At 40.5% G+C, this 230,443-nt stretch overlaps 11 protein-coding genes and 1 long non-coding RNA gene across 21 annotated transcripts; 5 read left to right on the top strand and 7 right to left on the bottom strand.

Moving 5' to 3' along the window:
• Positions 1 to 14,095: 14,095 nt before the first annotated feature.
• LOC124051214 (patatin-like phospholipase domain-containing protein 7) lies at positions 14,096 to 35,779 on the bottom strand. Of its 5 annotated transcripts, none has more exons than XM_046374305.1 (36): positions 35,626 to 35,779; positions 35,202 to 35,247; positions 35,013 to 35,087; positions 34,786 to 34,873; positions 34,552 to 34,625; positions 34,043 to 34,143; positions 33,762 to 33,902; positions 33,510 to 33,669; positions 32,827 to 32,907; positions 32,025 to 32,153; positions 31,767 to 31,847; positions 31,015 to 31,144; positions 30,728 to 30,799; positions 30,477 to 30,553; positions 30,168 to 30,323; positions 29,341 to 29,418; positions 29,031 to 29,236; positions 28,376 to 28,507; positions 28,080 to 28,203; positions 26,995 to 27,108; positions 26,597 to 26,663; positions 26,332 to 26,481; positions 25,902 to 25,965; positions 25,588 to 25,756; positions 23,443 to 23,625; positions 23,104 to 23,222; positions 22,767 to 22,923; positions 22,164 to 22,280; positions 21,928 to 21,997; positions 21,496 to 21,612; positions 21,220 to 21,368; positions 20,927 to 21,079; positions 20,620 to 20,739; positions 18,519 to 18,603; positions 17,851 to 17,966; positions 14,096 to 16,895 (listed from the first exon to the last, which is right to left on the bottom strand). In XM_046374305.1, the coding sequence occupies exons 2-36, from the start codon at positions 35,244 to 35,246 to the stop codon at positions 16,773 to 16,775; spliced, it is 4,023 nt and encodes a 1,340-aa protein (XP_046230261.1). In that variant the 5' UTR covers position 35,247; positions 35,626 to 35,779; the 3' UTR covers positions 14,096 to 16,772. The 5 variants fall into 5 exon arrangements, 3 of the variants coding, with proteins under 3 accessions (XP_046230261.1, XP_046230263.1, XP_046230262.1); XM_046374306.1 differs by having other exon boundaries at positions 16,763 to 16,895; positions 17,838 to 17,966; XM_046374307.1 differs by lacking the exon at positions 17,851 to 17,966.
• A 600-nt stretch (positions 35,780 to 36,379) lies between these two features.
• On the bottom strand, positions 36,380 to 39,799 carry clic3 (chloride intracellular channel 3). The gene is made up of 7 exons (XM_046374314.1): positions 39,653 to 39,799; positions 39,407 to 39,515; positions 38,479 to 38,588; positions 37,721 to 37,846; positions 37,500 to 37,606; positions 37,225 to 37,400; positions 36,380 to 37,112 (listed from the first exon to the last, which is right to left on the bottom strand). Exons 2-7 carry the CDS (start codon positions 39,440 to 39,442, stop codon positions 36,948 to 36,950), a joined length of 720 nt encoding a protein of 239 aa, XP_046230270.1. The 5' UTR covers positions 39,443 to 39,515; positions 39,653 to 39,799; the 3' UTR covers positions 36,380 to 36,947.
• A 3,200-nt stretch (positions 39,800 to 42,999) lies between these two features.
• LOC124051217 (fucosyltransferase 7 (alpha (1,3) fucosyltransferase)) lies at positions 43,000 to 47,199 on the top strand. Of its 4 annotated transcripts, XM_046374311.1 has the most exons (3): positions 43,000 to 43,258; positions 44,524 to 44,648; positions 45,814 to 47,199. In XM_046374311.1, the coding sequence occupies exons 2-3, from the start codon at positions 44,646 to 44,648 to the stop codon at positions 46,870 to 46,872; spliced, it is 1,062 nt and encodes a 353-aa protein (XP_046230267.1). In that variant the 5' UTR covers positions 43,000 to 43,258; positions 44,524 to 44,645; the 3' UTR covers positions 46,873 to 47,199. The 4 variants fall into 4 exon arrangements, with proteins under 4 accessions (XP_046230267.1, XP_046230269.1, XP_046230266.1 ...); XM_046374313.1 differs by lacking the exon at positions 44,524 to 44,648; XM_046374310.1 differs by lacking the exon at positions 43,000 to 43,258 and having other exon boundaries at positions 43,465 to 44,648.
• A 239-nt stretch (positions 47,200 to 47,438) lies between these two features.
• Positions 47,439 to 51,741, bottom strand: pou5f3 (POU domain, class 5, transcription factor 3). Its single transcript, XM_046374308.1, has 5 exons — positions 50,584 to 51,741; positions 50,322 to 50,433; positions 49,738 to 49,868; positions 49,243 to 49,407; positions 47,439 to 49,136 (listed from the first exon to the last, which is right to left on the bottom strand). Exons 1-5 carry the CDS (start codon positions 51,340 to 51,342, stop codon positions 48,876 to 48,878), a joined length of 1,428 nt encoding a protein of 475 aa, XP_046230264.1. The 5' UTR covers positions 51,343 to 51,741; the 3' UTR covers positions 47,439 to 48,875.
• Positions 51,742 to 55,315: 3,574 nt separating this feature from the next.
• npdc1a (neural proliferation, differentiation and control, 1a) lies at positions 55,316 to 78,182 on the bottom strand. The gene is made up of 9 exons (XM_046375210.1): positions 77,857 to 78,182; positions 67,342 to 67,491; positions 58,168 to 58,281; positions 57,688 to 57,921; positions 57,418 to 57,484; positions 57,030 to 57,120; positions 56,794 to 56,873; positions 56,550 to 56,652; positions 55,316 to 56,459 (listed from the first exon to the last, which is right to left on the bottom strand). The coding sequence occupies exons 1-9, from the start codon at positions 77,960 to 77,962 to the stop codon at positions 56,388 to 56,390; spliced, it is 1,017 nt and encodes a 338-aa protein (XP_046231166.1). The 5' UTR covers positions 77,963 to 78,182; the 3' UTR covers positions 55,316 to 56,387.
• A 760-nt stretch (positions 78,183 to 78,942) lies between these two features.
• LOC124051640 (eukaryotic translation initiation factor 4E-binding protein 1-like) lies at positions 78,943 to 82,434 on the top strand. The gene is made up of 3 exons (XM_046375211.1): positions 78,943 to 79,275; positions 81,825 to 82,019; positions 82,125 to 82,434. The coding sequence occupies exons 1-3, from the start codon at positions 79,146 to 79,148 to the stop codon at positions 82,151 to 82,153; spliced, it is 354 nt and encodes a 117-aa protein (XP_046231167.1). The 5' UTR covers positions 78,943 to 79,145; the 3' UTR covers positions 82,154 to 82,434.
• Positions 82,435 to 83,087: 653 nt separating this feature from the next.
• On the bottom strand, positions 83,088 to 85,679 carry LOC124051637 (nodal homolog 2-A-like). Its single transcript, XM_046375209.1, has 3 exons — positions 85,373 to 85,679; positions 84,104 to 84,879; positions 83,088 to 83,966 (listed from the first exon to the last, which is right to left on the bottom strand). The coding sequence occupies exons 1-3, from the start codon at positions 85,677 to 85,679 to the stop codon at positions 83,814 to 83,816; spliced, it is 1,236 nt and encodes a 411-aa protein (XP_046231165.1). The 3' UTR covers positions 83,088 to 83,813.
• Positions 85,680 to 89,206: 3,527 nt separating this feature from the next.
• Positions 89,207 to 111,207, top strand: LOC124051848 (low-density lipoprotein receptor-related protein 1-like). Of its 2 annotated transcripts, none has more exons than XM_046375581.1 (43): positions 89,207 to 89,359; positions 90,474 to 90,596; positions 90,825 to 91,073; positions 91,703 to 91,816; positions 91,960 to 92,079; positions 92,300 to 92,425; positions 92,607 to 92,810; positions 93,648 to 93,816; positions 94,023 to 94,191; positions 94,895 to 95,117; positions 95,498 to 95,617; positions 95,825 to 96,043; positions 96,401 to 96,709; positions 97,106 to 97,324; positions 97,482 to 97,628; positions 97,782 to 98,030; positions 98,131 to 98,361; positions 98,498 to 98,746; positions 99,180 to 99,374; positions 99,511 to 99,777; positions 100,054 to 100,269; positions 100,372 to 100,554; positions 100,754 to 100,876; positions 100,972 to 101,139; positions 101,570 to 101,785; positions 101,913 to 102,142; positions 102,348 to 102,477; positions 102,709 to 102,899; positions 103,097 to 103,283; positions 103,537 to 103,749; positions 103,892 to 104,075; positions 104,170 to 104,371; positions 104,464 to 104,628; positions 104,789 to 105,043; positions 105,218 to 105,445; positions 105,660 to 105,794; positions 105,893 to 106,094; positions 106,187 to 106,312; positions 107,051 to 107,158; positions 108,326 to 108,562; positions 110,000 to 110,321; positions 110,463 to 110,559; positions 110,949 to 111,207. In XM_046375581.1, exons 1-43 carry the CDS (start codon positions 89,302 to 89,304, stop codon positions 111,012 to 111,014), a joined length of 7,944 nt encoding a protein of 2,647 aa, XP_046231537.1. In that variant the 5' UTR covers positions 89,207 to 89,301; the 3' UTR covers positions 111,015 to 111,207. The 2 variants fall into 2 exon arrangements, with proteins under 2 accessions (XP_046231537.1, XP_046231538.1); XM_046375582.1 differs by having other exon boundaries at positions 99,207 to 99,374.
• Positions 111,208 to 113,542: 2,335 nt separating this feature from the next.
• On the top strand, positions 113,543 to 119,013 carry LOC124051207. Its single transcript, XR_006841788.1, has 4 exons — positions 113,543 to 113,720; positions 115,079 to 115,379; positions 116,134 to 116,203; positions 116,857 to 119,013. It is a non-coding gene; the product is annotated as an uncharacterized LOC124051207 (long non-coding RNA).
• Positions 119,014 to 120,715: 1,702 nt separating this feature from the next.
• Positions 120,716 to 122,553, bottom strand: cldn23.1 (claudin 23.1). Its single transcript, XM_046374285.1, has one exon. The coding sequence runs from the start codon at positions 122,479 to 122,481 to the stop codon at positions 121,654 to 121,656; it is 828 nt and encodes a 275-aa protein (XP_046230241.1). The 5' UTR covers positions 122,482 to 122,553; the 3' UTR covers positions 120,716 to 121,653.
• A 4,007-nt stretch (positions 122,554 to 126,560) lies between these two features.
• On the top strand, positions 126,561 to 201,448 carry LOC124051205 (poly [ADP-ribose] polymerase tankyrase-1-like). Of its 2 annotated transcripts, XM_046374283.1 has the most exons (29): positions 126,561 to 127,130; positions 128,594 to 128,709; positions 129,538 to 129,646; positions 135,115 to 135,210; positions 150,557 to 150,593; positions 153,657 to 153,732; positions 168,965 to 169,059; positions 169,875 to 169,941; positions 170,257 to 170,443; positions 173,697 to 173,818; positions 173,904 to 173,995; positions 174,247 to 174,325; positions 175,877 to 176,048; positions 176,716 to 176,795; positions 180,462 to 180,607; positions 180,776 to 180,941; positions 186,014 to 186,233; positions 187,811 to 187,920; positions 188,993 to 189,181; positions 190,536 to 190,616; positions 191,123 to 191,309; positions 191,429 to 191,508; positions 193,971 to 194,091; positions 194,753 to 194,850; positions 195,501 to 195,575; positions 195,789 to 195,894; positions 196,890 to 197,076; positions 197,218 to 197,374; positions 197,636 to 201,448. In XM_046374283.1, exons 1-29 carry the CDS (start codon positions 126,638 to 126,640, stop codon positions 197,720 to 197,722), a joined length of 3,831 nt encoding a protein of 1,276 aa, XP_046230239.1. In that variant the 5' UTR covers positions 126,561 to 126,637; the 3' UTR covers positions 197,723 to 201,448. The 2 variants fall into 2 exon arrangements, with proteins under 2 accessions (XP_046230239.1, XP_046230240.1); XM_046374284.1 differs by lacking the exon at positions 135,115 to 135,210.
• Positions 201,449 to 203,873: 2,425 nt separating this feature from the next.
• Positions 203,874 to 213,961, bottom strand: dusp4 (dual specificity phosphatase 4). Its single transcript, XM_046375597.1, has 4 exons — positions 212,690 to 213,961; positions 211,263 to 211,390; positions 209,130 to 209,349; positions 203,874 to 206,755 (listed from the first exon to the last, which is right to left on the bottom strand). The coding sequence occupies exons 1-4, from the start codon at positions 213,057 to 213,059 to the stop codon at positions 206,367 to 206,369; spliced, it is 1,107 nt and encodes a 368-aa protein (XP_046231553.1). The 5' UTR covers positions 213,060 to 213,961; the 3' UTR covers positions 203,874 to 206,366.
• Between the last annotated feature and the right edge of the window lie 16,482 nt (positions 213,962 to 230,443).

Here is a 230,443-nt window from a genome sequence, read left to right on the forward strand (position 1 = left end):
AGTAGCAATAAACAAGGTCAGCCAAGAAACATTTATTCCCGTTTACATACACAGCGTAGCCATCGCATCAATCTTGCCCTAGGAAGCCCATGTGAACACAATTGCAATTGCACACACTCTCATTGAAGTGATAAACGAAACATGTGTGCTTCCACAGGCAGGCAGGCTGTGCATGGAATAAGCTGCCATACAAGCAGATCCCTATCGAGGGCTGTGACTGTAGCGTGCCACTGAATTTGTACTTGATGTCTGTGCCTTGTACTAAACAGAGAAGACAAGCTGCCAGCAGCAGCTTAAATGGCCTGTTTGGTCTGTCTAAAGAAGTAATTGGGAATTATGTTAATGTGGATTTTGACAAATTGCTCGATTTAAAATGACAATGTCATTTTAACATTATTTCATATTCACTAGGCAGAGGAGGTGTGCTGTTCATTTGGATTGGAATATTGTCTTATTGTCCAGTTTGTTGGTTTTAAAGGAATAACTTATCTTTTTACAGACCAAAAGTCTGTAAACACATGTTTCAATATTTTCTCACTTTCCTACCCTGTTTGTGGCAATCAGCAACAAGACCACCGAAGACATAAATATTTAAAAACACAAGTCACAAACATTTACCATTAAATCATGTTATTTTTTAAAAGGGCATTTGTTTGTATTGATGTGCCAACAGTTGGAAGCACAAATCATCTAACATCTTAAGGGCTCCATTCTCTATCACCGCTGGTTGTTTCTTTGAAAACTACATATGAAAGCAATGACTGCCAGACCTCTTTCTACAGCTAAATGGAAATGGTCTGCACTTTCACAGAGCTTTTCTAGTCTGACTGACCATTCAAAGTGCTTTGCCAGCATTCATCCATTTATACCCTGGTGGCAGAGGCTACCACATAATGTACCACCTGCATAACCTTTCACACAAACACTCACACACCAGTGGAACAAACATCCATGTAGACTGCAGGGAACTGTTCGACTACCTTCCAATTAGCGTACGACCACAGCCGCCCCCGCTGACAAAATCTAGAGTTTAAATTACTTCTACTTTTATTTTCTTGATCCACTGTTATTCCGCACCTCACCCGCACACCCCTATGCTACACCTAATCTATTCTCTAAACAGGAAAAGCAGAAGAAAGCCACAAGCAGAGAAGAAAATTGCAAACTCTGAGTTAGAATAACTGTTTGAGGATTGCACTTAATCTTCAAACGGAGTGCAGGTGTGGTGCTGGTTTCCTCACGTGATAACAGCAGACTCACCAGAAGACTTTAATGCAATGCTTCCCTGTCAACAGCAATTAAATCAATGACTGAAATGTTCTCAAAACCCTCCCCAAAACTACAAATGGCTGTAAAATCCTTCATGGCTCCCTTTCATGGATGTGGAACTCTGTGTCGCTGTCCATGGTGCTGAAACCAGACACTCCATGACGAGAAGGAGAACCACTGAGGCCAAAGACTGCCGTGAATACTAATGTTGAGAATGACCTAGACAGAGCATTTGGCAGAGTCTTGGAAAAAAAATGGATGAACCTAAATGGGCTCAAGGAGAAATACAGAAAGGAGAGAACAGAGACTTCAAAACAGAGGACAGTAAGTGGGCAGATGGGAAACATGAATTTAATAGACAGAGTAGAGAAGCCCAGGGGGAATGAAACAAACTAATGAAATAAGATGTTAGACAAAGAGAGATAGAGTGTATAACTGTTCTCGACAAAGGGGGGTGTCTATGTCCGGTGCACACACGTGTACAAAATGTCTAAAAAATGAACCTGCGTCACACGCTGTGACCTCCTTCACTTCCTCCTTACCTCCCCAGAGACTTAGGACAGACCTCATTATTTATCACCAGTGGACATGAGCTTCATTAGAGGGCTGAAGCACGGTGCCTCTCCTGGTGACTCACCCACCATGTACCTTCTCTTCTCTGCTGGGCAAAGGTGGCCGGATGGTAATTGTCATTCTCCCTGGTTAGCGGGAATCCCTGCTGTCATGTCATCCACCCACACCCCGGTGACATTCAGGCAGCAGCGATAAATGAGCCATGGAATCCCGTAGATGATGTGGAGGATTAAAGGTCTCTATTCATTTGCATGATGGGAGAATTACACTATGATGAAGGAGTGACACCACACAGCAAATGACAAAGCTCAGATATCACCCTCATTCTGACTATCACTGTATTCATCCTGCTTTCTCTCTTTTTCAGTCAGTTTCATCCAATAACTTTTCTCACTGAATCTGTTCACCTCAGACAAGTAAGGCTGTCTTCAGTTGCAGCTTCCTTGAGAATTTTTGTCACCAACAGTGAACTCAGTTCTCTCATTGGTTTTTCTTTTCAGATGACACTGACTCAACAGTGAATATCAGCCACATACAAATAGATTTCCTCCCTAGTGTGTACAGTGAATTGCTTCTGTGGCACTGCAAGTACTTCATACAGCAGCTCTGCATGGTGTTGAAAGTGATGAGATGGCCCTTTGCTCTACAAAGGCAGCTATCACTGTCACCTCTGTCATCTGTACACTCCTGAACAAAAGCAGACTCTCTTTCTAGCTGCGAAGCAGAGAAGAGCCAGGGCAGATCCCCTTTAGCTATAAGGTCAAACAGTCACATCTTCCCCTGCAGTGCTCTCTGACAGCGAAGGCTGTTAATTCACACACATAGCGCTTGGTGAAATGTAATTTCATGTGACACTATATGTGATTGTTTGAGCATCTGGAATATTGCAGTATTTTTAAATAACATGCATGGCTCTGCACAGTGCAAATGTTCAGCATGTCACTTTATACATTTAAGACTGAACCGCTTGCATCAGAAGATGTAATAACAATTATATAAATAGTTAAGAACAATTAATTAATTTCACAAAATAAACTCTGATCTTATGTGCACTCCTTGCTAGCTTTGGCTGAAGCGCAGATTTAAGCAAATAAATTCAGTATCACAGAGATGCACAAAATTTTAAAACATTTAACAAAACAACTTTTTGTTTTCCAAACACACACACAGCGATGGATTAATATTTTGATTCAATGACTGTGTATGAAATAATCCATCCAGTACAAAACAAATTTATGAAAACTGAAGAAGTCAAGCAGTTATTCAGATGTGGTAGTAGTTAACACGTATGTCTGCCCACCACAGCGTGATATAACTCCAACAGGCCGATCTCATTACTGCTCCAGAATCACCTCTGAGACTAATGACATTCGTGTCGGCTCTTAAGGTTCAACTGCAGTATGTTTATGTGTGTGTAAGTAAGGGAGAGAGGGAGAGGGAAGGCCTACACTGTACGTGACACCCATGACTATCCCCACCTTGTTTCACCTTGATTCTGCAGCACACCTCCCCTCTTCCATCGCTCCTCTTTTCTCCCTACTAAATCGCTCGTAACATCGGCTCCCAGGTGACATATTTCCACTATGGTGCTTAATAGATTCCTGCACTCTCTGGCTGGCTGAAGAGCAGTGGTTTGATTGTCTAAGAGGTGAAGGAGAGGCTGCCTCGAGAGGAAGAAATCTGATGAAAGTGGGTAGAAGGAGTAAAATGAAGAGAGGAAAGCGGAATAGATTGGAAGAAATGGGACTAAAAGTGGAGAAACAGAAATAGGTAATGTGTAATGGGGAAAAGGGGGGACACAGGTTGGTGAGGCATCTGCAGGAGCATCTGATAAGAGTCATGGTCAGTGTTGGTAGAAGTGAAGGAGAGACTGAAAAAAATGTGTCTACAGATTGCATATGAAGACTGTTATAAAATTATGCCTTTAAAGCTATAACTCATTTTTTTGATAATGTTTCTGGTTAGCTTTTTTTTCATTCAGTATCTTTACATTATACCATTATATCATACATTTATATAGTCATTTTTACTGTATCCTGCACTTTTCCTGCACTGGATACAATTTGCTATCACATACAAAGGATTCAAAGGAAGCAGCATGAAATCTAGCATTACTGTTTGTAATTTTAGATTAACTTTGACCTGATTATAACACTAGATGAAAAGCCAGGGGGATTTGCCACTAGGACTCATCTTCCATGACTCTGAATGTCTGTACAATATCTTATGGAAATCCATCCCATAGTTGTTGAGATATTTCAGTCTGGAACACAGTGGTGGAGTAACCAGCTAAAATTGCCACACATTGTCAAATTTCAAAACAAACATTTTGAATAGGCCTGCTATCAATGAATAATTTCATTATTGTTCTGAAATAGTCCTCAAACTTATTATGTGAATGCAGCAAATCCATTCATTTATATAACAAAATATGTTAAACAAATATGTAAAAACTAGAAGGGAACTGTTTTCACACTGAATTGAGTGAGTGTTTTAAAGTAAAAAAATATGAAGAAACACAGAGGCCCTGAAAATGTAACGTGAGTGAGTTTCCTTCAGGACAAAGGTAACTATCTGGCCTTGAATGAAGCAAAAGGAACATTTTTAAATAATGGTCTCTGCTAAATGGCATTACCTCAAGACAATAGCAGAGCACTTGAAGTCCCCTTTTGAGGTGGCGAGCTGCAGGTCTTATGAGAGCACTTACAGTACAACTTCACAAAGCTGTAAAAAAGGAACAGGTACTCCTCTGCCAAGCTGGGAATGTGATGTTCTCTTTGTGTGTTGTAGTCATGTAAAACTGCAAAACAATCACTGTAAAATAATCAATATTTAAGACTACAGCAGCATGAATGTGTTGCCTATTTGCAGTTGCCAGATCCGGTGTCAGCCCCTCTACTGTAGTCCTGCAGAGTTAGCAGGTATTCCAATGTAAACAAATTTGAGTGGTTCTTTGGGACGTGTCCACTGGATATATCTAAGCTATTTAAGTGAACAGGGTCTCCACTTTCAGGAGTGTTATGCTGCAGATGAATGAGAGACTGAAGCCAGTGCTGGCTGTCCTCCCAGAGGCTGAATAATAAATTATGGAGGTCTGTTTGTCTCTTTTCACCCAGACGAACACGTCCTTACTTGATTCATTCAGTTCTAGTGTGTATGTGAACGAGCGCAGTTGTAAAACTGAAGCTAAAAGATGTCCCAAACATCATCTGACAACGGATATGCTTCTCAAACGGATTCCCTCAAACACACTGCCACTTACACTGAGAACTCTGTTGGTGCATACCAAAAACCATCGGGAGCAATGCGTCCTTTGCAGGGTGGCTGGTGATTTACTGCGGTTCTGTGAACACCATGATGAAGCTGAACGTGGAGCCAACGTGCCAGAAAGCCTCTGTTTGTCCTGTACTGCAGCTCTCCTTTGTGGATACCACAGCAGACGGAGGGTGAGACAGCTGGAGAGACAGCTGCTGCTCGGTGTCCTGACAGACATAAAGAAAACCAGACACAGAGTGGAGATAGTGTATTGACACATAGACTATAACAGTCACACAAACATACAGTGATGTATGAAGCAACATACAGATGGAAAAGGAGTCACACTAACATGCAGTGTATACTGAATGAAACTGTATCCAGCAGCCCCTTGGCTATGAACTGAATTTTTGCATGACAGGATCTGTTACTTGTGGATAAAATATAAAGTGAGTTTTTATGATCAATTAAGAGAAGAAAAGAAAAGAAAGAAAAGGGGAAAATAAGGATATTTTTAAGGATCAATTTATTTAATATCATGATATGGCAAATGTATCCATCAGCTCCCCCCAATGCTGCACAGATGGAAGTATGGCTCTAGGGATGGTAATGTCAGTCAGTTGGTCAGTCCAACACAATGACCATACAAAATTTCATTTCAAAAAACCTAATAGTTGTTGAGATATCTCAGACATTCACAGTCCCGTGAGGATCAGTCTCACTAACTACCGGCAGATCAAAGTTTTCACTTATGCAAAATATTTGTACAGTAGATAGTTTCAAAATGGGGTACAGACATCATGGTTCCAAGATGACGCAACCAAAAGAGCTTGGTACCTCCTGACTTTTCCTCTACCTCCAGCATGATGCAGATATTTGTGATTTTCTGATGAAATGCCATGAAATGTAGCTACATGCATTCATGTTGGGACATCAGTAAGTCACTAGACCTGTGAATGATAAACAAATTTGTGTAGCCAGACTTAAAAATGTTGTATCTTATTGCAAACACATCAATATCAACATGTAGTGGCTGACAAGTAACAAGAAATTTTAGTGCAGGAACACCAAATAATATTTGCCATAACATAGTCTGTCCACAGGAGATTCCCCATGTATTAATGTAAAAATATCAGCCAATACATTAATATAGTGTTATGTCAGTTTTGGAACAATATTACATACCCAGTATTGGTCAGGCAGCAATGTAGAGTACATAAATGTGCTCAAGTTTGATTGTTCAAACACAAACCACAGGCAAAATTGGTCAAGCTGGTAGACAGATAGCTGGACAGATAGATGGACGACACATAGAAAATAGATGCTGAGGAACAAACAGTCAACAAACGGACAGACAGGCACACAGACTGACAGGGCAGACAGCGAGATGACAAAGGGCACATTGATCTGATTACACCCCTTTGCTTCCCAGGTCTCTGCTCTGTCTTGCTGCTCAGCTGAGAAAAGGTCATTTCTTTCTGACTTGGTTTCTCACTCACTGTGGCCTAATGCCTCTGAGGGCAGCCCTGCCAAAATGTCTCAAATCTCCATGGCTTGGCAAACAATGAGGGAGGGAGAGAGAGATAATTCACTGTAGGAAGAGGGGGTTTTCCTCCAGCGAAAACAAAAATAAGAGGAAACAAACGGAAAAGGGGAGGAGGTGGTGAAAAGGTGAAGGTCATATTATGATAAACTTCCTAAATCTGAAATCACATCTTATCTCAGTTAAGGACAACATTTGGGATTTTGTGTATTACAAAAACAGGGGATAGGATGGCAGTGGATGAGGAGAGAGAAATCCAGTGAAGACTGAGCCTTCTGTGCGTTCAGATGGAGTGCAGGAGCTGGTGCACACCATCGACAGGCAAGCAAAGTGCATGAGAAGAAAGTGATAAACGAGTGGCCATCGGGAAGCGGTGTGGTGGTGGGGGGCTATTGCAGTGGGAGACCCTGGTGTTGACAGTGCACTCCCTTAGACCCTGACACTGACACACACACTGACACACAAGTTTCAAGGGGAAGGACAACGCTACAGTCCATGCTAATGACAGCACTAAAATAAATGGAACATTTAACATTTAGTTGTCCATAAACACTGAAACATGGTTAGAAGAAATACATGGATGTAATATGACATTTTGAGTCTTGAAGTTGGTATTTCTGCCTTTGATGTTCCTGAGAGAACAATCAATTACTTTTTTGACAGCCATCAGAACACACAGTATAAGAAGTGACACAAATATTTTAATTTTCATTCAGTGGCTTTTCTCTCTCCTTTCGGCTGCTGCACATCTTTCAGCTGCACATCTTTCTTGAAATCACAGCACTCGTCTTGTTTAATGAGGTCTCACTGCAGAAACGGACTGGATTCTGATGTCTCATATACTGATAATTTCACACACAGGTGTCATGTTGGCATGTTTGATTCGCCCCCACGTGTTTCTGAGGGGTTTTTCTCCAAATAGCAGCAGCTAGTCAGGTGGATTAGAGACTCTAAAGGCTCTAAATTGGAGACTACATCCGTGTTTGTTAAATGATAGCTTGTAAATCTGCTGAAGAGACTCACTGCAAACAGATAACACCTGATTCCATCACTTTAAGGTCTGTAGCCATCCTACTAAACTGGCAATGAGGTGAAAGCATGTTTCTGAAACTTCTGCATTTCCACCTCTGCAGCTTTGCGCTACTGCACTAAAAATACTCGCAACTGTTTTGAATTTATGTGATATTTATTTTAAAAAAGTACATCTGACCATAACCTGAAGGATCCTGGTGTAAAAATAGATTATTCACGTCACTTGCTCTTTTCTGTCTCTAGCCAGTGCGTAGGTGTCTTTCTGTGTATTCAAAATCCATGATCCCGTTTCTATCTGAGGAAAAAGTTATTCTTCTATTAGCAGCTGCAAACCCCGGTGACGTACTTGGACAGCGAGGTGCTCTCACCTCGTGTTTCCAATCAGCAGTGTTAGAGGGGTATTATTAGCCTGGCAGAGAGCAGAAAGAAGCAGCAGCTCTGCCCAGACTTTATACTGGATCAGCCTACAGCTGTGAATCCATCTTTGTTTTCATCTTAACCTCCGACTCTGTGTGTCTGTTAATATATTTGACAGCACACAGGACGTGCACACCACACACACAAATCTGTACATACATATTTTGAGTCTCGTATCCAGGCAAATATAGGCTGATGGTTGAGGTTTATGCTTTTATTTCCAGCTGGAAAACTGCTGAAGAGGCAGTTTGTTTTATCAGGTCGACATCCTGCTAATTAAATTACAAAAAAGAGTGTATTCTGTTGTGTGGATTGTAGGTGATCTTCATGACCTTATCAGTAGATTCGCCAGTATTCCAGGCTTGGGGTGGTCTTTTTATCCCTAATTGTTCTCAGTGGTTGGTGGTGCAGGTTGTTGCTGACAGACAGTATAATTTGGATGAAAATGTGGGCTGCAAATTGTTTTTTACTCCATGTTGACAGACATGTAATACACATAACAGATATAGTGATGCGTTTATCTTAACACCATCCTCTACATGTCAGTAAGAGATAATATTTGACTTAATAGATAGTACTAAGTCAAATACTCTCTTCTATGATTGCAATGGAATGAATTTAACAGGTGACCTCTAACTGCTTGGTTGCAATCCTAAGTTTAAGCTCTAGTAGTAAATCTGACACAGTGACAGCATCGGTTTAGGCTTCAGCAGCACAGCGACGGATCGGAGTTTGTGTTGTTCAGTGTGTTTAGCCAGTACAAGTGAAAGAACAGTCTACTGAGTGCTGCTTAAATGTCATTTCAAAATTGAAATTTGATTTGTGAGAATATGAACATTTAACTCAGCTCGTGTTAGAAGATATTTTTTCCATTACCTAATAAAGGCTAACTACAATACTTTGAAAATAGAGCATTATTCTCATAACTATATGGATTCTGTAATCAAAATAATGGTTTCTATTGTGGTTTTGACTCCTGTTTATTATTTTTTCTTCTTTGCCCTGTGATCACAGGCAGCCCAGAAACCTGTATGGTGGACAAATGGCTTATTGTTATTTCCACAATCTCATGTCCTGTTTCCCTGGTTGCAAATGAACTAATTTCCTCACTTAAGACAATGGCACACTTAGAGGTGGACTGCAAATTTCATACTTATTTCAGCATTTTGTCATCAAGGAAATCAGTGATAGCTGACTTTATTAGTGCTGCAGTTATGTGTGTGTTTTGGCTGCTGTGGCATTCAGTAACATGAAGGTGTTTAGGTGCTGTACTGTATATGAGTGCAGCTGAGCTGTGCAGAGTTTGAATTCTGTTGTTATGTACGTGAGTGCTTCAGCTGTGCATGCAGGGGCTGTTCGAAGTGTTCCGTCGCATTTACTGTAAATGTTTAAGCATCTGAGACTTAAAATGTTGCTATGTAAAGTTAAATATGAATCATTGTCTCTCTGGAAACAGCAGCCTCATGTTGATACTGTCTGTACTGGCACAAAAAACAATTTCATTTTGCTCTTATCACTCCATCGTGCACAGGCCTGCGGCAGCAGAGATCGACTGACTCATGCCAAGACAGATGGAAACTAAGAGAAAAAAAAAAGAGAAAAATTTAGAGATGAGAGACAACTTTACATCACTGGACCTTAATGAGCCCAGAGCTGATGAAGCAAGTTGTTGAATTTGAGGTTTTTATTAAAAATTACTTTCTGTCAAAGATGTAAATTTCAGTCGAGGACAAAACAAGTTACCAGCTGACCACGGACGAGAGTTCAAAATATAGTGTGATTTTTGGCTTTATTGGGATGTTTGTGGTGAGGAAAGGTGTTAAATTAAGGAGAGAGAGATGATTTTAAACCTGTACCAAATATCTTACAAAACAAAAACATATCAACAAAAAAAAAAAAAAAAATAAATAAAAAAATAAAAAATAGTGACCATGTCCACCACCAGTTCCAGGAGTCCAAGGAGCCTCTCTAAATCGCAACAACTACAAAAGATAAAAATGTCAAAAAATTTTATTTACAATGATACAAATTACAATGATATAAACTAGAGAAGAGAAGCTGTAATTATCAATCTTGTACTCAGCAGTGTGAGATATTGTTTAATAGTGCATTACTTAACCGAATGAGCTTCACAGATTCCAGATCTACTTTATGTCAACATTTATGTCTGTGGTATTTAGTTTTTCTAGGACCATCTGATAAATCTGGATCTGTCTCCTTTGGCCTGTTCTCTTGGCACTTGTTTGCAGCGATTTCACAGCAAGAGAAAAAGCAATTGACAACTCATGTGAAAACACTTTCTACAAGACTGATCCAAACCCAACAACAATAATTTGCAAAATAGTTTTCAACATTCACAAAAAAAAAAGCTCTTCACTGTCTAGTGCTCTCTTAATGCTCAAATCTGCAAATGTAACAACACTGAAGCACACTGATTATGTTCAATACCACTGAGACAAAAGTTATTCTGCAGCCATGGACATAATTTCACGTCAATAAGACTTGGTGCTGCAGTTAAGAGAATCACATCTATCAAGTGCTTTATGCTCAGAAGGGACCATGATGGGATAGGCTGCTGCTTCTGTCCTGGAACAAAAAATATGTCTCGTGTTATGGATGGCAGAGTCATATCGCGAGGGAAAGGTCAATGGTAGCTGCAGGCTGACAGGGCTCTGAACCCGAGGGCAGTGAAGAGAAGTGACTGAGACAGAATGACTGCACCTGCGAAGCATCTACTCAGTATCAGTCAGAAATAATTCCTGTAATTTAGCAGAGAATTCCCGGTGTAGTCCAACCTGAGCACACAGTCAGGATACATTTTGTCATCTGTGTCAACAAAAGAAAAAGAAAAAAAAAGAAGCTGCTTTCCCCCTCCCAATTCTTCTTAAATTTTACTTGGAAAATGCAATCTCAGCAGTGAGATTGAGATAAATTGGTGAGAATACTAGCATTATAATGCAGAATAGAAGAAGAATTGGGAGATATAAAGTGGTACAGAGGTAGTTTTTGTTTTTATGTGTGCTTATTACTTTTACCTAGCAGCTGCAAAGAGAACTTGAGTACCACACTCGTATCTCTATGAGGCTGACTGAAGCACAGAGCTAAGCTAAATGCTAAGATCAGCATGACGACATGCTCAATCTGAAAACTATGCAACATTATCGCCATCTTTGTGTTGCTACACATACACTTGCTAATGAGAACTTGATTACAAAATGTGGCTGAGGCAGATTGGAATATCATCACCTTTGTAGAAATTTAGCTATTTAAAAGTATTTGACGAATGAAAACTTTGACCTGAATGTGGCGCTACATGAAAATGACCTGATCACAAGTTATTACAGTTCATGCTGATGGGGACATGGACATTTGAGTGTCAATGCAATCCATCCGAGAGTTCAAACCACAACTGTGGGATATCAGGGGATCATGAGTAAGTTACTGGGATTCACCCTCTGGGTACCATGAATGTCTGTAAAAAATGCTGTCCAAACAGTCTCGTTGTTATAGTCTGTGCCTTTCCTTCTCCCCTCATGTGTCAGCTGTTTTCTCCCTCCCCTTTGTTTCTTGTGGTTCCTTGTTTCTCTCTCTCTGTGTCTGTGTTCTGGGTGTGGCTCATCAGTCCTGCTGTCAATCTGCCTGCTCACCTGAGAACCATCCACTAGTCATTTCCAGCAGTACAAACACCCCGGCTCTGCAGTCTACTCTCTGCCAGATCGTTCAGTCTACCTTGTGGTGCAAACCTTGGCCTGCTAGTTACTGTTAGCGTTTTTTCCCTTGTGGGACTTTTTGCCAAAGACTTGTCTTTTTCCACTGCAGATCATTGCCCGTGGGTCACATGTGAGTCAGCCGCTTCTACCTGCCTCCTGCTTCCAGTCTTGCTCTGTCTGTCTGTCTGTCTGTCTGCCTGTCTGCCTGCCCTGCGTTCCCAGAGGACCCAGAATCATCGAAGGTGTCCCTTCTCATCTGTTGCTTAAAGAAAATAAAACCACTTATAACCGAACTGTTTTCCAGGTCTCACTTTTGGGTCCAGTTCTCTCCCAGCAATGCATAACATTCGTATATGTTGAGACATTTTAACAACATAACTGAAAACATGCTAGTGGTGCAGGTGTCTCTTGTCTCCCATTTACTGACATTATAGAAAAACAGACAAACTCCAATTTAAATATGGTATTATCACCTGCATTTAATAGCTTTTAAGGAGGTGGTATTTGTAAAACTCCTTAAGCCGGCGGTGCTAATGCATTTCTGTAATAGGACCTTCCTCAGTGTTGATACTCTATTTTGGTATTCACACGTCACAGAGGTGCTTTCACTATAGCAACAAAAAGTGTGACCCACTTACCTGTTTAAGTCCTTTTTGTCCCCATTTTCCAAAAGCCTGTAGGCAAGCGAAGAAGGATGAGAAGCGATGAAATGAGAAGGAGGAAGAGGATAGGGCAGCACTATGTGGATAGAAAGAGGCAGTTACAGTGTGTGTATCTGTATGGCTCCGGACCATTACATATGACCTTCCATAAATCAGAATGTCCATCTGTTTAAGGTCAAAAGCTTCCCCTTGTCTCCCCCTTACCCCTACCTCATTTTGCCATATATGGCTCTTCAAATCTCTTGCTGCCTGTCACAGTTTTTCAGTCCTGAGTGGGGTCATCATTGGCAGGCACACCAGCACTGTGGCACCTCTTTTTCACTATCAACCTTTTCTTTCAGTCAAAAGACTCTGATATGCGGCACAAGTTTTTTTTTTTTTTTTTTTTTGGCCCTGCGTTTTCCTCCCTGTGATGCATCGATCGAGGCCGGTGCCACTTACTCCCCTCTCGTTCTCATGTCCCAGCCCTTCTTGTGACCTAAATTCCCCTGTGTGCTCGTTAATTAGCTGATGCAAGACTGTGTTCCCCAGGGAGGGCAGGAGATTGAAAAAGCTCATTATAAGACACATCAATGAGGTGAGATTAATCATTTATTGGTAGCCTTTGTATGATCCATTGCTTTGTGTGTGCGTGTGATAAACGAGCCCACAGGTGTGACAGCATTGATGATAATCTCTGTTTTCACCAGCCCTCACTCAGTATAAGACAAACATGGTTTTACTTACCTTATTATAATGGTTGCATCAATCCATCATCTATATTTTTTCATGGTCTCTTTTGTTTGGAGGGAGTTGAGCACATCCCATAATGCAGTAGCCCACAGACAGGGACACATCCTGGACACGTCCATTGCAGGGCTGGTAAGGGATGAAGTTAGGGACAGTTACAGAATAGTTGTCCAAATGAACTGAAGATGACTATGTTGTTTGACTGCAGGGGAAATCATAGCCTCATCAAGGCTATAACATTTTTTTAGGTTGCTGATTCAACTTTATGATAATTTTAGGTGATTTAGCATGTAGCGCATTGGTTGTTATGATTTCTACTCTCTTACGGTGTTAAGTGTGATCCACTGGTTATTTATATACTGAAACCAGCTCACAAGATGTTTTATGGATTATAAAAAAGGACCAACAGGTGAGAGGCAGGGTACAACCTGGACTGATCACCAGTCAGCCGCAGGACCGACACACAAAGACAGACAATTGCACAAATATACACACATCACATACATAAAGATTAGAGGAATTTGTTGTAATACTCACTGGGAAGGACAAAGGCTGAAATTCAAACCCAGTTACTGCTGACTGTGAGGTGCACATTTGTAGGGCTGCAGGGGACTTTTAATAGCTTTAACAATCATAACACCTGATAAAACTTAGACGATAAGACGATAAACACTCAGGGTGTAGCACAAGGACACTTAAAACAGGGTGGGTGGTCACTGACTCTGGAGTGCTCCCACTGACAAGTATTTAACAAGGAACCCGGTGGAACCACTTCTTCATTGGTTGATATTTTATTGTTATCCTTTATTCACTCAGGTGAGTGTCATTAACTCATCGGAAATCAGTTAATGACACTCACATTTCCTTCAAGAGCAACAGGAAACATGAAAAGACACACCGAATACACAACAAATAGTGGTTTATTAGTAACAATTAATTAATTAAAAATATATTTATGAAATAGCATAGATAGTAACAGTAACATGAAGTACAGGCTTACCGGTAAATGTCATCGTAAACATCACTAATCAACAAAATTCAAGCCCAATGAGGGCACAAGTGGTTGTGTTTTCCATGGGGATCATCTAAGGCTTTGTTGCATTAACTTTATGGCAAAGTTCCACACATTACATAAGCGTTTCATCCATTACCGTGTCCTGTTTAATAAAGTAGAAACATTCATACTGCCAGACAACATCAATTCACTGTGCTTGGTTTTTGGAAACCATCCAAAATCACAAAAAACAGTGCAAACACCATTAGCTCATTGGTAAACAACAAATGCTTTCCCATCTCTGCCTTGCTCACACATTCCGTGCCCAGACTCCATTTAACCAACACCATATGGGATCCACGTAGCGTTTATCACAGGGTTTCTCCTCCTGTCCACACGCGTAAGGCTGCAGGCACTATAGCACCAGTATTAGCTAAGATCCCAGCTTCATACAGGAGGGTTCACTGGGTGCTGGAATCAGAAAACGTTGCATTCATATTGTAACAACTACAGTCTGACTGACCAGGCTGATATTAGCTTATTGCAGGTATGTATTTTCATGTTGGCTGAAGTAGACCTAACAATTTGTGTTATTTGCCAACTACTTTAATAATTAATTGTTTTAGTCATCCATCCAGCTTTGTTGCTTTAATGCATTTAACCGAATATCTTTGGGTTCTGAACTGTTGGTCAGACAAATAAAGCCTTGGAAGGCTTGGAAATGTTTATATCAATTTTTCACGATTTTCTAACATTAAATAGACCAAAGGATTAATGTTAATTGCAAAAAATAATCCCCACATTAAATGATAAAGAATGGTTAGTAGGAGCCCTAGTTGCGATTGAGATTAGGTTAACTCCATAAAAACGGTAAAGTGTCATACAGGGAGGCATGGTAAACAAGGTTATATGATGATTTGTTGGTTTAATTGTGCATTGTTGTGCATGTCTGGAATGATTGTCCAGCTGCTTTGACCTATGAATAAAATCATCTAGGGCTTAGGCTGTATAGATTCTTGGCTTAAATATGGAAAAAAAAAAAGAAAAAACTACAAAAATCACATCCTGATAGGCCAAATAGCTTGTGTTACGACATGTTCCTGTGAAGAACTGTCCTGCGGCTGGAAATAGCCCCTGTGCACAAACTGTACTGAGACGAGTGGAGCCTCAGAGTTCCCCCGACAGATCCACACTGTCTGCTGCTCAGTCTGTGTCTGATAGATCCAAGCCAGAAAACAGATGGAGGGGGAGGCTGTTTCACCAGTCGAGAGGAAAACTAGTCCTTTGAAGTGGATTGCAATCATTACTTTGCTCCATGTCCCTGGTTCACTGAGTACCTACAAAACTGTGCTGATGGCCACAAGTCGTGGAGTGTGCTGCTCGCTTTGCTCTCTTTCTGCTTTGGAATCAGTATTGCGTCAGTGATGACCATCACTTAGGCTGTGGTGTACAAAACATTCAAGGATAGGTTCTGACTTTTTCCAAGTCTATCTTAGTACAACAATAAACCAAGTATTAGAGAGTAATTGTTTGATGTTGCCGTCAGCAACAACTCCACTTTATTAGGTACACATCTACAATGAAATCCAAGTCAACTGTTCTGCCGTAAAGTCACCGCCTGTCATCAGTTTTCTCTTTTGACACTGATCGGCTGTTGTATTTTACAAGTGTACCCAATAAAGTGGCCACTGAGGGCATGTGTCTTACTTGCCTCTACTCGTATCTCACCATGCACATAGCTTTAGCTCTCATCAAAAACACAGAGACTTCACTCAACACTGTTCTGTAGATTATTCAGAACAGTGTCAACCTTTCCTTTTTTGTTTTCTTTGGCTGCTGACCCCTTAAAACAAACCAAAGTCCATTTGGGACCTATAATCAGCAGTTATGGCATCACGGTGGAGAGCAGCTGTGAGCAGATCAAGCGAAAATTTGATTGTGCCTTCATAGACTGGTGAAAAGATGTAAAAAGCCAAATTTGAGAAGAAACTAGTGAAACGAAAAATAGACATCTTTCTTTCTCTTATCCCTTTAGTCGTAATTGTCCATGTCGATTTTTTTTTCATTTAATCTTTTACTGTGGTGTGTGACAGAAATCTGTCAAATTTTTAAATCTCATTTCAAAACTATGTGCATGTTTGACAGAATCTCAATTCTAGTTAACACTCTTCAAATCTGTCTTCTAAGTGTAATCAGCTAAGATTTGAAGTCTTCATCTGGATTCATGTAATAAATATTTCATGGAAATAGTTTCTCCTTACCCTCCCTACCTTTTATCTTCCACTGGACTGGTGTGATTCATCATGACTGTCTCAATATGAGAAATTATTAGACTTACAGTTGCTTGTATAATAGCAATGTCTAGGATTTGTGTTTACTGAGATACCAGCTCACTATATGCAGTTTTTTAAGGGCCCACCCACATGTTTTCACATAGCTAATGAGGCCAGGATACAGAGGGCAAAATGATAATCACCGTCATGCTGACAATCTCAGGAGCAGAGAACAGGTTTCCAGTCATGTAGGAGGGGAACATATGGCAAAGAAGGGCAGGTTAAATTGTGAGGCAGAGGTCATTAGATCTGTCTTTACTGTAAAGAGAGGTCTTCTTGGTTTGACGGCGTGTCCTGTGGACTGTCGGTGGGGGACTGAGGGTGGCTGCTGGTGAGTGAGGTAATGCGGCGAGTATGTCTCCCCTCCAGCTCTTCATCCTGAGAATCAGAAATATCTTAATCAGTGAATAGATGAGGAGTTCACATCGTGCTTCACCAGACTAATATTTGATATATCTAATCTAATCAGAAAAAAGTGAAATGAGTAAGAGACTACTAATGAATGAAATAACACAGCGAGTACACCACATGGATAATTTAATTTTGGACCTTTAGGCTTGTTTAAAACATACTAATAGAGTTTTACTTTGAGTTGATGCTCTATACTGACTGCTCCATACTAACGTGACACTTGACCCTGCTGCCTCTTTCAAAAACCGATCACGTTATTAATCAACTGTCTGAGAATGCTTTTATCTTTGAATCTTTGTGAGCTCTATGAGCTCAGTAGCCTGAACCTGCAGTGCAGCTTGGTAGGGGATGAGGGGCTACTCGGAGCCCATAACAAGAGACCGTGGACTTGTGTTGGCGTTGGTCTCGATTTCAGAATCGCACTGCTAACATTCAAGGCTTAATTGAGTATTGCCTTAATTACAGAAAATCCCCTTATTTTCAACTCAAAATCATTGCTCTACAGCTTTCTCAGCCCCTGGCTCTTCACTACAACTAAAAATATCATTTTAGTTTAATTAGGTCGTCCAGCGGTGTCGTCCAATTAATTTAAAAATATATTTCATGGGATTATTGATCACTTTCAAAGCATAAATTGGCCTGGCTCCAGCATGAACTTTAATCTCTTTTTGTACAATGGCCAGACACTTTTGACTCTCCCAAAGTCTAGATTTAAGAAAAAGTGATCATGCCCAACAGTAGTGAAAATATGTTGTGTTGAGTAAAAATAAAAAGGAATAAAATCTATACATACACTGCAAAGGCAAACATTTACAGTATGACATGCTTATTTTAGACATGACTAAAATACAATGGCTACAGCAGTGGTGTAGTAGAAGAAGAAACCCCATAGTGTCCACCCTTTATAACCAATGGTTCGCACTGTGTCACCAGTCTCCTCTCCTTCAGTGTGCTCGCCATAGTGGTTGTACAGCTCCATGTCAGACAGAGCGCTCTCCAGTGCCTCCTCTTCATAGTCAGTGTGGTAGTCTGATTCCTCTGAAGGAGGGAAGGAGCAGAGGACAGGAAGGAAAGAAGCACATTGTGGGTGATTAAGTTGGAATCGTGGTGTGTAGAAGAGGTGACAAATGAAAGTGGGCGTGCAGGTGAATGAGTCAGAAAAGCAAAAATGCGCAACATTGTGAGAAGTCAAATAGGGCATTTTGATGAGTGATGGATGACAAACAGGTTATAAATAACAAGAGGAGCAAAAAAACAAGAAGGCTTCTGTATTAGTTTTTCACTTGGCTTGAATATAATATAAATATGTATGTGATTGTAATATTAAATTTGCATTTTGCATCAGTATGCTCAAACCTGCATGTGTACAATGTAGCATGTAATTGCTAAAATATATTCTGCAATCCCTTTTCTCCTGTATGGGAAATAGATTTATTCGCTCATAGAACATGACAGGGGAAAGAAAAGGCACTACAAATAAGAGCCAGCACAGGAACGACAAACATGGAGGGGAGACAGTCATAGTATGCCTTCTCCCAGACACTGTGTGCACACATGCCAGAGTACTGGAGTGTGTGTCGGTAGTTTTACCATCCACCAGAGCGGGTTTGACGGGCTCGATGCGGGACACAATTTCTGCCAAGTCGGTGAAGGAAGCATTGGGACATGTTACCACCTGAAAGACACATTAAAGAGGTGTTCAGAATACACTGAGCCTGGTTAGATTTTCACCTGTTGATATAAGCTAATTCACCACAAGGCAGGTGTCAACATCTTGTCTCTTAGAATACACTGTAATGTACTTCTCCTTACTTACACTGGTGAAAACAGCAGCTGGTGGTTTTAGTGAGGAGAAGGGAGATGATTTGGATTTAATCTCTTTGTTTCTGTTTAGACAGACAACATTGTGCATCTGTCCACATATTTCCAGTATGAAGCCCCCTCCCCACTGTGCACAACAAGATACAGAGCAGTACAGGAAACCTTAAAAAGAAAACCAGGGAAACTACGATGCTGATGATTTCGCTATTTTCACTTCCATTGCTGTAAAGCACATCTGATCCGTACTGGGCTGATTTTATTTTAATCTTCTCGTGTCGTTTTTATATTTTTTTTAAGGGCAAATAAATCTACAGGCTTAACTGTCAATATTGCTGGTTCTCGGTAGCACATGTGCTGATACTATATGTTACATACTTAATTTTGAACTGCTTATTCTGGATCTTCACTACTGTAATTAACTATTGTCACTGTTTCTTTTTTTTTAGCTTTAGTCACATAAACTGCCTCTTTTGTTTTAAAATGCCTGCAACCAGTTTGTTTTTTTTCTTTGTGTGACACTATTGAACACACTATGTTGAATCCACCACAGGAAGAGATTATTTCCCCCGAGAGTTGCACCCCACAGTTGCACCTGAAAATAGAAAGGCGCTCATTAACTGCCTACGTGGGATGGCTATTGTTTCAAGGAATGAAAATTACACTTATTTATAAGACATTCTTAAGCGTTACGGTTTCAAAACTGCAAATGTGGCTGTAGCTCGTTCCTTCTCCTTCATTTGTTAGTTTGTTGTTTGGGGGGGGGGGTGGTAATGTAACCATTCCTTTCATTATTAACCTTGCTATTTTTCCCTCTTCATCCTCCTCATTTTGTTGCTCAGAGTAGGAGTAAGTATCTCATCTTTCATCATCATTCTCTCTCCACTTTTGTTTAGTTGATCCTTTGTTTTATTTTGTCATTGCCGGGGGGCAAAGCCGGTGTTCAGTAAATCTGTTTCTCTCTATCTGAAGAGCAGACTGATGCATAGTTTAATGTTATTACTGTAAGAGTGGTGTAGCCCTAGGCCAGAGACAACCAGAACGGCACTCAGAGAGCACATACCTCCACCAAGACCAATAATCCTCACTTCTGTGATATGAAAATCTGCAAGTAAAGCCACCACAGGTCTGGATATTTCCAAAAGTATTAGAATGATGTCAAAACATCATAATATCAATCATCACTTATGACCCACTACAAGTGTCTGCAGACCCTGTGTGTGCCTGTATTTTCTTCTCATCATTATTATTTTTTTTTTAATTATTTATTAATTCTAATTTTCCTGTGTCTGGGACATTCATCAGCATCACCCTTGGGGTAATGGGCTGCTAGCCTGCAGCCTATAACAGTATGCAAGGAGTGAGGTTAGCTATAGGCTGAAAATATAGTAAGCAGATTACATCACTGTCTCTGTCTCCTCTCCTGTCCTCTGTTAGAGTCATTGATTATAAAGAGCAGGTCTGTTTGACGTGCATTTGTTTGAATTCACTCAAAATCCAGCAATGTGGCACCTTCTTGCAGGATTATGCAGAGGTGTGTGTGTGTGTATTTGAGCTTTAGGATGTAACCGCCATGTAACAATCAGAAATAACTTTTTATTTCTCCAAATCACTGATTTATCGTGCTCCCTCGCTTCATCCACTGGTGTTTTCTCGAGCGGGGGACAAGGGGCCAACCCACAGTCAAATCTCACTCATTCTGCCAAAAATAATTAGCAGATCCAGACTGTGATTTGGATCTACTTCAAAATTTAACAGGGTTCTTCTTTTACCTTTGCAAGATCCATACATACATACATTCAGCAAGTTTCATAAAAACCGGGTCAGAATCTGACTGACACATTGATAATATTTTCCCTCCCTCCATGCTTACATTGTTCTTGCTCTGAGTGTTGTGGAACTCCTCCTGGTGTCTATCTTTCAACATTTTGTCCACCACTCCACTACGAGTCCACACGTCAAACACAGTCTTTCCATGCTGGTATCCCACCTCCTGCATTTGACAAACAAGCACACACACTCAAAATTATTTTCTCCACTGGTAAAATAATTTAACATAAAACATAATATAAATTTAAAAAAAACAATAAATTCATTCAGCTGGGCAATTTTGTGGGAATTTAATAAGTCATGAAAAGAACAAAAATATCAGAACCAGAGGACACCTCTGACAAACTTACAGCAATCTCATCAAACTTGCCAAACTCAAGTGTCCGGTATCTGTCAATTGGAGGTCTGATGTACTCGCAGTAGTCACTGTTCTTCACAGATTCCAACTGCCTAACACAGCACACATAGGCCAGCCGAGTCTGAATCTCTGCCATGTTCAACACCTGAGACCATGAGCGGAGAAATGAATATATGCATCACTGACAAACACCTATAAAAATATCCTCATCGATAACAGGACTCAATTCGCTTTACACAAACCTTGTGCAGTCTGTTGTGTCTACATTTTTAATCAATCCACTACCTTTACTTTCTCCGATAGGGGGTTGAGGCGTCTCCATAGCAGCCACCAGCCAGAGAGCGAGTCGCCATAATTAGTGAGGTTGGTTTCATCCCTGCTGCCCACGTCAATAGCTATCACCACTTTGGCCCCCATGGAGCGCGCAACATCAGCTGGGAGAAGATGAAGCAACAGAGAAAGGTGGGCCGGGGGAAGAGACCGCAGAAACATGGTAAAATAGTAAAAATGACATTATCGTGACACTGATGCTATTTAAACTGAAGACTCAGTGTAGCAGACCTGGCAGGTTGTTGATGTAGCCACCATCCATCAGCAGGTGTCCATCTTTGGGGTCACAGAGAGGAGGCAGATACCCCGACAGTGACATGCTGGCACGAACATACCGCCACAGAGAACCTCAAACCGCAAACAGGCAACTCTTTTAGGTTTTAGACCTTTTCAGTACTACATATTTCATTGTTAGCAGACAACCTGAACTGGTAAAATTAAACTCATCAATGAGTTTAATGTAAGGGTCCAATCACCAATGAGAACAGCTTTTAACAGAAATGTCAGAGGCAGATGAATGTCTGCATGGCTAGCTACCACTAGCTAGGTATGAAAACTTTCATGTGGATGAACTGAGACTCAAAGCAAACAAGAACAAAGGATTCCTTAAACAAGCAAACAAAACAAAAAACAAAAACAAAAAAAAAAATAATAACAACCTACCATCAGTGTGTACCCTCATGGCTGAGGCAGTGATGTCAGTTGTGATATTGAAATATGGGATCCAAAGGTCCTGCATGCACAAAAGGTTACATCTAAACCAACAACTATAACATGCTCACATGATACATTTACTTTTTCTGCACCACCAACAGATATTTCTGGGTGTTTATCTGCTAAAACTAATTTGACTGCCATGTATAACATGGCCATTTCACTTACGAGTTTGGTAACCTCACCTCAATCTGTTTGCTCTTGAAGACATTGCCGATGCTGGAGTTGAAAGCAGCACCGGAGAACATGGAGGTGATTGGGTACGTCAAATCCAGAACTTTCTTAAACACTGAAGTCATTTCCTGCAGGGGAAGCCAGAGAAAGTAAAGGTCAAATGGATCTTCTTGCAGTTGTGTAGATGGAAAGAAGTATTTTTCCTCTAGTACAAAGCAGCATTAATCCCTCAAAATTGAAATGCCTTTCCCCCCATTGGTCTTGGACACATGCTTTATGCTTATGAAATATCCAGTCCCCATAAAAAGCATCAGCATTTCAAGAGAGGAAGCTGTCCTGTTCTGACTGTTGTTTAGAACCAGGTTTTGTTCCTATGTTCATTTCCTGTCACCTCTATATTGTTGCCTATGTAATAAAGAAAAGAATGCTCACAAAATACTCTCAATTTGTCTTTATCGACAAGTTTTATAACATCTCACATACCTATTTGATATAAAGCTCACCAAAATATCACTGGCTTTGTTACAAAATACAAGATAGATAGATACTTTATTGATCCCAAGGGAAATTCAAGACTGACTGACAAGACTGCTGTCATTGTTGTTGACTCTCACCATTGCCCATTCTTTGGCCCTCATCCTCATGCGGCTGTAGCTACGGTCCTCAGCATATAGTGCCCCCATCAGGGAACCAATAGAGGTGCCACCAATGAGGTCCACTGGGATGCCGGACTCACAGAGAGCCCGCATTATTCCCACTTGGGAACAGCCCCTGAACAGAAGAAAGGCAAAAATGTAACATAAAAGGCAGAGACAAATACAAATATTTAACCAAAAAATGCTATAATTTCCTCTTTAAATGTATATAAAAGTTCAAGTCCTAGATAACGGTACATTAAGACATGAACTATTAAATAACTGGTAGCAAAGACAGACAATGGGGTCACTTTACCTGGCCCCTCCTCCTCCCAGGATAAGAGCAATGACATTGCCCGTGAGGACTCGAGCTAGACGGGAGAAATCTGAATGGCGGTCTGCTGGCTTCTCAAATACACGTTGATACAGCTCCAACTGAAAAAAAAAGGGGGGAAATGACTGTAATAAAAGTAGAAAGAATGAGATGCTGAGGGAAGGAAGAAGACATGAATGGATGAGAAATAAAAGATTATGAGAACATATTAAATGAGAGGCTTGAAGGGGGACGGCCAGGAGGGAACAAAGGGACGTGCTTTGATCTGCAGATGAGAAATTAGAACAAAATGACACTCCGGTCATATTTTTCCATTCCTACCAGTTTAGGCAGGCTCCTCTTAGAGAAGACCCTCCGGGGACAAGAGAGGTGGAGGTGTCTGGAGATCCAGCTTCGCATGTTGAGCCAGTCCACAGTTCCTTTGGGTGGGGGGCCGTCTTCTCTGTGCAACAGCACCAGCTGCTTCTGGGCACGCACTGCACTTCCTTCCAACATACGCTCCAGCTAGAGGAAAGGTACCAAGCACAGATGTTTTAGGACATTTTATACTCTGTGTGGTGCTTGCACAGAATTTTGAACGATAGAGAAATACTGCAAACACTTGCTTGAAGAGAAGATGCTATGTTTAGGTGAGCACAATGTCGGGGACAAATCAACAACCAATGTCGTTAGGGCTTTCATTTTGAAATGTGCCATTATATGTGAAGAGCTGCACTGTACTTATTGTTATATTCGAGAATTATGGGTAGCATGCTGAGCAATAAGAGCAGAATGGGAAGGCTATTTGAGAGATGAATTTTTAATTACATTTCATTCACATTTTTTAAAGTGCAATTTCCCAGCTGAGGCAGTTTTATTCTATGATGCTCCTGAATTAGCAGTCTTTAAAAAAAAAGGCTAAGTAGTCTGAGAGGAAGGTCAGATCTGCCACAAAGCCAACAGACCTTCTGTTAAAGGTTTAGTGTATGTGCAAGGTGAGAGGGTGTTTCTGTATGTGTCAGTGTGCCCTGAAAGATAAAAATCAACCCAGAGCTATGACTCATTCTGAGCCTGAGCAAATATTGATCCATTTCTCCCACCATCTCCTGTTAAATGGGGATACATACGTTACTTTTTCTCAGTGTCCATTTTTTCCCTTTGAAAGCAATTGCCTTTCCTTCATCAGCTGAACGAGCACTTCCTTTCTCTATCACCTCGCCTTGCTTTCACAGCACCTATCCACTCTTTGCTCATTCCTCCCGTATGCCCAAGGGTCAAATACAAGCCTTTCACAGCCCACGTGAGCATTAAGAGGGTTAAACCCCTGGGTGTAATCATAATTCAAAGCATAATGATGGCATCAAATCAGCTAGGATGGAATTGGAATTTTCAATCCAAACTGGTCAGCTGTAACACAGACCATTAACTGATGAATCTGGTTTGTCTCCTCCAATTTTAGGAAGGAATGCAGATTTTCAATGAATATATTTAACCTTTAATCATCAAGTGTAAGAATAGTGTTGTTTTATATTTTTTCATCATCAGCAACTCCCACAAAAAGACAAAAACCAACAATAAATTGATCCAATTAATAGTTACTGTCTGATATTGTTACATTACAATGAACATGGGCACAGTAGTTAGTTTATTTTTTTGAGACCTCACATGCACTGTCCTGCTGCAGTAAATACTCCCTAGGTCACCAAATACTTAAAATAGTCAACAATAATTACTACTACTTCTCTGTGATGTTGGCTAAAAACCAGTGTCAAACTGTAGTAGAGTATGAAATGAAAGTGATAACTCCAGACAGCCACACAGCAGATTAGACCTCTGGAGCTAGAGCTAAGCTGGGAATTACATTACATTGTCCTGTCCTGCCCTAAAAGCTAAAACAAAACCAACAGAAGGATGTAGGAGGGAGATGTCAATCAAGTTCTGTTCGTATGTCGCAATACTGTCCAGAAAAGAGGTTTTATTAGTTAGTTTATTTAATTAGACAACATTGGTAGAAGGACCTGTTTCGGTGGAGTACAGATGTACAGCAGCTTTAAAAGAGAAACTTTTTAGTTGTGACTGTCTAAAGTCTAAAGTAAAAAGCCACAGACAAGCTTTAGAAATCAGAGTGTATTGAGAAAGAAGAAGGAATAATCCATGTTGGTTTCTGTCTTTTCAAGGAATTTGTTGACAACAAAATATGAAACATTGTCAGTTGTATCCTTTAAAACCAAATCAAATGACAATGTGAAAATGTAAAATGTGAAATAAGGTTGCCAGCTGTCCATCCCACAGCTTCACTCTCACTGCTCTCAAAGTGTTGTTTCCCTCAAGGTGTTCCTGAGATATCACACTGGCAACAATGGTAAGTACGGACATAGAGACAACCCAGTTTGAGGCATAAAAGGCTGGATTCCCAAGACCAAGCTACCTTTGACACTGATTCTCATCTTACTTTTCTCCACCTGTAACCCTCCTCTGCCACCTCACCTCCCCAACAGCAGGGTCCTGCTCTCCTAGTCCCACGATAATGATGCAGTCAGCCTGACGGATACACCGCTGTGTCCACGGGGTCAGTGTGTAGTCCGTCTGGTAGAGAACTATTCGGTGAATGTCCTCCTGTTGGCCCAGCCAGCTGGACAGACGGTACTCGTGGACACTGAAGAGGAAATGAGCTCATTAACTGTTGTGCCAAGAAAGCATACTTGAACTGAATTTTACGAGTATCTGAGAAAGATGCAGAGCCCAATGGTAAAAGTTAAATAGCCCAACCCGCAAATTCTCAGGCTTCCACAAAAACACACCTGTCTAGTGCTGCAGCTCCAAGTCGCTGTTTGATAATATCACTGGTCAGCAGAAGAGTGGGACCTGTATGTTAAAGATCACAGCAGTTACAGTCAATATGTCTGGTCAAACAAGTTACAAAGTAAAACAAAATACTCTCAATGGAGCTTCCCTGATTGTTCTGGAGACCTGTTAATCACATCAGATCTTTTTAAGTCAAACATGCATCACTTTGTTGAAAATTAAAGGAGCTTTCAATTCAAATATTACAATAAAATTATACAATTAAGCCTTAATTGAGCTTGAATTATGCAGACAGACCACACTGTGTCTCACACAGCAGCAGTAGGGTGGCCAGATGTTTACAGCAGATCCAGGATAAGATATCCTCAACCCTGAGCTCCATCTCTGTGGAGGATGCCAGGGAAACTGTCAAGTTTGTTTTCTTACCTATTGCAATGAGTGCATGCTGCAGCTCCAGGGTGAAGGCAGTGAGGGGCACCTCTTCTGATACAGGCAGGACCGCCACAGTAGAGAGGTTGGAGGCTTGGTTCCCTGCATCCCAATTACTGCCAGAGGTGTGGAGGGCCAAACTGCGAGCTGGGTACATGTATACATATTAAAGAAACCCCCCCTCAACAATAAGTTCAGATACACATGAAGAGCACTGGGGCAACCTGAAGCACCAGAGAGAGACACACACACACACACACACCTGTCAGAGGGCCGTTGACCTGCTGGAGGATCTTCTGTCCTAGTAGGTGGATCAACCTGGTGACAACCTGAGAGGCACAAACATTTTAAATGGACTTCATGCTGCTCTACTCAGACACCATGTACATCACAATGCATTTTTAAAAATGTACTTCTTGATTTCACATGATTTTAATTGGCTGGAAAAGCAAAAAAAAAAATGGAAAGAACCCTTCAACCGACATTACTGTCCAGCTGATCAATTATTCAAATGTTCATTCACTGTCAGGTCCTTCAATCAACTTCACTTTTAAAGCTGACCTTTTGGAAATCAGTAGGCACATATGCTCTATCCATAAAAAAATGAATTGGGTTTATCCATCAGCTGAAGTTGAATTAAATGATTAAAGTTCACCCTACCTGTGGGAACTTCCTCTTGATGGAGCTGAGAGCTCCTTCTGGTAACTTGGCAAGCTCAGAGTCTCGAACAGCATGCACTGTGGTGGCTCTGTTCTGATGGGTCAGGGCCTCCACCTGCAGAGACACCAAGGACACACCACATTGTTTACTTAGTCAGAAAAGAAAAAAAGCTTATCACAAAGAAATAGAAACCTCAATCATTTCAGAAATTTTTAAAGTCATCTTCCCTTCAAGACACAGAGCTCTATGTATGGATGTATACTAATTCAGTTTTATATCACTTTTCAACTATGTTCAGGACTGTTTAGCCTCGTACCACTACTTCAGATCATTTCAGAGTTAACGCAAAGGTTAAAAAGAGATAAAAGAGATATAAATAAGATCTCTCCATCTCATCATTCAGAACTGACGTCAATACAGCCGCACTAATTATGTCTCTGAATGTTAGCCATAACAATCTTATTCCCACCGTCACAGATGCTGCAATGACAGCTTCACTCCTCCAGGTAACGGTAACCATAGCATCCATCAACTCAGGTATTATTAGAAGCATCGTGGCAGAGAACAGCCACACCAGTCAATGAGAATGTCAAAAAAGTGATATATTCTGATGAAGTGAATAGAAGTTTATGTAAACTGTGACTTCATGAATGTTGGTTTGTACAGTACATAAGGATAATAAAGATTAGGTGTTATAAATAATTAGTGATTATTTCAACTGAAATCCAAATGAAGATGGTTTGCAGCTAGAGTTTATTTTTATCTCTAAACATTCATAAGATGTTTTTAGTTAAGTTTAATTTAATGGCAGAGATTGTAGTCTCATGGTCATGCATACTGGCAGCTACTGCTTTGTCAGCAATACACCGACAGTAAATATATTATACATGTGATGATTAATTACTGTTAATGACAAACTATGTTCCTTCTGCATTTCAATCAGCATATCTCTAATAGAAGAGAAAGATGAAGAGAAAGATGTTTTAATATTTGTGAGGACAGAAGAAGTGGGAAAAACAATCTAAACACAGAGCACACATTCATAGTGTTTCACTGACTATCCACCACACTGTCAATGTTCTTACCACTCCAATCAGGTCGCCGCGTCCATATTCTCCTATTAGCTCCTTCTTGCCATCCTCCTTCATGATTACAGAGCGCAGTCGACCACTCAGTACTATGAATGTACTGTCTGACTTCTCTCCCTGCCTAAAAAAGATACACAGATGACTTCAGTTCATTGCAAAAATTTAAAAAAAATTATTGCAAACCAAAACCAAAAATGAAAATGCAGTTGCCTCCTATGATGGAATGAATGCAGTAAAATTGCCCTTGTTTGAAGAGGATTTCTCCAATATATACAAGGTTATGAGGAGAATACCTGTACACCGCCCTGCCGGCTTCCACAGCCATCCAGTCGAGAGCAAAGTCTATCTGTCGGACAAAAGATGACATCCTCCTCACCACTGTGTGAGCCACGTCCAACACAACCTTTGGTTCCACACGCATTATCCTGAGGAACAGACAAGAATCAACAGAACAAAATGAGATAAAGAAAATCAAACGAGTCGTTCTCATTGCTTTTGTTGAGTGTAAGTATGTTTTTCTACAGTCGACACTGCCCTACAAAAAAGCAGCTATTGCAGGTGAGGTGCGGCAAGACAAATGAACAAAGCATGCCTGAGCACTGCTAGCATAACATAGGGAATTTGAAAATATTCTGATCTACAAAAGAGGAGCCATGCAGAGAAAGTGTGGGAACCACTGCTAGAAAAACAGTAATAAAGACTCACAAGAACCAGAAAAGAGACCAAAGAAAAAAAATAAAAAAAACTCAAACAGCAGTTACTGTACTCCAGCTGATGGTAAACTATACACCTTCATACACCTCCTACACCTTTTCATGTTCCAGGGAACAGAAAAATTACATTTGATGCTTCAAAAATCTTACCGCGCTGCAATGTTAGTGCAAAAGACTACAAAAGTACATGTTTCTGCATGGAGGGTGTGTGTGCAGGTGTGTTCATGCAACTGACTCATAGAAGTGGGTTTTGGAAATGGAGAGGAAGCTGCAGTCTCGCTGAGCTCGAACAGTGAATATGAGGGGCTCTCCGGTCAGGACGGCAAGTTGACCAACGAGCTCTCCGGGGTGCGTCACAAACAGACGCGTCTCTTCTTCACGGTCAATCATGCGCTGGTAAACGTGGAGGAGGCCAGAAATCACAAACTGGATGCTCACTTCCTAAAGCACCAAGAGGGGGAGGAAGTCGCAAATATGACAGCATGTCAAGATTTAAGTTTGCAATTAGTCATAAAATGAATTTCACAATAATTTGACGTTCTGACCTGGTCTCCTTGACGAGCCACCACAGAACCAGCTTTGACATGATGGAGGGTCACCCTGCCTTCAAGTAGACTGGGGTCCTGCAACAGAAAAAGAAAACCTGAGTGACTGCTTTTTTATAACATCAGATACAACACTGAGCTCCCCTAATGCATCAGACCAGCCACCCTCATCTATCCAAACCAGGGATCAGAATATCCCCATAAAATACACTATATAGACAAAAGTATTGGGACATGTGACTAATACACCTACAGGGACTTTAATGACACTGCATTCTGAATGCATAGACAGCTTTGCAGCTATAACAGCTTCCACTCGCCCAGGAAGGCTTTATACAAGATTTTGGGGTGTTTCTGTGAGAACTTTTGCCCATTCATGCAGTAGAGAAATAGTGTGGTCAGACACCGATGATGGACGAAAAGGCCTGGCTTGCAATCTCCGTTCCACTTCACCCCAAAGGTGTGTGATGGGGCCAACCGTGTCTTTATGGAGCTTTGCTTTGTGCACTGGGACACAGTCATGCTGGGTCAGAAAAGTGTCTTGCCCAAACTGTTGTCATAAAGTTGGAAGCACAGCATTGTCCAAAACGTCTTGGTATGTTGAAGGATTAAGATTTTCCTTCACTGAAAGAAATGGACTCAGCCCAACCCCTGTAAAACAGCCCCATACCACACCTGAATTCAATAATAAAATAAATGTGTCCCAATACTTTTGTTTGTATTGCGTATGTCACAATGCGTAATATGCATGAAAATTGAAAATTTGGGTTGGAAATGATGAAATATTTATACCCGTCGATGCTCATCTTCTGTGATCAACCTCTCACCTGCAGCTGGACGATTCCCAGCAGGTCCCTCTTAGCAGCCTGGAGGATTGAGCTGCTCTTACTGAGATGGATGGCATCAGAGTGCCCCCCGCTGTCTGTGTAGTGAAACACTTCAGAGGGCGTGTGCTGCATAGTGACACTCTTCTTCAGATTGGACTACAAAGACAAGACATATGAAGGACATATGAGTAATGAGGAAGAACAAGAGAAGCACCATAACATAAGATGCAGAGGATGCTGACATGTGGTGATGCATCCAGCTGAACCTCGGACTCAGCATAAAGAGGTGACAAGACAGGAGAGTCTTACTTTGTGAGTGACAGGACTGGATGGAGCCTCATCGATGGTGACCCGAGCTCGTTCACAAGCCATGTTCAAGTCATTACCTGCAAAACAACAACAGTGGAGAATTAAGTATCTAGTAGTAGTTTAAGTATGTCTGTGTATGGTCTATGTATGTGTGTGTCCTTGATTTCAGTTCAATGAGTGCTATAAGTTAAGTGTGCAGAAAATTAACAGAGACATATGCCATTTGGTGATCACTTATGTACAAAACCCACCTGCACAGTCGGTGGGCATCGAGATGGATCGCTGCTTCCTGTAGCTGTTTGAAGGGCTGTCCTTAACACCATCTGTTTATATTAAAGTGAAGTGCCAGTACTGGATCAGTCTCAGCACAACAGAGAGCACAATTTTATATTTTTTATATATTTTTTGTATATTACTTTTTATAATTTAGAATTACATAATGTTTAATTACGTAATGTATATTACATATAGTTTAGTATACATACATGTACATATATATATGTATATGTATATATGCATGTGCATGGGTGTGTGTAACCTGTCTCTGTGGGGCTCTCTGTGGCCCCAGCATGTAACTCGTCCTGGAAGTGCAAGCGCCGAGTCGTCTTTCCAGAACTGGCCTCTGCCATCACGCTGTTTATATTAGACAAGGGCACCGCCTGACTCTCCTGTCATTTAGGCAACAAGACAAATCAGTTCACAAGGGCAGACCACACATTAGTTTGTCAGGACTATAGTACCATTTTGAATAACTATGGAATATTTTATTCATTATAGCTTTGATACACAGGAAAATTAGCAGATTAAGATTATGACTGAGTTGTTAGAAAATAACACATGAAAAAAAAAATCAAATATCCAATGTGAATGATTTATTAGTTATAGGAGGTTGTTTCAAAATGTATGACTGCAAAAATCAATAAAATAAAATATTTTTTCAAGCCTTCAAGAATTTCCTCCCAGAAAGGACAAAATTAAGGATTATATCTGGTTATTGTGAAGTCGGAGGCAGGCGAGGGTTGAAGGTTACTGCGATGCCTGTTTTCTGTGGAGGGGCTGTAATCATTTTTATTCATTTTCAGTGAGCTTTACGAAGGCCTCGAGTTATGATACTGTGCCTAATGTTGTGTGAAATTAGCTTGCATGTGTGAGGACGAGTGCATATGTGCCTTTCTGTGCTTGTTTGCGTACAAATGCAACATCAGTGATGCTTAGGTATTCACTGAGTGCGCTGCGTGACTGTGTGTGTACACACACAAATATGTGCACACTAATTAATTTCCCTCCTACCGGATTGAAGAGCTCGGTTGTTAGGCCCAGATAGTTATGTAACGCCAAGAAGGTGACTCTTTGGAGGCGCACCATGATTATCTGCAACACACACAAAATCAAACACTGAGGTAAACAGAGCAGAACATACTACACATTAGATTGCAGTTGCATCCAAATTAGATCAAAGTGATTACATTTTATTTTGCAATGATGTCAACCAGACACTGGAACCCTACATACTGTATACATACTGTTTATTGTTTGACAGTCTGTTACCTGAATGACACGAACAAGTGTCTCTGGGTATTTCTTAAACACAGACTCAAAGGCTGATGCAGGCAAACGTAAGATGGTGGAACGAGTGGCAGCCCGTGCCAGTACGGTCTTATATGGAGCCGGATAACCCTGAGAAAGACCGGACAGAACAGGTAGAAAGCAAAGACAGTCACAGGGGGAAGTCACTGAAACCTCACATCTTTGACTGCACTGTTGATAGTTAACTAATTAACACTGTCCATGGAGTAATTAAATGGACTAAGAGGATTTTTACCTCTTAACTTATAACTAACTAACTAACTTATTATTTAGAGGTCCAAGCTTTGACTTCTTGATTTTTCAGTCTCCGAATTTATTGACTAAAACTGACTACAATATGGTCTGGGCAGCAGCAACATGAGTGTCCCAGAATTTTCATGAAACATGAAGATGTGGACACATTCCTGACTATCATAGGAATCCTAGTAGATGTAGATTTAAGTACAAAAGTTTCACTTGAAAGGATGAAAAAAAGCAGTATAAACATGACAGCATAGGAAATCGAAACAAAACAGTCCATGCAACTGGACAGAATAACTAAATCAACTGAAAGCTGACAGAAAGGGATATGGGAGTAATGGATAAACAAATGAAGCAGAACAGGAAGTACAAAAAGCATTGTTTCTAAAAGAAAGAACCATGAGAGGAAATGTGAACAATGAAGATGAGACAGAGAACTGAGGCACAAACAGACCAAAGGGCACAAGAGAACAGAGAGGTCAGTCTAATGAAGACAGAAGTGAAGAAAAAATAGAGAGCTCACAGTAATGATGTCCAGAATACTTAGCAGGCTGTGGACACTATCCCCTGGGTGCACATCCTTCACCACTGGCTCTGTACCATCCTAAAAAACAACAACAACAGAGTCTTAATTCAGCCTTTACTGCCAGATAAAATGAAGAGAAGCCAGCAGCAGTTGAGGAAACACATTTAAATACAAACACAGGTGTGAAGAGCCACACCTGTTCTTCTGTTCTTAAACAACAGACTGCATGTAGATAGATGTTCCATTGCTGCCCTCTTCTGTTCATATTTTTTCCATCAACTATGTGCACATGCACTAGAAGGCAGAAAAGGAAGCTTAAACAAAGTAAAATGGTCATACACTCTTGCTCCACACTTCATTGAGATGGAATTTCACAAGCATTAACGTTACAAGGCACCATGACTGACGACATTTCCCAGTTTTGTCATATATCAGAAACCCTGCACAGGTTTCACGTTTGTTACGGTTATGTCTTTTCATTTTTAGAACACAATTATACAATTTAATAACTTTTCTTTTTGTTATGTTTATATATAAACAACAGATCAAATGGCTGTTAATGATTTGTTGATGCTGATTTTCATAAAGGAAAAGGAAAAGGAAAGTGACATATCTTGTCACTAAAAATAAAACCAAATTAAGTTTTGTTTTTTCTGAAAATCAACACGCTATCCACATACATTCTCCTGGATGCAGAGCTCGAGCCGTCCATCCTGGACCACATAGATGCTATCGTCGTCATCTCCTGGCCTGAACAGACTTTCACCCTCCTGCAGCTCAATAAACACCATGTGGCGACACAGCTCAAGGAACAAGGGCTTCTCAAAATGACCCAGAACCCTACAACAAGTTGAAGAACACACACATTAGGAAAACAAATAAAACAAACAGGAGAAACAACGGGAGCAGCCAAAGGTTGCATATTTGTCTACCTGACATTCTTCAGCATGTAGAGGACCTCGGAGGGCAGGTTCGAGCTTTGCACATCAAACTCTGTAAGGTCTGCCTCAAGCAGGGAGGGAGGAGGCTCCTTTGGCTGCAGGGTTGGAGGATCTTTACGGATCCTCAGAATTCTGTTGACAGGCACGAAAAGGTCATTTAACAGATTCCTGTAATAAATTCACCGAAATTATTGACTCAAGACAAATCTGAAGAATTGTTTAAGATTTCACTCACACACAGAGAATTAAAAAAATGTTTTAATGGATCATACTTGCGAGCTATGCTTAGAACTTTGGTTCTTTTCCGTATGCGCTGTGGTTGCTTAGATACTGAGGTAGAGGTGGGAGGAGGAATTGAGGACAGCGTCTGGACCTTTGAAGAACATATTCAAGATTTAAAAGTTTGCTGTTGTTTACTGCAGACAGAAAACATATTTTGACAAAGGTGTAATTAATAGAATTAATTCACTGAAACAAATGGAGAAAAATAATCCCAAAATTATTTGATCACATACGCTATAGGGAGTTAACAATAAAGCAGACCTGCACATTTTCAGCCATAGTGTATCAGACTGCCCCACAATAACAAGTTACTGGAGCTTTAGTGGTCATACTGCCAGTGGAGCATGTTTCATGCAGTGGTGCAACAAAATACTAACATCACTAAGAAGCATCATTTTTGCCCTAAGTACATATAGCAGATTTACCTAACCTATATTACTGAGACAAATCTACCAAACTGTAAAAGTGGGTGTGAGACAGAAAGGGAAATAGAGGAAACCTTTCTCATTATCTTCCTTCCATAGAAGAGCACTTTATCTCGTTTTCTGAAGCGATAGTGAGGCTGCTGTTCACCTTGTCAGAGAATCCAAAAACAAAATTCACATAAAGTCATGTCAAGGCCACTCTGAAGAACCGTGTACAGAAAACAGAAACTTCTTGAAAGAGTCATCATACATTATCATTATAGATTATAGCATAAGAATAAGTGGGACGTTCAAGAAGGATGACTTACGAGAGGGCTTGTATCTCCTGTAAAGGAAAAGCACCACAATCCCGATCAGTGAGACTGCGACTGCAGCTCCAATCAGCACTCCAGTGAGCTGGAAGATGGACAAAAGCATTGCAGCAGTAGTATGTCCCATTAAAGTTCATGCATACTAATTTTAAGCAGGGTTTGAATATGATGGGCAGTGCTCTCCTTACTTGTTGAAAGCACAAGCTGTCAGTGTATGGACATACCATAGTGGTCTGCATCCTGTCCTCGACGAACTGTTGCACTCGTGCTTTGATGTCATTTTGGCTGTTCACCAGCATCTAAAAACACAAGTCACGTGAGCGTACTTTCTTACCAACAGCTGTTGCAGTTAAAACTGCAATGCCAGCTGTTTCACATATGTTTTAAAAGAAATAGTGGTGGTGCTTACTTACAGTGGTAGTGCACTTTTCTCCATCGTCGTGTACTCCGCAGTCCATCCTGTAAGATATGAGTGCTTATAAACGCTACGTCTACATTTCACGTAGGGCTCACATGTTGTTGGTAAAAGCGAAACTATTAAAAGAGGAACAGTGGACTTGTCAATTGTCAAAATGTTCTGCCCTCATTATCTGGTTCCGTGTTAGTAAAGTAAGTAAAAGACGAGCTAGTAGCCAGCAACAAAGCGATTGTTGGCTGACAATGATTTCAAGATGTTAATATAGTCTCCACATTAGCTTGAGGTTGGCTAAGACAGCACTAGCTAGCAGCAGGCTGACTAACGCTACCCGTCTTGCTAGTTAAGTATAAATAACAGAAATCAGCTTCACATATAAGCATTATGAATCTATTCTCAGTAGATAGAAAACAGAAACGTACCTTTCGAGGATGTGTGGTTGTGCTTCAAGCTAATAACATTGCCGAACAGATGATGGAGCAAAGTTAGCGAGCAGCTAACAAAGTTTCGTGTTTACTGTCACTTACTTAGCTCCGCCCATGTTCCCACATCCACCAATAGCTATTGACGTCTGCTGTTGCCCTGGTGCCGTTCAAAGCACTTGTCCAATCAGGAACGCAGCAGACACATCCTAGTCTTCCTGTTTACAACATTCAAGGAAGGCATCATCCAACAAAGGGTCGTTATGTGTTTACACGAAACGACATTTTCATGAAAGCAGTCAAAATTTTAACGGTGTTAGGTCAGTACCACAACATATGCAATGTTCGAATACTATTAGAAGTACTGTTAGTCAATCAAACCTAATATAATAACTGAAGTAGGATGCTGTAGTTAAGTACAGTGTTGAAGTTCCCGTACATTTCTTGATTATTTCAAGTTCTAGAGGCAAGTAATATACATTTTACTCCACTTCAGTAATTTGACAGCTTTATTTACTACTGTGTTCGTTATTGTATTTGAATCAGTTCAACCTGACGTGAGATAATTGCAGCAAGTCATAGGATTGACCTGAGCCAATCCACGGTTTGTCAAAAAGCTGATAAAGTCATGATTAAACAACATTCTTATCATTGTCAAAAGATATTACCACTGATGATCCACACTGATGACAGCTTTTTGAAATGTACACTCTGAATGGTTGAGAGGTAGAATAAAAATAATAGCCTCCAAGCCATATAATTGCATAAATTCATGTATTTTTTCATGACATTTATGTGTAAATTATTTTGACACACAGACACATGGGGGTGGGGGTGGGGGTGTGTGTGAACAATACTATAAACATAACCCGAAAGACACCTGCTTCTTTTTTTTCTTAACTGCAGTTAATATCATGTAAATGCTGAGACATAATGCATGCACACCTAATGAAACACAACATAAATATTCTCTGGGATTTACAGTGCTTTTTCTCACTCTTACAGGGGCTGAATAAGAAATCCACATCATTACAACCACAGCATGCAATGCAGTATATACAGTGTCTACAAATACAACTTTAAAGAAGCAGTTGCAAATTTTAAAAATATTACAATTTATTCAGTTCATGAAAACAACAATACTTCTTAGTTTAACTTTCTCGATAGCTAATCATTAAACATGCCATTGCAAATAATGTTCATTATCCAAACTCATATTATTTTGACACAAATAAAGAATAATGTATATAGTTCAGAATTTTGACAACTTTTCTCTATTGTTCATTTCTCACCTGTTCTTCTTTTTTCGAGTTTATACTGATTTACTTGTTCAGGTATTTTGCCACAGATTGGTAGGCAATGAGGATCTCTGAGTCATTTGGGCAGGTGTAACGAAACTCATCTTTTTTGTAGGCATTTTTCAGGTAACGTGTCAGTCCTTTCAGTTCTGCGGGGATGGCAAAGCCACGATACTCCATGCACACCACCTGGAATTTGAGGGGTTTCAAGACTGCATTATTAGGAAATAGATATCAATAGCATTGAAACAATTTAGGTCCAAAAGTTTCTATACACTTAGTCCTTCTGAACTCTGCTGACCTTGACGATGTTGAGTTTGGGAAGCAAGTTGCAGTCTGCCAAGGTGAGGGTGTCACCATCCAGGAAGCAGCGTGAAGACTCAGTGATATTTGGGTTCTGGTCCAGCTCATAAGGGAGAGGTGTCTCTAGGTACATGTTCAGCTTCACAAGAGTTGAAAGAAATTTCTTCTCTAGCACTGAAAGACAAAAAAGGCGTAACAAGCTCTATAATGTGGCAATATATGCAAAGAAAATGACTGTAAATTCAGAGTGAAATATGCAACTAATGCCCTTACTGTCATTTAATGCAGGATTTGGATTCTTTATATACGCTGAGAATTTTCGAAAGATGTCTTCTCCAGCGCCATTGGACTCTTTGTATCGACAGCACAATTTTGGATACCTGCCAATGGTAGAATGAAAAACTGATGTGTGTATGTCAGTGCAGTAATGAAGAGAACAAGAACTGTACAGATCTAGTTTATAGATATAATCTCTATAGATGCATTCTACTCACTGTGGTGGTGCTAAGGTGTCCTCCAGGAACTCCTCAATCTTGTTAGTGTCTGTTTTGACCTCTTTGTTGTAGATGAGGAAGGGAGGCTGAGAGCCTGGAGCCAAATCCTTCAGCACATCAGGTGCCCTGCAACAGTTTCACAGTTCTGTGCTATAAATTCACAGCTCTACGGTTTTATTGCCCTCTCTGACTTCTCTACACTTGCTCGCTGTGACTTGCATGATTACATTCAGGACCTTCCCCATCTCCTTCAAATGCCATGGTTTGAGTTTTACTGCCTGAGAGGATCCTGATAGTTTTATTCTTACTTTCTCCCTGCTATTGATAATATTATCCAAGTTCTGATTGCTCTTGATTACTTTTATTATTCCTCATTATTGCTAGTCTAACTTTAAAGTGTTCTCAGGCTACGTCTATTTCCTCCTAAACCCTAGAGTATCCAAGAAAAGAAATATAGTATAAGTGCAAATGCGTTGTATGTAAGTATGTCTGTTTGTGTTATTATTGTGCCCTTTTAACCCAATATATTCTGACTTCGGGTGCAGGTCTTCTGTGACCAATCTTTGGAATACTGAGTTTTATGCTTTGCATCAACCATTCCCTTATAATTACCTTAAAATACAGGGGTAGGAATAATAGCAGATAGACAAACTTTGTTTAGTGTTGTTGTGATAAGCTGCATGAGCTAATGTGTCAATGTCAGTCTCAAGGACAAGACCTGTATATTTATGAAAAAGAGAAGCAAAATGTACTCTCACCTCTTCATGTCCACAGTGGTGAGGGTAAAGTTGGCCCCTTTTAGCCACAGGATCATGAAGAGTCTCTGACAGAAGGGACAGTTGCCCACACTCTCGGCATCAACACTGGCCTGACAGACAAACAGACATTACATTATAAAAATACACTTTCCATTGCTTTTTTTTTTTTGAAATGGGACACTGTTAACTTGGTTCTGGCGTCTGTGCTGTAATGTATCGACCAAACCTGTGCAGGTATTCTTGTTGAGCCTGCTCTGCTGACTGTCTGAACCAGTCACTAAGGAATTTGAAATGAAGGTTTGAGGTGGCTTTACACCCAGATTAAAGAAGCGTTTAAATTGTATTTGGTGCATCTGCTATACATATTTTCTACTGCAGCCTGATATAATTGAGTTAATGACGAGGAAGCAAAGGAATTTTTGAAAGGGCAGGACACAGGTTTCTAGACTGGACAGGCCTTCTTTCAGTTTCTGCTGTTTCATGCTGATACTGAGCCTAAATAACAAGACATAATGAGATTAGATTAGATTAGAACAGTTTGGCACAAAACAGACTGTAGAATTCTATGATGGCACCATGAATGCTTTTTATCCTACAGAATGATAATATTTGAGTCTTTCAGAGGGTTTAGGTGCTGACATTTTTTTAACGAACACATTTAGAAGCATTTCCAGAAAATCTGGGCTGTTTAATGAAAGGAAATCCATCAATAGAGCAGCTAAAATTACTGGAGCAGACACCTGGAAAATTTGGAGCAAGTAGAGAAGTAACCGTGGTTGGTTTGGGATGATTACATCTAAAAATGTGGTATTACTGTTTATAATAACAAAGAGCTACTGCATTTATACTGTGTTATCCATATCTGTAGTGTGGTGTTCAAGCATGATATACTTTACGCGCAACATATCACAATTATTGTTCATCTTACCTTCACGAAGAGCTCAATCTTCGGGGCCTCTGCCATCTTTGTTTCTGTCTCTCTTCCTTGTAATGTCCAACGGTCTCTCTTGGATCCACAAAATGGTTCAGTTCTGTCTCTATCAGTGCAATGATGGGTCAGAGGTTTTTAAAAATTCTGTGACTTAAAAGTATGTGCTTCATTCTCATTCTTTCACATACACACACACACGCACACACACACAGTTTAGTCTAATACTATTAAGCCTGTACTCACCCTGCTAGTCTCAGTCAACACTGCATGGCAAAACTATGCTTTATCCTCATTCCACCTGAATATATTTTTCAGTGCTAGCCCTTCACTTCTCCCTCCACCGCTTTTCTCTTCTTCTCTGTTTTTTGTTTGTCTCTCACCACACCTGTCAAGCTCTGAGAGGCGGCCCACACCCCCTCCAGCCTTACCAGTCAGACCAGCAAATCTGGATCTGTCTCCATTTGGCCCTGTGTGCTCTCTGTCTCTGCTAAGATAAAGTCAGTTCAGTATTGTTCAGGCAGCTGCACTATTAGCATGTCACGACAGCTGCCATAGCACAAGACAGTGAAGTGTAATTATAATAGTAAAGCACACAGAGTTAATAGCTAGAAAAGTTGATAACCACTAAAACACAAATTAAACAAAGCCAGAGAATATGCATCATAGTTGATTATGTAACCTGACCTAGTTTATCTCTTCCAAATACTTCATTTAATGACTTTGCACCCTTTGTGGTCAAAAGTATTGAAACAAATTTAAAGTATTTTATTTAAAAGCAAACTCAAGTCTGACTTTAAATTGAATTTTATTTATTTATTCATCTATTTATTCATGCATTTTAATCTGTTTTACTATTTAGTGTGTTCTTTTATTTTATTTTCTGAACTGTTTTACTTTTCACACCCAACTTTTTATTTCAGATTTTTATCACTCCCCTCTCTTTAGTATTTTATTATTCTATATTTATATTTCATCTCTGACTTTCTTAATGTCCCTCTTTTTGTTTCTGTTTTTACAAACTCTGTTTTGGTATTTTATTACCCATTACTATTTAGTATTTTATTGTTTTAGTATCTATTTATTTAAAAAAAAATTGTCTTATTTTATTTTATTCTTTATTATTCATGCATTATTCATGCATGCATTTTAGAATTTATTCCACATTTTTTGTTTTAAAATCATCCTACCTCTGGTGTTTTTTCATTGCATATTAGGATAACGTTTCTGCAGCTTCTGTTTTAATGAGTTGCCTTACATTTATAACGTAACTACAGCCATACAGCCAGTGTGTGTGTGTGCGTGGGGGGGTTACATTATTTGATATTATTCTTGCATGAAAAGCACTATACAAATAAATTTTGATTGATTGACGAGCATTATTACAAATATATGTGATTACGGAACTTCTCAGTCTAAAACTATGGGCACTATAATATGCAGCTATGAAGTCCCTCTTCATAGCTGCATATTGGGTATGAATATGCAGCTATGATCTTCATAGCCTCTGACTGAAGGCTTTGCAAATGATTTTTGAAACCCAGCTGCGGAGATAATTTTTTTCTCCAACTGTATATCAAGAGCATTAAGGAAGTCTGAACTGATGTTTGACGATAAGGCCTGGCCTTTTTTTTGTTTGTTTGTTTGTTTTGTTGTTGTTGTTGTTGTTTTTGAAGTGTTTCTTTACAGACTTTCCTTCATGCATGGAGAATTTCTCAAGTTTCAAGTTTGTCAAGAATTGGAATCATACTGCCTTCTTTTTGTATGATGCATCTAAATGCCATATAGTGCATTTTCTGATCATGTCAAACAGACATTGAGACCAAACTGGCTACAATGAGGTCACACTTTGAGGCTCGTAGATGTTATCTCTACAGTTTAGAAAAAAAGAAACAAGTCACCTTTATCGGTTTCTTTCTCTCTTTCTCTTCAGTGGTGTTTGATGTCTCTTGTTCCCTTTCTTTCCTTCAGGTTGCTGTGTTTGTTTTGCATTCATCTGACAGCCAGCTTCCAGCTGTTGATCAGTATTCATGACAGGCAGAAAATGCTCTCATGCAGGAAGGATTCGCTGAGGTTTCTGTGACTGAAGAGAGCAGGGAGAAACAAACCCCAAGCAAGCTGACTTACAGAGAAGCAAGGCTGCAAGCAGAGAAAAATGAGATGAAGAAACAGATCAGTGGCGATACGGCTTAAGCCAGGCAGATGTGGATGTGTCACAGAGAAAGTCATGTGGGTGTGATTATCAGTCGTCTATGACTCTGTCCTGTGGAATCCAGAAATTGCGCTCACATATTGTGCAAGGTTGATTAAAGTCATTTTGTGTTTATTTAACACTATTGTACTATTGAGCTCACTCATAAAGTGTTCTGCCTTAAGTGAACATCCCTGGTAACGCCGAAAGGAACAAATGAAACAATAGAATAAACTTATTCCCTAGGATGGGCCTGTTGGATGGATTACAGAAACTATCCAACTCAGATTATGTTGCAGTGCTTTAATGAAAGTGCAGGGTACCACTGACTGAAATGATACTGCACTGAAAGGTTCAAATCTGTTACTTGACCTTATTTATTAGGACATTACACTTTCACTGGTAATCAAACAACAATTGAAACACAAGTTCAATGTATCATCAGACTTAACCCATGGAACACTCCCCTCTTGTGGACTTTTTGTATACTAACATAAATATTACCAGTAAACTTGACATTAATTCAGTGTAAGATTTGGGTGGGGAAATTTTGATAGGAAACACAGCAGATGTTGCACATATAATTCAGTCGTTTGTGTTTCAGTAAAAACTCAGTAAAAATCATTACTGATCATTATCTTTCCAAGAAATAAAAGGTGTGAAGATCAGCTGGCAGCTGCTGACAAGAACTTACAGCAGCTTAACTACAAATAGACTATAAATATGCAATACGGTTTGTGAACAACAGTGTTAATGACAAGTTATTTTAACGATCAGTAAAAGTGCTGATTGTTCTGGAATAAAATCACATGATACACATAACAATAACAAAGCAAAGAATTCATGAGAGATCATTTGATATGGCTTGGCAGACAACATTTATTTTTCATAAATAATTTGCTTTGCCTCTTCCTGTAGATGGTGCATTCATTTCTTTACAGTGACAAAGTTGTTGCTACAGCTTTGACTGGCAACTGCTAAGAAGGCATATGTAAGTGAAACAATCTTTCTGTCTGTTTTCAGATTTTGTTTCCACTCAACAGACTATTACTCTATCTTTAGCATTAAGTGACTAAAAACAGCCCAATCAACAAGAAAAACTAATCATAAGTGTGCAAAAGATGAACCTCACATGCATGCCAAAGAGATACAGAAAACATTTTTTCATTCAGTTCAGCACCTTTGTTTCAGCTGAGTTGTTTCTCTACATATCAGTCCTCTTCTAATAATCATCTCGTTCCTATTTCTAAGCTTATTTTTAAATCCCCCATACATCCGGACTAGTTTGATTTGTGCTGAACCAGTTTTCTGTTATTAAACACAAAATCTACAACATGACTCGCTGGCGTGTGCCCACCCTTGAGTAAACCTGCCTCAATACTGAATCGCACTTCCTCTTTTCCCATCAGTGCACACACGCAGCAGACAGCTTTTGATTATGACAAGTTATTCTTTTTGGGTGTTGCTAAATAGAAAAATATGCAGGGAGCAACATGATGAAGAACTCACATCTCACATGCAATAATCTTCTTGCAGAGAACCACACCTTGACTTCCTTAAAAGGGAATCCCTTTTGGGCTTTTGAGCTCCAACCAGCAGCGACCAAAATTGGTATCAGTGGTGACTGAGAGCATAGAGCAGATCATTCATCTCCTGATCAGGTTAGTAGAGAAACCTTTTTTTGTCTCTGTGGTCAATGTGGTCGGACTTATCAAATGTGCTGTTTTCATGTGTTCTTTAGTATTCTCTCTCAGAAATATGCCACAGGGAGAATATATAAAACATGTCAAAGCTGATAGTTTGTACTACTAGGAGTGAAAAAATTTACATTCACAGTTGAAAGTAAGTTGGTGCGACCTTTGTACCCTCTAACGCCCTACAACAGCAGTTATTTTACCACAGCCAACATAAATCTTTCACCACATCCTGTTCAGAGTTGGTCTCAGCTATAGAAAATGAAGGATTTTTTAAAATATTATCTATTGTTTCTGGAGGTCCTCGTGTCTTAAACACACAGCTCTGCTGGCAAATGTTCTGATTCTGATTTCCCAGAGTGCATACCTGTGGCTCTCTCTGTACTCCAGCAACTGACATTTCTCACTGAGTGCTAAATTAATCTTAAGTAAATATGTTTAAGTGTCAAAAGAAAGGGGGAAAGTTTTTTGTATGTCATTAGGTGACAGATGTCATTGCTTCCGTCTAATTTCACACTTTCTAATTTTTGATGTGGTGTGAACTATGGTGCTTCTGTTGCCCAGTGTGGTTCTGCCGCAAAGTGGACTTTAAGTTGATCTTGTTTTCAGATTGTGTGAGGCATGACAGTAGCATGACAATGGCAGGTTCTGTTGACTCCATTAAAATAATGTGCACTGCAGGGGTATTCTGAATAAGTGGGCTAAAGACTGCAGTGAATAACATCATTTACAAACTAGCAAACAACCTTTAAAGGAAGTACGGTTAATCATGTGTTGTATCTATGTCCCCAATTTTTAGATTGGTAGTACAGGTCTAAATTTCTCATATGGTTGTCATGTCCTGTGGGTATCTTTTTCACTTCCTTATTTGCACACAGTTCAGTTGCAGGTCTTTTTCCTTATCTTGCGTAAAATGAAACCCTGTAATTTCAGGTTTGTTTCTCAATCCTGCTTTCTGTTATTTTTCATAATTACCCATTTCACAATATTCAATAGGAAAATGAAACACATTCTATATATGAGTGAGACAAGCCACTTTTTTGGAACCGCAAATGACTTTTTTTCCATGACTGAATAACTGAATTTCAATCCAATAAATACAATTTTAATCATCAAATAGAATATTTTATATGCTCATAATTAAGGTGCATCCTCTGAATGTATGTATCTTAAGTCTTCTGGCTTTGGCTAAAGCAGCTCTGATTATTTTTTTCTTTTTTTTGATCATATAGAAATACAAAACGGAAGCTTACACAGCATTTTCTTGAGTTGTGGCTCAGCAGAAACATGTCATGGTCTGAGTAAATGGTAGTGAGGAGTCTTTAAAGTGGCACAGACTGAGTTGGAATAACTGATGGTGAGTCATTGTTGTCCTTGTGCAGGAGTTTAAGACCATACAGTCTGATGCAGAACACTTTCACTTATTTTAAGAAAGCTCTCGAGTTTATTATTAAAATTATTTTAATTATTATAATTGTTATCATTTTTTATCATTATTGTCAGATTTTTTCTGCAATTTAGTTAAGTTCATTTAGACCTGCAATTACAGGCAGATCTGAGGTCTACTCTAATTCTAGAGCAAAATCTGTAAACCACAGTTTTCATTCATCAGCTTTATTGTTTGACTGCCACACCCTAAGAATTCCCCTATTAGATGGTGTCTTCTTTTTCCTGTTTATGTACATCAGCATAAAGAGAACACATTAGTTTTTAGTTAATGTCTCCTGACCTACTGTATTCACCTTGTGTAGATTTCAAATAGAAACTTTATGTAGTCCTGAGTAAAATGAAATGTCCCTGAACATGCTCAGATGAACTGAAAGATTTAAACGTTCCCCCTACCATTCAATTTTGTTAGTTTGTAAATTTCTTTAACTTGACTTTTTTGCATTTGTTGAACAGAATTTATTGTAATGTGGTATTGTAAAGATGTACTAAATTGATGAAATCAACATGGATTTATTTCAAAGTCATGACTTACTGATCTGTTTAAATATGATAGATGACAAGAAATAAACTGAGGGAAATTTTCTACAAAGTCAGTCAAGTGATATCTCAGGAGTAATCTGGTTTGTTGATGGCATTTATTGTTAAAGGACCATTCCAGTGTGTTTGCAAGTAATAGTATCATTATCATGTGTAATCATGTATACCAGTATTTTCAGTTTTTGATAACTGTTGGCCTTTTGGCACTCATTGCTTCCTGTGAAGTATTTGTGGGTGCATGATAACAAAGAGATGACAGGAAATGGTGGAGGAGAGAAAAAGCGGAAATAGTTAATTAGTCTGCACGTAGTATGAATTTTTTTATGATATGGAATGAATGTATGCTAATGGATTCATGCAACAGTAAGAAAAGTGCATACAAATTTCTTTAACAGCACCATTGTGTTTATTGATGTTAGGTATATGTGATTTGTAATTAATGGGTTAAAATTGATCACATCTCATTAAAATAATTGCTCTAATAATCCCACTTTTTCAATCTCTTTTGCAACATGGGGTGTCATAACACTAAAAAGACTGTGCTCAGCCCAATGAAGAAGCCTCTCCTCTACATTCTCTGTGTTTTATCACTGGATCTTCTCAATGAATGGCTGAGAGAATTCCAGACCCTACCAACCATAAATCCCTCCACCTTCAACATCAGGAACAGCAGTAGAAACTTAACCATCCTGCTGTGGCACTGGCCCTTTGGCAGACCATTAAGCCTGAGAGATGACATGTGCTGGGACCTCTACCGCATCCCTTGCTGCAGAGTGGTGGACCAACGCTCCCTGTTCCCTTCTGCTGATGTGGTGGTATTTCACAACAAAGAGCTTGTACAGGGAAATCAAAAGCTGCCCCTTGACCTTCCACGGCCACACGGTCAAAGGTGGGCCTGGATGTCCCTGGAGGGTCCTGTTTCTAATGGAAATTTGCAGCAGTTTGCAAACATCTTCAACCTGACCATAACCTACAGGAGGGATGCCGATATTACTGTACCTTATGGAGAGTTGCTACCAAAGGAAGAACATCTGGTGGAAGATGTCCCCCTGAATAAGAGCTTTCTGGTCTGTTGGGTGGTTAGCAACTACAGGAGGCAGCACAAGAGAAGCCAAGTGTACAGAGAGCTCAGGGCCAGAATTCCTGTGAAGGTTTATGGTCATTGGACAAAGACACGTCTCAACTCTAGAGCTCTCTTACCTACAATCTCTCACTGCTACTTTTATTTGGCTTTTGAGAACTCCATTGCCAAAGATTACATCACAGAAAAGCTGTGGAGGAATGCTTACCAAGGGGGTGCAGTTCCTGTTGCTCTGGGACCATCCTTAGGTGATTACAAAGCTGTGGCTCCCCCTAATTCTTTCATCCATGTTGATGAGTTTGCATCAGTAAAAGACTTGGCAAACTATCTTCAGCAGCTGGCACAGGACAAGGAACGCTACAGTGAATACTTTACATGGAAACGTCAATGGAAAGTGAAGCTGTATACAGACTGGAGGGAGAGACTATGCAAGATCTGCACACAGTACAACAGTTTACCTCAGCAGAAAGTTTACTCAGACCTAGAGGCCTGGGTCAATACTTTTAATACTTGAACATGCATACTAGTAGTTAACCAATAATTTGCAGATTTAAAATATGGGTCCAATCGCTGCAACTGCAGTGTCAGTGCTGAATATAATGAAACAACAGCTGAACATTCTGTAAGCATTTTAAGGTTTTCAGAGTGCTATGTGATGAATTATTTCATTTCAAAAGGCCTATTTTTGGTTTGGTGTCATTTTCCTGCAATGTATTTGATTGAAGATGTCCCAATAAAAACAACTGATCCCTTAAGAAATAAATTGTACTGGGCTCTCACTGCAGGGAACACCAGAAACTACTTGTTATCTAGAGCAGGTTCAACTTCCTCAAATACGCAGGTGGCATTTTCTTACAGTAGATAATGATTGAGTTTGCTGATGTGCTTCATTAAAAATCAAAAGCAACTGAATTTCAGTTCTTCAGTGAATGCAGAACTACCCACATGTGTGAATTTCCCCACTGTGGGACAATAAAGGAAATCTTATCTGGTTGTAAATTAAGACAAGCTAGACTATGGGAGTACGGTATCCATGTTATTAAACTACACAACAAAAGAGAATTTACTGTTTTTGGTGAGTCATGTCCAAAATTTTTTTACTGGGAATAAAGCAAACCTTAAACAGGTTGCACATATAGTTCAATGCATGGACAAATTCAACATTAAAAGTCAGTTGGTTTAGTGTTTTGATTGAAAACAGTGGAGCTGGCATTTCAATAAATTATTCACTTTTCTACCTGTTGAAAAATATGCCAAACTACTGATCTAACACTTAATTCATTCACAACAGATGTACATAAATAGTAAAATTCTTCATTAACACTGAAGTCATTCTAGGACTACAGACTGTTGTTTGATTTTACCAACAAGCTCATGGTCATATAAGGTACAGTCAGTGACAAAATGACATCTATGTCTGAATTCCTAAAGCTCAGTCATCTAAAAAAAAAACAAAAAAAACCCCAAACTTCATAAAAACAAGGCCAGACAAGTGAAATTCTCCAATGAGCACCCAAACCTTTAGTATTGAGTGTTATTCAACATTTCATAAACATAAAAACCCTTTACAATAAAAATAAAATGAGGTATAGAAGTACAGTTTGACAGTTGCAGCCTCAACTTGACAACATGATTAATTCAAGTCACGTCACAATAAAACTACCACCTGAGACACAGAAAACAAACAATGTGCAATTGGTAAAATTAGCAGCTAAGAGTAACAAATCAGTAATGACACTCCCTCAGAATATTACTTTGAATCTCCAATTAATGCTAAAAATATTTGTTCAAGATACCAATGACAACCATAGGGGTTTAAAAAAAAAAAAAAAAAATCATGTACACAAATGTGACTTAAAAAAAACAAAAACAACTGTGCAAAAATCAATGTAAAAATACATCTGGAAAGAGGCTGTATTTTCCATTTCAATGATAAACAGTTCAAATACTGTAGCTAGTCTATTCAGATGGAATACAGAAGTATTGCACAAACATTCACCAAGCTGTCAAAGATGAATTTGGTTGAAAGAGGCTGACGTTGCGATTTGGTTGATAAACTTGAACCCTGCTTGCAATCATTCCGTCCCAATAACTGGACCATATACTGTAGCACTTATTTGATGTGGTTCTAAACCCGCAATAATTAAAGCCTGAGAAATAACTTAATATGCACTATCCAGGAACAAGGCATCTTCACAAATATTCAGTTTAAATGTTCCTCTTTGTTTTAGTTTGATTTCAGTGTAGTTGCCGAGTTGCTTGTCATGTAGGAGAGCATTTGGCCCTTGAAAGTTCATCAAGTTTCACCATCTGAACAGGAACCACAAACCACTGATGAATCTCACTCCTGCACTCAGTAGAAAAGCCTCAGCACTCTTAATGTTTCTATCCCAGGATCCAACGATATGATCGGTCGATCTTGTTATAGCATTTAGAGGCTTGTCTTCAGCTTGAGTTGGGGTTGGATAGAGAAGCTTTATGCAATCTGTGGTTCTGGCCAGGACTAACCGAGCATGTTTATCCAGTCAGGTGACTAACCAGTCCAGGGTGCAGGGATTGCTTCAGGACGTCTGGACGATGAAGCTGGGGCATGTAGAGTGTGGGAGGGGGTGCACCAGAGTAGCTGGAAGCAGGGTAGCCCTGACTGGCAATGGGGGATGGAGCCATGTTCAGAGGGGAAGGGCTCTGCTCATAGTACTGGCCATCACACTCCTCATCTAGTGGCAAGGCCAGGCGCTTTCCTTTCTGTCTTCGGTTGCAGAACCAGACGCGTACCACCTGATGAAAACATCGTTCATCTTTTAATAACGTGACCAACTGGAGACACATTCAATAAAAGAAAAAATAAAAAAGGCAAATGGCATCACTAAGAGTTTGTACTTACATCTCTCTCCAGACCCAGGTCATCTGAAATGTGCGTGATCTCCTGGGTGTTGGGCTTGGGACATTTAATAAAGTAAGACTCAAGAGCAGAGCGCACAGCTCCTTCCAGACTGGTCCTCCTCTTTCTTTTTCTGGTATCAACAAATACTCGCTCAATCTTGTACATCTGACGAAATCAGAAACACATTAACATGGATGCATACAGTGTTGAATACAGTTCTATTTATGAAGACATGTATAGTATAAACCGAGCAGACTGTTGTCCCATTTAGTGTACATCACATATGGAGGTCAAGGTTCATCAAGCTTCTTGAGCGTTAAACAGCTTGACTATGGCCACTAGATGGCATATTACATTTCAAAGATTAGAGGGCCTTGATTCAGGTTTGCTCAGCAGGAAGTTAGCTAGGCTGAAAATACCAAACAATCCCAGTAAGCTTGGTGATCATCTGTTGTCTTGTAAACTAGTTGGCAGATGTGAGAGATGCAGACTTACATCCTGGGGATTTTCCGAAGTCTCTGCCTCGTTTAGCCATCTCTGAAGCAGGGGCTTCAGTTTGCACATGTTCTTGAAGCTCAGCTGCAGAGCCTCAAAGCGGCAAATAGTTGTTTGGCTGAACATCTTACCTACATGCATATACAGAAACATAATCAAATATCACATGTAATAAACTAAGGAAGGTTAACTTAAAGACAAAAAAAAAGGAAGTGAAGTTCATACACTGGGTATCTGTGTGTCATATAACTGCAGACATAACCATTGAAAGAATTTATTCTTGCTCACTTGCCAAACCTTGCCAATCCACAGACCCAATCTGTTGCTGTTAGTAAATAATGATTATGTTGGTTGATTGTCTTCTGTATATCAAATTTTAATATATGTCTACATGTAATGCCATACAGAGGTCATGGAGTATATCCCAGATTGACAGTATGGTTCACAACTCATTTGTGACAGTTTCTCAGATTTGAATATATTAACATGGGTCACAAGAGCCAAGCCAATTGTGTTAATGCAGGATCTGATAATGACTCTATTAAAGAATTTCAATACACATTTGTATCCATATGAGAACTTACCATAAAGGTTACCCAGGGCCAGGCCAACATCAGCTTGAGTGAAACCCAAAGTAATGCGTTTGTGTTTAAGCTCTTTGGCAAACTGCTCAAGTTCTTCGGTGGAAAGATTCTCCTGAAGAACAAGAAGAATGACAATGATGACAACATCTGAGATGGAAAATGGCATTTAAATAATTCTTTGGACAGATTCCCACGCTGCAGCTTAGATCTCAAACAGACCTTACTGGTTTAAGTTAGACACTTGTTTCAGTGACTTTCTTACCTCCTCAGAGTCGCTGCACCCGCCGCTGGAAGACCCGCTGCTACGCGTCGAGGGCGTCGGGTTTTGCGTCTGGGGACCGGTGGCAGCCTGGGTCGTGTTCACGCTGAAAAACGCATTCCCTGGAAGCCCGTTGCTTGGGGGTGAGGGGGACATAGATGGTGAAGACGCAGAGGATGTTGAGGGATTTTGATTACTGCCGCCGGGCGGTGTGATGTGGGTGATCCCGGGCCAGAAAGACGGATTCCAGGCCGTGGAGTAGAAGACTCCATGGGGCATGGCGGCGGAAGTTGGAGGTGTCGGATACTGCTGAACCTTTATCTCCGTTGAGTAATCATCACCGGTGTCTTTCTCAGTCTTTATTTCGGGTAGCTTGATTTGTTCCCGGGTCTCGGCTATGGGGGGACTCAGGTTTATAGGCTGGGTGGCTGCTGTTACGCCGGGTACCTGGCCGGTGTACTCGGGCGCAGCGAAGGGATACCAGTGCTTGGGTTGCCCAAACTCTCCAGCCTGGTGGTCGGATCCCCTGTAGTCACTTGTGACTGGTGGGAAAGGGAAAAAAGTCTGCGTGGATGCCGGTGTGATGCCACTATAAGCTGTTTTGTTGTAGAACAGGCTCGGGTCTGGTAGGACGCCATGAGGAAGCTGGAATGAAGTAGCGCTGCCCAAACTCTCCTGACCCAAATTCTGGGTGCAAGGGTTGGTCCGGCTAAAGTCATATGGCCGGATTTGGCAATCCGGACTCTGCGATCTTTCAGACATGTCCCAAGCGATGTGAGAGCCTCTTAGGCCTAACAAGAGCGCGTCCAAAATCAAAAAGTACAAAAAATTAGTGGTGACTGCTCACCCTCCTCATCCGTTTCAAGTTTCACACAAACCAAAGTGGGATGAGAGAAGCAGCAGCTCTCCAGAGACAACCCGGCACTTGTCCGAGAAAGTTCCGTTTTGGGAAAAAATGTGCAAAAACACAGAGCTAAGCAGTTTTTGGTGCAACATAACCACCAATACGCCTACGGCCTACTCCATGAAGTCCAATCTTTAATACCACCGTCACTCACCTCACCTTCAAGCTCAAATGCCCCTCTTCTCCCTCAGATCAACAGGCTTTCCTAATCACAGCTGCGGGTGTTGGAGATCGCCTTGTCTCTTCGCCCATTGGCTAGCGCAGACAATTGCGCACAGCTGATGGTGAATTTGTGAATGACCTTGATTCTTCCCAAAGTAGTGGGCGTGTTTTCACATCATCTTGGAGTCGTTTTTGCTGCAACTATGTTTTGTTTTTTTAATCTAAACTCATTACGCGCACTGCAAAATCATTAACCAAAGAAATATCTATAATTCAACAGTTTAAAGTTACCGTAAAAAGTATATTTACATTGCTAAATAGGCACAGGTCGCTGCTCTTGTAAATACATACTGTAACAATATAAACCTGCTCACTTCATGCATGAATTAGCAATGCTCAGTTTGTTTAAATTATTCCTCTTTAAGGAGATGTCTTTCATATTAAAATCCCTGCGACTGAGACTTCATTCAGTCAGACCCGAACTCGCTAAACCACTAACATTTAACCTAAATAAAATAACTATCCTAAATATCCTAAATAACTGTATAGAACAAATTATAACAAAATATAACACATTAACTGCATTTTTTGGGTCGCATTAAATTTGACATAAAAAAAAGTTACGAGGCAGGCTTAGTTATGCTTGTAAGGATATTTTTGGCAGCTCATAAGAAACACGTACACCACCAATACGAGAAATGGCTTGTAAGTTGGCTACGATGTGATATGATATAATAAGCATCGATAGGGTGTAAGCTTCACATAAATAAAGCGTTTGTGGTCGTGTGAAGAATTAAAAAAAGCCTTAGTCACACTTTTTTCTGTGTAGTAGTCGTAGTATACTGTTGAAACGGTAAATGCATTGAAAACGTTTGTGCTCTCTACTGGGAACAGGGAATTCCCAACTTTTCAGCAGATAAAGATATGTTTCTCAGTTTTATTTAAAGAAATAAAAGATTTATTTCAACACTTGAATATAATATATTCATGTGTGCGTGGTTATTACGTATGTGAGGCTGCAGACAAAACTCTGTCACGGTGCTCTAAAACACTGGACACTGAGATTTGGTGCTTCTGATTCTTTTGCCAAACTGGACGTGGAAGAAAACCAATAAATGACCAACAACATTCAGGTGAACTTCTCCCATTCATCCTTGATGGCTGGCCATTCAAAAGCCTAGATGGCCGCAGCACTGTACAGATGCCTCCCCCAGCGCGAGTCGTTCGCCGCAGATTGCGGCAGGAAGACACACTGCGGGAAGGGAGAGGGGGTGTCATTGTGCGACCTGTCCCCGGGGCACCCCGTGGATTTCAGATCCCGAGTTGCGATGGTCGACCATTAGCTCCTTTTCAGATTGAAACAATAAGTCTCAGCCCTTTGATTCCGCCCCACACCCACCTCCTCCCCCTTCCTCTTCTGTCCTCTGAAGCAAACACAAGTTTCACTATGGTCTGCAGGCCTCAGGGTTCACTGAGGGCCAGTACTTTGGCATCCAGTCTGATGTGGGTACAGGTTTAAAACTGGTCTGAGGACTAAGCTGTCGTATGCAGGTGCAATAATCAAGTTGAGCTTGTATATCTCTTGTGCATTTGTTATTCAGCTTGAAATGAATGAGCGTCAGATTCATCCTTTATCTAGCCTGGAGAACCCTGAGGGCCTTCAAATGAATTGATACATGCCCAGTGAACAGTTTGACTAAATAGCCAAATGTTGTTACTTTTGCAGATTGTGGTTTCTAATTATTATTATTAATAGGTTCATAAGAAAGTGTGGAATGGAAAAACAACAGAAAAATCAGATTATAAAAATAAATGTGGCAAAAATCACTTTGTTACACTCCAGACTTATCTCATGGCCTCCTTGGGGGTCCATGGTCACAGGCTGTAAACAGCAGTTATAGAATACATAGATAGAATTTCTTTTTCTGACCCTGATAAATCAGCTTTTATTAGACAATAACCAGGAGGTGGGCACTTTCTCTGTTCTCCACGATACAAAGCCATACAGGTCCAGGACCAGGGAACCTTGAGGAGACCACAAGAGCCTGGTCAATAGCTTAAAAGACATCAAACCCCAACTATACAAGCATTGTCCTGGGCCATGGACTTGGGAGAATAATTGTCATGCAAAAGACAGGCAGCAAGAGAGATTGTAGACTTCAGGCAGGGCTTCAGAGAGAAAGGGACAGCAGAGCACAGAGCTCTCAGGGTGTCCAAAGGAGGGAGGGGAGGGGAGAGGCCCTTCAGTGTTGAATAGCTTGGTACAGTGAGGAGGAGATGTGTGAGGGGAGTATCTGGGGATTTAGTTGAAAACCCCCCAGATGTCTCAGATCTTGTTCTTTAGTTCTTTTTTAAGTGGCCTCTTCAAGACACCTCAGAGCTCTGCTCACTACTCGCAGTTCACCGAGAAAAAGTTTCAGCTAAAAGGATTCGCGTTTCATCAGCAGCACACCCTAACCAGTAACACCAGCGAAGTAAAAACGTCTTCTAACTTCAGCAATATACGAGAAGTATCAATACGTGTTTGCTCATTAAAGTTACTTCTTTTCTTCTTCTGCCACTTTCATTGACACTTGTGACTCTTATGAAAATTACACATTTATGTTAAGCTGCACTGAGCAGACGGTGTCAGTTTCATTTAGTCATTTCTGCGGTTACCACATGTGCTCTTCTGAGAAGTTCTATCTAGCAGCAATATGTGTATATTTATGTGAATACTGAATCAAGGCCAGCTTCACCCATAAATTGACTTTTCATTGTTTAACTGTAAGTTGTTAAATGAAAGAAATGTGATAAATGAACATCAAATCGTAGTCACTGCTTGTAGAAGATAGACATTTGATGAGGCAATAATGTTGGAATCTAAATACAGCCCCTCCTGTTGTCTGCCACAAACTAGTCTGATGGCTTTTTGATTTTCTTCCAAACAACCCTGCCTTTGATACCCACCTTCACAGACCCTCCACCCGCAGGTTTTTATCCAAGGGCCAATGGCTGCCTTCCTTCCACTGTTCGCCAGCACAAAGGGCTTTTAATTGCCCTTGGCATATGGCTCAGTGGGGACAGGAGACTGACCTATCCCCTCCCCAACACACACATGGAAACACATACACACAAAACCTACATGGAGGTTCATGCAAGTTTTCTCTCTGCCCCTACCCCCAACACACACACACACACACTTTCTGGGTGTAGTTGTTTGTGTCCTGAAGGCAAAACATGGAGAAATAAACAGGTTCACCCAAAACCAGAAAGTCTGTGACACACTGGGAGGTGAAAGAAGGATGTGTGACATTCAACAGAAAGGAAATGCCTACAGTGCTCCAGTCTGACTTTCTGACTCAGCAAAACTAGATACATGCTCAGATGCATCTTAGTACTCTTATTCTGGCAACAACCCAGTCAACAGAGTTGCCCAGTTAAGAGTTTATTTATTCATCATGAATAAAACCAAAATAAAGCCTTAATTCATTGTGATGGTGAGCCTCCATGTGTTAGAGATTAACACACTGACCCTAAACCATGCCAAAGATTTGGACCTTTGCTGGCTCTGTCTCCTTAATTTCCTGTCACATCTTTATTATCACCAAGAAAGGCATAAAATAAATTAAAAATAATAATAAAAAATATATACCATGACCAGCACAAAAGGAAGAGGCTGAAAAAAGTGATTTTCACATGTGGTAAAAAGTTTTAATTCCAATCCTTGGTGTACATGTACAAATAACTATAAAAAGTGAACACTTTCACTCTTTGTATGTACATTTTGCAGCGCAGAGTTAATTTGGGACAGAGGAGGATGGAGAGGGAAGAGGGACAATACAAGTTAGTGATATTTACCAGCTACACATCCATCAGTATAGTTTCTCTCCAAAAATGTCATTCAAGTGCTCAGAAGTCACTTTTACTGTACATTCCCTCCTCCTGTAGCAGGATGCATACATATAGGAGGCAGGCAGAATAATTCATCAAAGCATTGCCATGATTCAAGCACAGTACAGTCAGATCATGCAAACAGACACCATCAAGTACTTCATTTCCATATATATATATATATACTCTGTAATCTTAAAATCTTTATGTGCAGCTTATATGACAAGAAATAAACAACACCAACGGTTACATTTTCAATGCTAAACCTGGTGTTGGGTTGGGGAGTCTTTAGTTGATGTTATAGCAAAGCATTTCCAGGGTATTGGTTAGGAAGGTGGTTTAGCTACTACCTATGCATGACAGAACAAGGGAGGGCACCTATTTTTCAGTTTATGTATGCGTGTGCATCTGAGTTGTACATGTGTCTTCTATTGTATCACATTCTTTGGAAACAGCTGCAAAAATGAAGGAAAATAATAAAGATGGAGGAGAAAATCTCAACTCAGAATTCAACATTTCAATAGGACACAACACCCAAAGGGACATGATCTAGTGGGACTCTGAAAACCATAAATTAAAAGACAGAAATACTCCATACAGTGACAGAAAAGACTAACAAAGAACCCAGTACACATTTGTAGCATAGAAAAATGTAAAAGCTCAGGGTGGATATAGTAAAGGGCCAACAATCAGAAAACAATCATTTTTATCAGCTCCTCCTCTGCAAGGATCCTCCACTCCTATGCATGCAGTGTGAGACCAGGTGGTTTCATCCAGAGACATGGCTTGTATGCCTGTGAGTATGTCTGTAAGTAGCCTATGTGTATATAGTTATATAGGTGTGTGTGTTTGTTTCAGTGTTCAGTGTTCACTTGCGATTCCCCTGATATTGTAAATTGGAGTCGTCAAACAGAGGGTTTTTCACTTCCATTTCTCCAGTCTGTCAAGGAGACAAGAAAAAAAAATCAGCCTCAAAACCACATTATAAATTAATAATTTTGTGTGTATGTTTGTGTGTATGTGTACCCACCGGTGCCAATCCTGGACATTCGTATACTGTGAAATCCCCTCCGACTTCTTCCTCATCTGATGTGACCTCGGTTTCAGGGACCTTCTGCTCAGGTTTGTGGTTGCTGGAGGAAAAAAAAAGTCATGAATTTGGGTAAAGAGGTAACAAGGTCAGAGGATGTGGTTGAAAATGTATCTATAAATCTATGTGAAAGGGAGGGGATGGCAGAGAGGGTGTAGAAAAGCTAACAAAAAAAAAAACCCACTTTCCCAGCGAGAGCATCTGCTGCTTCTGGTGTTGGTAGTGATACATTTGGGCACTTTGGGCCAGTGTCTTATCTCCCATCTGAGGACAAAACAGAACAAGGAAGTGTGTTGACACATTTGACAGCAGCATGCACAGTTATACATCTTGTGGTTGCTACAGAGGAGGAAGTGAGAAAAGGAAACGAAGTAAGCTCTATCAATTGCAGTTAAGTTAAAGACAGAACGGTGCACCTACCGAGGTTCCGTTGACTGTGGGAGGAGTCACACCTGGTCCTCTGAAGGCTGGGTAGTCCACCTTTCCAGTTAGATGTGATTCTTTCTGCAACCTGTGGGGGACATCATGAATCTTAAGTCCCCTGCATTACTGAGGGTTTGTTTCCTGCCTCAGGCATGAAAACTCCTGTAACCTAAACTGATGATACAAGGACTGGTAAATGGACACAGATTTTAGTTTAAAGGTCTGACAATTTTATATTCAAAACTCACTAATACAAAACTCTGGTCTTTGTATTTTATTCAATTAAGTTTATAAAATTACCATTAGTTAATTCACAACAAAAAGACCACATTTGTCTTTGCCTTGCAGTACTTAAAATTACAAAAATGGATGTGTTCAGACTTACTTGATGTAACAGACAGTCGCCAGGACCACTGCCACAGTGCCCACCACCACACACAGGGAGATCATAACTACAGACAGAGGAAGAGAAAGGAAGACAGAGCAGAGTGGGTTAGTAAGATATTTCTTATGAGTGCTATAAATACTATATGCTATATATTATATATGAGCTCATTTGTCCCTCATGATTTGCCATCTTGAGTAAAAGAATATGCAACACAAACGGAATGAATACACTGGAGTTCAGCATTACAAGTACATTGATCATACTTACTGATAATAATGCTGTCATTCTTGGGTGTTGGCACAGCGATGGGACCAGCTCGGCCCTCAGCTCTGGTGGCTGTGGGCTGTGGGCTTGGTGTGTTAGGGAGGGCAGAAAGTGCTGGGCGGGGGGCTGTAGTGGTGGCATGCAGGGTTTCTTCTGACAGATGACTCTGGCTTATTTGTTTGTGGCTGGAGGCATCTGTCCTGCTTTTTTTAGCATCTGTCTGGGATCCGACGGCAGCTGGAGAAAGTGAGGAAGACACAAGCAGCAACAGAATCATAATCAATAACTGATGCAGATGACTGTCAATCAGAAAACATGTAGAGGGAAATTAAAATCCTATATTCCTTACAGAATCACTTGTCTATAACAGCATAACCGCCCTCATGCTGAAGGTGCCACAGCTTTGAACTCAAAACAGGAAGTGTTTGACACTTATGCAGTTATCTTTATTTATTTATCTTGTGATTGTGCTCAGGTTCTTACCAGGATGTTTGGCTGTTTTTCTTGGTGGTTTGACCTCAGTTACTTCCTGTTTTTCAATCACAGAGTGAAGGTAATCAATCTCTTCATCCAAGTCGGGATAGAATGTCACTTTGCCTGAGGGAGAGACAAGGCTTCGCTGATTAACTCTGACATAAATTCAGTTGGCTGTCTTCAAATAAAAGCTAAAAGATTAATTAAATGAATTAACAGGAAATAAAGATCGCACAAAATGTTGGATCACTCACAGCTACACTACAGGCTTCTTAATAAAAAACAAAGCACCTTCATTCTCACGCATAACATACAAGTCATGTGGCAGCCATAGACAGTAACTTCTATTGAAAAATGTCAGACATTATTAATTTTATTTTCACATTAGACAACGAGAAGCAGCAAATCCTACAACTTTGGCATTTTTACTTGGAAAAAAAGACTTTAACTATTAAACAATTATCAATTTAGTTTGACTTATGGGTCTGGAAGACATAATTTTGAAACTACTTTCATGCCTGTTGGTAATGTTTAACTATCGAGGGCATGTGCCTCTGCATGCGGTTCGGGTATGTATAAATGCCTGCCCCCAACCTCTACATGTGCTTTCAGGGCATTGTCTCTGAAGTGATGGAGGAGTGTGTCCATGTGTGTTGTTTGTTTGTGGACTGATAAAAAAGGAGACAATACTGAACTCTTGTTAACAGCTCTTACAGCCAGACATCGAGCCACATTCCTGCAGTATGGGCGAGGTCTCCAGGGCGACCGGGGCCGACAGTGTGTGTGTGGCCGGGGGAGAAAGCACCGCAGGGGTGCTGGAGCAATCAGCCAAGCCAAAGCTGAGCCTCAGTTGCTACGTTCACAATAGACCCCACAGCTCACAGTTAATGGAAGTAATCAAAGTGCTGTTTCCCTCTATAAAGTGACCCTGCAATATACCCGGTATCAAATTATAGGTATTTGCACTCAAAACTGGAGAGATGGCAAGTCATGAGAATACAAAAAACACAAAACGGAGAGAGGCACTTGCTTCTAAAGTCAATACAGCATGATCCAATCAGCATCCTGGGTCAATACATGTAATTGTTTTGATATAATGTGAAAAACATTTTAAGAAAAAAGATCAACAACCACCTACATTAAATTAATGATTGCAGTGTCACTTTCACTCCAGAAGGCTGGCCATCTGGCTGAGCTAATGTGTATGATATGACATGCCAGCACTTTCACTGCCTGCCTTGTTTTTTTCTTACCCCCCTCCACTAATGGCCATTAGTGCACCCCTAGCAGGTGTCTGTGGAGGCGGGATTCACCATCTGTACTTTGCAGGTGGCTGAGAGCTCCAACCGTGCCTGCGCGCTGGCCAAGAGCATGTGGTAATGCAGGTTTAAGTTTTAGAGGCTGACTAAGGTAGAATAAAATGCTGACATTTTGGCCATTTAATTTGTACCCATCACATCAGCATTCCCACGATACATATTACGTGCATATGAACTGACTGACTCGTGTGACGGAGGAGGGCATGGTGGTGGTGTGATACCTGGGCGAGAGGGCTGCCGAGTGAGATGGCACTGATCAAGACCACATCGAGATGACATTCTTGAGGAGATGTTGGGACACAACATGATCTTTTCCGGACCCTAACCTAAGGGGTTTTTGTGCCTAAACCTCACCAGACATTTCCCCCAAGTGTTGTCACAACATGAAACTGGATATTAAAATGTAAAATTTCAACATATTTCTATGTTACCAATAGATAATACTTTTTACAAATACTTTCTTAAATATTTGTGTCAGTATTTTGCTTTGTCACTGTGCCAATATATTAAATTCATTTTAAAAGAAGCTACTTTCTGATGCTGCGATGTAGCCTCTTCTCTCTGCAGTCCACTGTGGTCTCACTCGTTATCCCACCCACAACACTATCTAATCACCTGTCATGTGTAATAGACTAATAATATGAATGATATGAATCTGCAAAGTAACTATAAATGCAAAGGTTATTAAATGTAGTGGAGTTGAAAGGACAGTGTTTGTCAACAAAATGGAATGGAGTGGAGATACAGAACAAGGAAGCAGAAAACTGAAATACTAATACTCAAGTATTTGAGTGCGGTACTTGAAAAAATTGTACTTAGTTATATTCCATCACTGGATGTTCTGAATTTTGACACAAATATTTTTATTTTTACTTCAAATACATTTCTATTATAAGCTTCCTTAATTAGTAATAAAAATAATAATAAACATATCAATTGATCTCTAATGCTTAGTGTAGAAATGTTGAGGTATGAAACGTAGCATTTGTACAAATTCAACATATCTGTGATTTGCTGAAATGTACAATGCCAACTCTGAGAAAGATGAGAGATTTATTGGTGTGGTTAAAATGTGAGCTGATCTAAAAATAGACAAGCAGCATTTATTTACAAGGAAATCCCGAGGAGCCCACTGAGGTGCAATGTGATAATTCACCAAAAAAAAGTAGTGATTGTGTGTATGTGTGTGGTTTGTCACACACAGAGACTAAGCACACACACCTCTTGTTGTTTAGGATAGTTTTGTCACTGACTTGATAATGACCCATGACCTGTTGAGAAGTACCCAGGAGGCAGATGGGAACAACAAACAAACACTAAGCAACTCAACAGACATTGAGGGTCGCACACATGTCTGTGCTATTCTTATTTTCCCACTTTATAACCATTCACATTTCTACCTCCCCAAAACACACACACACATTTGTATTTATTATACTGTGTTGAGGGTCTTATGAAGTCTTGCACCAAAATTTGCCATGATCTAAATGCCATATCAAGAAGGCAAAAAATACCTGACATACCAATGCAAAAGAAAGCTGAGTACATGGGATCATTAGTTCATTCAGATGACTGACATTAGGCTAACAAGCTAACTGGTCCTTTCAGTGCTGCAACAAAGTCCTGTACTGCTTAGAGATTAATTTATAAGCAGTGTGTCTTGCTGCCCTCTAGTGGCGAATTTAATACATTGAATATGCAGAAGAAAGACTGACAAGAGTGACTTCAGGTCAGCTCAAATTCTTTGAAATCAGTCTGGCTGACTAGTTGTCACTCTATATTCAGAGTTTTCGTGTTCACATGCTCTTCGCACAGTGTTTCAAGGGAAGGTCTACAAGACAGTAAAAGGAAGCAGGCCAAGAAAGGTCACAGCTTAAAAAAGAAACTTGTATCTACTTTACTAGTCTGTTTTTAGAATGAGGGAGTGGAGCTTGGTTAAAATGTAATTCTGCTGAAATTCTAATGTTGGTAAAGTGGTGTACCTTCTGACTGTGTTATCCTCCCACCTGCTATAAAGTTAGTCACAGCTGACTGCAGTGCTTCAAGTCATTTACAGGAAATCTGACTGGCTATGTTCTAACCTTCAGTAAACAGTCCCACCTGTCTTTCATCCAGTGTTTTCAAAAAACAGTTTTGTCAGAAGTTTCCACTGTCAGTTTGTACTTATGAACACTACATTAATTTCTACAACATAATAAGTCAACAGACAAGTTGTAGTCTGACAAATTAAAAAATCAATACAGCAAAAGAACAGTTCAGCAGTACATATTGATATATGCTATATGCTATGCTATGCTATGCTATGCTATATGATAACAACAAAAGCACATTTTCAACTCTCTGTAACAGTGAAATAATAGCCTTGGTGTAATTATCTTTTAAATGTAAATGTCTTTTGTTTGTGATTTCCATTTTCACTTAGTCAGTCATTAGTTAAGAGTTACCTGGTTAATCAGTTGCATCAAAATTGTGAGAGAATTCACTTTGGCACAAACATCAGCAGGTCTGAAGTGTTGCTGCTCACATTACATCACACAGTTATCATGTGTGACTGTATTGTAAAAATGCTATGTTGAAGCTATTTGACTCTTTGATTAGTTGAATGAAGTGGAACAGTGATACTTAGGAGATTAACTATTAAATAAGTGCAAGTTACATGAAACAGTGTTGGACACTGATACCACAGACGTTTAAAGGAGTTTAATACAGTGCATCTTGAAGGGAATTCACTCTATCGCTCAAAGTGAATAAGAAACAATAACAACAAAGTTTATTTCACTGTTCGCAAACTTAAATAGCTGTTTGGCTCTATATCAGTTTAGTGATCTGATGTTACTAAGGTAAACTGCTGCAGGACATTTGTTCATGTTGTGTGTAGCTGAGCCAGTCCAACAGCTGTTGGGAAGCTGATTTTCTATTGCATGATGTAAAAAGATATAAACACAAAAAGGGGGGGAACAAACAGAGTCTAATTGAGTGTGGAGTGTAGAGAAAAAGCCACAAGAGGACGGAGACACCGGGCTGCAGGGAGACGGCCCTACCTCTAGCACATACACAAGTTCTTCAGAACAAAGGACATGGCTTCGAGGCACACTGTATGTTTACCCATGGCAGTGCACACCTTCATGTCAAATACAAGCAGGTCCTACTTCCAATAAAAACTGCTGCCTGGCTGACTTGTTCACCTGCCGTGCACGTTCATTCTCTCTGAATGGATTGTATGAAATTCTGGATATTTCAGACTCCACGCAGTGTGATTTCCAGCCATTAACAACAGCAGAATGACTTCAAATTCCTGCAAATGATGGGATATCAAACTACACGAGCAGACCAACCGCTGCAAGGCCACAAAATATAATAATGTATGACAGAGAAGAGCTGATAAAATCATTCTGAAACCATGATATGAAAGAGAGGAGTTTGATTTAAAGGAGAGGAAGTCAGAGAGAGAGGAAAACTGGCTTACATAGCTATAAAAGATGTGATGTTAAGAATTTCCTTTATTTGTCCCACAGTGAGGAAATTGTGCATTGTCACAGCAGCACAAGGACAGCAAAAATGTGCAAGGAATCGAAAAAAAAAAAAAAAATTGTATTTATATATATATATATATATAACTCCGGCTTCCTCCCACAATACCAAAAACATGCACATTAGGTTAATTGGCTACTCTAAATTGCCCCTAGGTGTGAGTGTGAGAGTGTGTGGTTGTTTGTCTTTGTGTGTTGGCCCTGCGATTGACTGGCGACCAGTCCAGGGTGTACCCTGCCTGTCGTCCGTAGTCAGCTGGGATAGGCTCCAGCTCCCCCGCGACCCTGACGGATAAGCGGTATAGAAAATGGATGGATACATATATATATATACAGTGGTATGAAAAAGTTTGGGCACCCCTGATCATTTTCAGGATTTTCCTTTATAAATCATTGGTTGTTCGGATCAGCAATTTCAGTTAAATATATCATATAGCAGACAAACACAGTGATATTTCAGAAGTGAAATGAAGTTTATAGGATTAACAGAAAGTGTGCAACAATTACTTAAACAACATTAGGCAGGTGCATAAATTTGGGCACCCTTGTTGTTTTATTGATTTGAGTACCTTTAGCACTAATTATTGGAACACAAAGTTTGTTTGGTAAGCTCATTGACCCTTGACCTACATACACAGGTGAATCCAATCATGAGAAAGGGTATTTCAGGTGGCCAGTAGCAAGTTGTTCTCCCTTTTGCATCTTCTCTGAGGAGTGGCAACATGGGAGCCTCAAAACAACTCTCAAATGACCTGAAAACAAAGATTGTCCAACATCATGGTTTAGGGGAAGGATACAAAAAGCTGGCTCAGAGATTTAAGCTGTCAGTTTCCACTGTGAGGAACATAGTGAGGAAATGGAAGACCACAGGCACAGTCCTAGTTAAGGCCCGGAGTGGCAGGCCAAGAAAAATCTCTGATAAGCAGAGGCGAGGAATGGTGAGAACGGTCAAACTCAACCCACAGACCAGCTCCGAAGACCTACAACATGATCTTGCTGCAGATGGTGTCACTGTGCATCGTTCAAATATTCAGCACACTTTGCACAAGGAGACGCTGTATGGGAGAGTAATGCGGCGGAAGCCTTTTCTACGCACATGCCGCAAACAGAGTCGCTTGAGGTATGCTAAAGCACATTTGGACAAGCCAGCTTCCTTTTGGAATAAGGTGCTGTGGACTGATGAATGTACAATTGAGTTATTTGGACATAACAAGGGGCGGTATGCATGGCGGAAGAAGAACACAGCATTCCAAGACAAACACTTGCTACCCACAGTAAAATTTGGTGGTGGTTCCATCATGCTGTGGGGCTGTGTGGCCAGTGCAGGTACTGGCAATCTTGTAAAAGTTGAAGGTCGCATGGATTCCAGTCAGTATCAGCAGATTCTTGCCAACAATGTTCAAGAATCAGTGACAAAGTTGAAGTTGCGCCGGGGCTGGATACTTAAACAAGACAACGACCCCAAACACTGCTCAAACTCTACAAAGGCATTCATGCAGAGGAACAACTACAACGTTCTGGAATGGCCATCTCAGTCCCCAGACCTGAACATTATTGAAAATCTGTGGTGTGATTTAAAGCGGGCTGTCCATGCTCGGAAACCATCAAACCTGACTGAACTGGAGATTTTTTGTAAAGAAGAATGGTCAAAAATACCTTCAACCAGACTCCAGACCCTCATTGGAAGCTATAGGAAGCGTTTAGAGGCTGTTATTTCTGCAAAAGGAGGATCTACGAAATATTGATGTCATTTTTCTGTTGGGGTGCCCAAATTTATGCACCTGCCTAATGTTGTTTAAGTAATTATTGCACACTTTCTGTTAATCCTATAAACTTCATTTCACTTCTGAAATATCACTGTGTTTGTCTGCTATATGATATATTTAACTGAAATTGCTGATCCGAACAACCAATGATTTATAAAGGAAAATCCTGAAAATGATCAGGGGTGCCCAAACTTTTTCATACCACTGTATATATACAAAAAACTATATAAATCACTGCAGTGACTGGAATGGGAAGGTAATCCCACCCAAAGTGAGGGTTAACAGCCACGACAGTGAAGATAAATTAATTTAATTAATTATTTAGTAGTGTAAAAATGTAGTAATACAACCTCTTTCGAAACTGATTGGTTACTTATTTGAAAAATAATTGAAAAATACAGGATTCTTGTTCTCATGAGTATCCTGGGTCAACTGTATGACTCTTCAGGCTCCTTTATTCTAAATGTATAGCCTGTATGCCACTCTACTATAATCCTAATTCTCTTTAAAATTGCTTCATGTCATTATTGAGATTATTCTATAAGCCGGTAGAAGATTCGATTACGCTGAATAGCCGGTGAGTCAGCTTGATGATGACGATGATGATGAGATGTGATTTTGTAAGGCTGAGGTTGGAAACTAAAATGGACTGCGCCTGCTGACAAAACAGAGGTTTATTCAAACGCTATGAATCACACTGGAAACGCAGGCAAATCTTCAGTTTTGAGAATCTGTGTTTTTCATGCGTTCTGAAAATACAGCCATCATATTTCCTCTCAAGTGACAACAAGAGTGAATTCAGTGGTGTAATTTGCAGTCTATAATTCTGCCAAACTCCCAAGGCAGCAGCTTTGTGTTTTGATCCATTAAGAGATGTGCCAAATAAACCAGATATGGTAAGTTTAATAGAGTGAAAAAGTAACAACTTCATTACATTTCAATATTTTGTGGGTGTTTGTGCGTGAAAAAGAGGCAGAGTGGGTCTCTCATGTGGATCACTATGTTCTTTGGTCTCTCAGGGGTTTATGTAACCACTTTACGGAGCTTAGCTGAGGCCTATGATGTGCTGCATTCACGACATGACACCCCACACACACACCACAGCATCATGTATTTTAAAGTGCACAGCAAAAAGGCACAGACAGACAGCAATACAAATACAATCCAAAGTGCAAACGCTAATAACTGATGAGGCCTTATCGTCATATGAGCCTTCTGCAAAAAGAAATCCTCTCTTCTCCCACACGATGTGACCTTTCTCTGCAAAACATCCTCACACTCCTTCTTGTGTTTACTTCTCTCTCTGATGCTGCCGCCAATGATTTGAGCCAAGTTTGGATGGTATCATGTCCTGCCACGCACCCATCTAAATTATTAATCCTGCAGAGGACACCGACGTGCATAAGTACATGCAATCACACACATGCATGCATTTATGCAGAGGCAAGCCAGACGTGCGCTCAAATATACACAAGATGGCTTCCATTTCTCTCTCTAATTTCTGCAGCCCTGCCTTGAAACTGTGGTGTACGTGCCAGCAGTGCGATGTCATGCCATGGAAATAGGAAAAATAAGATTTATTTTCCACAGCTTGGCTCTTTCATTAGATTCAGTGATGAAAATGAAGGGCAAAAGAGAGAGAGAGAGAGAGAGAGAGAGAGAGAGATGCATGTCATCTAAGTGATTAAACCTGCCAGCACAGGGCGGTGCATGTGTGTGTGCTGCAGACACAGCAGGGGCAGGGGTGGATTAAAAAACACAGAGGATCAGACAGTCCCACAGTCAGGGCAGATAAGACAGAATTAGGTCCACAACAAGGACATAGAGAAACAAGAACTGGACAAGAAAAGAGCGAACTGGAGGAGACACATGAGACAGTGAGAGGTTGGCGGAATAAAGAGATCAATCTGAGACTGACACGCCGAGAAGGAGAGTACAGCATCAGCAGGCGACTGGGAGAAAGAGGAGGAGTGGAAGATGTGGGCAACGGGGGGAAAGAATGAACATGGAGTGAATATGTTTCACGATTATGTGCACATTAATCGTACACTAATAAGTTGATTATAACCAGAGTGAAGCAATTGTTGTGATCGTCATTTAAAACATGGAACCGATTAGACTGATGGTTCGAATAAGCAAAACCTTGTTCTTCTCAAATCGTCAGCTCACTAACAATGAATCTTAACTGAAAAGGAGCAAATCCTCACAAGCTGAAACCAGACAATATTTGACATTTTTTCCCTGATACCAATTTAAACAATTAAGCGATCATTCAAATTGTGTGTCGATTCATTTTTGGTCAAAAAAACTAATCAATTAAACCCTATCTGTGTACATATGAGTGTAATGAACGAGTAAGTCAATCAGTGTGAGTGTCTTCCTTGGCACCTGTATTATTTCAGTTCACCCATATTGCCTGAGGAAACCAACCCCACCTGAAAAGGTTTCAGCTTCGGCTGCAGTGTACGATCACAACATGTGTGTATGTGTGCATGTGCAGTGAATGCGTGTGTGTGCAGTGAATGCAAAAGTGCACAAGTACGTTTCAACATGAAAAACATTTCATACCACGCTGATGGTGCCTCTTCCTCACAACGCAGTGTCCTTCCTCGTTCTCCTCCAATGAGGAGAGGCAGGGGCCACAGTGGGAGGAGCCAGGCCTGCAAAAGTGGCGTCCCTCTTTGGCACAGTCTATATGGGGGGGGCACCTACTGCCAGCTGGATAAGAAGGAGAGAGAGCGACATCAAAAGATCTATGAGTGTCCCAACACACTGCTGTGAGGCAGAAATGATGGAGTTTAATAACAGTCTTTCCATACTCTCATTAAGAGATGTTCCAACTTTAGAGCCGACGCTCCTTTCATTAGTAGATAGATTATTGTTCAGCTCTTCGGAGATCAAACATGTGCCCTTGAACAGAGCGTCTGCTGACGCCAGGATTGCGTCACAGTGTCACTGAGTTTTTCAAAGCCCTCATTACGGCCTCCATCTGGGTGAGATTTGCCAGATAGGATGGGAATGTTTGAACAGTAAGAGAAGTACATTTAGAATTATTCTCTGCTCTTCACAATGTGGTGGGCTCCACCTGTTTGGCCAGGTTAGTCAGGTTACACCAAAGTAAAGAGTTTTCTGCAGCAGCTCTCTAACAGATGTGCCTGCACTGAGGTTAGATAATCACTTGACCTGATTACTTCTGGTTTGACACACAAAAGAAGCCCCCAGTGCTGTATTTCATAAACCCACATACACACACAGCTTGAGATACACAGTGGGTGGGTTGCAGCGGGTCACAGAACCACAGCGGGTGCATTTGGTAACAGAGGGCAGGTGGAGCACTGGGACACCATCAGAGCAGATAATGAGCCCAGCAGACCTCCTCAGCAGGCCAGCTAAAGTGAGAGTGATATAAAGTGGGAAGATAATGGATGAGACCAGTATTTGTGAGGGATACTGCATCTCAAAGGTCAGGGTTGTTCAAGTCTTAAATCAAACTATTTAAGCTCATTGCATCATGCATTTGCAGCCAGAAGATTTTTTATTATTATTATTTAGAGATTTCATGTACGTTTTTTTGACAAAGTATCTTGTTTTTGTCTTGTGGAACATGAAGTGCCTCCACTCCTCCTTTCCTAACCTAATTTTTCCAACTGCGAGATAAGATGAATTAAACATGACTGGAGTTGGCTGAGGGGGAAATCTCAATGACCACCATGGCAACAAGCCTCATAATATTGGGGACAATGTGCTACTGAAAGAGCACATGTGCAGACAGGGAATGAAGAGCAGACAGAAAAGTGGCACTGCTGTCCCTTTTCCACCTGTGTACACATACAGTAGGTACATATGCTCAGTGTGTTATTATTCATCCATTAATACAGTTTTATCACAAGGAATAGTGTAATTAAAGATCCCGTAAACTGCAAAACTTAAAAATTCAAACCAGTTTATGACATATGCATATTTCCTCATTTTGAAATGCATTCATAACTTTGCACCTGTGTGGATTTGTGTGTGTATTTGTGACCCCTTTTGCACATACTCTACTTACCACTGCTGTTGCTATGTCTGGCTTGTTATATGAAATGATAAACTCTTAAATCAGGAGAGACTTCATTCTGAATGAATGAACAGTATTTTTATTGCCACGTGCATAATATAAACAAAAATAAGAATCTTTCAGGCTCATATCATATCGAAGGAGAAGCTGTGAGTAGTACAGGAAGCTCCCTCTATGGAGCCTAGAACCTGTGATGTTGGACATGGATAAAGAGAAAGGCTGAAGATCTGGATGTGATGAGGAGTGCACTCTGATGAGCTCAGCCTGGGTATTGTATAGGACAAACTGGAGATGAACGGGGAGCAGGGCGGTCAAAACAACATGGCTGGCTGATTGTAATAGTGGAAAGATCTGGACGGTTTAACTGAGAGAGTAAATGTCCACAGTCAGCAGATTATAAAAAGGGAGAGAAAGAGAGAATTGTGAATGAATGAGCATTAAGAATTTCCAATTAAACTTTCCTTCATTTAACTAAATGAATTATTGCCTCATTGTCACTTCTAAAAAAACATCCACTGGAGACCAATTAAAACTAATAACAAACAAATCTCATACTTTCAACGATATCACACGTGTGTTAACACCAAAGCTGGTGAGACATATACTGATACATGCGCACCCATGCTCACACACTCTCACACACATATATTTTGACAAGTCTACACATCATCACATGTGCACCACAGGGAGGAGGACACACTCGCCTACATCTTCTTCTGCCACTGACTGGTCTGCCTCAGGGAGGGAGCGGCGGAGTGACGCAGGTGTAATCTGAGAAGCTTTGTTTTGCCTTCCGTTCAGATCCAGAAAGAGCAGGAGTTTGGTGACGGGAAATGATGAACATTTCAAATTTTTGTGAAATATCTGAAGGCGAATGGTTCGTTCACCGACGTGTTGGTGGATGTTTTGTTCAGTGCCATGAATGACACTACCACAAAGCTAACACGCAGGAAGAACGTGTCCAATGGTTAGCTGTTGTTCAAAGTCACGCTCTGTCTTTTCCTGCTCCCACAGCCGAGCACCAACTCTGTCACCTCTGTGTTTGATTGCAGCCTCATTGGCTCTGGCCCTGTTGCCAAGTTATTCCACATCCCTGTGAGCGTAACGTGCTCGCGAGCCAAGCCCCCTCATTCCTGATTAGATCTAAGTTCACTGAGTTCTCTCTTCTTCCTCCCTTGATTGTCACAGCTTCTATTCTTACATCCCACTTGCCTTGCCTTTTAATTTTGCTCCGGTTATGAAATGAAAAACTGTCAGTAGAAACAGACTGTTCTGCCCTTGTGGTACTTTACGTGAGTGTGCACAGTTTAAGTAACTATGCTGAATGAATAGGCACGAGTCTGTGCACGTGTGCTTGCCATGACCTTGCAAGACTTCATGCAACAAACGCTAATTCACTCATGTTCAAAATATGAATGAATTTGCATTTTGCAGCCCCAGAACCTAAAGAGTGCAGATGTGCAGTCAATGTTTCACTCGTTACATCACAAATACGTCTCAAGATCAAATTGGGACGTCCTTTTGGAAACGTTTAGCCTCAAGATTTTTTCACAGTATGTTCCTATCATGTATATGTCTGACAGCCATTGTGAAGCTGTCTGTAGTACAAGCATAGCAGATCTATACCCCAGCATCACATTTGAATATATTGAGACATTGGCGCAATAATGTAGCGATAATCCATCGCAAGAGACTGCATCTCTTTGGACTGTCAAATCACTTGTTTGGACCCAAACATGACATCAAGAACAAAAAGGACAATGTGCATCTGTTGCCACATAAAAGAATCAATGCTATCTAAGACAAAAATAGAAACGGCATTTAATCTCTGTCATGAAAGTGATAAAGCAATGTGTTCTACACTCAGAATCTCAGCACCTTTGGTTGGCATTTCATCATTATTCATTGTGTGGGAGGTTAATATGGCGGAACCTGTTGCAGTCACATGAATGCAGATAATTATTCTCCTCACACACATGCAGCCATATACATACAAACACGAAGCCAAGGCGCAAACCTACTGTGGGCTTCATTATGAATGTGTGAAGCAGGCCAGCGATGAGAAAAAGAGGGAGAGAAAAGGCAAAGAAAGTGTGAAAATCATGGAAAAGCTGCATTCAAAAACATCAAAAATGGCATTCACTTTTTGCGGGAACAACAATGCAATAATGTGTTTGAGGTGCACAAGATTAAAGAACCATTAGCTTTAATTATTATATTCATTGTTCTGCCAAACAAATAAAGATGCTCATCATGATTATCATATGACAAAGCAGCTCAATCCTATTTACCAGCGTAACAAAGGAGCCACAGAAGTGAATGTCAAGTCCCCATAGGAGGTGGCCTTGCACCAAAATGCCTCCCACGCAGCGCTCTCGCTAATTAGAGAACTCAATCGTGGAGACAAAGGAGGAGAAGTACGAAACAAGAGGCAGGCAGAGAGAAAGAGACCAAGCAAAGATGAAAAAAAAAAAAAGAAAACGTGCGTTCCTGCAGTGCATCAGGTCGTTTGGTGTTTGTGAAGAGACAGCGAAGTTGTGAAAAAACATTATGTAACTCAGGGACTCAGAAAGCAGTCCTTGGAACGAGTGAAAAATGACTTTCCTAACCATCTGCTGCTGCTGTTGCCAGGCTGTGTGCTCAGCAGCAGCAGCTCTGCCAGGAAGAGCTGAGAGGCAAGGAGAGGCATTCTCACACAGCCTGCTAAACACCTACACTCACAGATGCACACACGCACACACACACACACACACACATACTGTCATATCACGGCTAACTTGTGCTCCTTCAAGCTGTTCTGCAGATACAATACAACAAATGTCATCTGTAATCGTGTATGTGAGAGGGAGATTTAGAGAGGAAGTGTAGGAAATGGGCAGCCCTGTAGGACCATACACATACCCATTGTGTGTGTTTCCTGACCCTCTGATAGCAGACAGGAAGTAAGCCAAATCAAGTGGAAACATTAGCTCTGCTTGGTGTTCTTCACTTGACATGTAACCACAGTGTCTGTTACCACATGGATAAAGTGCATGCGTGCTAATGAGTTCATCTTTCTGTGTAACTATGCTGCTCAGCTGTTTATCCGCCGTGCCTCACTCTCAAATGACAAAAACAAACAAATGCCAAGCAGCAGCAGCAGTTTGCTTTGTTTTTAGTGGTTTCAGCTGGGACAAGGATTGCTGTTGCACCATGGGACTTTACATTTTACATTTGTCATTGTCAGAAATTTTTCCATATTGTTTACACAGATGTAGCGGTTCCTTCTGCCAGCTGGCCATTCAATAACTAAGTGCGGAAACATGAGATTTGTTGAATAAACTTAAAAACATACATGACCCCTAGTCATTTGTATAGAATTTTTAATGTCATGTGCTTTGATATGGGCATGGTGGTGCAGTGGTTAGCACTGTCGCCTCATAGCAAGAGGGTTCCAGGTTCGAATCCCGGTCTGGGCCCTTCTATGTGGAGTTTGCATGTTCTCCCTGTGCCTGCGTGGGTTTTCTCCAGGTTCTCCAGCTTCCTCCCACAATACCACAAACATGCACGTTAGGTTAATTGGCTACTCTAAATTGCCCCTAGGTGTGAGTGTGAGAGTGTGTGGTTGTTTGTCTTTGTGTGTTGGCCCTGTGATTGACTGGCGACCAGTCCAGGGTGAACCCTGCCTCTCGCCCGTAGTCAGCTGGGATAGGCTCCAGCTCCCCCGCGACCATGATGGATAAGCGGTATAGAAAATGGATGGATGTGCTTTGACATTTTGAAATAAAAATCCAGTGTATTTATTTCATCTAAAATCAGGTTCTTAGTTGATTTCTCAGAACATTTTCAGTATCATTTGATACCATAAATAGCTATCATTTTGTAAGATAAAGCTGTACTGAGATAGAGGATTTCTCCATATTGCCCATTACGAGCGTAGTAACAGCTAATATACACAACATCCACTCCATTTAACCTAATGTGAATTTGATATGTGATTTGATAACACACACACACACACACACACACACACACACACACACACACACACACACACACACACAATTAAGACCGGCAACATTAAAAGAAATCAGTACTACAGAGTGCAGATAATGAGGCAGACAGATTTAACAAAACCAACTGTGTGATCACAAAATAAGCCCATCTGACAGCTTGTTAGGAAGTGAGGATGTAGTAAGAAAATATCTTCAGAGAACAGCATATTCTAACATACTGGATGAGTTTCTTGTTTCTTGGCTTTGCGTAGACATTAAACCCACTTCTGATTGGATTTTGAGCCAGGCTAAATGCTGACAAATGCAGTGCAAAGCGTAGGTTTCAGAATCAACTGCCAACTTAATTTCGCAAATTAAAAAAAAAACTGCTCAGTCAGCTCTGAGTCTTTAACAACGTAGTGGAAAAGCTGCCACATCAACTTCGATTCTCAGAAAACGGAGTCAGGATGCCTCAGATGGATGACTAAATACATGGAAGCCATCCGCCTTATCAGTTTCACTATTCTAGTGCAGAATAGGTGCTACGTTCCCACCATAATCTGTTATGGCGACTCCTACATGTCGAACTTTCTGCCAAGGTTGGTGGAAAATGGGGCATGACTTAGCACCTGTTTAACACACGTGTGCTGAAGACAGACACGTCGTAAGGCTGAAGCAGGAAATACACTGGTGCAGTGAGTCGATAGTCGAAAGTAGATAGATAGATAAAGCTGATGAGGAAGTGAACGGGGAAAAAAGTCAGAGAATTTCATGCTGGATGGAATGCAAGTCTTTGTTTTTCTTAGCAGTCTCTTCTGTCTTATCTCTTCTGTCTTATCTCATTTGTCTTTTGTGTTGCAGTAACTTCTGTCATGTCAGCTGGTGACAAGTCTAACCCATTACACAGGGGATAATAAGGGGAATGTCATTATCATTAGAGGGGAGCAGAGCAGCACACCCTGCAGCAAACAGAACAAAGGTTAAAAGGATTCATACAATGGCAGCAATAGGGCATAAAAAGCTCCCTGTTTCGTTTTCATTTCCTTTTTCATGGTCAGCGTGTTTGTTGGCCTCTGGCCGGTTTTCTATTCCAACAGTCTGCAATGGAACAATTCAATTATTTTGAGAGCTGATTCAATTACGCATTATTTCCTCAACTGGACTGGCCAGTGTAAACCATTAGGCCGCGTTGGCTCACAGTACTGAAAAATAAGTTTGATTATCAAAGACTTTTTTTTTTACCCAGTGTCATGTTATCAAAAGCACAAGATAAAGTATCTAACAGACAGATTTCTTGGTATGAGCAAGGCGGAAAAAGCGTCAGCACTGATATGCTTCAGATATTATTGGGAACTCTGTTTAAATCATGTAACATGCAATTGTTCTTGTTAAGGATGTGGCTACACACAAAGGAAATACTGTGCATGCAAGTTTCTTAAGTAAAAACACACAGGCAGTTTTCACAGGCAGATATTTCAGTTTTCATCACAAGAAATAAATGAACGTTAAAGGTTGCACTAAGACTGAATGGTGTGATTCATTCCATTTAAACTGTGCTGATTCTGGTTTCATCTAATGTCTGTAAGTTGATTAATTGTGGCCCTCTCATTTCCTGAAGAGGTCTGGTAAACAGCAGTGCAGCATTACATGACGAAGCCAAAGGCTGGACAAAAGAAGCAAGAACAACAGCATGAAAGAGCCGTGATTTGAAGGAACCACCACAGCAGAGCCTTGGTTGACCACTTGAGTTGAGACTACAATAACCACAATGGGGCCAATCGATAAGTCTTTCCTGGCTGTTGCATAATTTCAGTATGATGGTTACCACCATATAACTGGGTGGTAATTTCCCCTTTCTCTCAGTGATGAATGCTGGTAACATCAAATCACCTCAAAGACCACACAAGCTACAAAACAGATCAATCTGAAAGCACACTAGTTAGCTTTAAATGACATTTTCTAAATTGCGTCCTGAAAGCACATTGTTCATATACAATATGTATCCAAAATTCCAAAAATCCGGACACAGCACAGTCAAACTCACTCCAATCGCAACGCTCTCAGTTTAAAGTCTGGATTTACTCTTGAACAGGAAAGAAAATTGAATTCTTATCTTACCCATATTTAGTCTTTTTAATTGCATACAGACATACACAAGCTGCACTTAATCTCCAATCATATGAGGCTACGACTCATTACGTCAGAACTGATTCATCGACTCAGAGGTCTTTATGTCCCCTGGCACAGTGAATGTGTCCTTCCCCCTGACTGTTTATTGTTCTCATTTTTCACTTTAACACAGATGATTCAGGCAAAAAAAAAAAAAAAAAAAAAAGGTGACAGAAAAACACTGTGGCCTGCGGCTGTTTGTGTGTGTGTTTGAGCGACACAGAGAGACAGAAATGTGACGCTAGAGATATGGATAATTTAAGTTTAATCGTAGTGGATGAAAAGGCTGGAGGAAGTGGCTCTCAGAATAATAATCACACCAGTTCCATGAGGGTTTGGTGAATAACAAACCTGGCATTTACGTGGCAGCACAACAAGGATCAGGCTGAATGAGAATGGCAAGAGGTGATGATGATGTTCCTACAGTCAAAAAAACTAAAACTAGAGCACAAGGGGCTGTTAATTCAACGTGTCCCACTCAGGGTGAATTAAACAACAAATTCTGCATGTAAAAGCAGTTAATTCTGTATCTTGGCTCACAACCTGAACATAATTATTTTATGTAATCAGTTGGGTTTATTGAGATTCTGGATTACTTCCATCCAAAGAAGCTAATGTTCTGTGAAAGCTTTCTGGCATATTTATACATGATGATGTGGTGATGTTTGATGCTGATTAACCCATCTGATCATTATGCACTTCATGCTGCTGTCACACTCCAGCAGAGTCATCCTGAAACCTGTCTTACTACAATTACTGAATGTGCTTTTTAAGCTTCTGCATGTGTGTCCACTATATTTCCCAAACTTTAATAAAGCACCATTTACTTGAAAGGGACCACTGGAATCAATGTGACTGTGCAGCTACATTATGCAACGCACTGTAATCACAAGAGCGAAAAAACGTGTTATTTCTCCACATCTTGCTCTTTTCAACACGACACACACCAACAATAGCCCACACACTGACACACTGTCAAACGCTGTTATGAACAAGCTGTGTTCAAATGTAATAGGTGTCAAAATGTGTCATGTACCACACTAGCAAAAATCCCACGACTGCTGATGGCACCGAACATTAATATTATGAACGTGTAACATAAGAGACACTGTGGACTGACAGCTTTGTCTGTCTCCATCTTGGACAAAATGATTTATTTTATTCTCGCAGTGGAAAAGTTCTCTATGAATCTAACAGGCTTCTTTTCTCACAGTTTTGTTTTTCAGCATGTGAAGGAGGACATAATCATATTTGCATTGGCAGAATTTTGATTCATTATGAAATGACAAATGGAAAATTACCCTACTGGGGAAAACATTACCTGACACCACATCACCTCCTCTTTGTTAACTCAGTTTTCTTGTTGCCATAATACATTTTTCTTTTTTACGTTTCAACTTCAAAATTTCTTTAGACTTTAGTTTTTAGTTTTATGCTGTGACAACATGTGCTAAAGGTCTGGTTAGGCAAAAAAACCACTTGTTAGGGTTAGGAAATCTGTAGTTCTCTATCTCCCTCAGATAAAGGCTCCAGATTACAAGTTACAAAGATTACATGCGAGGGGTCCAGCTGTTGGTTCTCCCACAGGGTTTCTGTGTTAAAAGCTTAGAAGCAGATTATCTCCCCTGCACACATCAACAGCAATCATCCCTGTGTGGAGACCCATTACGCGCACATGTGATGATGTATGCGTGTAATGACGGGGCACAAGACTGCACTCCCATATGTATGTTTCCACTTCTTAAAACTGCGCAAACCAGCAGTTTCCAGATAAGCCAGTCACTCAGAGGAGAGGAATCCATAAATTCCTCTTTTCATAATGGTTTAGTTTGTATATAGTTATAAGTATACAAAATGTACAAACAGTTGCCTGCTTTTCCAAACATCATGATTATGTATGTTTATTGATTAATTACTGATGGTCTCCTTCCTTCTTTGAAAATTACAGTATGGACTCTTTTGGACACATCTGTCACTATTTCTGAGATATTATATAGTGTTCAATGAACTGATCAAAGCAATAATAATAATAATAAATCAATCAAGAAATATTCAAATGGAGCTCTTTACGAGTCTATAAGAATATTCCTATGGCTATTTCCTCATGGATCTTCTCTTAAATTTGACTTATATTTGGGTTAAATTGACCAAAAAAGTTGAGCACGCAAGGAAATACATTAAGTAACCTATAGGACTGCAACCAACAATTGTTTTCATTATTGATTAAGCTGTCAATTATTTATTCGATCAATTGATTAACTGCTTGGTCTATAAAATGACAGAAAATGGTTAAACAAGCATAAGTGTTTCCCATATCTCCAGATGACGTCCTCAAATGCCTTAATTTGTTCCCACCCCAAAGATAATCAGCTTACTGTCGTAGAGGAGAAAAGAAACCCAGAAAATAGTTATATTTCAGGGGCTGGAATGAGAGAATTTTGACTTTTTTGTTCTTATTAGAGTGTTTAACTGAATATCAAAACAGCTGGTGGTTAATTTAACAATTCACAATTTGGTTATTAGGGTTAGGGTTAGTTGCAGCTCTAGTAACCCAACAAGGAAGGGAATATTTTTTCACCACGTCTTTTCCTTGTACACTACTTGTTTAACCTGTCTAAAACGGCCACCTGAAGTCAGAGGACATCCTATACGGACGGGTTAAGTCTTCATCATCAACAACAAAAGCGACACCACAAACAGTAATTTTAAAAAAGTAAACAAAAAGTCACAAAAAAACGCCGTAGGCTTTGCTGACTGTCACGAAGTCATCAGCAAAAGATGAAACATCCTGTATCTGAAAATGAGTTTATGCAATCGAAGGTAATTGGTTTGTCTTTTGCTGGCTCTGAGTAAGACTTGGAACGTGTGTTGTTGTTAATTCACCTGGAAGGCTCGAACTGACAGGGACGACGCACAGCAGGACGGCGGCGAGCAGCAGCGGCGAAGTCCGGCGCTGGCGTCCGTTCCGCGGACTGGAGAGCAGCAGCATCCTTGGGGTCTTCTCGTAGACGGAGAACCGCAGGCGGGGATGGACGTTGTTGTCATTCCCCCATCGCGTTTGCTTTTTGTTTAGATTTTGTTTTATATGTATGAATGCAAGAGGGCTTCAGCGCAAATAAGCACACACAGCGATAAGCCGGGCACGTTGCACCGGGGCGCAGTCTGTCCACACACTGCGCACTGGTAATCCGTGTCAGAGCTAAAGATAGCAGAGCTTCAGGCAGGGAAGGAAGGAGGGGGCGTGTGTGTTCGTGAACTGTGTGTGTGCGTGCGTGGCTGCCTTCCTCGTAAAGCCCCGTGTCATCTAGAATACGTGGGTTTTTCACATTGTTTTCATTTTTTCCAAATATTAATATGCAGGCATTTAGAGACGGGTCATCCCATTTAAACTCGCTCAAAGTCGCCATTTTGGTTCCATGAAACTGACACATTAAAGCGCGTTTAAGCGTAGCCTACACGTCCGGGACTCACAGTCTGTGCCGCGCGGCTCCGCTGCCGCCTCAGTATCGCCGATTTTTTCCGCGTTATGCGCTCAGTAAAAAAAAACAAAAAAAAAACCAGACAGCATAAAAAAGAATAGACGCGAAAATAATATGCGATAGTCTTACCAACATCACTGTAGTTTCATGTACAAAATCATAAACAAAAATCACATAATTATCAAAGGCAAACTTTGTAGAAACACATGGCAGCAGTTCCACTATGCAGCCCAGGTGCTGTATTATCGATGTGCGATTTTATGAAAAATAATCTAAAAATATACAAATTATGTTATAAAAATTGGCATTTCAATTTATTTTGATTTCTCACATGAAAAGGAAGGACGTGATCCTTATCATAATTATCATTCTTATTTTCTTATAGTTTCAAAGCAAATGTATTCTTCAAGTATTGTCTGTAGCTGAGAGAGAGTGAGAAAAGCCTCAGATGAGGAAAAACTACAATTCCCAGGTGTTGTGACGCCCCTTGTCTTCAGCCAATCACAGCTCTTTGCTGTGCGTGTTGTTTTGAAGGAAGGCCCAGGGTTGTTTTGGATGTGATCAGACCACGTGGAGAGGAGAGGTAACTTTTCCGCGGTCTGACAGTTGCTTTGCGGCTTTATAACGTCCTGCACACTGTCCGCCACACTCGAAGCCACTTTCCCCACCTGTGTCCACCCAGTTTTGTGAGACATGTCAGGTCAGACTACCAAGAGCCGGGACATCCCGGCCATAAGGCGGGTCACCGTCCACGATTCCGCTCACATGCCCCAGGATTACTCCACGACTCCAGGAGGGACTATGTTCAGCACTACGCCAGGAGGTAACTATGGGTGATTGTGGAAAAAATGCAATCAAACGTAACTTAAATCTTATCAAGAATAAGAGTATAACAAATCAGCAATACGAGGAGAAATCACATAAAGCGACAACTGAAGACAAACTGACAAGAAAAAGGTCTGTAAACGTGAGGAAACAGAATTTAAGTGCCATTTAGAGTAAAGGTGGAAGACCGGCATGGGATTTTTAATAGCATGTTGAGCTGGAGACATGTATCACACAGTGAGTCAGTTTGCTGTGTGGTGCATGTGTGTGTGCCATCATTGAAGTGGGTCAGTTTTCAGTTTAAAAACCACACCTTGGTTTTCACTTTTGTGACACTACAGAAACAGTGGAAAGTTACTGTCAGTTAAAACATCTTTTTACTTCATTTTATTTTGAGCGAATTCCTTTTAAAAGTCAGATTTATTCTGGCATGAACATGTGTTCATGGTAAAGGGAACAGACTTTAGATCCTGCACACAGTCCTGTTCTGTTTTCCTGTAAATGTTTGACAGTCTTGGTTGTTTTCTGGAGGCAAAGGAAACTTTTTTCAAGCAGATTCAACACCCGAATCCCGCAGTCCATAACTATTTCAGTGCACATATTATTGTTTTCCTTATAGTCAACAGAGAGCATCTTTTTTCCTACTTGCATTGATGAATAGTGTCTGTGTTTGCCTGTTTCCGATTGGACCAGTGGAATGATTATAGCACTAAATTGTTTTCAGTAAACATTATCTCTTTACACCTCGTCTTCTCCTCAAAGGCTTCATCCACATTAATTTCTGACGGCTACCTTCCTTCTTTGAATCTTCCTAAAGATGAACCCTGTTGATTACAGACTGTACTCGTTGCATTAAGTTTTATGTTTATAAATGCTCAACTTTGCACAGCAGACTTATGTATTCAGTGTCAGTAGCCTGTAGTTATGGATTACTTACAAAATCAAAGACTATATTGTCAAATATAGGCCTGCATTCAGTCCTATCCTATTTATAGACCTGTTATTACAGCTGGCTCTTGTTCAGCTGCAGGAACATGTTTACTAGACGGGGTTTCCACAAGGTCACACTGTTTATATTATAGAAGAAGAAGGAGCTAGTAATTGCTTTGTATGTTATAAATGAAACACATTTTTTCCCTGGATACATGTGTTACTAAAAAAACCCCACTATTTTAGCTTTTTGCGAAAGAAGGAAATTGATAATAGCCAGAACTTCAAAATTGAAATCACAAAAAAGAACAATTAATTCAGTCAACAGATAATATCAGTAGTGCTCGGCACTCAGAGCGACTGACAACAAAGACTCAAAGTCAGTCTCGCTCTCATCAACACACTGAGTTGTCTGGTCCATTTATTCAGTCTTTTACTCAAGCAGCCATAAGCTTGAGAGCTTGAAGTGTTTTCCCTCTGCAGTCGTGAGAAAGGTGACGGCGAGTCCACATGTCCACCCTAACTGATAATGTGTTCTATTCCCACTTGTCAGGTGGGACAGATTTACACAGAATGGGGCCAGTGAAGGACGGTCAGCGTAAGCAATATGGATGACGTGAATGGAACGAGAACACACTATAATGACAAAAGTATACAGACGGGTTGTTTTTTTGGGGTTGGACTCGGCCCCTCACTCCCAGTGAAGGGAAATCTTAATGCTTCAGCATACCAAGACATTTTGGACAATGCTATGCTTCCAGCAGTTTAGGGAAGGTGCTTTTCTATTCCAGCATGACTGTGTCCCAGTGCACAAAGCAAAGCTCCATAAAGACATGTTTGGATGAGTTTGGTGTGGAAGAACTTGACTGGCCCACACAGAGCCCTGACCTCAACCCCATCCAACAAATTTGGGATGAAGTGGAATGGAGATTGTGAGCCACGTCTGTGTAATGGTCAGGGGTCCCAATACTTTAGTCTATATAGTGCATGTGTAATGAAAGTTAGAATATATTTAAAGATATTTGAGAATATTTGCTTAAGTTTTGGAAGTAATATCCTTTCGAGTTTCCTGGACAAGATCAGCCAACATATTCCAATACGTCCAATACTGTATAAAAGTTAGCCTCATAAAAAAGAACAGTCTGGCCTTTGAGGTTCACTGCATTCAGTGCAACACAATGAAACAGTTAATAAAATTCTTCATTGGTAGCGTGTGTGTTTATGTTGAAGTTGCTGCTCAAATTTGTTTAATTTTATTAAATTTAATTTTTTTCTCCTCTCTTGCTGTATTGCTGCTGCTAAATTTTCTTTGGCTTTTACTTCATTTTTTTCCTTTCCTTAACTGAATACTAGTCTCAAATGTCCGTGTTAGCTGCTGGATTTGATTGTATTTTCCACATGTAAATATTACAGTATGTTTACAAATGTTAAATGTCAAGGTTAGCAAATTCACATTCATTTTAAGTAAAACTGACACAAGCGTTAATTAGTGTTGTCTCCTATTGTATTTACTAAAGTAAAGGTGCAGTATGAACACAGCTGCTGCAAATATTGATCACATGTCATGTCAAGGCACTGACAGGTAACTCTGGTTTCCTTTGATGATGTCGCCTGCAGGTACCAGAATTATCTATGACAGGAAGTTCCTTCTGCAGTGTCGCACGTCCCCTCTGACTCGTACGCCTCCCAACCTGCCCGACATCCCGGGAGTCACCAGCCCGCTCAAACCGGATTCCTCTAGCAACACGAAAAAGCCGGAACAGACACCCAGTAATAACGCCGACCACAACCTCCACACAGAGGAGAATGCAGGTAAATAAGTTCAAATATATTCCTAAAAAGGCAGTTTAGCTGCAGTGTTTTTTTTTTGTTTCTGTAATACTGAACTGTTTTTGTTTGTTTGTTTGTTTTTTGTAGAAGATGCCCAGTTTGAAATGGACATCTGAAGAGAGGACAACAATGATAAAAGTGAATTCCAGCATTGTTATTGTTTTTTTTTTTGTTACTGTGATTAACAAAATGATCAGCTGAAATACGCTTTCAGATTTGTTTTGAAAGCAAGATGGCATTTTTTTTATAATGCTCAATATGTGTTAAAATGTTGTACTCTTATGAAAAAAAACACTAACAAATGCATAAAATTGTTTTTTACTTGACTTTGTATGACGTGTGACATATTTGGCATGTGCATCAAAGCCTTGGTAAAATTAAACCTTTAATATGGTGTAATGTAACGCATTTGATGATTGTAAACACAGTGCTTTAAAATATTTAGTGTTATACAACTAAATTACTGAAATTCAGCAGTCTTAAAACTGACAATATTTGGAAAATTAGCAATATAAATATTGGGGGCAGCAGAAACAAATTGTAAACGCAACACTGATATTAGCAGCTTTTACACTGATGTAACAAATTTGATTGCAAAATGTTGCTTATTTACACATTCAGCAGACACAGAGCAACGTTATCATTGATATGCAGCTGTGTCAAAGTCAGTGTTTTTAGACTTCAGCTAAATACAAGCTAAGTAAATGCTTTACTAGCTAACATTGTGGTCTGTTGTTTGGTGGCGGACAGGTAGTTTAGAGTCTGTTTTCTTAACTTTTTGTGCCAGAACTACCACCACGTAAGTTAAGGGGAACTACAACAGACAGTTCTGGAAGGTCTTGTCGAAAAGCTCTTGTGATGCTCTTTAACAGAGGTAGTGAAGCTAACCAGAGGTGAAATCAAAAATATAATCAAAAATATTGTTTGAAAACGCTTCTTCTGAAAACAACACTCAGGTTCTTATGTCTTAGCGTGAAAAGCATGGATGTTACTTATGACATTAAAATTGGCTCCATGCCATTTATGTATTTCAGTAAGTCTCCTCAGTGAGGCAGCTTGCACAACACCAGGATCTGATCTTACCATAAAAGCTGAAGGGAAAGGGAGCAACTTAAAAAAAACTCTTACATACAAACACTGTAATAAAAACCAGAAAACACTTTGTTCAAGTTAAAGATAAATTTATTGTATTATTGCACATAGTGTATACAAAGGGGGTCAATGTGACCCAAACATCTTAATAAAGTTGAAGCGCTTACACCATTCTGGAATTTGCATTCATCATTTGACATTAAAAAATGAAGTCTTTAAGCATAAAACAGTTTTTACTTCTGTTTTTGTGAATCCTCTGTGCTTTAGTGCTTTAGTGAGTGACCGCATTGTGCTTTTGTCTTGAGCTTGTTTCATCTTGACTGGATCAAACCATTGCCATGATCAGTCCTTACAAGTTTGATTTATAACTCATCACTTGCAATCCAAGGCACAAATTTGGTCACCTGATCTTCTACAACAAGTACCAACAATTTTAAAACTCTTTAATTTTTTAAATCCATAATTTAGAGAGGTGTGTCCAGGATAGTCTCTCTCTTTCATGTTCTGCAGCAGCAGCAGCCTCTGTCCCAGCATCAACCTGGACATATCCGTAAAGTGCTTGTGGACATCCATCCACTTTGTGCCTCTGAGTGGCTCGGGTCTGTGACTGTATCAGACCCCTCTGGGCCTACGGCTCGGTGGTTCCAGTCTATCTGTCTTTTAACCAAAAAGTTTTCAGGTGTCTCAATGGCAACCACACTCCTCCACCACCATGTTCTCATGATGCCTCATGACCATCTTCCCATTCTCGTAGTACAACATGGAAAGCGGTGCCAGGCGGGTTGGCACACAGGACAGACATGGCACTTTGTCTGGGTGGTGAAGTTTCAACAGGCTCTGGAGAAAGAAAACAGTGGCACATTAGAATACATCTCAAAGGTATTAGTGAGTTATTAATAGCTAAATCCTCTTGGAGCAAATACTGTACAATAGAAGTTAAGGATTTTGTCATGGTGACAAAAATTCAGTCTTACCTTCATGTATGCATGGTTGGTTGGGGTGAAGGTTGCATCCACTGGTGTAGGACAGCTCCCGTCACAACGATAGGCATTGTACCTTTTGGGATAGACAATCCACTTGCTCCAGCCAAGCTTCTCAAAGTCCACCCACATGTCCACTTTCCTGCAGAGAGAACCCTTCTCCTCTGTGGACTTGCTGGGAGGAGCAGCGTCCACCACTCTCTGCCTCTGCTGCTGGGTCTTGTGGTGCCTCCTGACTCTGTGGCTCCTCGTTCTGGAACTAGACCCAGCTGCCACCCGCTCCCTGTCCAGGCTTACGTACTTGGAGTGCTCGGCTGTGTGGATTAGTGTTGGCATTCGCTCGCTGTTCGGGTTCTGTCTGGAGAAAACCACCATCATGACCCGGTCAGCTGTAGGGTGTTGTAGTCCCTCCTGCTCCTGCTCTTCTTGCTCCATCACCTCAGCCTCGTCCTCCTGCTCCGTCATCTGTGCAGAGTGTTCGTGCTGCAGCCAGCGGCGGAGCATCTCTGTCACATTGAACACCTTCCAGGAGGAGGGGGAGACCATCGAACTGGGGTGAGCTCTCAGCCGGCCCAGGAACAGCCTGTTCTCTGGACAGTGCATGTCGGGGCACTGGTCCCTGTGAGAGTGGTAGATGTCCACTGAAGCTCTGGAAGACTCTGTGAAGGCAGGCAGGCGGATGCGAAGTTCAGCCAGTTGGATGTTGTCGCTTGCAGACATGGAGGACATGTCGAAGGTGACAGACCACCTCTTGCCAATCTGCTGGCAGTCTGAAAGAGACAAAGGTAAAGAGAACTGGTTAGCATTTTTTATGACTTGTATAAGAGAAGGCACTTAATTTACTAACACACTTGACTTTTTCCAGCAAGACCAGTTCCTCATAACTGATGACAATAATATTGCAACTCTAACAGATTTTATCCCCAGTGGAAAATTTAATAACTGTTCAAATATATTCATCAGGCGAAGTTTGATTAAACAAATTGTTAGACTGCTTAAAATAAATGAACGCATAGCTGTGCGGGTTTTGCGGGTGTGTATAATAGGAAAGAAGCTCGCATAATGTTTACATGTTGCTAAAGCGACATGCTGTGGCATTCAGTACATTCACTTTAACATCTATATATTCTCTACAATGTTTATATGAAGCCATATCCAATGTGTAATCCCTAGTAAATCAAACAAAGTGCACATACACCGCATGTCTCCAAGGAAACCTGCACATCCAATAAAAGTTATTGTTTTCTAATGTTTAATACTTACTCTTAGCGACAAGGCTGATCACAGAGTCGGAGTCGTGCAGAGCGGGGTTGTCCTCTGACCTGGTGTGGCTCACGCTGGCAGCCGGAGTCCGGGCCCGGTCCTCGGTCAGCATGGTGCGGTAGAGCTGCATCATGTAGAGGGGCAGCCTGCTGCTCTGCTGTCGCTGCACGGTGCGTCTAGAACCGCCGCCCTTACCACGGAGCAGTGCGCCAGGGTGAATCCCTGGAAAGGGCTGCGCGGCGAGACCCACAACCAAATCCACAAGGAGAAGAAGCGCAAAAGAGAAATCCACTGTTAGTCCCATCATAGCTCCCAGGTATGGTGTTTAGCTTCCAAATGCTCCAGGTGAGATGCTGGGCCTCAGTTTTATAATCACACACCTCTCTCCTGACGTCCTTTGAAGAGATCTGTCAAACTACAGATGGCTGAAGGGCGTGTGTGATCCACGGGGGCGCTCAAAGAATTAAATGTGACAAGCTTGTTGTGTATCGAAACTAACCGGTCCTTTGTAGTGGCAGAGGTGTGAAAACTGTAAAAGCCCACGACTTGTTACTGTATTGTATAAAAGAGATCCCTTTGAAAAGAACCCATGACGGTAACATTAGTTAAGGAGATTAGGAACTGCACAACTGCGCAGTGATTAATGGGACAGCAACACGGGAGTTAATCAGAAAAAAATCACTTTCTGTAGCACAGGTCGTGACCTGTTAGAAGACTGATGGGACATAGCGATGAAAAATAAAGAATCAGGGCCGAGTTAAGGTCAGCATCTGGCACAGCGCTAATGCAGAATAAAAAGAACTTTTGATATTTTCCATGCTGCGTTTTAATTATTGGTTAATTTAGACCCACGTTTACTATGTAGGCCTAAGTTTCAACAGCACGATCCTGGCACGAAAGGTCTAGTGCGCATGTCCATACATTTTGTTTAAGTTTAATTATCTTTAAGATAATTACATTGGACTAAATAATTGCATAGGACAATAAAATTGTAAATATTTAACAAGAATGATGTTGGTGATGGGTTGAGGCATTCTGTTTTTTTTAAAGATATAATTCATTTAATGTTTGTTTTCAGTGAGTTTGACAATAAATAAATAACAACAATAACAAACTAAACAGTAGAACATCTGAATATTGTCAATAAATAAATGATCTCTAATAGATACATATTAAAAAGGAAAAATAAGAGTAATAAGTGTTAAGTGGACATTACTGAAACAACTTGATATTTCTTTTAACTTTTCCTTTTTCTTTTAACATGTTTTCTATAAAAGAAATCTGTGGTAAACTTTTGAAAAAGAAAACTAATGTTTTTATGAAGGCAATGGCAATAATTTTATTCCTTGATACATGGTTCTCAGCTGTTCTACAAATCAATATTTATGTGATTTTGAAAATACTGTACATAAAAGATGTCATGCACCACCACCTGATTCTTACATGCTAATTGATGGCAGCATTGAAAAGACATTAATGACCTTCATGATTGTTTCCCATCCCAAAGTCAAACTGCACACTTGACCTCAAAAGAGAGAAAAAAGAGTTGATGGCCCACTACAAAGCTTGGATTCTTTTTGATGAGCACAGTGTGTGAAAAGAATAAAAAAAAGAAAAGAAAAAGTTCCATTTGTATTAAATTTATCCTTTGAAGATTCTTCATTATCACCATTTCAAACAAACCTTTGTTTTAAGTTATAAATGGGGTTTTGGGTGATTGGAATGAAAGTAAGGAACATCCAAGCTTAATACAAAAAGGAATTATAATATCACTTGAGAATGAATAAAATTTAGCAGGATCATCAAGATAATCTCATTTTACAAAAACATATATTTTAATACATTTAAGTGTACCAAATGCAAAAATTGTGAGCTTGTGGCAGCATCCGAGGACACTGAGCATTTTACACTGATGCTACAGTTGAACAGTGATGGGACAGATGGATCCTTGAAGAATAACAGACCACTGTGCTGGTCCTCTCAGGATAACTAGAGGCAACAATGTCAAAAAGTTCTACAAGTTATGGCCATACTGCCACCTAGTTCTGTATGCAAGGTTCAGTTTAGTGGCCATAGTTTGGTTCAACCATAAAAGTTAGAACATAGGAAATAATAACTGGTAATATATAATTGTGGCAAAATCTGTCAAATTTGTCTTAAAGCTATGCTCACATCCCCTTACATACAATGATGTTTCTGTTGTTGAGGAGTTACTGGTTGCCGTAATCATTTTTCCTCCCTGTGCTGGCCCTGAAGAGATGTTCACAATACATATTAGCATCCATCCATCCATTCTATACCTTATCCGTCAGGGTCGCGGGGGAGCTGGAGCCTATCCCAGCTGACTACGGGCGAGAGGCGGGGTACACCCTGGACTGGTCGCCAGTCAGTCACAGGGCCAACACACAAAGACAGACAACCACACACTCTCACACTCACACCTAGGGGCAATTTAGAGTAGCCAATTAACCTAATGTGCATGTTTTTGGTATTGTGGGAGGAAGCCGGAGTACCCGGAGAAAACCCACGCAGGCACAGGGAGAACATGCAAACTCCACATAGAAGGGCCCAGACCGGGATTCGAACCCTATGAATCGACAGTGCTAACCACTGCACCACCGTGCCGCCCTACATATTAGCATTAGTTGACAATTAGAATACATATTTCCTGAGGACTGTGGTGAATTCTGTGAACTTGTGCTTTGATTATAATTGCATTTCTTCTGGGATAATAACCTCACTGAATGTACAGTAGGGTAAACGCATATTTGCTCACAAATGCAAATGTGCAATAAGAAAATGGAGGCTTGAATAGCATGGCTTGCTACTAAGAGCTGGATCTAATTATTAATTTCTTTTTGTTTTTTCTCAAGGTCAGAAGGGGATGATCTCCTTCACCAGGGTGCACATCTCACCAAAGGACAAAGTCTGCGATTTTTGATGTCTTTCCTTCAGACAGACAGCTGTCACTCAAACCACAATGCACCAGCCCCTTCCGAACCCTCTCGCGAGACCCCGGTAATGCCAATCCGGGCAATGTATACGTCCTTGTTGTTTTATATCCAGACACTTCCTCCAGTCCACCCGGAAGAGCTGGAGGAAGTGTCTGGGGAGAGGGAAGTCTGGGCATCCCTGTTCAAGCTGCTGCCCCTGCGACCCGGTCCCGGATGAAGTGGAAGAAGATGGATGGATGGACATTTCCGAGGATCAGTGCCAGCTATTTTCTTTAACTTCTCTTTGAAATCACTTCTTGTGTCTGAATGGGATAAATAAAATTGCTGAATAAAATCTGCTCATTTGGTTTAACTAAAATGTACCATAAAGAATTATGTTTACCAAATGTTTTACATCATCCAGATGAACGTGGGCTTGTACTGGTATAAGCAATATTAAACAGAATTAAATGTATATTTGAAAATATGTTGCAAGCCATGTTTGAAATTATACTTAAAACTAAGGTTGTATTCATTACTTGACTGAGAAAAACATAGTGTAGCAAAATGTTTAACAGAAACAATAATGGTATAAATGCATTAAAGGATTAGCCATTTAACAATGCCCTTACACAAAGTCAAACTAAATAATATTTTCAGTAAGAGTAAATATATGTTTGGCTCAAGATACAACAATGTGCTCATATTTTATCCTGTTCCCTAAAAGTATATTCAAGAAAGAGCAAGACAATGCACGTACATAGGGAATATAAATGCACTATATATCTATATCTATTATATGTATTATAGATATCTGTCTATTCCATATCTCGGCGTTAAGTGTTTCACACCACAGGTTTTTGGTGTATTTCGTGTTCACTAGCAGAAGCTTAATGATCCGTCGGTGACCGCAGGCGCACCTGCGGCGTTGGACGCTGATAAAAGCAACTTCCTCTCAGGTGACGCTGTTTGTCCCGATGAGCCGCGGCGGCCGATATGGACTTAAGCCAGTTCATTTATTCGATTTTTCTGGCAAGTCAGATTATTTCCCGAGGTAAAATCGCTTTTATAACCTTTAATGAACTTGTGCAACTTCGATCCGAGTGTGTATATACCAAATAACGCGAGGAGCGTGCTGACGTTTTGAACGAGGCATTGTGGCCTTCGTTCCCGGACTCTGGGTCACATGTTATATTGGAATTTTACTGCACGTTAGTCAGATTTAACTAGATAAGCTTCAGTAAGCAAAACAACCACTTAAACTAACTACATACATAAACCCCAGGCATTTCAAAGGCAAGTTCAGCACCTGCAAACTTCTCCTTCTGTGCCTGCATGACCCGTGTGGGTAAAATCTATTTTGAAGTGAGTGAAAGGATGCGGTTGTGTTTTCGGCCTCATCCAGGCCAGATAAAAATAGACCCATGCTGTCTTGGTGTTTCAGCTAACTTCGACAATCATTTCACCACGTGCAAATGCATATCATAGCAGTGCTTCTGAGGCCCAGTGTGACCTTTTGTTTTGGCTTCTACAACTTTCACACATCCCTGCTCTGTCTCGTATTGCAATTCAATTCAATTTTATTTATATAGCACCTTATACAGTCAAAATTGTCTCTAGGTGCTTTACAGAAACCCAGAGCCTGAACCCCCGAGCTAGCAGACAGTGGCAAGGAAAAACTTTTTAACAGAAAGAAAACTTGAGCAGGACCCGGCTCACAAGGGAGAACTATCCTGCTGATAGTCTGCTGTGTGAAGGCGGGGAGGAAGAGGTAGACAGGACAGAGACGATGAGAGAGAGAGAGAAACATACATGCAGTAAACATCATATATTACAAAGGCAAACATGACAGGTTGTTATAATTGAAATTCCGAAACACTATGTATTGTATGTATTTGTTTTTTAGCTGATATGTTGTTGTTGTTTTCATACTTCAACAGCAGTTTGTTCGTTGATGTCGATGTGCATCAGATCCTTACAGCAGATAGAATTGCGGTGACAATTCACTCAATTCATGTCTGCAGAAACGCACTTCTTTGATCGTTCTACGCTTCCTTGAGTCTGGGAAATGGACTGCTACTCTTACGGGCAGTCTTTTAACTTGTTTTTTAAACCATCCTCTGTCTTTGCGCTTTGCCCTACTGTCTCTCTCTTTTTGTGTGTTGTAGGTCAGATTCTCGGATGCAATCAAGGCCAGTGGCAGTGTGACGATGGAAACTGTATCCCTGACGTCTGGATTTGTGATGGAGCTGGAGACTGTCTGGACGGGTCTGATGAAATGGATTGCACTGGTAGGTTAACTTCAGTCTCTCTGTAAAAGTAGTGTTCTTGACAGTAAGGGACCTTTAAGGGTTGTCATGGTTCCAATGTTTTGTTGTGGTGTTTCAAAAGTCAGTCACACAAAATTGTTTTATGGAGTGTTTATGTATGTAAAGAGGAAATGTTGGTGGGATGAAAGTGTAAATGAGGACAGTCCGTCTTCCCATTTTATGCACGATATCTGATTTTCTTCCCTGCAGTGCTCCCAGGCTCTTCTGAATGTCCACAGGGTCAGTTTCCCTGTGTGGACACTGTCGGCTGCGTCGAGGCATCGGCACGCTGCGATGGACAAATCCAGTGTCCCACCGGCTCAGATGAGGAGAACTGCACCGCTACTGGGGGCTGCCTGAAGTCTGACTGGACTTGTCGAAACCACATCTGTATCCCCAGAGAGCTGCGCTGCAACGGACTGAATGACTGCTTGGACAACTCTGACGAAGAGGACTGTGGTGAGGGAGATGGAATGTTTAATGCTGTGCCACAGGAAACTAAATGTCAGTCTGTTTGACTGCATTGCTCTATAGACAGAAGTTTAAAGGGTTACTTCACCCAAATTGCATATGGATGTATTTTATCATTTTTCTCCAGTTGCTTTTGTTGTAGCACGGCAGGTAATGTAGGCTTTATATTTTAAGTTCACCAGTTTTGTCTACAACAATAGATGTTTATCCTCTTCACTAACTGGCTTTGCCATATAGATTTAGGAGGGAAACAAATTGTTAATATCAACTTTCCTGAAAAAAAAAATTACAGGTGAGAAAGAAAATATTTTTGTAATCTAGGCCAATCAGTCTTTTTAGTTTAGGGTTTTAAACACAAAGCTGCTAACTTTGTCTTTTTCAGAGATAATGAAGTGCTTTTATTTGGGTTTTTCTGCCCAATTCTGAAGAAACTAAATTTTATTGTAGTTGTATTTAGCCGTATTTGAGATTACTAGGAAAAATCTGTCCAGACAGAGACAGAGCGAACATGGTGGTCTCATTACTCTCTAAACATATCAAACACAACTGTGTGCCCCCCTTAGACAGGGTAGGTATGAGAACCAGTTAAATCTTCCTGATGTTCTCTCCTCTTGCAGTTCAGTGTGGTGAGAATGGCATACGTTGTCCAGAGGGGACATGTCTGTCTGCTGAAGAGAGGTGTGATGGACAGGTACACTGCTCAGATGGCAGCGATGAGCCCATAACCTGCGGTGGGTTTGATGGAAACTGCTACTACAAACTACCAAACGCTTCGCCGCAACTGATATTGATCAATCTCTAAGCAATGCGATTCAGTGAAATGCTTCTGGCACATGTACTGCTGTGATGCTGAGCCATATTGCATGTCCTGCAGGTCGTATTTGCTCCATGAACAACGGTGGCTGTAGCCATGTGTGTGTCGATGAGGCCTGGGGAGCTCTGTGTTCCTGTCCTGATGGATATAAGCTCTCTCCCAATGGAGCAGTCTGCGAAGGTGTGTGTAGCATGACGCACTATTCACTTTCAGCCGCATTGAATAGTAACTTCCCTTTCCAGTTCCAACCTGGACCCCTTATCCCTCTCTTCTTCCAGCTAAGGGAAAAGATCAAAGAACATGTTGAGAGTGGAAGAAACTCAACTTTTCAGGTGTGGGGTCATCTGCTGTTGATGCACAGCTCATGCTTATGAAGCTAAAACACACTCTCTCTCCTCAGATTTGGATGAATGTGCTCCACCCTTTGCTCCCTGTATGCATCACTGCACTAACACGGTCGGATCCTACTATTGCCACTGCAGAGACGGATATAAACTGGATGGAAACTCCACATGTGTGGCTATAGGTAATCATAATCAGGCATGGTTAACAATTGAATAAGTTACATCACAAGTTTTTTACTTGAAATGTTGGTAATGTAAAGTAACAAATACTAAATGACATACACAAAGTTTGCAAAACCTATTGCAGTTTAAATATATGAGCACTAACTGCAGCCCTCTCTCTGAATCCATAACTGTGTCCAGGTGATACTATCAGATTGCTTACAGTGCAGAGGAAATCCATTGGGCTGTTGAGTGTGAAATCTCAACAGTTTGAAGTTATCCACACTCCAGTGTTTGACCCAGTGGCTTTGACCTTTGATTTTGCACGAGGCTGGTACTACTGGGCTGACAACCAGGGCAGCATTTACAGAAGTGATGGACAGCACAGCTCGACATTCTATACTGGTTAGTTGACCCAAGATGAGGTGTGTGTTTTTTTTTCAAAGATATTATGCAGTAGATAGTATAAAGTATTTACACTGTGTATGACAATGGTGACGAGTTTAACACACACATGAATATAGAAGACTCTGACAGATGGTTAAGTATTAGCAAGCAGACTGCAAGCCTTTTCTTTGGCTTGTGGTCCCTTAAAACAAATCACTTTCTACTGTTGATCACTGGTCCCCAGTTGCATTCATCTACCAGCTGTAAAAGGTTCAACCATGTTGTCTTTTTTTGTCTTTATTCTGTTTGTATAATTTGAACCTGAAACAGTTCTTCAGCTGGCTGCTTAATAACATTTCTGAGCCTTGGGACAAAACATTTGTGCTTCTTTCACACAAATATTCAGTCTTGTATTGATTAATGAACAGTCATTTTTGCAGTTCTGTTATTTGGATGTCACACTTGAGGATTTGTATGTTATATATATAGTGTTAATAAGTTTAAATCACATAGAGCTATAACATATTCGGGTCACTTCTCTACCTGCAGAAAGTGAGTGATCAAAAATTAATAGAGAAACATAAGATTAAACAAACACAAAATAAAAGTAATGAAATAATGTAATTAAATCCTTGTTAGACCTTCCTCTTGTTTCATCTCCAAGCTGACCTCATGGAAATTCACAGTACCTACTGCACTCAGTATTTCAGCTGTCGTCTCATGTTTTTTGCATATATTTTTTACACAAATATTAAAAACCTGAGACGGTGTGACCCATTACAGAATCCATTTGGTTCACATTCAAATTAAAAGTGCAGAAAAAAAGAGACCACAATTTCTGTGATGTTTTAACAGGGGAACCTGGAATCAAGGGTCTAGCCTGCGATTGGCTGAATGGAAACGTGTTTTGGACAAATCAGAAGACGGAATCAATCTACATGCAGACACCTGATGGGAAAAGTTACACTACAGTGCTGAGCAAAAACATCAGTCCATCAGAGCTGGTGCTTATACCTGTGGAGAGGTATGCCTGACTTTTATTCTGCCTGTCTGCTACACAGGAAATAATCCACTTTTTGTTATTCTCCATGAAAAAGAAATGAGCATTTATATATGGGAAAAGTGACAAAAATGTTGTCCTTGTATTTAGAAGAGCGGTTTAAATTTCAATGTATTTGCCATCATAAATGCACACTTGGAAAGTGATTATTTCAATTCTCTGGCTCCTAGCTTGATGTTCTGGATCAATGCCGGCCACGGGGACAGAGTGACGATAGAGAAGTCGTGGATGGACGGGTCGGAAAGAAGCTCTCTGACTGCGCTCACGGCTCAGTCCGCCCACAGTCTCACTGCTGACGTGGCAGCCAGGAGGCTCTACTGGATCAGCGACTTCAAGAAGGTGAGTTTAAGGAAAGAAACGCAGGCAGGAGAAGTGCGTCAAACACACTGGAGTATATGAGTTAGATGCATTAAGGTGTTGTGAATATACAGATTTATGCTAAATAATAAACGTTTTCTCAACAAATAATAACAGACATCAGTTTTTAGAGGTTAACCAAAACTCTCTGGAAGTTGAAAGCAAAAGCTCAATATGCAGAAGGTGCTAAGCTATCAAGGATGTCCAATTTGGCCGCTGTATAATTCTAGTTGGCCCAGATAATTCTCCAAATTTTAGTCTTGCTATAATAACCATATTCCAGTATTTTATATTCTTAATATGTTTAAATATTTAGATCTCTGCGAGGTATAAGAAAGCACATTTATTTTAGTATGACTTCTCCCTTTTTTTTCCCTGGCTGTGCAGAAATTTGTTTCTCGTCATGAACGTGATGATCATGTTGTGAAGTGATCTATACAGACAAGAGCATTAAACGGTACAATTAGTGAATAAAATGTGAAAAACAAATGAACACACTGCTGCCATCTCAACAGGGAGTTTAGCAGAATATAACAATCCATTCAACTGTTGGATAAGAAGAGGAAATATTACCATAACCTAAACACTGATAAAGTTGTTAAAGTTTGATTGTCAGTCTGGATGAATTTTGTAGTACGTTTGTTTGCTGTCCTTCATGCAATAAATGTGAACTTATTTCATGAAGTCTATAGAGACGGTGAAGATGGATGGGACTGGCCGTTTCTCCATCACAGGACTGTTCAACAGGAGACCAGCTCTAAGTCTGGCTGTGTTTGAAAGTTCTTTCTACTGGGTGGATGATAAAGGACTGTGGCAGGTTCCACAGAACCAACCAGACCAAAAGAAATTCATCTCGAAGGCCCCTCTGCCAATATTAGCTGTCTACCACAAGCTACAGCAGCCTCAAGGTACTCAGATGTAATGGTAGTGCAACATAACAGTATTTCTTCCTGACATTTTTATAGGTAGTTTAATGCATTTGAAGTATTTCCACTGATGTTTGAAGTTATAGTGCTGTTTATATGCAAAGTACCCAGTTTCATTCAGTTTTAATAGAATCTTAATTTACAATGCTAAAGTGTACTTTCTGCTTAAGGTTTATTGTGTTGGCCAGTGTAAAGACTATATTTCATCTGTTTTTAAAAACATAAACTGCAGATAACATATTTGAATACTACCACAAACATCTCACAGTGTAAGTACATCTTCTTTAGTCATCATGGTAGTTGATGACTAAACAGTTAATAATAGTAATCACATTTTCATATATCTTGTTGTCATCCATCAGGTTCTTCTGCATGTGCAAATACCCCATGTCACCTCTGCCAGCTGACTAAAGGCAACCCCCTCGGTTTCACCTGCACCTGTCCAAACTCCAAAGTACTGCTGCCTGATGGGACATGTGAATGTAAATGAAATTTCCCATTTCATAAAGTAACATCTATCTGAATTGCTTTTTTCTTATCAAAGGCCCAGACGACCAAAGGCAACTCTTATTTTTGCCTGTAAGAATAGTTGTCACACAGTTGTTTCTTGTCACTGAGTTAAGCAGATATTTTCTCTGGTTTTACAACTTGCTAAACATCGTTAATGAATCTACTTTTTCGTCCCACAGATCCAAGGTTTATATACGCTACCATTTCCACCATCAGCGTGTTGGAGTTTAGAGACAGTGAGTTCACTAAAATCCAGCTGTTCACCACTGATGAAGGCATCCTGTCATTTGATCTGGACTGGTACAGAAACTGGCTATACTGGGCTAACCAAACTGGCCATATCCAACGCACCAGTCTAACCCAGGTCAAGACTGAGGTCGTACCAACACCTTTGCCAGGTTAATGCTTTGAGTTTTCTTTGGTTTGTGCAGAAGGTGGGTTGCTGTCATGGTGGGACTGAGAAAACATTATTATTATGATTGTTGTTACTATAGTTGATTGACAGAACATTAAATAACTATTATTCAAATATATTTTGTTTAGGTCATCATTTTAGTTATTTATTGAACAAGAACAGCATACATTTGCAGCATACAATTAATGGAATAATAAATGAAATAATTGCTAATGAAAATAATTGTTTCAGCTCCACCTGTTCAGATGAGTAGAAACCCTGAACCAACTGGCTGTTTGGACCTGTCACAGCTGTCAGCACACTTTCAATCGACTCTCACTAATTTTTTCCCTTTATGTAGTTTGTCTGATAAAAGTAGACCAAAGAAGAGGGAGCCTTTATTGGGTGTCATGTGATCAAAACATCATTGGTACATCCATGGCTGACGGTCAATACCCACAGCATCTGTACCGTACAACAAAGGAGATTCGAGATCTGTACCTGGACTGGTTGAAGGGTGGTATCGTGTGGCTTGAGGAAGAGCGAATCCTCACCATGAGCATGATGGGAGGCAAAGCCAAAGAGCTGCTACAGCTAGCAGGAGGAGTCAGAGGGAGCATCGCATTCGACCTCAGGGCGAGCAGTCTCCTCTGGAACTCAAAATGGGCAGGTGTGTCACTTCTTTAGATCAGGGGGATACAAACTACGAAACAAGATTTCTGTATGTCTTTTAGAGAGATTAGAGATTAGTTTTAACTTCTCCAAGAACTAGGCAGTGTTCATTTCAAAGTCTGTTTTTGCATTATAGTGTGTGCACCTTCTACGTCTAATGAACTGGACTGCAGTTCATTTTTTTTTTCAGAAAGAAAACCTTAAGAATACTGGCAGATTTTAATCCTGTCTTTCTGCTGTTATTCTGCATTGATAAGAGATGTTAATGTGTTCTGAATCTTACTATCTTTGTAGTCAGTGTACTTTGGCGGTCCATATTCCCCAATACAGACCCCATGGTTTTTTGTCTTGTACCTTGTAAAACTTCTTAAATTTATTATTATTTTTTTTACAGGTTTGATAACAATGAGTTTGCTGCAGGCAAGAAGCCACCAAGCTGGAAGGAGATGGAACATTTCAGGCTCGATCATCGCTGCCTTCGAGCCCTATCTGTTATCCATGTCTGATGATGTCATGACTCTGTGGGACCGACGTGACGGGAACGCCATCCAGGATGTGTCAGTGAGAGGTCATGTGTTGAGTGTAGTCACTGCACTCGGTGACATTCATACAGGTCAGACCATGTCAGCCTGTTACAGAGGAAATAAATTCATTTATGCAGATACATGCTCTCAGGCTTATTTTAAATTCAGCATTATTGTACTTTTGCCTGAAATATTTCCTGACATGCCTCTTCATTTTCTCAATGCCATTATTATAATTTTCCATAGTGCCCAATACTCCAGTCTGCAGTGAACCCTATGTGCTGTGCCGACACACATCGGTCTGCCTCTCACAAGCCCAGCTGTGTGATGGGAAAAAGGACTGCCCTGGTGGAGATGATGAGGAGTCTTGTGTAAGCACATGTCCATCCGAAGGTAAGATCAATATCAGTATTTTATACATTTACTGTAGGGCAGTGTAGCTCTAAAATCACACGATTAATAAAAATATTCACCACTGATTGATAACTGTTTCCCAGCTTTATGAATTTGTTGTAATTTTTTTTCTTTGTAAACTTCCACTCTTAGACGATTTCAAGTGCAAGGACCTTAGGAGCTGCATCTCCAAGGATCTCATCTGTGACGGCCGCTCTCATTGTCACGACGGCTCAGATGAGGTCAACTGTCCAACCGTAGCTTCACCTGCAGCTCAGGCAAACATCCTGAAGTGTCGCGTGGGTTCTAAGCCTTGTGAAGACAGCACAGAGTGTGTTTTATACAGCCACGTGTGTGATGGGGAGGAAGATTGTCAGGATGGATCAGATGAACTGGGATGTGGTGAGCTTTCCTGAGCAATAATCTCACTATTTTGACAAATATCAGTTCAACTCTCCTCTTTGTTTTAACTTTACATTGTAATTACTCCTGTATCTTCAAGATGCCACAGAACAGACCATGACTCCAAAAAAACTAAATATGGATCCAAACGAAGTGCCACTTGCTACCAAACTTCCTGCTTCGACTGTGCCGGCCTGCAGCAGGCCCTCTGTGCTCTGTCCTCGTTCTTCTGTCCACATCTGCATTTCTCCGAGCCAGTTTTGCAACGGGCGAAAAGACTGTCCTGATGGCTTTGATGAACAGAACTGTGTGACAAGATGTTCCTCAAAAAGTAAGCCTTGAGTCTGAGGTTTGTGTGTTCTCCTAGTTATTCCCCTGTTCTCAAATGTTATTTTGAGAAGCGCTCGCAGCATATAATTTAAAAAGTTCCCTGAAACTTTAATTCATTTTCTTTAATTCCTGTCAAGATGACTTCCGCTGCAAAGACCGTAGGAGCTGCATCTCCAAGAGTCTGGTTTGTGACGGCCGCTCTCATTGTCAAGATGGGTCAGATGAAGTCAACTGCCCGAGTGTCGCTCCTCCTGCAGCTCGAACAATCGCCCTGAAGTGTCGTGTGGGTTCCAGACTGTGTCGAGATGGGACAGAATGTGTCCTCTTCAGTCATGTTTGTGATGGAGAGCGAGACTGCCGAGACGGATCAGACGAAGAAGAATGTGGTGAGTTTCTGTGGAAATGTCGCTTTTGCAAAGTGGCCTAAACGTGATAATGTTTTGTTAGCACAGTCTGCTGTGGTGAATGCAGCAGGTAAGTTTTCCGTTTTGTGCAACACTTAGCATTTTATTGTAGCAGTAAGTTATGTTATTTTCCTGACAATATTCTTTGGAATTTAAGATGTATTAAAGGAAATATTGTTGTTTTGTTTTTTTTTCATTTTGAAAGGTTAATATCAATTAAGCAGAAAGGCTATGAATCAAAGTTAGAAAATGGCAATGATACCAGTGGATACCATTTGTAATGGAGACTACTAGAATCCTTTGACCTTAGACTTATATTTATGGTGTCTGCTACTAATTTAATTATCAGAACAATGATGTTTAAACTTCAAGCTATTGTGTTATTTATCAGTGCTTTTTTTTTTTTATATAAAAGATGCTACAGAGATTGTCCCTACCACAGCTACAGAAAACTTACCTGTCGAACCCCTTACCGAGCCGTCCTGCACCAGTCCTTCAGTTCTGTGTCCGGGTTCATCTTTATGCATCAACCCATCTCAGTTTTGTGATGGAAAGAAAGACTGCTCTGATGGATCTGATGAGGACTGTGTGAAAAGATGCCCTGACAAGAGTGAGTAGTCAGACGATGGCCTGATGGTGACATTTTCACTCTGCTCTCAACCACACTGGAAATGTGAACCATTCTGTTTTTTGTTAACTTGTTGCTTTTGTATTATGTTTGAGATATTTGATATCCTCCTCCTCAGCTGATTTTCTCTGCAAGGACCGCAGGAGCTGCATCTCCAAGAGTCTGGTGTGCGATGGCCGCTCTCATTGCCTTGATGGCTCAGACGAGGTCAACTGTCCCAATGTAACTCGTCCTGCAGCTCAAACAAACTTCCCAAAGTGTCGTACGGGCTCAAAGCTGTGTAAAGATGGCACAGAGTGCGTTTTATACAGCCATGTATGTGATGGAGAGAATGACTGTATGGATGGATCGGATGAACAGGGATGCTCAGAAACCTGCAAACAAGGTTCACTGTTAAATCACTGTTAAACTCGACTATCAAAGCAAAGTTATTTTAACCCATTATGTAAACATTTATATTTTTTGATGTACACTGAGGGAAAAAAGTAATCTTGTCAAGTCAGCAATGTTTGATCACTGAACCAATCAATAAAATGAAAGAACACAAGAAATTAAAGTGGACCACATACACAAACTGAAAATTATACTGTAAATTAGTACTTTAAAGATTAGCTATAATGTTTCATTGATAAAATATTCCTGTATTTGTACTCCACCTCAGGTGAGTTTCAGTGCTCTCATGGGAAGATGTGCATCCCTAAGGCTCAGGTCTGTGATGGAAAGCCACAGTGTCGGGACCAGTCTGATGAACTTGACTGCGGGGAGCGAACCAAGAGCTGCGAGCATCAGTGCGCTGATGGCAATCGCTGCATCCCAAACAAATTCCTGTGCGATGGAGAGAAAGACTGCCTGGATGGCACAGATGAGGTTGGCTGTGGTAAGTCCTCAGATCCAGTTTGGCAATATTCATTTACTGCTGATAGACTAATGTGGCTGCATAATAACATTTGACTGTAACACTTGTTTTCTTCCTTTCCAGACCCTGTTATTGCCACAACATCAGAATCTCCTGTCCTCACTTCCACATCAGCTTGCATCACTCCGTCAGTTCTTTGTCCAGGTTCATCAAAGTGTATCTCTCAAAAGCAGCTGTGTGATGGACAGCAAGACTGTCCTGATGGGTTCGATGAAGAGAACTGCGTGGTCCAGTGCAAAAACCCAGGTGTGTCTGAGACACAAGGCAAAGGTGTCAGTGTTATATGCTAGCTAATGATAGCACACACTCACTGTGGAAAAGTTTCTAATGCTGTTCTAGTTTGAATACTTTTCCCAGTGAAGGAGTAGATATTTTTGCAATACCTCCATTAATATATTTACCCCTCTCTGCTCCTCAAACTAACACCTTTTGTTCTGCACATCAGATGACTTCTTGTGCAGCGACCGGAGGGCATGTGTCCCAAGAGTGCAAGTGTGCGACGGTCGTGCCCACTGTCCTGACGGCTCAGATGAGAAGCAGTGTCAATCAGCTGATCCTACCGGTCCCCGTGAGTCAATAATGAAAAATACAACACAACAACAGCAATGTGGTTCAGCAGTGTCTTCATATTGAATAGATGAATGCACAATTTTCTCTTTCAAGCCTCCCTCAATATGCTCGATGTCAGATCAGCCCCACTGAGGTGCCGCAACGGATTCAGGCCATGTAAAGATGGCCTGGAGTGTGTTATGCACAGCCACGTGTGTGACGGAGAGAGGGACTGCCAGGATGGATCAGACGAAGAAGAATGTGCCTCTCAGTGCAAAGCAGGTTTGTTTTGTACACAGAGTGATCAAGTAATGTCTCAGTTGACAATTTCAGTTGTATGGGAAGTGCCTACATAGTCAGTCAAAACTTAGAGGGAATTTTGTGTGTGAATCGTGTATTTGCATTATTGCCGAAGCATCACTCTGAACAAATTTTCTTTGGCTTTATAAGAACAAAAAGCTTTGGTCTCTATTGAAGTTTTCAGTTTCTCGGGTAGCTCTCAGGATATGTTGAAATGGATCATTAAATTTTCTTCCAGAGCAAACTTAGTCCAGAGCTAGGTTTGATCACATGCCAGAAAACCAGCTGTATCCAGCTGTAGAAAATGATTGAATTGTATAGTTTTTAGTGTTCGATCAGTCAGTGATGCATTTGGAAAATAAAAGCTCCTCATGGAGTGTATTATCTTTCGAGTCTTTTTCCTCTTTCCCAGCTGAGTTCCAGTGTGCTCATGGAAACAGATGCATCCCACCAGAGCAGGTGTGTGACGGGAAGAACGACTGTCAAGACCGATCTGATGAAATGGACTGTTCAGGTATGACTGAGGGATGCCATCGGCGCTGTGATAACAATACTCGCTGTATACCAGAGACCTTCCTGTGTGACGGCGAGAGAGACTGCGCCGATGGGTCAGATGAGGAAAAATGTGGTAGGTGATGCCAGTATTTACTTGCATACCAACTGAACCAACAGTCTTATTTTAAATGTTTGTAAGGTGATTATGAGATGTGTACAAACACTGGAGAGATTTTAAGTTTTTGTTTTCTTCTCCTCAGGTTTGGTGGCCTGTGCGACTAACCAGTATCGCTGTGCTAGTGGTCAGTGTGTGTCAGAAGGCCTGAGATGTGATGGATATGCAGACTGCAGTGATCACTCAGACGAGGTGGATTGCAAAAGACCCCCACGCTGCCCGGCACAGCTCCGATGCCCAAATAGCCATGAGTGCCTGCAGAGAGAGTGGCTCTGTGATGGCGAGGATGACTGCAAAGATGGGTCAGATGAGAAGGTAAAGATTGGAGTGAGTGTAAGAAAATCTGTATTGAGCAAAGGTTGAGGGAGATTTTTCTTGCATCATGAACATTTATCATTTTGTGATAATGCATACCGGAGCTTCAATCATCAAAAGGGAAAGATTTGTTTTTTGGTTGGGAAGGTTGGGGAATAGCTTGAAACTTGAAACTGGCTTGAAACTTGGTCTCATTTCTATGCAGAACTGTGTGTCACCACCGGCAAAGTGCAGGGAATATCAGTGGCAGTGTGGAGAAAGCAGTCAGTGCATCCCTCCATCCTGGAGGTGTGATGGGAGGAAGGACTGTCACAACGGCATAGATGAGGACAAATGTGAGCATGCTTTATCATGGTCTGTTGCTGTATTTCTGGTGCTGTTCATTGAGAGTTTCTTTTCCATTTCATTTTGTTTGATAGCGCTTCATGTAGCATAACTTCCTTTATTGTTTTATTTTTTTGGCTTATTTTTGAATGTTGAAAGAAACTATGTCTATGCAGAAATGCAGCCCAACACAGGAATGTAATCACCAAAATGTCAAAATGAATCTGCATTTACTTTCACAGGCACTCAGAGAAAATGCCCCTTTCATCTTTACCAGTGTGGCAGTGGTGAGTGTTTGGACCCCAGTCTGGTGTGTAACGGCTTTACCAACTGTGCCGACAGTTCAGATGAGGGCGCAGGATGTGTTCAACGCAACTGCTCCAGCCCATCAGCTCCTCAGTGTGACCGCTGTGTCAGCACCCCAAATGGCCCGGTTAGTATGGAACATATACACTTATGTGTATGTGTCCCTGCCTATTCAGAGCTGTTTTGGTTGTACAAAATGGAGCCACACAGTACGTCTGATCAGTGTATCTTAACATTTTTGACGCTATGCACATTTGAATGAGCAGCTCATCATTACTTGGTTTGAAAATGCCTGGGGGGTTTTTTTCCCCCCAATTTTTGCAGAGGTGCTACTGTGCTGCAGGTTTCAAAGTGCACCCCAGTACAGCATCCTGTGTGGACGTTGATGAGTGCAATGCAGTGCTTCATGCTGCATGTAAACACATCTGCCTGAACACTATTGGCTCCTACATCTGCCATTGTCACCCTGGTTTCTACCTAGAGCCTGACAACAAAAGCTGCAAGACAAAAGGTACTGTCTGTCTCTTCTTGAGTTCTACATGTCATTCGCATGCAATGCTTTTTAGAATCAGACTGCAAAGATCTTAGTTGTCGGAGCACTTTTCAGTGTTCAGAAATTTCACCAAGAGGCTCCTGTGCTTAATTGCAACATTGTCTGTATAGCTTTACACAACAAGTGTGCAGTATGACATACTACCAATATCAAGCAAGTTCCTGAGGAAAACTGAATTAAATGGACTTACAGGTCATCTTTGTATCTCCAGACGAACCTTTGCTTCTGGCGTCTGTGCAGTCTGAGCTGTTACTACTAGGAGTCCACAGTGGCACCTTGCGTCTTTTGTCTTCTGCCAGTCGCCCAGTCTTCTCACTGGATTATCACTGGACTCAGCATAGAGTTTACTGGCTAAGCCCTGACTACCAGAGCATCCGCTGGGCTGACATGAAAAACTCAAACAACAAAGGGACACTTATCAAAGGTATGGTCTCAGGAACTCTACAGTTGTTTGTTGAGTTGATGTCTGTGTGGTTTACTAAATTAACAAGATCTGAAAAAAAAAGATGACAAAGATGATAAACTATGACCCTGATTACTACCATTCAAAGGAAATCTTGTTACAGGGGTGAAGTCGGATTTCATCGCTGTGGACTGGGTTGGTAAGAACCTGTACTGGGTGGATGGACTAGTGGGCCAGATTCTGGCTGTGAAGCTCAGCAGTACCACACTGAGATCTCAGGACTACACTGTGGTCCTGGGTGAAGATCTAGAGCAGCCGAGCTCATTGGTCTTGCTTCCGCATAGAGGGTAAGAGTCTCAAACTGAAAAATCGTGTGTACTCCTGAAGTCAGTCCCGAATCTTGTATCATTATATTGTGTATTGCCTAATCAATATTTTCAGGTTGATGCTTTGGTCTGAGATTGGCAGCACCCCTCAAATTGAACGTTCTTGGATGGATGGTTCGAAAAGGAAGGTGGTGGTGAGTCGAGACTTGAGCTGGCCAGTCAGTCTGGCCTATGACCTTCTGGACAACAGGGTGTATTGGGCTGATGAGAAACTGCGCTGCATCGGCTCGGCTTCTCTGGATGGAGATAACGTCAAGGTAAACGCTATCAGTCTATGAAAAGACCCACAATGTTTTAGCATCATTTAAGGAAAACTTCATCATGCAGACTGTTCCCCTTCTCCCAATAGATCCTCCAGTTAGTCGAAACACCGAATCCTTTCTCTGTGGCGGTCTTCAATGACAGAGTCTTCTGGTCTGACACAAAAAGAAGAACAATCCGCTCTGCTGACAAGAACACTGGCAAAGATCAAAAAGTTCTTCTCAAGAGACCAGGGCAACCATTTGGACTAAAAGTGATTCTTTGTCTTCTTAGCTTAATTAATTTAACATTTTCATTTTCATTGAATTCATGAATATCTAAGAACTCACACTTAAATGAGTAGCATTTGGAAAGAGACTACAGTGTTAAATCACAGCTATGGGCCCTGAATTGCATATTTCCTCTCTCCTCAGCTGATGCATGCCCTCTCCCAACCCATCATATCCAACCCTTGTGACCAGCTACACTGCTCCCACCTCTGCCTCCTGGTCCCGGCGGTGAGAGCCAGGTCTGGAACACCAGGGTTGCAGGGAGCTCCAGCAGTGAGTGAGCCTATGGCAGTTTGTCGATGCCCAAAGGGGATGCTACTTTCTAAGGACAAGATCACCTGCTCTCTGCCCATGGAGTCAACTTTCATCCTGCTTTTGTCTCGTATGACAGTCTACCAGGTGAATGGACACATTGTGGTGGCAGGACCAGAGAACCTGTTGGCCTTTATTCCTAAACATTTAAAAAAAAAAGTGAAATCTTTTGTAGCTGATTAATTAATATACTTTCTTGCTTTACTTCTCCTGCTCACTCTTGCTTATTTCCTCCTTATCTGACCCTCCCATCACTCGTAGATTTACTTGCACTCCATGCATCGTGATGGCGTTGCTCTGAAAAAAATGCCCCCCAGCAGAGTTTTAACCCTTCCTGGGGTAACTGAGGCTGCAGGACTGGATGTGTCCATCAAGGAACTTTCTCTGTATGTAGCTGATTCACAAAAAGGATCTGTGGATGTGTTGAAACTGAACAGCTCTAAGTCGAGACAGGAACTGAAACCCTCTGGACAGATCTTAAAGCTGAGGGTAAGCGCAATCATCTTTTCAGGGAAAATTCCCAAGCAGAACATAAATAAAATGCTTTATTATCTTTTGAAGAGTAAGTCTTTGACTTCAGGTAAGTAAGAGAGGCAATTGAAAAGGCAGAACTTAATAATCTGTCACTGTTAAGCATCTCAGACAAGATAATTTTCCGGTGGTTCTGAGTGACACTTACTCACCGTCACCCTGATCCTCCCAGGATGGCTCAGTCACGGCTCTGGCAGTGGACTGGGTGACTTCCAACCTCTACTGGAGCAGCACAGAGAGGCCTGATCTCCAAGTGACCTCCCGCCATAACGGCTACACCACCTCTCTTCTGCAGGGGTCACTGAAGGTGAAGGAGGATTGGCTTAACTGTTCACATTTGTTTTTTTCTGATCATTTGTCTCCTTTTACGCTGACATTTGCATGATCCTTCAATGTCCATTTCAGGGCACCACATCCATTGCACTGCATCCTGTCTCGGGACGACTTTGCTACACAGCAATCGTTGTAGCAGGTGGGAAGAGTCAGACAGAAGTGAGCTGCGCTTGGATGGACGGCCGTAACAAAGTAGTGCTGTGGAGGAAGTCGAGCATCCCCACCTCACTGGTCTTTTCCAATCAAGGATCTGTGATCTACTGGGCTGACACAGGTGAAGAGTGGAAAACCTCATGTACTTGATGCTTTTTGCTGGCTTGCCTCTGCCTGCCTGCGTGTACCTGTCTGATTACTCCTTTGCTCCAGGTGAGGGTGTAATCAGCTCTATTGGAGTAGATGGGTCAGGATATAAACAGTACAAAACAGGGCCAGGTCTCCTCATCTCCTTCACGCGTACCAATAACATCCTCCTCTGGGTCACCCTGGACAAAGGTAAGGATGGAAGTACTCTCTTTTGAAGATTCAGACTGCCACAGTTGTTTGGGGAAAGTCTTAGGCTAGATTCAGACAAAGCCAGTTGTTGCAGGGATTAGCACAGGATTGTGTGGGAGGACACAAGTGGCACCTTGCTTGGGTTTACAGCTCTAGTTTGGGATCAACAACTGTTTTAGAGAGGCTTCCTCCATCCGCAATAAGTTTGCAGGGTGTTTCTTTTCCCCTGCCGATGCAGCTTCCTGCCACTTAAAATGCAAGGACTCGTGTTTAAGCTGTAATGCTGATTTATTCTGAATGTGGCCTCAGGAGTTAGTGTATTTTTTTTCTATTCCACTCCAATAATCTGTTCAGTCCTGCTTGTGTAATTTATTTTCTCATTAGCCCTGCCTGTCACCTTCGTTTCATTTGTCTTTCTCACCTTCAGGCAGCAGATGGCATCACAGACTAATGTATCAATGAATAATTCAGTCAACATCCTTGCAGCAATCTGCACTGGCAGACCTGTTAAAAGATCCACTTGTATTTGCTGGCACTGTTTCTCTTCTCTATCCGGCCCATTATTGTTTCTTTCAAATCTTAATATTTACTATGACGAATGAAGACAGTGTTTCCTAATCAAACCTCTTCCCTGTTGCTCCTAGTTTCTGTACTGTAGAAACTTCAGTAGTTGTTGAGTTTTTTTTGTGTGTGTGTGTGTGTTATCTGTGTGTGTGTATTTGATTCCAAACTGTGTAGATGTGACCAAACTGTGGTTCAGTGATGGTCTCCAACCTAACCAGCTGTGGTTTGAGACAAAGACCACCCTGATGGAAGTCAGAGCCTACAGTGTAGACAGTCAGTCAGGTAGGTATCTAATCTGTCTTTAACACAGCAGCTTGAGTTAAAAACAGTTGACTTTATCAGTTGTAAGGCTGCACTCTGCAACTGGGAGGCATGTAGTTAGTAGTAGTTAGTCAGGAAAACAGATTTTGGGGCAGTAAAGCTGTACTGTAAGCTATCACTGTATACTGAGATCGAGGTGTAACACCAGTGATGAAGCACTAGATGGCAGTTGAGACTTGACAGGATATGGAAAATTCCAGAAGGCCCTGTGAATGCAAAGAGTGTGAATAATGAGACAGAGCGGGTGTCAGGAGCAGGTAGCACTGTGACATAAATAAAGCATTGAGACCTCAAGAACTGAATAAATAACATGAAGCAAAACAAAACCCCTCAAATCACAATGTCCCAAAACACATTAAAGGCAGCGTGACGCTGGCTTTAAAAAGTTGTGTAACATCCAGTTTTGTAGGTCGTTTGGAGTGAAGTCGTACTTGTACTAAATGATTGGTACAGTTGGTTACAATTTGTTTAAAGGGGTTTTTTTTGTTTTGTTTTTTTAATATGCTGTGCATAATAGCACAGAGCATCATGGACTGCTGAACAAGCAGGCCAAGGCTAGCCCTGTCTACAAAATAACGAACCAGTTTTGAACTTCTCCAGAGATGTTGTTCCATCATTCCAGGGATCACCACATGCATGTAATACATTAAAGTTTCATCCAGCTGACTTAGCAGGAGCTGTTTGGAGTCAGTTTCACAACCACTTGAACCTGTAGTCACAGCATGCATTGCATGGAGATTATATTGGATAACATTGTGAAAGTGGGTGGAATCCTTTTTACCTAATGCTACATAATGTGTTAATTCCTGTCTGGGTTTGTGATGCTAATCAGCAGGCTTGTAGCACCACCGTCAGCTTCATTTGTAAAATGAAAGTATGTCCAATCAGTTTGATACTCACAAATTGGGAATTACACTGTCTGCACATTTATATTTCTATATTTCTACATCAACTTTGCCTTCTGTTTCTGAATGCAGAGAGCAGAAAAAAAAAATTAAAATTAAACCCAAATTTATGCATATTTTATTTGCTCATGCTTTAATTGTGAAAAGCTGTCAGTTTAATTTCTTCTCAGAAACGATTAAGGATTTGTGTTGTTGCTAATCCTCTTTTGCCCATTTCCTCCAGGGACTAATAGCTGCTCCAACAACAACGGAGGATGTTTCCAACTGTGCTTGGCGTATCCCGGAGGTCGGACGTGTAAATGCGGCCACGGCTTCTCCTATGTCAATGCCACTTCCTGTGCTGTGCCCCTTGACTGTCCGTTTGGGCAAGAGTCTTGCTTTGATGGAAGCAAGTGTATTGACAGCAGCGGGTTCTGTGACGGACATGTGGACTGTCCAGACCGGTCAGATGAGCAGGACTGTGAGTTTGGAGAGCAAACTGAAAAGGGCTTCTTTTAAATCATTTCAGATTTATTGTGACCTGAATTAAAGAATCAGAAATTTACAGGTCTGAAGTAACAGGTTCATTGGTACAGAGCAACACCACACAGGTCTTTAATCTTATTTCCTCTTGAAATTTATCTTTCATTAGCCAACTCATTAAAGGAACTATAACTGGGATAGATGAGATAATATGATCCCATTTGAATCAGTCTTATAGCTACAGCATTTCCAGCACTGTCCAAAATAGTGCATAAATTGAAGATTGCTAATATTGGTTATTATACATTGTATGCAGGGATGCACATCATTGGATTTCTGCCAATTTCCCGCTATTACACATGTGTGTACTTTTTTTTTCCCCTCCACTGAACTGAGTGAACTGGTTGCACAGCAAACATTTGGTCATGTTTGAGCAGGAAGTTCACAGGTGGATTGACTGCTGCATTTGACTTAGAGGAGGTGCTGCTGTTTTGCGTGCTGGTTCACTGTTATTGTTACATTTAGTGGAACTAAGCTGTTCTTGTTAACGCCACCTGTTTTCTTCCTGTTGTGCAGAGAGCATTAAATATTTCCCGTAGTGGAATGTTATTAAACTTTGTAGTTACAAAGTTTAATAACATTCACTGTCAAAATAAGAAGACTGCTTAGTCAGTGGTTTGTTTCTTGCACAAAATGAGGGCATCATCTTATCAGCCTGACATATCAGAAATGTTTATTTTGAGCAATTGGCACATATTTCATGTGAAGGTATCCCTAACTATACTGTAAAGGTTAAAGGAGAGGACAAAGGTGCAAGTTGGAGGGGAAAAGAGCTCTCAATGGATGCTTAATTTCATACTGGGCCACTGAATTTAGAACCGTGCAATATATGGGAAGAAACAAATGTTAATATAAAGAACTTACATCTTCTGAATGGCAACAAACTTATAATAAGTCATGGATGCTTAAAATACTTGAGATACATTTTACTTTTTTAAGAAAAGCATTTTTCTTGGCTATGAGATAAGATTAAAGGAACAGTACGCTTATTTTCTATCATGCTGAGGTTTAGATTAGAACCTTGAGACCACTCATATCTGTATGGCAGATATGAAGCTAATGATTGGTAGTCTGTTAGCTTAGCAGAGCAAAAAGATTGGAAACTGGGAACGCAGCTAGTCTGGCTTTGACCATAGTAGCAAAACCTCACACCACCTCTAACACCATGTTATATCTTATTTGTTTAATCAGTACAAAAATCAGAGTGGTTTTACGGGATGTTACATCCTGAATTATTTCCAGGATGAGGTGTGTGTGTGGGGCAATAATTTAAGTGCACTGTAGGAAAATGTTTATCAAAGTTGATTTAAAAAAGTTAAGAGCATTATATTTTGATTAGTAATAGTGTAATCACTAACTCTGACTTTGTCTTCAGGTCCAAACACAAACTCTGCCACCTTCGGGGCCAAAGCCGGTGATGTTCGCCCTCCCCAGTTTACGTCCCCGAGTCACCCCAATTCCCAGAAGAACTCTGTTGTTTCAGTTAAAAAACACCCCACTTCCTGTGAGCTCCTAAATTGCCACGGTCACGGCAGCTGCATCACAGAAGCCAAAGTCACTCGCTGCCAGTGTATGGCTGGTTACAAAGGAGAGTTCTGTGAAGATACAGAGACTGGAAGAAACCACGTGGCTGTGATCTTGGGTGTCTTCTGTCTCATTGCAGGATTGATGGCTGCTGCTTTTATTTTTGCTAAAAGGTACTGAGCATGAGGAAATGACCAAAGGCATTTAATGCTTTGAAACCCTGTGAGAACAGACTAAACATCAGTCTACCTAACATTATTCCATGAACTATTTAGTAAATTAAAACATGTTTTTTATGAATCTGGTTTCAACAGGAGAGCCTGGGCATCCATCAGAAGCAGATCCATGGAGAAAGAAACTCTGATGGCCAATATGGGCTTGCCTTTTGAACACTGCGATTCAGACTCTGAGGTATAATGATAGGCAACTCTTGATTTGACTGTGAAAGCTCATTATTGATCCTGGGAGTATAGTTTTACAAATGAATGAATTTCATTTTTTAATTTACTTGGACTGGTGAAGTTCTTGTGTCTCAAGTAGTTATTTGAAAAACAGAAAAGATTAATAGGATATAATTTTTACTAATGACAGCAGGTCAGTTACATTTAAGTTATAACCTTGAATAAACATTCTGGAGTAATAAGTTTTATGAGCTTAATTGTTATTTCTCATGTTTCAGGCCATTGTTTCTTTTAATTTTTTTTAAATTGTGTACATTTCTAACATATGTTATGCCTTCATTAGATAGATTTCAGATTTATAAATTGAGGAAACTGATGTATGGTCTTTGTTCTCCCCAGGAGCTCGATTCCCCAGTAGACATGAAGAACCCACCACTAGAGTTACAGTCACTGCAGCTCAAATAAAGTTCTGAAATAAGGCATCCAGTGAACACCTGGTGGCTGATTACTGTGGGATCTTGTACTATATTTGCAGTGTTGGTTTCATAACAAACCTGAAGGCTGCAGATACCACGAGGGTGTGTTTTTGTGTTGCTGAATTTAACTTTGGTGTAATAAGATGAAAAAAGAAATAAACCAAAACCATGAACTTGTGCAACCATGACTTTTTTTTCTAACTCTTACATTAGTAAGTAACCATAATAATGCTCTTTTCGGCAAACAATCTTAATTTTGACATTTGATTTACACATGTAGATTTTAAGAGGGTATGTTTTACCAGCATTACGTGATGCTTAAAATTCAGTTTATCCAGGTGACTGCTCAGTTTAACACATCCAGTGATAATGTAAGGCCATTTTCCCAGACTTAAAGTCAGACAGATTTGTCACCGTGTTTAATCTCTTTATGTCTGACTTTGTCTCTGTTGGGAGCTTCTGATTGTTTTCTTCCGCCTTTTATATTTGTGTGTTTATTGTGTATCTTGCTAATGCTTCTGTGCTGACAATGGTTCACCCTTGTCAAAACTGCTTGTCCGCTAATGCCTGTGTTGTCTCCACCTGTAGTAGTTTAGCTCAGCTGATAGACAACTGAACATACAGCGGCTCTTCTCAAAATCACAATGATGGTTTACATCATCCAAAGCTCAGAGTTTAATACTTTGTCCTTGTTAGCCTTGAATAAATGTTTTCACCTATCATATCCTACACCACAGATTAGCCTGACATCACAGAAGTGCTCCTTTCAGTTTGTGTTCCAGCTTACCATGTTAGTCTGTAGCTGTTTTGTAATCAGATACCAGTTTTGATATAATGCTTCCGTGTGACATTTTGATTCAACAGAAAAAGATTGCTTTGTTTGCTTCCACCTGACAGTCAAGCTCGATTCAGATGGTCAGGACATTTTTTTTTTTTTATATGTGTGTGTTAATTGTACAGCAGAAGTCATGCAAGCTTCTCTAGACTCCGCCTCACAGCAGAGCCTGAGAAAACAAACATGGGCCGTATCGTTGCATATCATCATATTACGCTGCTTTAGCTTTGAGCAAACTCACAGTCTGTTGACTCAGACTCTCATGAAAAGTCTGAGAGTACAATAATATGTAATACAGTATAAGTAGTGTTGTGGAAAGCTATACATACGTGCCTATCCCAGCTGACTACGAGCGAGAGGCGGGGTACACCCTGGACTGGTCGCCAGTCAATCGCAGGGCCAACAAACAAAGACAGACAACCACACACTCTTACACTCACACCTAGGGGCAATGTAGAGTAGCCAATTAACCTAATGTGCATGTTTTTGGTATTGTGGGAGGAAGCCGGAGTACCCGGAGAAAACCCACGAACCTGGAACCCTCTTGGTAACAGTGCTAACCACTGCACCACCGTGCCGCCCATGCTGGAAATCAGTAAATAAAACTTTAAGCCTTTGTGGTAGTTACGCTGTCATTTTTAAAAACTATAAATAACCAAACAGAAAGCATACCAAGCAAACTGCACACATATTAGTTTAAGAGGTGTAACCGGTTGCATACTGTTTTTGCTTACTGCCTCACCCAAGACTGCTGCAATTAAATGTTTGATTATGGGTAGGGCGGGGTGTCAAAACTAAGTGCCACCAGTCCATTTAGTGACTGCAACAAGCTTTACTCAAATAATGATCTCCATCCTCATCCAGGTCTTTCTTAGAGACCCCAAGGCACTCCCAGACTGGATATGCAATCCCTCCAGCATCTTCTGGTCTGCTTTGTGGAGTCATCCCCCTCCCCCCTCCAAGCACATTTGAGGCTGCTGGGAATGTCAAGTGTTGGAGTTAGTTTTGGGGTATCAGGTCATTGATTCTGCTCAAAGTCTTGAACAGAATCTGAAACTGAAATTGAAAAGTCTGATCTAGGGATCACCAGTGTCAGTGGGATCTGTCCTTTCCTTACAATCAAGGCACTGACACTACTTTTTTATTTTTTTTCCTTAGGCTACACAACAGATGTTTGAACTGTCGCATGTTACACAGACATGTCCATCGAGTCAGGCGACCAGCTGAGTCTTGTTCTAACTTGCCTCCTACTCCTTCTCCTCTTCCCATCCCCCCACTACTCTGGTAGACACACCTACTCTATATTAGTATAATCCTGAGGGTAAAAATGCGTGAACATGTGTATGTTTAAGTGTAAGTTATATCGTCGTTAGGAAAAGTGAGGGTCCAATTCATGGGTATTTAATATTTTTGCACCATTTCTTTGCCTGTGTCATTACTGCATGCTTATTTCATGGGACATTGTCTGAAAGGTGCCGCACAAATTAAGCTCATTTTCCCAGGAATGCCAGAGCAATGAGTTTTGTGAGTCAGTATGAGTCAGCAATTAACTGAAGCCATACATTAGTCTGCACTGTCCTAGTAAAATGTAAAGTTGCTACATCAGTGACAGCTATATGGTGAGTAAGAGTGTTTATACATGACTCAGTAAGAGATAATGCAGAGGGAGGAGGAGGTGATTTCGTGTGAGTGTGTATTTATGGGAACAAAACAGGCAGGTATTCACAGGTCTCGGTTTTCTTTCGCTTCCTTCCTTATTGTTGCAGATTCCCTTAGTGCAAGAGGAACTTCAAATTCCTGTAGGACCTTTAACACAAACAGTCACAGACACCTGGACGATCCTACTACAAAGAATAAAAAGTGAGTAGATGTTTTTCATTTGTACTTTGTTGCTGTACTCTTTGCTATCCTATATGCCTGTCCTGTCTTGAAACCAGTGTTGAGCACAACCATATTGTATTGGTAGGAAACCTGAACAACCAGATACTTGAGAAGTAAGATAACTTTCTACTGTCACCAGCAGCACTTATTTATCGGTTATCAGGCTCCTGTCTCACGTGTCATTGAATTTTCCTAAGAAATATATTCATGGTAAGTTCCGATGAATGGTCCTGCATCTTCTAACATGCATTTATTTTGCTAGTATATCCTAAATCAGTCTCTGTATACCTAACTTTGTAGATTATTTTTAAAAATAGTTTCTCATATAGAAAAAAATAAAAAAAATCTGATTTTATCTTCAAACAAGATGTGTAATCTTTCAAGTTGTTTCTCACACTGCTGTGTACCTGCAGTTAGGTTGTTACTCACTTTTGGTCATTTGTATATGAAAATTTAAAAGTAAAATATGTTTGAAGGTGAGATGCAACACAGCCCAGCAGCTGACAGCTCCATATTGTATGTTGGCAGTGGAAATTGTCTGCAAAACTACACAGTCAAGCATTACTATTTACATACAATATCTTGTTTTCTTTCTTTCTTTCTTCCTTTAATTAATGTATACTGATAGAAATCTATAAACAGCACTATGTGGTATTAAATATGCATGTTTGGGAATATTAAGATAGACAATCCTCAAATCCCATCAGGTTGGGATGATGTAAAATTCAGGCATCCTGTCTTAAATGTTAACTACAATCTTTAAAGCTTGCGATTCTAGCATTTCAATCAGGAACATGAAGGCAGCACAGTCTTTGAGCACAGCATGCAATCACTACAGGCAACAAAATGTATGAAAGTTGAAATGCACCAAATAAATTTAAAAAAAAAATCCCATGTGGAAGAATATAGCAATAAAATGTGATGAATTCCCCATGAGGTAAAAGAGCTTATAAAGTACTGTCCACCAGAAAAATATTTTCCATCAAAAATTGTCCTTGAAATCAGTTTACACAAGTTCAGTCAAATCAAGATTGGACAACATAACAAAGGTTCAGCCACTAACACAGATTGAGGGCTCACAGTGTTAGGTCTGACATTAGAGGCTTTTTGCAGCATGTTTGCAATGCTTGTTTTTTTTCTCCATGTTGGGTTAAAGGAGGGCAGCTAATACATGCTTCCAGACATGTTTGACTGAGCCACACTTCAACACGTACATTTGAGCTCTGTGATTGTTTGTCATCTTCCTTCTTGTGTTTCAGGGTGTGGCTTCTTTCCATTCATCTCATCTCTTCTCCATTTGCTCCCTTAATAGCTTGCTTTGTCCTTTCTTCCTTCAGCTCCCTCCTCTGTGATGTCAACCCCTGTCCCTTCTCCTCAACCAAGAGGCATCGACTACAGCCTTCCCACCTGTGGAGAGACTAAGTGCAATAGCCACGGGGTCTGCGTGGCACCTCCTGGTGGTGGCACTGATTTGGTGTGTGACTGTGTCCTTGGCTACCGGGGACAACACTGTGAGGACACTGTCAACGGGGCCCTAAGCCTGCCACTGACCCTGAGTGTGTTGGCCGTCATCTTCGGCCTGCTGATTATGGCTTTCATCTTTGCCAAATTGAGGCAGAAACAAAAGAAGAGCCAGAGGTACTGAAGAACTCAGTGGTGTCCTTCTTGAACAACAATTGCTTTCAACAGAAAAGCTTTTCCATGCTTTGCTTTCTGTTCAAGAGTGCGATGAGAAGAATGACATCAATCTCATCTGTGCATTAAAAAACAGAGCTGGATATGGTTAACTTAGCTTAGCATAATGACTAAAAGTAGAGGGAAACTGTTAGATGAACTGAAATTTTGCTAAGAAATAAGTGCACTATATAGTGTATAGTACTGGGGCAACTAACTATTACGCCAACAAGGAATGACATCACATTCTGAATACATAGATAGCTTTGCAGCAATAGCAAATTCCACTCTACTGGTAGGGATTTCCATGAGATTTTTAAATATTTCTGTAGGAATATTTGCACATTCAGGCAGTAGAGCAGTTCATCCCAAAGGTGTTTGCAAGCATAGCATTGTCCAAAATGTCTTGGTATGCTGAAACATTAGATTTCCCTTCACTGGAGTAAGTAAGACACCTAGCCCATCTCCTGAAAAACAGTCCCGTAAAAAGATGTGTCTGGATACTTTTGTCTGTATAGTGTATATATGTTGTATTTGTTTTGAATTGTTCACTTATTTGGTCAAAATTGTAACTGAAAATTCTGAACAAAACTGCCTGAAGTGGATGCTTATAGTTTTAGATTGTGCATTTGCCTGTTTGGCAGAACACCAGTTATATCAACATGAGATCAGAGTATGTTAACAAATTATTTGTGTGTGTTTTGTTTGTTGTCAACAGGAGACAGCAAACTGAAAAAAATGGCTGCAATATTGCGGTGTAATGAGGATAAATCTCCATTATATCAGAGGTAGGCATCTGGCCATTTGATATTTATTGGGAAATGCTTTCAATTTTGAGAAAGTGTGTTACCTGAGAATCAAGTTTGACAAAATAAAACATATGTAAAGGTATTAGAATTTAATATTGATACTAAACCATTTGATGTAAAAATGACTACACTCACAATGAAGTATGTACTCATGGCAAAAGTGTACCATACTTGAAGGTACCCTGTGAAGTTTTTATTACCTAAAAAGTTTTTCACTAAAATGTATTGTGTGTAATCTTCAGATCTAAACATGTTGAACTGCATTTCCATCATCAATCGACATCTATTTTTTATATATATTTTAATTCCTCCACATCCATGTTTGATTGCTAACAGTCTTCACTACCTTTGTTTATACATGACTAGATTTGTTGGTGCGTTACTGCCACCAACTGTGTAGAGGCAGGATGTGAAATGTACACAAGTAATCATAACACAAAAAAGGGAAAAAACAAACAAAACAGGACTCCATAAGTGCTCCATAGCACTACTAGTGGCCAAAAGCGCCATAGGATACCTTTAACACACCAACAACATGTTACATGTGTCTTCATGTGGATGCCAGAAACTTTTCTGCCACTATAACTGAGATCCCAAAAATAATAAATAATCACTTTCTTCCCCTCCTTCAGGTCAACCATGACACTGTGACCAGTGGCAATATTGTGCTTCCGTCAGCATCCTTCTGCAGCAGCCTTACAATTACACATTTTCTTTAATTTGTGCGTGTGTGTGTATTTTAAAGTATATCTCCAAACACGTGACTCATTAAAAGCAAATATTATGCAAGGAGATCACAGATGAGATCGAGACAAGTAAGGGATGTTTACAGGCATGAGTGTAACACTGGCCTTTCATTGAGCCGTGTTTGAAGCATTGAGGTTTTACGTGAAGAACACAGCAGGAAGCTGTTGACTTGTTTCAAGCTGTTGACATAATGCATTATTGCTGTTCAGCAACTCTACATCAGCATCCATTTAGGTAGAAAGTTTATGAAATATGTATTTTTCATAGAAAATATAAAATAATTGAAAAACATCAGTTTGAGAAAGAAATTTTGTCACTAACATAATTTACATGTAGCACAATCAAAACCCTGTGGATAATGTGCACTATCATTATCCATGAACAGCCACACATTCTGAACATGATGTAATCCAACTCCAATTCACAGATGTTTTCTGTTTGTTTGCTTTTAGATTGATTGTTTTATTTATAGAATTATATAGAAAAATATTGTGGCTGAAAGAAAATTAACACCATTGCTTTTTAAAGCTGGTGCAACCACTTTTATGTTGTGGGCATTTTGACTGTCCGCACATTGACTGACTTTTTAATAGTAATTACTGTCTTTGGTGGACCAGTGGCTTCCTTTAAATACATAGAAAGCCGAGCTGACTGTTATAGTGATAGTGAAAAACTGTGAGTGCTGTGATTATATGCGTAACACTGAGGGAGCAAGAGGAAGAACTTCAGGTTTTTCCTCATAGTAATCCATGTCATACAGGGTAAACCAGGAACCAGACTTGATTGGTTATGAAGAAATGCATGCTTTTAATCAGTTGTGGTCACTGAGATTTTTGTACTTTGTGTACTGCATTATCATACCATCACTTTTGCATTTTTTGCTTTCAGCCTCTTGCGAGATGCCTGTTGCGTTTATTTGTTTCGGAAGACTCAGGTTTGCTCCCAGCTGAAAAAAAAAAAAGGAAAAAGGGGTCTTCAGTTTGTTGAGTAACCTGCAAACTGAGATTTGAGATCTGTTTCCCTGAGCATTGAGAATAAGCAAGGTCAGAAGCTTTGCAAAGTCAGTTGTGTCTGCAGATTTCCTCTCACTTTATCTCAGTGTCCACTTTGTTTCATGCTTGCTGTGTCTATGTGCTTTCACAGTAAATCATGTGCTGCCTAATTGTCAACTTGCAGACTGCCGTCTTAGTGGTCCTCCTACATGATGTGCTCTTACTGATGAATCAAGTCTTAGGAGCATTGCCAGTGTTAAGTGCTTTTTTTGTGCTCTTTTTTAAATGTCTGTTTCTTTAGTACATTGACTGAATAACTACGCTTTATATGTTTTGTTGTAATTCATGATTCTCAAAAGCATTAGCAAGATGCATAAAAGTTTCTATAATCTCATCTTCCTCTCTGTTTTTGTCTTTCCACAGTAATTCATTTATCATGTGTTGAATCACTGAGTGTGTCGGGGTTAATGAGTTTTGGAAATATACAGCTGTTTTTTTTTTAGATAGTGAGAAAAGTATTGCTCACCGTCAAGAGAGCTCTTCAAGGCCTGTTCTGCATTTGCAAAGCAAGTTTGGTTATAAAGGTAATACTTAAAAAGAAAAGAAATAATAAAGTACATAGCAGTGGTTGCTAGTAAATAGCATGCAGCAGCAATCTTATTAACAAAGGTGACTAAATAAACACTACAAGCTATCAGGCTGACAGTTACATCAGCCTGGCTTACAGCTTAAACAATACCGTGCCAAACATGGATGACAGAAAAGGAATTTAAAAATGAAGCAAAACAGGATCTGGAAAGGCGTGCACATATATTTTAGTTTTGGGTGCTTGAAATAGCTCGTTCTGAGGGGATAAAAAAGACTTACACATTTTTCTCTCAAGACTAGTGATGGTCATTAGTGGGAAAAATAAAAAACCTTTACTGGAATTAAAAAACACTGTTTAAAATGAGAAATGCCTTTACTTCACCTTTTATATTATAAGACAACAACTTTACTGCACTTACGCTTTTTTGTTTTCACCAGCTTTCAAATAAAAAGTACAGACACTCATTGACTCGAAGCTTTGTTTCTTATGGTCTACATGACAGGAAAGATTTTAAAGGCTGTCACTAGAAAAGTAAAGATTTTCCCCTTTTGTTCTAGCATGAATTATTTGCAGCTCTTTTGGATGTTACATGAGAGACAAGGCTCTTTCCCTTTAAACACAATGCCAAACCATTAAGTTGTTCTTACAAGCTGCTTTAAGGTGTCAGTGTGTATTAACACTTAAAACAGGCAGCTGTCTGTGTGTGATGTGTGTAAACTAAAACATGTATCGTTGTCTGTGTAACTTGTGGGATTAAGTTACACGGACAGCATCGGCTTCAGTGTTAACTAAGCTCAACAGGAACTGAAAGGCTTATCTGCAGTAGTACAGGCTAACTAGTCTTTTTAATGCTGGCAAATAAATGAAAAAGCTTACTTTACAAACAGAGAAATGGGCACTTAGAGGGTAAAACGATAATGGTTGCATTATGGGAAATGTAGGAGCCAGCACTTCAGGAGCTTGAAACAACACAGAAACTAAAGGTCAGCTTATGTCAGCCCTCATTCGCACATTGTTTTAAATTCATCTTTTGTAAGTCTACCAACTTTTCAGTGTAATACTAAATTCAAGCATCACGCCCGAATATATTATGTTTTCCAGTGCTGGTAACATTTATCATTACATTTATCATTCCAAACCACTCATTGTGCCACACTCATCTATCGTCACCCAATCTGTCTTGTATAGTCATTGTTTGAGTCAGCTTATTATAATAAAAGAAAACATTGCACTTGTCTCAAAGTAAATCTCAGAACCAACTACAGAACCACTATCGCTCTCAAACATGCTCCTGTATTTACCTGTAGAGGTGGTAACACACTGTTGTCACAATCGACTGTCATTATTGTTGTGTTGTCATAATGTTAAGTGAACTATTTCTTGAGTTGTTTCAACACAAGTACAGTAACGCTATGTCTACTTGAAGAGTAGACGTATAAAAGCACAAAAACTGCTAACGTTTGCTTTAACTCAGTTGTTGTTGGCTGCAGAATTCAACAGGTCCTGCTGCTTTGTGGCAGGCCAGTTTAACTACAGAGGGCTTACCAGGAGCCATAGAGGGACAATTGTTCACTACAGTGCAGCCTTGTTTGTGATGTTAGGCCACTTTGAACAGAGGAGGTAATGTTGTCAGACAAGATACGTAAAGAAACCAACCTCTCAGACTGGTCAGGCTACATTTTCTGTATACTTATGACTGAGCGGGCAGGGTGGCAAAGAAAGAAAAATAACTCTAAAACATAGTCTGTCAGTATGTGTTTAGTGTCCATAACAACTTCTGTCCTTTTCTGTCTGTCTGTGACACAGCTGAAAGCCATCACTATGAATAGCTGATGGAATATGCATTACTTTGCTTCTGTAAAATGTTAGATTCACTTTTCTGATGCATTACACACACATGACATTTTTTAGGTGTTGCACAAGATTCATCAGACACATTTGATAATATCAGAATATGGTTGTGAGCTGACTTTCCCTGCCGCACAGCCGAATAAGCCTCCATCAGTCTGCAGTCTTTTTTTTTTGTTTTTTTGCTTCACTCCTGCTCTTCACAAACATGTCGAACTTATGACAACACATTTAACCCCACTGCGCTGACATGATTTTTACACCAGCCAAGCAAAACAAAAAGAGTAAAGATGAAGAAAGGAACTCGACCATCTGTTTTTAGAAAACACAATGCACATTTAATACACAGCACTTGTATCACAGAGCATTTAGAACAACGTTGATCCTCAGGATGCTTTTTTTTTTTCAACAGGTGGCCCATTGTCTTACAGGGTTGGTTATAATCGTAAAGTGCATAAAAATACAGTATTCGCACAAAAATGGAGGAAAAAAAATTGGGCAGTTTACACAGAAAAAAAAAATGCAAATGCTTCCTTAAACATGACTATTTACAAATGGAGTTCAGCATCAGCAGAATGTGAAAGACAGCCACTTTAAATTTCAACTCGGTATCAATTTTCTTCAAAACAAAGTAGGTTTTCTCTCTATCTTTCACTGTTACAATAATACAGAATGCCTTCACCTTCCATAACTGCTTCATGTATAGGCATCTGGTGTATTATCATAATGTCAGCGTTAATAATAACCCAACTGAGCCCATAAGAAGTCTCATTTACAGTCACATCAAACTTCAGCCATGGATCTGTCACTTTTTTCACACTATCATAGATGTCTGAAGAATCACTTCACTAATGATGAAACACTCTCTTACTCAATTGGCCTTTAAAGCTGCTTCACTTAACTGTGAATTTGCAGTAATTTCCCAATTTTTAAGTCAGCCTGTTTGTTCTCTGAGTACGACTGAAATATTTCCACAGTGTTACTTTATGGCCTCATAATAATTCTACATCACTCAGCAATTAGTGTGTGGTCACTTTAAAGTACTCATGTTAAGTTCTCCAGAATATTACATATGGGTACACTTTGACTGACAGTGGACTAGATTTGTGATGTTATGAAGTCACTGTCTAATTACCATGGGTTCTTCTTAGAATATTTTCCACCCTCAGCCCCTTTTACAAATGTCCATCTTGAAGTTGTTTCCCTCTCCTTTGGGGTGTTTAGTGCGTCTCCAGATGTGGGTTACCTGCGCCTCATAAGTCGGCATCGTAGGGTCTGCCGCTGTAGGAGGTGTTGACTGACCGGGCGGGGCTCTTTGCCCTGGGGAAGGACACATCTTCATCCATGGAGTCCTTGGAGTACGGCACGCTGCTGCTGGCGCTGCTCCTGGAACGGTTCAGGTTTGGGACTTCAACTCGTCTCGGCGGCGGCTTCTGGTGGCTGAACCGGGTGCCCATGACCTCCTCAACCCGTCTCTCCCCTCTGTTCTTACCTCCGCAGCAACGGCAGATCCCGATGAACATCACGAAGCCGCCCAGGACTTCGAATATCCCTCCGATGTAGCCCAGAACGATGCTGTAGCCGACTTCCACATCTGCGAGCGGGCTCACCGAGGAGATTTCTCGGTGGATGTGGGTGTACCAGGCGATGGGTATGATGGTCATGACGCCCGAGAGGAAGATCAGCAGTCCGCCCAGGCCGGCCACTGTCCAGTTAGGCCTATCTTTCCAGCAGCGAACACCCGGGATGGCCACGGCCAGCCCGAGAAGAGTCACGATTAGGGAGGCCACCATCAACCCCTGGGCGACCCTGATGATCTGGTTGCTGAAATACGTGGTGTCCTCGAGGTTGCACTCATCTCTCGAGCTGGTTGAAGTGGCCCTGCAGATGTCCCATATGCCTTGCTGGATGAACTGGTCGGACGGAGTGTTGGGGATGTTGTGGATGGTCCTCCAGTTTGGGGCCACGGTGGCGGTCAGGTCCAGGATCCAGCCACAGGGAGCCAAAACCATCCCGAAGATCAGGATGCCCGGTGTGCGGAGGGACAACCGGATCCACTCGTCCGCTGATCGCCCCGGCATGGTGCTGCTGTTGTTGATGTGTATGCTGCTTACTTCCAAACTCGCTAGTGAGTTTTGACAGCAACAGCTGGTCTTAAAAAACAAGTCTGACTGAAACCTGGCGGTGGGCGGAGCTTTAGCCTCACCTGTCTGCCTCACAGTCCCCAAATAGGACAGGTGTGGCGCGCCGTGCGCAGCCAGACGCGCAGCTCGATATCGTCTTCTGAAGCAGCAAAAACGAGGAGATGAGAGTTTCGGCGAAGGTTTTTATCATGCAAATATGTGTGATAAAGAACAAGAAAAAGATCTGCATGTTTAGTCCCAGGAGAGGGACGCGCCTTGTCTGCGGGCTCACGTTTCTGTATTTATACCCATTTGTCACTTCACCCAAATTGTCGTGGTTCCTTGAACTTGATGTCTACAATGAAAGATTTTAATAGCCAAATACCGTTTTAATAACTTAGTTAAAAAGGATAAAGGATAAAAGACTTCAGTGAAACGAACTCTGTGTGCATGGACTAGCATGTAATCAAACAAAATACATGATTAGTAGTAGCAGTTTTCCCACTGATGAGCCGTGGCGTGTGGGACTATTAACAATGTGGTGAGGGGTGGGGTGCAATTAATAAAACAGCAATGGGACTTTTTAGAAATATCACACTTGAAGGCATGTGTGTGATTCCCTTTACAGTGTATTAAATATGACTTAATAGTAATACACCTACAAGTGCAATACGGACTTCTCTCCTGGACTACCTCACACTAGCACACACTTGCACATGCATATTTATGCTGCACATGCTAAAACTGGCTTCTTTATTTATTTATTTCTTTTCTCAGAATGTTTTTTTTTCTTTTTATATATATATATATATTCTACCTATTGCTCCTGGGACCTGAGTCCTAATTTCATACCATAAGCGTGTAAATGTGAGCTGGTATGACAATAAAAGTTCCTTGATCCTTGATATTAAATATGACATTTAACAGTGTGGGACTTGGGCCTCGGCTGAGGAAAACATACAGAAGTCTACATTTAGCATAGCACAGTCAGAGTCAGAGATGATGTTGATGGCTTTGGTTGGAAGATGTCACCGTGACTCTGTGGGAAACATTTTTGGTAGGAATGTGGTTCTGCAGGAATTCGCTCCTGATAATAACTCAAATACCTTTGTGCCTCTTTGTATTCACAACCTCTCGCCTTCAATCAATTTTCTATTTGTGTGTACGTCTGTTTCTTTTGGTTTATCTTGCTTTCTCTCTCTCTCTCTGACTATCCCTGCTCTTTTGGAGGTTTACCCTCCCAAACCAGTCTGGTAATCCAATGAAAGTGGATTATTCAAAAAATGCTAATCAAGTCTCTTCAGGAGGTGAGGTTCACGGGTACATGTTAATCATGCTCAAAGCCCCAAACATGAACAACTCTCACTGCATTAATGTACACATGGAGAGTGAGACTCGCGCCCTGTTTTCACAAGCTATCAACTTTTTCACATGAAAGTGATTCAGTTTCTAAGAGCCTGAACTACCTGAGAAAAACTGATGATACCCCCAGAGAGCGCATTGTTGCATTGGTTGCGTTACCATTAGTGCAGCAGTTCCTGTGTCTTTTTTAATGTGTGAAATGTACATAAGACTTTATATCTCATCTACCTCTGAATCTACCTCTCACCTTTTTGCACTCTGAAAAAATGTTATATTCTGATACTGTTTTTATTATTATTTATTTTCATACAAGTGCCCTTCAGTGTATTTTATTCGATTTTTATACCCAGTATTTTGTGTCATTGTGTGTTTTACTGTATTTAAGTATACAGGACTGCTATGACAACCTAATTTCCCCTCATGGATGAATACAGTCATCTATCTATAAGCACATCATTGCCGTTGACTGTACAAATTCAAACAGTCGCATGTTCTTGAAGCCATTGGGTTTTATTTTGTTTTCGTTGTTTTTCAGGCCGAGTGTGAGCTTTGACACACAAAGGACAATTAAAAGAAGCATGCGAGGTATGTGAACCTACCAAAAGGAGAGAACTCGGCATTCTTATCTAATGAAGCCATCTTCTGCTGAATCATTGTTGTATCAACTGTCACATGTGATCAGCTGCCACCTTACTTTACACGTGACACAAATCAGAGAATCTTTTGTGAAACACAGCAGTACATTTCCATATCTAATGGACTACCACAAGCGGTACGACTACCAGTACAACACAGGTGTATGTATTTTAAGGTGCGAAAATTTCACATTAACAATCCAGCAAGACCTCAAATGAACATAATGTGTCTGTGGTAATTTACTGGCTCAGTGATGACTTCCACTGGCTGTAAGGTTGGCTTTTTAAACACACCTTTAAGTCTGGACTGGAAACAAAACTTGAACAGCCTGAATGTCACAATGATGCTGCATGCTTTTTATGCAATCTACATCTACAGTTAAATTCATCATGACACTTCTATTCACATCCCATTTCATTGCACAATGCTTTTACAAGGCTATAACTGATGGATATGACTCACGGAAACAAAGTAGCCTGTTGTTACTTACATACAGTACCATTCATTCAGTGTGATAGGTGACTCCGGGTTGTCATTTTCCATATCCGGGGCCATCATTATCAATGATTTGTATGAGCATACAGGTAATTTGTACCCCATGTATGTCAGTGTAGAATCCCCCCTCCTTTTTTTACTTGAGAAATTGTTTTTTGTGTAAGCACAGCACAAACATGCTTATGCACAGAAATGGTGGTTGTAGAGAAAGATCAGAGTTGCATATCTGGAGTTTTCATCATGTTTGTGCAGGTTTTCATCTGGGATCTCAGGTTTCTTTCTGCGGGGTGTAGAAGTGCAGCTCAGATCAAGAAAACTACACATTCAATAATATGCAGGAACTGGGGTTTTGGTGAGTAAAACAAGCCTGTTTCTACACACAGATATAGATATAACCTTGAGATTTCTGAATATAAATTTATAGCTTAATTTGATTTAGCTTGAGTGGAGATCAGGCAAACAAAGCTAAACTAAACTTTGTGGTAACCTGTCAATGAGTCAAGACAGTTTATCTAAGTTTTACAGTAAAATAATATTTCTTTGCAAATACATACATTACGCAAATTAAAAAAACAGTGAAATTAGCTGCTGATCATTGTAAAATGTTTTTAAAAAAATGTTTAAAAATGTGTAAAATTTCTGTAACTGCATGAAGACAACCAGAAAGTTTAACTTGCTTATGTATTTTTAATATGATTGTATAATATATGCTAGTTTTATACTAGTTTATACATACTATATACCAGTTTAGTGCCACATACTGTTCTGTACATCATTGTACAGTTTGTCTGTCCTATACCTTTTGTTTCATGTTGTATCTTTACTAAAATATCCTGACCCACTGTTAACGAGTGATGATCGTTAACAGTGGGTCTTGTGTGGCTTCTGCGTTCTGGAGCTATTACCAATGCTCTCCACCAGATGGCGACATTGTATTCAATCAGGACGGCTTATATTACACAACAGCTCCACTACATCACATTGTACCAAAACAGATATTTTCGATGTATTTTGTGATATTGTTAGTCTGTACCTAAAGGTTGAAAAAAAAAAGCAAACAAATTTACTCAGCAAAGTCGAATGACAAATTTTTATTATGTCTGCCAATTTTGTTGTTGGCAGACATAAGTTGTTACAAAAAAACCATAAACTTGGCAGCATCATCAGACACTCTGTGCCATCGAGCAGGTGCAGCCTGCATAACCACAAATGACACTCATAAATAGGAGCAAATTTAAGATGCGAAATATACACATTTTATTTTAAAAGTTAAACATAACCCTAATCTTACTAGGCTCAGTGGGCTCCCCCTCAGAAAAAACAAGAGGCCACATTGTATAGGATATGAAATCTGTAATTTTAAATAAATGTCGATAATTATATGCCTGTCATATCTCAGTAAAGCTTTATTAAACATATTTGAGGATACATCCATCCATCCATTTTCTATACCGCTTATCCGTCAGGGTCGCGGGGGAGCTGGTATTTGAGGATACAGTCCAAGGAAAATGCAAATTAATCCAGTAGCTCAGGCTGAGCGGAAGTTTGACTTTCCTGTGCAGGAAATTGTCAGCAGTGTTTTTGTTGCTAGTGGGGACCTGGGGACTGTTGTGTTGTGAAAATGGCGACGCCTCGTCGCTCCTCTCAGCAGCAGCAGCCAAACTCCCTGCTGTCCTCCCCGCCCCGTGGCTCCTCTCTCCCCGGCACCCCGTCTAGCTCTCCGCTGGCACCCGCCGACGATGTCGCCTCGTTTCCCCACAGAGGCGCGATGGAGAACGCGGCTGACGGTGAGGTAACCCCTGCCTCTCCCACCACTACCTCCCCAGCTATGGCCCTCGCCGCCAGCAGCAGCAGCAGCAGTACTAGCAGCAGCGCTAGCTCCCCGACCACTACCGAGGGTAGCGGGACCAGCACCGGCTCTACGCCCGACTCGGCTAGCGGTAACCTGAGCAGCAGCGGTAGCAGCAGTAGCGGTGCAAACGGGGCTTTCAGGGAGCTGTTTGAAGCCTGTCGAAACGGGGATGTGTCGAGAGTGAAGAAACTCGTGGATGCGGTGAATGTGAACGCTAAAGACATGGCAGGACGCAAATCGACACCCCTGCATTTCGCTGCAGGTAACCATAACGAAAATTACCGCTGAAGGTCTTGGCAGAGTCCTGCTGGGCAGCCGCTTGTAGGGGGTTGGACTGAGTAGCTAATAAACACACAGCCGAACGGGGCCGTTAGCTTGTGTTTTACCACAACAGTTTTCAGGATGATTTTAGCAGAGAAGTTTTGAAAATGCACCAACAAAGCAAAACAAAAAATCTCAGTTAATTTTCAAAAGCATTTAATGTATATCAGTCACCCCGTCATGGAGCTATTGACCATTGGTCAGATGTTTACTTCCGCTGTCAAATGTAATTCCCCCAATTCTTGCTTCTGGAGAACAAGGAAGCCTTGTTAATAATAACAAGATAATAATAATAATACAGGGAGGCTTTGTCCTGCTTTGAGGATATTGAGGATACCTGCTTTGCCTTGTAGTTTTGTAATTTCCAACAGTGCAGAAACAGCACCTTTTGTATTGCTGCCATCCAATGTTACAGGCCTCTTTTGCAGAAATCCCAAATAACAGACCATAACAACACCACAGTTCCCCTGTTTGAGTTCCTGGTGAAGTTGCATTTCTACAATACTACTAGAAAGAAAGATGACTTGCATTTTCAAGTTTGGAAATTGTCTTAAAGTTATGGATAGAAACACATAAAAGCAAAAATAAATCAGGGAAGGGCTGATGTTTTAGTTGTAGCTGCTCTGTATTTGGACAGTTACGTTATGTGCCAGTAGATGGGTGCAGTGTCTGCAGTAGCACACAATACAGCACTGACAAATCCCTGTATACACAAGAAAATCACATCAAGAATTAAAAACAGTGGCCTTTATTAACAAATATTAAAGTCTATGGTATTCCTTTTCTAATTATTTATCTGGCAACCCCTCAGCCAAATTGCAAAATGCCCAAGTAATGTTCAGATTATGCAAAAAAAAACCTCCAAAAAACAGACATATGTAGAGTATATATTAAGTGAGATCTACATTTGGGTTGTCATATGTCATGTAGTGACAGGTCTGTGGCAGGTTATCATTACCATAAAAAGCCCCTCTTGGTTACCTCAGCAGGAGGGAGAAGTCGGAGAGAAACTCAGAATTAGTTAACAGCGTGTTGACAGACTTAAAGTTAGTTCTCTTTATGGAATGGAAAAGCCAGAGTTTCCCTTCATCTCTAGCTTGACAAACTCTTTCTGAAATAGGGCTCAGATTATCTCAAATGTCACTGCATGTTTCTCGTGAAGACACAACACGCTTCACTTGTGCATTACTTTCCTAAGCAGCTGCTCTGACTGCTTCTTTAAACAAATGAACAAAATGTGCTAACTGAAAACAGAATTGAGTGTTAATTAACATGAAGTAGGAGTGGGACTGAAAACTGATGCAGCTTAAGTGAAATTGCACATAAATTGAACAGCATAAATGTACCTTTAACTACAGACTTCCCTGCTCACTCCGCTTTCTGCTCTGTCTGATCTTCACTCAGGTTTTGGACGGAAAGATGTGGTGGATCACTTGCTTCAGACGGGGGCTAACGTGCACGCGCGGGACGACGGGGGTCTGATCCCGCTTCACAACGCCTGCTCATTCGGTCACTCTGAGGTGAGACTCCACACAGCAACATTTTGATGTACAAGTATGTTGATTTTTGTGTTGGGGGAGGGGGCGGGTAGCTTATCTTGCCATTGTTTTGCACCCTTTTGGGTGACACAAAGATGAAAAAGTGTTGTCCACTATCCTGCCTGAAATAAAATATCAGCTGGAGAGAATTTAAATGATTGCTGCTGTTAAAAAAAGTTGGGGAGACAGTTTTGTGGACAAGAACTGGTGTGGTGGTAAAGCCCAGACTGGATAAAGGAGTAAACTGCATCCAGTGTTATGAGAACAAAAGCTGATTCTGTCCAAACTGCAAATCGGCTCTGTTTGCCTTTAAACTAAAATGTGCACAGTCAGCTTGAAAGATCACACTGAGGCAACCTGAGCTCGGTTCTACTTCCAAATTCTGGTCATGCCTATGCATGATGATGATGCTGTGGAATATCTGTAACAGATGTTTCAGATGCTTTTGTCCTAAAGGCCATTAACCACAGTGATCAATCTTCTGTTTACAGTTTTGGATGTTTTAGAGGTTCTTAGAGCTTTCTAGGAGAGCGCTTTGTCTCCTTGTCAGAAATGTGCAGCGGCAATGCTACCGCATGGCTGCAATTGTGATGAGAGCAAGCACTGCGCAGAGTGAAAACAATCACACAGCCGCTACATGACTGAAGATGTGAAAGAGGTCATTTGCTTGTGCCAGGCTGTTGACTGCTTACACCAAACCACCAAAGAGGCTTCACAACATCACTGTTTGATTGAGGTTTACCAGCTTGAGAAGGGAGAAAAATCACCAAATTAAAGTGTAAATGCAGATGTTCTTTGGTTTGTTTTCAGGTGGTGTCCTTGCTCCTGTGTCAGGGGGCCGACCCTAACGCTCGAGACAACTGGAACTACACGCCGCTCCACGAAGCGGCCATCAAGGGCAAGATAGACGTCTGCATAGGTAGGTGCAAAAACACACGCAGCAAATATAGCAGGTTAAATAAAGACAAGAATGTGTATCGTATGTGTAAAATGTTTTGCAGGATGTTTGCTGATATAGTGAGTCAGTATGTTTATGAGAAATTATCTGGTGGCATTTTGAGTTTTAATTTTGTCAAATATGTTTGCAGAGATAATGCTGTGGCAAAGTTTTAGATTTTGTGTTGGTTTTGAAGTATAGTGTTTGTTCTCCTCCAAAGTCACAACCTGGAGTTCAGTATAATGGCACAGTAATTTTAGAAACTATAATAAACCACCCACAGCCTGTATGCTATTATTTTCCATAAAGCAGCAAATAACCTGTAAATTGCAATTACTGGGTTACTGCTTATTCTTAAGCCCACACAGGGGACATAAGAGCATTGATTTATTTCTGTCTTACAATATATGAGCTCTAACCAACGCAGTTTTCATTTTAAGAGTAGAACAGCACCACAGGCTCAGTTCAGGAAGGACATCCGCAGCAGCAGTTGATCTTTAAAGGTGAAGTGAATAATAGACAGGCTGTATTACTGATCCCTCAGGAAAATCGAAAGTAGACAAGATACGCCCCAGCACGAAAAGTGTCTGAGCAGTAACCCCGTAGGATAATTTTTATGATCTCAATGGAAAAGCATCGCTCAGTCTGAGTGGTAATAACACAAATGACTGTGATGATGGTTGGCGTTCACCTTGCTGCCAGCGTCAGTCTGGAGTGCTGAGAGCAACAAGGAGGGAAAGTTGCTCCAGTCATGTTGATTTGTCCAGTAGTTGCTGCAGAACCACTTTGGCTTGACTGACTGCATAGCAGCAGAGGGCTCTGGTCTCCGTGCACAAACCTCACCTTGTTTTCAGGCCAGAGACTATTTATTGATTTATCAATAATTGTGAATGGCACTGAAATTGAGGTAAAATAATTTATCATTGTTTTCTGGCTTCATTCATCTTGGTCTCCTGCTGTTTTTCTGTCTGTGCAGTGCTTGACATTAAAAACAGTCAGCACTTAAGAAAGATGGGAAAGCTAGATATCAGAGAAACTTCACTTTTAACTTAAAACTTTACATTTAGACACACCAGAATATGAAGGAAGGATGTAATTCAGTGTGATGTCATGCTGTGTTATTCTATGACCAGCTCAATTTTTTGTTTCGTAAATTCACTCAGGATGTCTGATTTAACAGCCTGACTGCTGTGTGCAAAAGAGAATGTCTCACTTGATTTATTTTTAGCTTCCTACCAGCTTGTTGTCATCCCTCAATGGGCAAGAATGACTCCTACGAAGAGATTAGAGAATTTATATTTGTCTCCTACTTAGAGTTTTCTCTTAGGTATGAAAGAAGAGAGTAAATATGATAGCAAAATGAACTCAAATTAAGACATTTAACAAAAATAAATGTGATGCAAAGTGAAACGCTTAAGCTTACTATAAAAAAGCTTACTATATAATTTTGTCAATCCGTGCCTGCTCATTTTAATGCCTTCCAATCTAAGTTATCAGCAGCTTGCTATAGCAAGATCTCTTTTAACGACATGTCTCTAATGGCATCCTGTTGACAGCTGTATAAATAAATGTATTCTCATTGTTTTGGGTCCTCTAATATGACTGCTAACACTGCTTTTGACTTTGTCATGGTTTCATCTGGGGAATTTTGACAGCAGGACTTGAAGCTTTGCGGAGTAAAGCTCTTCTTTTTATTCATTTTTATGAATTAAACCTACTCTGATGTATTGTCACGCACGGGTGGCGGTTGTCACATTGAAACCTGCAAGTCTGTGGAGTTAAGAGAGCTTGTTGAATCCCACTTGGAAGGGAAAACGTCTGAGGGAGTTTGTTGAAACAATGCTTCATTGTTCTTACATGATGCCCGTCTTCTTGGAGCTACAATCAGGAGGCTTTGGAGGGAACGGGTCGTGAAGAGGATGTTGGGCCCACAGTTTAGTTGCACTCTACTAAAAGGTCCTTGTGACACAGCCTGTCATCATGCACTGCTCTGGTTATCCCAATAGAAAGCATGATTCAGCTGTGTCATGTCTTAGCACTTCCACCTTCTCCAGCTATAGTTGGACAAGCAGATGGTTGATAACATTATTTGGTACCACTTCAAAAGGCAAATATTTTCAGGTCACATCAAGAATTCATGAGATCATTTAAATAGCTGACACCTTCGCTCACGTAAGAGATTTGGCTCCTCTCTGGCACAAAGCATCACTTTTCTCACATCCTGGATGTGAGCATCCTTAAGGGGACGTTTTTCTGCATTACAACAGGAAGAAATCTGACAAGATGCAAAGAGGACTAAATGCCTCCCTTGACAGGGTCAGTTTTGTGCGTCTCATGGTGAACTGAAACCAGTGGATGTAAGTAAAAACACCACTTGCAGTGGAAAGAAATGTTAGTTGTTGTCTTTTTTGTACTCATCTGTTTTGAACCGGGTCTTCACAGATCAGATGATGAGGCTCATTTGCTTTGAGAGCTGAAAATGAGTGCTCAGCTAGTCTACAGGTGTAGGTGTGCATATTCAGTCCATAAAGCTTTTAAACAGCTGCCTGACGGTTGCAGTGCCCGAGCATTTTTGGTGAGGTTAAACCATTAAGACAGACCTCTGCAATCACAGAATTCCTGTTATGCTTTCATCCTACCAGAGTTTAAATTTAAAGGTTTGTTTTAGAAGCTGATTTGCTGTCCTAACTGCATGGTTACAAGCAACCCAAGGCATGTAAACAAAAACCACATGACCTCTAGCAGCTTTTTTATTGGACAGGGTTTTGGTCACCTTGCCAGGTTAGAGATTTGGCAGGAGAATGAGTCAAATCAACCCTGATTTGACTCTTACTTCAGCACAGCATGATGGATGCTCGATCCTCTTCTGTGGTGGGCAGACAAGTTGAGTAAGATATTAATCTTTCATTACCAGACGCGCATGCCTTAAAGCTCAAGGTCTAGAGAAAATCTCATCAGCAACCTCTGCATAAGAAGATCTTGGAAATCCTAAGGCAACCATATGATTGGCCCCGAGTCTAAAAATGATGTGTCCATAAATGACAGTTCGGTACACAATTTAACTGTGTCCTCGCGTCTCCTCAGTGTCAGTTTACTTGTCATTGTTCATATGAGACTCCACCCTTTTCCTGGCTCACATTTGTTTTTGCAGTTCTCCAGGTGTGAGCAAGGTTGATGAGATAGCTGGATGCTGTTTGGTTTGTAAAGCACTTTTAATTGCTGATTTTTACATGTGCTGTAGAAATAGACTTTTAGAAATTCTGCCTCCCTCTTCTCAGTCCTCTGCTGTTCAAACGATTTGTATGTATTTTTGCATTGCTTCTGTTTGTTTGAAAGTTTCGCTGTAAAAGAAAGATTACGTGTTTATTACAAGAAGTGACAGAAAATAATGAAAATTGCTCATCGTGCTTTAGGTGATGACTTTAAATTGCTTGTTTTGTATAAGTAGCAGGCGAGAATCCAAAGATGTTGAATTTGCAATGATGTCAAACAGAGACAAGTGGTGTAATTGTCACATTCAAATGGTTTAAAGCGATAAATGTTATACATTTTTCCTGGATGAATGTTTATTATCAAAATACTTTTTTTTTTTAATTTAAATTTCTGAACTAAAGCATTCTGTACACTCATGCAAAACACACCGTGTGCACACTTTTGCATTGTAATCCGCATCTCGATGTTTGTTGCAGTAACACTCCGAAATCGCGGGGGGTGAACGACCAAATCATTCTGTGAGGGAGAAAGAAGTTAATGTATGTTTACCGTGAAGACATGGCTACGTGTGCAGCCCCCCACCTCCTCAATTCTGCATTCATTAAAAAGACACAAGCAACGTTAGTGATGTGCCAGAACCAGAATCTGTTCATTTTGACCTAGACGTGGCAGGCAGTCATAACCACTGCAAATCTGACATTGTCCTAAAATATAATCCTATCCAAAAAAGGGATTTAGGTTGTTCAGGGCTTTTACAGGTATTATAGGCAAGCTATGCCCACTAGAGACAAAACTGAAAGCACAAAATTCGAGATGTGTGAACTGTTCGAACCTGCACAAGTGCTGCTGTGTGGCTGTGTATCATTTCTCTGTCTGCCTCATTATGTGCACCTTCTTTATTCCCTCTATCAGTATCATTGTGTGTGTGGGACTGGTGCAGAGCTAAATCATAGTTTTTGTTGAGGGGTGAGTGGGTGACTAAGGTCTGCGTCAGTGCTGTGGCAGAAGCACACACAACACACACACACACACACACACACACACATACATGTGCATGCACATGCATACACACAAGCCTCTTCTACCCTCTTACTGTTGCTGGGGTTGAGCAGGGTAGTTAGAAATGTACACAAGTCAAAGGGCATGTGCACCGGGGACTGCTTGGCAATCACAATAGTGGGAAGTGAGATAGAGAGGAAGGCAGTGAGAATATTGACATTAGCCCCCTCAAAGAGCTTATTTACAAAATGAAAAAACTGAGAGCAGCCACAGTTTGTTATTCAGCTCATACCTGTTTGGAAGTCGCATGCCTCTCCTCTCCTCTCCTCTCCTCTCCTCTCCTCTCCTCTCCTCTCCTCTCCTCTCCTCTCCTCTCCTCGGTCTTTACTACTCCCTGCACTCTCTCTCCCCCACTCTGTCACACAAACACTCTTGTTTTCCTCTCCCTCCCCTCTTTTCGTCCTCTACCTCTCCGATCCTCCCTGACTCTCAGCCCTTCCCCCTCCCTCCCTCCCCCGCTCCTCCTCCTCCTCCCATCTCCCCTCTCCCCTCTCATCTTGCTCTCCGCTGCATCGCTCAGTCAGTCGGAGAGGCGAGAGTCTCTCCACTCGCACCGCCTGCCCGCCTCGTCGCCTCTGCTCCTGCTCCCGCCTCGATTAGCTGTAGCTTCCCCTCTCTCCCTTCTTCACTCAGTTTTATTTATTTTCTCAGCTTAACCATAGCCCCCCCCACCCCCCGCGCCTCCTCTGTGGAAGTGTGATGTGTTTTGTAGCTGGTCACATAGGCGCTTTGTAAGGTCCGCTCTTTCTCTGGCGGGGTGCTGTAGCGTAGCTTTCGCTGCTCTTGTTGTGGCATGTCTGTTTACATCAGCAGCATGGCTCGCAGGGCAGGGGCAGCCAGGGGCAGCCAAGGGAGCAGCGCTAGCAACAGAGGAGGAGCAGCTGGAGGAGGAGAGAAATGTGAAGCAGGACGTGTAGAAGGGTTGCCCGGAGAGCCAGGAGACACAGCCAGAGGAGGGATAGCAGAGGAGCAAGGGGGAGAGAAGGGAGGAGGTTCAGGGAGAGCAGTTTATGTAGCAGGATGTGGCTCAGCAGCAGCAGGAGGAGGAGGAGGAGGAGGAGGAGGAGGAAGAGGAGGAGGAGGAGGAGGAGGAGGACTAGGAGGAGGTGTGTGTCGGGGAGTTTGCATGTCAGTCCAGGAGCTCAGCTACTGTCTCTGTCTGCCCTGTTGTTGTACAGTGTTACTGCAGCATGGAGCCGACCCCAACATCCGCAACACCGACGGCAAGTCCGCCCTGGACCTGGCTGAACCCTCCGCCAAGGCCGTGCTCACAGGTCAGCTCCTGTCTGTCTGTATATGTTGCTTGTCGTAGGTCTGTCACTGTCTGTATTTCTGTCTGCCTGACTCGCTATGGCTCGTATTCTGTTGCAGATTGCTTATGTTTGTTTATATCTTTCCTGTGGGCTCTCTCTGTTTCCTTGCTTTTCAAGGATCCAGTTCTACCTTAATGTTAACATTTTGTTCACAACTTTCAAGCATCATTCATTTTCTCAATTTATCCAAGGCAGCAGGCAGTATCGCATTTTTCCTCCTGTCAGTCTATCGACCCCTCTTATTTTGCAAGGCCGTCCCTCTCATGCAGTCACTACGCTTGATATTCAGTCTTTGTGTCCAAGGCTGTACACACGTTGGTTACTTCATCACATTTTCTTTATTTTTCTCTCAGTCTCCATTCTGCTTTCTTTTCAGTTCCCATTTAATTTTGCTTTGTCTTTTTGTGTGGCACAGGCTTCACTCATTGATCAGCTACTCAACAACAACTCACTCTGCGTTGGACTTTGGATTTGCTTGTCATTCTTTTCCTTGCTCTTTCCTCCCTTCCTCTCCTTCACGTCTTGCTGAAAAATAGAAAAATAACCAATACAGTGACATGGTAGACCTTCGCAGAGCATTTTTTGAATAATACAGCAAAAGTACAGTACATGAATGTTGTTATCATCATCATCGTTTAGGTTTACACCAGTTTTCACACCAAAATATTCAGTGTTTTCCCTTTAATATAACTGCACAAAGAAGCTTTTACACCCTTGAAAGCATCGATAAACTAACTGGACAGCTTTAGTGGCCGACACGGGACACTGAAACTTTGCATGGAAACTCAGACTAATTACTGGTTCTTTCATTGTTACAAGTCCTTGAAGGCAGCAGGACTCATTACACTTGTTCAGTTGTAGAGGAGCCACTGGGACACAGTTACAGCTTTTAAACGAGGAACTAATTAAAAATATAAGTCTTTTAAATAAATTATATCAATTTTCTTTTCAATTTTTCCTCCTTTCTCCGGCTGAAAAACACACACACACTGGAAAACTTTTTGCATGTTTTCAGGCTTGAATTTTGTCTTCCTTGTGGAATAAGCAGCCTTTTGTGCCATATTTCATGTGCATGTGTTGATGACTCCTTTTTTTCTCACTTCAGACAAGGTCGAATACATTAGTTTCTTTTTTTTATATATTGGTGTTCACCGCCTCTCTGTGTAGATATTCACATAGGCTCCTAATCAGTTTTCGCAGCATCACTTCTGTGTTTACATCACAAATTTCTCTTGTTAGGCTCTGTGGTGAATGAGATACACCTTGCGCTACCACAGCGAAGGTTCACTGCATCCTCCCTGTGAAAAACTACCAGGTAAAATTGAAATGAGGTAGTTCAGTGCCAGGCTTATTGAAGACGGCTGCGTGTATCACAGTCAGCCCCCTTCATCCCATCTCGCTATCCCTCATGATACAAGCTTTTACACTGGAGCTGTCGTGAAAATGCGTTTCACGAGCAGTGAAACTGGAAGATTTAGCAGAGGACTAATTCAATTGATTTCAGTCTCTATGTGACAGAAAATCTTACACACTCATTTAAATGTGTGGTCTCCCTGCCAGTGGCTTGTAAACTGGAAAAATTTACCAGTCAAAAAAAAACAAAAAACGAAAAAAAAAAAACATTTAAATCTTTTCAGTAAAAGATTCATTTGTTCTTTTAAAGTTTGAACTGTTGTGTGGACAAAACAAACATTTTGAAGGTGTCACTTTGGGCTCTGTGTAAATATGATGGCATTTGTCACCATTTCCGAATTTTTACACACCAGTGCCAGTACCCAGTACACTTAATCTTATGCCTGTACTTCATGTGATATCTCGGCACTCTGAACTTGGCCAAATACACCTCGCCCAAGTTTGGGTTGTACCTGCTGTGGCAGTGGGCTAATCACAAATGACAAGTCCTGTTAGAACCATGCAAGCAGTAAATTTTTTCTTACATCTCGGTACAGAAAGAATTCAGTGTGCTTACTGTTTGATTGGGGACGTTTCGATAATATTCTGTGCTGGGTTATTTCGGTCAATACCGAAATGATATTGAGTACTGATACTCAGCCCATCTGTTCATGCAACTTTATTAGGGCTCTCTGCATTCTTCACAGCAGAACTGTGTGACATGCTACTTACCATGTATAAATATTACCAGCAGAAACACTGAGCTGGCTAGATAACTGTGGCGACAATGGACACGAGGAATGTAAAATTAAATCCGATATTTTCAGACTTTGAGGCGTGGAGGGAGAGATGTGAGGCGAAGATACTACATGAGGTGAAAGGGACAGGTGAACAGGTGCTCTGAAAACAACAAGAATTGATTCATTGTTGATTTGGCTTGCTTCCCAACAGCCCGCACTTGAAGCAGCAGCAGCAGCAGCAGCGAGACACGACTCTGCTCATATCTTTGTCACAACCCAGTCAAATCTGACTGCATGGACATGATAGACACATTTCTAGAGTCAGTGTGGCTTAGACTTTTTGAGGATATTATTCTGTTATCTCAAAATGTCCATCTATAGTTAAACATCTGCTCAGAACCCCTGGAAAGATGTGCTAATGTTTAACTAGATGTGCTTTTAATGATGCCAGTTTTTGCCCAAATGTGAACAAATATAGATTGAAAACATGTAGCCCAGTTGTTTCTGGTTTTGTGGGCCCACAGTTTAAAGATTAATGTGTACCTTCAGTTTTAGCCATCATCTAGGAACACACGATGCAGATCCAAATCTCATTTGTGTCGTTTAACCTGAGAGAATAAAGATATCAGCCTCATTGTGCGGCACCTGCTTTCACACGTCACATTCATTTGTGAGTTTTTTTTCCTGCTCAGTGAGTGAGGCAGAGGTCCTACCTCACTGGTGACCTACTGAACCCTGATTTATTTTTAAAATTAAAGTACATTTTAGGCAGATGGATGATGCCCCATCTGCTTCCCCTGAGAGTCTTAAACCTCTATAATGGAAAAAAAGTGATTTGGTATTAAAACGTGTTAATTTACATAAAATAGAGCCTCTAACAAGTTAACTTGTCATAGCAGGGAGCGCACAGATGTAATCATTAACATTAACGTTGGTTGTGTTCCATTCTGGTGATTCATTGAGCCAGGTCAGTGAGCTGGCATGTGCAATACCCGGACGCTGGCACTGGATAACCTAACTGGAATGCAGTCTTAATTAAGGTTATTAATTAGACCTGTGCCTTCCTACGACATGTCAAAATGTCTTCTGTGAAGAAGGACCAGTAGAAGGTCGCCAAGTGAGAAATCCAGATGGGAGTGTAGTGCTCAGAAAATAAAAAGAAATGTGACTGACTGCTGATCGCGTCTCTCAAGTCTGGGCCTCCAAAAGTAGCAGATGGGTGCGTTTTGAAGTTTTAGTCAAAAACACAACAACTATACATTCACAAGGGCAGCTAATTGCTGTCTTCCATTTTCAACATCTGCTATTTCCACTCGCATCCACCAGTGCATTCAGGTGAAAATCAACAGCTAACACAGAAACTAGTTGATCTCTTTGCACGCTTTGCTCCTCCTGCGATGGTTGTTCTGTGTTCTATCTGTGCTTTAGATCAGACAAATTTACTGCATCTTGTTAATTAGGTGAATTATGCTTTTAATGGTCATCGCTAATTACGTAAACTATCATCCTGTTACATTGTCTTTTCACCCAGTTCCATCCTGGAGTGATTCCACTGTTGTAATTGCTGCTGGCAACAATGCATTTATCATTAACTCTTAAAGTCTGTTTTATTATTGCTGGCTGGTTTTAGTGAAAGGCCTTCAGATTTTCCTTCCAGGAAAAACTCTCCAAGAGTGTAAATATGGACCTATCTGGCTGTGTTTGTATATTTGTAGCCTCTGTATAAATGTCTACAGGGACACCCAGTAGCAGCTTTTTCCCTCCCTGTCCTATATGTTCTGCATGTGTGATGGAGAGGTTCTGCTGTATTCTTCATCTCTGCCGCAGGCCAGCACAGCTCTCAGTTTCAGTCTGCGGTGATGGAAGTTTATATTGACCCATAAATTAGCTCTTACTACCCTGCCACATCCAGCCGACTACTCTCAGAAATGATAGACCGTTCCCTGTTCGTGGAGATGTGAAAGCGGAAAACATAGAAAATCAGTTATTTTAAAGCAGCTTCAAACACCCCTCTCTCACTACATTTCTAATTAACTTCTTGCAACGCAGTTTGTTTCCCTGGTCAGGTTGAGCATGTCCGAACAGGGACATGTTCAGTTCAGTTTGCTCAGTCTGTCAGCAGCTCCTCAGATATGCCTTTTTCTGCAGATTAATATGAGACACCACTATTTAAACCACATCAGGGAGGAGGCTCCCATGCTCAACTGCTCTTCAAACATACAGAATTTGATGACAAAGACCTAGCCAGTGTACATCACAACATAATTTGCAGAGGTACAAAGCGCTACTAAAGACAGGTTCCTCTAAATGTCACAATCTGCCCTTACGATTTCAGCAGCACAGTAAATAAGCAATTAAGTCTGATTGAAAACGTAAGTTCTTCAAAGCCGAATACAACCTGGAGGTAAAACTCTCCTCATTACTTTATTGTGCTTTTGTCGTGTAAAAGCTGAGAGAATTTCAAGTTAATTACATTGTTCCTTATCAGGTTACAAAGGAGGGCACGCACAGATTTGTGAGGAGATAAGCTTATCGCTAAATGGTCACCGGCTCCTAGAACTAAATTCAGACGTCCCGCGGTATACAGCATTTATCAGATACTGGAGCGAAGCACTTCTGTTTCTACCTGATTTATAGCCCCGCGTCTGTGTGGAGCATTTGCATTTTGTGATCAAGCCAAGTCGTTTCCTTTTAAAACCAGAATGCTGTGGGCTTGAATCAAAACTATTTGAACTTTGCTGAACCGTCACCACGTGTGATAAAAAACAGGATAATTGTGAACATTAAAAGTGAGTGGAAGGGTCTGGTTTTTCTAAGGTTCCTACCCCAATATGAGGGTTTTACCAGAAGTCTTCTAGATATACAGAATCAGACTGCTGATAGGGAATTGAGAGAAGCACACAGTAATGATGTGAAAAGTCCCCGAAGAGATAACTTCGAAAACAAAAAGGCTCACCAGGAGCATTCTTCTTTCCATCCGTCTTTCCTGTTGTTGGTGATTGATCTTCCTCTGGCCGATGAGCAGCGATTAGGACACTTTCATCAAGTTGTTTCTGCCCTTGACGGTTCTCTCTCTTCTCCCCTCATCTTTCCGTGTCTTTCTTTCTTGCACTCATCAATTACGGAGTTGTTTAATGAGCTTGCAAGTACAGCATGTACTTCTTCCACCCCTCATCCTTAACATCCGCCTCTGTGTCACTCTCTTTCCTCCTGACTCGTCATTTGTACTCTTTGTCCTCCTGCCTCCTGCTGTCTCTCACCCGCCTCAAGCTCTATGCCAATCTGCCTCTACATCTTTCCCCTCTGACATTTGTCTTTTTTTCTGCACTTGGCTTGAAATGTCGCACTTTGCCTCTTTAAGTCTTCGGCAATAACGTGACTCCAGTGTTGTATCAGTTTATAATGTACATATAGATAAGCTTTTGGCACATCAAATACGTCAGCTAAACCTGAAAAGGTGGAGGTTGGTGACTAAGTCTACTAACAAACTGCCCAGACATAAGCTCCATGGAACTTCACGGGTAGAGATAATTTATATGGTAATCTCTCTTTGCTTTTCTCAGGTATTAATCACCCTTTGTTGATTTTGTCTGCATTTTTGGTATGAAGCGCCTGAAGCTTTGTTTGTTTTTGTCTCAAATAGGAAACAAACTGTGTTAAGACTTGGCTCTGTAAAGAAAAGAAGTAGATTTTTTTTTTTTTTTAAAGACCAACACTTGTAGAAGAGGAAGAGTAAACCTCATAGATGCAGTCACTTCACCCTGAGGCTAGATGACAGAAAGAGTGGCAGGTGTGTGGGTTTAACTTTGAGCCACTGAGGGGGAGGAGGGCGTGACTAACCATACACTTACTGCACAGAGGCGAAAACTTAGTGTGTTGTGAGTATGCACTATTTTATTCTGAGAAACATTGATAAGTAGAAGCAGATAAATGCTTTGTTTATTTTCTGTTAACTAATCCATTAATGGACTAAATACAGTGTTGTAACAATATCTGTTTACAAGCATACGCCAACAGTTGATCTTGGTATACTGACCCACGGATGATACTTTTTTTTTTTTTTTGCAGAATGAAGCTGCATTGCTCTGCTGCTTTTGTCTGGGTTGTTGGAGTGCAAAAACATTGTTCACTGGTTTTGATTTGGTCTTGAGATCTTCGGAGAAGACTTGACCCTTCTGTGGTGAATTTAAATAATTCACAGATTTTTAAAGAGACACCATCAAAGCTTTTTCCATTTGTATTCAGCCCAAACAGGCTGTATGAAAGATGTGTATATTAGGAGCCAGTGTTTATGATTCTGTCTGTACATGTTTTCTCCCTCGACAGCAAAGAGATTTTGGACGTTTTAGTGCTGAATTTAAATGAAGTAGAAAGCCTCGCCTACCTGACTCAATTGGCACTGTGCCGAACACCCACCAATAGGAGAGGGTCAAATTAAGACTTTCCTTTAGATATGGACATTTGGAATGTCTGTCTGGAAGCTTAGGTCAGTAACTAAAGAGGGAAAGAAAAGAGTGATTATTCATTGCTGTATTCATCATTGCCACATTATAAAAAGGAGAGAAAAACTCTGGAGGGGATAAATAGAGACGGGAACAGAGACAGAGAGTGAGAAACAGAGTCCATTAGTTGCTATTAATTACCTCTGATTGGTATTCACAGAGTAGCTGCTTCTGAGCCTCAGAGAGATCAATTCTCCGCTCTGGACCTCAGTCAACACACACACACACACACTTGCTTTTTCTGGCCTCCCGTGTTTTAACTGTTACTCAGGCAAATTATCTCTCTGATTTCATTTTCTTTACTAAAATATTTTTTTTCTATGTGAGTTTTAACCTTTGCTCCACCATAAAGGCTGGAATATTTGATAGCAACATGGCACGAGCATAGTAACGTTAGGATGATCATCGCTTTCATCGCAGGAAATTACTGCAGGTAGTCTGACCTGTGCCTGAGCTTTTGATGTCGTGTCTCCTTGTCGTTCATGCTAAAGCTGCTCATTCAAGAACAACAAAAAACAACATAACAGATGTCTTGCTTGTTGTCGTACCAGTGCGGGTAAAATCAAGAGTGAGCATCAGTATGAGTCCCATGTACAGCATGCTGTGGGAGTCTCAGGTTGTGGCCTCTAGTGTGTGTTGCTGTTTGAATTGCACTGCTATGAGAGAACAGACTTAAAGTTAGGACACTTCCAGATAGAGATAGACTTTGATTTTTCGTTCTTTTTTTTTTATTTAAATTATTATTCCTTTTGACACACCAACACACACACACACACACACACACACACACTCACACTCACACTCACAGTACTCCTCAGTAGGTATCATGAAGTGCAAGGCAGTATCTGTACAACCTTTTACCAGACTGCTGCTGATAGACGTGCGAGTACAGGTCTAGGATTCCCCTCTTGGTCAGAGCAATGGATCATGGCATATATGCTGTCTGAGCCGTGATAGGGTCTTTGGATTAGTCGGCCAAAGCTTTTTTTAATGAAAAATGTGGTCACATTCATATCTTAAAGCAGCTGAGAATTGAAGCAGAAACTTCTCTGGCTGTGGCTCTTATGTGTTTTCTTTCCCCATTATCTTACTTTGATGAATCCTATTACTTTTACTAAAGCAATGACATAGTTGCCCAATGAAAATCAATTGGGTCATTGTGTCTCATCTTATTAATTCGGTAAAGCGCGATTGAACATTTTCAGCCTTAGAGGTTAATCAATTCCCTGAACTGAATAAACAAAGCATTAGTCTCACTTAAACAACCTGAGTAGTCAAAATTGGCCTCACACTTGGATTTAAAACTTCAGACTTGAACACCACTTCACTTTAGAGACTTCCAAGACTGTGTTTTATTGTCATATTCCTTCCTTATTTGTTATTTTAATCAAAAAGAACTCAGTCACTCAGGCTCGACTCAGACATGACAGGTACAGTATGTCTTCCCCATATGGTGTAGGTTTTCAGCTTCATGTCTAGCTGTAACTTGGATATTGCTTTATCTCCTGTCTATCACAAAGGCAGAAAGTGGAGAACTTGAAGAAGCTGAGTGAATGCAGAATGCAAAATTAAACAGCTTTGAACAAGGTTTTTGTCGAGAATGTCCCATCTTCTTGTCATAGTTAGCTTTTCATCCTCAGGAATGAGTTGCAGACGGCAGTAATAGGCTCTCAGCGACAAAGAAACTGCGCCTGCAAGGATATGCTGATATGAGAGTGACAGGGAAAAAGTGGAGAAAAAAGGAAGATGTAGTAAAGAAATGGCATAATGTAGGGCTGATCTGAATGCTTCTGCCATTGCCATGGTGATCCAGTCCAGGAGTGGAGGAAATGCCAAACCAAAGTTTAGGCTTAGCTGCTACAGTACACATTTAAATCGCATATTGATGTCATTTGTGAGGAGATATGTCTTCATCGTCAAATGTTGTCTGATGAAAAACACCAGGAAAATTCATTGTTGGAACATCCCTACTGGGAGCATAGGCCTCGACCCTCCATACACACGTGCGACAGCTCAACACCCACTCGCCCATCATGTTGATTTGTGAGACTCTGGAGGCAGGGATGGAATAGACATTAAGCAGGCCCCAGCCCCACCTCACCACCCCCTGCTTTTCAGAGCAGATCGCCTCCACCCAAGAAGATCCGGAGTAACGATGGCCATTTTTGGACTGAAACGCTCATCAGCCTAGCCTAAGATATTGCACCCTGACATACAGCAGCAGCCAACACCAGTTTCAGTGTCAACTTGATGACAGCCAGCTCATGGATCAGCCTTTCAAATCCTGCACTCTTCACTCTCCTTCTCCTTTGCCTCACCCAAAAAAGCAGAGGTGTTTTTATTTTGTGTGTGTGTGTGTTTTCAAGTGTGAAACACTTTGAATATGCATTATTCAAATACATCATTTTTTTCCCCTGCTGCTAGACACTTTTTCAACTCTGCAGTTTGAAGTGTTGGGCACTTTAACAGAACTTTTGCGTGTGTCTTCCTGTTTCCATTACTACCATATTCCCACTATACTGGGTGTTAAGGACATGCTGACTCTATTGTAAATAAAGAGAAAATAAAAAAAAATGTTGCTTTGAAGAGAGGTAGGCAGGCAGCTTTAACATAGCAGAAAATTAGCCAGAATTCTCTCTCACAAGGGCTGGCAGAAAATAATGATAGATTTAAGGGAGTGAAAAGGGGGGGGGGGCAGAAAAAGAGTGAGTCAGAAAAGGAAGGAAATGGATTCATTTAAAAGAAGGGAACTGATTCAGGAAATGCAAGGAACAACAAATGAGGGAGGAAAGACGATGATGCTAAGTGGTTCGAGTGATGGAAGAACAGAGAGATGAACTGATGCGACATCCAGTGAATGCAAAGAAAGAGGAAGAGGGGGCAGCTCTGTGTGGTGTGTAGGTTAGCAGCCTAATCATGAAGACAAAGAACCGCTGTAGCTGCTCTGAAGGCTTCGTCTTCCTAATGCAGCATGGGCACCTTAGAGTGTGTGTGTGTGTGTGTGCATGTGTGTGTGTGTGTGAGAGAGAGCGAGCAAAAGTATGAAATCCTGTGGCTGCAAGGCCAAGTGTGTAGCTTTCTTCCTCTTATCAGTGACATGCTCATTGATTACTGTGATGACTGCTGTTCGATTGGTCCCCAGTGATGAATGAGTCCCAGCCCCATTTCCAAAATGACCTAGCAAGAGACGCACAAACAAGTGACTGTTTTTCAATGTGTGTGTGTGTGTGTGGGTGTCTTTATGTCTTTGTGTGATGCACTTCCATTTGAGCCATTTTCCTGCAGCCAAAATTGCCTAGTTTTCCACACGGTCGCACAGCAGCACAACACTGAGTCAGTTGGCGCCGGCAGTCGGCCACTCTGCAAGAGTAGACTGACAGAATTTGGTTAATGAACTCAGCAGAAGTAAAGGAAAGGAAGTACATACTAATCTCCTGGATGTGGAAATTTTCTGGAAAAGTGAAAGGTTTGGATGAATTTAATACATATGTAAAGACAAGGCACTTGCTTAAATTTGCATACGCATATTAAATGTGCGTTGGTTGTCCCAAAATGCTTAAAAAAATTCTGAAAGGTTTTTTAAAAATCATCTTTGAAATCAAACAGATTATAGCCTGGTTTGGTTTGTAAAATTGAGTTGTAAAATGTTTTTCACTTTCACAAGTGATTCTCTTTTATTCCCGAAGGAATTCAAGATGACTAAATTAAGCTCTCTATTCTTAAGAAACAACCAATTTTACACCTAAGAAAGTATTGGAGTGTACATTCGAACATCAGAATAATCAGTTTTCATGAGTCACTGCGTGCAGCAGCCTGCGAGCTTGGCGGACGACGGAGCATCAGATGTAGAGGAATGACCCGTCTGCGGTCTGTTGTGTTTCTCCTTGGTTGTTGCGTGACTCCTGTTTGTGTGCCACGCTCAGGATGGCTGTAATATGATCTAATCTTATCCATATTCATTTGCCACGGAGAACTTTGTTGTTTGTTGTTTATAGCTTTGCTCGTGAGAGGCAGAGTGGGTGCTTCGACGTCCTTCCTGTCCTTTTGTATCCGTTTAACGAACAGCAAATCTATGCTGATGTATTGTTGGGGTACCATTACAAATTAACATTTTTTTTTCATCGTTATTCAGGAAAGATTTTCACTGTTCCGTTAAAGGAAATCTGCTTTATAATCTCATAGGATTCTAGGATTTCTGCTTCCTGTTGCTAGAGAGGGGCCCTTAATGCAAGATACTGAACACACAGCATTTTTAGATATTTAGTAACATGGAAGTCTGAGTTGCAGAAGGATTTTGTCTGAAAGAAACCATCTTTCAGCAAAGCAAGATCCCGAATTCTCAATGCTGGACTGTCTAACTAACAAGATTGCTATCTATATAAAACGTTCTGGCGGGTCAGCATGTTTACCACACGGGATCAAACATATTGAAAACTGAAGAAAACCTTCATTCAGAAGAATGATAAAAACCCATCTGAACACACCCCTGCTCACCTCTGGCTACACCCACAGTAAATTAGAATTGTAACTGTTGAGAGGAAAGTCATTTGGCTGTGCCAACACAAGGTCACAGGCAGAAACACACTGATATTGTAGCACGATAAATTCCAAGCAGTCCGGCCTTTTTATTTAGAGAGTTATACACTGACATGCACAGCTGTAGATTTATAAAACTCTGTAAAGTGAAAGGAAAAAAAATGCAGCTAATCCAGAGTGGTTCTCTCTTTGTGAAGCAATTAATCACACAGTGTAAGCAGTGAGGGTGTGCAAAGTAAGCTGAACCAGCCAGCAAAGGGCCCAAAGCACCATCTTTTATAATTTCCGTTCACCTCTCTTTTATTTATTTATTTATTTACTTTCCCCCTTTTGATTGGTCTCACTGTGCACGGATTCACTTAGAACTTCTGCAGTTGCGACCTTGCTGAGGTTATAAGGGGATCACTCAACTCCTGACTTGAAGCCAGTTGTTGTATAACAGCGGATAAACCGCTTCTGCAATAAATGATATTTGATTCAAGTGCACCGAAACACACACGCGCACATGCACACACACGAGTGGACAGCTGGGCACTGAGGCGACTCATGGTGCAGTCAGCATCAGTCAGAATCATCTGTGCTTGTACAACCACTTGGTAAATGTACACACATAAACACATACACAGAGGAAGCTCGGTCCCTGCTGTATGGTCAAGATATATATATATATATACTGTATATATAAAATACTTGCATACAACAATTGGAATTCAAGTAGCGATCCTCGTTGCTGGCTGCAACCAGACCCCCCCCCCCAACACACACACACACACACACACACACACACACACACATTATATCATCATTCAGGAGGCAGCTAGCCTGTCCTGAGTTTTAACCTGTCCTTGTCTCTTCTGTTTGGAGTCAGCAGGATTGTCGACATTGCGCGCTCGTGCATACACACACACACATACAAAGTCAGACTCAGATGTGTTCATACATACATAAATATGTCCTCCTGTGTCTTCAATCCCAAGACTGCCAGAATTTTTCCACTTTCTAGCCAAACACGGGTATTGAAGAGAATATTTATTAGATTAATATGACAATTGAAGTGTTTTGCTGACTTTGTGACCCAGCGTCACTTACTATGAGCGAGCAGTCCTGTTCTGACTCCTTCTCACTTGAAAGAAGCTGTTGGGATGAAGCCAGTTCCTCCCTTTCACATCCTTTGTTCTGATCTCTTCATCACCAGCACTTTAACAATCCAGACACAGCCTGGGATGTGTTAACACAATATTTAATGCTGGCACCACAGGTCCAGTAATGTGATACTTTACGTGCAGTCACAAGGAAACGATGAATGAGTTGTCAGCTTGTTTACTGTTTTCTATCCATTAAAGAACCTCCTGGATTGCATTTTGCAGCATGTGTGTCTTTGGTGACTCCTGGTGTAAAAAGTGTAGTCAAACGTAAGACAGATATAAATGTAATTTTAGTTTCACCACTTGCAACAAGCTGTATTTCAGAAGATGCTTGGTCTCTCTTATAAAGTTCAGTGTGTGTGTTAGAGACTAAATAAGACTGTGGAGTCGCAATCACTTTGGCTCTGGTATTGTAAATAATATTAGAGGCAATTTCTGGCTGAGCAAAAAGTATGCCTTATGTTGCACACAATTCATCTGTACACATTAATTTGCACACTGTCTGCGATGGCAGACTCGGCTACACACGGTGATACAGAAAATGTTTTCATTCAGGTGTTACACTCAGTCACTCCCTTCCCATCATTAGTCAAAGCTTTCCTCTTTAGATTCTTAGACATGAAGTGGAAGCAGGTCTAGCTAAACATTTTGATGTAAAATGCGTGTTTGAAGGGTGAACACTGTGGGAGTGAAATCACTTAAAATGTTTTTTTGTTGTTGTTTTGAAACCGACTGCTGCACAGAGAGGCTGATGACTTCACCCGCTCTAGCTCTAAGAGCTATCAGATAGCTCAAAAGCTTGATTTTGGAACCAATAAAGTTCAAAGCGTTGACCGGTTTACAGTTTGCATGAAGGCTGTAGTGTGATGAATTCATAAGACTTCAAACAGAAGTGGGTTTGAGCATTCCTCCCTACGCTTTCCCATTTTTTCTGGGAGGAAAAACAATCTCATATTCATTTGACCTCCACACACTTGTTCACTACCGAAAGATGTAAACAAGATGCAGTCCAATGAAAATTAGCAAAAGAACCAGTATTAAATATGAAATGGTCATGTGTGATACACCTCAGTCGTGATGATAATAATGATTATGATAATATAATCGGGGCACTTGTAAGGACTATGACTATCAGGTGTGTAATGCAAAATGATTCATTCTCACTACATGAATTAGTGAGAATGAATCTACAGCATCTAATTTAGTGTCTTGATTGCTCTCTGTTCATTTCTATTTTCTGTCTTTGTGTTCATATTTTTTCTATCTCGCTGCCCCTCTCCGTCTCCCCCTTTCTTCTTCCCCTGACTGTTCCGCCTTTCCGCCTTAGCCTCCCTAACACCAATTATACTGTGTCAAATCCATGCATGTCAGTTTCCAGATCCCTAATCATCCCTTCTCTCTTTCATCTGCAAATCCTTTGTTCCTCCCTCCTCCCCCTTTTTCCCTTCTCCGTAACCTTTCTTCTTCGCTCCTCACCCTACCCCACCCCTCGGTCTGCGTCGTGCACACACAGCCTATCATCCTCCTGCTCTTTCCCTTTATCTGTATCACATTTACCTCTCCATCATACTTACTCACTACTTTTTTTTTTTTTGATTTCAGTTTTTCTCTTTTTCACTCCAGTCCCTTTCAGAATTGAACTTTGTTGCGTAAATGTCCTGGCAATTTTTCATATTGATTTTTAAGTGTGACTAAGCCCTGAAGTCACTTTTCAGTAATAGTTGCAAAGGTAATTGTAGTAGGTCGGGCCTTGTTGTTGTTTTCTGTGCAGTACATTGTTCACATTTGCGTTTGGAGCTCTACATCCAATATCTGCCTGTGGCTTTGTTTTTTTGTATCTTCTGATTCTCATTTCAGTATTTAAGAGTGATCAAATGCCATTGAAATACAACCATATTTTGTAGGCCACTTGCCATTATTATTGAGAAATAACACTGGTTACAGTGATGCATTTATTTACTATAGTTGTTAAATATTTTAAAATCAGAATTTAAGCATCTTTAAAGATACACCGTACAAGACTTACCTTAAAAACAATGTATTGACTGAAATAATCCCTCTTATTCATCTCCTATGACCCACAAAGTGGCCATATGGGACGGAGGGAGGGTCTAATGGAAGATGCTACTGAGTCAAAAACTTTTCAGGCTTCTCAGGCTGTTTCTAATTTTAATTCTCTTATAAACATGGAATAGTATTAAGAAATTACCATCAGGATTACAGATTCCATGTCTGTGAAGAGCATGCGTCTCTCCCACCCTCTTCTGTTTCCCAGGCAGAAGAGGCACATATGGGAAGGTGTGTGTATGTTGTGACTGTAGTAGCAGGGGGGCAGGGCCAAGAGAGAGAGAGAGAGAGAGAGAGGGGAAGAGAGAGAGAGGAAGGGGTAAGAAGAGAGAGAGAGAGAGGAAGGGGGAGGGGTTTGTTTATTTCTGTTGTTTCTTTTTTTTTCATGGAAACTGCACCTCCTGAGCCCACTGGGGGAAGAAAAGCAGAGAGACAGAGAGAGAGAGAGAGAGAGAGAGAGAGATTATGATGATGATGATGATGGAGAACAAGGGAAGATGGTTAGCAAAATGAGCGGCGGCCGAGAGACGGGAGACAAACGCGGCAAAGGAGGGAGGGATGGATGGACACACGGACGGATAGAGGCAGAGCGCGTCTCAGTCTGCCGCTCATCGGCCAAACAATGAATGTGCTGTGGTCGCTGCCGGCAACGCATCGTCACTGCAACCGGAGCCAGAGGGGTGCGCGCTGAGCGAGAATGGCAGAGAAAAGAGAGGAGGACGAGGAGGAGGCGGGGGGGGTGGGGGTGGGGGGAGGAAGGAGAGATAGAAAGAGAGATGGAGTATTGTCCATGATAGATTCCTCTGTGTGTCTTTATGTTTGTGTGTGTAATTGTTCTCTCTCTGCTTGATCATGTGTGTGTGTGTTTGGTCGGTGTGTGTTAGTGGCCACTTGTCTGACTCCATGATCTTCTGTAACCATCTAGGTGAATACAAGAAGGATGAGCTGCTGGAGGCGGCGAGGTGAGTACCAGACTGTCAGCATGCTCTTTGTGTTTATTTGTTTCTTTTTTTTCCATATTTTTGTGGGTTTTTTTCCCTACTGTGTGACATCCTTTCACGTTTTTCCCTCCCCTCGCTCGCTTTTTCCTCTTCCTTGTTCACCTGCTCAGGTCTGTGCCTGCCTCTCATCTCTTGTTTCCATGCTTACTTTATTCTTCAGGTCCTCTCTCGTTCATGTTCCCTTTCCCTTCCTCTTTTGTTCCCTCTCTTTTTGTCTTCTCTCCTGTTTTTTTTTTTTTTGCTTCTTCTCATTTCCTCCTCATTTTTCTATCCTTGTTTCCATGTTTGTCCCTCTTCACTTTTCTCTCTCTCTTCTTTGCTAACTCCCCTCTCCTCACTGATCCACTTCTGTGTTTCTTGTCTGTGTTTCTTGTATTTCTGTTGTACTCCTTTCTTGTTTTCTTGTTTCCTCTGCTCCTCTGTTTAAGCTCCTTTCTTGTTCCTCATTTCTTGTCTTTCCTCCCTCATCTTTTTCTCTTGTTTCCTCTTCTGAACTTCCTCCTCTTCTCTCTCATTTCCTGACTTTTCTCTCCTTCCTGTTTTGTTTCATTTCCTCTCTCATTTCCTTTTCCTTCTCCCCTCTTCTCCTTGCCTCCTATGCCTCCTGATTCATTTTCTCTCTTTTCCATCTGTTTCTCTTACTGTCATCTTGTTCTTCTTTTACTTCATCTCTCATTTGTTAATTTTCTCCTTGCTTTTGTATTAGATTTCATCATTTGCTGCTTTCTCTCTAATTTTCTGTTCCTCTGTGCCAAACTGTTTATCATTTCTTCTTTCTTTACCTCCATCATAGCCACATAGCCACATAGCCACACACACACACACATAGCCACACACACACACACACACACACACACAGCCTCAACACTAGAGAGCTCAGTACATGTGGGCCAGGGACACTTGTGCATTATGGAGGCATGTTATGTTTGCAGGCAGCACATGTGGACTGTGTGTGTGTGTGTGTGTGTTTGTGCATGCGTGCATGCTTTTCTGTGTGCATGTCTGTGTGTGTTTTCAGCTCTTGCATGTGGAAATGGCATAGCTTTCGTTTGGGATTGTGTGTGGGTGGCTGAGCGCTCAGTGCCTCAACAGCCTTCCTCCTGCTCGCCCTCTCTTTTTCTTTCCCAGACACGCGCGCACACACACACACACACACACACACATACAAGGAAGCAGCTGGCCCAGCATAGCAGTACCCCAGTGTATTATGGGGTCAGCAGGCTGTTTAAGTGTGAACTGTGAACTCAGTGTGCCTCTATCACAGCTGAGCCACTGACTGGCTGATCACCAATGTCATTTTACAAAAGAATGTCTTTTTCTCTCCTTTATTTTAGTATTGTGTTTAGTCAAATAACTCCCACACAAGGCTTATGGGATATTGTTGTTTCTCTGCTTTATTTTTTGATCTTGTTATTTGTGGCCCAGATAGCATCCAGGCACAGTGTTGTAGAAGAATAATAAGCAGAGCTGGAAAAATGGTTCCACATGGTCTGAGAGTAATTCAGTGACACGATGCATTGACTGACAAAACATAACCGCTAATGTTCATGACAGCGGATGTAGCGCTCCGCCTCTCCAGCCAACCAGATCTGTCCCTTATTTCTTTACTGATCTGAGTCCTCTCTTATGACTTAATGTCTGTAAATACTGGGAAATGGTGTATTTCAACTGCTTAAATCTTCATGATGAAAAATGTTCAGTTGAATAGAGGTTCTGTAGATGAACACAGACGTGAGGCTACTTCCCCCCACAGCTTATTTTTTTCATGTTTGATCTGCACTTTGGCAGCATTCTGTAAACACAACAGACACATTTATCATCTTATTAAGCTCACATTGCTAAAACGTTAGCCAGCAGTTGCTTATTTAAGACATTCAGCAGACGCAGAGGAACATTACTATTCATTTGGAGTCACGTCTCTGTTCCCCAGAAACATATTCAGTCTATTGTAGGCTCTGAGTTTGGTCTCTATCAACACCTTAGCTGATAAATGCTTTGGTCATACCACCGACATGCAGCTTAAATGATTTGAAAGTCTTTCAGATGAGATGTACGGAGCGGTGAAGGTCAAGATGAACTTACTGAGATTCTCAGAAATACCTTTTCATTTCCCTTCACGTGGAAAGAAAATGGTAAGACCTCAGGCATGGTTGTGAGCACTAGGCCTTCCGGGCCACTGTAGATCACCTGTGTAAGACTAGACCTGGCTTTGGTAAACTTTTCCCAGTTGCTCCTTTGAAGTGGCTTAACGAGAGAGTTACACGGAATCAAGATTTGATATACGACTCTCCCCTCTCCATTTAATATGTAGTTGGGCTCTGCAGATGGTTAGCTTAGCTTAGCGTGAAGATCATATACAGGTGGAGCTAGCTATTGCTTTGTCAATATAGCAAATAAAGGTATTTCCCAAAATGCTGACCTATATTTATTAAGTTTTCTTGTTTCTAGAGGAGGATGTTGAGCAGTGGAGGTTAGGGTGCAGAAGAAGAAAGTGAGGTCAGAGAGGTAGGGTTAAGGGAAGAGAGTGAGAGGATGTGAATGTGAAAGATATAGAAACAACGAGAAGGAAGGAGAAGCCCAACCAAAAAACAAAAGTAAAAGAAAAAAGGGAGAGGAGGGGAAATGTAGAAGAATAATCCTTTTCTTTCCATCTGACAGCTTCTTCCTTTACGGCTGTCATGGGGATGATGGTTGGACTGGGTCGCTTGGAAACTCTTTTCTGGTGGTCACCCAGTGCCAGGGCAGTGAGCCTAGGGACCAGGACACACAGACCAGCAGCACAAACAAAATGTTAGCTAGGCTAAATGATCTTCTCTCATTCTTTTTTTATGTTCACCAACCCATGTCTTTATGTCAGTCTGTTTCTGCAAATGAAATTTCTTTTTTCCCTTCAGTCTCAAGCTTCTTATCTCATTCGTCCTCATTTTCTCCCCTACACTCTCCTGCTGAGGGACACTGCTAATCCTCTATAGTGGTGGATGTTTTCTATCTATAATGTGGGTGTCTGTGTGTGTACATTCGCAGGAGTGGAAACGAAGAGAAGCTAATGGCCTTACTTACGCCACTCAACGTCAACTGCCATGCGAGCGACGGCCGCAAGGTAAGAACAAAAACTGAAAATGATCAAAGTGGTGCTGAATGTTTTTCTTTTATTTTTCTTTAACAATCCGGGAAAGTGAAACAAATGCTGCTATTGGTGGTTGTGGGCCTTGGTTGTATCAAACAACCTGTTAGCAGCCTTTCAGAGGATTGAGACGCAAACCTGTCAGCGAAAAAAACTGTGCTCGTGCTGAACAATGGTGGTGTGCAGCAACTCGCAAAGCTCTCTGAGACTGTCAGAAGCACGATGATGGCAAATTTATACACAGTGGTTTTTCTACTTTTTCAGTTGATTGAGGAACATACAAAATGTGGAGAATTTCTTTTATAGTTTGTGGTGCTGACCGCGGATCACCTGTAATAGTTTTTTTTTTTTTTTTTTTGATAAATTGGTTTTTAAGAGTGAGAGGAGCAGACATCAGTATTCCTGTCGTGGTTTTGTAGTAAACACTTTCCAGTGCAGATAATTGAGTCAGGCACGTTCTAAAGCACCAAAGTCATGCAATAACTTTAAACGATTGAGGCAGCTGTAGACCACAACTCCCATCCTCTGCTAGGTAAAATAACCGTTTTTGTCAGTGGAATCTGGTGGCTTTGAAGGGACAATTGTTTTCCGGCTATCAGCTGACTTGATCTGCTGGACCAGTTCCAAAACTCTTCGTTCCTATTGATGATTTAGACCCCCATAATAAATTAACAAAAGGGCCCAAGTTTAAAATACCTGAGTTACCCTTAAATTTATCTTCAGAGTGAAAGTTTGCACATAACAGCAAGAAAAAGCTGAAAACAGAGGAAACAGATGAAGACTTGTTTACTTTTTTGAAAAAGTAAACACAACAAAATGAGGAAATTAAGTAAATAACATTCAAAATTAACATTGTATACATTGCAGTAATCAGGCCATATACATGACGTGTCTTGAACGAATGCAGATTAATCCACAGATGTTATAGTCCATGTGCTATAGTCATATAGTCCAGAGCTGTCGAGGTTGGAGGAGCAGAGTAACTCTGTGGTAGGCCTGAGCCCCTTGTGTGTTATTTGTGTCCGGTGAGCACAGATAGCTCTCACTGGAACTAATGGGACTCCACCAGCTCGGTTAATTAAGAGCCACTCAAGTGTGGCTTCATTTCTGGCGCTGCAATACACAAATCCAAACATTTTGAAAGAGGTTCAGCAAATTTGAGTGAGCCTCCTGTGCTGGTCAGCTCTGCGTTATATAGTTTGTGTAACATATTTGTAATTAGCTGCATGTTTTGCTTGCCTGACAAGTACTAAAAATTAGATTAGAGTTCAACAGTCAGCTATTGTCACACTCGGGAATTAATTCAGGTGTTTTTAGATAGCGGCTTGTTGGACTTAAGGGCTTGAAAAAATTGCTGGACTTGCTAAATGAAATGCCAGAAAGCATTTACTTGCCAACAGAGCAAAGAGCTGGTTTACATCAGTTACTAGAGATTATTTCGTGCCCACTGCGTCCACTCGTTCGTCCTCGGGGAGTCCTGAGCCTCAGCCTGAGCTCAGCTGCGTCACAGCAGTACGTCTGGCGTGTGAGTGATTAGACTCTTGGATGAATAACTGGAAGGCACTTTCTAGTTGTGTACATTCCAGCTTTAGTTGAAATGCTCCCTGTAGTCCACCATATCACTGTTTTCCAACCTGGCAGAAATAAGGACGGCCGCTGATTCTTGGCAGGTTGAAGTTCCATTCTGCAGTGGCAATCGGCTAAACAGGTTTGAGGTCCCTCTTAACCTCTCTCGTTCTCTCTCGGGACTTTTCCGCTGAACTGTTGTCAGAGCAGAAAAGCTGTTAAAACTAATGTGTGTGATATGACGGTATCTGCTTGACAATAGAAAAACATCTGCGTTTTTATATTATGCTCTATCACACAACAGTACTGTGGAAGCTGTGTAGAATAAGAGACAGGAAGCAGCTCTAAGTGATACTAACCCGTTAATGACATCCAAGACAATATAAGGCAAATATGTTGTGGTGAGACTTCTCCTGTTTAATGTAGGCTTACTGAAGCCGTTGTTCTCCCAAAGTTTCTAAGTGCTCCTGTTTGCAGCGATGTGTTTCTGTATCGTGTAGGTTTTGAGTGTTTTGCATCCTTAACAGCAAGGTTCTTCCACACTAGGCTCACCTGCTGTTGTGAAAATTGAGTCGCAGGTGAAAATCTCCAAAAACGTAAGTTGTGTGTGTGTTTGTGTGTGTATGTGTCTGTGTGGGTTTGGAAGAGAAAAGCGAGCAGATTAAAATAGGCTGTGAGTAAACACTTAAGCGTCTCCACCACAGTCACACTCAGTCATTCTGTGGGAGACAGCGTGCAGGCTCGAACTGCCACTCACCTCTTTTACCACACAAGAATCGTGTTTTCGCTTTACCTTTTTTTATTTTATCCGTTGCTGTTTCATGCTTTGTTGCATGCTCAGTTGAAAATTTGCATCAAGTTTTAAAAAAAACAGCAGAAAAATAATCAAAGATAACTAAGTATATTTCTTAGGTATGTAACTTAAAATGTAATAAGAAATAGGTCTTTTCATGTGGCCATTGTCAGTATGTTAGCAAAATCTGAAGTGGGTTTATAGAAACAAAATGTCATGGAGAGATAGTTTCATCTAAGAATTTTCAGAAGCTTTTCAGAAAACAGAGATTGCTGTATTTTCTTGGTTGCTAAGACAGCTGCTGGGACAGTGGGGAAGCCAAAGGGAGCCTTTTTTCCTGCGCTCTTGGTAACTGTCATATAAACACTGTAACAGCCTTGAGGAGGCTCTTGCCTATAATCATAGGTGCTTCAGTGTTGTTGATGATGCTCAGCTGCAGCTTGTATCCATCATATCACCAGCATACCCATAATTGTGAGAGAGCCTCCTCTGGCTATTATCTGTGCAGGTGGCCTGCTGGGGATGAGAACCCCCGAGGGAATACCGCTTAAATTAAGATTCATTGGAGATGCAGGGTACAAACACAAGACCATCCAGAAATGGTCAAATTTAGAGGCTCAGAAGTAGATGAATACATCTGTGTCCAGAATGCAAAAAAATGCTTTCAGACATATTCTGAAGTGACCTCTCCCGCACAGTCTCTATTTGCAGTGCTCTTTAATTGCTCAGGCTGAAGGCAGCCATGCACAGTAGATGAGATCTATTTTCACGCCAGTGCAGTTTTATCTTTGTTATGGTCGCAGAGTAATTTAATGGGGTGATAGGAATTTACATTGCCAATGCTCACAGAATCATACAGCAAATTCTGCATAATAGCTACAAATATTAGATGAAAGAGAAAGAAAACAAAACTTTAACCGCTTGTCATTCTTGTCCTTTGACTAAATCCACCAGTGGAAATCAAGACCAGTGCATGACTATTAAGGCTGTAGACAGCTATGAATATATTATACAGTATGAGCACATAATGCACTCTGAAAAGATAACCCAGATTTAGTTCAATAACATCAGAGTCGAAACTCAAACTGAAACACACAAACACGGTAAGAAAACATCTCAGAAGTTTGTGCCAAATGGCCACGAGAGCATTTCAGATTGATTTTTTTCCCCCCAATTTTTTTTTTTTTTTTTTTTTATAGATATCATAGACACTTTGGATGAAGTTTATTTTCACCTTGGCCTCCTCCCATTTCATACACAACCCAATGCTTTTCTAACACTGCTTGTTCTCCGTCTCTGTGCAGTCCCACAGCTTTTATTTAAATCCAGTGTAAGTTTAGGGTGGGGTTCAAATACAGATACATATTTCATTGTATGAGTGAGTTAAGCACGTGATGTTAAAAATATGATGTAATTGGGTGTATTTTGTAGTATAGCGAGTCTAAACAGCAGCATAAAACAGTTTATCAAAGTAAGAGGCAATCTTTGAGACAACTGTTTTATATCTGTAAATGCCTTCCCACTTCCTGTATAAGTGACACACACTTAGATTGAAATATGATAGCTATTATATAAGTGATTCAAAGTAAGACAGATAATAGTGTGACACAAGAATGTTTTTCCTATTAAATTAATGCAAAAGTGCAAGATATGTTGGACAGCACTTTCAGTATCACTGAGAACACACACACTCACACACCCAGAGACAGATTGTTTGGAGGACACTAATGATAATCATGGACAAAACAGAACGTGGCAGAATCCTAATGATTGATGATAAAAATGCTTCCTTTAAAATTAGACAAGAGCCACTTCCTATCTCCTCCATCTTCTTTCATTTTAATTTGAAGTGGCACAGGCTCTCCATCTTCCCTCTCCAACCACACTCACAAACACACAGCTCAGGAGCATAAATGTTTATTGCAGATGCCTGTTGGGGAATGAAAAAGCTCTACTTGTACACAACACAGGCGCATGCGAAGAGAGGGAGGGAAAAACAGTATTTTACCTAAAGTATCTGGACACCCCTGTCTACTCTGGGCCAGCAGCTTGGACAAAGCCACTTCCTGTTTCAGCTTGATAATGACCCCAACCAGCACAAAGCAAAGGTCCTTTAAGAAATGGTTTTGCAGATTTGCTGTGGAGTTTTCAGTTAAGCGGAGGCTGTTACAGCAGCATGTTAAAGCCTGTGTTCCTGAAACAATCACATATGGTATTATGTTGGGTTGTCCACATACTTTTCAACATGAAGTGTACTTTTCCTTTTTCTGGCAAACTGTTTTGTTTCCCTCAGCAGCCCTAATTTTAGTAAGTGCTTTTTGTTCTTATTACACAGCTCTGTAATATAGGCAACAGTATAACTGCTGTGTGTGTGTGTGTGTATGTGTGTATGTGTGTTCACCCTCAGATTATTGAGGGCCCATCAGAGTGGGATATTATTAACACAGCTGAGTGGAGAGTGTTATCAAGCCGCCTGTATTGAAACATACCGCTTACTCCCACACACAGACACACACACATTTCCTCTGGAAAAAAAACCCTTTGCTTTCTGACTACCCACTGAATACAAAAACACAGACTCATTTTTTTCCCCCCTCTTTTTTAATGGTTCCATTCCTATATGCTCCAGCTAGACTGGCAGTCAACGGTTGTGCTAGAAAATTCAATTTTCTCTTCATTTTTAAGGGTATACATTTCATGTTTTGGATTCTGTTGAGCTGCTCTGTCTGCTGTGAATGTGTGTTTGTGGTGTGCGTGTGTTATTGAATACTCTGAGTTTTGGATCTATATCTTAACAGTGAGAATCATCGCATCCACTTGCGTCCTAGCTGGCAGAAACATCAAAGAAACAGACAGCTGAAGAGCAAGACTCAGATTCAGCTTCAGAGGGAGGGGGAGGGAGGGAAGAGAAGAGACTTTCATTGAAGCCTTGTTTAAATGTTGATTATGGGAGCTGATCCTGCTGAGAGTACCACATTGACTGACTGAAAGTGTGTTTTCATCTCTATCTGGTGGAAAAGAAACGAACCTTTTAGGAATATAGTGGATATTTAACTTCAAGAGATGTCTAAGAGGCAATAATTCAAGGCCGGTTTGCAACTTCAGTCACTAAAATTAGGTCTCGTTTTGTATTAGAAGCACTTCTTGTCGATCAATTAAAACTTAATCACTTAGTTAAACTTCCATTTCCACATCACTAGCTAAGTTTATTTTACTTCAGTTTTTTTTATTATTATTATTTGTCTAGCTTCCTCACCAACATTTCATTTTCTTAGCCACATTTTCGTGTCATGTGCAGCTGAGTCTGTGCATGTGCAGAGAGGTGATCCAGTTTTTTTGCGTTGGTGTGTTTGTGTCTCTCTCAAAGAGAAGATGCATTTTTCCCTTCATCTAGATCGTCAAAATGAGTGAAATATTTTGAAATCAGTGAAATACTCAGCTCATTCAGCTGCTGTTTTGTCAAGTCCCTCAGCAGCTCATCTGGTTGTAGCATTTTAGCATCTGGATGAGACGCACCAGGCTTTAAACTACCTCCACTGTAAACACATCTGTGTCGGTCTGATATGATCAGAGCAACTGCACAATGCAACGTAGTTTACCAGCCGAGAGAGGTGTTAAATGGTGGGTCTTACACACGGGTGAGCAACCTTTTTCAAACCTAACCAAGAAGTTTTGGTTTTGTTCTATTAGTCAAGAAAGCATTTCTGCAGTTTCACAGCAAAACAGTGCCACACTATTTTCATAAACAGAGGAAAGAGCTGGCAACTTGTATTAAAATGTAAGAAAAGAAAAACATAAAACGGCTCTGTACACCTCGTCCACCCTTATCTAAGTCTCCCGAGATTTTTAAGCCGAAAATCGTCAGCAGCCTGAAGTTGGTGCTTAAGCTCGAAAGTGGGAAAGCTTCCTTGTAGCAGATAAACACGAGGTATACAGAGATCACAAATTCTCACTGATGTCGTCTAGCCTCAGAGTGTACATGTGAGAGTGTGTGTGTGTGTGGATACGTGCAGCCACGGGGATGGCAGATCAAAATATGTATATTCATGTATCCATGTATATATAAATACTAATCGCCCTGCACTGACCTTTTCCAGTCTGCAGCAGAGCAGTGTTGCATTTTGTTGTAGTTGTGTCTTTAAGTCTGACAGATGACAGCAGCCTGCTTCATGATAATTACTAAAACAAGCTCAATAAAAGTGATTTTATGACAATCATTAAATTGGTGGTATTCAGTTGATTTGGGCATTCCAAGCAAAAACAGAAATTGGCACCTGTGTAAGTTTGTGTGTTTTTTTTTTCTGTAAAAGTGTGTCAATCTGCGGGAATATTTTGCCTTTTCATCCACAGCTCTAGAAATCATCAACAAACACTGCCATTTTAGCCAATCAATTTGTCTGCCCCTCGAGACCAGAAGGCACAGGGTGAGTCAGTGTCTCTGGCAGCATGAATGTTGCAGACGACACATGTTGCCTTAAGTACTCTGATTTTACATGACAGTACTGTTATAAGAGCAACTTGCTTTCTATGCTGACATGTAAGGTTGACTGTTTCCCATACAACTGAATTAGGTTCTTTTCGTTCCCAGTGCTGACATCTCTGTATTGAAAAATGTGCCAGCTTGCCTGGAAAGTCTCCTTCGGTATTAAGCCCTCATTAGCTGGTCTCCTCTGGGGATCCAGATGAGTTCGCAGATCGGAGTCGAGCCCACTGTGGCGCTTTTCTAGGCGGAACATGAACAAGGTCGTAGGAATGACTGTGAATTCTGCTTGACAGGAGATTTTTCACCGCAGAGTCAGTGAGTGTGTAAATGTAACCTGATGCCCTGTCTGAGAAAGAGAGATTAGACTTGTGCTCCTTTGTAACAGAGAATAGAAATATCCAGAGGCATTTGTTAACTGTTCAGGTGGCAGATGACAAATAGGGTTAGGAAAGGTTTTAATAAACTTTTGTCAGTGACAAATTGAGCCTCATGCTTTTGTTCGACTCCATGGCATTTTGTTGTCTTAGGATGATGTGCTGCTGCAGGTCGTGGGCGCACAGGTAGTTCAGGAAGAATCAGCTGTGACAGTTTTTGTTTCCTTAAGTAAAGGACTTCAAGTGTAATAAAATAAAAATAAAATTCTATCTTAGCATGAAATACTAAATTAAAACAAGATATATTGTCATTCAAGCTGAGTTTAAGATTAATTTCTTAAGTCCTCTCACGCCCGGAGATTTTGCTTAGTAAGTCAAGTTCAACCTCAGTACAGCGATACGTACGTGTTACTGTCGAAAATTTACACTTTACCTGATAAAATAACAAAATTTATGTTTATGTTGGTTATTTGCACACTCATTAGCATGTACATATCTGAAACAGTGGCAAAACTGCTGAAATGAATGCAATGATAATAAGTGCATGGAACTGTGTCAACTAAGCTGAGACCTTTTGCAGCTAAGATGCATTAAAACTTGACAGTGATGGATATCTATATATGATTGATATCTTCTGTAAAGGCTTGTTTACTTTGGTTCTTCCAAAAACTTCCTCTGTTTTAATCACCAACAGCATATACAACAACCCTTCCCTACCTTTAGAAATAAAACTGTTGCCTTTGGCAGAACATGTCAGAACTAGTCATTTTTAAATTTTAGCATGTATGCAAAGAAGTCACAATGAGATAAACAGAAAGCGCTACCAGAAATCCCAACCCACTGAGTAAGACAGTCTTAATATAAAATATAATGATCTGTGGCATTGAATTTGGAGGTCATTTTGTTACTGGTTTTGAGGACTTTTATTCTACATGTTAACATGCTCAGCTGATGCTTTTGAGATATGAGTTTTTTAACAGAAGAGCACTGGACAGACAATACCTAAAAATACATATAAAACCAGTATGTCCATCTCAAATCAACTGGAACTACGGTGACGGGGACACTTGGTGTTGCTTTTGAGGATTGTTTTTCCTGAAGTTACTTTCTGAGTTGCCGAGCTTTAAACTATCCATGCAGCCCTCGGCTCCTCTGGAAAGTCGGTGTTTATAGCCGAGAGGCAGAGCAGACTGACAGGCGATGGCTGAGATATCAGTGTATGTGTTTCTGTGTGTCTTACTGTGTGAGTGTGCATGGAGAGCATAAGATGAGAGGACTAGCTGTAGGTTATCTATTTTCCAAGCTGTTGACTGAGCTGAGCTGTCTGCACCATCTTGTCTGTGTGTGTGTGTGTGTGTGTGTGTCAGTTAGCGGCATAGCACACAGATTTGGTAATATGTTTATTGATTCAGTCATCTGACACTACTCATCTTGTTAGTGCATCCACCTGCTGATGTGTAGCCCTGACCTGCATATCAGTAAGTAGAGCACAAATTAAAGAGATATTGAGCTATTTACTTTTTTAACATGCAATTTTTACTTTTATATTCAGGCATCTGTTAACAGGCAGCTGCTCACAAATGTTTTTATTTATCAGTGAATTAGCCACTTTTAACCTCATCTCAAAAGTTTGTGCGACGAGGAAGACTTTTTTAAGTTAATCAGGCACAATGTCTGCATGAACCAGCAAGGTGGCACGTTGACAGATTTATTTAATCCTCCGTTGAATCAGTCCTGTTGTTTAAAGGAATCTTTTTAAGATAGAGAGGAGTGTTTTAAAACACCTGAAGAAAATGGATTGCTTTGGTTTGAAAAATGTCTTATTGCATCTTAATCTGTAGTTACTCTGCAGGTCTGAACTGAATACCACAGGAATAAAACCTGACTCACTTAGTAACATTAGTTCATTAACTGTAGCATAGTATATATATGTTTATATCCATCCATGTCATTGTCAGTAACATACAGCACAATATAGCTATTAGATAAATGTGTGAATCGATCATAACGTATCTCCACAACAGTGACATTTCGCAGCAGATGATATTTATTACCCTAGCAGAGCATTTTGTGAAAAGGACAACATGAAACAGACTGATTCATTTGCTGATGGATGCTCAAACCAATACTGCAGATCTTTGTGCCTCTATTTTTCACCTTCTCAGTGTGCAAAAGGTATGTGTATATATCCAATTTTAGTTAAGGTGCAGACAATTATTTCACCCATTTTTTCCTCATGGTTTGTTCCATTTTTATACTGTGGAAAATTAAATTGTAAGTCATTTAATTAAATAATTTTCTAGAATCAATTTCCTTCTACAAGTGCAGCAGTTTGTGGTATTAGGAGCAGTTGCAGTTGACCAAAATAAAACTGGAAAAATTTAATTATCTCACTCTACTGACAGAATGGTTTCTTCTTTTAGCAAAGTCTTTGTTAGAACAGTGTCGTGTGTGTGTGTTGCTGTAGTCAGATTGTTGAATTCATACATTTATGGGATAACCAGGAGACTGGTTGGTCCCGCAGGGCGAAGTTAAGGAATAGCATCAAGCTTTATGCACTCATGCAAACGACACCAAACAAAATGGTCCAGAAGTGGCCACTCGCCCAGATCATTTTTCATTGCTATGGCAACTGCTGACAGCTACCAGTCACTGTTGTCATGGGAACAGCTTGACAGGCTTGTAAAGAGAAGAGGAAGATGAAGATGGAGAGAGAGAGAGAGGAGGATGTAAGTGAGGTTAAAGAAAAATGGAAGCATATAACAAAGAGGGAACCAGCACAGCAGCAGATTACACTCCCCATGTCTTTTTAAATGGTGTTTTAAATCTAAATGTTTGCTTGGTTATTATTTTTTTTCTTTTCCATGCTGTTTTTGAATTGATAATGTTTGCTGTTAGATGGCCAAAAAAACAAAATCAAATGAATTTTGTAATGTGATGAGACTCCTTCCCTTGTACCTCTCAGACTCGCAGTATTTTTATTGTTTTTTGTTTGTTTGTTTTTTTTATATAATAAAAATAAGATAAATTCCACCAAGGGAAGTCAGAAAGAAAGATTAGTATTTCCCATCTCGGCTTGAACATGCCCTCCACATCTTGCCTCGCTTGCTGCTTCCTTCATTTTCCTCCCATATTTCCCCCCCTTCATCTCCTTCCCTTCCTCCACTGCTGACTTCCCCTCCACCTCACAAAAAGGCTTTTAGGTGATTAAAACACAACAGAGTGGTTTTTTTATTGCTATTGTTCACTTTCATTCTGCCGCTGTGAGTGCCGATTGAATCTGCTTGAAATATTGTCTGCTAGGTTTTTCACTTTAGGGCATTATATTTTATCAATTCTCAGAGGGTTTTATGGAAGGGAAAGCCAACCAAAAATGAATTACATCTAACTAATAACTGGGTTTAATGCAACACTCATTCACAAAAAGAAAAATATTAGCACTGTTAAAGAAAATAGCATAGATGCCCCATACCCAGGCCTGCAATTTAAAGGGATAGTTGAACATTTTGGGAAATACACCTGTCCTATCTCCTCTTTTGAGATAGATAAGGGGTTTGACACCATTTTATTTGTGTATGCTAAGTGTATGGCCAGCCCAGCGTTCAAAATGTATTGAGACTAAATGCTCTCATTCTCACTTCTCTCTGGATCTTAAATATGTGCTTCATTTGTCATTTAAATCAATTTTTTAAACAGATCAGATCAGATTCCCCTACACCATCAGAAATTATTGTGTAAATGCAGGAATATTTAAAGACCCTAATTTATGCTCACTGAACTGCTGATGCTAGGTTGGCAGTAATTAAATACCATATGAAGGGTCTCTGTATGGTTTTGAAAGTAGTATAAAAATGCAAAAAAAAAGGAAAGTTTAGGATACTGGAGGTAGGAGCCGTCAGATAGATAATAAATGGGGCACTTTTGATTATTTGCACTAATGGTTTGTGGCTACTGAGGCCAGAGGGTCATAATAATAAATTTAGCTGGAGCTGCTTTTTTGTTACTTAAATCTAAATAAGCTTCTGTGTGGAGAATTCAATACAAGACCTACTGAGGCAGTGATTGTGTTTTGTGTGCCAATGAGCTCATGCATGCACACACGCAGTAACGCGCGCACACACACATGCACATATTTAAAAATGCATGTACCTGCTCCTCTCAAGGGGTTGACAGATTGAGAAGGTGGAGCTTAAACTACCCCAGTCTGACCCTCACAGCAACATTATGGTGATGCAAGTGTGTGTTTGTGTTTGTGTGACTCAAACTGATGACTCATTGGCAGCTAAAACTTTAAAATGTACTGCAAACCTGATTAATGCTTTACACATTTGTAAGTTTTTTTTCTGTTAATGTATATCCACAACAGTTTGCTGTGTTCACAGGCACAAGCAAACAGAATGACACAGCATTTCAGATGAGGATGATGACTAACTGCGTAACGTGTCCTACTCCTTCCAAACGCTGCTGTCGCATCCTGTAAATATGAGTGTACCATCTGTCCACCCAGCTTTCCCTCTCTGCCTTACTGCTGCTGCCACGTCTCAGCTGAACTGAGTGAGCAGCAGAGATCACCAAAGATGATCTATTTTTCAAGATTTCCTCAAGTGGGAGATGGGCTTAGAGTGAAATGACCCCTGGAGCTACTTTTTCACTTTTGTCAGATTTAGAGAAAACCCTTAGTTGGGACCAATAATGCAGTAATTCAAACTTACTACTTCTTTGACAGATGTTCCAGTACCGTGTCTATGTAACCTTAGGAAACCATACTGAATAATTTCCAAAAGGACAGCCAGAAGTGAGAATTGAAGCATTTTCTTAATTTGGTTTGTGAAAAACTCTGAATGTTAAAGATGTTCCCTTTATAAAAATAGTGCTTTGTAAACATTTTCTATAGTTTTGATGTTACCAAGGTTTTGCATCATGGCTTATGAAATAATGTTGTAGTGTAGAGAATTTGCAGAATAGAGAATGATTCACGTTGCGGCTTTATAATAAGAAAATACCCAGGACAGCAACGCCAATGTGGTCGACAGCCAGTGGTCATGGTCAAACCTGTAGTCTGTTAACTGTATTGTGGCATTTCTGAATGCTGCCATCATTGTGTGATTTCAGTGTCGTATTTATTGTTTCTCTTTTGTGTTGCTCCAACATTGGTAGCAGTTGACATCGCAAAAAATGCTGGTAAGTTTTCTTTTTGTGTGTGTGTGTGTGTGTGTGTGTGTTCTGCTCAGCTCAGATTGATTCACTGTTTTTGAGATTTTAATTAGCTTATAGGTGGAGGTTATGCTGATGTTTTAGTCATGAGATCTGGATGAAGTGTGCCACTGTGCAGCTGTTGAACGACCAACATCTGAATCCTGGTCTCCTCTAAGCACTTGCCCTTTACCTCCCCACCGACTGTCCCACTGGCATGACATGTCAGCGCTTTCAGGGCTCGGTGCGTTTGTCAGCAGAATCACTTGCACTGCGATGACATGACTGTACGCATGATGCTGAGGAATCTTTGCACTTGCACATCAGATCCCAGGGGTTGATGGCACTGGAGCCAGTTTCGGGTTTTTACCTCATTGCACATCAGTGTAGCTGGTTCAGCTCACATGCTGATATTGAGTATAATCTATAAAGCCATGGAGGGCAGTTGCAGCTTTTAGGGTTCTAGGAACAAAACAAGAATCCCTTCTCACTTACCTATTTTCAAAAAGTTGTAAATTAAAAAAAAAGTCAATCAGTCAGGCGCCAATTGTCTGCCATCACCATGTGGGATCTCGTCACTACCTCACTGAAAGCAAGTGGAATGTGAATATATTTACCATATGCATCCCTGATTGTGTATAAGCGACAAGTTGAAGCCCTTTTCACATATAAACCTGTTGTATTGTCTTGCAAACTCTCACTAAAAATATCACATAATGAACTTCTGTCCTTGCTTATCATGCCTTAATCTCACAATTGTGTCGTCAGGCTTGTTGGCATTATGAAGTTGATCAGGTATTATCCACAATGTGACCGATCCACATTGTGTACAGTTTCCTGCTCAATCTGCTGGCTCAGCTTTTAGTGCCACAGCTATCCCTTGCCACGTTACCTTACATTTAATTGATTAACTTGTGTTTTGTGCAGAGACTATGAAATTTGAGATGCGAGAGTCGTAGTTTCAGAGTCTTATATGTATGTGGTTTTAGTAGATTATTATTATTATTGTATTTCTTAGTTACCAGAGATGTGTCCCCACTAAAATTGCCTACCTAGCTAGCTATCTTGCAATGGAGGTTATTTTTATTCTATTTGCAAGGGCTTTGAGATATCCATCTCAGAGATTTCTGCTTCCATTTCAATACAATAGAACCCAATTGAATTTGTTTGTAACAGTACAACTGCTGAAATATTAACCATCAGTCATAAAACATTGCAGAGCGCATGTTGTAATTAAAAGAGCATCAGTCAAACCTCAAGCAGTGGAAATACAGCATTTCCCTCGATGTTTTCATCTCTTGTCTATTGGAAGACTGGAAGCTTCAGTAATGTTAGTAAAGTAATTCACTGGCTTCATGTGCACTATATACACAAAAGTATCCAGACAATCCTCTTTTTGGGGTGCTTTTCACAGGTTGGGTTTGGCCCCTTACTTCCACTGAACGGAAATTGTATTGCATCAGCATACCAAGACAATTTGGACAATGCTATGCTTCCAACTTTGTGGCAGCAGTTTGGGGAAGACCCTTTTCTATTTTAGCATGACTGTGTCCCAGTGCACAAAGCAAAGTCCATAAAGACATAGTTGGATGAGTATGGTGTGGAAGAACTTGATTGGCCCAGACAGAGCCCTGACCACCACCCCATCAGTCCTGACTTCAGCACCTTTTGAATAAACTGGAATGGAGATTGTGAGTCAGGCCTTTTTACCCAACACCAGTGCCTGACCTCACTATTGCTCTATTGCATGAATGGACAAAAGTTCCCACGGAAACACTCCAAAATCTTGTGGAAAAGCCTTCCAAGGAAAGTGGAAAGCTTTAAAGCTGTCTATGTATTTAGAGTGTTGGTGTAATGGTCAGATATCCCAATATTTTTTTCTAAGTGTGAAACATGCACAACATAAACAATATTTTTTCCCCTTTCACCAAGGATTTTTAACTGGAATTTTAGAAAGTTTTGAAGGCAAGTAAGTGGTAGGTCAGATTTTGTGGAACATGGGCTGATTCTCGAAATGACTTGGAGAGAAAAGTTTTGTAGGCTATATGGTATGTATGAAATGGACTGTTATACTGTACTTTATGTCAGTTTATGCACCTGTCCAAAATTGCAGTCACGTTTCTACTTCGCTCAGCGTGTACTATCTGACAACTTCTGCCTGCTGCATGTGGTAGCTTTAATCTTGGTCCTATTCACACTGTGATCTCTAATACATCCAGTGGGCTTTTGTACCATGACTTAGAGGCAGGTTTCCCATTACTTTTTTCCTGTAACAAGTTCCATTTGACTGAATAATGAGAACATTCTCACTGCCAGAACATTTCTCCACCAGTCTGGGTGTCACTTCGGCTTTGAAGAAGAATGGCCTTGGGAGCAGAGGGAGAGAGAGGAAACTTTGCAGGAACAGCTGAAGCCATCTCATCTCAGTCCCATCTTAAAGCATTCAGAACTGCAGCTTTTCATCAGTTTAATGGAGGAAATAAAGTCAGCCGTTATCACTGTAGACTGATTCAGTGGTGGAAAAGCCCATTTCTCTGAAAAGTCTTTCCTTAAGAAATTCTCATGCATCTGGCTGCTTGCTGAAGACCAGAATGTGTCTTTCCTTATTGCACTCTCTGTGCAGGGGACTGATTTAATGGAATTATGATGATAGGATGTCACGCTGTAGAACGAACACATGGGCTAACGTTTACTGTATACTTGTCTCTCTTTTTTACTCCCACTGTATGTCTCCTCCCCACCACCTCTTTTCCTGTTGTCCCTCTTTGTCCTTTTCTGTGTCTCTTCTGGTCTCTCCAGTCCACCCCACTCCACCTGGCTGCAGGATACAACAGGGTGAGGATAGTTCAGTTGTTACTACAGCATGGAGCAGATGTTCACGCCAAGGACAAAGGGTACGTACAAATTAATGAAAATAAAAAGAGTTTATGAAAAGGACTGGGAATGGAGAGAGCAGAGTTTTATGTGCCAAAATTTTGTGTTTTTCATCACTGAGCCAGCATCAAAAATCCTTGCTACACCTGATTGGACAAACACATCATTTGCTTGACTTTTATTGACTCTTTTTTAATTTTCAAAAACATGGCAGCAGTTCTGATAACATTGTCAAATTTGTCCTGCAGTATCCCTCAGAATTGATTTCTGAATAAATATTAGGTAAAACAGGCCATGATTTTTCCAACACATCATTAATCTTAATTATAGGTTTGGGAGTTTGAAGAGTTGGCAAGTTTAGTTGATATTTAAGAGTGATTCTAGCTGTTGGCTTCAATTGATGTTATTGAAAACTAAAATTGAGCTCATAAAGTAAAAATAAATTTGAATTTCATCTTTTAGAATCCATTTGTTGAAAATACTGAATTTTTAACCAGACTTGCTTGATTGGTTTGTATATTAGTCCAGCACTTTGGTCTAGCATGAAATTTCCCAACAACTATTAGATACAAATTTTATAAAGGCATTGATGGTCCATTGATGGTGATGTTAGCATTGTCATAGTGAGTATGTGTTGCTAGTAGCATTTAGCTGTGCCTCAGCACAGTCTCACAGAGCTGTTGGCGTTGGTTGTAGTCTTGTTACAAATTTTGGATTGAACTGAAGAGTAAATATGTAATTGGGCAATAAAAGATTAATGTGATAATGTCTGTCTTTCAATAGATATTATTTGTGTTTATTTGTTTGAATTCTGCTTTGTGTTGTGTCATCCCAGTGGTCTGGTGCCCCTACATAATGCCTGTTCCTATGGACACTATGAAGTTACTGAGCTGCTGCTAAAGGTACACACAACACACACATGCTTGCACATGCAGAGTCAGTATTTATTGAATAAAAATTTCCAAAAGTTCCACTGCTTTGTTGATTTTCCTAACAAGACAGACATAATTGGCACACAGACAACTCTACACCAGTCTTGAACAGTGTTTGTTTGACTGACTGCTTAATTCCGTTTAGAACTGCCCAGAATGATTTCAAGGAAGAAGGTTCTCAATGGTGCAAGCTTTGCTCTTTTCTCTCTTTGTTGTCGTTACTTTGTGCTTTGCCATTTCCTCATCTGCCATTCCTGTGATATTCTTTTCTTTTTTTCCTTCTAGCATGGAGCGTGTGTGAACGCCATGGATCTGTGGCAGTTCACCCCACTCCATGAAGCAGCGTCTAAAAACAGAGTGGAGGTCTGCTCTCTGCTGCTGAGCCACGGGGCTGACCCGACCCTGCTCAACTGCCACAGCAAGAGCTCTGTGGACATGGCACCCACTCCTGAGCTGAAGGAGAGACTTACATGTGAGTGTGATGCTTCATTTACATAAACTGCAGCTGCAGTGTACAGCACTGCTAAATGTGCCATGGTGGTGAATTAATGAATAGGTTGTTTCATGAAGGGCGTCTTTACAAGTCATGTCCGGAGTTGCCGATTTGAACTTATTTGAGCACTGATGCCGCTTAAAAGTTGAATCTCAATCTTTTCATAAGACAACAGCATTACATGCTTGGACTCAACCTGTGCTCATATTGATATTTTGAATTTAAAAAATAAAACTGAAATTAGGTTTGCTTTCATCCAATGCTTATCTTGTCATTGGACTGCATGTTCAGAAACAAGAGAGACAAGACAAGCCTACTTATGAGAGAAAATCAATTTGTACCAATTTTTATGATCAGTTAATTGTTACTAACAAAGCAAGATGTTTGAATAAGAAAATTTGAACTTTGGAGAACACTTTAACTATATTTCTGCATCCCTTAGACTAAACGAATCAAGAAATAAAACACCACATTGATCAACAGTAAAGATCACAATCAGTTGTAGGTTGCTGGTTTGTGTTTTTGCCTGTGGCTGACCAAATTAATTGAAAGCCGTCAGTCTGGTGGTTGTCACAAAGTCACTTTAATTGTGTTGCTTTAATAATTCCCAAAATGTACAACTCTGATTCAAAAAAGGTTGTGATGCTTTGTAAAAAATAAAAACATTCGGCTGTCATTTCCAAATGAACAGTGTTTACAGTTTTGTTCCTAAGGCCAGGGAACAAGTGGTATTCAGCACACACACTGCAATATTTTATTGGGCCTACACACACATAATAAATAATTTACATAATTTATTTTTTAATCCACCATTTTGATTTTTGATTTGATCTGCCATTTATTTTCTATTTCTGGAGCATGATGTTTTATTTGATGCCTGGTTCACTTCTGCAGTAAAGATGTCTAGAGATGCTTTCCATTTGTTTTTGCTCATCAGGTGTTCATTTCTGCTCTGGCAGAAAAAAATACACAAGCTGCCACAAGCTCCTCTAGGCCAACACCTACAGGGTGACTAACTCTAAAAGCTCTATACAATGGCTTGTTGAAATTTTGCCTTTGCACAAAAACACACAGTCAGGGAACCCAAATCCATTATTTTCCTATTCACTATGAGTGACATTTATAGCTCCTGCCTTTGAATTTCTTTCATACGGTAACACATTCATAGACATGGTGTACCTTCACCTCAGGATGTGAGGATCAAGAAATTTTTCATAAACCTTTCACTCCACATATCCTTGAACAACTGGTCTTGCTTTGCAACTTGCTTTTGTGTTTGTGGGAGTTTGTGACTTGTATTTGTGCAGCCATAAAAACTGTACAACCCGATGCATGTGTTTTCTTAATTGAACAATCTGCAGATATCCGATATTCAATTCATTAAACAGAAACAACGACACAGTACAAATAAATCCATGCACCATTTCATTTGCGTCAGCCGCCACATCAGAGTCAAAGCAGACAAGCTAAGTCTTTGTCTCTGCCAGAAAGCTCCCTGCAACTCTTTGAAAGTTAATTAGTGACTCAGCTCTCTCGCTACGGGACTTTATCTTTGCAGTGAGGCAGATCAAAACAGAAATCAAATGCTACATGAATCATAAGCCATTTTAAATTTGTTTACAACTGCAGGACAATTGCTCCTATTAGCTATGTGCTCTTTGATGACTGTGTGTCTTTGAAAACGTGTCTCACCGGAACATCTGCAGCAATATGACTCGCTACAGGATCAGAACCTTTAAAGTGATGTCTTCATGCTCACACTGTTCCCACAGTATTCTCCATGTGTGTTTTAGTCTGTATGTATTTACTTTATTTACTTTATCATGAAGATAAGACCTCCAGCTGATGAAAGGACAATAAGTGGAATTGAATTGGACAGCAGCCTTTAGGTTTTGTGTCTCTAAAGTGTATTTGGTGTTTAGGTGACATTGTTCAGATGAAATTCTGTGCCTGCCTTTTTCTTTTCTTGGATGGAATTGTTATCTGTCCAGTACAGACTACTTAAATCTGTCTTATTAAACCTTTGATACTCTGACATAAAGAGGGACATTTTTGGAAATACGCTAGGCTAGCTGTTTGCCCCCGTATTTCCAGTCTCTGTGCCAAGTCTCCTGACTGTAGCCTTATATTTACTCAACAGGTAGGAGAGAGTGGCATCAATCTTCTATTCTCAGCTCAAGAGTGAATAAGGGCATTTCCCAAAATGTTAAATTATCCGTTTAACAGGTCAGTGTGGGACATGTATGACATCAGTGAGTTTATAGGCAGCTGATGAAATCAAGAAAATAAAATCATGGGCATCATGGAGATTTGATGGGTTGTTCTTCAGCAGTCTCTTGACAGATCTCAGCTACCGGAATGTCTTTTAATGCAACAGCAGCAACTTATTAATCGGATTAAATGTACAACACAATAATTTAATAGTTTCAGTCTAACACCAAATAATTGCAAATACTTGGCAGAAATTTTGAATATAAACAATTTGTAGAACATTCATCTAAGATGTGGAAAACAATCCAGTTAGTGTTATATTTGGAAAGCTTAAGCATGCATACATTCTGAATTGAATGTAGACACCAACATTAAACCTAAACTCTCCATGCATGTGAAACTAACTCTATTGGATACTTTCTGCTCTTCAGGCCTGTGAAAATCTTTTAAATGAAACAACCAGAGAAAAAAATGTCACTTTTGCTACCTTGCTAGCTTGGAGAGGCAGCTTCTGTTGTTGATTTTCTCTCTCGTGATCACGTTCCTTTGAAGATGTGACTTCTTTGTGGCACTTAAACCATTTGTCTAAATGTCTGATTATAATTGCATGAATGCTGCTGCTCTGCCATTAGATGGACTCGAAAAAAACTCCATTTATGTAGTCTGAAAATGCTTGGAATACATTGTTGTTTGTAATTTTCAGTCCTTGGGGGGGTATAATCACTTGTTTCCGCTCCAACTCCAGCACTCTGAGTGTTGTGTTATTAGCCATTAGCTCACTTGTAAAAACTTTTGTAGTAGTCTGTCTGAAATATCGGTGTGTTGCTGGCTCAGTGCAAGTAAAAGAATGTATCGTTATGTTTCTTTTTTATTCAGTTAGATCATCAGATGCTCCTCTCACAACTTATGGGTTTCTCGTAAACCTGTCAGGATAAACTCCAGATGTACTTTAAGCTGAAGCCGATGCTGTTTTCTCTCTTCCTGACATGTTGATATTTTGTGTGTTTGTGTATATGCTCAGATGAGTTTAAGGGACACTCGCTGCTTCAAGCCGCTCGGGAAGCTGACATGGCTAAAGCTAAGAAGACCCTGGCGCTGGAGATCATCAACTTCAAACACCCTCACACGCACGAGACTGCGCTGGTGAGATAAACACGCACGCTTTACAACACACACTCCTGCACTGTTGCACAGATGCTAAGGTGATGTTTCTGTCTGTGTGTGTCAGCACTGTGCAGTAGCATCACCTCACCCAAAAAGGAAACAGGTGACAGAGCTGCTACTGAGGAAAGGCGCCAATGTAAATGAGAAGAATAAAGAGTGAGTAGTGCTGTTGTGTGCTCGTAAACACAAAGTAAGATCATTGTTGTATACTGTCAACAAACTGACTGAAGGCTTAACTAGTGCAGATGCTAGTGTATGTGTAATGGTTCATCATAGCAGTTGGTTTTGTCTGTAGCTGTTTTTCTTTTTATTTCTTTTTCGTTTCTGTGTAAAAGTTTAACAAAGTTGGACACAAACCAGCCAATTGTGAATACACTCATCTCTTCCTTTTCCCTCCATTTTCGTAGTTTCATGACTCCTCTCCATGTGGCAGCAGAGCGTGCTCATAATGACACTATGGAGGTGCTACAGAAACATGGGGCCAAGGTAATCCACAGTATTTTCTCTTTTCCTAAAACTTACTGTTCATCTGCACCCAGTTATCTGTTTAGCTATCATTTCACATTAAATATATGCAAATATCCTCCTTATAGTCATATAAAGATCTCTTATGTTAGCTTATCCACACATGCATATAGATCAGTAACACAGTCAGTATCTCTTTCTAATCCTCATGTACACAGTCCATAAAAATATTTGCTTTGAATTACTTTGCATTGAATCAAAGTAGAATTAATGGTTCCATATGGAAGGAGCACTGACGTTTACACAGCAACAGAGAATAGACCAGAATGCAATGCAGCAACACGGTCCGGGGCGTTCAGTCAAAGCGGTGACTCATCTGATTTTCATGACTGGAAAAAGACGCAGCCTCTTGCTCTTGCTGTTGATCCTGATGCATGCAAGTGTGAATATTATGCAGATACCAAGCATCTAAATTTGAATGAGAGCACAGGAGAAGTCACATGACTGACTAAAATTTCTGAAGCTAATGTGCTCTCATGTCTCTCCTCGCTTTCTCCCGTTGTGAAGTGATGTAACACCTGTCTGCTCTAACACCTCAACACAGCCATTTTTCACATCATACCTGTTATGCCTCCTGATTCAGCTGTACCTTTTCAGCTTGTTTAGGTCGTTACAGATAATAATGTAAATTGTTTATTAATTAACAACAATGAACGTGATGGTCTGGGACTGCTTTTTAAGATTTCTGCATCAATCTGTTAAGTCAATCCTGACATCTTCCAAGATCATGTTTGACTGGTTGTTTTGTTTTTGTTTTTGTTTTGTTTTTTTTCTTTTCAAATCATTTCTTTCTAAAAATTGTGGTTGAACATTAAAAAATATTACAATCTCAAATTAAATTTTCATCTAGATGGAAATGGGGATGGGCGATATGTTATCGTTTACGATATACCGTCAAATACATTCCCCATGGTAAGAGTATGTCATCCCACGATAAAAATGATAAATTCCCATTGGTGACGTCTGTAAGTGACACTCGCATCCCAAAACGTGTGGAATATTGACAACAATGGCGGAAGGCGTAGCAGATATGCCGGACAGCGAGGAGCTCGTTCCTAAACGGGACTCCAGCTCCGTTATCTGGAACTGGTTTGGTTTTAGAAAGTCTGACGCGGAGCAGGAATTTACCACGTGCAAGGTTTGCAAACAAATGGCGTGACAATGCAAAGGACAGTAACACGACTAATTTGTTCCACTCCCTCAAACACAAGCGCAAACTGGAATACGACGATAGCCGGAATGCAGAAGAAGCGTCAACTTCATCCAAAGAAACCATCCACTCAGATGAAAATTCCAGAAATTATTGGGATTAATTTTTTAGTCCATATCTCCCATCCCTAGATGGAAACCTATAGCCTGAATCAGACAACACCGTACATGAGTGTATTTGAGCGGATGCCGTAAGAGTAACTTGCCTACATTTTATCAAAAGTAACTCACCACAGTGGAGTAGTTTCGTAGTAACAGAAGGTCTTTTTAAGTATCATAATACAAAGGTGTGTGTGTTGACAGGTGAATGCCCTGGACACACTGGGTCAAACAGCGTTGCACCGTGCGGCGTTGGCGGGCCACCTGCAGACCTGTCGGCTGCTGCTAGGATACGGGGCGGATGCCTCGCTGGTGTCACTGCAGGGCTTCACTGCCGCTCAAATGGGAAATGAAGCTGTTCAGCAAATACTCAACGGTAGGCCACCTTTTGTCTGTGTGTCGGGTTGTGTGTGCAGATGTGTAGGTACCATGTGTTGGTTGCTATGCACTTGTTAGCAACGGTGGGATTAACAGATAATGCTTTTAGAAGGTTGGTATTAAAAATAAAGGTGTAGATTTAACTAACCAATGAAAAACAGCTCATTATCTTTAACTGGTCTCATACTTAACGCTTGGGAAATGCCCTAATTTGGTGCAGCAGCTGAGTTTCTCTGCCTGGTCTGATATAGTGGCAAACCTTTGTTCTTTGTTCTCATTTTCTTTTAGTTTTAACTACAGCACTATAATCTTCAAAAGGAAAATTCACTTCCAAAGAAGCAGTTGGCACTAGTCAGATATACATTCAGCCATATGGGTTGACAGACATTTGATGACTCATTCTTTCCTGACAGTTACTGAAGGTGCAAATCAACCAAGACTGAAGTTATCAAGAATTCGGTGTACTCTGTAGTTCCATGACACATGCAGCAGTGACATACTGGGTGGTTATCAAACCCAGTCAAATCATCCACCCTGTTCACCTTCATCCATTTGCAGAGGATAAATGTACTTTTATTATCATTTTCCCACTTTGACTTCTGTATGTGCAAATTGTTGTTGATAAACGTTTTCTCCAATGTTCTCCTGTGTGTACTGCTCTGTAGAGAACGTCCCAGTGAGAAACTCTGATGTGGACTACAGACTCCTGGAAGCTGCTAAAGCCGGAGACCTGGACACTGTCAAGGTAGTTTGATTGTAATTTGTCACATCTGCTTGAGAGGTTGTAGCTATGTGAACAAGTAAAACGTATTTCAAGTCACTGTGGGAAATACACTCCAGATGCACTGCGTGGAAGAGCATACATATAAAACATTAGATAAGTATATGGTATCTGTCTACCTTCAGTCCAACAGCATGATAATTACTTGAAATCTCTTTGTCCAAATTCATTGCAATGGTCTAACATTTAGAAGTAATCAATTTGCTCAAATGTATTCATTCCAGTCTTGCAGGGTTAAATGAGGGAAAGTAGACAATTCATTTTCCTCCAAACAATCAATATTGTCCTAATTTGAAAAATGGACATGGAAAAAAGAATGTGACCTCAGGAGCCATGGTATGTATAATGAAACCAATCCTGGGAAATAATTTGCTCTAAAGGAGCAGAAATCTTTTTTAATTGCCTCATTATGGTTTTAAAATAATGTGGGATCCTGTCCAGAAAAATATGTGCAAAACTTGACCAGCTATGTGACTGAACGTGCTGGATTATATAAATCCTGAAAATGCCTGAACTGACGTTTCTCAGGTTATACAGACACCTTTTAAACAACACCATGAGTATATTGTCCTCAAATCTGTAAGTTGTTTAATCAGTAACGTACTTTGAAAAACATGTAAAAATTCATATGAAAATTTGACAAGGACTCCTTGACCTTGTGGCACAGATTTAAATGAAAATGGAACAAAATGTTCTGAGCTCGGAGACAGTTCCTGTTGCTTTTATAGCATCCTGGTCTGAGTGATTTTTGTTAAATGCCAGGTGGATATCAAATGTTCTCTGTTCGTGGCATTGTATTATTGTCCACATTAACCCAGTAAAACTGCAAACATTTTCTCTTGTTAAAGGCCAAATTTCAGAATAACAAGCTCTCTGTACTGCCGCTGTTAGCAGTTTGACTTGCACTGGGCCCACTCATGTTAAAAATGTAGGCGCTCATGATGCACTGTAATATGGCTCGGATAAAACCACCCACCGAATGTCAGGACCTGGGAAGATTCGCTGTTGTAAGTATTTGGCAGAAGTATTTGGTGTCAAGTGAAAATCTGTGTCTTTACCCACGGAGACAGACAGTAATGGGTTTATCCAGATGAAGAGGGTCTGTCAGTGTCTGAAGTGTGATGCTTTGGCAGGCTGGCAAGGGATCGTAGCAAAACAGACGATGAGCTCTGGTCTGGCTGTATGTCACTCTTTTCTTACCTGACACACACACACACACACACACACACACACACACACACACACACGTACAAGTCTGGCTGAACTACTGATTGACATTTCAAGAATGAAAAAACATTTTGCACTGTTCCTGGGTTGATTCCTGTCATCTGTTAAGATGTCGACGAGGCTCAGGCTAAACTGCTAGACTGTGACTGTCAAAGACAGAAGACTGGTCAAAGACAGATTGTGTGATTCAGGCACATTTTCTCTGTGCACAGTCATTTCTTGATTGACAATACAGAAAGTACAGGTACATTTCCTGTATTGGATAGGACTAATAGAGAAATTGCTGTGAAAGGATGCTGAACCTACACAGAACTATCAGTTCCTTTCAGCTTCACTCTGCTTTATAGTGAGTTTCAGCTGTCTGACCCATAACTTAACCGTTCCCTGGTTCTCATATTGTCGCATTGTGTCACTAAAAAGGCTCTAAAACTCCACTGTGCACTACCTGTGCATTTAGCAGCTAAAGAGCCAGATATTTTCCTCAGTATTTGATTCGTATTTAGGAGACCAAAAACAGACCTAAAAGAAGAAAAACATCAAGTCCACTGATACTATATCAGCTTTAAAGGTGGTATGTTAGTCTTCACAACCTGCTTTGCTCCCCCCATTCAGTTTGTGCAGGTTTAATTCATAATTGTAGTCTCATTACAGCCCAAGGTGTCCTCATATGTCTTTTGTCATAATAACAAGCCAAAACCCAAAGATGTTCATTTTGCTCTCATGTCTGTCCTGAGAAGCAATCAAAATAGTTGCTGATTAATTTTTTGGATTTAGCTCTACAAACATTCAGAAATTTCAGCACAAACTGTAAGTGATCCGTTAATGACCTCCTGTCATCCCAGCCACAGCAGAAAGACTCAACACACCTTTGTTTCTGACGACTTGATTCATGTGAAACCTTATGTCTACAAGTGTAATCGTATCTGCCAGCTTCACTCAGAACTAATCACATCATTTTCATTGTATGCACACTTCAGATTCCACTCACACGGGTGCAGGCTTCAGTTCCTGGAAACATAGCTTTCATAAATAGAAGCTGCACAGCAGTTAAAGTGAGGGATAATAGCTTAAGATTGTTTGCCAGCAGGATGTTCCGTTTTATTTCCTGTAAAACATCCTAGAGAGTGGTTGAAGTAAACTTTAAAATAAATTTCTCACCGTGTCTCCTCTTAGTTCTGAGCTAAGGTGTAATTGGACCTGAAATAACAGAAAAGCAGTGTTGTTATTCTCTGTGAACAGCAGCGCAGCGGGAGTCTGCCTCAGTTCAACCGTTGTGCTTTTTTCCCCTCAACTTCAGCTAATAACTTCATTGTTGTTGCTGCACCCGAAAACTTTTTTTTATCATATGTCATTTCTTAAGCATATCATAGATCATGATAACTGGGCAAAGAAACATCTTTTGTTTTTGTTTGTCTTTCTTGCCGTCTCACAGAAGTGCTGTTTGTCTTGTTTGATATTGGTTTTGTTTTGTTTTCTGTGTTTCTGGCGATGATAAAAGCTTTTGACTCTTCACAAGATGGGTCGACAGCACTTTGCTAGCCCACTTTGTGGAAAGTATATTTTGTCCATAGAAGAACACTGTATATCTGAGAGTGTTCAGCCATGCTAGCCGTTCTGTGATTCTGTACTTTGGCAAAGAAGTGCTTATAGCTAAATGCTAATGTACATATGCTAAAATGCTGATATTTAGCAGGTATGACAGAGAGCATATTCACCATCTTATTAAAGTGTGTAGGTGTGCTAATTTACTAATTAGCACCCAGTACCAAGTACAGCTGAGGAAAAGTGGAGGGGAATCCTAAATGAATGTTCAAACTCTCATGGCAATTCATCAAACAGTTGTTGAGATTTCAGTTTTGTATTAATGTGGCTAAAAACAAAATTAAATTAGCCATGAATTGTCTCGAGGTAGATCTGAGGTAATCAGCACAATTAAGATGTCATTATGAGCTAAGAACAGTGACACCAGATCAAAATAAAATCACTTTGCTGAGAAACAGAAACTACACCTCGAAAATTCAAGGCAGAACTGAAAAACAGTTCTAAAGATTGAGAGAAGAAAAGATTTAGATATGAAAAGATTTAGATATTTTAACAGCTGATCATCCATCCCATCAGTAAGAAAATCCTGTGACTGCACCTGTATATTAAATAGATTGCCACACGTTGCAAAACCTCTTGAAACAATCTAACCTTTAAATCAAGTCTATAGAAGAACTGGCTCCTTTAAAGCTAAACGCTAACTAATGAAAATAAATCATGATTGCAGTTACTACAAGATTGGTTATGCAGCCACGGAGACTAGATTTATTTCTTCGCTCTCAGCTAGATCATCTCTTTAATTTTGGAAACAGATATTCATTTTTATCTTGCCTCCTTGTCTCTTTGTCCCTCTCTCTGTAGTCGTTGTGCACGGCCCAGAATGTGAATTGTAGAGACCTGGAGGGACGACACTCGACTCCCCTTCACTTTGCTGCTGGCTACAACAGAGTGTCGGTGGTGGAGTACCTGCTGCATCACGGGGCCGACGTGCACGCCAAGGACAAAGGGTGTGACAGTTTTGTTGTGCTTTAATATGCGGCGAACTTAATATTGAACATGTACATGTACAGGTCCAGTCCATTTTGTTTTACATGATAAATTAGAAAGTCATTGCAAACTTATGGAAGATAATAGTATAATAGTATGTGTGTGTTACTGTTGTTTTCACTCCACAGTGGTCTGGTTCCCCTGCATAACGCCTGTTCGTATGGTCACTACGAGGTAGCCGAGCTGCTGGTTAGACATGGAGCCTCGGTCAACGTGGCTGACCTGTGGAAGTTCACGCCGCTTCACGAAGCTGCTGCCAAGGGCAAATACGAGATCTGCAAACTGCTGCTCAAGGTTAGGCTTTTTCCTCTCCCAACACTTGACTAAATCTCACAATTCTGAATGCATATAAATTTGTGTTTGTTCATTGGCAACTTCAGTATAAATCAGTTCTTGAAAAACTCAGTTATAGTCACTGCTTTGAAAATTAGACTAGTGCTGCTTATTTAAAGCTGCGTAAGGCAACTCTATTAGAGAAATATACAACAGTTTTTATCAGCCTGGATCATAGATGGTTGAAGTAGAAGAAAGTATCAACTCTGGATTGTGGAGTGGACAACTCCTTGGACTGTCTGGGATTTTCTGACATTCAAATGACTAAAAATAAAACTGAAAATAACCTGAAATAATCCACTTAAACATGCAGCTTATTACTACTACAGTTAGTAATGCAATAAATGAAATCTGTAATAACAGTGATGAGAGTCATGTAATCTACCTCTCTGAATCCAGCACATGCCATAACCCAGGGCTGCCCAAAGTGGGGCCCATGGGGCAAAGCTGGCATCCTGAGCATGACAGACAGAGTGACACTTTACACTGGAAATCAGCCAATTGAGAGAACTTGGGATCCTTGTACCATTTTGCAACTTGACAATACAATACATGTTGACTTTTGGCCCTCCAAGGGAAGAAGTTTGGGCACCCCTGCTGTAAACTAATAATATCACTCTGGTGAAGCAGCAGTGCTGTTTGTGTTTATAACATGACCTTTTACTATGAGCCAAAAACAAGCAGAAAACTCCTCCTCCATTGCTTTATGCTGTTCATAAGATTTATTATTAGAAGGTAGGTCAGCTCAGATTATGTGAATTGATAATATTAAAATACTCTCTACTTCAGGCGATCTTTCAAGTGGACCAAAACTTTGCTCTAAAAGCATGTGTTTCAAATTTCACCACCAAATTTCCCATGCATGCCAAACCATAGTTAGAGGGATCTGGGGAGGAATCTCTGTGGATCATGAACCAACTGTGTTCCATACACCACTAAAACAACAAGGCTGAAAATATCTTCTGTGTGACACCTGATTGTCACATCTCATAGAGTCTAAACGAGTCCTGTGAAATGTGTGTTTCGTAACTCAATGTGTCTTTGTTTTTCTTATCATAATTACCTCCGGACAAGGCTTCATCAGCATGGTGTTGTTGCCATATGGCACTGCATAAGTTATTATTAGATCAACAGTGTGCACATGAACATACACAGTGCAGGCAACACACATCCGATGAAGAGGAAATGTGCTGCTTCAAGACCTTAAACTAAGACTTTAAACTAATTCCCTACAGTGAGATTATATTTTGAAAAATCTGTATCAGATGCATTTCTAAAAATATAATAACCCAATATTAAATTTAAAATATATGTGTGATAAAAGTCAGGACAGTGAGAGAGATAAAATGTCTTGCTCATTGCAAGTTAATATTGCAATAAACAGTGTTGTTGATGTGTCAATAAAAAAACAGAAATGGAAATAGATTCTAATTAAATTGCTAAAAGCAGATGAAAAGATGAGATCTGTGTGGAATGACGATAACCCATAAATTAACATAAATGCAATATTTCCATTGTGTTTTCCGCTACTTGAAGTTTGACTAACAGCCCAGGTCTTTATGTTCACAAAAAGTAGTAGATGGGTGTTAATCTACATTTTCTTTTACCATTTTTCTTGAACCTGGGGTAAAATTTGTATCATATTTAGATGGAAACCTGACGATTGTTAACTAAATATCTTTGCGTTTTAGACTTTTTATTTATTTATTTATTTATTTATTTTAGATGAACCAAAAAAGAAAATAATAATCAGTTGCAGCCGACTGTCTGCATGTGTACTTTCGGTACCATATTGTGCTATGCTGTAGCTGAAAAAGCCTGTCAAGTCTGTGGTCCTCTGGTACACAGTAGTGCTTTGAGGCCCATATTAATGAAAATTATGGAGGATAGCATACTAAAAATAACAGTGCGAAAATGTTGAGGTAAAATCTTTTATTTTACATTCTGTTATCCAGTATGTGTGAAAGGCAGGTGTCATACTGTTACCCATTGACCTGACTGCCCCAAAGGCAAACTGATATTGATCCAAACTGGTGGAAAGAGTTTTTTTCCTTGAAACATTTTGTGGTTATGGGGTGAGTGCCAGAGGGCAATAGTTGTTCCTGCTATTTATAGTTTGGCATTGGACTAATACTGATGTGTTGCAAAGAAACACCTGAATAAATGATGTTAGAGAAAGAGAGAAAATGCAGATGCTTTTTAGAGAACACAAGGGCTCAGTGCATGGTTGAATTGAACACCTGTAGAAGATTTTGGACTCACGTCTTGGCATCATCTGCCTCACAGATTGAGTGAGTACCTTTCAGGGGAATCGTGGTAATCCCTTCGGTAGAGGTCAGGACAAAGAGACAGCACAGTATCAAACAGCATAGAGTAAAACATACACAGCGAGGCACAAAAGAGCCTACCAAACGTGGTATAAAACTGCCCTCAGAAGTACATTACAGGTGGGCGCTGGTCAGATAAAATGGAGTCATGAAGACCATAAGATAGAATATCAAAATCACCGTGTGCAGAGCTGAACAGCTTGTAATAGACTTGTGCTGATTGAGCTGCAGCTCCTCACATCATCAGGCAGTGTGTTCAACTGATTTTTGGCTGTTACAGAGAAAGCTGTTTGGCCAAATAAAGTGCAGCAAAATGGTAGGGTTGGAAGTTTGTCCTGCAACATTGAGGTGTTCTTTATGCTCATGAGGATCAGCGCTTGCTGTAGTTGGTCAGCATAGAACTTTTGCACATGTGCAGAAACACCATCTGCTTTAACAGCTTTGTTTGTGTTCATACAACAAAAGACTCGCTTAACTTAGTGGGAGTTTATCAGAAGTGATTATTCATCCTTGTTTGGTGTAACCTCAGTAATGGACCCCCCCCCCCATTTTCACAGCATACAAAGCAGTTGTTTTTGTTGTTCCATTCAGCATATCTTTGCGGTTGTTCCCTGAACCAATCCCCCCTGTCATCAGCTTTATCATTACATATGCAGTGGCACATGAAATGTTTTCCACGCCGTCAGTGCATGTAGCCTCGTGCAGATATATCCCAGTCAGTGCTTTCCAAACAGTCCTGGAGTTCAGAGATACAGCAGCTCCCTTAGGCCACACTCTCACTGATCCTATGGTTGCAATAGGAGGTTTGGAAGCAGAGGTTAGAAACGCTGGCAGATGATTGATTGTTCAAGGTGGTGGTAGGGTTTGGCATTTTTCCACTATGTTTGAAAAATTCTCATATGGGTGAATTTCAGTGGGATTTTAAGCTTGTGTTTGTGATTCCTGTGAGGACGCCCTCATTTCCCTTTTAACACACACAAACACACAAATGAGAGTGTGTTCCCCCACACTGGTGTTAATCTGCCATGGCCTCGGGATGTAACTGTTCTCTCTTTTTGAATAAACTATTTCAGAGTTCAGCAGTAGGTTTTCCTTTGTCTCCTCTTGATTGTTGTCAACTTTGTATTGTCCCTTTTCTGTGTTGGATTTGTGCTTATAATAAAACTCTGCTGCATTTGCTCCAAGTTCTGTGATACTCAGTAGGGATCTTGTGAGACATACAAAATTATCATTAGCATATTCTTTGTTAGGAAGGAAGCACAAGAACATAATTAATTATTCCTCGATTATAGAAGAATCTGTCTTGTTAGCACTTGGCATGAAATGTGTGAACTCATATGACTTGTGACTTTTGGCTGGAAGTATTATCCTATAGCAAGAGACCAATTATCAGTCAAGCGCTTTGACATTTTGTTGGATGAAGTGTTGATGAAATATGAGCTTATATGTCTGTCTTTCTTTAGTTCATTCAGTCACCGAGGCTGACCGTTGGTCAGTCAGTCCACCACTTTGGCCCAGACTGAAATATCTCAACAACTGTTTGATGGAATGCCATGAGATTTGGTGCAGATGTTCATAATGCAGGATGACTTTTTAGATTTAGCAAAATATCTCAGCATTTATCAAAAAGATGGAATGGAATGGAATTTGGCTCAGGCATGACATTTAGGCTATCCCTCTGGATGAATTATGATCATTTGAATGCTCCCTAGTCATCTAGCATCACCATTGGGACAATCTTTCTATCTTTTATTTTCTTGATTGACAAAATATCCATCAGCCTCATCTCTACTTTAGGTTTAGTAACTAAGTTAGCAGTCTAACACGAGAAAACAAAGATGAACATAGCACCTGCTTTAAATCTGCATATTAACATGGTAATGTTAGCAATTAGGTCTAAGCACTAACAGCTGAAGTACAGCTTTACAGAACAGCTAGCATAGCTGTAGATTCTTTGCCTTGTTTGAAGGGAATCAAAACCAACCATTTAACCAGCCAGCATTTTATTCATATGTAAATGTACCAATTATTACTGAAATGAGTCTCCATTCTAATTTTCCTGGATAGTGAATAAATCACAGTAAGATTGTGATTACATCAGCAGCAAATAGATAATAGAAATGGAGAAGTAGGGCAGAAAAATCCTATCATAGATAGGTTTTTAAAAAAACATCCATAAGAAATAATGGACAGTTTCAGGCCAGCAGTGGATGCTCAGGGGAGTGGTCCCTCAACATCAAATTTTAATGAGCGGATTTCAAAACTCACAATGAAATGACAAGTTAAACTGTAAGCTAGGAGACAGTTGAGCAATGAAAATATCTGCCTCCCCCCCACTCCGATCTCTAGGGTATTTGGTGTTTTCCACTTCAGTGGATGTCCTGTGCTCACCTCTCTATCTCTTTTTGTCTCTCCCTCTCTTCTTCTCTTCAGTGAATTACCTTCATCCACTTCTCACTTGTCACTTGTCATCGTCTCTTCCTCGTCTGAGTGAAACGCTTCCATTGGGGTTTAAACGATCAGGGATTTTGAAAGCTGACCTTTTGTAGAAGGAAGTTTTGTACCAATATTCAGTCTTGGATTGCAAACACTATCTACATGTGCGGAGACACATGTAGATAGCGGAGACACACGGTGAATAAACATTTCTTCAACGTAGCTGTTTTTCATCTTTCTTTCCTTTACACTTAACCCTCCTTTCTGCAGCATGGGGCAGACCCCACTAAGAAGAACCGAGACGGAAACACGCCTCTGGACCTGGTGAAGGACGGGGACACCGACATCCAGGACCTGCTGAGAGGAGACGCCGCACTGCTGGACGCCGCTAAAAAAGGCTGCCTAGCCCGGGTACAGAAGTTATGTAGCCCCGACAACATTAACTGTCGGGATACGCAGGGACGCAACTCAACACCTCTGCACCTCGCAGGTAACACGCATCAAACAAAAAGCTGCACACACACACAAGCTGACACACATTCACGGGTCATTTTAATAAGTAAACACCTCCTAGAATTGAATAAAACTCACTCATAAAAATGAAGGACAGAGCCAGATGGTTTTAATTACTGTTTGGCTGAAGTTTTCAGGATATAAGTTGTATTTACTGATGCCAGTCACTCTGGCAGCAGCAAGTCAGAAAAAGTCGATCTTTAAGGACAAGGCAATAAACCCATTCAGACAGCTCTTGAGAACAAAAACACTTGTTTTTGTAAGTTTGGACAACTTAGCAATATATCAAGAATTTTTCATGGTCTAAAGCCAAACTTTGTTGTGACCTGAATAAGCATCACAGTAATCACATATCACTCCCAAGCTGCATGCGCTGTACTTTATCTTCATTGATAGATGATTCAGCTTTGAAAGAGGGTGTGGCTGTAAAACATTTTGTGCCATCCAGCTCTTATCACCACATTTTTAAAGGATAAGTTTGACATTTTGGGAAACACACATTTTCCTCTAATTCTGTTCATTTATCTTTGACCAGATTTTCCATTAGAAAAAATTGGTACATTGCCACACGTTCCTTGATGCCATGCATCACTAACGCGGACTGTTAGTATTTGACGATTTGGGAATGAGACTCCACAGTTTTGAACTTGTGCCCCTCCATTAGCTCCAGCTCTGAGTAGGAGTGTTATCCATACAATCTGCTCAGTTCTCCCCGCACAATTCTCTGAAAACCCACATCACACCCACAAATTGAATATTTTCTACTCACTCTTTGCAATAAATTTGTAAATAATCCAACTGCATGAAAAGGTTCACTTCACATTTGGTGTGAACACGAGGGAAATATTTTCACCAGACATTATGAGAGAGAGAGAGAGAGGTTTGAATATGTCTCACAATTGCATATTTTCCTGGCAAAGGAAAAAAAAATTGCGGTATAACTGAAGCTCTGAATCCTGACTAATGCTTAGTAGTTAGTTGTCTAAGAGCTTGCTTTAGGTTAAGGTAAAGGATGCTGCCTTAGTCTTAATAAAAGTCACTCCCAGTGGAAATATATTGTCCTGGATTGGGAATTAAAACATCGTCGTTATGGTTGAATGTCTGTGCCTGTCTTCTGCATATAATCCTCCTCTGGTGGGGAAGCTGATTAGCCTTTGTCTTTTTATTTGCATTCTTAGACTGTCTGTTCATAGAGAATTTCATGAGCAGACTAGCCTCTGTACAATGATAAATTATATCTTAATTGGAAAATGTTTTGCAGCATGACAGGCTCTTTAAAAGTTAAGAAATTGCTTGAAAACACTTTGAAGGTCTGTGATTTTTCAGAGATCTGACCACTTAGACACACACCCACGCACCCTCTGCCTTCATGTACTTGCTCGTGAAGGAAAAGATGATTATATGCTGTCACACTGCAGCTCATGTAGGCTGACATGTCTTTCTGTTTTTCTCTCTTTATTTCTTCCTCGTTACCTGACCACCTTTTTGTTCCCCCCTCTCTGTCATCTCATCCATCGTCTTTCTTTCCATTCCCCGCCCCGCGCTGTTCTCTAGCCGGCTATAACAACTTGGAGGTAGCAGAGTATCTGTTGGAACATGGAGCTGATGTGAATGCGCAGGACAAAGGAGGGCTGATACCCTTACACAATGCAGCTTCATATGGGGTAAGGCACACACAGTTCACAAGTTCAGTTCAGGGTTGTACTTTTATTCTTTCTGATTTGTTCATATCATGTATATTTTAGGATGATACTTGTATACAATAAAAGTATGAACTTCAACTTAATTTTTAATTTTTTTTTTTTAATTGAATTATATCATTAAAAAAATACATATATGTGACAAGTCGGTAACCAAAACCAGCAATGTGACCATATTTTGTCTCTTCATTTGTCTCAAGTGAATGTCATGGAGTTTGCTAACAGACATTCATAAATTCTTACTGGAGGCTTTAAATCCGTTTCACACGTGGGATTCATGAGTCATAATATTTCATCATGCTAACTGAAAAACTGCAGCTTTGTTCCGCTCACAGTCCAGTCAGCGCCCGAGGACACTTTACATTCTGTTTGTTTACCTTTTAAATTATTATCAGAATCATTATTATCACGCTCAAGCTCCCCGAAGAAGTGCATGCGTGTTGTTTCTTCTTGATCTGGAATCCTTGGTTGTCTCTCAAGTCACATTTTTCTTATAGCTCAACAGCGTTCTGCTACTTAAAGAGTCATGAAACGCATGTTTGGATGAAAATTTGATGATCTCTTCGTGGGAGACCCACATACTCACTTAAATACACACTTTGTCATCCCCCACTGGTACTCAGAAACAAGCTGCATTGTATTTGATGCAAAGACCACAGCTAGAGACAGACGATGAGAGAAAATAACAGGGAAAAAAAGCTAGGAAGCATCAAGAGGAAAACAAGAATTATGATGAAGTTAATAATTCACACAGCTGCTATGCCAGAGAAACCCACTTATTCCATTTTCTCTGATCACGATTTTTTACAGCACTCATTCACCAGACTTCACACATCACACTGCACTGTGAAATTCTTTTATTGCTGTTGTCCCTTTTCCTCCTCTCACCGCCTCCTCATTCTGATCTCATTTCTAATCTCTCTTCTCTGTGTTCATTTGCATTGCCCCTCTTTCATCATCCGTCTCGTTCTCTCTGTGTCCGTCGTCACCTCCTCCTTCCTCTTCTTCACCTCTACCTTCTTTCTCCTGTGTCTAGCACGTGGACATAGCCGCCCTGCTAATCAAGTACAACACGTGCGTCAACGCCACTGATAAGTGGGCATTCACGCCCCTCCACGAAGCGGCCCAGAAGGGGCGGACCCAGCTCTGCGCCCTGCTATTGGCTCATGGAGCTGATCCCACCATGAAGAACCAGGAGGGACAGACGCCGCTGGACTTGGCAACGGTGCATAAGGCTTTTTCACATATTTTCCACAGTATTCATCCTCATTAGGTCATTACCAATGACAGTATCATTAGTCTGGTTATGGTTAACTATTGAGGTAGAAGAGCACCATGAAGAAAGTTTGCAGATAGCAAAAGAGGGAGCTTCCTTTCCCCTTGCACCCTAATGAGGTTTCCTAATAAGCTTCCTAATATGGTTTCCTGTGTGACTCAAGGTACCATAGTTTGAGAGAAGCTTGTGTGTAGCTTGTGATGATGCTTACATTGGTCCACAGAAAATGATAGCCGTGTGTACTTGTTGACTATAAAAAAAATTGACACTTAAAACAGTAGATGCAGTCAATTCTGTGCAATCTACTGATTACTACTGAGCCTTAACTTGGCACCAGTGTGGTGCTTCCAAGATTCTTCTAAGTGCATTAAACAAAGCAAACATCAAACAGCTGACTGTAAAAGAAAAAACAAAAAGAAAAAAAAGTGTATTTTGCTCTAAATCGAAAATGTTAGACGTGTTATTCACAATCAATTTGGGCCAAACTGTCAAATCGGGGAAAAGATCCCTCCTCTCATCAATTAGACTCATGGCTTCACATGACTGGATTTTTCAGTGGATGCTACAATATGTTGTTGCCTGATATTTCAAGGCATAACAGAAAACAGGATGCGAATGCAAATAATCTTAAAGCAAGTCAACTTTTCAGACAGAAAAAGAACAATTGTTACGCTAGCAAATGACATGTTTAATTCATAAGAACTAAAATGCACTGTTGCTCAGTTCTTGAGATTTGTTTTTGCTGCTGCACCCTGAGCAGCTCTGGTGTGACCATCAGGTTATTGTGGCCCACGATAGCCAACTTTTAGATAGATATTGCTGTATAACAGACATTACTGTGTCACTTTGCTAACTTCATGACTCATATCCTGTTGTGCTACTGGCACAGTAACTTTGCATTTTGACTGAATGCTTGAAAAAAGGAGTTCAGCATTATCCCATACTTGACATTAGCCACAATTCAGTAAATGTTATATCATCTCACCGTTAAAAGGAAACTTCATGTGTATCCAAATTTGAAACTTTTTGTTTGGTTTAACTGACTCTGGGTCAGAGAGCATGGTGGCTAGCAGGGATAAAGTTGGGGAAAAGGAAAGGGTTAGGGTTAGGTTATTTAAATCCAATCAAGTGTTATGGACTCAAAAAGTCCCCAGCAAATGTGGCAGGTGACTTTCACTGAGATATAGACTAAAGAAGAAAATAATGGTCATTTCAGACCCCTGCTTCATGTGGGCAAAAATATTTTACATATAAATATTTTACATAAACAAAATGTTAAATCTTGTCATTCTGTCTGTTGCAGGCTGATGACATCAGAGCATTGCTGATTGATGCCATGCCGCCCGATGCCCTGCCAAGCTGTTTAAAACCCCAGGCCACTGTGGTGAGCGTCTGCACACAAACATACAAGTACAGACAGAAGGCTCTCAGCTGACACATAATCCCATGGTGATCATATGATGTGTATAGTGTGTGGATAAGGCTCACTTCAGTTTGAGCCTAAAAACATTGAGTGGGAGAGTTGAACTGTCAGCTGAAGTTAAAAAAAATTCAATGACTTGTACACATTGAAAGGATTTGATGTGTCATTTTAAGTGTTAACTCATTTGACGTATCCGGGCTGAAAGTATTCGAAATTTCAGTCTCAAGTCAAAGCCCTGTAGGCAAGTCGTCAGTACACATGTAAGCACTGTAAGTATTTGAACTGTCAGCCCAAGCATAAGAGATGAAAGCAGCTGAAAGCAAACTATGCAAGCAGTTCGTCTTTCTGGTCAAGTGCTAAAGATAGTTGATGTGCACTGTATAAAGTTAGTGTTCGTGTCAGTCAGTAGAAAACTTTAGCAATACTTATTTGCCCTTTAAACCAATTCTTCTCTATTGGACTCTCAGGTAAGCGCAAATGTGGTGAGTGCAGGGGCAACAGGGGGTGTGGTCATTTCCCCCTCTCCATCCCCATCCTGCCTGTCAGCAGCCAGCAGCATAGACAACCTGACCACGCCTCTCAGTGACATCACAGCGGGCGGGGCCACTGGACCAGCAGACGGTGCATCTGGGTCTGACAGGAAGGAAGGAGAATGTACGTGAGCACAGTGGTTCTGTCCTAAATCAGGTTCTTTAGCCTGCACTGGTGTCACAAATGTTGATGTAAACATGTGTCCCTGCTGGGACTCTGCTGACGTTACTGTGTCTCTGCAGCCCTGCTCGACATGACCATCAACCAGTTCTTGAAGAGTCTGGGGCTGGAACACCTCCGAGACATCTTCCAGCGGGAACAGGTACTTGGACACATTTTTTGTATGTGCCTGGGGGGGAAGATAAAAGTGAGAGAAAACTGCAAAGTATGTGAAGAACCACAGAGGTTCATACAAAAAGGAGTGAGAAAAGATACAAGGAAAGAGCTTCAAATTGAAAGAGAAATATTTTTGTTCCTCTTCACTAGTGAAGGACCTGACTGTACTCATTATGTTTTTGGGTTGTCCATCCACCTTGTTCTCATTTATGTGATATCTCAGCAACATCTTGTGGGAATTTCTTCAAATTTGAAACAAACATCCACTTGGACTCTTGATCTTGATCTGATCCACTTGATCTGGTTAAAAATTTGGTTGTCCAAAGTCAAGTCAAAATTTTTGCCTTATCTCAAGAATTTTAAGTTTGACAAAGTTTCACACAAATGTCTTCACCGTAACTTTCTGCAAAAACACTTCTGTGGCCGTTATAGATTGTGACCGTATTTCACTGATACTGAGCTGGTGACACTATTCTTGGGTGGTCACTTTGAAACTGTGTTGATTGCAAAGAGCTTTTTCATACTTAATATTAAAAGTCTTCACTACATTTATTATGTGAGTGTGCACAGAAATGGATCCATACTGCAACTTCACTTGTTCTTTGAAGACCTACAACCCTTAGGCGATAACAAGTGAGGTCATATTCTGTGACGTAAATATCCAACTTTGCAACCGTCTCTTAGGCTTGTGGCTTATTTCTCTCAGGCTTACGTACTACTTCAGACTTGTTTTGTTTATTTAATCAGTTTCCTTTTCTTTGTCACATCTGTTTATCTCCTCTGTGGTCCAGACAGATATATCAAATAAGTCAAAATTGTTCAGATATTCATGGTACCCTACTATGAACTGTAATAACTTTGGTGATCCTTTAAGTTTTTATATAAACCGCTCACACCTGCATGACGCATGTTACCTTTGAGGATGCTGGCAGCCTTGTTCTTTTGGAAATGTTAATGCACAAAAAAAAAAACAACAACTATAGTGAGAGACAGAAGAAGGATTCAGTCGGGCATAGTAAGAAAACAAGAAGGAAAAGAGACTGTGAAACAGATGGGGTGACAGAAAGGGGAGAAAACAAACAGAAATAGAAAGTGAGATTGAAAGGTGACAGAGGGCAAAAGGCTAAGCACAGAAGGCAGTGTGCTAGCAACACGGAGGTTATGTGTGTCTCTCTGTGTGTGAATTACGTTTATTTTCAGCCTCCCTAAAGGGAAACAAGCCGTCATTAATATTGAGATGAAGGGTGAGATGGAAGAAAGGAAATGTTAGCTGGATGGCAGTGGAAAACTCCATTTTTGTTTCACAAAAATGCGAATAAGGACTTTTGTAATCACAAAGAAATATACAGTGATTCAACTTGTTTTACATCAGTCCATTTAATGTATGTACTCACTAGTACTCACATGTAGAAAGTACTATGTTAAAAGTAAAAACAAAGAACACGACCTGTTTCAGCTGCAATAACTTTTCTCTGGTCCTTCTGTAAAGCCTCACTGTTTGCTTGTTTGTTGTTGTAGAGGAGGATTAGTGGATTTGTCAACATAAACCTTGACCAAACAGTTTATGGCAAAATACAGGGATTGGCCCTTCTTACTGTCAAGAAAGAAATGTAATCTTTTTTTTTTTGCAAGATCGCAAGGGATTAATAGAAGTTATTTAGTTGGATGTTCCAGGTGGTTGACATTTTTAAGATGGTAGCCTGAAGCGTCAGCCAGTGTTGAGAATCAGACCGATGTGTGTCACTGTTACTGGTTTTGGGTGATTACATCATATTGGGTGTGACACAACCTGTATTTCTCTGTGAGAGAGATCAAACAGGCTCCTGCAGGGAATGAAAAGCTGAAGCTTTCGTCTCCTTGCAGTGATTTCCGAAATGAATGACAGATTTCCAGCTTGTGTTTTGCATCTTTTTTGCCTGCCTCCTGTGTCACTGCACTGCCAGCAGAGCGTTAAGGTTATGATGATTTACACCTGTAGCAGCAATCACAGACACACAGAGCAAAGTAGGTAAAGGTTAGCGTTTGAAAATCTGAGTTATCTCTGCCTCCAGCACGAATCTCATCTCTGCTCCCCCTAAGCAAACTCGCAATACTTCAACCGTCATCAATTTGCATATCAATGGTTTGGTTACTGCCAGTCATTCATTGACCTTTTCGTTGTGCTGCTTCTGTCTTTCTCATGAATATTTGTCAGCCTTATTGTCTCTGCAGTATGTCTCCTATCACTGAACTCACTATTGATTGTTGGCAATTTTGATGATCCATTGTCACCTTTAAACTGTAATGTTTGTGTGTTAAAGTTTGTGCAGAGCTCCACAGTTAAATACAATAAAACACCATTTTATTTAGAAGGCACATCATGATTATGAAATGCTGTTTTCCTAGCATTCAGTTGGCAGCCAGAAGCTGACGTGACTGTTGTTTGTTTGTTTGTTTGTTTCTGGCCAGATTTCACTGGATGTGCTGGCAGACATGGGTCACGAGGAGCTGAAAGAGATAGGCATCAACGCTTATGGTCACAGACACAAACTCATCAAGGGCATCGAGAGGCTGCTGGGAGGACAGCAAGGTCAGGAAACACACACACACACACATACACATACACACATACATATGAGAGGATGCACAACTGTTGCCAGAAAAAATACATTCATAAAGCTAGTCAATATATCGGATTTGATGGTCTATAATCGGTTTTTACAAGGTGAAGCTCACCCTGTGACAAGTCACTTGTTACGAAATTAATGTGCTTAAACATGTGCTGATTAAAAGAAGAGTTTCCCCAAACATGAAGAAATCGGGTTTGTTAGTCCACAGAAGATTGCTTGAGCTTCACAGCGAAACAGAGTAAGCGACAGTGTAGGAGACAGCAAACAGGAGAATGGCAGAGCCTGAAGATAGCGTGTCGACACTGTTTGTGCAGTTCCTCTCATTGACAGTAGGGGGAGTCAAAAGTTGAACTGAAGGCTTAAAATTAACAACACTGGAAATGTTACAGATTCAGGCACGTTTTCCTGATACAATAAAGATGTATTATTGAGTAAACGTGCTTCTGATCAGTTGAGAAGCAGTCAAAATGCTTATTTTACATGTATTCATCAATCTCTTGGGTTATTTAAGTAAATGTATTTCTAAATTATAATGTTTAAGTAACAGAACAAACATTTTAAGATTTACTCTTTATTGGCTTCATCCTGTCCCTGACCCACTTTCAAAATGTGTGTTTTCAGGTGGAAACCCGTACCTGACGTTCCACTGCTCCAGCCAGGGCACCGTACTGATCGACCTGGCACCGGACGACAAGGAGTTCCAGTCTGTGGAGGAGGAAGTATGCGAGCACATCCAACGTCATTTCCACGGAAACACACACTTACATCGATAGCGGTTATTTTTTTAGATCACTGCCTACATGAGTTTGTAGCAGTTTGGTCCAATTATTGAATGATTTCTCCATTATGGGTAATATTAAAATTGAGCAAGTCCATCATAAGTAATTTCAGCCATCTGGCAAAGGACTCCATATCAGTGTAACTGCTCTACTGATTATATTTCACTTGTAAATGAAAGCAGTAATTCAAAGAGACAGCACATATCAGTCTGAATAGGTTTAAATTAATGAGGATCTGTCAGATGTTAACAGAAATTTAACAGGTAATTTAAACTGTAATTTTTACTTGAGAATTTGAAAAATGACTGACACAACGTCTCTCCAGTCTAAGTTTGAATTTTTAATCGAGGTGGATACCGCGATGCCACCCGCACATTTTTTTTTTTTTCAGAATATGAAAACGCTCCTGGGCCGCTGAGGTTAGAAAAAAAAAAAAAATGACTCATCATCGAGTCTCGTAATGCTGGTGCTGTCCAGAGAGCTGTGTGAATCACTGCAGTGTTTTATCCCACACATTTCCCGTTTTAACCTTAAAACGGTTTACATGTGTGTGTCGTTTTGATTGTCTTGTCTGTTTATTTCCTCCTCAGCTGCAGAGCACCATCAGAGAACACAGAGATGGAGGCAACGCTGGAGGAGTCTTCAGTCGGTACAACATCATTAAGGTGTGTACCCAGCACACACACACACACACACTCACATACCAGTGTTCTCTCTGTACAAATAAGGAATTTGAAATTAATTTAACTTTTAATGTTCAGGTTTCGATATTTTTGCACGGTTTGGCTTTGAAGATCTGCATTTGAAGCCTAGTGATGCGCACTACTTTTCTCTTTGTGCCTCCCTCTGTTTCTCCTTCAATCCCTACGACACCGTAGATTCAGAAGGTGGTGAATAAGAAGCTACGCGAAAGATACGCACACAGACAAAAGGAAATTGCAGATGAGAATCACAACCATCACAACGAGCGAATGCTCTTTCACGGTAATTTAACGCATAAGACAGTTCAGCAGTGTGGCTCTCCCCGTCACATGTTATATATATCGTGCATTTTAACTGCTCCTCTCGCTTTACTGTCACTTTCTGTCATTGATCATTGATTTTGTTTCTTTACCAACATTCAAATTTTGCATAACAGCCATTACCTCTCATTGAATGTTTCTGTCACTGGTGGTTCCACTCATTATTTTCCATATCCAAAGAAAAGTTGGCTTCCACTACATGACTTGCTGTCAGTAGCTGAAACTTCCTGTCCTGGCTGTGCACCAGTCATGCTAGTTTGTAATGTTTTGAGTCAGGATGCTCTCTGTAATGGTTATGACAGGTTCTCTGTGATGCTGATTCGTCTCCACCAGTGTAAACAGGGGTGTGTGTGTCTTTCCCCTCTTTTTTCTAAAATCAATTATTTGGCTGAGTTTAACTGTGAAATTTGGAATTTCGACTCTAGAAATACGCCAACATCAACTTGATCATGTGCATGCCACACGACTAACTAAAACCTGATGGCAGTTTTGATCTCCCCCATAGTTTCATCCATTTTCTTTTAGTCAGTAAAAGTAAAGCTCACTTCCTGAATCTCATTAATCTTCTATGTCCTATTTCAACCACAAGGCTCAGTCAGGACACAACCCTCAGCACTGCAGCCGAGCTCGGTTTCGTTAAGTAGAAAATCCCTGAAAGTCGTCTGGCTTCCATGATGCCTGAAACCAAAAAAATGTACTATGATCAAAGTCTCTCCGAGCATGGATTTTGGTGGATAATATTTAGTCAGACAGTATCTGGATCTGCCACTTGGATTTGGAGATTTTTCCAGAAAAGGATACTAAATACTGAATTTTTTTGAAGCTGACACGCACAAAAAGATTTTTTGGGTTCCCATAAAGGAGACATGTCCCTGTTCCTACAGCGGAGACCTGCGTGCAGAGACTATGGCACGTATGTCCTTATATTGTACTTATTTGAAAAATTTCTCCTTTCAGGTTCGCCCTTCATCAATGCCATCATCCACAAGGGCTTTGACGAGCGCCATGCGTATATCGGCGGCATGTTTGGCGCTGGGATCTATTTTGCAGAGAACTCCTCCAAAAGCAACCAGTATGTGTATGGGATTGGTGGGGGCACAGGATGCCCCACCCACAAAGATCGCTCCTGCTACGTGTGCCACAGGTGAGACGACTTATTGATTTAGATGCAATATTTCTTCTCCACCAACAGCTCGCTTCACTCCGAGGAGCAGGAAGAGGAGGATGTATGCATGTGTCCATTTGTGTTACGTTACTGTTGACAGCATGGTTCTGTGTATTTCAGACAGATGCTGTTCTGCAGAGTGACGCTGGGTAAGTCGTTTCTTCAGTTCAGCGCGATGAAGATGGCCCACGCTCCCCCCGGACACCATTCTGTCATAGGACGACCCAGCGTCAACGGACTGGCATATGCAGAGTACGTCATCTACAGAGGGGAGCAGGTCGGTAAACACACATGCACAGATTTTTTTTTATGACCACAAAATGTGTGTCTTTCAAAACATGAAAAAACACCTGTGAGTAATTGTAAGTCGATTTCACAAAATTCAAAGATGTTCATATGTGCATTTTAAAAAAAAGAAAAACTCTCATTTACAAGACATGGCTTAAATTATTAATCACTTATCACTGATGAAATAATAGCAATAATTAAATTAAAAATAAAATATTTATTTGAGTTTTGTTTTGTTTTTTGTCCATAGGCTTACCCAGAGTACTTGATCACCTACCAGATTGTGAAACCGGAGAGTCCGCCTGCGCCTGCTGCCGCCTCCGAGCAGAAATCCTAAAATGCAGTGACACATGGATCTGAAGAAGGCCGGACTGCAGTGGACTCAAGCCACTAGAGGGCTACAGCTGAACTGGAACGTGTTTCAGACCTTGAAGTTAAGGTCTGTGGAGCTGAACTTGAGGTGGTTGAGGTGAAGTGCTGACCAGGCCGTGGTCAAGACGACCCACGGAAACGGGATGCGGATGAAGAAGAAAAGGAGTACAAGGAGACGGTGTCTTTGAGTATCGGGGATGATACACAGTCAGTGCAAAGCAGCAAAAATCCATCAGATTCTTTAATTAACTGGGTCTAATTTAGCAGGAGAGAAAGAAAACGGTTTGTCAACATTTCTGGAAGTGTACCAGTAAGCTAATTTTTAAATTTGCCGGCCTGCGGCTTCATCCTAAAAATAATTAAGGAAGCAATTAGACCAGGACACAGTCCAAAGTAAAACAAACATCCCTGATTTTGCACCTTTGCACTGCTTGTATGCTCTGCCTCCTGTTCTTAATGTTGTTTGGATATCGTGTCCTGTTTCAGCTTTGTGCATCATCCACGGCAACAAAACAACACCCTGAGGCTGCGTTCAGAGACAGCTATTGTTGTGCATTTTGCGTTATAGCCTGTCATATTTTCACCAGTGGGACTCTCTCTCTCTCTCTCTCTCTCTCTCTCTCTCTCTCTCTCTCTCTCTCTCCTCTCTCTCACTCTCTCTCTCTCTCACGTTTTCTGCTCTGAGGGAAGAGGAAGTGATGAAACAAACGTGAGCAGCAGACAAATACCCAGAAGTCAGTAAGCAGAAAACAAACAGGAGACCACAATCCACTGCTGCTACCTCTCCGGGCTGCTTTCCCACAGCAGATCGTCTTCTACGTCTGCCAATGCGTGTCAGAGGTCCATATAGTGAAGGCTAACAGGGAAGAAGAGTATTTTTTTGTGTTGTTTTGTTTACCTGACCTGTATGGGCGAACAGCAGCCACAGTAGCTCAATATGATAGGCTGAGACACCTGTCCATCAAACCAGCATGACATATCCTCTTTGAGACTTAATTTCTTTCTTAATGAAAACTTTGACCTTTGCCAGCAAGATCTGACTAAGCACAATTACACACTGTCTTTTTGTTACCACAAAGAATTTTGAGGTTTTGCTGTTCGATTTCATTTAGTTGTAGAGTCTGTATCTCGTAGCCCTTACAGGAGCTACATGTTAAACAACTTCCCTGGGCTATCCCACAGTCAAACATGTTAGTCGCTGCTTGTTTCAGCCCACCTCAGAATAAGTCAGCCTCTACCAGAACAAGAACAGACCACAAGAGGCCAAACCGTGACACAGATATATATAAATGTACACATACATACACTAGACTGGTACTTTTCCACTTCATCTGTTTACTCAAAGCTGCACTTGGCAACTCTGATGACTACAAAAAATAGAGAAGAGAGTTTGAACTTTAATAGATAAAAGATGAAAACAGGCAGAGTGCTTGCTGTTGGAAAGTTTAGTTCTATCACCTCCTTTGGTGTGGAACTTTTAACCAACACAAGAAATAATTTTGAATGGGACAAAGAAAACAACAAAACAAAACAAAACAAAAACAGGTGATTAATCCTGATGTTGTCATTTGCAACTTAACATTCACACATTAACACCTCTCCGCTGCTACATTCTTATGTTTGTGTGTGTTTCTGTGTTTCTCAGAGGGACCCACATTTTCCTGTTTTTGTTGTTTACGTGAAATTGCTGCCTTTTCGCCTCTTTCCTCTTTTGCCTTTAACTGTTGATGCCCCCCAGTGGTGCAACAGAGGAATTGCTGGCTTGCAGTATTCAGTTGAGTACACTGTAGTGTACTGCTTATCATTAAGGCAATGGAGTAGGATTTATTTCTACACAGTACTATTTATTTGTGTTCTGAAGCATATTCCAATTTTGTTTTCCTGTTTGTTTTTGTTTTTTCATTATCTGTCATTTTGATTCTCCCTGAGTTTACACTCCTCAAGCATTGTTAGCAAATGTGAAAAGTGAGCCTGGTCACAGGCTTCAAAAAGATATTTATGTAACCAGAAATCTGCAGGTTGACTGAGGCCAATGATGGATAATTTGTACATAAAGATGAGCTTTGACATATCTATTAACCTGTTGACATGGTAACACACTAACATCATAACAGCTTTGCGAAATCCGCACACTACGTACTGTAAGCTTGAACTGCTGTACTATACTGATCATGTTTTTATGTTGATGGTTTATTTATGATTATTTTTAATTAGTCACACTGTACACCACACGGGACCACGCGAGAGTTTAGCCTCTTTCATGTTGATCATGTGAAGTCAAGCAGTGCTGAAGGTCTTTGAAATTCCATGAAGCTGTTTTGTAACGGGAAGTGAATGGCCTTAAATGTTTTTGAGATCAAGTAGACTGTCTTGAAAGTCACTTTTCCAGGTTCTCCCAGTTCAGGCATTAGCACAGAGAGACAGCTTGTTTTTATCGGTAACAAAATCAACGTCAGAATTGACAAAGCTCCTTGATTTGATTTATTTTCACCCTGTCTGTTGGCATTACAGTGCAAGTCAAACTCAGATTTCAGCTGATTTGCATTTACAAGGTGAACATGACGTTGGTCTGAGCGAAGTGCAAACGAGCATCAACTGAGCCGGCAGTCTTTATGAACTGCCAACAAATAGCTGCCCCTGATACTATTAGACTGAATGTTTTTGCATAACCCTTTTTTTTGTTGTTGTCGCCCACTCATTTGATAGTGACAGCTCGTCCCACTTGAGTAGCAGCACATTTCAGCAATTTACAGAGTGGTTCATTGCTCCGAAAGTGAAAAGGAAATGAATTAAAAGTGAAAAAAATTAAATAAATAGACAGGAACAGCAACTGATGACTAAAGTAAAAATGAAAAAAGCTAATAAGCTTGAAATTAAATTGTAATGGAAAACAAGTTTGCAAAAGGAAAATTCGGCACTGGGACACAGTTAACAGAGTGTGCAGGCTTTTGTATGTATTTGTTTTTAAGACAACACTGAAATGATGATGGAGATTCTTCCTGTCTGTAGGACTTTGCTCATATGCGCACATTATCCATCACACTATTGCTTCTCCTTACAAAGTCAGTTATCTTCTCTCATTTTCTTTTTTTCTTTTGTTCTGTGTTTTAACACCTTTTGTGTGGTCGCTGATCAGAGTCAGGTTTCAGATGGAGGTGTTGGCATCGCTTTCAGCTCTCTGGGCATATACAGAGCAGGTGGAGTTTATATTGCTGACTTCATTAAGGTCAGCAGCACTATGATTTATTAACAGAGAGCCATGGGCTTTGTTTTAAGTGAGACTGTAAATAAACCGCCTCCAGATGGGCCTTTTAATGGGTATTTTATGGATGATTCTGGGTTTATTTTTCTTGCTTTTTGTCCTTGAAAGACTTTTCAAAGACTTTTTTTTTATGTGATAACTATTTGAATTGTGTTTTAGCTGGTCTGTCTCTACTTAACTGTCTCGAGGGCCAGTCAGCCATCTTGTTGTAAATAGTGTATGTGAGCGTGCGTGTGTGTTCAGTCGATCAGTGTTTCACCTTCTGACTTGCCTTTTACCAAAAGCCACCGGTTTAAAGAACACATTTGCTCGTTAGTAATGTTCGACCTCCTGTTGTACAGACAGAGCTGCTGACCAGCTAACATGTGGAACAGAGAAACTCCTCACTCTTGTACAGAAGAAAATCCTTAATAAAAGAACTTAACAAAGTGTATTTTGTATTAAAGTCTTATTCACAACAAATGGTTATTTAACAGGATGTGCTTTTAAATTCATCTTGCCACTGTATTCTTTTTTTTTGTCATTAATCTTTAAAGTCATTTCATTCATGTATATTCTCTAAAGGTATTGTAAGTAAGTAATACAAACCGCATCCTCAAAAATGACCATAAAGTGGAATCTCTGGGTATCAGTGCAGAAGACCAACATGGTTCATCAAAAGCTTTTATTGTTTTCTTGTCTGAGATTATGGAGGTGCTTAAGTGTCTTAAAACTCCAATTCATTCTGTTTCCTGTGCCTTTCAATTGATTTTCTTTGTTTGCCAGGAGATGAACGGCCGGGAGGATAAAATCGTTTGGCAGCTCGGTCAATCCAAGAACAGGAAGAAACGCTGCAATTTATCAGCTCAAACACTCATTTGGATAGTAAATCGAGATGGTGAGAAAAAGGAAGATCATCAATATCCTCACAGATAAACAGACCCAATCAACCGTTCTCGTAATCCATCTTGGATGTTGAAATTGAAACCTAAAAGGGCCGGACTGGAGCCAGCTGTTTCCTTAAGAAGGAAGGAAACCCTAACCCAAATAAGCAGGGATGTGGTCCAGCAGGTCCATGGCCATGTCGTCCCCATCGTCCTTTATCCCTTGTGTGGAACAGGTTGTATGTGTCTACCTTTAGATTGACCAACACTACACTTTTGGCTTCTTCCCTCTTGCTGCTTATTTAGAGCCTCCTCCAGCTTTCCTCCTCCCCTACTTCTGCCTCCTATAGATTTTCCTCCCATAGCTTCTCCATTACTTCCTCCAGCTCCTCACTTAGCTTTTTCTATAGTGTCTCTCGTGCTTCCTCCCTTTGCTCTTTCCGTCTCTGAACTGCTTTTCATTGAAATGATTTACATGGATTTGAATTGATTAGAATTTAATTGAATTTTGTTGTATTAGTTTTTATTGGATTAAAGGATGATGCTTTGGTGAGAATCGTGCTGCACCATGACTCAGGCAGGCTGTCTGCATAGCGAGAGTGTGATGTGAACTTCCAACATGTTACGTACTACCAGTGAAGGGCCTCGGTGCAGAGAAAGAAAAGGTATTGGCGACACCCTGTTACGGGGGCCTAGGCCAAAAAAGAGTCTGCTGTGACAATGACGTTAAGGATGTAAACCGTGAAGAAGAAATAATTGTCGTGGTGAAAGCTGTAAAGCTGCCACCCATGTCCAAATGTCTTCCTACATATGAAGTGGGATAAAGTCTATAAAAACAACCCCTGAACCTTTGGGAATTATGGGGTTTCTCTTTGGCATTTCTGTCCAGTGTGTTAGGGCGTACTTTATTGTGTACTGCTCACAAGTCTGTGAGTCAGTAATTTTGCAGTTTTTGTGATTATTAAACCTTAGGATTTAGGCATTATTTCTGAGTTGTCGAATGTGGCTTTGAAATCTGAAATCTTCACGACAGTGTAGTTACCCATCTGTCCTCAGTCCTTCTTTACATGAACATTCCTGTTCCTCTATTTTTTCGGGTGAAAGTGTAAAAAGCATGTTGTTATGTTGCCTCAGCCTGCATATTCAGTCCTCTGTGGCACTGTATGAGAGAGTGGCTAACGGACCACCCATGTGCAGCTGTAGTAGTTTAACTGGGAGCCGTTGCTGGTTGCTAAGTTAGTGCTTTGTCATGTTTCATGGCTGTCATCATCTGAGAAAGGCTGCAAAAGGATAATTGCATAGTCTCTCCACTGGATGGTGCTGCAAACTAACATTCCTTTCTGTTGTTTTAAGGGACACAGATAACACTCAGTCCATTTTATCATGTAAACAAATATCTGTTTAAGAGGATTTTGTTGTTCGATATCACATAAAGAAGACTTAGAGAAATGCATTTATACTGTAGCAATATGTGATTTTTTTTTTTTTTTTTTTAGTTTTCTTTGCACTTTACCTATTTACCTACATATACAATTTACTATTTCCCATAAAATTCAATGTAAAATATGATCTTAATCAATAAAGAAATCAAAAATCTTGGCCCATGCAACATCAGCTCCTACAGGCGCTACTGGTATTGTGTCCACTGCCTTGAAGGTATGTGACAGGCTGCATTTTGTCTTCGAGCTCTGCCTCCTAGGATTATTTTGGACAACTTTATTTATAATTAATTGGAATGAAAGTGGTATGACTTATAAGAACTGGCACTTGTGATTCAATGACTTATTCAATGACGTCTTTTTCTTTGAAAAGTAAATCTACATCGCGCATCATCTACTATACTTCCAATTTTCAGTGTATTAATTCCTACATTACGCAGAATAAATCAATTAACACAAACATATTATTCTTCACTGTAACTTCTGTATGATAGCCTTCCGTCAAATTGTGTATATTCATATTGTGTATCATACAAAGAATGCACATACAGCTTAATTAAGAACATTGTTTATTCAACAGTGGATCTTCAGTAATAAATAAATGCACAGATAATTCATTCCACAATAAAATTGAGGGAAAATTGTTTTTTCATTTTTTTTTCATTTTTTAATATATATTTATATAAATGTCCAAGTGGAAGATTGATATTGCCATGGGTAAACAGCACTGACCAGACAGCGAGACAGTCTAGACAGCTGGACTAACACAGAGAGGCAGACGGACAGACAGACAGACAGATGTGTACAAAGTATTGCGTTTTTCACTGGCTGGCTCTCTTTTCTTTCTCTCCCTATGTCTCTCTCTCTCTCTCTACAAAATGTCTTTATGAAAGCTCTAGCCAGTCTACCATATACAAATCAGTCATAAATCATAAATACAGTATTGCATCACTTCAAAGTGCTACAGAGATAGGTGTCAACAATCTTTAAAAACAGAGAAAGATTTGTTTTTTTGAAACTGTGTGTGTGTGTGTGTGTTGTATGTACATCAGGATCCAGGTATAAAAGCAACCATGATTGGACTTTGTGCCTTTGGATGTCTAGTACAGAATGTGGAGCTTAGCCTGGTCAGAAGCAGAAGCAATACAAACATTGTCTCATCCAATGAAGCGATGGTTGGTGTGATGTCCTAAAAAGTCATTGCTATTGTGGTTTTTTCCTTGAATGAATTGTAAAGGACAGTATTGCGAGACTTCAGAGTGCTACGAAAAGAACTGTGGACCATTTTGAAAAACAGAGAAGAGTTATGATTGTGTGTGTGTGTGTGCTTGTGTTCATTCACATCAGGGCTTGGATGAATGAACTGACTTATAAGGGCAACTTCCTGTTGGATTATGACCTCAAAGCACAAAGTTTTCTTCTCTTACTTTCAGCATATATTTCTTCCTGGATTCCCCTCACAAGGAACAACACTGAGGCTCCCTGATGTTTGGTCTTGTTTGAGTCTGACACCTAATATGGGCTTACACCTACCAAATACAGCATGTTGTGTCTGTGTGTCTATGTCCATCGCAAGTAGAGATGAAGAAAGAGGTCTGTACTGCACTGTTGAAATGTTGACTTTTTTTAAAGTCTGACTAACATTCAGAAATCTGCTTCCTAGCAGCCAAGAAAAAAAAAAGTGTTCCACTGGCAAATCCAGAGAAGCCTAAATCCATGGGATACCTTCATGAACAAGGCACGGACATCTTAAAAGACCATTTGTTGGTGATGTACATTTTAGCTCATTAACTTAAAAAAAAAATTATAATTTTTCAAGGGACTTTTCAGTTGATTTGAGTCCAGTATGAACATAAACACCACGCCGTCAAGTTCTGTGTGTTTTGGAAACTAGTTGACAGTAAAGAATGGATCATTTATAATGGATTAAAAGATACAAAAACACCAGCAAGGTCCTTTAAGTGACTGTCTTCCAGAGCCACTATGCTCCAAAGTTTACCCTCTGGTCCAAAACTTTTTGTTTTTGTTTTTTTGAGATGTAACAGAAGGGCTTTTCCTACAGTGTATATCAGGGGCCTGCAGTGGGGTTTCCCAGTCCATTTACGAGGGCCATGGCCTTTATTTGGCATCTTAATTCATTTATTTAGCCTCTCTTCAGTCAGGAGATGAGGAGCAGAGGAGAGGGGGCGAACAGGGTGAAGATGAGAGGCAGAGATGAGAGGAGGAGGAGAGAAGGAATATAAAAGGATGAAAAGGAGATGAGAGGAAGGTGTGAGGGGTTGGAGGGGGGACAGCGAGAGGAAGAGGACGTATGAAAGACAGGAAGCTCCGGTCGGATCGCCGGCAGAGCACCTGTCACTGAAGAGCCTCCTGCTTTCTATCACCGTCTCCTCCCCTTTATTCCATCCATCTCTTTTGTCCGGCAACAGGAGGGACACCCAAAGGGGAAAGAGCGGGTGCTTAAAATTCTTCCTTCCTTCCTGTGTCCATCTCCTCTCCTAAAGACCTGTTGTCGCCATAGCAACAGACCCTGTCTTCATACTGAGCTTATTCAGTCATGAATGTATGTGTGTGAGGCAGAGGGAGAGAAAGAGAGAGAGAGAGAGAGAGAGAGAGAGAGAGAGAGAGAGAGAGTGGGTGTTTGCTGCTGCTCATGCCTCTCTGTGCCAGTGTTTGTGTGTCAGTGTGCCTCTGTGCATGTTGTTGTTGTTTTTGTTTTTCCAAGGAAGAGGGTGTATCTTCAGTACACGTCAGTCCAACACTCCGTTCACTTGTAACTTGTTTATCGAAACAAGTTTTGAAAGCCAGTTCATTTTTGGTCAATGTAAATAAATCTTAAAACGGAAGGAGTGTTGGCTGGTTTCTGAACTTTAAAAAGTTTTTTTTTTCAATCTTTGAGTTTTTAATCAGGCACCGTGATGCTTCTCACCTCCCTGCCCTGGAAGCTTGTGCAGGGGTCAGTAAGACTGACAGCTCTTCCAGCCAATGGCAGCCCAGTCTGTGCTCAGTTAGTTTGTCAGGGTGGGGGATGCGATTGGCTTTCCATCAGCAGCCAGGGGAGGTCGTGATCGGGCTGTGGTGCAGATAGGCCGAGTTCACCACGGAAACTGGGAAGTTGAAAATGAACGGAGAGGTAGGCGTGGCCGACGTCGAGGTGGTGGTCGTTGAGGACTTGGGTCCAAGCAGTGGGCTCACTGTGACGGCTGCTTCGGCGGCGCACGAGGTGGCGAGGAGCTGCGACTCGAACTGCAGCAGCTGTCCCATGAAGCTGAAGTTTGGAGAAATTATGCTGCGACGCCGACGCACAAACTCGAAGGCTTCATCCAAACGCACTCGCTTCCTCTTCATCAGATAGGCCAGGCAGATGGTGGCGGAGCGGGAGATGCCTGCTTGACAATGGACCAACACTCGCCCACTAGAGTCCCGTACTGAGTCTGAGGAGAGAGAAGGTCAGAGGTCAGAGGTTTCCATTGACAATCAATAGAATTTAAAGTCTGCTACAAAAATCTCCAGATTGAAAGATCGCTATTGGATGGCTTGCCATGGATTGGATACAGATATCCACGCTAGCCAGTTGATAAATCCTCGTAACTTTGGTGATCTACTCTCTACTTTTTGTCCTCTAATGCCACGGGCAAGTTTGTACCGACATTCACAGTTCACAGAAAATGTACCCTAAAGACTCTGATGACAAACTGGGTGAAATGTGTGGTTTTGAGATTCATGTCACCCCTCAGGATGACTTACCATGAGCTTCAGCTGTAGACTGTTTTGCAACCTCAGTTTCCTTAATAGGCAATGAAAGTGAAGTGAACTTAAAGTTTTCCCTGTTTTTAATCTCTAAGCAAAAAGGTTCATGCATGATTGTAGCAGTTTATTTAGGGTAATCTTTTTATCTTTCCGTTCAGTTAATTTATTTAAAGGTGAGAAAAGTTCCATTTGAATGTAGCCTAACAGAGTTGAAGCTTAGCTCTTAACAAACAAACTTCCTCTAAGTGGAATTTTATTCTGTTTTTTTCTTTTTTTTTTGACAGCCACCAAGTATTTTAAACACAACAGATGCACAGTAAGACTTTGCCTCAAGCTCGTTTTCTCCTCCACTTTCTCATGCCTTCCCCTCTAAGTAGAGTCAAACCAGTAACCAATCTCAAAGTGAGAAAGCAGCAAATCGAACTGAAACACGCAAGCGCAAAAAAAATTTGAGTCATCAGCCTCTTCACACTTCCTCCCTTGTCCTATTTATGTCTCTGCCTCTTTCAGCACGTTTAGGCACATGCTATTGATTCCTTACTGTGAATAACCACATTTAGGTAATAGTTTGATTAAAGCGCTTACAGTAACTCAATTTTCCCAGCAACGGTCAGGAAATGGGAAGCACAAAACAAGAAGAAGATAATGGAGGAACTTCATATTTTTTCATGTTGATTAATTTAATCTAATTTTCCACCACATCTGGCCATGCTGCAGTATGAACATAAAATTACTGCTTTGAATCCAGCACACCCCGTGACCTTTCTGAAATAATTGCTGGCATTTCTCAACATGCGCAGATTCGCCGTTGATAACAACAGCCTCCCCGAACTCTCATTCCTTGTGTGTGTTGCCCTGCTTTTCAGATGTCTACATTTGTCTCTCAAACGCAAAGAGACAGATTTCAGGTAACTCCAGCACAGCGTCTGTTCACCCGGTAACAGCGGATGAGTCAGACTCTGGTCCCACAGCAGCTAACTATGACGCATACCAGCACCTACACACACATACGCACACACAGACTCATGAACATACACTCACAGCACAGAAACCGCAAACAATGTCTACATGCAGTATAGATCTGCAAAGTGAAAGCAAGTCACACACCTGTCTATTTAATATGCACAGACACAAATTATGCTGCAGAGAGACAATTGATTGGACATTGTTTGTTTGGTGGGTACTTTCTTTTGCTGCCTCTGCAAAGTCTGCAGAAAGGTGTGTGATGAAGGACTACTTGGAAATAATAACAAGAAGTGATGCACTTGACAGTTTTGGTTGGTTTGGTATTTAAGAAGACTGGTGGTAAGTTAGCATGAGCAGTGATGAGCCAAGATTGCTAAAACTGCAAATGAATTGATTATGAAAATAGTCAGCAACTAATTTCTTTTTGATCAACTAATCAATTAATCGCCTAACTGTTGCACCTCTAACTGGATCAGATGTAATAAATATCTTAATAATGAAAAACAAAGATAAACATACATCTAAACCTGCAACAAGAGAGAGTCAATTTAAAGTAATTATCTATATTTATCTACATTAATCTATATTATCTATAATTGTTTGAGTCAATTTTCAAGCAAAATTGCCAAATATTTACTGGTTTCAGCTTCCCAAATATTTTTAATTTGTCCTATATTACAATAATTGTTGGTTGGACAGAACAAGACATATAATAGCATCATCTTGGGCTGTAGGAAATGTGATGATCATTTTTCACATTTTACTGCTGTTTTCTACAAAAAAAAAGTTTAATGGAGAAAATAATCTGTGAACTAATTGATAATGAAAATAATATTTAATTGCACTCCTATATATGTCTTCTCATTATTATTAGCATGACTTTGAAAACAGACATGACCAAAAAAAAAAAAAAACATTCCACCAAGATTAACAAACAAATTTAACTAAGACGAACTCTTTCAGTATGATCTAAAAACGTACCACTTACAGCACAAGGTTCTATTATATGCAATTATCCAACATGGGAGTGATTTGTTCCGCTAAAATGCCACACACAGACACACATGAAGGTCACACACTTAACTCACTGACCTATGAACTCAATAGCCTCCAGAAACCAGCAGCTGATGTCCTCTTTATGGTTGTCTTCCACGGGAATACATTTGTACTGGTACGCCCCTTCAAAGTGGTTGGGACAGTCGGCGGACACGTTCAGCAAGGCCGAGATCCCAATGCTGTCCAAAACCTCTTTCTTTGAGGCGTGGAGGGCGCTGCCTAGGTAGAGGAACGGGAGGATCTCAACTGGACCACCCTGGACCAAGGACAGAAGGGACAATGATGAATAATTATTACTTCATGAAACAGCAGTGATGAGGCCAGTTCTCTGGTCTGAGGCAGTTTATTCATAATTCACACAGTCAGTCAGTCCATTGAGTCATTACATAGAGAAATATCTCCTGACCCAATGTAATTTGGATATAATTTGCTTAAATGAAAAACAGCTTAAATGATAAGACAAAGAATTCCCTGTGTCGGTTAGCAGCGGAGTCCAGACGCCAGAGGACTTCAGTACAAGCATGACCTTGCTTAAACATTTTGTTAATCACACACCAAGCCTATCATCAGACAGTGGTAGCTTGTTATCTGTGTGATTACTGCAGGGTCATTTGATATGAGCCACTTAGTGTGATTCAGGGCACGTTATTTCCCCATATAGAAACATCTCTGACTCTAGGACCTGCATGTTTGATGAACTGACTGAGAAAAAGATGCAGATTAAAAATATGCACAGCTGTTCGAACGCAGCGAAAGCAGACCGTGCTACCGCATTAAGTACGGTACATACTGTCAGCTAACAGAGCATCGGCTGGGGACATGAAGTTTGTTTCATTTCCTGGAAAAGGGCAGTATCTCACAGAACACAAACATGTTGCTGTTTTGGTTAAAAATATGAATTACTGGGAGTAACATTTAAAGGCCCGAGCCATCACCAACAGCTGCCACCCTTCACAATCCAAAACTTAACGCTTACATGGTGAAGAGAAGAAAAGTAAATATATTAATAAAAATTCATGTATCAATTCAGTAGTCTTTTCGAGTTTATTATCAAACAAATCACAAAGCATATTCTGATGTAAAAGTATTGTTTTGCGTTCGATCAGATCTGACGGTTGGTTGGCAGTCTATACCGGTAGTGAGACTTATTGACGAGGGCTCTGTCTGTTTATGTCACTGCCGCTGACGACCTCGGTACTGACACAGCGTCAGGAAATGATCAATACCGCTAAGAGATGTAATGCGAGGAGAGGGGGGGGTGGAGGGTGAGAGGGAAAAAAAAAAACTGAGTGAGATATCCAACTAGCTCTTCCACCCAGCCCATCATTTCTGTGCTGCAACAGGAAGCTTCAGGATTCCTGGAATGGCTGAGACTATCAAACATTTTTCTTAGGGAACATACAGAGGCAGGATTGTCTGCATCTCTCTCTCTCTCTCTCCTCATGCGTTCCGGGGGAATTAAACCCACACCACATGTGACCTGTGAACATTGCATGAAATCTGCAGGCTCAAAGAGAAGACCGTCCAACAAAACGAGGCCACACGGCCACAGGAAGTGATGCAGAGGTGAATCAATGGTGAACTATCCGTATGCATACGTAAGATACAAAGAACTATAGTTTTTCTTTTTTTTTGTTAAAACAAAAAAAGAATTTCGGGCAGATTTTCCCATCAGTTTGCCTTTTGTAGGATGGCCTTTAGACTGACGAAACGTGTAACTGGAAGGGGAAATGCGGATGAACGAACGTGAGAAAGTGACAACAGTTGAGGTGCAAAGCAAATAACTTCCAGTGTTTGCACATGGAGGCTCTCTGTAAATGTGTGCAAGCGAAGTTGACTTTTGCAGGATGAGAAGCTGAAATTGGAAACTTTGACATGAATATGTTTCTGTTTGGACAATGCAGATTGGTACAGGTTTAACCATTTACTCATTAAGGACAAACGTTCTATTTTTTTCTGTTACATCCTCTGACTAAGTAAGCACTTTTAAGACATATGCTATATGTTGCTTTATGACATTTGCCATTATTTTCCACATCACTGAACGAGAACACTCTTTTAGCTGCAGCCTTAACAATTAATTGCACACATTCAGTAGCAGCTTGCACATAAACCACATCATGTTGACACTAGATAAGACGGGCTTGTCTGTCTCCTGCTGTGTCTTACCTGGTCATGATGTGGCGTCCCACAAGACGAACATGCAGAGTCAATGCTGGACTGGTTGGTGAGGGGCGGTAAGGATTTGGTCTTTAAACAATACTCAGGGTACTCTGTGAAAAATCTGTCATAGCCACCTGGAAAAGAGACATCATGATCAAATATAATGCATTAAATGCAGGGATTTGGTCTTGCCAATGGACTATAGTACATCTTAAATTATATGAGAAACAATGAGAGATTCAAACACTGCTGAGGACCACAGACAGACTTAAAGATCTTCCAGGAGAATTACAGAAATAGAGGTTTATTTTTGTTACTATAGAAGTATACTTAAGGACAAAAGAAGCATTGTAACCCACATTAATGTCCCAGCACAATCTGCACCAGGATTTACTCTACTACATTCAGAGTGCCTGAACAAAGTCTATTAAACAGTCCATCCTGTGTCTACTGCTCTGGATTTGAAAACAATTTCATCATCCCTTTGCTTTTTTTATACATCTGCAGGCTGACCATTGCTCTCTGCAGCCAAGGGGATCATGCCAGATTAACTGGGAAAATGCCATCTTTAGAAGCTACATACACTCGCATACACTCCTGCGCTTCAAGGCGCCTGCGTCATTAGGATGCACAAAAAAGAAGAAGAAGAATGCGCCACAGCTTGCAGCAGCTTTGGGTTGTCAGATTTCCTGTAGTCTAAAAATAGTCTGGAGGGTAATTCGAGGGTTGATTATAGATTTTTACAGCCTTCCATCTGCGATTTAGCCAAATCGGGCTTCTGAAAGGATCTTGTGCGTCCTGTAAGTCCCTCTGGTTTGATGTGGCTTCTACGCATCAGCATTACCTCATTCGCTCAGCTCACGGCCATTGGTCTGTGTGTGAATGTGTGTAGCTGTGAGTGACTGAATGAGTGTGTATAATGTTAAAAAAAAAAAACCTACACTGCTGCATAAAATTAGAGCAGGCAGTGAGCACAATAGCCACCTTAGAATCTCTGGTTTATATGCTGCCAAGCAGATACAAAAACAATAAAATAACACAGATTATGTTGCATGAAAAGTAAAATGTCCAAAATAGGTTGGTGCCATATCTACTGAAACCAGGCGATTAATGAAATTGGGGATGTTATTATTATCATTGGCAATTTTGTTCCATTTACATCCTTAAAACTATCAAAACATCATCATTAATCAAAACATTATAATCTTCAAATCATTATTTTCATTCTCTGGGCTTATTTAAGAAGAAGCCCAATTTAAAGGCTGCATTTAACAATTAAACAGACATTTTTTGGGTTATCACTACTACAGCTGTAATTTCTAAGCTGTTGTTATCATTTTCATACCTCTTTACTGCTCTGTAAGGTAAAGGATAAGCGACTTTTAACATTAAATGCAAAGGTTCCATTGTGTAATACTAGAGCACAGCTTTACCTTTGAGCAGGTATATGTGTGTGCCGGAGGAGTCCCTGCACAGCGCGTTGAGCACCACAGTCAGAGTGCTGTCCTCCTTCACCGTGTCCGAGTCCGGCGTCCTCTCATCGTACAGCACCGCCGCGGAGTACATCCCGGAGCGAAGACGGCCCCGGACCTCTTCGTCCCCGGCCAGTATCTGGTCCAGGCTCAGCACGGAGCCCTTGGCCCTACGACGGACGATGGTGTTACAGCGAGCGTTGACTGCGCCCCGGATGTGCCCCGCGCTGAAGGCGAGGAAGGAGCGGCAGTCCAACAGCAGGCACTTGGCGCTGTCCTCCTTCAGGAACCGCTTCAGCACAGGGCAGTCCATCTCGCCCAGGTCCTCCATCGCACGTCGTTTCAGGCTGCGTGTGTAGGCTTCACTGTCGCTTATCTCCCTTTCTGTGTCCCCACCGCCCTCCAGACGTGCGGATCCTGCGGTGGATTCCCTTTTGCGCTTGTCCTCTATCCGCGCATCATTCCGCGCACTGTACTCTTCACACTCAGTCCTGTCAGCTCTTTCTTTCTCCCTCTTCCGAGTGTGCCTTCTCTGGGTTGTTTCAGTTTTTTCCTTTTTTTATGAATGGGTGCAGCGCGTCACGGCGGAGGTGACGTCAACAGACAGCAGCCTATCACAAATCAGCCAGTTTCCCGTCCCCTTTCCTCTTCTGCCGTTCATTCATAAAAAAAGAGACCTCAATGAAACGCGAGGCGGTGAGGATGGAGATTAAACTCCATGAGGCGTGCAGGGGAGTTTGGCACCCTTCATGATTTAACCAGCTCAAGGCCACGTTTGAATGATTCTTGTAATAAAGGGACTTTAAACGAGCAGTCACAAGAACCACAAAAGGCAGAGAATTCATGTTTGTTAAATCCGCCTCCAACCTTTGTTTATTTTATTTGTAGAAGAACATGTTATTTCCAATTTCATATTTGTCCTTTTACTAAAAAAGAAACACTCATATAAAAATAACCCCTCTCAATCATCACTTATGACCCACTGATGTGGTGTCTATATCTGCAGAGACCCGGCCCTCTGACTGTATTTTCACAAACCCAAAGTGGAAATATCTGAGGACCTGGGAATGAGTTACAGTAATCAAGCAATTTTTCTTTTTTTCTCTTTTGCACCCTTGAATGGCTGGCAAATCCTACATAGTATGCCTTTAAAATCATAATTGTAGCATTTCTGAGTTAAAAATTCTTAAAACAACTAGATCTTTATATTTTTTTGGTTTGTACACTTATATAATCCCAGATGTTTCCCAGAGAAATTCTAATTTTATTTAAGGTAATGGTGCATTTTATTTGGTCACCTGTTGCTATGACTTCCAGTAGATTTAATCAGCTTTATAATACAGTGTTAGGTTGTTCTGAGGTTTTCTGCCGCCTAATGATCAAAAATGAACTAATGCAGCTTTATCAGTTTTATCACTTCTTGATACATTTAACTTGACATTTAAATTAAATCCCAACATTGCATTATTATTTTTTATATTAATAGGAACAGTAATTAAAAAGCAATGTAAAAATATCTGTATTTTATTATTTTTTTAATTACTTAAACTTAAATATATTTGTATTCGTTTTGATTTGAGGTTCAGTAACATTACTTCACATAATAATTCCAGTCTGGCTGTAGTGTAATGTGCTGAGAAAAGTGCTGGACTGCAGGTGGGTGTGCTTACGTTTGTGTGTGCGTGTGTATATACGTCTGAGTGTGCATCTGTGTGTGTGGGTGTGTAATCCTACAAGCGGAAATGCAATTTGCATCTTCTATCACACAGCCTTAGCGAGTGTGCTCAGGTATTTGCATGTTGATCTCATTTCCATGGTTACGGGGGGAAAGAGAGCAGCACAGCATCGGATGAGAGGAGGAAAACGCAGACACCCTGACACAAATAGACTGGCTGCAAAACAGGCAGACCCTCCAGCTGAAAGAGACAGACAAACAGACTGCAAGGGGGGGGGGGGGGGGTGATCATTTTAACGTTGTATCATTCACAGATAGACTTAATATAAATGGGTTTATGTGTCTGTGTGTGTTTGAGCCTATGAGTAAGCAACACACGGACATGTGGATCTGTGTTTGTTAGGCTTTTGTTCATAGTCCTCATTTATTTTTAATGACTATTCCAAGATGTAACTCATGTAAAACAAGTATGATTTGACATCTATGTTGAACTGACGTTTGTACGCAGACAATCAGTATCAGCAGCTGCTTGGCTCCAACCAGCAGGAGCTCATGGGACGTTTTTAGTATTTATGTCATGCTTTATGTCTGACATGGTAAAACAAATAAGACTGTCAGCCATAAGCAAATGCCAAACCTCAAAAGAGGCTGAAACATGAAACGTGTTGTAAGGCAACAATACAAATTTTAAAGGTATTTTTATGAAAACTAGAGCAATTACTTTTAATGCCATATGAAAAGCTACCTTTCTTTTGCAACACTTTTTGCATTTTTGTAGGATCCATATGACCTGGAGTTACTGGATATATAAATATGCTGTTAAAGCACATGTAGATGCAATATCTGTCTTCATTTTTAAAGGGTTACTCCAGAAATTTAGTACTGCATGTTCATGAAGTTGTGAGACTTGCATGAGATGGATTTAAAAACATATCTGATGCAGCAAAGGCAGAGACATCCCGACTCTTAGTCCCAATATGGGTCACTGTATACACTGTATACATATCCAACCCTGCCCATCTCTTTCAAGCTGCATGTGAACATGAAGAGCAAACAGTTGACAGGAACACTGCAGCAAAAATAAATCATTAGTGAAAGAACCTTGAACGTTAAGAACGGTGAGATGGAAGATGAGACAGCAACAGTGACAGCAAGGATGAAGAAGAGGAAGAGACGAAGAATGACAGAGGGAGGAGGGAAGGTGAGCGATGGATGACTGAGACGGATTACTTGTGCCGGATTGCAGCCTCTAGTGTTTCATATTAACGCACACACACACACATACACCCTACTACCAACCCCAAACAATGCCTCACACTGCTGCTGCCGTAGCAACAAGGGAGAGGTGTGGGAGGGCGGAGACAGCAGGCAGGGGGCTGCGAGGGGATTGGCCAGAAACAGACTCTGCACTGATGTCATCCCTCCCTCCCTCCCTCTGCTCTCCCCTGTCCATCCATTCATCCCCTCACATCCCTCGGCTGCATGCCGTCATCCATCAATACAGTGAACGAGAGAGAGAGAGAGGGAGAGAGAGGATATTTTGTGTACCAGCTCTGCACACGTCAGTGTTGGTAAATATCTCTCATTCTGCTTTTTTTTTTCCATTTTCCTCTCTCTAATGCCTCACTCTTTCTCTTTTATTGACCTCCTTCACCCTCATCACCCCCTCTCTATAATGTCATCAATTTCTATTTTTGTATTTACAGGCACAGTGCACTTTACAAATAAAATACGTCTGTTAATGCTGTGGAATTTTCCTCTGTGGCCCCTTGACAGATGTTACACAGTCCCGCCAAAAATAGTTCAGCATACAAAGAATGATAATACTAATAATTAAGAACACGTAACACATAATTTACAACACATGCCAGCAACCAACAAAAAAATATGGCAACTTAGGAAGGGAACAGCACACAAAGAGATCGACAGTAAGGTGACGACAACAAAGAACAATTCACGGCTGTGGCTTAACAGGAAGAGCAGGTTGTCCACGGCAGGGCTGGAAGAGCTGTAGTATCCTTGAGGAGCACATGCATAGGTCACAATAGCCAGGTCAGCACTTTGCATTGGTATGTGTGGGCATTTGAGAGGCTCATTGTTTAGGTATAGATGTGCAGTATATAAATGCAGTCAGCTCAGTTAGTATTTACTAGCTAACAGAGCTGACTACCAGTGACCCATTTCTTTAAAGGAATATTTTGAATAGTTCTAGTTGAGAGTTGGATAGGAAGATGAATACCAGTCTCTCATGAGCTTATTGTGAAGACAACACAGGTTTAAATGTTCCTACCAGTACATTTAAACCTCATAAATTAACACAATTTTGTCAAGAAAATGTTGTCATTTTCTATTTTTATACTGAGCTAGGTTACTTGTTTAGGAACTATGGAGCTCTTGGTCACACAGTATGTAGAGTAATGTAACTGCAGTACTGTAGGTATACAGGATAGTATATGTAATAAATAGTAGTCACTAATAGTACAGCAAACTGCTTCCTAATGGAAATCCTGCATTGAGAACAAACAATGGTCACAAGCCAGGACAATGAAAACACCAAAACACCTGAAAAACACACAGACACACACACAGAGTGTGTATGTGGGCATGTGTGCATGATTCATGTGTACACATTCTAGATCTGTCCCACTCTCTAATCTCATAATCCAGTGGTTAAGCCTTGACTGAGTGCCGCAACATTTTCATGAATGAGTTTGTGTCATTTGTCGTGTGTTTCTGTGTGTGTATGTGTGTGTGTATGTTTGAGTGTGCAGATAGAGACAGAGTAATGTGTGTGAAAGAGAAAAAGAAGAATGAATGGTTGTGAGGATGAGAGAAAAAGATGTTGTAAGGACACAGAGGAGAGAGAAAAAGGTAGAGTGGAGCAGTGGAAGTGAGGGAGTGGCGTCGTGGGGGTTGTTATCCCATTTGGAGCAGATCCATATTCTCTCTCTCTCTCTGTACAAACACAGGGATGATTTCTCGAGGCTGACAAGAAGTTTAACCTTTCCACTGGAACAACTGAATAATAACAATGATATTTTTCCACTCTTCTTGTGAAATAAAAACAGTAATAAACCAGATTTTGTCAGTGGTCTTTTTTCTGAACAGACGCCTTGACTATGCTATTATGGTATTATGTGTTTTTACGCTTTAGAAAAGTGACAATGCAAGCAAAGTCTCACAGCTGGTTCACCAAAATCATTAGAAAACATGCCACCCTCTCAATACAGTGCCTGTGAAAAGAATTTTGTTTGTGGTCCCTGGAGAATTGGAAGAAAAAAAGAATGAAAGAAATACTCAACAGCAATGTGTCTTTACAGAAACACTGTCCCAGTTACTCAGGATGGTAATCCTCTGCATAGATTGATGTCGCTGGGGGTAAATTAGAAAACATGTTGAGAGTTTTGACATGTTTTCAATTTCAAAGATGCACAACAATTTTGTCTTATGACCCTTTAAAACAGAGTACTGTCTGCTTGCATCCCCTTGCCACTGGATGCATATGTCTACTATATTCCTTTTGTTTCATCTGAAAAATGTTTAGAGGCCTGAAGGTGTAAAATTACTCAGTCATCAGTGTAAAAAAGGGGAACATTAGAGTTAAGTTTGGAAAAAATGAACATAATTTGAAAGGCAGAAATAAATACACTTTTAATGTTAAGTCAAACTGCTCTGTGCTCGTAGTTAATGTTAATAGGCATAGTTCTTGAATTCTGTTGTCTCAATATTTTTATTGGAAAGGCTAATTTTTTTTAATTACATTTAGTGTTCTGATCTCCAGGACAATGTTTCGGCCTTTAAGATGGAGTTTAATGCTTAAATGCTGGAGTTTTTAGGTCGATGTCATGTTTGTCCAGGACTGTTTGTAGAGATTCTGTGGGTTAATGAGTTATAAAAAGGTCATCAGCTGCTTACTCCCATTTCAGTGGATCAACTTATTGAGCACACACACAAAGATCCAAGTTCATTGCACTGAATCCTTTCTTGTCTGGCCCTCATGCTAACCCACCGAACCGGACGCTGCAGAGACTGTCGGCACACACACACACACACACACACGTGCCTGTTTACTCCCACCATTTATTGTGAACGTGAGTTACATCCTCCTCATCCTGAAGTGCAAACACCACACTATTTGAAGGTTGTTGACATGACTGAGCTTCAGGTTGTGGGAAATGGATGTTTATTTTTCCATTTGAACCTTTACTTAACTATTAAGAATTAACACAAGTTGTCGTGTCTTCAGGTTAGATCCAAGCTATCTGTATTTCCTTGGCTCCAGTCTTTATGCTAATCTACGTTAACCATCTCCTGAGGCTGAGGCTTTATATTTAACAGACAGTTAAGGAAATGGCACCAATTGTCTCATCGAGTTCTTGAAAAGAAAGAAAACAGTGTTTCTCAAAATGTTGAATTCCTCTTTTAACAAGAATGTTGACCTCTGCTGTGCTGTTAGCGTTGCATTCTAATCTCCTAGCACTCGAAGAAACAGCCATCAAAAATTTAAACCAATGACCAAAAAAAAAAGGAAAGTACAAAAAATAAAGGCTACCAATGTAGCTAACAGACTAACGGTGAAGTCTACATTACATAAACGCCTTCGCTTGTCATGGAGGATTGTTTCTACAGCAGTATGACATTTTCAACCTAAATTGTGGCAAATAAACATAAACTACAACTGACATTATAGTGTAAATAATCTTTTTTTTTCTTTCTGTCTTTATCTCTTTCTCTCTCACACACTCGCACATATTCCTCATTCAAATCCCTCTGTATGTTTTGAATAGTCAAAGCAGCACAGGATGAAAGGGTGAGATCATATTCAAACCTATTCATATTTTACTCAAACATCTGCAACCCCGGGGCACATATGCAGCCAAATATTCCTGTTATGCCTGCAATGTTCAAAGTTTGTTTTCAAACTATGCACCTAACACAAATATTAGTTTAGCAAATGAGAATAGGAGAAGAGTTCATGATCACTGCCTGGAGAAAGCCAAGGTTTTTAAAATACCTTCCTGTCATAAATACTGTCTCACGGCTTGGGCACAAGTCCAGACGTCTTGTTTTCATATTTGCCAGTCTGGGTAATGTCTACAGGCATGCCAAAGATGCCAAAGATGGCAAAGAGAATGGTGAAGGTATAATTGTGGTGTGATGACATGAAAGAAGTAGTATTTTTTTATTTTATTTTGTTTTTTACTTTCTTTAACAGTGTTGATCAACTGCATGCAAAACACCTGGTAAAAAACAAACAAACAAAAAACTCATTTATTGTCTATGGGAAGCAGCTGATTCGCTATACCAAGCATGATGAGATTCCTAGTGAGCTGGCAGTACAGTAAGAGGGCTTGAAAAACAAAAAAAATTTCAAACAATCAAACAACAATGACGGTCGAGCCAGGGAAAATGGGACTTTACATGAATTCATTAGTACGTTTTCACAAAATAAGTTGCCCAAGTTTCATGGGTTTTTTTTTTGTTTGTTTGTTTTGTTTTTTGCTTTTTGTATTATACGTCGCTTGAAGCAGTTGCTCAACAGCATTCACAGTGTGTTTGTGAATGAAGACTGTGCAGAGGATTATGCGCAGGTCAAAAGCAGTCAGGACAACTTGTGTGTTTTGTGAATGCTTTTCTGACATGTGGCAGACTGAGCACAACAAACAAGGGGATTAAAGACAGGAAACAGACTGGCATTGAAATTCTTTTTTACATTGCAAACAAATTCACAATCTCTGTGCCCTTCTCCTGCAGGTTGTAAGCAACCCTTCGATTTTATTTGTGAGTCTTGGATATGTTGTTTTTGTTAATGTTGCACCCAGGCAGTCAAACACACACACAACCTGTCAGAGGTGAGTCCGACTTGACACACGTGTTGACGTCATCTATCTGTTGTGTTTTTGTTTGAGAAAGGGTGACAGAGCCAGAAACTGTGGTTACTAAGGCAACGAGCGGGGCAAATATGACTGGTGACGACAGGTACAGACACACAAATTCATGCGTGCGCACACATAGACATACACATGTATACATACACATACAGCATTTTCAAAGCATACAACCATATACAGGCCGACAAAAAGACAAATAATGTTGAACTCATCAGACACACAAATTCATGCGTGCGCACACACAGACATACACATGTATACATACACATACAGCATTTTCAAAGCATACAACCATATACAGGCCGACAAAAAGACAAATAATGTTGAACTCATGTTCACCTGTATCTCCTATGACAGTTTTTTTGCACATTTTTCCTAGAAAACCATATGAAGGGCAGCTGACCAATAATGAAGGGGGGGTGGGACAGGAGGAAACGGAGTGTCCTTGCTAATGTGACACGGTCACATTAAAGTGATTGAATTTCCTCTGTGTGTGTGTGTTTGTGTATGAGTGTTGCACAACACACAACTGAAATGTTTCCCTCCTTGTCTCCCTCTTTGCCTGCTGCAGACTCAAAATGAAATTCAGGGCTGTAGGTGTTCTCACAATCTGCCACAGTACAACGCACCTGACTCATATTATGTGTGGTAACATTTGACAAGCTCTCCCTTCCTGTATGCTTCCTGCTCTCATCCTGTACTCAACTGTAAGAATATGCAGCAGAGAATTCAAGAGGAAATAAAACGGAGACTTTTACCAAACTTGAGCCTAAATATTTGCCATTTTACTTACTATGCGGCTTACTGTACTCTCACATCTTCGGTATTAGCGGTATTAGTATTTGCTTATCTTTCATTATTTTGAAAATAAAACCATCAGATCTTGACATTTTTAATATATAAGGACATTCTAAAAGAACTGGAGATCTGCACACAGGCATATCAGCTTGTATCAGCTGAACAAATTGAATTCAGAAGAACAATACTAGTTGTGAAACAGGGCTGGACCAATAACATTAAAACACTTGAGCTGAATTCATTAAAATTAATTAAAGAAGATTAAACAAACCACAGCAATTAAATGTCTCTCAAGGATTTATTCATCGACTTACAGGAAATATTCCCTGAAAAGCAAACACACATTGTTGTGTAATGTTGCCTGGAGAAAAAACAACTCACAGTCATGTGTGAAGACTGCTAACAATAGCCTGCTAACAAACCTTGCCAGCTGCTGCACACAGACACAGTATGGGTGGACATGGAGGACCAAACAGTCTTTTGTTAACAGTACTGTTCAGCAGCAAATGTAGGTGCATACAGTGAGAGCTAGTGTCAAGCAGAAGACAACCATGTAGCCATATTTTTTGCCTTTCATGTACTGATGTGTCAGAAGATTTTCTGAAATTTGAACTGGGTCTGTTTACTGATGCACTGTAACTCGTTGGGAAAGTGACTACAGTTGTTGCCCCCTCCCCCAAAAACAAATGTTGATACATTGTGAATGTCTGATACTCAAGACATTTTAGTATTTCTTCATCTTCATTTTCTGATGAGGTATGTCAAACGAATGACAAGAATTAAAGGCAAAAACAATATACTGACAATCAGAATTGAAAGGGGTTGCTTTGGAAACATTTATTATTTTGACTCCAGATTTCTGGGGAATGATATGATTATTGAAGCAACTTTTCTGACCAACATAGCCTGTCCAAACAGAGAAGGCTGTTTAGTTTTATATGAGTAATCTTCATCTGTGTGGGCTGCTCCCTAAGATGGTGTGCTTCTACATAAAACAGAATGTAAATCATTCAAAGCAGGTGGGGAAGGGGCTTGTAGCTCAAAGATTACCAGTCCGAATGCTTTGGAATGATAAAAATACCAAGAAGACGGAGGCGAGAGCACAGGCATGACTCTGATGCAAGCATTTTATTTTTAATTCTGTGAATCAATCTTTCAGCACATACTGCCTTCTTTAGGATAAAAAATAAACAGACAAATCCACTGAGATGACTACGGAAAAAGCTAACAAGCATCTTCAATCATTTCTTTACTCAAATATTGTGTCTGGGAGGTTTTTGAGCATTCTTCTTTAGACTTATTGCTTTATTTGAATTCATTCAACCTTATGTCTTTTTCTGTTACATGGTTTTCATGTGTACATATGAGTGCATTTTTCTCATATATAATATCGCATCTTATATAATTATATTTTATATACATATAGAAATATAATTGGATAAATAACAACTTCTACTGACTTTATTCCTGTGTTGGTTGCCCTGAGAGCTCACTGATTTGACTCACCTGATCTATTCACTCTATTATGCTTTTTATATTCTGTAGAAAACATATATGCTCCAATGCTGATTATAGAATTACATATGAATGTGGAGTTCTGTTCTCTGCCTACAAACCAGCACCTCATTGGAAATGGCATTTCTGTTTCTATCAGTCCTTCATGAAATCCAGGACAAAGGAGAAACTGTCCACTCCATCAAAGAATAATATTTGCACCACACCTTTTTCATCGAAGACATTTGGACATGTATCAGTAGTCTTAGCATTGTGCATGTAAGTTCACTGCTGTAGTTACCTTTGGCTGTAGCTACAGCTACTGTTATCCTGTTAGTGGTGGAGCTAGTGGCTCTATAGCTGATGTGAATTCAGCTGTATGGTTGCATTTTAATGTTAATTTAAAAAAATAGGTATAAGAATGTTTCCATTCTTGATATTTTACGAGTTTGTTTTATTTTCTTTCCAAATACAACACTAACTTAGTAGAACAGTAGACAGTAGATATCTCAGCAACATAATATAGTGCCTCTAAAAAGTATTCACCCGTTTTGTAGAAATCTTTTTTCACTTAGACACTAAAGAGATTGTTTTTTTGTTGTTGTTGTTGTTGTTTGTTTTTTTGTTTGGTTTTCTTTGGTAAATTTTTGTCAAAGAATCCAGATTATAGTGACTATTGTTTTTTTTTTGTTTTTTTTTTGTAAATTTTTGTCAAAGAATCCAGATTATACTGACTATGATTCCATTTATAAAAGCAATAAAAGGGGAAAAATATCAACTTGCAGGTTTTAATAGTGAGTTCAATTTTTTGAATTGGACTTTTCTGTGAAAGAGCATTCAATTCTATTCAAATTGAGTCAGCTGATACTTAGATCATATAGATCAAATTGTTTTTGGCTGTTACAGGTTTTTTTTGTACACAGTCCTCTTTTCTGTGATACCATCTCCCAACAAGATCACTAAATATCACTATATTTTCAATGTGAGGGTTGAGTCACATTTACCGGACCTCTCAGCTAATCTCATTGTGTTGTGGCTGATATGACATGATATTTTGCTCTTTTAAAGCACACTGAATTATGGACAGTGACTTTGTTGAGGATACCCATTGTCTGTTTATGCTCCAAGCAATACAGCCCATGCCCTTTGCTTTAACATGCTGACTATAAATAGCTAACTCCAATGAGCAACATTTGGGCAATATTTACCGGAGAGTTGAACTGTTAAAGGAACTTACATAATTTTGAGGGCGGACTCAATTCTGGGAACCAAAGATAGTTTGAGTGATTTCATTCTTTAAAGAGGACTGTATTAACGATCAGATATGTCCCACTAACCAGCTCCCATTCAAGCTGCGGGGGAAATGCCTCTCTCTTCAACATGTTTCACATGAATTATGCCCGAAGCTTGTCACGCATTTGCCTCAGCATTGTGCTTTTATTGCACTGAAACTTGTGGTTGCCAGGAAACACTAGATAATATTTTGAGCCATGTGTATTATTTTTGTTGTCTGATGCTGGCGTATTACCCATTTTTACTTCACTTGAAGCCTTGTTTATCAAATCCAGGAAGGCTCTATTGTGGGCAGTCTTTTAATACTTTTTTCATCTGCAAATTCTGAAACCGTCAAACCCCCAGCTGAACTCACAGTCAAGCTCCTATACTCATTCCATCAGTTGCAGCCAAACACCAAGCCCATTTATTAGTTTCTAAGAGATTTAGAGATTATTATTATTATTATTTTCTACCAGGACTGAAAGAGTTTTGCTGTAACTCTCCATGTTCTATCTGCTTTTATTTTCTGAAATTGTGCCAACATTTGGCTATATACTCTATTTAATGAGAGCTATGGGAAAAACACAACATGGAGACATATTGTACACATTGTAATACTGAATGAAGACAACACTCTTAATAGGTTAGGGCATTATTTTATATTATATTATATTATTAGTTCAGGGGGGAACCAATTTGGCTATTGAATCAACAGTGTCAACAAAAACTGTACATTATATATTTCAAGACATCTGGCATGTACTGCGGGACTAACACGTATTTTCCCACCTTGATTTATTAATTAGCAAAAAGCAAATGTAGATAGATGAATATCTTTCTAAGTTGCTAAATGCATCCTAGTATTGGAAAAGTACTATTTCAGATATATTTAATTTCCATATAAGACTATTTACATTATCATTATCTTATGTTACACTATCTATTACAAGGCTTGGTGCTTGGCAATGTGTTTTCATGAAGGCAAAAGTCTCTCCTTTTTCTTTGCAGCTTAGCTGCTCCAGTGAATGAATCTAGTTGAGTGTGTCCACTTATACTACTATACTGGTTATCATTAAAGTGAGCGTATATAATCCCTTGTCTTTTTACTACTGCTCATTCGTCCACACAATTCACCCATGTACACACTCATCTCTGCCGAGTGTGCCCTTGATTCGGTAATAAATATGCTCCTTTATGGGAGTATATACATACAGTTAAGTACCTGTGGAATTAACATAAAACACATTCTGCAAGCTAGTTGAGGCTGACGACTTGGTTTACCTGCAGAAAAATGTGATTGCTCGGACATACTTATAATCCACCCTTATAGGAAACAGGGCAATGTATTTAAGTCATTACGCTTGTGCCACTTGCTGCACTATTCAACTGAAAACTCTGCTACTACTACTACTGTTAATTTGATGTAAGCCACAACTTTTCAACCCACTGGGGAAAGTTAACAACATCATGCACCAAATATTGATAGTACATATTCTGTATTCATATACAGCAGGTATCCATTCCACATGAGTAGCTTGACTGAAGTAAGGAGCGTTTTAAAGACAAAGCTTTCAGTAAACCCAAGTTAATGCATGACTTACTTCAAAACTCTGCATCTGAATTCATTTGCACTATACCTGAGATAATAAAATATTCTGCTTTCCTACCACTTTGGATGTTTACTTAGTTGGGTGAACAGCTAAGTTTATTGTGCATAACTCATGGTCTGGGGTGATAGAGGAACAATTAGAAAATGGTGTGACTCTTTAATTCAAACTGTGTGAGCACGGCTAAAGCTGTAGAGGAAACAGGCCTGCTATTGTTGTCTCTGGGTAGCAAGCTTTCCAAACAGCTGAGGATAAACATACTGAGCTCTCTAACACCAAGCAAAAGGCACAGATTGAGGGTAAGAATGCAGTGTGTCTGGATGGTGCCCCAGTCTGCTGGGCCACTTACTCACTGTGTCTGTCCAAATGTGGATGACTGGGTCTGACCAAGATTTATGTTTTTCAGCATTGATTTAATCTAGTTAATCTAGTTAATCTAATCTAGTTTTAATCTTTGGTTTTCCAGTTTGTCTAAAAGTGAAAGCAAAAACCAAAATTTAAATACTATATGTATCTAATTTGGTGAAATTAGTTCCCAACAATAGGGTTCTTTTTTGACTGAAGATATTTAAAACTTGTATCAATAATGTTGAGTGTTGCCATGGATGCCAAAAAATATCTGTGATAAATGATTATGTAAGCTTGATTCGTGGAAAAGGTTAACTTTGGAGAAAATGAGAGATAGCTCAAATTAACAGCATACTAGCGCAGTCAAAAAATACAGCTGTTAAATGTTCAGATTCTGGCTGAACTTCCCCTCCCCTACACACCATCTTTCCTGTCCTTTCCAATGACCTCCTCCCTCATCTTATTCCTTCAGTCCCTCTTCCCTCCACTTCCTCTTCCTCTTCATCACTGATGATAGAACTATTACCCTGGTAGCTAAAAACAGGTCAAGTGTTGTTCCATGATGTTGAAATTAATTACTGCAGTCCCAGAGAGAATCAACGGGGAGAGAGATGGAAGGGAACGATGTGAGAAACAGAAGAGGAGGACGAGTGGTTGAAAGTGTTTAAAAGACAGAGTGAGAGCATGTCGATGAGAGAAGGAGGAGGGAGTTTGGAGTGGGATGCTTTTACTCAACTGTACTCCCAAGCTCTCATCGTACTCCCCTGTATCCTCTTCTTCTCTCACATTACAATTGCAACATCATGGCAACAACGCTGCAACAACACTTGACTTTAATTCTGAAATTATAATGAGAGTCACAAGAGGATGACAGCTAGTCCTAAAATAGTCTTCTTACGTAGTAAGCTGTTGAGTTATTTCAGTGTCAGGACCATTTGGGTCAGGACAATGTCTATGCTAGCATTTAGCTCAACACATTGCTATGCCATATACAGCCTGAGAGCCACTTTGCATGCTGTAGACCACAGTCTTGTTAATAAATGTAGGCCATGCTCCGTGAAGCCATTCACTCTGATGTCAATATTGTTGACTGAGGACATAATGAGCTTTAGATTGTAACTTAACAGTGTCCACACATCTATCAACTTCCTCAGCAAATCACATGACATTCGTTAATATTCTATGAAGCTGAGTTCCCTGAAACTCAACTGATGTTATCATATATCCGACAACTAGCTGACCACTTCTCAAGACATTTGCATCAGAAGATATAGGACCATTTGCTGCAACAAATAATTACATACTTTATTTGGCAGAGTGCCCCGCTCCTAAGGGCTCCCTGCTGAATCTGAGCTGCAGCACGGTGTCCAGCCTCACAGGGAAGATAAATGAGACAATTAAACAGTGCTTGATGGCACCTCAGTGACTAATGGCTCTTCCTTCCTGCTTGTCTGAGCACAGACAAACACAATAGTAAGCAGCAGTGAGTGTATGTGCTGCACTGAAGGGCACATGCTTGTGTGTTTACGTGTGTGTGTGAGTGTGTCTCTGTGTATTTGAGTGTGGGCTGGAGGTTTGTTGCAGGAATTGCCAGAGAGACAAACATTTGTAGATATCAAAATAATGAGACTGAGATTACCAGGTGATATCAAGGAAAGCCAAAGACTGAACAGCTTTGGAAACGAGACCAACAGTAACAACATTAATTCGTCATTATAACCACGGTTTACATTCAACTACTGTGCCAAATTTTTACAAACTGGTAAAAAACAGAGCTCATCTTAAACTGTGGAACAGTTTTCATGAAAAAAAGGGCTACATAGACTGTTCACTAAACCCCTTCCTTGTGTTTTTCTGTTTTTCTCCAGTGCTATCATAGGTCACGTGACTAAGAAAAGAATGGTCACATGTCAAAAGTCATTTGAGAGAAGACACAAAATGTCCTTAAAAGTGCTGTGCTGTTTATACACCATCCCATGAGATAACAGTATAGTAACAGTATAGTAGTCAATTTAGAATTTTCGAAGAATTTACTTGTAAATCTGATACTGTTAACGTTTAATCTGCTATATCCTTTTGTATCTGTATATAACATGTACCTTGTTTTGTCTGTATATATTAAGTAAAGTAATGTCAGTAAGTGTAAAGTGTCTGTTATTCGTCAGAGTCTGTTTTGTCTATACTGACTGTGCTTCTAGAGAGTGACACCAACAGCTGGAAACAAATTCCTTGTGTGAATGAACAAACTTGTAAATGGGATTCTGATTCTATGTGAGTGTATGTCACATACATGTACGGTACTTGACAGTGACTACTCTTTGTGTGTCTCCCAGCATGTGCAGGGGTAGGGGATGGGGTTTTCCTACCTTTACCTCCTGTTGTATAGCCTGTTAAAGGCCACCAGCCCACTGGGAGTGGACAGATAGGACAATCATGTGGTAATTAGCTTCGCTCATTAAAAGTGACCTCAGGCTTTGTTCTGCCATCTGGACACACTGTCCTACCTCCTGCTACACAAGTATGTGTGAGTGTGACTGATGTAATTTCCTTTTTCAGTCAAAGACAGAAACCCTTAATGAAACATTATCTGGTAGACATATTGGAAGTCCTCTACATTAACGTACATAAACAGCTGAATTTCTGATTTTCAACTCACTTATCAATTTAAGCCTTTCACGTCTTAGTTTGGACTGTGTGAATTGTGAATGTGAAAAGTGAAGGATCCTCTGCACATTCTTGAGATGCATTAACATTACTGACAAAAGCAAATTCACTAGGCCATTGTCTGTGGGCATGTGGTCAGCTGACTTTTAAATTATGTTTTAAAATGTGAAGGGGTGGACCACAAGGACGCACACAGATGGTTGGTTTAGCCTGGAATGCAACAAATATTCCACATGAAATGCTGATTAGTTCATCTGGTAACCTAAGGGTTTCATGATTATTCCCTACAGTCAGTTCATCTCTGTGCAGTAACACCATGGTTTTTTAATGTTTTTGGTCAGGGGTTGTCACCTTTTGTAACATGCATCTTACCAAATAAATAAGAAAAAAAAATAAAGGTGGGTAAAAATCAGCTGTCCTGTGCCAGAATTTCACTGCAGGCTCAGTGTCACTGTCAGCCATTATGAATCCAATTTTAATGTATTCAGGGTCTTTGAGGTATTTCTTCAATGCACCTTTTGGAACTTTTACCGGTGCAGGGTTGTCCCCCACATCACTTTTTCATTTCATTTATTTTGTGCTGCTGCATGAACATAGCTAGCTAACTGTGGAAATATTCAAACCTTTCTGGACACTGAAATTATACATTTTTATTTCACATTTTTCATTTATGCGAATCCTTGAGCACATTTGGATGGCCTCAGCGGCCCAGAGGATGGAAATTAAGAGCAAGAGCAGAACTATTTTTTTGCAACAACGGTGACCATCAGAGACTCCAGAAGATAACTAATATAATGAGAAAATTTATTTGTATAGCATTTTTCTAAAGGTTTCTTCAAGGTTATGGAAGGTTAAGTGTTTTACAGAAAGAAAACAGATGAAAATGAAAGCAATGAAATTAATAACACAAATAACGGAAGGATTAAACATCAAAAAACACTGGGGGATGAAATAAAGTTAAAACTGTAGCATGGCTTAAATATTTATGAAAAGTTTTAAGAACAAATTTAAACAATCTAAATGGTGCAGCCTGTCTCATTTCACAGTCAATAAATTCTTTATACAATATGGATCAAGGCCATTGAATGCTTTAAAGGTAATAAAATCTGAAAATCAATATGGAATAAGAGCCAGTTTCAAGTCAGCTAACACAGGAGTCAAATGTTCACTTTTCTTCGGGAGCTCTGATGAGAAAGAAGCTTTTATTTCCTTTTGGATAATTAAAAAACGAAATATAAAACGTTAATTGGTGAGCTCTGAAGGTGCTGAAAGGCAGATTTTATTACCTTTGGTCTTTTTGCTAAGCTAAAGGCTGTGAGCTATAGATTTGTTTTTACTTTAAAAACTGTGAAAGTGGATTCTTTCATTTTACTCTAGACAAGAGAGCAAATAAATTTATTTCCCAAGTTTCTGAACTTACTGTTACTGCACTCAACAGCCTATCCATTACCAAAATGAAGAATTTTTCCACCATTTTCTACCAAACATGAATTTAATCTAGTAGCTGATAGTTTGGAGAAACCCCAATCTATGAACTAGTACTTTGGAAAACAACTTGAATGAAATTACATGTGACTTGTAGATAGTGAGCTAAAACAGGAAAACCACGAGTACTTTACTTCAGCTGCTTAGTCTGCCAGGGTCCACTCAGTGTATGAAACCTGATCAGATGGGTAAAAAAGAACGAGGGGAGCAATGAAATAGTTGTAAAAGAAAATGACATGAAACATGCTAAAACAAATAAGACTTAGCCATGCGTCCTTGTGCTTAAGAGGATTCACTGTAAGTTGCTTTTGCCTGTCGTAAATTGTTGTGAGTATGAAGCAGCAGCTAACAAACAAGAGCAGGGGGAGCAGTGAGTCATACCACTCTGCTCACAAGAACCCCATTTTCTGTCAGATCCTGTGTGATGTATGTCTGCAAGTGTGTGTGTGAGAGAGAAACAGAGACGACTGAGTGAGAC

The sequence above is a fragment of the Scatophagus argus genome, chromosome 20, assembly GCF_020382885.2.
Source record: "Scatophagus argus isolate fScaArg1 chromosome 20, fScaArg1.pri, whole genome shotgun sequence".
In the NCBI taxonomy this organism is placed as follows: Eukaryota; Metazoa; Chordata; class Actinopteri; family Scatophagidae; genus Scatophagus; species Scatophagus argus.

Excerpts from the sequence above, each read along its gene's own strand:
- dusp4 (XM_046375597.1), bottom strand. The coding sequence starts at position 213,059 with ATGGAGGACCTGGGCGAGATGGACTGCCCTGTGCTGAAGCGGTTCCTG. Across the intron at positions 209,350-211,262 it reads GGACGCCACATCATGACCAG|GGTGGTCCAGTTGAGATCCT; the intron begins GTAAGACACAGC and ends TCCTTGGTCCAG. Across the intron at positions 206,756-209,129 it reads GGAGGCTATTGAGTTCATAG|ACTCAGTACGGGACTCTAGT; the intron begins GTCAGTGAGTTA and ends CTCTCTCCTCAG.
- clic3 (XM_046374314.1), bottom strand. The coding sequence starts at position 39,442 with ATGGCAGAGGCCCCGAAGATTGAGCTCTTCGTGAAG. Across the intron at positions 37,607-37,720 it reads GACACCTTAGCACCACCACA|GTATCCAAAATTGTGCTGTC; the intron begins GTGAGTAGAATG and ends TACCATTGGCAG. Across the intron at positions 37,401-37,499 it reads AAATCCTGCATTAAATGACA|TGCTAGAGAAGAAATTTCTT; the intron begins GTAAGGGCATTA and ends TTTGTCTTTCAG.
- LOC124051214 (XM_046374305.1), bottom strand. The coding sequence starts at position 35,246 with ATGGACTGCGGAGTACACGACGATGGAGAAAAGTGCACTACCACT. Across the intron at positions 29,419-30,167 it reads TGGGAATCGTCCAGCTGCAG|GACCCCAGTCTACTTGAAGG; the intron begins GTGAGAGGTTGA and ends TTTCTGTTGCAG. Across the intron at positions 22,924-23,103 it reads CTGGGAGGAGGAGGGGCCAG|GGGCTGTTCCCAAGTGGGAA; the intron begins GTAAAGTGACCC and ends TCTTCTGTTCAG.
- npdc1a (XM_046375210.1), bottom strand. The coding sequence starts at position 77,962 with ATGCTGCTGCTCTCCAGTCCGCGGAACGGACGCCAGCGCCGGACTTCG. Across the intron at positions 67,492-77,856 it reads TGTCAGTTCGAGCCTTCCAG|CTGGCAGTAGGTGCCCCCCC; the intron begins GTGAATTAACAA and ends CTTCTTATCCAG. Across the intron at positions 56,874-57,029 it reads CCACAGTCAACGGAACCTCG|ATGGGAGATAAGACACTGGC; the intron begins GTAGGTGCACCG and ends TTTTGTCCTCAG.
- LOC124051640 (XM_046375211.1), top strand. The coding sequence starts at position 79,146 with ATGTCAGGTCAGACTACCAAGAGCCGGGACATCCCGGCCATAAGGCGG. Across the intron at positions 79,276-81,824 it reads GTTCAGCACTACGCCAGGAG|GTACCAGAATTATCTATGAC; the intron begins GTAACTATGGGT and ends TGTCGCCTGCAG. Across the intron at positions 82,020-82,124 it reads CCACACAGAGGAGAATGCAG|AAGATGCCCAGTTTGAAATG; the intron begins GTAAATAAGTTC and ends TGTTTTTTGTAG.
- pou5f3 (XM_046374308.1), bottom strand. The coding sequence starts at position 51,342 with ATGTCTGAAAGATCGCAGAGTCCGGATTGCCAAATCCGGCCATATGAC. Across the intron at positions 50,434-50,583 it reads GGTGCAGCGACTCTGAGGAG|GAGAATCTTTCCACCGAAGA; the intron begins GTAAGAAAGTCA and ends CTTGTTCTTCAG. Across the intron at positions 49,869-50,321 it reads GGCCCTGGGTAACCTTTATG|GTAAGATGTTCAGCCAAACA; the intron begins GTAAGTTCTCAT and ends ATATGCATGTAG.
- cldn23.1 (XM_046374285.1), bottom strand. The coding sequence starts at position 122,481 with ATGCCGGGGCGATCAGCGGACGAGTGGATCCGGTTGTCCCTCCGCACA.
- LOC124051217 (XM_046374309.1), top strand. The coding sequence starts at position 45,790 with ATGGGGTGTCATAACACTAAAAAGACTGTGCTCAGCCCAATGAAGAAG.
- LOC124051205 (XM_046374283.1), top strand. The coding sequence starts at position 126,638 with ATGGCGACGCCTCGTCGCTCCTCTCAGCAGCAGCAGCCAAACTCCCTG. Across the intron at positions 170,444-173,696 it reads GCTGAAGGAGAGACTTACAT|ATGAGTTTAAGGGACACTCG; the intron begins GTGAGTGTGATG and ends GTATATGCTCAG. Across the intron at positions 189,182-190,535 it reads CGCCGCTGGACTTGGCAACG|GCTGATGACATCAGAGCATT; the intron begins GTGCATAAGGCT and ends TGTCTGTTGCAG.
- LOC124051848 (XM_046375581.1), top strand. The coding sequence starts at position 89,302 with ATGGACTTAAGCCAGTTCATTTATTCGATTTTTCTGGCAAGTCAGATT. Across the intron at positions 94,192-94,894 it reads GGATCAGCGACTTCAAGAAG|TCTATAGAGACGGTGAAGAT; the intron begins GTGAGTTTAAGG and ends TATTTCATGAAG. Across the intron at positions 106,313-107,050 it reads CTGGGTCACCCTGGACAAAG|ATGTGACCAAACTGTGGTTC; the intron begins GTAAGGATGGAA and ends CAAACTGTGTAG.
- LOC124051637 (XM_046375209.1), bottom strand. The coding sequence starts at position 85,679 with ATGATGGGACTAACAGTGGATTTCTCTTTTGCGCTTCTTCTCCTTGTG. Across the intron at positions 84,880-85,372 it reads GATCAGCCTTGTCGCTAAGA|ACTGCCAGCAGATTGGCAAG; the intron begins GTAAGTATTAAA and ends TGTCTCTTTCAG. Across the intron at positions 83,967-84,103 it reads CCAACCATGCATACATGAAG|AGCCTGTTGAAACTTCACCA; the intron begins GTAAGACTGAAT and ends TTCTTTCTCCAG.